The 288,358-nt window shown below is 35.6% G+C and overlaps 2 protein-coding genes across 8 annotated transcripts in view; both read right to left on the reverse strand.

The window, feature by feature from the left end:
* Positions 1–8,631: 8,631 nt before the first annotated feature.
* On the reverse strand, positions 8,632–205,830 carry smg (sterile alpha motif domain containing protein 4 smaug). Of its 3 annotated transcripts, none has more exons than XM_081771675.1 (11): positions 205,660–205,830; positions 126,077–126,292; positions 57,053–57,278; positions 52,197–52,414; positions 42,791–42,897; positions 38,564–38,723; positions 37,642–37,838; positions 35,003–35,255; positions 28,486–28,684; positions 20,273–20,558; positions 8,632–17,447 (listed from the first exon to the last, which is right to left on the reverse strand). In XM_081771675.1, the coding sequence occupies exons 2-11, from the start codon at positions 126,282–126,284 to the stop codon at positions 17,259–17,261; spliced, it is 2,043 nt and encodes a 680-aa protein (XP_081627801.1). In that variant the 5' UTR covers positions 126,285–126,292; positions 205,660–205,830; the 3' UTR covers positions 8,632–17,258. The 3 variants fall into 3 exon arrangements, with proteins under 3 accessions (XP_081627801.1, XP_081627803.1, XP_081627802.1); XM_081771677.1 differs by lacking the exon at positions 205,660–205,830 and adding an exon at positions 190,968–191,113; XM_081771676.1 differs by lacking the exon at positions 205,660–205,830 and adding an exon at positions 162,132–162,275.
* A 40,308-nt stretch (positions 205,831–246,138) lies between these two features.
* The window catches only part of LOC145694916 (uncharacterized), a 107,560-nt gene continuing 65,340 nt past the window's right edge, over positions 246,139–288,358 (reverse strand). For 4 of the 5 annotated variants that reach the window (XM_081771679.1, XM_081771681.1, XM_081771678.1 and 1 more), the window contains 6 exons: positions 279,633–280,573; positions 276,035–276,287; positions 271,114–271,382; positions 260,453–260,585; positions 254,966–255,292; positions 246,139–247,451 (listed from right to left, as the gene is read on the reverse strand). In XM_081771679.1, the coding sequence (XP_081627805.1) occupies positions 247,020–247,451; positions 254,966–255,292; positions 260,453–260,585; positions 271,114–271,382; positions 276,035–276,287; positions 279,633–280,573 (2,355 nt within the window). In that variant the 3' untranslated portion in view covers positions 246,139–247,019. The remainder of the gene's footprint in view (positions 247,452–254,965; positions 255,293–260,452; positions 260,586–271,113; positions 271,383–276,034; positions 276,288–279,632; positions 280,574–288,358) is intronic. The other variant, XM_081771683.1, reaches the window with a different exon arrangement.

Consider the following 288,358-nt stretch of genomic DNA (forward strand, 5'->3'; position numbering starts at 1 on the left):
TCACGACGCCCGGTCAAAGAGAGTAACCTCCCCTACAAAGCCCTACGACGCCTGGTCATTGGGTTCCTTCCACTCTCTTACCTAAAATTATTAGAGTAACTACTTATTGTAATATATTTCTGTATTTAACAAGATCTTTTATAATAAAAGATGATGGGAAAATCCAAATTCCCGTGTACGATAATTGCTCTACCTTACATAAACTGAATTTTACAATATTGAAATGACAACGAAACTGAAGCTTAACTGCAGTGATAGACAAGTTATTATTGACGAAACTGTCAGACAAAAGCATGGTATTCTGTCCACGGCTCCACGTCTTACAATGAAAAGAAAATAAAATTACAAAAACTAAAAATAATAGACAATAAAGGTTTGACGAGCCTAATGACACCTTCCGCCATGTTTTTACACCTAGTGGACAGTTTAGTCATTTCAAAAACGTCCGTTCTCTCTGCCTTACCCTGTAAAACCTATTGAAGAAAATAAAATTTTCAATTCCTTGTACTTTGTTCCACTTGTTAGTGTCAAATACAATGACCACGACATGACGTATTTCTAAGATACTTACGATTTGATTCACACGTCCATCTCTTTTGCGTTGTTATTGTTGTAGAGGCCTCTACAATTTGTATATGTATGTAATTTGTGACATTGTAGTGTCCTTAGTTTGCAACACTGAATAAACGCGGTACCTTACATTTACATTTAAAATATGTAACAACCTGATGTAGTACCATTTAAAAAATATAACTATGTTGATCAATGACATAATGAGAGCACACATTTCAGCAAGTATACCAGCAATAAGAAAGCCAAATGGATGTAGTATAACAGATGGTAAAAGACCAGATGGGATTGCCTTAATACCTTGGAAGAGAGGCCAATCATTGATTTGGGATTTTACATGCACAGACACTTTCGCCCCTTTCAAACTTCCCTTCTCCTCATTCCAAGCGGGGAATGTAGTCAGTTGAAAAGAAACGAAAATAAGAAAATACAGTAATCTAATAGAGAAGTACCAATTTGTAACCATTGCCATTGGATCCAGTGGATCATGGGGCAAATAAAGCCTCAACTTTATAAAGGAAGTAGGTAAGCGCATCACCCACCCATTTTTCGGGTGATTATAGAGCAAGCACCTTCCTAATTCAAAGTAAGTATGGCAGTACAAAGAAGTAATGTATCCAGGTAAAGAGATCGACGAGATTTTTCTGCTTTAGAACATCTTACACTGTTATCTATTTTTTTTTTTCTGCTAGAAGAAAAAGGTTGACTAACAAGAAAAAGGTTGACTAATCAGACAAATTTAAGAAATAGATGTTGAAACCTTGTCCGAAGACGAATCAAGATCAGAATATAAACCGTACACTTTTTTATTATTCTATTTAACTCATTGTTGAGAGGGCTTTATTACAATGCCGTTGTTAGATTGCTTTTGTGTTTGATAAATTTCACGTATTTCTATGCTAAAGTAGTGCCGAACACGTACACAGGAATTTATTTCGAGGGGGGAAGACTAAATTCAATATATGAATAAATTACATTAAAATTTGTAACATCACCCTAAAAACTAACACAATTTACAGAAAAGTTGGAATTTCGGGGGATAGGTCTGGACCACATACTTCCCACTCTTGCAGTTGAAATCAACCAAATATCTTTCCCGGCCCCAATGATTTAAATAAAATCTTATGGTAATTTTCGCAAAATATAGAATTTTGTCGAAAACGGTGTAACATCTTGAGAATTTCCGATCTTCTGAATTGTTTCCAGTTAAAATGGACCAATAATGGAGCGCGTTTCCCCAAATTTATATAACGTTTTCCTTAAAATTTATTACACTTAGATTTTAATAGAAAATTCTGTGTGTTTAGTTGGAAATAGAGACTTACTCCCATAGTTTGGGATTGAAATTAGTGAAAGGGAGGATCACTCGTTTCAACAACGCACAGTATTACTAGTTACTATAATCATATAGTAGGGTACTTGCTGCAACACCCTTCCTGAGATTCAATCAAGAACTGATTGAATCTTGAGACAATGTAGAATAGCAATAATTATAATAACCGAAAAAGAAAAAAAAAAAACTTATTTTGCTCACAGATAAACATATAATCTATGTACTACTTTCATATTTTGTTTATTCATTTCTCAGAAGCTTTAATACTGGAAATTGGTTGCTGAAACGAAAAATAAGGGAGCTTTCAAAAACAATGCTTTTATACTGCATTATTATTATTTTAAACTGAAGGGTAAAGTTAAGAAATGGTACTAAGACAATGCATTGGGCGCGATTGATTAAACCATTTGATATTCAGAAAGACTTCGACCGTCAACCTTAGGAGGGTGTCAAATGTTTTCATCTTAGTCCCAACAAAACTCTCTTAATGACTTTTAAGCTTTACGTTTATTTTATGCTTCAGTAACCCACTCCTAATAAACTTTGTGAAAAATGAATCCTCAAAATATCAAAAAAAGTACACAGATCATCCTGTGATTAATTCAATTTATCTTTGAGCATAGTTTTTAATATTCATTAAAAAAAAAATGACTAAATTACTACGCATATTGTCATCAAGGTGTCTAACAAATTTCTCTCAGCAATTTCCCGACCATTTCCATATTTTTTCCGACTTATTGTCAGAAAAAATCACAAGTGAATAAAGGTTAAAATGTAATGAAAAAGTGTGCAAAAAGTTTCTCTTTATTCATGTATACAATGAAGTAATCTAATCTACTTCATCTCCTCTTCTATTGTAGCGACTTCTTCTGACAATTGTTTACGATTTTCTGTTTCTTTGCTTCAAGTTCCTTTACTCTCTATTGTACTCTTATTTTTCAGTGGCACTGCGATCTTTCTCTGACATCACTTTCTTGAGGTGTTCTTCGGCTTCCTTGAATCGCGCGTATGCACTTCTCATTGATAGTGTCATCTGTATTGGGATAGGCAGAGTCTGTACGCCACCAGCTTTATTAATAGCATCATACACTACACGCTGCGCCACTAAAGAATCTTCTTACAATTTTTTTACTATTATTTCCTTGTTTACGGAAAAATTCCTTTCTCAGGCTGCATTACCATGGGAAAGAATTAGGCACATCTTTACTATCTTGCAAAGATATACATCATTTGGTGATACGACACTCAAAAAAGCATAGGTGTAAATTACACCCCCGCGGCGCGGGGAGGGGCAAAATATATAGAAAGTAAGAGAACGTAACTAAGGGTTGCGCGGGGGCTGAAGCTTCAAGTTACGCCACGCCATGCCATGCCATGCCACTGTCCAAAATTCAAGTCTGTATTCATTTCTAAAGACTCCGGTTTCTCTCGCACATAAATCTGACCTGCTAGAGCTTTGTATTCTCCGTCTGCTTTTTCTGCATCTGACGCTGAGAATACTACTCCGCACTAAAATTTCGAACGTTGTTCTCATTTGTTCAACAGCTTCTTCTTGTGAATGAGCAACGGTGAAGGGATTAAAAAACGTCAATGCTTTTGTAAGGGAATTCTTTAGCGAAGACCTCTGCTGCATCCTGGAAACGCTGATAGCATTCACAAACTTCTTTACGAAATCCAACATTTCCTTTTCACTAACCTCTGTATATTTCCTCAGTGCTGATCTAGTTGCATACCAAAGGTCAATTTCGTTGATACGTACTAAATTAACATACATGTTTTCACTTTTCTTCATAACATCAATCTCATTGATACTCTTCCTGTCCAACGTTTCTTTTTTAATGAAGCGTGACACCAATATTTTTAATATCTGAGTGAGACCGCCATGTAAAAATTGAATCATAGTGGTGTCTGACTGATATTTGGTCAGGAAAGGCTCACAGTCCTCAGCAAGGGATTGAAGAAACGCTAATTTTGCAAGCAGCAACTTGTTCAAACTTCCAGCTTTCTGATTTTTTTTTTTTTTTTTTTTTTTTTTTTTTTTTTTTTTTTTTTTTTGTTCCCTTAACAGTCTCAACGTACTTTCTCACATCCTGTAATATTTCTTGGCTTCGCTTTGTTACTTATCAAATGTGGCAAAATAGAAGAGGAAATAATGACGAAACTTATTTCAGAATACTGACTACGCTTTGCTGTTACCATTTAGAACAAGTATACAAGACTAACAAAAGAAATCAAATCCCATCCAGTTTTTTTGTATGCTACTCTTAAAACTATACGTGAAGACTAACGTGAACAACGTAAGGACCATACGAGCCAAGTTCAAGAAACCGCGGAGCATTTGTACCACGGGTGGCACAACATTTCTCTTTAATTAGCCTTAAAAGTGCCAAGTTTACGTTTGGCCCATTCATCGAAATTTGCAGAAGCTTAGATGACTCAAACGACTGCAATACATTCTGCAAATCATAAAGTAGTCTGTAGCTGCACTATGACCAATAGAAACAAAATTCAAATACTGGGATGCTGTCGTCCCAGAAGAGTACACTCACATCCATTTGAGTCCTTTGCACAACAAGATTTAAACTTTCATCAAACCCAAAGACAATGTTCGCATCCTTGCAACGAAGATTTAATTTAATGGTAAAAATATGGAAACAATCCATACACGATGCTATATGACACTTTGTCCTTGTGCAATTTCATCTCGCTAGCAATTGCACGGTCTGGAAACATTCTAGTGAAAAAGACAAGAATGTTACTTTCAGCACTGCGTAAAGACTTGTGATTCATCACCGCATTTATACACCACAAAATCTCTGCCTGTGTAACACTATCCTTCAGTTTACATGTGTCCAGGTCGAAGTACTAGTGAAAAGAGCCTGTTTCACTTGATGAGCATGGAAGAGGATTGATTAGTGCTGGTGCCAGGTACGTCTACATGTGATGCTGACGCAGAAACAATAACTTTGTTTAGATTTTGTTAGGATATGATACGTCATTGCGAGTCTTCTGTCGAGTTACTGCAAGGTTTTGATCCTTCTTGCTCTTCGAAGAGCAGTACGTCCCGAGGTGCCAAACGAAAATGCAGGGCTCCCAGTGGTCTGGTCTCTTGTAAATAGTTGAAAAGTGACCAAAAGCACAAGAAAAAGTGACTAAAATCTCATCATGCCCCTTTTTTCCTTTGTCAATTTCTCCATCACCTCTCTCTTTGTTGTTTTGTTCCATCTTTTCTTTACTTCTTCTTTTTGAGTTTCCTCCTTTAAGTTTTTTAAGTATGCTTTGTAGTTACGGTAAGCAGACCTAGCAGATGTAAGAAGCTTCTGAGTAAGTGGAACCAGTTCTGGCCTATTTCCGAATTTCTTCATCCCAGACATTATATTTAACTTAGCACTGAGAATTCTCAAAGCCATGAAATATTCAAATTCATCACCTACTCTTAAGAACATACAAGAAGCATAACACAAGACGAACATTATGCACCACACAAACAAACAAACAAACAAACACACATACACACAAACAAACAAACAAACACACAAACAAACAAACAAACACACACACACACGTACGTACGTTGAGCGGAGCGTTAACTATTACGAGAGAAAACTAAAAGACTATTATGATAGAAGAAAGAATAGACACAGAAGGGTTCTCAACCTCGCCTTCAGAGCTTAAGCATCCACCAACCATCCACTGTGCTTTAGAAAGAATAAAAGCGTAAGTGAGAATAAAGCTGACTGTTTCACATGTGGCAGCAAGTACTGAACCTTTCAAAAGAATGAGTAACGAGTTTCTGCCTTTTTGCCATTTATTTTTATATTTTTCTCAGAAAACTGACAATGCAAAACATAAATCATACGAAAATGTCACTTTACCCTTTAAAAAAGTAACTTTTAGTGACAAATTTGAAAAAAAAAAAAAAAACTTTTAGTGATCAATTTGAAAAAAGTAACTTAGTTATAATAATAATAATAAAGTGACTCGCTATGAGCCATGAAAATGAAGTATGCCCCACACATCCTGCAGTTAATTGTCTTCCCTTCTTTTACAAAGGGAAATTTATCTTTCTACTTTTCTTGAAATTTAGTTGACGTCATGATGTTACAATCTGAAAACAAATTTCTTGGTTTACCTTATTATGTTGATGCAGGAAACGCAAACTTCTCCGATACACCCCCATCTTCAATTTCACTTTCAGTTATGACTGCTGTTCCCGCTAACTTGACGTGGTACACAAAATGTTTCGAAGATTCTAAAATATTCTTCCTCAGTTTTCATAAATTCTCATTCGCTCCTCTTGCACAGGGGCTGTTTCCTCATGATTTCATTTGCTACCGTTTAGAAATTTTCCAACCGACTTATCCGCCCGATTTTCTACAGTGTAATCTTATTCTCCTTTTTCTTTATTAATTAAAAAAAAAAAACCCTAATTCTAAGATTATTATAGACAGATGTTATATTTTACGAATGGAAATTATGTTTAATAAGACAAACTTACCAACCTCCTACATCGTAGACAGCTATTTTTAATCAAACGAGTACTACACACAAATGATTGACGAGTTGTGTTCTAAACAAAAGAATGGCGAAATGCGATTTTGTGAATGATCGTATTAGAATTTTCAAATCTAAATGTGGTGACACAAAGTGTTCACCTCAAGCAAATAGGAAAAATAATTGTCAAAAACTTAAATCCAAATTTCCCGACTTTTTTTTTTCAATTTCCCGACCATTTTTTTTTTTTTTTTTTAATTTAAGAAATTCCTGACTTTCCAGATTTTGCCGACTGCTAGACACCTTATGGCATTCTGTAAAAACAAGTGAAGGTAAAAGGGAAAATTAATGCTCTGCAATACTGATTGACACCATGAGCGGACCTATGGGGAGGGGAAGTGGAATTCCACCCCAATTTTTTTTTGACAAAAAAATATCCACACTCGTCTAGGAAATATTTCACTGGTCCAAGACCGACCAAAAGGTCTGCCCACCCCCACCCCCTCCCAGCAGACGATTCGCAACTCGGCCAATGATTGATACCCTTTTGCACTGACCTTAAAACACGTAATGAATAATGTAGTTGGTGAAAGAAAGAAAACAAAAATTTATGGAACCATACAAGCCTTTACTTGACTTCTAACCTTAGTACAAAATTGACAAATCAGAAAGACAAAAAAAATCTTGTGTACTTTTTTTTTCTGATTTCTATTTAGATTAAAAAATGTATAGAACAAACTTGATTCAAGGACCTGCCTTATATATATGTGTATAACATGCATGTCAAATGTAGACTATTAAGTCGAGAACTAGGATCAATAGATACAATGATCCTCTTCAGTTAGTACCTACTAAAACGACTGATTACCTCGAAACGGAGTTGACATCTATTATTATTATTATTATTTAGTTAGAACTTTAGTGAACAATTAATCGTCACAGCAATGATAAAAAAGTACTACAAACATGTATATTTAAAAGAAAAAAAAGTCCAAGACAATGTTTTCAGGCAATCAGTAAGAAAGTATATTATTTAGTAAACACTTGCAATTCATAAAGACATATACGTATCTTTGCATATCATTATGATGATTTATATAATTTACTGGTGTATATTATATATAGATATATTTTCCTTAATAATAAGAATCACCAACTGAATGTCACTTAGAAGCTCCACTAATATTTTTAATATATATATATTTATTTATATAGTGCCCGCACATTAGAGTAATTTCAATCTATGAAATTATTTAATTACATAAAAACAAACTACGCTTCGTACGACAGAATTTGTATAAAATATTTTTATCATTAATAATTAACAAATGTTTCCTGTTCCTTCAAATATACCAATACTTTGCTTTTGTATTACTATCATTGTAGTCTATGGTGTTTCATTTCAATATAACAAAGAAGAGTGCTTTAATGAAATTCAATGATGATGTATATTGAATTACTAAGTACGGAATTAAAAGTCAGGGTTAGGATTTCTTCCCACATTTTTGGAGAAAAATCTCTTAAAACACTTTTTTTCTTTTAAAATCTTTCACTCACGCATACACACACAATATCACATACCCAGACACGAACATTAAATAAAAAAAGTAAACAGAATAGAATCGTTATTCTAGATATCTTAGCAGCACAATTAACACCTTCCCTACCAAAACACTATTTCACAAGGATTTTTCCTCGAAAGAACCTGAACAGATTTGAGTTTCTTTTGAAATTCTCAACGAATCTGAGTTTCTTCTACTTGGCAGGCAGTGATCTGTTTTTCTTTCTGCAAATCATAATTTATTTCCCTAGATGTAACGTACAGCTAACACAATATTATATATCTATTGAAGTTTTCAGCCAATTCTAGACGTCACCAAGACAAAAGAAAGAAAAAAAAACTTTTATTCTTATTACTATACACAAAGGCTGTGCGTTCTGTATTACACAGTCCTAATAAAAATCACCCCTTAGCCTTTACAAGAACAACCAGAGTAATTTTTTTCACGATAGTAAAGACGCCTGCAAGCACTCAATGAAAGGAGAACCAAGGAACAACCTACTGTACTAGATTGCACTTTTCCCATATTTTTTCAGTTTATATACTTTAAATCTTTGAAAACAAAAATATTTTAGGCAAAATAGAATATTCAGTCTGTAAAATGAATCAACACCATAATCACATCAACATATTGAAAATAAATTAACTGGCAGTGTAATCAAAATCGATACAATTCTTTTTTTTTAATACCAAAATCACTAGTCTTCCGTTTGAAAGCTGTACAGTGTATACCTGACAAAAAAAGCCATCAACCATGAAGTACATTTCTCGTAATTTACACTAAATTATCCGCTGCTTTTAATCCAAATACACAAAAAGGTTCAGCGTACCACAAAATAACTTTTCTTACAAGCACTTTTTTTTTTTAATCACACTGTATATCTAACTTTTCTTACAAGCACTTTTTTTTTAATCACACTGTATATCTAATAATAATTCATTTTGTAAATACAAACAATAATTTTACTAATTGTATCAATTTTGTTTTTTCAGTGATCAATTTCATCGGTTCTTTTTCTGCTTATTTTTTTTACGATTCCCAAACTTCGAAATACTTAACTGAACTCTGAGATGAATTTAGTATTATTTTTTGTTCTCTTATTCTACTGGAATTTTGTCCCCTCCATTCTAACAGAAATATCCACAGACTGGGTAATTTAAAAAAAAGAAAAAAAAATTGTTAGCACCACGAGACTAGATTTCAAACTTTCCAATCTCCCATTAATTGTGAAGTTTTATCTTCCTATTAAAAAGTTAACAAATTTGTCAGAAGTATCAGAAGTACATGGGAATGTGGTTGCACTTTGGACGCTAAGTATTATTTCAATCATGTATCGAATAATTTTGATGAAAATTGATAAGTGGCTTACTTCAGGGTTACAACGTTCTCAATCTCTCGGCTCTGTGGCATGGTACTTTACTGGAACGTGAAAACGAAGGTCATGTCGAGGAAATGGTGTCACAGGAATAGATAAGGTATGTTTCATCGCAATTTTGTGGCGCTTCATGACATGAGAAAATATATCTGAATGAAAGACTCTTAAGACAAGAATTTGATTTCCAGAACTCGAGCATATTGGACTTAACTGTTATTTCGTAACTTAAAAAGATACGTAATTACAACGGACGAGAGTTCATAGCCTTAGGATTTTAAGAAACTGAGATAAGACTTAGTTCCGTGTAACACCATTGCTTTAACAAATATGCTATCAACTACTAAGGCTTGAAGAACCTGAGGGATCATCGTAACGGGGACAAAAGACCGCCAATGGATCCTATGCTATGTCAATCCAATGATGTTTTTTTCTTCTAAAATCCAACTTCATACTGCCTCTGCTTATCGCCCTATCCAAATGTCATTTTGCCTAAAGATTTCGAACGAACACTACATCCTGCGCGTAATTTCTTCTGGCGACTGTCCTACCCATCTTTGATTTCTAGATTTAGTCAGCCGCACTTACAGTTCAATTAGCTTTCTTCAATATTTCAAGCTTAAATATTAATTTTCACCAAAATCACTGAACGCATGGCCAAAATAAAATAATTTCAAAATTTCAAAACGACTTTTCCAAGATTGGAAGACTGGAGGGAGAACTTAGTCATAATTATGTTCTAAGTTCTCCTTCTGAGCGTATTTCGAATCATACTACCTTAGTCTTCTACTACATACAGTAATGTTTTTTTCATCACTCCAAAAAGAAAATGTAGGTGGTCAGTTACTTTTATTGTACACTCATGTCCAAAATGATTGTTGCATATCTATAACTCTTCTTGTAAGGATAGATTTTGATAATGATTTTACACGGTACTTTTAATACTGATACTATGTGGTAAATTTCATAGGAAAATAATTATAAATACGAAAATTATAAGGAGTAAAATTAAATGTTGCTATATGGACAAGAAAATTTTATTTTAGTTTTATTGTTCTTATTTAATGCTCTTTTGACATGAAATTGTCACATACATGTCTTTGCTGATTATACACATATTAACATAAGAAATACCGGGCGAATTCGTTATCAAATTATATTTCTAGAACATATTTATAGATATGCGACAATAATTTTGGACATGAGTGTACATACTTTACAGATTAGAGGAATATTACCTAGTTACACAATAAGATGCTATCCATGTGTTTCAGAGCTTCCAAAAATATAACAACAACATTCTTTTTGTTAAAAATAATATTACAACATTTCAATAGTCGAAGTTCAACGTGATGATGTAAGAAACAAACACATTTTATAAAAGAAATAGATTTTTACCATTTTCCAAAACCAACGTTTTTATATGTGAATTGTTTATCAAGAAATGTCTGTTCCTTTACTGGAAATATGTATAACAGATGAAGACGGATTAATAGTGTTCTAAAATTTACTGTTATGTATTTAAAAGCAATATATTTAAGACAGTATTCGACTCGTTCAGAAGTGCATAAATACGCTTTCATTTTGAACCTATTATTAGTTTTTCATGGCTTTTCAAATCATGAAATATTTAACTTCACTGATAGGACAATTACATTTTTGATCATCGAACTATCCATAGTAGAACTTTCAAATGAAGTACTGACTCCCAGTTTCTTCCAGCCTTTGTACATCAATTACACAGATACAAGTTTGCCAAAGCAATTAAGAATATTAATAATAATAAAAACATGTGCATATATACCATCATTGCTGCTTACCACAGAATGATGAAATGTTGAGATAGAACTTTATGAACACACGCATTGTTTTAAAAAAGATAGATTCAAGAGATAAGTATTTCAAACTGTCAGAAATCACATTTTCTTATTAATTATTGCTTTAAAATATGCTTGAAAGAGTTTCTCAAGTCACAATTAAACTGGTGATTCTTAATGAGAAATATTCATCCATTTACTGTATCTTGACTCACCACATAACCTTCCACATTCAATTTGAACTTAAAAACTTCCGTAACGCTTTCTTTCCTTGCTCTCTCACGATTCTATAATACAATGTTCATCTCAAGTAGAAGTACATTGTTATAAACTATTAGAAACACAATGTAAATTTAATTTCTATGACTGCGCAAAATCACAAATTAATCGTGAAGTAGCAGTAATGTTATATTCTTCGTAGTATAATTTTTATAAAGTCATATTACACTACCCAAGGATTACTTCTGAGAACTTCATATCAAATAACTTTCAGTATTATGAACTTACCAGACTGTCTCTCGAATACGCAAATTATACAAAAATATAGTACGCAAACTGGTGGACAAAAAGCAAGCCCCTTGCTCAATTAAAACTCATCAAGTAGAGTTTCCTGTGGTTCATACACATGATAAAGTTTCAATTAGTGTCTGATGGATATTTTAGGCCAGTCAGCATATCCCTAGCATTACCTACATTCTCGTAACTCCGTCCCTAGATCCGTTGTATGGAAGAAATTCGAAAGATTCCAGAAGCAAATTTTCAACCTATTATGACTGACAATAGTCGTACAGCAAAATAATAATCACAATAACACATCTGTGCTCACTAGCAGTATTTAAATACAATGAGTTCAAAGAGTAAATATCAAATAGCAGTGAACAATAGTATGTCTGGTAAAGAACCACAGCTGACAGAGAAAAAATCGCAGATCTCGGTAAATGCTCTCACAAGCAGCAAGCGTTTTACTTAGGAAAAAGTCATGGAACAAAGATATCTTTTTGAAAGTTCACAATAATAGGTCTCCTGTGTCTGATATTGGTAATATTAATGGCTTTGATAAAATTATATAAAAAGGACAAAATACTATACTACGGTATAACCGAATTTGCTTATGGCCAACTTAAATGCAAAACGTCTTCTACCCTTCTTTAGTGTCGTAAAGGAAAAAAAAAAAAAAAATATTAGTCAAATAGTTTGGATTAATTTCTTACTTTTCAATTCTTGTAGTGTCCTTGCATTTTTCACCCTTCAGCACACCAATATTAATGTATTAGGCTTCAAAATGTATACTCAGATACATACAAAGCATGGTACAGAAAATTTGACTTCATGAAACTGACAGATTTTACGTACATAAAATCCAAATGGACTTATGATTTCTATTCTTAGCCGTACAGTTAATACAACCTGATAATTTCTCCATTAGTTTGAAGAGCTAACTATTCCAAGTTCTCAAAACAAAGAATTCTCTTTCTTAAGAATTACATATATTCCCTCGAAACATTTGAATGTTTTAGGTGATCATAAATCGTCTTTCCAATCTTGATAGTATGTCGAAAGGCCATCTTATATATACAGTTTTCTATACATACCTTATTACATAGATTATTCAGGAAACTATTTTTCTCTCAACCTTTAAATCTTTATTTGAGAATGCACCAGAAGTTATTTATTTTATTCTGAAGTAGATAAATGAAAGATTGAAAGAAAATTTATTCAACAAGTAACTAATTCATATTTAACATTAGAACTTGAGAAGGGCAGCTCTAAAACTATACATAATTCACGAATTTGCTACCAGTAAAAATATCGATCACTCTTTAGAAACGTCTAGGTTTTTTACTTCCTATAAACGTAGTAATAATTATATACTCGGATCACTTTTCCATAACCCTTTCTTAGTGTGAAATTTGTTAACCTTGTCGACAATTGAGGTCACATTTGGACTCAGGTAAAAGGTAATTACAAAATATTAGTGTTTTTTGCGCAAGAAATTAATGTCTCTTTTATTTAGGGAACAAAATAACGTGACATGACTTGTCTACAAAACTGTTTTCTTCTCTTCTCAACGAGTTAATTATCAGAATTGTACATTGTAGCCTTGTGGTTCGGGTTTAAGTGTTTCCTACCTCAAGAAATTATAATCCTAAGTTACAGTCGATATTCACGCCTCATCGAGAAACGGAACGTCAAAAGTTTCAGAACATGTTATAAAAAGTGAAAACCATACCTGCGACTTCACAAGGTTAAATCTATTTCCAAGTGATAAGTAACTTCATGAAAAATTATAAATATAGAGAATATCTTGATTTAACAAATTAATCAAGTTACGTTTACAGCAAAATTTGACTTCCTTCTCTTTTCGCCAAAGCAAAATAAACTTCGGTCTATCAATAAGAACACACAGAGTTTTAGATTGAGTACAGTACATGTACTGTCCTCCATCTGATCCTATTTTTTTTTTTTTTTTTTTAAATTAATTTTGTTTACAGTTCACTATTATAAAAAGCTGCCGAATTATTATCTTATAAGCACAGTAGTTCTTCAACAGCATATTTATAAACTATTGTGCTTTATTTAATTACAATCTGTCTACCCATCAATTACTTTTAGCCCTATCTAAAGATAGAAGGTTGAAAATCATACTGAGAAAAAACCTGATTTCACAAAGCGAGCAAGTCAATTGTATTTACTGTTGAACGACTTGGACTGAATTCGACTAACTTTCATTGGAATGAAAGAGATTAAATGTAAAGTATCACTTTACATATGATAGCAAAAATTTAAAAGGTATTCCTTAAAGAATATATACTCATACTCAACAATAATTACTAAGTCAGATACATTTTTTTAAACAATATTCTTGCAAATGAGATTTATTTATTATCCCGATTTGAAGTACGTTTTTTTAGAACTATAAGACCTTAACAGAATTTGCTCAAAGGTAATAATCGAAACGCGCTGAAGCAATGTGTACTCGTGTTATATATATATATATATATATATATATATATATATATATATATATAAAGGTTTAACAAATCAGACTGAGGTAGGTACTGTTCGTTCGCATTGTCAGAAAATAAACTATCTGTATATTGGGATCAAAATCAAAAACCCATACAATAGTTTGGCGAATCATAATAAAGAAAAAAGAACGAACTACATATGTTTCTCCAGTCGATTTAGTACATGAGTAATAAATTAATAGTTTTTAAATTGGCAATTTTAAGGAAAGCGAAGGCAAGAGAAATTTTCTTAGGTCCAGTTTTACGTTCTTATTGTAAATAGTGTAGTTACTGATAATCGCATTATATATGGAAGACAGGTTTATAGTACTATTTTAAAAGTAACTTCATTCAAATTACTTCCATTTTCACGGAAATGGTGCTAAGACAGTTACCATTAAAAAAATTGTACACAGTACTGGATTTGATTTTGTAGCAGTCTTACAGAACTAACATTTTTATGCACAATAAATTGAACAAATAGATCATAAGCCATCTTTCTTGTGTTGGGTATGAACAAGTTCCGAGATTGAATGAAATGGAACTTGGATACGTACATATCTTTAAAAATCAAAACTGTTAGCCTCTTAGCAAGAACTAAACATGACTGATACAATGAAAGTGAGCATGTATAAACTTCTACAAAAGAAATTAATATTTTACATATAAAGTGTACCTACAGTATGTTATTTTCTTGTGTTGCAGACTTACAAGAACATATTAGAACATTTTATTAACAAGATAATTCGTAATTTTTCAGTCACAATATTACTAGACATTTTAAGAACACAAAAGATAGCCAACTTTAGACTTTCTTTTTTATGTTGGATGTTTTGTACTATTGATGCTTGAAAATCAAATAATTCAATTACTACTAGTAAGCAATATAAACTTTTTTTTTTTTTTTTTTTTTTTTTTTTTTTTTTTTTTTTTTTTTTGGACTTCGTATTATTGAAAGGAACTAAACATTCGATAAAACATTAACAGTTTCACAGGCCTTCCTCCACATTTAATATTACGGTACACGGCGGTTTTCTCCAAGTGCTTAAATAAAGTAGTTCAAAGTTTCAATATAAATTGCAACAAAAGAAATAAGAAATTTACAGAAATTTGTTCGACAAACGAAACCAGTTCTGCTGTTATAAAAAGTTATCTCCTTTAATGTATTTGTCTCAAACTCATTCTTGAAGATGAAACTTGCAATACTTCACTCTACTGTAAATTTAATAATATGCAGAAAATAATGCACCCGCATTAATACATATATACTTATATAAAGCTGGTATTTAATTAAAAATCACTATAGGTTCACTTAAAATAATTATAGTACTCTCTAAGTGATGAGTAATGTAAATGGAACAGATTACGTCGTTCGTTTATTACAATTGCCAGGTCTCTTTTGAAAGAACCAACAGAAAAAAAGAAAGAAAAGAAAAAAGAAAAGACAAACTTATTATGACAAACAAAATGAAATACAATCCAGTAATCGTAAAACACTTAACATCTCCTAATTGAAATAGATATAATGCTAAAATTCACACTGATGAAAATGAAATATATATATTTTTAATATATATAATATATATATATATATTTGTTTTACTCTTCCAACATGCAATTTTTATATAGACTAAGATAAATTCAATACACAGTTAACTTTTAATTGAATACATTAATTAAATGCTTCCTGCTACCCCATATTGAGCAGAATCATTCTTAAAAAAAAAAAAAATACAGAAAGAAGAAGCAAATCCCTTAATACTTCGAAATAAAAAAGATAATAAAAAATCTAACGATATTTTTTGCGTGAATCCTGCACTTCTTAAAAAAAAAAAGTCTGGAAAAATAATTAACATACTTAGTAATAATTCATTAAATCAACATGTAATTATTTCAATAGACATTCATCTTATTATGTACAAAAAAAAGCTTTAGTGGACGAAGCTTAATTTCAAGTGACAGAATATGTTTTGTATTGTAGTATACGTACATGAAAAGATATAAAAAGAAAATAAATGCTGTTAAGACAATACAGAAAAGACAGTTGGATTATAAATGTAAGTTTGAAGAAAAAATACAGAAGAAAAAATTCATTGTTAGTTGCTAAGCTACAACCAGTCCGAGTTATTACGTAGACCACCTTGTGAAACTTAAAAAAAAGTACAATATATGCATAATGAACAACCCTCAGGATACAAAATGTGATTTTCTCTGGGGAGAAAAAGAAAGTAATGCATATATATGTATGTGTGTGTATAAAACTTAATATCAATTAATAAAAAAGAAATACAGTGAACAAAAAGCTCTTCTGTGATCACACTTCCCATGTTTAACAAACCATCTGAGCGTAATTATTGACTTAATGACTAGTTAAATAAAATCAAGTTCTTGAATTCTTACCTTTACTTTAAATTCTTCACTCTTAACTTATACAGTCTAATTACTAAATCATATTTTAAGAAAACGAAATCCCCGTAATATTGGAATTATAATAGTTCACTCACGTCAAAATGAAACGAAGCTGCCGTGATCTACCATTACAAAAAAAGGTCGGAACTTGAGATCAAAGCTTCGTGGGATCAGATTCATTATAGAAACTAATATCGAAATTACCACCTTCTGCGGGAAAAATTAACATGCTTTTTTCCTTGCCTGCTCACTTGAAAACGCTTCATCCATTTGTACTTGAACATATATAACTCATTATTTTACAGTGTAAATCATATATAATATATGTATTTGTATATAATATTTATATAATGATACTTTTCTTCTAAATTACACATCAGCAGTTTCTTTTGCTATACTCTTTAACATACCAGAACTTCAGTCTTTTTAACAGCATCACATTGAAACAATATTATTATCACAATGTTACTATATTTTTCAAGATTAATAAATCCTGAAAGCGCATTTGGCAATGGTCACTACCAACAGCCATTAAAGACAAAATTACATTTTTTCTTTCTTTTTTAAATCACAACAGTACCTATTGTCTTTGTCAGTCGTGACAACTTTCCTATGGAATGAGTTTTTGAAGTTTATTTTTTTTTTTAATTATTTATATAATCTTTCTTATGTTTGCTATAAAAAAAAGTCTTCCTAGATCTCCCCGAAGCCTCCCAACGCATGCTCAGTCATACTCAGACACAAAGATTCCAGTCTTGAATTAATCTCAGGATCTAAAGAGCCTCCTTCCAACGACGAGCGACCAAAGCTCAGTCCACAGAACTGATTCGGTTTAGGAGGAGCCGATTTGGTTCGCTGAAGAGTTATGTGAGGACTCAAAGGCTAAAAGAAAAAATGTACACAAATTAGTCCCGATCGAAGTTTTTAAAATTTCAGAACACTATATAAATGTGAAAAATTTAAAACACAGAAACGCTGTGCGCACTCACGTCATTGGCCATATGAAATGGTTGTCTGCGATGGTTATCGTCGTCTTCTTAGTGAGCTTTCATTTTAAATTTTCAAGTTTTTCGTAGCACCTACTTTTCCTGATGACGTGAAGCACGTATCTAGTGCAAATTAAAAATCTGAAAATACGTTCCCGTCGAACTGAAATTATTCAAGGACAGTAATGTTCAAGCTGAAGCATGGTTTACGGAGGCTAAAACATTTTTCTGACACCAGATGGCATGGTAAAAGAAATATGAATCAATTTCTAGGACCTGGTCATTATGTGACTGAAATTGACATTTATTTTAAGAAGCAAAGCCACACATAGTAAAATGAACCTAGTAACTGAATAAACTGATAAATATTTTTCAACCACATTTCCAATCGGAAGATTCACTTCAGTGTAGAAACAAGTATTATTTATTTATTTATTTATTTATTTATTTATTTATTTACTTATTTACGAACACAATTCCAGATATAGCTGAACGGCAGTTTACACTGGAACATTAACAAATCTAAGAGACGAAACATAATATAATAATAATAATCATAATAATAAATCATAATAATAATAAGAAGAAGAAGATAGCAATAATAGGAACAACAACAAAATAAGCGATAACAAGAAGGTTGACAATAGCTGACCAAAGTTTATTCACGAAAATGACGTCGTAGTGCAGTTATATTGTTGAACGGGATGTCTACTGAAGTCGTAGTAAAACGGGATGTCTACTGAAGTCGACTTGGCTATTTCCAGTGCCTTGCTAGAAAATTTCCAGTATGCTACGGTGAACTGAAAAAAAAAGGGGGGGGAGTTGAGGGGCACATACGACTGTATCTGTGATATTTAACAAGTTGTAAAATATATTACAAAAGGAGTCTTTAATATTTTAACAGAAAGAATGACCAGAAACTAGTAAGTTAAAATGGAAGGTGTTGGAAGTTAAACTTGAGTAAATTAATTGAGATGCTAGTAATATACAGGAAGTACAGAATTGCAATATAACCACGATATTTCCAATGAACTACTACTACTTCAAATGAACTAAAGAGTACTTTTGTTTACTCGTTATTGACTTCACTATTGTTCTTCTAAACTAACTTACAATTCTCAGAAATGGACACAGTCTCACCTCATACACGTATTATTAAGTACTCTGCCTTTCAGCAGGTCCCGGGACTATAGTTTTTATGCATTTATTTTTATTTGGGCCTGGAAATGTTTCTTCCACGTTTTTCGATCCTCAGCTTCCTCTTTTAACTCCAAATATTTTATTCTGTTTCTCAGGATGCTGGATAGAAGTGTCCTCTTCTCTCCTATCTGTTTTAAAACATCTTCGTTTGTTGCTCTGTGTCCATTTATCTTCTCCATCTTCCTCCAACACCACATTTCGAAGCTCTCTAAATATTTCTTCTCTAACTTCCGTAATGTCCAAGTCTCTGAATCATACGGTCCAATGCTCCACCTACAAAGCACTTGACCAACTTCTTCCTAAGTCCAATATTGAGCCTGCTAGTTAAGAGTGATCTTTTCTTGTTGAATGCTTCTTTGGATATGGTAATTTTTGAGCTGATCTCTTTGGTGCAGTAAGAGTCTCTTGTCGCTAACAAAATACTTCCCAGATACTTGAAATTCTCGATCTCTTCAAGTTCTCTTTATTCTACTCTGACCCGTAAGGGCGTGTTTCCTCGGAATATTCTCATGACTTTCGACTTTTTGATGTTGATTTCCATTCCATATAGTTTACTGGTGTCAACTATTTTATCATCATCTCCTGTAGTCCTTCTTCGGTTTCAGATATAATAACCATATCATCTGAATACCTGATCTTGTTAGTGATCTGCCCTCCAATCTTGAAATAACCAATTCCGATTAATGCTTCCTTCACTAAACTCATACACGTACTTTACAACTTCTCTACATCCCCCGAAAGATAATACAAGTCACTCTAATCTTTATGTTAATTCACTGTTCTACAGTTTTCTTTCAAAGGCTAACTTTTCACTATCATAACTTCTAAACATATGATTAACATTGAAACATTTTCCGCCTACATCCTGCATCTAACAGCAGAAAGAAAGAAAGAAGAGAGTTTTCTGAAAGTCCTTTCTCCCAGAATACGTCGTAAATGCGTTTTTTGGGGCCGGGTTGGCCTCTACTCACCTTTTAAGTCAACCCTTTCCTCACCTTGTTCACCGTGTTACATATATTTAGATTTTCATTACATCTGATACAGGAAGGAAAAGAAAAAAAAACTAAGCGGAAGACCAATAAATTACAAATATCAAACAATAACATGTTTAATGTCCATGCTTACACATTTAGATGTGCTACAATAATCAAACAGGACTGATTTATGCCGAAATTAATTAAGCCCCTATAATACGCACACTATTCATTTTCTTTCTCGAACTAGCTAGTTTCTCAACGGTTGGCCAGTTAGCCCTATCACCACCTACACCCAGATAATGGAACTGCCATCTTGAAGGCTCTGAAAGGGAATTTTTAATTTCTCCAATACTACACAGTAATTTCCAGTAGATTTCCATTATTTCAATACCAGTAGACACCCTGTACAAAACAGTGGAATACTCTGCATGAAATGTATTTACTGACGTTCTTCTTGACGTATTTGCCATTACCACGGATTTTAGCAAACAAATATTGATGAAACTGCATTCATATAAAGACTGTAATAATATAAGAAATTTACCTCGACCAATGAATCTTGTAAGCTCGGTCTCTTTGCAAGGAATGACGAAGCAGTCAAGTTTTGACTTCCATTCCCTACAGTCGTCACTGAGATACTGTTTCGTTGCATTGGTGTCAATGAACCCAAAGCCACATTGGACAGAGGAAACGTCTGCAATGAATTTGAATTCTTGGTCCGTTGCGAATAGCCATTCTGTGGGAAGCGCTGTCGAGCTCGAACACTACCCGCTGAGGAACCCAGAATTCCTGCTTGTTCACCGTGATAACCATTAAACTGATAACTCCACCTAGAAATAAGGATAAAGCTCATCATTTTCTGAGCCACTAATACAGTAAATGGCATGTGATATCTACAACTTCGTCCAAGCTTAAATTCATCATACTTTTCTGAAATCACGGAAATACGTTATTATTACCCTCCACTAGTCACTTGTGCAATTCAAGTGTTTTTTTCGGAACAAACTAGTAAATTTCAATACGATTTACCTTAATGTGTTTCGTGCCCGTTATGTATTTGCAGTGTTTTAAAACTCGCTAATACTAGTGAATTTTTCCTTATATTACTGAATTAAATGGTCCTTTGCGAGATCTCCTTTACTTTGTCGTAAAACAAGAATTGTATTTAAAGAGAAAATTGCAGTAACACAAGTTAATTATATATATATATATATATATATATATATATATAAAGAAGTAAACCCTTCTGTTACTTCAAGAAAAGGATTGGATAGAGAACTGATTTACAAACTGTTTTTCAACTGTCAGTACCAAGCTTTTGGCTAATTCAGAATTCTTTGTTATCTATGTAAATAACACAAGTGCTACAAGACAATTTAAGTAAGCACCAAAAATAAACTTCGCCGCTGGTGTTTCGGTCTGAAAACTTACATTTTGCAGGTTTGCAGATATCAGAAGGTTCAGACTTAAATTAAAGTCATATGTGATTTTCTTTGATTATTGGTTAGTAATACAAATTAATATTGTATTTTAATACTTTACATGCATTAATAAGATTTGAGAGTAAGCTCTTCACAACGTCATGCATCCAAAAGATCAGAAATGCATCCACGTTTCATTAAACGTTATCTTCAATGTCTCAATCTTAAAGTCTATGTTACTACATACGTATATTTTTCTACATTAAATTACCACACACACACACACATTATATATATATAAGGGTGGTCCTTAATTTTTGATTTCTGAATTTCTTTGGACGAACCCCCTAAAACGGTTTCATATGGGACCAAATTAAGCCAGGAGAAAAATTAGCTCCATTGAATACTAAATGGTGCCTCAAGAGACCTGAAGTTTTGAAGTCGGTTACAATACATTGCATATGGAAAAAATCTGAAATAAACTTTTGTAAATTAGAAACGGCTTAAGGGAATGCGAAGATATCCTGGATAATGGAACTAGAGGAAGAAACACACCTAATGCTGTATCTTGAATTCAGGCCATCTTGAATTCAGGTCAAAATTTTCAAATGGGAAGAGGGTTATGTGACGTATCGTTTTGAGGCAGCGTTTCACCAGAAGTACATATCTGGCACTATTTTAAAGATAGCTTTAGTCGTCTAAGAATTATTATCTGTGAAAAGTTCTCTTTTTAACATAATTTATACACGACTAAAAGTAAAGATATGAATTTGGCGCGAAAAGAACTAAAGGGATATGCACGGTTTCAAAAGAAAGAGGAACGCAAAAGAAAAATGACTTTCTGAAAATTATTTGTTAGAATTCTATACACCAAAAGACATGGAGGTAAGCATTTCAAAAAATGAAGAGGAAAACCCAGTTGAGTATGTTAGAGAAAATGTAAATATGGATGCGTGTGTGCATCCGGACCCTGCAAGAGATGTAAAAGGGGAAAAACTAATTTTATTAGGCGTACTCCAAGACAGGTTGCTGCTCTTGATCTATACAAGGTCACTGATAGAGAAACAATACATATTCTGACAGCGACGGCAGAAGTATTAGGCCATAATGTAGAGGAACTAGTAATAAATAGGTCTTCCATTCACCGATGCTGAGAGAAAATCCGTATCGGAGTTGCACAGGACCACCAAAATAATTTCGGAGTGCATCAAGTGCGTTAGTTGTGCAATGGGACGGAAACATACTGCCGAATTTGACTGGCAGAAAGACAACAGTTTATAAATAATTATTACAGGAGATGGTCATCAGAGGCTAATTGGTGTTCTCAGTTTATTATTATCAAGAGAACATCATTGCTTCTACTACAGTTCATTAGTTTAAACAATAGAATTTGGTAAAGTTCGTGCACTCAGTTTGTTGTGACACTACTCCCTGCAATATGTGTCATGTCAACGGTGCCTGCATTCTGCTAGAGCAGAGCAGAAGCTCCAAAACAATCTTCTATATCTTCCTTGAAGACACTAGATTTATGGATTGGGTTTAAAATATGTATTTGACAAGTGGTGTGTTTCGTTTGCATCTGGACTGGATATTCCCCTATTTAAGTGTTTTCAGAACAAGTGGTCTAAAATAGATTATACCAACTTTATTCCAGGAATTGATGATGATGACGTAAGGAACAATATTTCCGATGTAAGAAATGAATTGTTAAATTTTGCTATCAAACTGGTAGAAGTAGGACACTGCATAGAAACTTACAGTGAAATTTTAGAACTGACCATCATATTCTTGGGTGGTATACCTCCTCGAGGTGTTTTCTTTTGTGCTCCTGGAGCAATTCACCATCCAAGGTGGATGCGAAAAGCTATCTACTATTTAAAAGTACTTCTCTTTTGCCAACAATTTCGTTTAATGAAGCAAACAGAAACGGGTCTTCGGAGAGTATGCATTTTTTTGATACGACTATATGTGCAAGCTTGATTTAAATGTGATCAAGCATCCCATTCACCATTACAAGATCTGCAATTTTTGAAAGGTTTGTACAGTTATAGACAAATAGATACTGAATTGTCTGAAGTGGCCCTTTCTGAACTTTTTCGGCATCTCTGGTACTTGACGAGGGTTGCCACTGACCTGGAAATGTCAGGGAATTTAACTTTTGTCAGGGAAAACCTGAAAATGTCAGTGAAAATCAGAAAAAAAAAAAAAAACTTGAAATGTCAGGGAAAAATCAGAAAAATCTTGAAATAGCCAGCACAAAAAAGTGGAAATTACATTAAATTTTAATACTTTTGCAATAATAGTTGAATTGAAAGCAAATTTCCAGTGATGATTGATTTAAATACAAAGTCTTTAGGTCTCACAATCAGTATAAGCTGAGGAAATTTGCTTATCATATTGCCTTATAATTTGCCACACTTGATTCAATATTAAAGAAGGAAGTTTTGAAATGGCTTATTAATTCACGATTATAAATACTAGCAGCTTAGTTGTTTTCAACATTAGTCTTCGTAGACTTTCAGTAAAGATACACACATTCGCTGGTGAACACACATAAAAGCGTGGAATCTGTCAATATAAACAAATGTGAGGTATCTTTAAGGAAAATATTTCTTAATGTGTTCATAAAAGGCTAGGAGAAGGAATTACAACCAGTTTTTCAACAAAGGGAAAGGGGTTATGCAAACTAACGGCTTGACTGTTCAAAGGTGTTAAATCCTTTTAGAGTGTCATAATGGAAAGAGAGGACTAGGTAGTTGCAGTTATTCTTAAATGTACTAATAAAACTACTAAAATTTTAATTATTTTAAGATTACTTAAAGTTATTTTCTTTTACTTTTTAGGTCAAATGTTAATTGGTTCTAGGTAAAGCAAAAATGTCAAGAAAGAATTTTTAACTGACTGGACTGATGTAAATATTCATCCTGATTGGGCCTTTTGGCTACGAAGTGTTGATAAAAATCCTTATAAGGCCTATTGTGTATTATGCAATAAGACCTTTGAGCTCAGTAATATGGGCCAGCAAGCAGTGGTAAGTCATTCTAAAAGTTCCACTCATATTATATATATATATATATATATATATATATATATATATATATATATATATATATATATATATATATATATATATATATATATATATATATATATATATATATATATATATATATATATATAAAAGAGGTGTGAAAAATCAATTACTTTTAACACAATTCCTGCCAAAGACAGAATCTAGTGAAGGTTCAGCATATTCTAAAGACAAGGTTTCAAGCGAGACGAGCAATGAGGCAAACAGTGCAAGTTCAAGTAAAACAAACAGTAAGGCAAACAGTGCAAGTTCAAGTGAGAAAACGCATTGTGCTTCAGATAACGGTAGTGACTTAAGTGATTATGTGGTTCGAGTTAATGTTACCAAAGCAGAAGTGATTTGGGGTATGAAAGTTGTAAGTGGACATTTCTCATTCAATTCATGTAGTGGACTGGACTTAATTTTCAAAGCTATGTTTTCTGATAGTAATATTGCTAATCAATTTTCATTGGGAAAAACCAAAGCATCATATATTATTGTGTATGGTTTAGCACCTTACATGAAAACCAAAATGCTGGATATGTTGAAGACAGTGCCAAATTTTGTTGTTTTGATGAAGCTTTAAATAACATTACTTAACAGAAGCAAATGGATTTAATAGTCAGGTTTTGGGACGAAAATACGAATCAGGTATCAACCAGATACCTTACTTCTGTATTTCTTGGTCATTCCACAGCGGAGGATTTACTAATGAAATTTAAGGAGGGTTTGTGTGGATTGCCCTTATCAAAAATCATTCAGATTTCAATGGACGGTCCAAATGTGAATTGGAAATTTTTACAGGATCTGATTCATGAAACAAAGGCAGATGAATAGTGCCTTGAACCATTGAACTTAGTATCTTGCAGACTTCATGTTGTTCATGGAGCATTTCTGACTAGTCACCAACAGACTCAGTGGAATTTAAATGGACTTTTGAAGGGTTTGTACAAATTGTTTAAAGACAGTCCTGCACGTCGATTTTGTGTCATGTACTGATAACCAAAGGTTTCTAAGAAATTCTATCAGAATAAATGGGTTGAAAATTCTACAGTTGCAAAACAAGCAATAGACATATTTCCTGATGTTCAGAAATACATGCAGGAGTACAAGAAGTATCTTCCCAAACACCTTGAAACTGGAACTGTTCAAGAAGCAATCGACGATCCCTTAACTCTAGCAAAACTAGCATTTTTTTGTTCCTCTTGCATAAGATGTAGAACCATTTTTGAAAAGATTTCAGTCAGATGAACCTTTAGCACCATTTTTAGGATCCGAGTTGGAAGAATTACTTCGAAAAATCATGAACAGATTTGTTAAGGATATATTACAGAAAGCAGACTCTGCATTGAAGTTGCTTAGAGTGAACGTGAATGATGTGGATCAGTTGGTTAGTTGTTCCAAGATTGATATTGGTTTGGCTTCAAAGAAATTTTTGGATCAAAGTAAAGTTAGTGAGCGCTGTAAATTGGAGTTTTTGTTGGACTGCAGAAAATTTCTATCAGGCACAACTTCAAAGCTTATTGAAAAATGTCCATTGAAATACAAAATTGTGAGACACCTTGCATGTGTTATTCCAAAGCAAATTTGTTCTAATCAGATTGTCAGCGAAGCTATGATGTATCATGTTCTTGAGGAACTGCATAACAAGAAAGCCGAAAAAGTGAAAAATAAATTTTTAAAGTTACGTATCTCAGCAAGAAAAGAATGGAAGAAGGAGTGAGTCATTTAACGTATGTACAGATAGGTTAGATGCCTTCTACTGCAATCTTCATAATAATAGTGAATTTGGTGTTTTGTGGGACATAATTAAAATGTTACTTATTCTTTCTCATGGAAATGCTTCCGTCGAGAAAGTTTTTTCTGTTAATAACGACATGCTGGTAGAAAATTTGCATGAAGAGTCCTTGGTGGATTTGCGGATAGTTTATGATGCCATACAATGTGCTGGAGGACCATTTGGGATCGATATATAGACTCAAAATAACAATGACTATCTTCAAGGAAAGACAATAGTTAAATTCATCTACGTCACGTAACAAACGATGCAACAGAAAGGTGAGTGAAACTAACAGAAGATTACAGCAATGTTCTTACGAAAAATGAGGAGCATAAACAGTTTCTTTTGCAGATAGTGAAGGCCCATAGAAAATCTTTTCCTAGATGTGACAAAAGTGAACTGTGTAGCAAATAAGATTGAAAACTTACTGAAAACTTACCATAAAGCTACTACATAAATAAGGGATATTTCGATTTCTTCCAAGTTTTATATTTTTCTTTTTCTTCATAATGGTCTATGAATTATCTTAATGGAAAACCTTATTTCTAGTTCATGGGGAAACAAAGATTTGATTTTCTCTAGCAGTTTGTTTCCAATTTATGTAAAATACTTCCAAAATTCTTACAAATCTGTGGTCCATAACTACAATAAAATAACATTATATTGAAGAATTTGGTTTTTCACACGTAATAACTTACACGATTATTGGTAGCGTAAAAATAATGCCAGATTTGTGCTTCTGGGAAAACGCTACTTCAAAACGGTATGTCGCATGACCCTCTTCCTATTTGAAAATTTTGACCTGACTTCAAGATGGCCGCCATGATAATGCTATAGAAGATTAGGTTGGTCTCTTCTTCTAATTCTATTACCCAGGGTATCTTCCCATTCCTTTAAGCCGTTTCTAAATTACAAGGATTTATTCCAGATTTTCCCCATATACTATATATTGTAAACGAATTCAAAACTTTAGGTCGCTTGAGGCACCATTTAAAATTATTCATTCCATCTATTTTTCTCTTGGCTTAATTTGGTAATATATGGAACCATTTTAGAGGGTTCGTCCAAGGAAATTCCTAAATTTATTTTTACCCCATATAAATAAGGACCACCCTCCCTGTTTCAAAAAGAATATACGTACTTCGATTGCATATATTTATTAAACTTTAAGACATACGAATATGAAATTTTACACACACATTTACGAATCTCTCAAGTTCAAATTACAGATGTTCAATATGTCCTCCATCAGCGACACGAACAATATCACATCGAAACTCAAATTCCTCCCATACTCGGGCAAGCATGTCCTGCGTCGCTGATGTTATGGCAGTACGGATCCGGTTCTTCAACTCTTCCAGCTTCTGTGGGAGTAGTGGTACATAAACGTTATCTTTAACGAAACCCTACAGGAAGAAGTCACCGGGTGGCAAATCCGGTGACCGTGGAGGCCAGCTGAGACATGCTAAGTCGCCAGCTCCTTGACGACCAATCCACCGTTCGGTAGAGTTACATTCAGATATTCACGCACTTGGCGACTCCAGTGAGGGGGTGCCCTGTCTTGTTGAAAAATGAAGTTGTCTTCGTGCAGCCTCGGAAACAACCAGTTTTGTAACATAGCGAGATACTGCTGACTGTTAACCGTGTTTCCATTAAAGAAGAATGGGCCGTAAACAGATAATCGGGATATCGCACAAAACACATTGACTTTGGGCGAATCTCGTACATGTTCAATGACTGTATGTGGGTTCTGTAGGCCCCAAATTCGAATATTTTGTTTACCTGACCACTAACACGGAAAGTTGCTTCATCACTGAACACGATGCGTTGTGCAAAAGTGTTGTCATTGTCAATAGCATCCAGAATTTCGTTACAAAATGCTACACATTTGCGTTTTTCGTCAGGACGCAGAGCTTGTAACAGCTGTAACTTGTACGGCTTCATAACCAACCGATGTCTCAAAACACGCCAAATTGTTGTTGTCGGCACTTCTAACTCCTGACTGGCACGAAGAGTTGATTTTGGAAGACTACATGGAAAGTAGTTTGAATTCGTGCAACATTTTCTTCAGGAACACGAGGGCGGCCAGAACTCTTTCCTTTACATACACATCCTGTATCTACAAACTGTCGATACCATCTGCGAATGTTCCACCCATTCGGAGGATCAATTTCGTACCTCAATCTGAAAGGTCTTTGCACTGTAATCACGGAATTGCACCTCACAAACTCGAGAACACAAAATGATTTCTGCTGTGGAGCAGCCATTTTAAACATATGACTGTTACCAAGCAAAAAGAAGAAGACAACTGACATCTAGCGGCTATTAATATAAAGTAGACTATGTATTCGTTTCTCCAATAGCCGAGCTGAGGCGCAGCGATCGATAGTTTGGACAAAATAATTTCTCGTAATACGTATATTCTTTTTGATATATTATATATATATATATATATATATATATATAATTATATAAAAACTACTTACTTCCTGCTGTGCCTCTGCTCACTACTTCGACGCGACGGAAGAGGATGCCAAGCTTCCTGAATCTGTTGTTTCCATGAGAACAAACGTTTCTTTTGTTGGGCAGTGAAAGCATCATGCTGAAGGCATCGGTCCAGTAGAGACACAAATAAGTAAACGCTGTCCTCTTCTGCTCGACTTGTAACAAGGAGTTGCGTACAAACTGTAATGAAAGCATATTAAATTCCTATACTATAAATTTCTATTTTACAATGGAAGAATCACAAATAGTTTACCTAAAGTTCAGTAGATGTTAATATTTGCCTAGCTTTCAATCTTCATTGAGAATGATCTAAGTCGAGGGAAGAATTAAGTTTCCAAGATCGGTAAAAATTAATAAATATGGCGGCAATTAATGAGAAACAAGCAAAAAGACTAATACTCACTGCAAAAAACAGCAGTTTTCTTCTACATGTAAGAAAGTGCTTTTGGAAGAACCTTTTTCCATCATCAGCTTACTTAAAATTCAAAAACGATTTAAAACATTGAGATTATAGAAGGGTCAAAAAAATTTTAAAAAGATTAAGAAATGTAAAACACAAATCATCTGTCAAAAGTTAAACAATGGGAATAGGCATTCACTGTCATTGTACACTGCTGTTCACTACTTTATTTTCTTACATTCCAGATGGCGAAAGCATGTAGTGAAAAGATTACTTCAAATCATATTTATTTCTCGCCTATCCAAATTAAGTATAGGTTTCTCTTTATGGATGTAATATGATTCTTTGATTTTCCGTTCAGTTGCTGTTTTTCCTTCCTCAAATTAAACATGACTGCGATGTTATGGTTATAATCTCTAAGTTGCGTTGCTAGACCAGAACAGGCCTCCCAGCAGGACATTGAAAAAAATACAGGACAATTTGGTTTATAAAATAGGACAGTTTGATTTATACAATAGAACATTATGCTTTGAAGCACAGAAAAAAAAAATGTATTGTGAGAAAAGGCCACCCTTCACTCCAATGGGCAACTGGAAACAACATTTAGATTAATACAGAATAAGAGTATATATAACACTTTACTTTTTAAACTTAGTAGACCTGCTACTGTTTATAAAAAAAAACCTTGATATACTAAATAACTGGTTCATATTAGATTTCCTATCTAAATAACTTTAACAAAAAAAAAAAAAAAAAAAAAAAAATCACTAAACAAAGCAATGTATATTATAAAAAAATAATATCTGTGTAATGAAATATTTGAATCTAATTAAACATTGAATTATTTGATCAACGAATTTTCCTCTAAAATAAATAATATAACAGCATTTCATTCTTCATAGCCCTGTAGTCACCTATTATATACACACACATTTCTAACAACTGTTATACAACAGAAATTTCAGGACATTTCCACTTCATAAATAATTTCCAGGATTTTCACCATTTTTCTGCATTCAATGACTTTTTCAGGACGTTTTCACGAAACACTTTTATTTCCAGGTTTTCCAGGACGCGTGTGAACCTTGCATATTGTGTACAGCAATGCTGGAAGACGTTGGGATATGTTGGAGAATGCAAACACATTACAATGCCGAACCAATACTGCTGCACACACACTGCTGAAAGAAAATGCTAACACAGCTTGCGTTATAAGAGACTAGAGCATGGTAAGGTTCCTCAGATAAGCTTCATTGAGGAAGAATAAGCACATAGAAAACACAGAAGAAAATGGACATAGGAGGATAGTAAAGAGCAAATTAGATAAAAAAAAAAAAAAAAAAAAAAAAAAGTGAGGATTAGTGACTTGTCCCTTAAAAAAATGCTATGACTTATTTAGCATATTGCTAATATGTAGCAGCTTAAATCATCACTGGAACTGTCTTTGTCTTGTATTTTTAATAATGCAATCACTAAAAAATATAGGAAATATAGGTCAAGATTAAAATATAGGACAAATATACATAAATTTCCAAAATATAGGAAAAAAATAGGAAAATAGACAACTAGGAGCCCTGCTGTTGGGAACATGTTCAATTATTCTAGTGCAAATATTCCTTTTTGTTTGACCTATATACGAGGGCTATCCAGAAAGTAGATTACGTTTTCGTCTGTGTCCGCTAGGGGCGGGGCTAGCGCGGCCATCTTGGGGTCAGAGCGTTGCGCAGCTCAGTCGGCATCTAGCCGTGCTAGTGAGAGGTTCGTGCTGTGCTCCGTTAAGATACTGTGACGGTTTGAAATGTCTGCGTTAATTGAAAATCCCGCGAGCTGCGAGGTGCGTGCAGTAATAAGGTTTCTGACAGCAAAAAACTGTAAACCGATAGAAATCTATCGGCAGCTGTGTGAAGTGTATGGGGACAACATTATCACTGAAGGTGGAGTGCGACAGTGGATCATAAGATTTAAAAATGGCCGAACCAATGTTCACGACGAAGATCGAAGTGGGAGACCCAGCAAAGTAACTGCCGAACTTGTCGAAAAAGTCGATGTTAAAGTCCGTGAAAATCGAAAGTTCACAATAACGGAACTTTCTTTGAGTTTTCCACAAATTTCGCGAAGTTTGTTGCACGAAATCATCAGCGAAAAGCTTGGTTACCACAAGTTTTGTGCAAGATGGATTCCAAAAATCTTGACAGAGGACCACAAAAATCAGCGAATGGCTGCAGCGTTGCACTTTTTGGACGCCTACAATAAGGATGGTGACTCTTTACTCGATCGCATCGTTACTGGTGACGAAACATGGGTGAAACACGTGAACTGTGAAACGAAATTGCAATCAATGCAGTGGGGGCACACAGGTTCTCCCCAAAAACCCAAGAAATGCATGCAAACAATGTCGGCAAGGAAGATGATGGCGACTGTTTTTTGGGACAGAAAAGGTGTGATTTTGGTGGACTTCCTGGAAAGAGGCACTACAATAAACGCTCAAAGGTATTGCCAAACTCTGCAAAACCTCAGAAGAGCAATTCAAAACAAGCGCAGAGGAATGTTGAGCTCTAAGATCTTGTTGATTCACGACAACGCCCGGCCCCACACGGCAAATGTCACGCGTGAAGTTCTTGAATCTTTTCAGTGGGAGTTGTTTCCTCATCCGCCGTACAGTCCCGACCTGGCACCGAGCGACTTCCACCTATTCCCAGCAATGAAGAAGTGGCTGGCTATGCAGCGTTTTGATGACGACGAACAGCTGCAAGAAGAGGTAACGAAGTGGTTGAAGTCGCAGGCGGCCGAATTTTTCGACGAAGGAATTTCCAAGCTCGTACATCGCTACGATAAATGCCTTAAGTTGAATGGTGACTATGTCGAAAAGTAGTATTTGTGTGTAGCTTTCATCTGTATATAATAAAATTTGTTTCCTATACTTTGTTGATTTTTTATTCCAAAACGTAATCTACTTTCTGGATAGCCCTCGTACACTATCACACTGACATTTCATTCGATAGACGCCACTGCTTTGTAGTGTCGGTTAAAAAAAAAAAAAAAAAAAAATCTTACGTATTTGTCTATAGATTAAAGGTAACTTCTGAAATTTTGATAATGTGTCTCTGCAGAACCTTCTTAATTTTTGCCGCGAAATGTGAAACCAGAGGAACACCAATCAAATTGTCAGTTGTGGTATCTGTTGTTGGTGGATGCCAAAGACCTCCTGTTGTACCTGTTTGTATCATTTTAATAATAAAGATTTTTGGAAACCATTTTCCTATCCAATTTCTAACAAATATTACGCTTCTTACACGTAGAAAAGAACTGCTATTTTTTGAGGTGAGTATTAGCCTTTTTGCTTGTTTCTCATTAAATATAATCATCGCTCGTAATATTGTGATATGAAGTAAATTGTTTTGTGGTAATAAACGTAGACGCAGTCGAGAAAATTAAAATTTTATCAGGTATTTCCTGAAATCATGGCATGTTTCAGAGAAGTATTTTGGCATTATTTTCCTCATTGACACAAGCTTGTTTCGATTAGTGTTGGCCAATTTATAATGCACTGCGAGACTGAAGAAAATAAGGACCATACTTGGGGGACCATTTCTGTTTTTTTTCTTACATTCTTCTCCTGAGGCAACGGTTCGCTGAATCTCTCTTAAGTCATACATTTTCTAAATTTGTATTCCATTCTGTATTGGCGGCGGCACAAAAAATTCCGATTTTAGGTTTCTTCTACAAGCTGGCTTTCGACTTTAATAAAAACCAATGTTGGCCATTTCCGTTCGGTATATCACGTTTCTCGCTCCGTATGTCTAAGTCAATGAGAGTCTAAACTACGAACATTTGGAAGTAACCCCACGAATTTTAATTTTTTTTTAAAGTCAGCCTGGCACTCACCGTTTTACTTTACAGAATGGGCTTGGTAAACTAAAGATGAAAACATTTTTTTAAGTCAAAATTCAAATCTCGATTCAGGTATATTATGGTGTCCGCTACATTTTTCCTGGGTTTTTTTTTTAATACTAATCTTTTCTTTGGGCCTGTACGTTACAATTAACAGTTTTCTATTGAGTTATAGGCACGAACGATAACTTCAATGATCGTTTAATAGACATGATTGCTTTCATACAACATTCAAATACGTGACTTGCGGGTCACTTGTTCGGATAGTAGTGTCACACTAGATTAAGCTAAGTATCAAGCTTTTGTACTTTTAGTTCATTACTCTTCAAAATGACTTACAAAAGGCAGTGAAAGGAAACTTTGGATAGTTCGAAACTCACTTATGATTAACTTAAGAATTCTTTATCTGTAAAAACTGCTTTGTAATTCAGTCTTTAAATTTGTTTCCAAGTCCTGAAGTCCTCTACCTTACGCAAGTCGTCATGTAAGTTCATGCATTGACAAACATATGAGAGAAGTGTATTCCTATAAGTATACGTACTTACTATTTCACTATGAGTACAGTTAAGTGGATGATCTCAGTACCAGTTGAGGAACAAAACGACTTGGCTTTCTTAAGTCGTAGCAGTTGCGACGCTAATTTCAGAAAGAAGAGGACTCCTTACCCAACCGTGGATCCGATCTCAATATTCGAGACACAGAAGTGTATCATCTACTGGACCTCTATTAGACCAACATCTATAAGTCGAAGATATGTACTCACTTCATATTTGTCAATGCATAGTCAGAATATGGAACTTGAGGAAATTTTGACAGACACGAATAAACAAATTACACGCATTAAAATCATTCCCCAAACCTTTATTCTTTCACTCCATCATAAAGGGAATGTTCATGAATATTGGTGTAAGAATTATCGATTGGTATAAGAAATTCTACAAAAAGTTTGTTATTGCTATGACTACGATAACTCTCCCGTGCGTTCCTAATATGTTAATCACAGGTAACAGCTTCGTAAACAGAGGACAGATAAATTTAGTACCGCACAAGCTTTATTTCCCGAGTGCCGTGAAAGTGCTGTGGTGTCTGCTTTAATTGCGGTGTCTTAATCTGTAGGACGATACTTCAATGTAACTGCTGCTAATTACTTCTTTTGAGAAATATCGTAACTACAATTGTCTGTATTATAAGCAGTCTTCCTCACTAACACATGATTAGCTACTTTATGGGCAATGTTGTTTCGAAGAAAATATACTGTATGTTTTATCCAAAATACAAAAATACTTGAAGGGTAAGGTGGAAAAAAGGAATGTCACAAAACTGCACTGTCGAGAAAACGGCGTTTTAACATTGAAAACCGCGTCAAAAGAATACGGTTAGTTAAATCTTTTGCCCATTTTTACATGGACATTTCTACATCTATGCATGCGTAGCATATACAGTCAAATAGTACGAAGAGTCACCAACAGATAGGGCAAAGCACCCGAAAAAAACGCATACATGGACATTCCTTGTTTTTTCCCCTTCCCCTTCACTTTTAAAAATTACGAAATAGACGTACTTTAACCATTATAAATAAATATATAGAACTAATTATTTCAATGTTTGCTAAATAAAAGGTTCATTGAAGTAACATTTATGTTGAATTGGAGATTACACGAACAAACCTTCCTCATTCTTTAGCAGTTTCAGAACCTAGGAAAACTATTTTTTCTCTCAATAATGCCAAACTACCACCGTGAGACATGTCATGATTTTAGGAAATACCAACAATTTGTTCCGCGGCTTCTATGATTAATTTTGGAAAGCATTTTAATTAATGTCAATAAGCTATTTATTAGCAATAAGTAGGGTCAAATTTCAAGCTCTCAATACAGAAACTCTTGCCATTTGTATCCAGGTTTTCATTTCGAAGAGTATCCAGCACTCAACACATTTAACCAATTTCAATACAGTTATTTACATAGAAAAAAAATATATATGAAAATAAGTTTTAGGAGGAGTCTAAATTTTAGAATTTATCTTCTATGTTTCTGATTTTTAAAATTTATCAACTCCATTTACATCACATCACCTGTTGTCTCTCAACTGCACACAAAATATTGATCTTTAATTGTATGAAGTGAGTGAAAACTGCCCTTATTAATAATGTTAACTTGATCGAACTTTCTAGAATTAAAACTATTTTTTGTCGAACGAGAACCTACCTTTACCCATCACTTTAGTGAACTGACCAGGAATATCTTCTTCAGCAACTGTCACACTACTTGCGTCTACTGGAAGTGTTTCACCTTCCTTGTTTTCTTCTGTGGCTGAATTTGTAGTAGTTGGATTCTTATTCTTTTCAGTCTCTTCACTCTCTTTACTGCTGTTTGTTGCCTGAGATGCCTTAATCGGAGTGCAAAGAATACTCTTCAGTTCATTCAATGCATTCCGAATGTTTCCTCCTTTCACAACATCCTACGGAGTAAAACATTTAAAAACATTCAACAAACAACTTTCAAAAGCCTTCAAAAATTTAGTAAATTATCTTTACCATGACATGAAACACTACATTACCATTAATGACCGAACACCTCCCGAAAGACAAGTAGACTCGTTCAGACGTCATAAATTCATCACGTATAGTGATAGAAGCAAAGTGAGGCTTTGGAAGAACGTCAATACAAGCGATTCCAAGTGGACAGCGAAAGTTACGTGTAGATGAAACAGTCATGAAAATATGAGCCCACTGACTCAACATGCGAGATTTTAAGCAAATTCCAGATCTTACGTGTCATAGTATATAACCTAGAGGTGAAACTGTAAAGAGAGAGAGAAAGAGTGATAAAACTGCACCCTCGAAATGATTCGTCTTTACTCAGGTTACGATAGGTTTCTTTGCTTCCGCTTGCAAAGTTGTGTCATTTTTCTTCGTCTTTCGTATTTCTTTTGTGATGATATAACTTAATAATCTTCGACAAAGTTTATATTAATAACGTAAGTTTTTCTTAAACCTTTGATTCACAAGTTTGTATGTTCTCCACACGGAACTACAGATATGACAGATTTAATTCTCATACTCTGCATTTGTTTCAAAGCAGTCGCCATTACCTGGTCAAAGAGTAATGTCCGCCACGATACAAGAGAAAGACTAATAAAAGGAGTTATGGTACTCAGAAGATAATCAACGAGATGTGGTTCACAGACAACAATTTTCAGGAAGGATCTATGCTGAGGAAGGCAATAACCTTTTGTCGAAACTTTCACAGTTGGATAATTTTGGGTGCTTTAGGGGTAAGTGTTTTTTGAATAAATATTGAGTATGCATCCTATTGAATCTAGTAACAATCTTACTAGACCTTGAAACTTACTTTTATGGAGTTAAAGACAGGATATTCATTTCACCAATGCCCCATGATATTACAGTCACAAGAACTTACTGAGTAATAGCACTATCAGGAGGTTCCTACTTGAATATCTGAAGGACTGTTGTACCGACATGTGTCATCATTTGTGGTGCACGCACTACTCAAGAGTTCTTTCATTAAATACAGATTTCCCAACGAAAGATCAAAAGTTTACTTGTAACACAGAAAATACACTACCTTTACACTAAAACGATCTACGATTGCTTTTTAAGATTCCTGTCATTGAATTACTTCCATCTTAAAATTTTCATTAAATTTTAAACTGTTGTATGTATAAAATGTAGTTCACCGTTCTCTTGTTAACTTGTAACGGATGATAATGGGATGATGAGGAGACGAAATGGGCGAATTCCGTGAAAAAACCTAAAATATTATTCACCATGAGAGTTCAATCCAAAACTTTTTGCGCCAAAAGTGGGCGTTCTACCAGTAGCCCAACGTGCCTTCTTTTAAATCAATAGATTTCTGCATACTGACTCCGTATTATACACATCTAGAATTCTTATAGTCTGGTTAGAAACAGGAGTATATGTGGTATCACACAAGAGACATTCAAAAAAGTTTACGATTAGTGTATCAAAGCACAATAACATATTAAACCTGGAAATGGATCAACTCTCTTAAAATGGCGAGGTTTTAGGAACTTTCGACTTCACTCAAGAAGCTGCTGTTCGCATTCTTAGTAGTGTCTTAGATTAATGATTTGTACATTACTGTTTTACAGTTAATCAGGCTTACACATTATATCAGACATATGACTCAGATGCAAAATTAGAGAAATTTCGAGAGACCATGCTCCACGAAAGGTATCTCAAAAAATAACATGCACTTTTTAGACTTTTTCGAGCTATTGAAATGAGGAAAAACATTTTCGAACCTTAACTAACCTAAATAGGGGGAATACAGTCGGAGGAACGAACCCAGAAGCTCATGGCATGCAAAGTTGTGGTACACAGTTTCTGTTGCCAAGCCAAGTCTGTTCCTGGCCAAGAACATCCATCAAATGTAGTATATTTATTCCTTAGTCCACGAAATTTTGTTCACATGCGCCTACTAGTTACCGTACGGTTAGTAGGTATGAGAATTTTCGGAACCAAGGCCTCGTTTTTGCAGCATATATAGCTTAACAGGGAGAGACACAGAGAGAGAGAGAGAGAGAGAGAGAGAAAATATGATGTCATATGGCTATGGTAACCTATCACCTTATACGTACACTTTACCTCAACTTGCAATGTAACTGAATACAGATAAAATCAGTCAAATGACATCACCTGAGTATGCTGAGATATATATATATATATATATATATATATATATATATATATATATATATATATATATATATATATATATATATATATATATATATATATATATATTATATTACATAGATGCCCATCGTACACCTGATCAGTAGTGAGAAAAGAGATACTAACCTTTTCTAATTGGCACAAAGTTGAGTAACGTTCTTTAAGTTTGCGAATGCTAAGAACAATTTTATGCCTGGCTCCTTTTGTGACTCCCTGAGCTTCCAACTGTTCTTCAGTCAAATTAAGCATTTCTTCGTACGTCAACTGTGCAAACAGCGACGCGTATTTATGAAGTCGAAGGCTCTTCAGCCATGTAGGGACTTCTGCAATAGAAAATAAAACAGTGGTCTATAGAACGTGTCAACTTTAATCATACGAAAGGCATTTATAATATTTAAAAAACATGTGACAAATTCTGAGGAAAAACACGCCCAGCGGATTTATATGAGTTCTTCGTAGTTATTTATATCCGATTTACTTAGTAAGACTATTCATGGCTTTGGATTAATTGTTTTAACAAAAGAGACACTGACCAAAGCTTAAAATTTTACTTTATTTTAAATTATAATTTGTAACTGTTTCGGATATCTAGCATATCCTTCTTCAGACACGATCGAAATTAATGAAAATACAGACATATATATAAATGTTGTTATAACAGAGTTATAACAGAGGACGGTTAAAGAATTTAAACTCTGTTATAACAACATTTATATATATGTCTGTATTTTCATTAATTTCGATCGTGTCTGAAGAAGGATATGCTAGATATCCGAAACAGTTACAAATTATAATTTAAAATAAAGTAAAATTTTAAGCTTTGGTCAGTGTCTCTTTTGTTAAAACCGATTTACTTGTACAGTCAATTCTGAATTGTAATTTTTCTTATGTTTTCCAACCAAAGCGCACCACAACATCTAACGAATACTGATAATTATTTCATGTTAATTCAGAAAATCAAAGTTTCTGTAGCGCTAATCGCAAGGAAGCGCACTATTCACTATATTATATATTTTTTCTGTAGAGTCAATGGTAACTTAAGACTTACCTCGCATGCTACTGCTTTCTGAATTGAAGCTAACACGAAGTTCGTCTAAATGTGATTCAGATCCGCTGCCAGAAGAGGCAAGAGAACTCTGAGGTGAGAGTGGAGCATGATCTGAGGATAACGAAAAGCTCCGGGGTTTCTGCCTAGCAGAGAGATCATCCTGAAATTAAAAAAGAAATTATTTTCAGACCATACAAAATAGATATCATAACATAACACATCTTAACACTAAAGATACAAGCCCTCGATCCAATGCCAAAACCGCGAATGTGCTAATTTTGACTGAGTTATAAGCATTTTAATATTCAACTTACCCCGAAAAAACATTATATAGACTTAGGTATATGTTTTAGGAACTGACGATAACTTCTAATATACTCATATTTCACAGATGGGACTTTGGTATTGGAATCTGTGTGCCCCAAGTAACATGAAACTGCACTTAGGTGAAAATAGCAAAATTTGCACATTCGTGGTTTTGGCATTGGATCGACGAAGTATAATTTAACAGGAGTACATTATATTAACTGACAACAATATTACAATTAAATATTAAGAATTAGTACTCTGAATGAGCAGAACAAACGCGGTACTCTGCGCCGGATTGGCACTTATGATAAAAAATTGATTTACTATATGTGTATTGCATCGAGCGGTAAGAGTGATCGCGGATTCTGGCAATTTTTGAGGCTTTCCTCAACTTGCCTTTGGTAGAGGTTGTGGCAGTATTGTTTTGGATGGAAAGTTATGATTTTCGAAGAAAATAGATAAATAAAAGTTTATAGATTAAATTGAATACGAATACAAGGCCACTCTCTTATCCAAGGTATACGAACGCTGTACTTCACTGAAAGTATAAGTAATAGTTTTCACGAGCTGTTAGAAACTTGTCCACTTGTTGTAGTGAAAAAGTTCACTTAAACGAAGTAAGATGCAATCGTTAATGTTCACAGAATATGGAATTCAGAACTTAAATTCTTAAATTGAAGTGAGTCGAATACTTCGATAGAGCAGTTTGAAAGAATTTTCAATTGAGCCGAATGTGTTTATGAAGAGAGAAAACTAAGCTCTCTTAATGTTGCTGATGTAAGTTAAGATACACAAATAAAGCGCAACCAGGTCTTGTGGATGTTCGGACCCGGTCTTGTGGATGTAGTTGCTTAGTCGACTGACGCTTTCAGAGCGTCTCTGTAGTTTTAAACTATCCTTTGAATTGGGTTGATTAGCGTTGGCTAATTTGCGTATTAGCCTAAACTTACTCTCTTTTTTATTGGGTTTCGAATGGGCATTACGCGCTACTTTTGAGTTTTCAGTTTTGCGCACAGCGTTCCTATACTTTTAAAGAGGGAATTTGGTTATACATAATTCCATATATGATGTTACACAAAAATACATAACTTTTAATTTGGGAGGAAGCAGCTGCTCTCTTGTGCTTTTGTTACTATTTTTCACTCGTGATTATACACAAATGTTAATACCTTTTTACATTCTTCACACTCTAAGTTTAAAACTGAAAAATATTAAGAATACTCATTCGTTAGCTCACAGCTACTTCTACCATTACGGGTTTCGAAAGTCTAATTTACAAGTCCTTCCTTGTAGGAAAGGATTCTACTTAATGTATTTGCAGACCTATTTTAAGACAGTACCAAAGGCTGCAGTTTTACTACGTTACTTTCAGCAACTGTTATTTCCGTTCCCAGACACTATATGTCTCCAAGTGTGATATTGGGTTGGGCTTATGATTTCCTTAAGACAATGCAATTTATTTTAATTGCGCTAAGAGAATTCAGTCGCAATATGTTGTCAATCTAACCTGGGTTTACTTCCTTCTTACGAGGAGAGGAAGAGAGATCAACAACGCAGCCTGGCTTGTTGGAAGCAAGAAAAGAAGAAAAAAGCTTGCTATTTCATCTCGCATCTCCTTGCATCATCCAAGAAAAGACACAAAAATCATATCGAAATTACGTGTTTTTTTACACGGATAAACAGGGTGCCAACAATTTCAGAGAATTCCCTGACTTTTCCAGGTGTTCCAGACAAAAACAGAAAGTTTTCCAGACTACGTTTTAGTGAAATTTTAGTAACTGCTGTTCACTAACCACTAAAATATACAACTAAAATATATTTTTGTTTTCAAATATAGAAAGTGTGAATGACATAATATACGTGAGAACACACACAAAAACGCGTACTAAGATTTTACATTTTACACCACGTACCTGTAAGGCACATTTACTTACATAAACTGGACTATTAAAGCGACTTATTTATACTAAATTTTTAGTGTTCCAGGACATGAAGTAGGCCTAATACATACACGACAATGCACACAGAAGTATATGGATATATAACACGAATGTCCTGCTTTGAGGTATAAATACTAACAAACATTATGGATTTTAGTATTCTAGATTATAAAAGTTTTCTTATTTAGTATTTTAGAGTTTGGTAGAACTTCGCTGATTTCTTTTGCCGCCTTCAAGGATTTTTCCTTCTTTTTCTCTAGTTCTTCCAACTACGTAGCAGCTCTTTCTTTCGAACGAATTTTCTCTGCCTCAGTTGTGTTCTTCCTCCTGAGAGCCTCTTTCTGCTTGCCATTTGCATTTCTTCCTGTATGAATTAATTGTTTCGAGACTGGCATTGCCTGACACCTCCGTGGAATGTGACAGCGCCATGTATTATTCTTTACGAAACTCAGACTCCTCGTGTAGATTCTCCATAAGAAAAACCTTATTCAAAGAGAAACTGCCTTCTACGAAAGAGTTTCCATGCGATAACACTAAAATTTTCTTAACGAACACTGAAAAGTTGTTCCTGGTGTTAGTGTTGTCAAGAATGAAGAACTACAAATGATCTGAACGATCGGTAGTCACGTCAAAAATTCTTCATTCTTGTGGTAACTGAATCTTGAGTACAAATTCACTGTGAACTCATTTTACTTCATCAGCAGCAGGGCCAGCACAAATGATTCTCTACAAGCACTTCCAATGCCACGTTTGTATGTTCCTCCGAAAGTTTTTTGTTTAAAACTGAACTGGAAAAGAGGCATACCGAACCATTAGTAAGTGTGCATTTCAACGGCGATTTACACAAAATCATCCTGCTCAAACGTTAAATCTGCAGAAGTTCCACAGAAAACGCAGAATATTCAGTTCAGATAACTTCTGATTTTAATGCTGTAGATGTTGCAACCCCGCCATCAACCTGCTTAGCCGAACACAGATTCTTACTACCATTTTCTAGGTAAACTTTCATTATGTTGTCAGAACTTGATGCTTCAATTACAATGATTTTCTTTTATACCTCTCATCATACGGAACTCCACAAGTTTAAGTATTTCACCATACAGAAAAGGAAGCACTGCTGAATGTGACAAATTTGGCAAGAAAAGTTTGAATGTCTGCAGCAACAGTTTGAAGAAAGCTAATTTAGCTCTAATAGCAAAGGATCTTTCAAACATGATTTAACAATTTTAAAGCAGTCACACGATCATTTTCGATTTCTACCTGAAACTGAATCGATGTACGTCTTCAGATGTGGTAGTAGTTACTAAGCTCTTGTCTATTACATTCGTGTTTTCTATCCACCGAAGCGGGCAGAACTTTTTGGGAAACAGAGGATTCAGTAATTGCCATAAAATCTACTCTCCGCGCTGGAATATTTCTAAACAAGTTATAGATGGCTCTTAGGAACACAGCTAGGTTCCAGTCAATTTTGGAAGAATGTTCTTAAGAAATCATGAATAACATGCAGATCATAGCTACTGATTTTAAGTAATATTCTACCTTCCGGATAATTACTTGCAATAATTTCCTTTTTCCTTAAACTTATAAAAGAACTTCCAATTAACTACTGGTACGTCCAAAAGTCGGAACAGTAGTTTGATGATGATCAACGTTCAAGACTGTTTCCAAATCCACTTCGCCATCCGCAGCAGATGAAGCTGATATGGCAGTGTATGGTGAGTGTGATACATCAGATCTTCCTCTGTCGAGGCAAAACCATCATTGTGGGTCGTTTGATCTCACAATGGTTCTACAGAAATTAATGCCATTAACAGAATTTAGAAAGAGGAACTCGAAAATTGTCAATCAACAAATACAATGTTTAAAAATAGAAATGTCACCTATCAAGAGTAGCTAGAATATTTGATCAACCAGGTTCTTAATAGGTATGAACGAGAAAAAAGATAGTCTACGCTTAATACAATGTAAGAGAACTCACCTGAGAGCTCCAAGGATCAGCATTCTGTGGAATGCTGACTGGAGGAGTTAAACTGTTGCTTCTCCGCACACGAGGATGGTATCCATTTGAATAATTTGTTACGTTAGCTGGAAAAATAATAATTATTTATTATTATTATTATTATTATTATTATTATTATTAACCGAAATAGAGTTTGTAAGTATTACAAATTATTTTCGTACGCACTAATATTAAAAGAAAAATCATGAAAGAATGAGTAGTTATATGTATTACGCACAGTTATGTATAAAACCCAGAACACTTTAATATACAGGAAGACACATTAGAAATGAAATCTTTGGGTTTTACGTCCCACGGTTATGCCGGGTAGGCTAAAGGAGACGGTGATGATGAGAGATGAGTGAAATGGTGGAATGAAGAAAGTGGGAGGAAACGGGAGAACCCCAAGAAAACCCACGAGCACGGTGTTTGTCCACCACAAGGTTCACTTGGCGGGGGCTGGGATCGAACCCGGGACCCCAAGCACCAGAGGTGAACGCTCTACCACTGAGCCACCGCGCCCCCCGAAGACACATTAGAGTTGATTACCTAATACCAACACTATCAGCCCTGACTTTGATCTGGATGGAAGCAGTATGACCGAATCCCATAGTAAACTATTGCTTCTACCTATCGCTAGTTTCGGTACCACTCTAATTCAGGAACTCGATTTAGACAAATTATGTAATGGGTCCTGCAATAAATCAGTTTGCCATGACTGAAAAGAATAACTATACTTTCAAAATGACTGATCAAGAAATTAAGCCTGATTTCTCAGTCCTCAATCAACAAACCACAATGGACAAAACACAAACATGTAATCGTACTGTGCTAGTCTTGCGACTGAACTTTATGTATACTTCTCCAAAATATATTTGTGCACCTGAATTTTTCTAAGCGCCTTAAAATAGAAGTTTGGCAACAATGTATTCGAAAGAGTGAGAGTCGGAGTAGTAAACCATTCCCGACACTCCTAGTTGTTTGCTATTTGAAATATTCACCTATTTTGTTACCTAATGTATGCAGAAAACGTTATTATAGTTAAAACACACATGCTTTTCGACCAAAAACAAACATAAAATAGTTAAACAAGGAGAATTGTTAGGAAATTTTTTAGTTATCAATACAACTACAGAGGTTGTTCAGTCTACATTTGGCCAATTTCGACTTACCTAAAAATTTAGAAAAATCCATGGCGCCAGGTCAGCAAGTGCTCTATGTGTTTCCCTTGGTTCCTAACAATAGCCCGACAGCGTAATTTCCACTGTAATAGGCTTCTCTGAAGAACTTGAAGGGGAATCTTGTCCCATTCTCTTTGCACAGCTTTCCAAAGTCCTTCCACAGTTGTCACACGCCGTTTTCCCAAAGCCCGCTTCGGCAATCCAAATCCACAATAGTCCATAGGACTTGCATCTGAGATTTAACACGTACCTCATTGAAAGGTATCACCTGTATACCACTTGCCTCCTCCATCTCCCTGTAGAATGGGAGGGACGATCGTGAGGTATGTGATGAGGCCTTGTCCATGTGAATGCGCACCAGTTTGGCGTCATTTCCGTACATTGTTGGAATCTCATGCTTGTAGTTCGGCCGCATGATCTGCTCCTGAAAGTACTGCGAATTTATTTTGCAGTTCTTCGCCACCCTACGAATCTTCAGTTTACCTCGGTAACAGTAGCCACTAACGACCATGAACCCTTTTGGGAAGTATTCTTTACAAACACGGACCCACCTTGTAAAGTTCTTGGCGCCTTTCTCTCGGTACATGATGGCTCTCGGTTTGCCGCAGTCGGAAAGGCAAATCGATGCTTCCTCGAGCGTTAAGACGTACATCCACCTTTGTTTTGTCAGATGCCGTTCGTACAGCTTCTGGGCGTTACACTTTCGTTCCTTTTGGTGGACATCCGTGAGAAGATCGTCGCGAGCTATCATGACTTTTTCCAGCTTGAGTTGATGGTATAACGTCCGGCTCACAGTCCCAAGGACACGTGAAGACGATTAGCCATACACCTTTGTGTTGGCGGATTTTCTTCCATTGCCATTTTGTGAAGTTTCCTCTGCATGGTGGTGGCGGCCTTGGTGCATTTTCGCTTCCTAGGCAACTTCGTTGGTGATCCAAATGGTGGAGCTTCGTTGCCCTTGTACTTTTTAATAACATTTTTTATTCCACTTAAACTGATGTTGCAACCATTCTTCTTGCACTGTTTTCTAATGACAGAAACACTAAAGTGGGCATCATAAAGAGCCGCAACATAGCCTTTCTAAAACCTGCTTAGTTTGGGCGGCATTTTGGTCACAGAGCGGAAACCCACACACTTGGAAACAAATTTAACGCAACACTCACAACAATGGTCCTGTTTTGTGCGTTATTGTCGTCCGTGCGGAAAAACAACTCCGTTCCCAGGAAGCCACTGCACAACACTGCAGAACGCCACGAGCCAGGTTGGGTGAGTCCATTCTGCCCGGGAGGGAGATGGTACGAAATCGGCCAAACGTAGGCTGGACAACCTCTGTAAAAGGAATTCCGCAGCTGTTTCGATAGCTGTGTGTGCTACCTCTTTGTATGGATTCAGTACTTTTGAACCGGGTTCCAATCCCATTGGGTGATATTCACTTTTAAATTTTTCCCCGCTGTTCTTGGTTTACAGTTTCTGATTTTATGATTCCTTTCCTTTTTTGTTGCTTCAGGGAAAGTCATGGTTTAGAAAATCGTTAATTGATCATCGTTTGTAAATCAAGGACTACTTGATGGAACGCCACCAAATTTGGTTATGGTATAGAGATCAAAAGTAAATTTACGGAAGTGATATCCAAAACGGAATAGAGTATTATCTGTTTTTATGTTGATTACTATAGAGCAAAAACGGTAGCAAATAGCAAGAAGCAGTTTTCTGTGATGGATTAAGCATACGAAGATCATTCGATTTCAATATTGATCTACAGAGAGCAAAAATGAAAATTTTTCTAAAATCAATTTAATGTTCTAAGGATAGGCAATATCTTTTCTTTTCACCCCCTAATCGAACCGGATGTGGAAGAAATCTATTATTTCAGGCTTTAATGGTGATCGTCATAGAATTAAAAGTATAACAGATAGCGAGAGTGTTGTCTATAATCAATTAATTGCCCCAAGAATATATTCTCTTTCCACTCTAATCTCTCTACTAAAACGGGAAGTGGTTGCTTTCTGCCACTTTCGGTTTTTAACGATTAGTATAGAGTAAAAACGATTACAGACGGCTGAACGTCAATTAAGCATCTCAAGAATATATTCTAGCTTCGTGTACTCTCTACTAAAACCGAACGTGGTAAAACTCCACTTAACTTCCGATTTTAATATTGACCTACATAGAACAAAAGTGATACAAGTTTGCGAGAAGAGCGTTTTTAAATTAATTTAGCATTCTATGACTATGTACGATCTTGTTTCTTAACCCTTTATTGAAACTGGAAGTTTCAGATATCAAACAGTTCCGGCATCAACGGCACCAACAGAAAGTTTTTTTCTACTTTCGGACTAATTTCGAATAAGGTGCGGAACAGACTTGGGGTACAAAACACTGTCGTCAAGTTAGTGGAAGTTTACAAATTTCTGCGCTCAAAAGATAGCAGAAAATCTAACATTGGCTGATGGTATTATGTGGCTTTCAAAGAATGTTCTTTTTGTTTGGATGTTTATTTGCGATTATTAAAAAAACAAACTGAACGTTCCTATCGTTTAAGAACATCAGTTTTCAGGTAAAAATTTCTATCTATACATGGAAGTAACAAACCAGCTAATGTTAGATGATATGTAGTTCATTTGTATTTTGTCAGTGATGGTATATTGGAATACAATGATTTATGTATGACATTTCGTTGGCTGTCATAGTAAGAGACAGAAAGCAGGTTTCCTATAGTTCAAAACTCCAACTCAATAAGTACTTTCACATAGAATGTTTTAGCACGTTATGGTTTACGTTTAGAAGAAAACTAGATAATTATGTAGATAAGATTCACCATATTATCTAGTTAAATGGTCTATATTCATACAGTCTCACGTCAAAATATTTATTTCCTCTAATAAATTCTGTAATCTACATATTTAGAAGTGTTATGTTTTCTATCTTTTTGCAATATATTTTTAAAATAATATTCTACGACATAACGATATTAATTGTGTTTGGTGAATGCAAGAATTAATGTCATGTTTCATGATAATAATTTATACTGCCGAGCAAGATTCATTATGACTTACACTCGGAGAGAAAAGATGTAAATTTGTTTTGCTTCTATATGTCCTCGAGGCTGAGTATTTCGTAAGATTGGACAACTTTACAATTTTTAGGCGAAAAATAAAAAGGTATCACATTCGTCCGTTAGAAAGAAAACTTTAGCAAAAATGAATTAATGGGATTTTCTTTCCTCCCTCTTTTCATTCCCTACTCCAAAATTTTATTCATTAATTAGTGGGATATCGTTCGTTCCTATTTTTCTTTTGTTAAACGGAACGAAAGTACGCAGTTGCAACGTCTATATATAGAAAAATAGGAGCCGCACCGTCTATATATAGAAAAATAGGAGCCATATTGATTATGTTTATCATTTAGAAAAGATATATTACACTACTTCCACTTGTTTTTTGGACATATTTCTTTGAACTTAAATATTTTAATAATGAATCGTCAGACCCATTCCAACTTCTAACACTGAAATCTAATTTTCATTATTTGTCTGTTGTATAAGGTCTTTTCAATTCTAGAAATAGTTCAGAAAGTAAAATAACAAAACAAAATCCTTTCTTCCTAAGGAGCCCAACCTGCAGATAAAAAAAGAAAGAAAGAAAAAAAAAAATAAAGGGCTGCGCCCACTGTGGCAAACCCTGCTAATATCCTACCAGAAGGAAAGCAAATATACTAGACTTTCATTCTCAGTTCTAAACTAATGATATTACTCACAGTGGATAACTGAGAGTGTAATGAAGTATAGTTATCAACGCAGTAAAACACGTATGGCCTATTTTAAGGAGTTTGACAGTGTTATGCATGTATCGACAATGATACACTAAACACACTATATGAGAAATAGCAGGAAAGCGAGTTTTGGCCACGATAAAGATGATATGAACAGAGAGGCATTATCCTTTTTCCACATAATCCCTACACATACTGATGCGCCTGTCCCTCCGTTACACATGTTTGAATATTCCCTTACTCGTAAAACTACGTGTCCAAGGAATGGATGAATGTGTGTACAACAGCTTCTACATCTTTATTGGTGGTGAAACGTAGCCTTCCTAATGCCCGTTTTCAAATAATGATTATAAAATTTGATACCGGACGTCCCATATGCTCATTCGCAATGATCAACCCGCAGTTCGTCTTTGACTAACAAAATACTTCTTTCCATGTGTATCCAGCACAGATCGTTCTTTCTTCCTTAGCGCGACCCGGAAACAAATTCCTCACTTTGATAAACACCTATGCTCGCCATGCCTGTTACTCAAATACTGCGGCTCTCCCTTCAGACATTATATTGGCGCTATCGTAAAGTATTGCTCGTGCGACATAAAGCAAAGAAATTTGCTTGTATTGTCACACCATACTGCAAACTTCATACATCCGTAAGTTCATAAAAACAACTCTCTGACTATCCTTCTACATGGAAATAACCGGATTATGGCACGTTTTCAGGAACAGTTACGTCAAGAGGATGTAGATTTTTCAGCATATAGTTTCAGAAACCTGCAGCGAAATTGATCCGTCTATTCAAATAGACAACACAAACTGTATTGCACGAAATATATTTTTTAAAGCTAACAATTCCAACAAAGCTAACAATTACTAACTACAGTATCTAGTTACTGGCTATATATACAGTGTAATTTCATTCGGTCATGACATCGGTAAAAATTGTCCGAATTTAATGTGGTTTGTTGCACGGTGGATTGATTTAAATCAGTCTGATTTAAATCACGATTTTAATCAAGATTTAAATCACTTGATTTTTTAAATTAAAATCGTTGATTTAAATCAAATTCCGAAATGAATTAATTTAAAGTGAAAGTAAGTAAAATCCCGTTTCTCTTCTGTTATTTCGATTATGGAAGATAATAATCAAAATACAATGAGACTCAAATGTATGTAAGCACAGTATGAAAACTAGTATCATGTAGGGAACGATCAGGGAAAATCCCGTTTGAACGGGTTACGGGTGAACCCTGCTTTCTTCTCTTTGTAACACAAGGTTTTAAAATTTCTATTCCAACGGGAAAATCACCATGGACATTTAAGATGAAAACTCTTTTGTGTACACGTCTATTTGTTTGTTTCCAGATAATAGGGGCGTATTTAGAGGGGTCCGATCCCCTCTCCGAAACAAGAAAAAAAAATAATTTTAAAATTTTGGGCGAAATTTATGTACTAAACACAAAGAAGTTCCTCGGGATCGTAATACGACAAATTTTGGACGCGTTAAAATATCGAATAATACTTTTGATAAAGTGGATACTTGACCCCATTGCAGAACATGCCGCGATCTGCGATGTGATCGCAAAAAATTTGCCGTGCCTGTGCAGGAAAAATTGTCAGAGGAAATAAAATATCCAACAGAAAAGTATAAAAACGTGCCTGCTATGTATAGATGTCTTAAATGCACGGACAACTCGCATTTGAACTGTTTTTCACGTCACATAAAGCATATTTTTAACAATCATAAATGTTTCTTCTTCTGAAATTGATCATCTTGATTTTTTTTTATTTTGGAATTCCTGCAGAAAATTCCTACAGGGAATTCGTGTTATGATTCAGTTCAAAATCTCTTATCGTCGCGAATTGTGTCGAGGAATTTGAAGCTTTAAAATATATAAAACGATAATTATGCCTGTTGCGCTGTATGATTGTGAAACATGATCGCTTACGCTGAGGGAAGAACGCAGACTGAAAGTATTTGAGAATAAAATCCTGAAACGAATATTCGGAACCAAAAGGAACGGAAATGAGGAATGGCGAAAACTTCATGATGAGGAACTGCATAATTTATACCATTTACCAAACATTGTTAGGGTCATCAAATCTTGGAGGCCCAGGTGGGCAGGACATGTAGCGAGAATGGAAAAAAGTAGGAACGCTTTCAAAGTTTTAACTGGAAGTCCAATCGGAAAACGACCATCAGGAAGCCTAGGCGCAGATGGGAGGACAATATTAAGTTGCATCTCGCAGAAATAGGAATACAAAGTAAAAACTGGATCCAGTTGACTAAGGATAGAAGTCAGTGGAGAGCTTTTGTGAACACGGCACTGAACCTCCGGGTTCCATAGGTCATAGAGTGAGTTAGTTAATTTTAGGCGAAATTTATGTACTTTATATGGATTTCGTGCCGCTAGCTAGTTCCAATTGTTTAAAAATATGCCCCTGCCAAATATCAGTAACCTTCGTGAAAAGAAAAGTGTCATGTTGATATACATTGCTGTACTTTTTCCTTAATGCTTAAGAAACATTGTTTGGGATTGAAATAGGTTAATGATTGGGAATTAATTCAAAATTTAAACCCAATACTTTCACGTAAATGACATAATTAACATTTAATACTAATTACTAATGTTTTTTCTTCAGTTCGCGACTTGTATTATACGAAGAAAAATATTTGATTTAAATCAAAAAAATCAACAAAAATGATTTTTTTTTGAAAAGAATCATGATTTTTTTCCACCCTGGTTTGTTGCAAATGACACAGGAAAGATTAATATTTTATGCATCACTCGTGGTAGTGTCCGATGTATGCAAACAATGTGGTAACTGGAAAACCGCCAAAATGGTATTTATTATTATTATTATTATTATTATTATTATTATTTCAGAACGCGTGGACTTCATTCGTTGTCCAATTTTAATGCGGCTTGTTGCAATACACGCAGGAAGGATTAATATTTAATGCACGAAAGATGATATTGGAAATGACCTCCATCTTCTCTTAGGCACAGTCTAACTCCTCATTAATTTTCGCTGCAGTAGCCCGCAATGTATCCTGATGTTTGCAATTTCTTTTGTGATGTTAGCTGGCAAGTGTTCCAATGTTCGTGGGTTATAACGGTACACACGACCCTTCAGATAACACCATACGAAGTGATTTGGAAAAGTACAATCAAGAGACCACGGGCGGCAAAAATTCTTAGAAATGATCCAATCACGAAAGTAATTGCCAATCAGCGCCATACTTTCATGAGACGGGTTGCATGTGGGCCTCATCATGCTGATAACTTTGTTAGCTATGTTGTCCAGTAGTTGGACAAATTCATTAAAAGTGTCCATATAACTAATTGTATTCACTGTATCCTCGAGGAAAAAAAAAAAAATCCCACTATCCATGTTGCCAGTTGCGAACACAGCACACTATACTCCAATTTTGAGGGCATAGAGCGGTACCTCAATTAGCTAATGTGGATTTTCTGATGCCCAAATGCGCATGTTTTGAGAATTCGCGTAGCCAGACGAGTGGAATCATGTTTCATCTGTAAACCATGTGATGTGTAAAATGTCGGATACGCGTAATAAGCTCAAGGAACCACTGACAACAGGTAACCCTTTATCCTGATCTGGGTAACGCAATTTCTGAACAGCAGTTACTTTGTGAGGTACTATTTGTGCTGCCTTTGCACGCAGAGTAGCTGTATCCCGTCTTCTGGCATATACCCTAGAGAGATATTTTGGTGACCTCATAAGACGAGGTGAGGCATCAGTAATACCACCTTCACGTCGCGATCGATATTTACCTCTTTCACTAAAAAGCGACTCAGTCGTTTTCACCTTATCAGAGCAAATATTGTGTTCAGTTTAGGTGCACACAACATACTTCCGCTGATATGCATGTTGCGTAGCAATGCTGGAATAAGTTTTCCAGTACGTTTTCATTAAAAACGCACGTTGTTCCAAAGTGTATAATGTGATAAACAATTTAATTCACAATACACAACAGTACGCATGTTAGATTTCACTGAGAAACCGGTCTACTCTGCTTATCGCGTCAGCCTTAGTTAACACATCTCGTGTTGACATCATCTAAACGTAAAAATGTTTCGGTTATTTACTGATGTTGTCAGGCACTTTAATGTTTTAGGTAAGGGCTTCCATCCTTTTCGATCTAAAACGCTGAAGCATTTTGGTGATTTTTTCGGTTACCAGATGGTTGTATACATCGGACATTACCCAACGAATGGTGCATAAAATCTTATCCTTCGAATTTTAACAAACCACATTAAAGTTGGACAATTTGTACAAATGTTATGACCTGTATAGAATAGTTACATGTAACAGTTACTACTAGCATATTATATATATATATATCCTGCCACTTGCTGCTGCTACACTACCACACAATATTACAAATGACAAACAATTAACCTAAATACCTTGTGAAGAAGACTCAGGTGCAGAGTTACAATTATGCAGCAAATGATGACCATTGTTGAGAGCCAGACCTGCTGGCACGCAATTAACACTGGTATCTTGAGAGCCCCGATGAGTCCAGCTGTGTTTCGGGGAATCCGTTGGAAAAGCATCTGGGGGAGAATAGGTGGTCCCATTGGTGATTCGATCTTCAACATGGCGAAGCCATTGAGTTAATGACCTTTATATTTAAAAAAAAACAAAAAAAAAAAAAAAAAAAAAGTGTATTGTTAAGATTTAAAAAGTTCCGAAATCCATAGTAAATCATAAATACTCTGCCAATTAAGTTTTCAATAAAAGGAACTCATCTGAATTATACTTATGATGAGGTAGCAAAAGACATTAAAATTATGATAAATTTCTTCTGAAATAAATGTGTGGTTTCAAACATATCATGACCCCTGTAAGATCTGTAGTGTGATACCACTGAATAGTTTGGAAAGTGATGAACAATACACATCTCCATCCTACTGAGAACTCTCTGTGCTGAACTAACATAAATAAGGCAAGTTTTCAAATTGAATGTACAGTATGTAATCTTATACTTTTATGAAAATAATACACGTTCACCTTAGTTCAGCGTTTTCCAACCTTTTTCAACTTGCGGCACACTACAGGTGTAATTTGAATTCTCGCGGCACACCAGTATTATAGGTATATTATATATATATATATATATATATATATATATATATATATATATATATATATATATATATATATATATATATATATATATATATATATATATATATATAATTACTGTTATTATTTGTAAATATAAAATACGGTGGTGGCATTTTTCTGTGATTACTGATCTTCTTACAGAGAAGAAAGCTCGATCATTGTTTTTCCCCCGTGGTAAATCATTATGCTTATTTTTCAATTTAATTTTAAAATAGAAAACAATTGCAATGAAATATAGGACTCGGGTTTTTAAAAATCCACTTTCTCTTTCGAAAACTGTATCTAACCTTTCACCAAATAACAAACAAATAAACAAATCTCCTGTACCTTTAAAACACAAATGCAGGTAATTTGTCTGCATGTTTGCTTTGTTGAATTTACTGAATGATATGTTAAAAATTCAAGTTACGAAATAGCCTGCAATAATAATGAAGCAATAATGGTCATGACAATGGTAAATACGTTTTTCAACATTAAAAATGTACAGAAAAGTGACACAGTATGAAACTTAAAATTGTAGATTTATAGTAGAGGTTCATAGTAATACAAATATACATTTTCCCCTATGTCTTGCAATTTGGTTCCTATAGAAGTAATAATTTGTTTCGATTTCCTCGCGGCACACCGGTTGGGAAACGCTGCCTTAGTTACTAAATAGTAACTTGAATTGGTGAATTGAATTGAGTGACATGATTTTACATACTAGTACCTCTTTCAATACTAGTTTTCTATTTATTCCAAATTCTCTTATAACAAATTGCATCAAAATACACGAAGGTCAAGCGCAATTTTGTATTTTCAAGTAAATTAGATCTTTGCCTCCAGTGTAGTAAAAGATGTAGCAAACTGTGATGAATGACGATTTTGGGATAACATGTTTAAAGTTTGTGCATATCTATGGGAACCTTTAAATCTTAGAAACACAATGTAGATATCTGACTTAGTTTATTATTATTTTCAATCACATAACCAAACAACTAATTAGCATGATTATGTAAACCTCCACTTGAAAAATAGTGAAGGAGTCTAGCTGAGTCAAATGCTGCGACTACCCGCTTCTTTATCAAATGGATTTTGTGTGTGAAATTCCAGTTTCACAGCAAGGTTCCTTATATATGTACAGTGGCCACCTTGACTTCTTTATCTTAAAGGCAAATGAAAAAGTCTACTGATGCAATTTTAGATAAATATGTATTACAAAATATACCGAATGGTTTTCGAATCTCACTGCTATTTAACACATTTATTTGATTTGAAAATAGTTTACATCCAACAATATTTTAAGCCCATGACTTTTCTTAACACTGAAGAGGCCTTTGTCTAGGCTTCTTATTGGTGCCTGTTTAAACCAGGTTGATGTAGTTTGTATCTGGATAAGCCTGTGACAAATGCATGTAGTATGAAGTTGTTGTATGAAATATGCGAATCAAAACAGAACAATATTCTAATAAGGTTTTCTTCAAATTGGGTAATTGTTTCTACCGAAACATTACAGAATAGTGAGGACACTGCATGATGATGCAACATTATCAAGAAACAACAGTAAAACAGTTTCAAATAAGGGTGTGAAAATGTTGAGAATGATCCAAGGTTACTACTCCCTCGAACGTCACGGAATGATAAGAAAAAATATAGAGAAATTTTTGCCATTGGTGAGATGATAGGCATGTAACCACGCAATAACTGTCAATTATGCTTCAGATAAACAAAGAAAGGCTAATCTTAATCAGGAACTTTAAATGTGGACAGTGTATTTGTTTTGCAAAATGCCTCTCAATTTTGACGGAACAGCAAAAAGCCAATAGGAAAGATTACTGTCAGAATTTTGTGGCTACTACAGTACGGGACAACAACTTTCTATGGTGCATCGAGGTGCATGATGAAACCTGACGTTTAAAATTTCGTACGACTTCACAGTGCATGCATTTGTCGCACGCTTATCCAGATACTAACTGTACAAAACCCACTTAAACATGCACTAATTGGAAGTCTAGACAAAAGGTTTTTCCAGTGTTGTCATACTTCGGGTAACACAATTACGACAGTTGGCTGTTTTTGTAAAAGTTCGGTTACTTTACGAGCGCACCTTGTATATGTCCACTTTCAACATCATGATAATTACCAAGTGCTCCTACAGTATAGCGTCCTCTCCAGTAATCGGTATTCAAAATTAACATCTTAAAATTGTTTCACTCACACTAATGGACAGTGTAACCCAAAAGCAAAGAGCATAGAGCAATTTATACATATGGTTGGTACCTTCAACATGGTTGTGGTTGTCTAAGATCCAGAAGAAACTAATTTTAAAAGCATAATTTAAAACATATAGCACAATTCTTGGAAAATTCCGTGTAACTGCAAGTTTAACATACTGCATTCATATTTTTTAAAACCAATATTTACAGTGCAAAGCTCATTTTTATTTCTGTAAACTTTTCGGTGTAATTCTTTGAAGTAGAGAAAAGAAGAAAGGAATAGAAGAAGAAAACTTTCTGCCAATAATGAATAAACAATAGTTTTCTTCTAAGTGTAACTGTCCAGTTACGAATGATGATTCGAAATGTGCAAAACGTGCACGAGAACTCCACATTATATTGTTGTGTACCTCTTGAACTTGAACACTTTCTGTACTTTTTGGTGGTATCTTTTACTTCCCCTTTCGTATATATGCACCTCTAAGGCGGCACACATGTGATTAAAAAAAAAAAAACTCTAGTAAAGCACATCTCTTTACAATGCATTAAGTAGAAAGTTCATGAAATATGAAAGAAACTGGTTGCATAAGATATTAATAAATAGATCAAGATACTTAGAATATTTAATGTATAGTAAATATTATACATTATACATGAATAATTAAAACAATGATTGAAATAAACAATAAAGCATAATTTGTGAAAAAATAAAGCATAATTAAGCAAAAAATAAAGATAATGTGGGTTGCTCTACTAATGAATCTTTCAGTTCTCTTTCACTCCCCCTATGCTTATATGCACTCTGGTTTTAAACTTTTTCAAAATCGATTAAGCTATGCTAAAAGTAAGATCAACTCCTGAAGAATTTTCTGACATTATATAGTTAAAAAAAACTTATACAGTACCCTACAAAGAGCTTTCGTGTGTGTGATCTCTGGTTGCCTATATTGCCTCTAATCAGTTATTCCTGGATTTTATCATCTCCTAATACAAAAAGTTTTCTAGTTGCAGCATGATCTTGGATCAAGATCAAAAACTGTGTTCCCAACAATTATCAAACCCAGGAGCACACGCTCTAATCTTTTGATTACAAGGGAAAACTTACGAATTTGAGCTACTGACACAGACTCCAGATGGGATTAATGTAATGCATGTGCTCATCAGGTTAGCAATTTTTAGATTGGTTTGATGCAGCTCTACAGTCTTCCGTACTCCGAGCGAGATTTTTATTCCTTAAGGCTTGTATTACTTGGTACGCATATTTTCATCGCTGCGTTCATCTAGGCATTTTTCCTTATGCCATTCCTCACAATAGCTAACACCACGATTTCTCCAAGATTCATATAATGTTCACTCATACTCTCTTTTCTTTTTGCAATATTCTTTAATATTCTACCTGCCATTCACAAATATTCTTTCGTTTGATACTTTATCCACCTTTCTAATTTTTTTACGTTCTTTATAGCGCCATATTCCAAAAGCTTCCGTTAGCCGTTTTTCCTTCTATTTTAGAGTCCATGTATAAAACGCTACACTCCATATATGCTTTCTTCAGCCTTTTCTAAGTTTTACGTCAATATTTCGCTATAGGCTTTTGTTCAGCTTCATTTATATTTTGTCAATCAGTGGCGGCTCTTGAGAAAAGCCATCGTAAAAAGTAAAGGGAAGAAAAATGTACACTAATTGCTATACAACTTCCAGAGATAAAATATATACTGTCTTGCTTTGTAGTGATAAAATGTGTACTAACTCCATCAGCTTGTTGCGACAAAATGCTAATTTTTACCGAAATAAATTTCTTCAAAAGTCATTCACTACAACTGATTTGGGAAGATAAGGATATATAATATTAACACGATGATATCCAGGTTATTAATGTTTTGGATACTGTTTATGACTAAATAATTTATATATCAGTGAAAATTATATGTAGTTACCTCCTGTCCTCATTTGTGATTGCTGGATGGATGAGACTATACGAAAGCAGCTGCCTCGACTCTTCAATGTGCGCTCCAGTCTCCACCGAATGACTAAGAATCATAGGAATAACAGCCAGGTATCTGGACTTGGTCTCTGCATTCCCTGGCCGAAGGAGCGGTAAATGACTAAGAAGCTGACTAATAGCTACTTCTTTGCTTTCGTTTAGGAGACTGCTAACGAAGACTGCAAAACAAGAAAAAGAAAAAAAACTTTATTATGCGAATTCAAACTTAATAAAAATCTTAAAATTTCTACATTATTATTAGTGTTTAACGAAAAAAAAAAATGTCCGAACGTGTGACACACCAATTAATAATCTTACTGAGCTAAACAAATTGATATGAGGAAGGATGAAAGCTCATGCGTAGTTTTCGAGAAAATGGAGAAAAAATATTAATATTATTTATTATTATTATTTGTAAACCCAAAAATTGATGCTAAGCAAGAACTATGCCTTTTATTGAGGTGAAACGCTTACTGAAATGTACTTCAATAAGCCCTTCATTATAACATTAACAAGACGACAGTACAAAGTATGGTTAAAGAGATACAACCCAAAATTATGATTTACTCAAACTTTAATTTTGATTTAATTATATTATTGTGCTAAAATGAGACATAAGAATCTATACACGGCATTGAGATGAACAAAATGATACATTTTATAATCAATTATGATGCGTAGTTTTCGAGAATTTTTATCTGGCGCTAAAAAGTATATTGTTCGTTATCAATCATAATTGATTATATTTATTTACGTACTGTATATATAAAACACATGCTATTAAAGTGGCGGATCGTTTCTATTCTTTGTCTTCTAATGTTGACACATAGCCTAGCAATGAAGCACATAGTATTTGTAAGATAACAAATCATTATTTCGCATATCAAAGTACTGTATTAACATCGTTAGAAATAAAGAAATTTCGCAATTTCCTTCACATTTACACAAAGAGTTACATGTAAGAATATAATCAAACCGATTTCTAATGAGCAAACTTTTGGATCCTACAGCCTACACAACCAAAGGCAAGAATGAGTACAAGTCTGTTGTCATCTACAGTAGTTTTTTTAATACCGAATAAAGCAATAGAACTGGTAAATTTGATCTCAGGAAAACACTGGAAACCTACACTATCACTAGAATAGAATGGTTGTTGAGATGGAATAAAGGTAATGGGGAAAATTACAAGTATAGAGGAAATTCAAGTTACTATACATTCGCGCTTGCGGGGTCAATGCCATATTTATTTTTCGTCTGCGGCTGTCGCAGTGACAGATCCGTTTGGGACATCAAGTTTCATTGCTCGTTGGGCGTAGGAAAACATAGATGCTTTCCTCTATGGGTCGTAGCCACATAGGGGACAACGTTAAATTGACAATACACCACTTCGGTTAATTTGGATTTTCAAACAATCGAAGAGTTATATAGGTTCCATTTGGCTTTAAAGAAAAAGAAAAGAAATAGGCAGGGCCAGGACTTTAGGCCAACTGTAGAATGTGAACGTGGGTTTAGTGCTATGAATCAAACATTGAATGATCTGAGGAATCGTATGCCGATTGTAACACTTAGCAAGCTCCTTTTTGTATCTATAAATGGTCCACCTTTGCGTTTCTTAAATGCTGAAAAATATGCAACAATGTGGATAAAACTGAAGCGCCACAGTGCTACAGACAATCCTACCGGGAAGGCAAGAAATGTCGAATGTTCACATGCATCTCGCCTTTTCAACTAAGACGTAAGTAATGTTTTTCTTTAAAAAAAAGAACTTTAGTTTGTTGTATGTTCTACTTTTTGTATTACTCTATCTTTACTACATTTTCTGTTATTGTTTTGTTACTTTTGATAATTGAATGTTTTGTTTAGCTAGATTTTGAATTTGAACTAAGGATGGGCAAAACGTTTTTTATTAAAAAACGGAAACCGGTTTCAAGAAAAACCGAAACCCGAAAACCGACATTTCGGTTTTCTCCAAAACCGATTTGGTTTTTCACCAAAACCGGTTCGGTTCTTCACTGAAACTGCTTTCAGTGAAAACTTTTGGAAAACACAAAACTATTTCTGTGGAAACAGATTCGGTTTCCGGAGAACAGCGAAACACTATTCTGGTCAGAAATAGAACAAATTTTGGAGAAAACCGATAACCGGTTTTGGAGAAAACCGAAACTTTTTTGGAGAAAACCTAAGGTTTTTTGAAAATTTTCAAAAACCGGTTTCGTTTTTTTATAACCAAAAAATCGGCTTTTGTGCCCACCATTAATCTGAACATAAAATATTACGTACTCTGATTAGACGAAGCTCCAGGAAATATTTTTGGCCATCTCACAACTTTGAAGCCCCACTCACTGTCTAATGTATATGCAAATGCACTACATATTGTGATCCACATATCCCCCAATGGTAAATTAACAAATCAAACCCTGATCAGGGAGGGTATCCTTAAAGGGGCTCACGCTCTCTAATCTCAATGAGCCTCACGCTATCTCAGGGTCACTACCTTCAACAAGGCTCATGCTCACTAATCTTAACGAGGCTTACGCAATCTCAGGTTCACTATCCTCAATGGGATGTATGATCACTGATCTTAATGAGGTTCACGCTACCTCAGCGTCATTACCATCCATGGGGTTCACGCTATATCAGGATCGATATCCTTAAAGGGGGGCTCACGCTCACTAGTCTCAATGAGCCTCATGCTATCTCAGGGTCACTATCCTCAACAAGGCTCACGCTCACTAATCTCAATGAGGCTCGCGTTGTCTCAGAATTGCTATCATCAATGGGGCTCATGCTCACTATTTTCAGTAAGACTCGCTATCCTCAATAGGGTTCAAGATCATTAATCTAAATAACTTTCACGCTTTTTCAGGCTGACCATCTTCACTAGAGCTCGTGCTCGCTCAGTTCAGACTCGCTATCACCTATGAGACTCGAGTTCCTTAAGGGATTGGGTTCGCTATCTTTAATGGAGCTCACCACTTCTGTTTGCTAACTTTACTGGGACTCTCGCTGGATCTTGGACCGGAACTTTGGCTCACTATCCAATTACAGGACTCTTACTCTCACGAATTTGTACTAATTTACTGAGTAAGAACGATTGAGCCCGACAGCTAGACTCGTGGGTTTGAACATTCTGACGCACACTCGAGAACAATGTCCCATTCTGTGAGAATAGAACTACCAATTATAAAAAATAAATGGTTCGAGAAATGTATTTAGAATAGACATATTGAATTCTAGTCCAATAGCAATAGGGCTGGTGAAAGTCTATTCATGGTAGCGGACAATGCCATACATATGAAATTATTTTTCTTATATTTTGATTTCAGATAGTGAAATTATGGTAGTTTTCCAAACTATGTAAATTCAATATTAAAACCTGAAGTATTAGATTGATAATTTCAGCTGCAACAGAGAGATTATGCGAGAAATGGTACCTGTTCATCGTACGCTGAGTCCACATCAAAAAGTGTTTCTTCTTATCTCTTACAATTATTACTATGTAGAAATCAATATCGAAACTGGAAGTTCTACTAGGACTTACTACTTCCAACTTCAATGAAAAATGAAGATGAGAAAATCTATTCTTGGGATTCAAAATCCATACTGAAAACAATTTGTCGCCTCATATTATTGTTCTTTTTATATGGAAATCAATGTTAGAACCGGAAATAATAGTTGATTGACACCACTTTTAGTGCAACTGAGGAATTAAGTTAGAAATGGGAACTATCTTTGCAATACTGAATTCATTCAAAAAAATAACTGCTATTACCATTTTCACTATGGCAATCAGTGTTGGAACCGAAAACCGTAGATTTCACCCACTTCCGGTTTATACAGAGGGGAAAAGGTCAAAATGGAACCTTTTCTTGGACGATGAATCGCTTCCGAGAAACAACTTCTCGATCTCTTACCACTTTTGTTCTATGGAGATCAATCTTGAATCCGAAAGTACAGGGTGTCCAAAATACAATGCAACCCGGAGTTTGGGATAGTAGAACTTTTGACCCGGAAGCTATACACAAATACTGGTTATACCAAAATGAAGCCTTGTTCATGCATAGGTTTTTAAATTAGAAAGCAACAATTGAAGTACACTAGGAATCTCACAGCCAGATATAACCGAAGGTTTTTTTTTTTTTTTTTTTTCAAGACATGTAAATTGACTCATAACTCCCACCGATAACTAATCAGATGAGGCCTCTGTAAGGGGGAACTAGGGAAATCGTAGTTTTCATAAATTAACACTGAATTGGCAACCCTGCTGATGTTTCAGTGCATGAAAAGGTGTGCTAAGAATCTGTCTACATTATGCAATTCCTGAAAACAATGAAAAAAAAAACTTTGAAATTATCGTGATAAAATTTTTACTTGTATGCACCCCGCAACACTGCTATTCATCTCTATGGGGCTATTTAAAGAAAGAGGTATACAAGAACAATTCTCGAACTATTCAAGACCTGGAAATGAACATTCGCAGTGCCATTGAGAACATTAACACTTCCAATCTTCGTAAAGTTGCTACCAACCTAGTGAAATGTGTGAACCAGTGTTTGAATCAAAAGAGGGGGACTCCCAGCATCCGCTTCTGATAGTAGCAGTGTTGCCGGGTGCATGTAAGTAAACGTTTTATCATGATAATTTCAAAGTTTGTTTTTCGTTGTTTTCAGGAATTGCATAATGTAGACAGATCCTTAACACGCCTTTTGATGCACTGAAACATCAGCAGGGTTGCCAATTCAGTGTTAATTTATGAAAACTACGATTTTTCCTAGTTCTCCCTTACAGAGCCCTCATCCGATTAGTTATAGGTGAAAATGAAAAATTCTTTTTTCTGCTCCATACTTTCCAAGCTACTCCAACTAAACAAACTGAAAATTAACGACAGAACATACGTATGAGTCAATTTACATGTTTTGCAATATATATATATATATATATATATATATATATATATATATATATATATATATATATATATATATATATATATATATATATATATATATATATATACCCTCCATTCCAAAAGAAACCGAACTTTTGAAAACAAATAGTACCACTAGTGCCATCTGTTGTAATATTTTATCGGTAGATGGCGTAGTCCCTCATTGACAACTGGTATAAATGTCATGACATTTGGATGCACGGCAATAAAGTTATTGCGTTTCAACTGTCAGTGTGTTGTGTACATCGGTCGGAAAATGAGTTTCAAACAACGAGCTGCAATTGAGTTTTGTGTTAAACTGGGTAAAACTTTTAGTGAAACGCACCAAATGCTACAAAATGCATATGGTGATGAGTGTCTATCCCGTACTCAAGTTTACGAGTAGCTCAGGCGATTCAAATCGGGTAGAGAGACGCTGGATGATGACGAAAGATCAGGCCGTCCCAGAACCGGATTATCGGAAGAAAACATCGAAAAAGTGCGTGAATTCATCAAACATAACAAAAAATCGTCGGTGAAAGTTATTGAAATGGAATTAGGCATTCCTCAAACAACCGCATACCGCATTTTGACCGAATTTTGGGCCTTAGGAAGGTTAATTCGCGGTTTGTACCACACAAACTCACCGAAGACCAAAAAGTTGATCGAATTGCGCATTGCAAAGACATCGTTAAAAGTGCTCGGCAGGATCGAAACTTCTTGAAATCGATTGTAACTGGTGACGAGACGTGGTGTTTTGAATATGAGCTCGAAACAAAGCGGCAAAGTGCTGAATGGAGAGCGCCGGATGAAGGAACACCCAAAAAAGTCGCTTGGTGAAGTCAAAAGTTAAGGTGATGCTGATTTGTTTTTACGATTCATAAGGAATTATCCACAAAGAATTTGTTCAGCCCGGCCAGACAGTCACTGGAGAGTTTTACTTGGGCGTCATGAAGCGTTTGCTGGCAAGAATTCGTCGTATTCGGCCCGAATATCGCGAAATCGGCAGTTGGACTCTTTTGGACGATAATGCACCATCACATCGTTCGCGACTTGTAACTGAATTTTTGGTCAAAAATCACATTATTCGGTTGCATCATCCGCCCTATTCACCAGATCTCGCTCCGTGCGATTTCTATCTGTTCCCGAAACTGCATTTGGCGATGAAAGGAAAGTGGCACGCATCGATTGATGCCATTGAGAAGACGACGACCGCCGTCCTAAAGACCATTCCAATAAAGGACATGGAGAAGTCGTTTGACAACTTGTTGGAGCGTGCAAATGTGTGTATCGATGCAGAAGGGGAATACATTGATTAATAAAAATGATTTGTTCCAAAATATACATTGCTTTTTTGTTTTTTTTTAAACGTTCGGTTTCTTTTGGAATGGAGGGTACATTATATATATATATATATATATATATATATATATATATATATATATATATATATATATATATATATATATATATCTTACTTTCGGTTGCATCTGGTAACACTGTGTGGTTCCTAGTGTACTTGAATCGTTGCTTCCTTGTTTTAAAAATATATGCATGAACAAGGTTTCATTCTGGTATAACCATTATTCGTGTATCACTTCAGGTTCAAAAGTTCTACTATCCCGAACTCCGGGTTGCATTGTATATTTGACACACTGTAGTGAATTTTTATCACTTCCAGTTTTGGTAGAGTAGCGGGTGACGATCGTATTTTTTAAAATTTATTCCAAAACGACCGCTTGTCACCATTTTTGCTCTGGTGAAATTGGGAATGGTTAATTTTCACCACAGTGAAACCTCCCTTAACGGACACCTCTATAATAGGGACAATTTTTTTGTCCCGGCAAAAATATGTTCTCTTACGGAATAAAACCCTCTTTTATTACGGACACAGGGTGGCGAGCACCAACCGAGAGTAAGTGAAACTAAAGTAGTAAGTTACTACCAGTCGAGAGTACTGAACTAAAGTAGTAAATTACTACAGGAGTAAATTTTCCGTTTACTACTGTAGTAAATTTATTTACTCCAAAACTGGTGGAGAGCACCATCAAAGAGTACGCTACTACATTAGTAACTTAAGGAGTAAATAAGGCCAAAATTTACTCCTAAGCAGTAGTAGGAGTAAAGTTAGAGAGTAAGATGAGTTCTTTGGTTTCTACGTGTTAATTATCGAATTCTATGGATTAACTCGACTACGAAGAACATATGGAGATGGAGGAAGAAGTAGACATCCCAAGAATGAGAGTTTTAGTGGAGAGAAGAGACCTATTTGCAATGTATAGTGACATTGATTTCAAAGAGCGTTTTGGGTTGCTTAAGAAATCTTTTGAGCGGCTGCTTGATATGTTGGAGCCGTTACTGCAGCATATTACTGACAGGAACCGTGTTTTGTCTCCTAGGCTGCAACTTCTTTGTAGATTGCGAATCCTTCGCACTGGTACTTATCAAATCTTAGCAGGGGATCTCATTCACATACATCGTAATACTGCTGGAAGAGCATTTAACAGTGTGATAGACAGTTCAATTGCCTTAAAGCCCTGTGTGTGTGTCCACGCCACATAAATATATATATATATAGTGGCGGATCCAAGGTGGGAGCTATAAGGGCTATAGCCCCCCTCGACGCTCAGGTTTACTGGATAAAATGGGCTTCAATCCTGCTTTACACTGGATAAAACGGCAAACTATGGTTTAGCCCATCCCTTGATCATATCCTGGATCCGCCACTATATATATATATATATATATATATATATATATATATATATATATATATATATATATATATATATATATATATATATATATATAAAGGAAAAAAGTGAATTCTATCGAATTGGTTGATTCTCGAATGTCATAGGGGTCATGGATTGTGTACCTATACCCACACTTTGTCCTTTTGGAGCACAAGCAGAACTATGCAGAAATTGTAAGAGTTTCTTTTTTATCAATACACAAATCATTTCTGATGCGAATATGAAGATTTTGAACGTGGTAAGCCATTGGCTGAGTTCCACGCATGATGTACGCATTTGAGACAATAGTAGAATTCCTCCTGAATTGGAAAACGAACAATATAATGGGTTGCTTGTTGGAGATAGTGGATATGCTCTCTCCAAACATCTTATGACTCCTATGTTTCGACCTCAAACAGGAGCCGTAGGGCGCTACAATAAAGCCCATGTTTTACAAGATGTGTCATAGAACGTACATTCTGTGTTTGGAAGAACCGTTTCCAAATTCTCACTAAAACAATGAGATATAAACAAAACATGTGTGGGAATGTTATTGGGGATACTGCAGTTCTGCACAACTTTGGAACAGAAGTAAGTGTGTTTCACCCTGATGCTGTGCAGTGTTTCTTTCAGAAAAAATGTCCCGGAGGGAACACTTAGTATTCGAAGGGGATCATATTATTTTTACATGGTACTATTCTATTTATTATTATATTATAGAAGTACTGGAGAAAACTCTTCGAGCTTCCGAGGGGCAATCCCCCCCCCCCAAAAAAAAAAAAACATGTCTAGAAGAAACACTGGTGTTGTGGATGTGAATGGCATGAACCAATATGCATTTCAGCCAGAAGCAGATGCTGCAGGACAAGCTGTCAGAAAAATTATACCTAATTTGCTAGTAAAATAATAAATTAGTATAAATACTTTTCCTTCTTAAATGAATAAATATGGCACTGGATCGTCACTATTGCAGTGAAATGTCACCCATTTTATTTATGTATAATTTTAGTTATGTTTCTCCCTTTTTCTTTCTTTTCTTTCTTTATTTTGCAATTAGGGGATTAAGATTTTCATTTTATTTCTTTCTTCAGTACACAGAGTTATACAATAAAGATGTTTTGATTATTTCTAAGAAAAATAAGATGTCTACTTTTATAACTTCGCTGATACAAATAAATATTAGAATGTGGTAATTAGAAAAAATTAAATGTACTGATGCTTAAACACAAATATTATGTCATGTGAAAAACAAGAACATATTAACCATTGGAAAATATATCAAGCAAAAAGAATATTTTCATACATATAAAATATATTCACATTCATTTATAAAAACAAATTTCTTTAGCACATTGCCTGAAGAACCGGAACTTGAAGTCTGTTCCATTTCGTTCTTGAATTCGTTCTTATTCATAACTTCCATTTTAAGATTATGGTCTTCCACGATTTCTCTTTGTCTTTCAATTAACAACATTTTTGTATTATATTCTTCTCGTATTAAACGCTTTTTTAACGAATGAAGCTCGTCTCCTTTTTCCAACAACTTGCTGTTCTTCACTACAATCGCATGTTCTCTGCCTTTTTTCATGGGCACTTCTTCTGATAAGCTTCAGCTCCCAATAGGAAACGAAATGCACGTGCCAGCAGTGGGCAGAAATGGCTTACTTCTTTAGTAAAAAGGCGTTACTACTTTAGTTACAACTAAAGAAGTAAATAGAAATTGAGCTCTGCAACAGTTACTAAAATAGTATATTACTTCGGAAGTAATTTACTAAAGTAGTCCAGACTAGAGATGCAAGGGCTCGGAAAAAAACCGGCTTTTTTGGAAAAAAACTCGGTTTTTTCTGCTTTGCTTTTTTGCTTGGGAAATTTTGGGCTTTTTTCAAAATACTGCTTTAAATTGATAAAACAGACTTTGTATCGCTTCTCTATAACACAAAAAATCATTTAATTAGTGGTTGATGCTGATAATAATATAAAACATCGAAAATAAACTATGAATTTCGAAAAAATATTTCAAACAATTTTTCTTCAACATATTTACATTATGAATTCCACAGGATTAACCAATGTATATAATAAGAATTTTTTAACCTCCTATATACAAAAGATAGCAGAGTTGGCAAGAACCGTGGTTGTTTTTGAAAATGCCGAAAACCCGTTTTTTGGGGGATGTTTTAAACCAGGCTTTTTTGGTTTAAACCAGGCTTTTTTGACTTACATTTTTTGCTTTATATATTTATATTACATATTCACAGAAATAAGTTCGTTTCGCCTTGATGTTATTATGCAACAGCGGGGTTATGCCGGAAGAACTCCCATAAGCTTAAAGAAGTGCGGTCAGTAAATTTCTTAAGTTGAGAATCTCCCGCCCTAGCCATTGGGAAAATCCCGTCATTACTTGAAATGTAAGACAATAACGGGAAAATCCTGTTATTGCTTTGCATGTAAAATTTAAAGGTCAACGTACCATAATCAGTACGCTAAAACTGAGGTATTAAATTACAAATTTAGTACCGGTACGTAGATATCATTGAAAGTCCAATCCAAGCTAATGTTGGAAGCTACGTAGGCAATCGATAAATTTTGCCAATTTCTATCAATATATTTAAGCAATATTGGCTTCTTTATAAAACAACACGCATTTAGGCATGCAGAAATATACAATTTGGTTTCGTTTCGTATATTTAGGCTTAAAATCCTTACGAAATACCGAGGTTATCAAGGAGAAGACTTTCGCTTAAACTGACATCCGAACCGCTACTTGGGTTACGCATGAAAGAAGGGTTGTGGTTCGACCGAGAATTGAACATGGGACACCTTGATTAAAAGGTGAAAGGGAAATAAAACTATTGCAGGTGGTTTGATATCTGGAAACGTCACCATGAAGTTCACACGATTCGCATTTTTCATTCTTTTTATTTTTGTGGTTTAAACCAGTTATTAAAAAAAAAAAAGTTGGTGTTAACCAGCCAACCCTAAAAGTAAACACTTCTTTTTAAAGAATACACAAATAACTAGCAAAATAGTATGTAGTATTTTTACTTCAAAATATTCCATACCCTCTTTTTGAAACAAAATAAAATTAAAATAAAACATAAGAGAAATACTTAGATTTATATGATACACTTAAAGGCTGAACATCTAGATCTTTTGGTTCTGTATATTCTTGAAATTCCACAGTTAAGTTTTATAGAACCACCATCACAGTTTACCCAATCCTCAAGTTTTCTGAATTTTTAACAAGAGGGATTCAACATATCATTACGGAACTCCCCCCCCCCCCCAAAAAAAAAGACTACGGAATATATTTAAGTTAAGCTAAATACAACTGCGATTAGCTTTTGAGCTTCTATCGGGAAGTCCGGGATTCAACCCAGCATTCGACCATTCTGACAAAGCTTTTCTTCATTCCATCTGTGAATGTAGAAATAGTGCGTGTACTGAGAGTTGGGCGACTTCCTTTTTTATTGTTTTTAAATCGTTATTATTACTAATTACCAGCAGTGACGGTTTTGCGAAGGTTAGGGGGGCGGTCTTTCGGACTGAAGCCCGTTCCCCAAAGTTACGGAATGTCTGCAACAAACGAAATATCTATTATTTATGCCTTTACTCATAAACTTTAAGCTCCCGTCAAATAAAAATTACGAATGTTTAAAAAAACTAAACATTAGTAAGAAACCCTTCCCAAAATACTTTTCTAAATCCGCCACTGATTCTCAGTATAAAATGATTTTTAAAGTTGTATCCGGAAGATTATTGCTAAACATATAAACGAAGCGAAATATTAGTTATGCCTGTACTCAAACTTCAAGCACTTCCCAAATAAAATTAGGACTTTTTAGGAAACGAAATAATCAGAAAAACCCCTCCTAAAGTACTTTTCTAAATCCGCTACTGATTATTTGTATAAATTGGTATTCAAGGTTGTGTCCGGAAAATTAATGCTAAATCACTTCACAGCTACAGTATAACAGAAATATGGAAGTACGGTTTGACGGATATATTGAAAAACGTACGCTTTGACGGATAAATAGAAAAACGGACAAGTTTAAACTTTTGCGCTAGAAGCTAGAGTACTAAAAGCTCTTAGAAATGAAACACGGATGACAAACTAGAGAGGAAAAAAGATGTCGATAACTCAAAAGTTAAAATAAAGTTAAATAGCCTCTAAAATTACCCTCAAATACTACATTCTTCATGTTAGCTTTAATTCGTATAACATGTGCTCCATCCATCTTGATGGTGAATTTCAGAGCGAAATATGACATTCAGGTCATGGAATTCTTATCTAACTATAGAATATACTATAAGAAAGCTATTTAGATAGAAAAATCATGAAGTTGAAAAAAGCCAAAATTTCCAAAATTCTCGTTTTTTTTCCAAAAAGGCCGGCTTTTTATGTGAAAAAAACCATCGATTCAAAAAAGCCGGCTTTTTTGCATCTCTAGTCCAGACTAAAGAAGTAAGAGTTACTACAAGAGTAATTTACACTAGTTTGGTGCTCGCCACCCTTAGATACGGACACGGACAGTCCTCCCCCCCCCCAAACATTCCAATAACCTCTACATAACGGACAGGAATTATTCCCGGTTCTTCGATATCTGACAAACAAAAAACTTTTTCCTACAAGCATATCTATCATGAGTTTAGACCTGGTGAACCATCAAACAGAACAGCTTCAAGATGAATTTGAAATTCTTTTTTTCTTGCCACAATAAACTGCTTTCCGGTGGAAATCCTCGAAAACCTTCAATAAGCAATAGTACTCATGCAGGGTCAGACGTATGGCCACGAATTCTATGCGAAAGATCTTTCCTTCCCTAACAAATTTAGGCCTTGCATCTTTCCCGACAATTTCATAGATAACAGAACAAACATGTTTTACAATAATATTTTTAACGACCATTTTTTTTAAAGCAACACTTTTCTTTTACTTATGATGCTGGAAGAAGTCTGGATTGGAGTTTTTCCGGCTTCCTTTTTCATTTTCTCTAAGAGGATATTCTTTGTGCTGGAGGTTGGGTCAATAAACATATGCACTCTCAATAACTTGCCTTTTCAACCATTCTATCAATGAAGATACCATGCCAGTACACAAATGCACAGAAACACACACATGTTTCTTACGCAACCGTACTGAGGATTCTCAAAGGACACTTGCTAATGAGTTTTATTATCCTTGTACAGCAAAAAACATGCATTTTTCGCTAAACAAAAGAGTTTAGCCGGTTGCAGTATACGAATATATTAAAACATCCCCCAGCAATAATATTTAACAGAAATGAGTTTCTCCTTCATCTCTCCCAGTAATTCAAATACATACTAAATAGAGTATTTTCATGCTGAATTTTACGTATTTTCGCTCATACATAATGCATTTACTGTATATTACTGCATACAATTACCGTTGTGAGAAATTAAATTTCTGTAACCTCTCTGTAACGGGCAAAAATTCATGTCCCATTGGTGTCCGTTATTCAGAGGTTTCACTGTACTTCCATATTAACGAATGAGATGATGCGAGTAGGGAATGAATCGCAAGACGTGAAATATATTCCTGAGACGGTGAATCGATTTTTAAAAAAATCGCTTCTTGTTATCTCTTACCATTTTTGCTGTAATACCTGTGTACAGACAGACACACGGACAGACTTTCTACAATACTTCAGATAATTAAACATAGCATAGTTTGGTAGTCGAAATGAGAAATCAAGAGCACCAATCAACTGAAACAATAAAATAAAAAAAGAAAAATGAAAAAGAACATGCTTAGAAGAAAACGTGAAAACAAATCTGACATTACTGCTCTCAAAGTCAATATCGATCTACTGTTCTGATCACATTTCCAATACTCTCACTACTTTCAAACTGCTAAATAACTAAATTGCACATTGAGAAACTTTCTCCTTCCGGAATTCACTCTTTACTCTCAATAACAAAAGTATACTACTGCTTTATTAGTATAAGTTATTTTTACGAACTGATGTTTGCGAGAATTGTCCCACTGCCACAAATTCCTAGTTCTTATTGGAAACTATAAGTAATCCATAGTTTTCCTCGGTTATGGCGTGTCACCAAACCATGACAGTACAGCAAAAAGTAGTTACTGCTACCTACACTTGCTTCAGATACCAATCGGTTTACTTCCTTAACAGTCATTTTGACAGTGCGTGACAAGTAGATTATGATTTCAATTTCATAAGATCAATCAGCTGTTACAAGCAGTTATGTTTCATTTTTTTATTTTTATTTATTTTTTTTTTAAACTTTTCATTGCATCTTTATAAGTTTAGAAAAAAGTGGTTCAAGAAAAATTATGCCTTTGAAGGAATTATACTAATGGATTGAGTACATTATTTCTGTGACTTTATACATAAAATATCTAAGTCTAAAAAGAAAATTCTCGCAGGTTTTCCTGAAATTTCGAATCTGAATACAATTCTTTACAAGTTACTAAATTCTTATATTATCAATGGACTGAATTTCACTTTTGATACCAAATGTGTTTTAAAGATTATTAAACCTAATTAGATTTAAATGCATGGTTTTAATTTAATCTCTAGGAAAGTTGTGAAAAATTAAAAAGAAAAGTCCACATCCTTGACATTTGCCGGAATTGCCACCCCTCTTATATGTGGTCCTGTTATGTGTGGACTCAACGTTGGCTACACATTCAAACACATACAATTTGTACATAATGGCAACTTTGAAACGCGTTTAATAAGTTTTCTAAGCACACAAATGACTATCTCGAGTGCTTGAACTCAACTTGAATAAATTTAACAGTGACATTAACAGCTAATAGCACAGTAATCCAATAATGTGCTTGGGACCATTAGTATGTATTCTGTTCATAAATACGTATAACAGATTTCATTGTTATAATGTGGTAATTTGGTAACCCTTAACTTGTGAATCGAGCTTGTATAAATCTTCACGATTATGATAAGATAAATCAGCAAGAACAATACCGTGGCAAAACACAACAAACTCGAGTCCTGGCAAAACGACACCGTATTAAACACGTAATCCATTAGCTTATCGAGTAGGGTTACAACTGAAATTTTAGTTTAAATTAGCCTTCGGCTAGCTGAGGACTTTGCCCCTAGAACCCCGCACTTGCTCTGGCTACGGCCTTGCATTTTTCATCACTAACTTATTTCTAATCTTAACGACTGCAAGATATGAAGATTCTCTTAGAATAACAAAGGCGTATGCACCAAAAGCTAGTTTTGAGAAAAAGAGGCAATTAAAGTTTACTAAGCATGATATATCAAAATCGATAAAGACATTAAGGAGTGTTCATATCTTATTTTTATATCATGCTTAGTAAACTTTAATTGCCTCTTTTTCTAAAAAAAACTAGCTTTTGGAGCATACTACTTTGATATTTAAGGGCCTCATATGGCCATGTTATTTTAAAAATTACACTTTTCTTCTGTTCTAAGGAAAAAGTTTTAAAAAAATCTGAAACACTTCTAATTATTTCAAATGAAAAATCTATATACCTATACCAAATTTCATTTCTCTGACCCTAACGAATTTCAAGATATGGCCATGTACACTTATGTCCAAAATTATTGTCGCATATCTATAACTTTCTTGTAAGAATATCATTTGATAATGATTTTGCAGGGAACTTTTAATACTGATACTATGTGTAGAATCGGGAAATGTATATGTGGTAAATTTCATACGGAAAGAATTATAAATACAAAAATTATAATGAGTAAAATAAAATGTTGATAAATAGAAAAGAAAATTTTATTTTCGTTTTGCCGATTATACACATACTAACAGTATAAGAAATAACGGGCGAAATCGTTATCAAATTATATTCCTAGAACAACATATTTATAGACATGCGATAATAATTTTGGACATGAGTGTACATAAAAAAGTAACTCTCATCCTTATTCCCGCCTCTTTTCTTCCCTCCTAGGGCAAATATTAAAAAAAAAAAAAAAAAATCACGTGTAATTATTTTAAATGAGAAGTCAATATACTAAATGTCATGTCTCTAACATTCAGAGATACAGACACTTTAAGGTAGGGTTTCTCAATTTAGGATTGCGATAGGGTTTCATGGGGGTCGCGTAGATAAGCCGAAGAGAAATATAATTAGAATCTAATACCGGAAAATATTTTTGAAAATTTTGAATTGTTCTGATAGGCATACTTTTACACATACTGTTAAGAACAACAAAAAATAGGTCTACTAAATATTTTCAACAGGTGTAGAGTTGTTTAAAACTCAATTTAAATGAAAGATGTATGATATGAAACTAATGAGAACTGCATATTGAAATACAATAAAATTGAAAGCTAATGAGATACCTGAGCATGATGTGATTTCACAGGTGCGGCAATGTCCAAGTTCAGTCTTCGTGACGCACATTATCAAATCATTTAAAATACTCAATGACTAACAACTGTCCAAGTTTTTTTTTTTTTAATTAGAAATCGCTTTATTTTGTGTCATATGACCCAAAATTAAGGGAGTTATGAAGTTTTAAAATTTTCAAACGGCTTCCATTTTGAAACAGTATGACTGATCGGATTCGATATTTGTAATATGAAAAAACTGACCAAATTTGGTTTTAATCTATTCGCTTTTAGGGAAGCTACTGTATCTGTATCCACTATATATATATATATATATATATATATATATATATATATATATATATATATATATATATATATATATATATATATATATATATATATATATATATATATATATATATATATATATATATATATATATATATATATAAAGTGGATTCTATTTTTATAGAAATAGACGGATAATGTGAGATCTCCGTGACAGGTATATTAAAAATCTTTCTATCTATTAAAATGCTACAATAATAATTAAGAGCGACTGAGCTCCAACCTATAACTATAGCTTTCAAGCCTTTGATCTCCGGTTATTTGTGATTTCAAGTTTATAACAAAGACAAATATTTTTAAAGAGATGTACTTTAAATAAATTACTTAAAGAGGTATTTTTAATAAAGTTTATCCTTTTAAATTATTGTTCAAAGCCTTTCCATTTTAATAAAACTTCTCCTAAATGCATATGAATTGTGCTGCCATCTTTGGAGTTTTTTAAAACTATACGGTTGTGGACATTTATATGTTTGTGGCCAGTCCTTTCGACAGCGAGATCTCGGAAACTATAGGCTCTAGAAAGATTATGTTTTCACTGATCGATTGCAAATAATGCGTAGATTGTCCAGTTCTAATTGAATATTTAAAAAAACATGTCCATTATTTCTTTATTACATTTTTACGGGTACATTGGAAGTGTTGAAATTAAAAAAAAAGCTAAAGCATTATATCCTACCCATTATACATTCCAACACCACACAACTGTATATAGGGGTTGCATATATCTCAGGCGTTTTCATGGCCAAATTATAATGAAAAACGAAGGATAACCATTTCTCCAGTCTAAGTTGAATCTTTATTGTTTGGAGTGTTTTGCCGAATGAACACCATATATCACTGACATTATAATTGATTGTATGAGTAATGTATTAGCTTATTTTAAAATATATAAAACGATAACAATGCCTGTTCTGTATGGTTGCGAAACATGGTCGCTTACTCGAAAGGAAGAACATACATTGAAAGTGAGAACAAGATCCTGAGACGAATATTCGGACCCAACAGAAACGGGAATAGGGAATGGCGAAAACTTCATAACGAGGAACTACATAATTTATACGGTTTATCCAACATTGTTAGGGTGATCAAATCTAGGAGGCTCAGGTGGGCAGGTTATGTAGCCAGGATGGAAGAAGGAACGCTTTCAAAATCTTAACTGGAAGAGCAGCCGGAAAACGACCATTAGGAAGACCTTGGCGCAGATAGGAGGGCAATATTAAGATGGATCTCGCAGAAATGGGAATACAAAGTAGAAACTGGATTCAATTGGCTAAGGATAGACGTCAGTGGAGAGTTTCTGTAAACGAGGCATTGAACCTCCGGGTTCCATAGGCCATAGATTTAGTTTATGTATTTGCTTATTACATACTGCATGGAAGAAGAAAGAACACACTGATCATAATTAAAAATTCTAACCGGAAGTAGATCAAATCTTGCAAACGGTTCGAGATATTGAAAAAGTAATCGGAAAAAATCTCCCCTTTACGGTATTTCTTGCCGATTTTTATGAAGACGTCTTTCACTTGTGTCTGCAAAGGGACATGTACAGATGTGAGGAATAACAAGGAGATTCATGCTCATATGTGAATGATGCGCTGTGTAGAGAGCGCAGGTTCAGCTAGTAGGTATATTAAAAATCCCACACAAGTTTATTACAAACCAGAAATAAGGAAGTCAATGACAAGAGGATGTGATAAAATGGGAGTCATGATAGGAATTAGGTTGAGAACCACTGCTTTAAGGTAATAGTTGCCACCCCTCTCTTACCACTTTAACGTTGAATTTCCAAAAATCCTTCCTTAGTGGGGCCTTAACTACAAATTTTATGTCCAGTCCAGATTTCAAGTTCCTAGCTTAAGAGGTTTGGTTTGCACGTTGATCAGTCAGGACTATTATTTTTATATAGAGAGATTGTGAATGATAGTTCGGTACATCAAAACTTAACCATTGCATTGCCAATCCAGTAGTCAGTAATTATTATTATTTGACAAAACTTCTGTTACTCCACATTAATTAGTAGGTCTGCAATAGACAGTACTGTATCTTATTCACCTGTCCAACCATGTCCTTAATTTGTCATTTGTTTCCTATGGAATTGCCTATTTTGTAGAATTATCAAAATTTTCATCCTTACTCTTCAGCATAGAAAAAAAATGAAATTAAATTTTACGTCCCATGATTATGCCTGTTAGGCTAAAGGAGACGACGATGAGAAATGAATGAAATAGTGGAATGAAGAAAGAAGAAACGGGAGAACCCGAGAAAACCCACGTACACGGTGTTTGTCCATCACAGAGTTCACTTGGCGCGAGCTGGTATCGAACCAAGGAGCCCACGCACCAGAGGTGAACGCTCTACCACTCAGCCACCGTGGCCCTCCTCAGAATAGAATACTATACTCCTACATACGAGTTAACAAAGAGAGATCGTTAATGGATGTGTCAACAAACTTAAGATTTTTTTTATAAAAAATACGTACGGTATATCAGAATCTAATCGTAAACTTTATTCGATATATATATATATATATATATATATATATATATATATATATATATATATATATATATATATATATAAGTAGGTAATATCTATTCAGATCTAATATAAGTTTGATACAAATATCTTAACTTTGTTGAGAATTCAAGTGAGGATCTCGGTATAAGTTAGTCTCGTATACGAGGGTCACTACGAAACTTTTGAGATACGCATTGTTGTGGCACAGTATTTGAATTCCAACAATTGCGTTCGATAGTGGTATCCAGAGCGAAGAAGCGAAGCAAGTTTCAACTCATCTCGCTTATCGGCGTAGCCGTATCGCCTTCACTTGTTTGTTGATGTAAGCAGTATTCGGCTGTCTAGAATGGAGCTCGAAAGGGAACATTTTCGGGTAATGATCCTTTACGATTTCAAAAGTGGTTTGAACGAGACACAAAGCCTTGACAGTTTGCAGGGGGCATTTGGCAACCTTGCATCTTCCCGTGCTACAATTTTTCGGTGGTTTGGTGAATTTAGAAGAGGCCGGACATCGCTTAAAGATTGAGAGAGAGCTGGACGTCCAGCAACAGCTGTGTCAGGTGAAAACATTGCCGCTGTGGGACAAATGATTCGAGAAAATCCCCGAACAACTCTCAAGGACATTGAATCTACAAGTGAACATTGGATTGCCAGCAGTAACAAAAATTCTTCATGATCATCTTCGGCTCAGGAAGGTTTCATCTCGGGTGCCTCACACTTTGAACAGCAGAAGCGCATGCGTGTGGAATGGTGTGAAGAAACGCTTGCAAGATTTGATGGAGGCAATTCTCGACTCGTCTCTGACATGGTTACTGGTGATGAGACTTGGATCTATCAATTTGACCCTGAAAATAAACGCCAGTCTACAGTTTGGATCTTTCCAGATGAAAATTCACCCACGAAAGTGAAACGAACGCGAAGTGTGGGGAAGATGGTCGCAACTTTCTTCTCCAAATCTGGCCATGTTGCAACTGTTCCACTTGAACAAAAGACTGTTACTGCTCAGTGGTACACCACTGTTTACCTAACAGAAGCTTCGGGAACGGCGTCCAAGAACTGGATTGCATGGGGTCCTGCTTCATCATGACAACGCGTCCGCACACACGGCCAACATCAGAATTCAGTTTTTAGAATCTACGGAGGTTAAACTCATCCGCCGTATAGCCCTGACCTAAGATCGCATGCGTGGGAAGAGATTTTGCAGCCCTGAAGAAGCTGTAGTGGCTTACGAGAATGAACTTTCAACACTTGAAGAAAGGCTGGCAACACTGCTTCCAAAAGTGGTATTCGAGGATGCAAAAGTGTGTACAGTGTAATAGTGAATACTTTGAGAAAATGTAAGTGTTAAATTGATTTTAAGTAAGTTATTTCACATCTCAAAACTTTCGTAGTGACCCTCATATATACATATCGAGACAAGCTTGGAATATCTGGACTAACCAATATTATTTTGAAAGGATAAAATATGAAAACAACACATATTTTCACACGCTAGCATAATTAGCTTTTTGCTATTGTAATTATTTATTTACACCAAAACATCTATACAAAAAATTATCCTCATATCAAATGGTCTGAATATTGCTACTGACATACTACAGTTGTATCTCTTTTGCTTTGTATTTGGAACTCTCATGAAATCTTTCTACAAGCGGCAATAAATAGTGCGAGGGGCGGATCCAGGGGGGGGGACGATTGCCCCCCCAAAAGATGAAACTTTCTTACTTTATATATAAATAAAACCCATCCCAGAGTTTGGAGCTCTTAAAAGTAGCTCTAAGTAGCAGTATTACAACCCACCGCTCCTCAGAAGTTCGTCCTGAATTCGCCCCTGAATAGTGCTGCCATAATAACTGGTCTTCTACTGAAAACTACTAAGTAAAGTATATGAATTATGTCCATACAAGCATGATTAAGAGGAAGTTCTAGTAAACTTGGCAGATTATTATGTTTTCCCCTTTCCTCCAGAACACAATACATATTTTGTAATAGATTGCAAGCATATGAAGTTTGAAGCCTCAACGTGGGAGTAAATTATCCTGTAGCTGACTGGTATTTAAGCACGAGTTTGGTACACTTAAATCCAGGTTTTATTACTATCGTGATACAAAATTGTGTGCGTTAAGTGGTGAACGTAAAGCAACTGGAGAACTATTTTAATTAAACTGACTCCACTGACAAACCATTCGGCCAGCATAATCCAACTAAAAAAGTTAATATCTTAGTTTCGTCTTTATGTAATAGTACATTTTCTCATTCTGATGCCTGAACCGTCTATACAATATACAGTAAAAATCGATATCTCGTGACCATTCTCGAAATGCTTAATCAAAATTTGTATTACAAAATATTTCATCTGATTAAATTCCAGCATTTAGAGATCGTACAATATAACGACGTACTTTGGATTTTTTTTTTTTTTTTTAATGAAGAAAATAGATAATTTTTAAAAAAGTAAGAAGTATTCTTGCGAGAACATTTAATAGAGGTGAAGGCGATTAGGGAATATGAAGGAGGGGAGAGCGAACTCCCTCAACAGCGAGCTGGCAAAATCACTGAATGTAAGTACTGTTTCAATTTTATTTTGCTAACTCTTGTAGATGAAATTTTTAAAAGGCAAAAATCATTAGTTTATATGCGTAACTGATACCACATTTAACAGTTTACTTCCACAGATACACGGAAATATAAATGAACTTTCTCTTCTCAGTTCTTCGAGTTACGAAATAAATGACATTGATTGCTACAATTTATTAGGAAGATACTCTCACGCAAGCCTTTCCTCGGTGAGTTTACTTAGAGTGAAATATGACAAAAAAAAAAAAAAAAAAAAAAAAAGGCATAGGACGAAGTCAGAGAAATATATTTTACAAAGTAGCCTACTATTCACCAAAATCATGCTGCATGCAAGCTGAAGATAATTTCGATAAAACCCGGTTGGTACGATCAGGAGAAAGCACACAAATTCTACCGTGCATCACTGACTACATGAAAAACATACAAACGGTCGTGTTCAGTTACGAAAAGTACTTTTCTTTATTTATTTACTTTTAGATTTACTTTGATCAAAATATTACAGTATGTACGGTAGACATAAAATTAGAACGGAATAAGATAATAGCGATAATGTGGTATGCTGATATATCTAGCTGCGTATATATATTACAAGATGTATTAGATATACGCAAAGCAATAGGAAAACGAAGCGTTCCCTGTCATAAATCCCACATTACCAATTCCCCCATAGCAATGGATTCTAAAGCAACTAATGCTTCCATTATCATCAGAGGGGGTTCCCCTCGAGGCTATAAGGCCAGTGTACGTGCCTTAGGCGCGAGAGGTCTGGGTTCAATTTCCATGTTAAGCTGTAGGTCGACGTCTCATATTGCCTTGCTGTTGAAGGGGACGCTGAAGTACAACCCACTATCGATCATCATAACCAAGGGGCTGAAGTGGCTCTGGGTCGAACGCTCAACTTCGGCGCGTTGAGACCTTGGTTCGATCGCAGCTTCTGTCAAGTGGATTTCGTGGTGGACAAACACAGTGTGCGTGGGTTTTCTTGTCCCCCTATCTTCTTCATTTAATCTCCTCGTCCATTATCACCGTTGCTTTTATTGAGCTCGATGTATTAACATGGGATGATACACCAAAAGATTTAAAAAAAAAAAAAAAAGTTTTTTTTTTTTTGTTTACAACTGTTATCTCTGAGCAGCCACAATTGGCCGATATCCACGTTGTCTAGTTAATGCTAGTTCATGCAATTTTCGGGATGTCTATCGTAGCCAAAATATATTTGCTCCTCTGCTACTTTTTCTCTGTTCATGATATTCGCAGTAGTAGTTTACAAGAACATACAGGATGGCCCAATAAAACCTCTCACATTTTAATGCAGGTCGTCTTATAAAATTCTTCTTGCACGTTCGCAAGGAAGGCCAACAGTTGCTGTATGCTTTCTTACAGATAGCTCTGGGGACTGCAAAACACCGCCTCACAGCCTTAGTATTCTCAAGGGCACGAGTACTTTTAGGTAGACTAAATTATTATTACTTATTTTTCAACGCTGAATCCGTTGTTGCGGTAATTTTCGACCCACTTCCAGATATTTTTCCGATCATGAACATTCTCATTACATGAAACAGCAAACTTTAATTGAAAAGCTTTTTGTACTGTAATCACAGAACTACTGCTTTTGAAAGACATTTCGACTGCGTACGCACATAAGCTCCTAACCAAACCATAATGACTGAAAACTGTAGGAGAGAGTGAGAGGAAACTACGTTCCCCACTAGTCTCCCCACGGACAGCGCTGTAGTTAATCAAAAAATGTGATGTTTTATTGGGTGTTATTTAAAGTAACAATTTTTAATTGTGTCATTTCAACAAACAACAGAACAAAATAATTCAAGTCAGAACAAAGTAATTACAAACAGTTTTCAACACAATTTCATATTTTTTATTAAATCAGTTTCTACTTTCAGTTTAATTAGGTTTTAAAATGTGAGAGGTTTTATTGGAAATGAAAATGAAATCAAATCTTAAGTTTAACATCCTACAATTATGCCCTTTAGGCTACGAGAGACTATGATTAAAGCAAGTGAGTGGTGATGGAGGAATTAGTGGAATGAGAAAGTGGGAGGAAGCGGAAGTACCCTAAGAAAATCCATGTATACGATGTCCACCACATACTTACTTGGCCGGGGATCGAACCAGATACAAGCAGGTCTACCACTGAACCACCATGCCCTCAGGGAAGTTTTATTGGGTCACCCTGTATGTCGAATGTTCCAATTTTCTTTCAGCCGTAGTACTTTACGGGTAGCACATGTGCCCAAGGTAGCATTTCTTTCTTAGTATGTAGGATAGCCTTACAACAGTTAAAAATAAAACACAATGAAAAAGTTACTTCGTACAATCAATCCCTAGGTAGTCAATATTACCTGACTGGAGATAAGCTGAATGCACATTTGCTACGTATATACAGGGTGAGATGAAAGTTCCATTATCCTCCAAGACTGGTTTATTCCCCAGCTGCTAACTCAAAGACTTATCGAATGAGTATGGTTTCAGTAAGATGAAGCACAAGCATATTCACTTGCAGTGAGAGAATATCACAATTAAAACAGATGGATGGATCGTATTCTTCAAAATACCAGCGACCTCTGAACTGGAATCCCATAAGTCTCGGCTTGTCATCGTGTCATGTTACATTGTTGAGTTGTCAAACAAAATTGTCAGCACTCGATACCATACAACTGACGAACTCAAAGATGCAATTCGAAATATATTTGCTACGGTAACTCCAGCCATGCTGTGGAGAATTTTAATACGGTACTCAAGGCGAATAATTATCTGTTATGAAAATTATAGTTTACATATAGACACTCTGGAATAAAATATGGTCTACAACCTCCTCAAATAACACGTATATTCTCTTATAGTTAATTCACTTCACATCCATCAACATTCAAATTGGAAACTTTACAGGGAGTGACGAGACTTTCGATTCACCCTGCATTTATATTAGGGCATACAGAAAACCAAATGCGCTCCACAAACTGAAAAATTGCACTGCATTTCAGTACATATTTGGCAAAGCAAGTAAGCAAGCCACTAATACTAATAATAGTAATAATAAAACTAGTTCGAACGTGCCTTCGAAGTTTCCGGTTACGTTTGCCTTCCCCTGTACTACGACGACAGTAGTAAATTGTAGGTATGTTCATCTGACCTAGTAAGTCGAGATATTAAGGAAAAATAATGCTAACAGCTTGAAACAAAACTATCACGAGCGGATAAAACAGCAAGAAAACTCGTTTCGATGGGTCAACAAAGTGTGTGTATATATATTTAAAAATATCCTTTTTTCTTTCCTTTAACAGTTACTCTTTTATCCTTACATCTAGTTTGTCTGGGTGGATTTTCTTGCAAGTAATGTATTTAGTTTTTTTTTTTTTTTTTGTTTTGTTTTTGTTTTTGTTTTTATGAGGTGAAACGTAGTATTTTCAACTGCAATCAAATGGCATTTGATGTAACGCACATCCAGTTGTTTTTCTTGTACAGCTCGACCATTAACTCTGCAAGTACACACTACAGTCTATAGAACCTTCTACAGTCAGACATATTTCGTCTTATGCAGAGTAGTTTTGACGTATAATTAGCATCATACTAAGGGCCTGACTACTGCAGGAAACATATGTTAGAGGAACTCTTTAGTATGGCACTAATCAAGCTTCAGAACGACTCTGCATAACTCCGATTAAATTTATACCGTGAATTAAGTGTGAAATAGCAGACTAATGGATGAGTTTGCAAATTTAATTCTGTCAGTGTCCAAAACTCAATTTCTGTACTTGTTAAATATTTTTCAACTTTATAATGATATACTTGCGAACGGCATATTAGTTTACATATATTTTCTGTAGTAAGGCTGAGTTTATTTGGAATAGAGCACAAACGGTACGGCTACTTTTAGACCCTCTACGCTAGAAATTAATAATATTGTTCTAGGAGGAAGGTAAGTTGATTTATTTCTGTATTAAGATATTTCAGTTAGACAGTTTTATTACTTTCAAAAATCTTCTGTAAAATCGTCCGAGCACTCCGGAATCTACTAGACCTACGCATTAACTTCGTGTACAAAAAACAGGGTCGCATGAAACAACATGGGTCATGGGCCGGGCGGCAAATTTTCTACAAGCAATCTTTCTCCAGTCCAAGCATCAAGAATTTACACATCATATGCGGATATAAGTTTCCATTTGTTTCTGCACACTCCTGTAGGCTATGTAAGAATTAAGCAGAGCGTTCATTTCAGTCATCTGCACGAATTAAGACATATATTAGTTCTCTACGAAATGTTTGCAGGACTTATTTTCCTTGTATCGAAAGTGATATTTTGAACAAAACATTACGATAGTGTGACCGACATCTTTGCGTAAGAGAAAGCGTGAAAGAAACTTGGTATGAGTAATCAAACCAACCATTGAAACTGGTAGTTATTTTACTTATTGTATAGGCGTATTATTTATGTTATATATAAATATGTTAAATACGGCCCCGCTTGTAGAGTTAAAACGAAACAAATTCAAACACAAACTCACATGTTTAATGATTTAATTCTTTTCGCTTAATACATTAGTAAGAATTGAAGTTTTTGACAAAAATATTTCATAACTCTAGAGCTTGAGATGTGAACGGCTGACTCCTTTGACTGAAAATGAACAGAATCAAGTTTATCGAACTACAGTCCACCAAAGACTATCAGCATCTCGACTCTCTCAATCACTACTGTATCTGGCATTCTAGATCGGAGTTTGTATCTACTTCAGGCCAGGGGGCGGCTCTAAGATATTTTATACACTAGACCAGCGTTTCCCAACCGGTGTGCCGTGAATGGGCCGCTGGTGTGCCGCGAGGAATCGAAACAAAATTATTAATTTTATAGCAATCAAATTGCAAAACGTAGGGAAAAATGTATATTTGTTTCACATTACTATTAAACTCTACTATGAATCTACAATTTTAAGTTTCATACCGGGTTACTATTCTGTACGTTTCTAATGTTGAAAAAAGTATTTGTTGTTATTCCTTCTTTATTGTTGCAGACTATTTCGTAACTTGAAAATTTAAAATATCATTCAATTCTTTCGACAAATTACCTACATTTGTGTTTTAAAAGTAAAAGAGATTTGTTTGTTCGTTCGTTATTTAGTAATCTTCCTTCTTAGTAGTAGGTTGGATCCAGTTTTTAAAAAGAAAGCGTATTTTTAAAAACCTGAGTCCAATATTTCATTGCAATTTTCTATTTTGAAAAATAAGCATAACGATTTACCACGGGGCAAAAACCAGTGATAGAGCTTTCTTTTCTGTGAGGAGATCAATAATTACAGAAAAAATACCACTGTGTTTCATATTTACAAATAATATCTATAAGTGTGCCGCGAGAATCAAAGTAACACCCGTAGCGTGCCGCAAGTTGAAAAGGGTTGGGAAACGCTGCCCTAGGCGAAAAACATTCCTACGCTCCCATAATCTCCTTCTCCCCCAAATCCAAACCAACGTATAGTCTTGTCACCCCTAAGCATTAAATAATAAAACTTACTCCCAATGCCTCTATGGCAGCGTTTCTCAACCGGCGTGCCGCGGCACACTGGTGTGCCGCGAGGAAATCGAAACAAAATTATTAATTCTATAGCAACTAAATTGCACGACATAGGAAAAAATGTATATTTTTGTATATCACATTACTATGAATTTCTACCATGGAAAAAAATTACTGTAATTGTAATATATTATTCTACATCTATTACTGTGCAGCAGACAGTATTTCGTCTCGTACACATTTCCACGGTTAGCTGCTATGTTACGCTTCAATTGAGAGTCATACTAACACCGAGAAATGGAAGCACTTGTACGATACGCGTCAAGTGAACGTTCGTGGAACATTCATTCGCACGTGAATGACAGAACAACACTTCGTTCAACAGGCGTGTTTTTAATTCGACGCATCGCAAGGTGTGTTATTGCAATAATATGCACCGGTTTTGGTTAAAACAGCAAAGTTAAAAGTACAAGACATTTGTTCGTTCGTTATTTAATTATCTTCGTTCTTAGTGAAAGGTTGAATACAGTTTTCGAAAAAGAAAGCGTATTTTTAAAAACCTGAGTCCCATATTTCATTGTAATTGTTTTCCATTTTAAAATTAGAATAAAAAATAAGCATAATGAATTAGCATAGGGGAAAACCAGTGATCGAGCTTTCATCTCTGTGAGAAGGAGATTATGTATATTATATATATATATATTATATATATATATATATATATATATATATATATATATATATATATATATATATATATATATACCATGGTATTTCATATTTGAAAATAATAATATCTATGAGTGTGCCGCGAGAATTCAAGTTACACCCGTAGTGTGCCGCAAGTTGAAAAAGGTTGGGAAACGCTGCTCTATGGTATTCATAAGCAATCTATAACCAATTAGTTTTTTTTTAAACATTTTTATTGCTGTGGTATTTGGAATGAAATTTTATTAATATAACCACAGGGCAACACGAAACAAAGTTTTATTGTAATATAAACCATGTCGATGTCCATTGTAAATATAAAACAAAAGATTGTTGTGATTCTTTCTTTAAAAAATTCCATGGAAAACGTGACTAGTGCTTGCAATATGTCCAAAAATTTAACTTATGCCTGTTTGCACGTAATGTGGATAAACCGCACGTAAGAAAAAGCGTGCCATTGCGCCCCTAAATGTTTCCGCTCTAGGCAGCCGCCTAGGTTGTCTATATGGACGAGCCGGCCCTGCTTCAGGCTTTTCGGGAAGCTCACTACCATTTTTTTTTTTTTTTTTTTAACTTTACATTTTGAATGTTGTTCATTGTTATGTATAAAAAACAAGTCAGGAAGTAACTACACGATACTACTAAATGACCTAATAACCGATTCCAAACTTTTTCTTACAGATCATAAATTTGGGTGCGCTGTTTATGTCGTCATAACTGTTGGCCACACAAATTTATATACCGCAGGAAAGATACTGTAAAGAATTAGTTTATATAAAATGGTTTTCTTGACACAATTTGTTGCGTGTAAGTTCAATTTCGTAGTTTTCTTTCGACACTTAAAAATTGTGTTTTATTATCAAAAAATATTTTTCCGGTTTATGTATACATGAATAATTCTCCGATATGAATACCATAGTGTTCATGGGTTTCCTCGTGATTCCCTCGTCTACTTCGTAATGAGTACGCGAAGCAGACGAGTACGAATATTTGATTTGAGTTTAGCATCCCTTTCAAGAAAGAGGCTACGGACCTACAGCTACCACGTGGAATGCGAACATGATCCCGCGCCGGGAATCGAATCCGGGTCTCCCACCCCAAAGGTGCGTACTAACCGTTCAGCCACGAAGCTCACGAGTACAAAAAAATAAAAAGTACGGGTGTGAGTATAAAAATATGTAAGAAGTTTTAAACAATTATACAGATTAATTTTCAGGACAAAAATAAATAAATAAATAACTCTATGGCCTATGGAACCGGGAGGTTCAATGCCGCGTTCACAAAAGCTCTCCACTGACTTCTATCCTTAGCTAACTGCATCCAGTTTCTACTTTGTATTCCAATCTCTGCGAGATCCAACTTAATATTGTCCTCCCATCTACGTCTAGGTCTTTCTAATGGTCGTTTTCCGATTGGTCTTCCAGTCAAGACTTTGAAAGCGTTTCTACTTTCTTCCATTCTGGCTACTTGACCTGCCCACCTAAGCCTCCTAGACTTGACGACCCTAACAATGTTGGGTAAACCGTATAAATTATGTAGTTCCTCGTTATGAAGTTTCCGCCATTCCCCATTCCCGTTCCTCTTGGGTCTGAATATTTGTCTCAGGATCTTGTTCTCAAATACTTTCAATCTATGTTCTTCCCTCAAGAGTAAGCGACCATGTTTCGAAACCATACAGAACAACAGGCATGATTATCGTTTTGTATATTTTAAGCTTCAAATTCCTCGACAGAATTCGCGGCGACAAGAGATTTTGAACCGAATAGTAACACGAATTCCATGCTTTTAGTCGACATTTAATTTCTTCGTGAATATGATTTTCGTCTGTTAATATTGATCCTAGATATTTGAAACTATCCACTTTCTCAAAAGTATTATTTAATATTTTAACGCATCCATAATTTGCTGTATTACGGTCCCGACGTACTTCCTTGTATTTAGTTTTCTCTGCATTTACTTCTAAACCCATGTCCCTGCAAGCGTTTAATAAGATCTCTGTATTTCTTTCTATTGTTCTCCTATTATCCCCTATTAAATTTACATCATCAGCATATGCCATAACCTGGTGAATACCGTTCAACTCTAGGCCCTGGTTGCTATCTTTGATTTTCCTTATAGCGTATTCCAGAACAAAGTTAAATAATAATGGCGACAACGCATCTCCTTGTTTCAGGCCATTTTCCACGTGAACGCTCGTGGACAAAAATTTTCCTACCCGGACTTTACTTTGGGAATCATTTAAACATATCTTAATTAATCTAATTAGCTTTCTCGGTATTCCAAGTTCTGTAAGAACGTTGTATAAGTAAAAATAAATCTTTGTCATTCCTCACTCAAATACCACTTTTTACTTGTAAATGAACAAAGGCTGTTAGCACACGGTTCTGACATCTGTTAAAATTGACTTTTTTTTTTTTTTTTTCTGAAATGTTCAGAAGGATACAAAACTACGGCTGAGTATTGTGTTAATTTTCCTCTGCAGGCGTATTTATACTTCACAGTGACTTTCTTTAAATTCAACTGAAGCTTATCACTTTTAACTAGTCCTTGATTGTTGGAATGAAGAGTATTTTCTATTGAAATTACACAGGCCTCGAATCTAGTTTAATCACCAGTATTCCCACTAGGGATTAAATTCAAAACCACAGGTACAGAAATTGTGTGTGTGATGCAATGCCTACTTCAGAGTATCAGTTCTTGACGTTCACTGTAACTACACCTATTTCCTCCTGAAATGACATTTTTTTTTACTGCAATTATATTTTGCAAAACGCAGAATTCGTGTCGATTCGTCCTAGTGTAAACTAAACGTAAGTATACTTACCAAGAGAAATGTCTTAGTCAAGAGCAACTCCACCTTCAAGCTATTAATCTAGGTCATATGAACAGGAAGAAAAAAAATATCCAGGACACACACACATTATATATATATATATGTATATATAGCTATTCCCTAATTCTTCACAAATTCATAACTAAAACTACATGAACACTGAACGAGTTCGCTGAAATCTCACTGGTTCATCGTCTTGTATTTAGTTATAACAAGCAATCAATGTTCAAGTAACAAGATGAAACTACATGCATAAAATTTATGTGCATGCTATTACAACAACCTGAATTCAGTTACCGAAGGAACAGGATTAAACTTAGATCTTCCTCGTATATATATTTTTTATTATTTAAGCATTTTTTTTTTCAACCAGTAACCGCTGTACATCCTGCAACATGCTTGTTTAATGCATAAGATTTGGTTAATTTTCTTGTTTTTATAGTAACTAACTCTTTAAAAACTGTATTTGGCGCATAAACATTTCCCTCGGGAAAAAAAAAAACTAATACTACAACAACTTAGTGCTGCTAATTAATGTCACTAAGAACTATATGGTTATTTTAAAGCATAAATGGCAATGAAAACCTACGAGTTGTTTGAAATGTAGGTAGAGAGAAGAATGGGTACATCAGCTGGATGATGCAAATAAAATGCTATTGAGAACATAAAAATATTCGAAGTAACTGATGAGGAAAACAAGTTGATTAGATTGGTAAGAAACTTTTCACGGAACGATAGTAAATATGTGGAAAGAAACTGAGAAATAAAAGATGGATGATACTCAAGTTTGTAATGACGAAAAGATTGGCGGAAAATTCTCATGTATGGAAAACACAATTTGAAGCAGGTAATGTGACAATCACTGCTTACGATTACCATGAATCGTTGTCTGAGTTCCACTCCATCCCCGAGTATGAAATATACGAACAACGATCATTTTTGAGTTCCACCTTCAAACTATTTACTTCCTTTGCGAGTAGATTTATCCAGAAAACAATTCCATGTTTATACGTAACACCAGTACATTCGCTTACTTTACAACTGTTTACGTGAAATAGTTCAATTTAAGCAATATGAACAACAGAAAAGGTTTCCTGATTCAACCTTCAGTGATGCTTATCCGAACAAATAATCCCTTAAATCACATCAGATAAGTGCATACATGCAGATGGGTAGTGATATGCTTTGGTGTACGTAGTCCTGGGTTCAATTCTTGAGTACATTTTTTTCGGTATTAAGGAGCATAAACTTAGGGAGAAGATTTTATTTTATTTCTAACATGTTTCGAATGTCGATTTCGCTTTAAAATTCCGCACTATGAGTATACTGCATATGAAAGATGTGATGCGCGTGAAATGCTCAAGCAGTTTTGTCATACGCTGTTCTCGCATTTATCTACCGTAAACTTCCTGGCACCAAGTTCCATGACAGGTTCTGGCAAGTCATGTGGGTTACAGTGTCTTGAACTAGGAGACTGAACTAGGTTCGTGGTCATTCATGAACTAACCGCATCACTAGTAAGGCTTGCTTCTTAATTTAGGTAGATTCGATATCATAATAAGTTAAGCTAAAGGAGATGAATGATTACTGGAAGTGAAAAACTGTGAATTGGTAGAATGATAATGTGGGAGGAAACACGAAAACTCCGACAAAATCCAAGGATACGAGGGACAAGATGTCCCCACAAAATCACTTGGCCTAGGACTGAACCAGGGACGCCTACCATACCACCAGAGCGATCTACCACTGTGCCATAGTGTCACTTTTTTTTTAACCTGTTAATAATACAAACCAAAAATTATCTTTAATACAACATGTTCTCCGTTCCATCCATATTTTCAAATGCAAAGAATTAAAAATTTCGTAATATTACCACTGATTACGTTCCACATTACGACTAACTTAAGCAAAATAATAACATCTTTTCTGATATACAATCTTTCATATTTATCAAGATCAGAGCTCTATTAGCATTTATCAAATAATGTACACTAAAATAATAACTTAGAACTACTTTTGAATATTTGCGGAACGAACAATATCTGCCTAGCTTTAAAAGTCTTTCAAGCTATTATGCTCTGACGTATGTAATAGTCATGAATGTGGATTTCGTGCTGTATGAAAAATGTTTTCGGCTGAGCTCTACAGATCATTACAGTTCAATAATAGGCAATCAAAACCTATACTGGTAAACTATGCCATATCTCTAAGTACACATGCTTTTCTTTCTTTTTAATGACTCAACTTCCCTTTCGAATATAAATGTTTTCGTATCAACGAACGAATCTTGACAAACATGACACATACAATGTTTGAAAATTACGAACATTTATTGCTAACAGATGTTGCTTATCAATGTGTGTTAAATCAATCCGTGCCCGGCAAAGAAGAAAGAAAAAACTTACTATATAAGTTGTAAATACAAAGACGTAACTAAAGTCACAAAGAGCAATAATAAAATCTATCCCGGAACTCCTATTGTTACCTTTTAATAAGATTAGAAAACCTTACACGGAAGTATTAGACAAACATGTTACGCAGACGCAAATCAGCCATCATTTCTTTGATATTCAAAAGATAAGCCAGTGATTGTTATTATTTAGTCTTATTGAAATGTTATACTGTACGAAACAGAAAAACATTACAACAAAGAAATGAAAAATGACGGAAGAATTCTTATTCCAAATGTGGATAGGAAGAAGAATGAAAACTTATCTGTAAAACAAAACAAAAAAAAAAAGTGTTCGTAAAATCTGGGAAGAATATTTTTATTGATATGATAGAAAGTACAGTGTAAGATAAAATTATTTTACCAAAATGAAGAAATTAGTAGATTACCATTGAGCATGGAAGTTGCAGCAATGGCCTGCAAAGGATGGCACTGATGACGCATAAGTAGAATGCTAGGCAGTGCTCTAAACCTAACAAATATAATGTTAACTCGATACTATCAGTAAACATGATCAGCATTGCCGCCTTCTTCCTTTTCCGCTAGTGTTTGCACGACGGACATACTACCCCTACCCCCCCCCCTCCACATTATGTTACAGTAGAAACAACATTATGTTACAGTAGAAACATCTGCAAATGCAATACAAGAAACACCACCACCATTTAGATCTCTTACAGCTATTTAAATTTGAAACAAACTTGGGAGTGTTTCATTGTAATTATAATTGAATGAAGACCTTCATGTTTACAGGTGTTACACCAAATCAACAAAAATAGTATTACTATTTGTACGAGAGTCTTTCAATAATTTCTTTAAAAATCCGAAAGATTACACTCATAGTATTGAAAATGAAATGAAATCTTTCAGTTTTACGTTCCACGTATTTGTCGGCTAGGCTAAAGGAGACTGTGATGATGAGAAATGAAGGCAATGGTGTAATGAATAACGTGAGGGGGGACGGGAGAACTCCAAGGAAACTCACGCACACGGCGTTTGTCCACCCCAAAGTTAACTTGGCGCGAGCTGGGATCGAACCAGGGACCCGATGCACACTCGTAGTATTGAAAACGATTTGCTTTTAGTAAGAGTCAGTCATTCCTCACTAGACTGTCGTTAAAGCTTCAGCTATATCCATCATTTGTGTTTATTTAGAAAACTGAAAAGAAATTAGTTTAGTGCGGTTATTAAACACTTTTATTTAAAAGGTTCAACGCCGAAAGAGATCAAAGCCGAGTTGGATAAGTTCATGGCACAATCTGGTCCCGTATTTGCGACTGTTGCATCTTATGGTAGTTGCGAGACCACTTGCATCCTATGGTCCGGATGTTGTTCCCGGACAATGACGCCATCTTCCAGGATGATAATGCACCCATTCACACAGCTGGCGTTGTTGCAGCGTGGTTTGAGGAACATCGGAATGAAGTTCAACACCTCCCCTGGTCCGCCCAATCCCCAGATCTCAACATAATTGAACATCTATGGTCCGTCTTGGAAACACGACTCCGGCGACGATTTCCACCTCCATCCTCTCTCACAGAACTGGCCGATGTCCTGCACGAGGAATGGTATAAAATTCCACTTGCTACCATTCACGACCTCTATGCATCCATCCCACGTCGCATCAAGGCTGTTCTGAAGGCGAAAGGTGGCCCGACACCATATTAATCTGGTAAGTTGCAATTTCAATCAGGTGTTTCCATTTTTCTGATCACCATCTGTACCTCTGAAGAGAAGTTCTGCGAACAATGTGTAATGAAAGGTTGTGCTATAGCACTAAGGGAATGGATTGCTATATTCAAGATCAAATGTACTGTTTATCGAACATTAGTTTAAAACGGGCGCACTAGATCAGAAAGTGCACAGTAAATCTATGAATCCGCAAGACATGCCCCGTGTCACACGTTAAGGTAAAATTGCGAATTTTACCAACTTATTAGAACATCGCCTATTCTACAGACCTAGCACAATCTATTAGCTGTTCCATTACTTTAAAATTAAATAAGGGGGTACAGTTTCATAGCGGTGACATCATATTTATGGTTTGATAAAACATTTTGATTGCACTAATTTTTATGCTATTAATGCCCATCATCGTGGGACATTAAATAAAAATTTCATTTTTCATTTCAAAGTTTTTTCTTTGTATATGTGTGTATGTGATAAGTTACACAATCGTCATTATATATTAGTAATAATGTTCGAAGAAGCACAGCTTATGGTGAATAATAAATAATCACCCCCCCCCCCCTCATATAATATACAATGTTGCACCATAGTGAATGTACCTAGGGAATTGAACATTTTTTTTTTTAATTTGCATATGCTACATAAATATTTATAATCCAACAGAGAAATGATGATAACTTGTATAAATACGTAAAACAAAACCTTCAACGAAGCTGAAAGTACTTTAGTTCACTGACCAAACTGAAATTAGTTCAGATAAAGACTACGCACGAATAAATTCACTTACGTCCTCTAAGAATTAGAATAGTCTGAGTTTAAATTTTAGTAATGCAAGAACAAAAGAAGATAACCATGATGCAAAGTTAATCGAATGATTGTTTATATACAAGAAAATTAATTTATGAGGTGAAGAAAAGAGGAAATGTCTACAGAAGCGTAGTCTAAGTGATCTACAGATCACCCTACTCTTCTCCCCTTCGAAGCTCCCTCGTGGCTGAGTGGTTAGCAAATGTGCCTTTGGTGTGGGAGACCCGGGTTTGATTCGCGGCTGAAGCTCGGTGGATCGGATCCCTCGTAACGCTGTAGAACCACGTCTCGTATAGCCTGGCCACTGAAAGGGATGCTAAACTGAAAATTAAATTAAATCCTATCCCCTTCGAAACCAAATTTATACTTTCTTAATGTTTTAGGACATACCACCAGCTTTACATTTCAGCAATAGTATTAATTAAAAATGAAATTTCTACGGTTACGTCCCACAATTATGCCTTTTTAGACAAAAGTAGATGTATCTAGGTATAATTAATGAAAGTGAACCATTGTTAAAGAATTGGTAAAATGATAATGTGGAAGGAAACGGGAGGATTCGAGAAAATCACGGACACAATACTAGCATTGCCAGAAATCGAACCAGAAACCCCTCTCATTACAGGTGATGGCTATCATTGACCCATTAATGCCTCACTACTACTTGGAGCAAAGTTTTTCTTAGGCGTTCGTTTATCCGGATACTCCTCCGAGATGCTTGAACAGTTTTTAAAGGGAGATGTACGTCTTTGGGGTCAAAATTTTCGAATTGTTGATTTAAACGTTTTCTTAATATACGATACTTGTAAAATATATCCTTTAAGCTTGAAGTGAGTATGTCTCCGGAAACTTTCTCAAAACATTATTAATATGCATATATGTATTAAAATTTTCCCGTTTCTCTTTGATATACGTAATATTTCAATCTAATTTACTTGGACATTGAATGTTTTTATTTGCATTACCCAACTGTGCACGTAATTTTTCATTGCTCACTGTAGTCACGGTTTGCATGTGAAATAATTCTTTTTCTTCTTTATATTATTATTATTATTATTATTATTATTATTTGCCGTTAGAAGCAATTGATATGCAATATATTAATTCTTTCATTGAGTTCACGTGTAAGTTCACTAGGAAACAAGGAAACTGATTCCATACAAGTATGCTATGACAAGGCAATAAGAGAAAATTTAAATTATCTACAAAGCATAAAAAGGCAGTGTGGGCTTCAATTGACAAAAATTCAATGCACTAGTGTCCAGAGGGCAGAGAATCATGGTGTGGATACAACAGAGAACAAGAAAATGGAGAAATATATACTCGCAGACTCCCTACCAGCTGCAGTGATGAATACGATAAAGCACTTCGAGACCAAAAGCTTTTAGAAAAATGTCTACATGGAAGCTTTAACTCCTTGCTCTGGCAACGCTGCCCCATAATAGCTTTCGCAGATTCAAAAGTTCTACAAATAGCAGTGTATGGTGCTGCTTTATGTTTCAACAGTGGTTATTCATTGCCAATTAATGTACTGGAACAATTAGGAATAACCCGGGAAAACTCAGTGGAAAATTTAAAGGTTATGAAGAAATAGCCAAAGCTGAGATGTCAATGAATGGAAAGGAAGAAAGGAAGGAAGGAAAAAAGAATTACGAAAACAAAACTTAAAAGAGCAGAAGAGGATACACAAAATTACGAAGTCTATGGATATGGGGCGTGTTAAGAACATAGAAATGTTCCTGAGTGCACACCGCGTTATGTATCTTCGTTTCGAATTTTCTCAAAACTACATTTTCCAACATTAATGTACCTTTTTCTGAAAAACTATCCTATGTAATGCAATGAAATTTTGCACAAATATTACTTATATTTAGTTGTGTTTTATGAACCAGAATTATGTTACTCCTGTAATTGTTTATTATACAGTCGCATATATCTTAAATAAAAGATACAGAAAAAAAATTCATAAATCTATCTCAAGCAAATTACTTAGAATAGATTAATGATTTTGATTAACAGCAATCACATTAGCGACTAAAATAAGTAGTCCATTTCCAGAAAATTCACTATATGGTTTCAGAGATAAAGGTACATATACATATATTCCTGCATTTAATTTAACTAGCTAGTTATAAACACAGTAGGAAAGCGTATAAGCAGGAAACTTGCACAAATGTAGTATAACCCACTATATGTATAGACTAAAACCTGGATGCGTACCGAGAAACTAAAGCAGAATGTGGCCGCTAGAGTCCGACAATGCCAAAAGCCGTACATCCCCCTTAACCAAATTTAACATGGTGATTCGAGAGCGTGCTAAGTGTTGTAAGAGGTCGCATGTCCAGATCGGACATACCATTGAGGAATAATCATCGAACAACGGCATGCACATTGACAACATTGGAAAAGCATTTGGAATGCGAATCTCATTGTAAACAATGGAAAATAGAATTTTTGGCATTAGAAATATGGCGAAGCCCTATTCGTTTTGTTCTGAGAACACAATTTTTCAAAACCATTACGTATGCTTTTCGCTGATATGCCAAATTCAATTATTTGCATGTCGTATTCGTTCCTAATAACAATTGATGCACTAAAAATTCTAGGAATAATCAAATAATCCTCGATTAATTAGCTCCAACTTTGCATTTAATTCATACCTAGTTACAATTCACTTAATCTTATATTAGTATTGGTCGGAGAAAATACATACATAATTACTGCTTTTTAATAATTTTAGGCTTTAACGAACATTTTATAATAATAATAATTTTATAATAACCTATTAGAAAATCTTTACCTTGTTAAATTGTACAATCTATTACTCATTTAAACTATATTTATTTGAGATTGTGAGTGTGTACTATGTAATTCACTTCAAATTTACTTATCTTCTCTTAACTAATGATCATAACTACAAGTTGAGAACGAACCTTTCTGAGTTTATTCATGGCAAGCAAGATTACACCCCTTCCAATTACCTACTATACGTATGCAAATTTTTATTTCGGAGATGTCCACTTTTCCTGACAAATACTTCACAATTAGGTATGACAATTGAACATTAGGGAACTTACTATATCACTTGAAGAGAGACAGGGAGTAAGAACTTTTCTAATTAGTAGTTTTGTAAGCACATTAGAAAGTATGACTAACAAAGCATTCCTCATGATACAGTTAAATGCTATGGAATGTAAGCGAGGACTAATGGGAAATCTTGTGAATGATAAAAGGTATTAATGGAGAAAGTAGCAGAAACCAAATGAACTTAACCAAAATGTCACAGCCGAGGATCAAATATACTACTACGAATACTGATCAGTTTAGTCGTAAGACCTGGTATAAGTGCAACTTACTACGTTAATATGACGTTGGTCCATCTTTCGCCTTGAGAACTAGTGTCGCCCACGAGACTTGTCTCGTTTTGTAAGTTTGTGTATAAAATTATGCAATGAGTTTCTTTAATTTAACTAGAAGTTATCAGAATCCTTTAGCGGCAGGAAAAGTATAACATAACAGTAAAACTAAAGTTATTGAAGTATTGTAGGGATGTACCGATACCACTTTTTCACCGATACCCGATACCGATACTGAAGAGGCCGATACCGATAATTTTCAGAATAATGAGATGATCAACATTATAATAAGGTATATTAGATATAAGGCCAATTTTGACATACAAAGACAAAGCAGAACTTCATCTTAGGTTACACATAAAATATATTTCCCCTAAATTTAATCCCAAACAACGAAGATCTAAGAAGGGATTTGATTCCCTGCTCATGAACACCTTAAAATTCTGTCTGGTACACGGCCAGTTGGTACCAAAATGTTCAGCGTTCTAGTAGGTATTGATCAACACAAATATCATCTTTCTATGACTTCCAGTTCCCAAGATATTGGCCAAAAAAGATTCGATTTCGGGAGATTTAAGGAGCCATATCTTGCGAACTGTAAGTCATAGAGATAGAGATGATATTGGTGTCCACAATACCTAAGAGGATGGTGAACATTTTACAAATAGTAACCGGTTTTCACGGGTTATCTCATATTTTATATATATATATATATATATATATATATATATATATATATATATATATATATATACAAGGTCTGTATGATAAGTAATGAGACTCGCCGCGCCGCGGCGCGCGTGTCGCTGGAGCGGGTTTGTCGGTGATGGAGGATGTAGGGGGGGGTCCGAGCAAAGCAACGCACCGCGCGTCAGTTGGCTCCGAGCCTTAGTGGAGCGCGGACAAGCCTTGGACAAAGCCCTTGTGAACATTCTTGTCACGGCGGAAAATCAACAAACATGGAGGGTTCCATCGAACAGCGTTATGCGATCAAATTTTGCGTTCGCCTGGGGAAAACGGCTACTCAGACGCTTTCTCTCATCACGGAGGCCTACAAAGAGGAAGCCCTATCCAAAGCCCAGGTGTTTCGTTGGCACAGTGCGTTCCGGAACGGCCGGGAAAGCGTTGAGGATCTGGAGAGGGCTGGACGCCCGACAACAGTGACTACGGACGAAACTGTGGCAAAAGTGAGGGATCTCCTGAACTCAGACCGTGGATTATCGTTGAGATTGATTGCTGATGAACTCGATATGAACCACACAACAGTGCACAAGATTGTGACGGAACAATTGGGAATGAGAAAAATCTGTGCGAAACTGGTGCCGCGAGTGTTGACTGACGAACAAAAGCAACGACGTGTTGATTGTTGTCAGGAACTGTTGAACCTCATGAACAGTGACCCTAACTTTGAAGATGACGTCATAACAGGTGACGAGTCGTGGGTGTCCCAGTACGACCCTGAAACGAAACGTCAAAGCGCGGAGTGGCACACTCCTGCGTCCCCGCGCCCCAAAAAGGCCAGAATGTCGAAGTCAAAGGTGAAAACAATGTTGATTGTTTTTTTTGACAATGTGGGGGTGGTCCACAAGGAGTTTGTACCCCAAGGACAAGCCGTCAACGCCGCCTTCTACAAACAAGTCCTTGAGAGACTGCACAGGAGCGTCAAGCGGAAAAGACCGGCGATCGCTAGCCGGTGGAAGTTGCATCACGACAATGCCCCTGCCCACACCGCCTTCTTAGTGACCTCCTTTTTGACCCGGATTGGGGTGGAAGTCCTTCCACAACCACCCTACAGCCCAGATGTGAGCCCGGCCGACTTCTTCCTCTTCCCGAAGCTGAAGCCACGCTTGAAAGGAACCCGTTTTGCAGACGTCACAGCCATCCAAGCAGCCGTGACCACATTTCTAAAGGACATGCCGGCTGCTGACTTCCAGGGGGCGTTTGCAGCGTGGAAACATCGATTGCAGAAGTGCATCGACGCAAGAGGAGAGTACTTCGAAAGCTTTTAAGTCCCTGTACAGATCAGATCAATAAAACAATGTTTCCAGACCTGGTCTCATTACTTATCATACAAACCCTGTATATATATATATATATATATATATATATATATATATATATATATATATATATATATATATATATATATATATATATATATATTTGGTCTAGGAATTAATTCGTGCGGTTGGTACGCACACATTGAAGCTGTAGTACAAACACAAAATACATAAATACCTTAAGAAAAATATTGTCCATCGCTAGCCACCACTTTCGCCCATCTGTCAGGCAATGTACGGATTCCGTGGCGAAAGAAGTCCTCATCCTTGGAAGCGATCCAGTCAGAGACCCATGTTTCGATATCTTCTGAAGAAGTAAACCGCTGTCCAATCAAATCGTTGTTCATGCAATCGAAGAAGTAGTAGTCCGAAGGAGCAACGTCTGGTGAATACGGCGGGTGGGGTAAAACTTCCCATCCGACATTTTCTAAATAGGTTTTGACCGGTTTTGCGACATGTGGGCGAGCGTTATCATGTTGAACAATAAGTTTATCATGTCTGTTCTCCCATTCTGGTCGTGTTCTGGCCAGAGCTTGCTTCAAACGCATTAATTGTCGTCGATAACGTTCTCCATTCATAGTTTCACCCGGTTGCAGCAGCTCATAGTACACCACACCTTTCATGTCCCACCATATGCACAGCATAACCTTTGCACAGTGAATATCTCGTTTTGGTTGTGATGGACCTGGTTCACCTGGTTTCACCCAGGCCTTTTTTCGTTTAGGGTTCTCGTAATGGATCCACTTCTCATCACCCGTAATAATTCGATGCAGAAACCCCTTTCTGCTCTGTCGTTGAAGCAGCAATTCGCAAATGGTTTTTCGTCTTTCAACATCTCTGTCTTTCAATTCATGTGGAACCCAATGTGACATCTTTTGAATCATTCCCATGGCTTTCAAGCGTTTGGAGACTGTTGTTTGATCAACTCCTAATGCTGCTGCAAGTTGTTCCTGCGTTTGATACGAATCCTGCTCGAGCAATGCTGTCAATTCTTCGTCTTGAATTTTTTTTGGCTGTCCAGCTCGCTCTTGGTCTGCCAAGCTGAAATCACCACTTCTTAACCGTGCAAACCACTTCTGACACGTTCGCTCAGCTAGAGCATGGTCACCATACACTTCCACCAAAATACGATGACTTTCAGTCGCACTTTTCTGCATGTTAAAGTAATGCAGCAGGACACCCCGCAAAAACACTTTATCAGGCACAAATTGCGCCATGTTCACTTAACTACAATGGTGTTGTTGACGCTTTAATCCACTGCCCTATACTACGAACGATACGCGATGACAGGGGTTTGCAACACATGTGTGGATACACGGAACTGTGGGACGCTCCGTTCGTTGCGCCATCTCTTGTCCACCCGCACGAATTAATTCCTAGACCAAATATATATATATATATATATATATATATATATATATATATATATATATATATATATATATATATATATATATATATACACGGTGATAAAAACATAAAAGTGGCAATATAGCTAATTCAATAGATCCTCTAATACGCAAGTTCCAAATATGTAACTGTACTATCTATTGAATTTAATCAAATACATTTAATATAAAATTTCATATACACTTCGAAAAAATTCTTTTTCAGTTCGCTCTGCCAATGCTCTTCGAGCATTCTCAACTGTTTCTTTGTTGTTTTCTATTCAAAGAAAAAAGCCAACGAATAGAGTTTTGCTGCGTTTGTGAAAAGGGGCATTCTTCTGTCTGCTAGTGACTAGACATTTGTTTTTCTTTCCCCACCAATTTATAACTGCGGAATATCATAAATGCTGTAGGCAAAACAAGAAAAAGGTAGTTGATTCGTATTAATCTTTTTTAATCAACATTCCTTACTATTAGAAAGAAAAAAAATTAAGAACTGTCGATTTTTGTGCAATTGAAGAATAACTTGTGATTTTTTTTTCTTCGAAATATTCTCTCAATTAGTTTCAAAGCGGTTGACTAACACATCGAACTCTTGTAAGAAATGAAAGTACGCTGGAATTATTGCGCTCCAAAAGTTTAATTTTTGGACCATTTCCGTGGCAATTAAAACGCAATTCATGTCGCTTTCTCAACTCCACGGGAAGACAACGCCACGGCAAATAATATATGACACTATTTTTTTTCTAGTGAACCAGTAATAGTACAAAAACTTTACATTTCTAAATGAAACTATATACATTAAGGGATCACTTCAAAAAAGTGGGGCAACTGACCCCTCCTGCCCCTAATCGCCGCCGCTGCATACATACAATGCAAACGGAATTTTTTATTGTTTAAAAACTTACGCGTGGTGAACCAGGTGTTGCTGCGTATACGATAAAAAAAAAAAAAGGCTTATTTAAGCGAAGTCCAAAACGATAAAACTGCTAACTTTAGAACTAATAGTTTTTAACCAGTAAGTAGGAGAAAGTAATGACAAAGTGAGCGTCTTCTGGGTTTCTTCCATAGCATTTTCTTCTGAATTGAAACCTCTGCCTCTTTTGGGATTCAAATGACGGGTCTGTTATCCTAACCATGGGCGCCCGAAGGGGGAAGGCAAGGTGAGATCCAGCCCCCTGGCTCAAGAAAATGTATATGTAATATAGCAAACCATGCATATTAAATACCAGACGCAATATAACAAGCGTGGAATGGGCCTTCCCTAGTGAATTTTCTTCGGGCGTCCATGATCCTGACTGAGGAGCTTTGGCTTTTCTTCACCAGTATTTTGGCATGGAGATGATAAAAATATCACTTGAGTACGAGTAGTACAAATCAAAGGCGTACACATGCATAAAGAAATCGATTGTACAAATGATAATAATTTAGATCAACTTTAAATCTAAAAGAAATCGATTAAATATGTCTCTGTTAATATTAAGCAAATTGAAAATAGCTCGGAAAATGTATCGGTAAATATCGGTGTCCATTTACCGATACCGATGCTCCCAAAAGTGGCCGATATCACCGATTCGATATATCGGTACATACCTAGTATATTGTGTGATAAATTGTGTACCTTTAAATGTTGGTAAACGCTCTTCATTATGCTTGTACGGTCACTTAATCAGTTTATAACATTTATGCCATGGGTCATGTAACACTAAAACAGTGTTTGAGATCTAAGACTTGGGGAAATTAGTGTTGTCCACGAAACTCGAAGAGAATTGTCATGCTTCTTGTAGTGTCTCAAATTTGAAATTGTATTTCTCATCTCGACTTTAGTCTTTGTTTCGAGACCAAAAATTTATCGTCTAGTGGCAACACTACTCAGAACAACTGATGATGATGGGATAAACCTGAGAAAAGCTAAACACACGGTGTTTATTCGCCACAAAGCTCTGATACGATATGGAATGGAGTCAGAGATCTTGAATAATTGCAGGTGCAATGTTACACCATCTCGCGTGTTGAGATTATTAAGTATTCTGCCTTTCGGCAGGTCCTGGAACGAATGCTTTTTTTTTTTTTTTTTTTTTTTTATTTGGGCGTGGAAATGTTTCTTCCACTTTCCTCGATCTTCAGCTTCCCCTTTTAACTCCAAATATTTTCTCCTACCTTTCAAATCATCGATCAGCTGTGTTCTTCCTATTCCTCGCTTCTCTTCCACATTTCCTTCTATGGCGGTGTGAAGAAGACGTGCTTTGCATATATATCTTTCATTCTTGGATAACAATTTTGTTATTTGTTCTTTTATTATTTATTCTTTTTTGTATTCTTCTCAACTGACTGAATGCTAGGTAATGCTCATGACAAATATCAAAATGATAGAAAACGCCCCACGGATCCCCTTTAATGTCACGTGGCCCCGGAAATCATGTAAGTCCTCTGTGGCCCCTCGTATCGTAGTCGCTAACGCTCTCGTCTTCGGTGCTAGTGGTCCCGGGTTTGATTCCCGGTGGAGGCACTAGGTCGAAAAAGTTTAAAATGCTTTTTAATGCCAGCCACCCTGAATGAGGTTTTCCTGGGTTTTCTTCATTCACACCAGGCAAATACCGGGGTGGTGTCTAACTTATACGTCCCAGGCCGCTTCCTTCCTTCCCCAATCCTTTCTTCCTTCCCTTTCCCTTTTGCTGCCGTTTCTTCCTCCGTCTGACTTCTTCCGGCATTCAATCTTTCCTCGAGAAGAAAAATCTTCCCTGATGATTGGAAGGAGGGAGAGACATGCAATTAAGGACTTCTTCGCATACCAAGCAGACTATTTTTTTTTTTTTAAATCAAGGAATTCAAATGTTGGCTGAGCGATGCCAAAAGTCTGTGGTTCAAGATGGCGACTATTTTGATTAACCACGTATTGTAGTTCATTTCCTTGGTCTTTGGAAATGACACACGAAGGCTGACACTTCACTCCCATAAATAACACACAAGAAGTAACACCTACAAACTTGAGGTTGAATAAACTTGATTCGCCACCAACTTTATTATTATTCGGTATTATCACCACTAAGATCTCTATATTAATAGAGAACGTGCCCCCTGCCGAAAATGGAACCAGGTACCACAGGAACGAGAATGCAGCGTAGTCAAAATTTAAAAATCTGCTTGCTTTCCAAAGAAAGTATATTGTCTTTATTTGATACATATTGAGTGTACGTATGAAATCAGTGGGTTAATTAAAAGCAGCAATTTAAGCTTTTTTTTTCTCCTTATGCGGTATAGAGAGTTTCCTTCAGTAACCTAACAATGAATACCGAAAGTGAAAATACCATTTTAAAAGGCTCTAAATTACAAGCTTCAACAAGATGAATGATTAATTTGCAATCAAGTGCTCACCTATGGAACCGAAGGTTGCAAGCAATCTCAGAACTCTCCTATAGAATTTTGATGCTGAACTAATGTTGATAGCTACGTGTTTTCGAAGGACATAATCGTTTCTCCCATCATTATCATCGTAATACCATTATATTAATTTACAAATAGTGTCATTTGGATACAGGACAGAACTGTACGATTATACAAGTTGGTTGTACACTATTAGAATTAAATGGAACTTCTATTTTATTTATTTATTTATTTTTTTTTTTTTATTTTTTTAACGTCCAACGCTTATGCTCTTTCGGCTAAAGACGGATGATTAATGAAAGTGAATTATCAGAAGAATTAGTGGGAGAAGGTGGAAGGAAACGTGAAAATCCTGAGAAAACCAATTGTGGTGTGTGGAACATGATATTGTGGTCAGTCCGGCACTATTGGACATTGGCTACTTGGCGATCACCAAGGGCCCGAGGTCCGAGAGGCCCCGAAAGGATCACAAGCGCAGGACCTGTAGGCCTTGGTCGAAATTTCGCGATTGCAAATGCTTTCTTGGGTCTTCCTACCAAAAAGGCTGTGGAAGCCTAAGTTCATCTTTCCGAAAGAAGTCTTCTAGGGCCCTCGTTACTCATATCATAACTTCATGATTACGTTTGATTGTCTCAGTATTACTGTAACTTTCTTTGCGATCTGTTTTGTACTACATATTTATATATATATGGGGGGGGGGGGGCTTTAAGGACCCGCGCCAAGAGCCCTCAACTTGGCCAGTCCGACGCTGGTCTAACATTAACTCGTGTAGCCGGATTCCGAACAGGACGCTAACCAGTGTTACCGTGACACTCTACAACACTGGGTTAAAATCTGAAATAAAATGTCTTCAAAACTCAAGTTACATTTTTAATTTGAAGCATTTGCTCGGTCTGGTCCTTTCTCGAATGTACACAACCACAAATCCACTTTCAGTTGAGAACTGCAGGGTACGAGAAAACGGGAGAAAATGACTACAAGACGAAAGACTATTCTGGAAGCAGGAATGGAACATAGATCAAGAGTAGAGAAGTAGAGATCAAGAAGGAAAAGTAAGCAAAAGAGAAATTTACTAAAATTTCTTTTTGCAAATTATTCTTGCTTCCTCTAATATTTCATGGATGCCTGATAGAAACTAGAGATAAGCGGTACGTGGCAAAGTAGAGATGTAAAAACTTCGTCTGATTTTACTGAATATCTTAAAAACTTTTTACTATTTGACGGGGCGTTTAGTTCGACAGATCAATCGAATTCCTGTTACTGTAAAGACAAAAAAGTTAAAGCAAAAAAGATTGTTTTCTTTACGTCAACTGAAGCTACGAATCAGTCATCAACCTCATAGGCGAGGCTGGATTACCGAATCAGTGGCAAGGTCAAACGTGACATGTGGGTTATTAACGGAACTGGCGCAACTGAAGCCAGATCCGGGTAGAAACTGTAACACAAGTTCACAATAAGAAGTGCGATCAATGTATCCAACTTAACAGGTTAACTTGAATGGAAATTTATACATGCTATTAATTCATGCAAAAGAAATATAGGTTCAGCTTCAACAGTTAATTTTCTTTTCCTACCTTCACGTCACACTGGAAACCAACTAACCGTGTTTTTGTTTCTATTAATGAGTACAGATGTTGCTTCGTTTCGAAATGGTTAGGCATGATTAAAGAACGAACGAACAAACGAAAGAAAAAGTAAATTCAAAAGATTTCCATAAACATTGACGCTTCATACCGTTCATTAGTTCTTTGAAACACGCTACATACATCTACAGTGGTATTACTAAGTGGCAAGCCTTTTTTAGCTTGTAGATATTCAAGGCTTTTTTTTTTTTTTTTTTTTTTTTTTTTTACACCCTCAAGCCTAATCAATACAGTAATATTAGACGTTAATGGCCTTTTATTTACATTCCTACAGACAAATGTTTATGTGATTAACGGAAAATATGCAAATATCAAATAAATATTACTTTTTTTAAAAAAAAAAAAAGTAAAATAAGTTACATGAAGAGTATTAACTAAAATGTATACTGCCAAGAGATTTCATTCTAGCTTGAGAAGAAAATTCTGAAGGTGATGTCGAAGTTTAACTTTGAGATGGCCTGCTCACGTAGGTGATTTTGTCATCAGATACCGTCTAACAAGACATCAATTACCAGTACGAAGATTTTAATACAAATACGCAAACCAAAGCAAACTTCGGAGATGGGCGAGCCCCCTCGTCGCCCCCAAGACTGGCGTTCTAGCGGCCGTTATGAATGTTGTATTGGTATTTTTAACTACAGTTTCAGACATTTACGAAATTGTAGACCATCTGGTTATAAACTAGGCTATGTAGGTTAGTCTCCCCCACAAAAAAGTCTATCGTTTCCGCGTTTTCCAAGTGACTAGATACCGTGTATTAGAGATGCTCAGCAGCTTTGACCTAGTTTTACAACTGCGTGATTACTCGATAGAGCCGTCAAATCAATCCTTTTGAAACTGTTTTTGTTGTTCTATTCATCCTCGAAGCCTACGACTTAACTAATATGAAAATTTGTTATCGGCAACAACAATTTCAGAAAGTATTTACTTCGCAGATTACGAGGAAATTTGTGCGTTATTCTTTTTAAAAAATCTGAAGAAAAATAAAAGTAGCAGTGTCACGTGTACATAACATGAAGTGGTTTCTATGGGGTGGTATTTTGTAAATATTGAAACTGGAAATGGAAACAGATTTTATCACTTCCGGTTTTAGTATAGAGATCGCAGTGAAGATAAAACATTCGTATTCTCGGGACGTTTAATTGATTAAAGAAAACTGCTTCTTGTTATCTATTACAGTTTTTACTCTGAAGTGAGTGACTGATTTCTGACACTTCTGGTTTGAATACAGTGTTAAGAGAGATGGTGCATATTCTTAAAGCGCTTAATCCATTCCAGAAAAAAATAAAATGTTTATCGTTATCTCTTCCAGTTTTTGATCTATGTAGATCAATATTGAAACCGGAAATTATAGTGGATTTCTATCACTTCCGGTTTCAGTAGAGTGTTCAGGATTGAGATTAAATGTATTCTTAGGACGCTTAATAGACTGCAGAAAATCGCTTCTCGCTGTACATTATAGTTTCTGCTGTATAGTTATGAACAATAAAACCGAAAATTGTTTATTCTACCATTTCCAACGGATGGATCACCTCCACCAACAACCTCCATTCCTAACTTGTGTCCCTGTATGTCCTGGCTCAAGTTGATTGTGGTCCATCAAGTAGTTCTTTCTTTCTCTTTCTCTCTCTCTAGAAAATTCTGTCCATGGAGCGGAGAGAAAGAATTAAAATGTGAGGGGGCTCCATTGGTACACTATTTACTAAAGGACATGCCTTACAAAAGTGACATTCCACTGTGCAAAGTGCCGCCAACTATCAACGATCAGCCGTCGCCTTTTGGCGGATAGCCGCCGAAGCGAAGGAAAAATGACTACCGACATCGGTCTGCTTTCGGTTCCAAGCGGAAAGCCACCGAAGCGGCTACCGTCGTCGTAACGTTAGATGGCAGTTTTGTTTTTCCACCAGGGGGTGTTATAGAGACTTTTCGACGGATGACCGCTGAATGATTTGAGAATTCGGTAACGTCGGCTGAGAACTGTTCTGCCACCTGTTGTTATCTGTTTATGTGCTAGAACATACCAGGTGGCAGCACTGCTACTCATAACTGTTGTCACACGGTTTAAGGCTTACATAACTATTTTCGTGACCGATTACAGCAGAACATTCGGTACTTGGCAAAAATGTCAAATGTACTGCGTAAAGCTTTGCTCGTTGTCAACAATAAAAAAATTAAATCTCAGACAATTACTAGTTATTTCTGATATACTCGGAAGGCCATATCTTTGGGATTAACATATAATACAAGTACGCTAAAGCGAAGTTATTTTGTGTTTTAACCATTTATTGGTATAGAACTTTCAGGGTATAAATACCAATGTAATACGTTGTTGGCACAATTGACAGTAAAGAATTAACCCTCTTCGCATTTACGGTAACTTTTGTTACAATGGCGTAATATCGTCTTTGACCGCTATTTTGGTTTTATAACAGGTATACAAGCCGATTTTTTTTTTTCCTCGTCAAGTCACGGATGAACCAAAAAACACCCCAGATGCGTTTTGGAACCGGATGGTCAAGTCTGCGGCGGAGGGGCGTGACTTTTCTCCTAAGGCATTTTTTTTTTCCACGCCTTTAGTTTTTAAGATATCAGATTGAAACTTTCCATACGGATTATGTGCATTTTTGGGTATTTCTCAAATTGTTTTGAGATCCCTACGTGAAATCGGAGCCGGTCCCGAGGGGCGCAAGTGTTCGAAGGGGGTGATTTTTTCAGGAAAATTACCGTTTTTTTCGATTTTTCAGGTTTAGGTATATGATACGGACGTATGAGCGGAAAGGGCTTGTTATAGTGCAGAAAATGGAGTTTCAACATTACTCTAGGACAAATAGTAATGACGCAGTAAATTTTACATATTATATGCAAATTTATCGCAAATTTGAGTAAAAATTCACTTTATCAATTATGTGCAAATTCTCGTTGCTGATCACTAATTAACCTAAAACACCTGTTGAAGTATATATATTAGTTTTAAAAAACACTGACAACGTTTGGGAGGGGATTCCTGACCAAGATAAGACAAAAAGTATAGACCAACCTGGGTGCACAAATGCTTCCTTTCGGAGTTATAGGCTGTCGAAAACATGAAAAAAATGAAATTTAAAGGTCCATAGCTCCAAAAGTATGGGACCTACCATAGTCGGGTCAAGACTTTACTTGTTCGTATTTGTGGACAATTATGAATTATTAGATTCGTCTCGGAAGGTTTGGTAACAGCGCACGGCAAGCTTATTGGCTGACGCCATACGCCAATTCGTGTGACGCAGTATAATCTGTGCTTTATCTCCATGATTCTAATTTATAATCCTCTCAAAACTTCTGTCAGTGCACTGCAAGTGTAACTTCGAAGGAAAATAAGTACTATTCAGACTTCTATAAAAATTTCTGGTAGATCCGACATGGCCCTCCGAAAAAAAAAAAAAAAAACTATCAAGTATGGCGCGGAGGGAGTTTTGTCATATGAGTGGCACATTTGAGATTGTCCTTGTTACTCTGTTTTATAAGGAGAAATTAGAAAATCAAAGTTTATTAGTTATAAATGCCTATTGCTCTGTAATCCATTTCGATTTTCTTAAAACAATTATTAGAAACAATATTTATACAAAATAATGTTACCTAATTTGATATTCGCAGAGATATTTGTAAAAATCCGCCACTGGCGGTGATATCCATCATACTCGGGTGCTCTTTCAAATTTTAGGCTGCACTAAATAAAATATTAAATTGATCAAAATAATAGTGTACATATACATCAAAACAATGGACGTACAACAATCGTGCACTTGCAATTCATGGCGATCCTTACAAAACACAACCTTGTGCTGACCTTGTCATGTCACGTGCTGGAAGCAATGAAAGCCTCACCTGTCCTGGCATTTTACAGTCCTAATGCCTTGTTTACACCATAAATTTCGTCGTCCCGTCGTAACAGAGCTAAATATAATGACCTTCAACACAAAATCAACATCCAAGTAATTTTAGGAATCATTCAATTTAAGAGCAAACACTGTCCTTACGAAATCAAAAGGGAAAAATTGATACAAGTTGTTCAAAACCACTGGATTGCAGATAGGAGAGATTTGTGAATCTAAACAAGACAGCATGTTTTTCACACGTAAAATATTCGAATATAAATGCAAATACAAGTAAATATTCAATTTTAAGCATAATTCGAGAGACTGATTGGCCAGGGTTCGGAGTTCATGTCCCTATTTAGCCCCCATGCTATACGAGACAAGACCAACACTTTCGTATTAGATCCGAACCACGCGAGATCCAAACCGGAAATCAAAGCCTGATTTACTATAGAAGGCGTGTATGTTCACCAGATAGGAAACTGCCCAATTGATTAGAGTTTATGATTCTTTTTTGGAGTATCAACTTAAAGAGGCACCCGAATGACATCTTTAGTTCAGTAGCATCACTTCAGGTTTTACTTACAGGAGATTCTTCACATATTTAAAGTTAACATTTTTCATTAGTATATTATTACACTATTCATTAAAATATACATGCACCTCAAACTCAAGTAGGCAATTAACCCTCATGCCCCCTAAGTGACGCCTCTGCTTGCTGTTAGAGACAAGCGTTTCCACCTGGAATCCAATATGGGATCATATGTTAGTTGATACGGAACGGAGCTTCCCAGAACTTGAATCTTGCAAGAATTTAACAATTTGAAAATCACACATGCTCGTTCATGATGACGCTAGTCTAGACTAGATCAGGGATGGGAAACCTGTGGCTTCTTAGTTTTCTTATGAAAAATGCTAAATTTATAACGAATATGAAATATATGTACCAGAAACCCGAACAGCTGACGCGTGTATACGCCAATCGAACGTAAGTACAAGGTCAAACTAACCCAAGAGATAGTGTGACAAGCGGACTAAACGAAGGCCGCCACTCCATCAGTATATTGGAGGCCACGGTGGCTCAGTGGTAGAGCGTCACCTCTGGTGCTAGGGGCCCCAGGTTCGATCCCAGCCCCCGCCAAGTGAACTTTGTGATGGATAAACACCGTGTGCGTGTGTTTTCTCAGGGTTCTCCCGTTTCCTCCCATTTTCTTCATTCCACCATTTCATTTATTTCTCATCATCAACGTCTCCTTTAGCCTAGCCAGCATAATTGTGGGACGTAAAACTCAAAAATTTCATTTCATTTCCATCAGTATCTTGTCTGATTTTAGTGACAGTGACGATGAGTGCTCCATAATGCCTGATATGTGAACTATTACTCTACCGTATGAGTTCGAACTCGAGCGTAACGCAGCGGCAGCAACCTAAAAGATTTATCATACGAAAGGGAAAAGTGCAGTGAACATCAACGCAGCTATTCTTTGGTTCCAGAAAGGAGGTTGGTAAGGATCGGCTTTTTTTTTTTTTTTTTTTTTTCACCTATGGTAGTCATAAAAAGTAAAGGTGTTCATAAAAGCCAGTAGATCCTATGAAGTTCGAGCATTAAACGTTACAACTAAGCAAGATTCATATGAAACACATTGTAGCAAGTCACAAAAGACACACGCAAAAAAAAAAAAAAAAAAAAAAAGTAATTCTGAATATTCTACTAGTTTAGACGTGTTTTCGAATTTGCAACAAGAATTTTAGCATGACGTGCTTCATTAACTATTATACTTCATGTTTTCATGAAGACTTGAGTTAATAAGCTATTCGTGAAGTGTGGTTCAGGAAGCGTCTCATACTAAAATTCGAAAAAACGTCTAAACTGGCATATCAACAATCAAGCTTTGTTTGCGGGGTTCTTGCTACAATATTTTTCATATGCATCTTATATGGATGAAACATTTAATACTTCATATGTTATACTGACTCATTTTTTACTTTTCATGACTATCATAGAAGAAAAAAAATATTGACTTTTACTCATCTTTCGTGCAGGTTGTAAAAAATGTCGAAGATCATTCAAGGTCCGGGCTCCGTAGGGTAACAGATTCTGATGTTACACGACACGCCATTGAGAAAAATCTATTCAGCAGTACAAGACAACTTTCAAACCAACTCGTTTATGTCCCAGTTCACTGTAGTGCGTCACCTTTACGATCTAGGGAAAACCATCAGAAGCTACCGCATTGTGACATGAGTTGACCCCAGTTAAGGGCCACAGAAGAATGGATTGTGCTGATAACTGCTGGAAACTCCACGTGATGTGATTTTCCTGAAACAGATTGCCACATGCGACGAAAAGCGGATATTCTGCCGAACTGCTTCGAATGTACAAAAGAAAGAAAAAAAGTGATTCAACAAGGGCAATTTCCAACACTAGTCGTCAAACAAAACAGTTTCGAACATAAAATCACGTTTTGTATGTGAAGAAAACTAGACTTAATAACTCACTTCGTGTTCCTTCCTAATGCCGACCTTTATTCTGAACAGTTGGAGCGAATGTACACCCACTACTCCCGAAGTATCCTACATTGAAGAACCGAAAGCTTGCCTTGCTGCAACAGGAAAACAAGGCTTGAAAAATACAAAGACGCAGGAACCTGATGGTATCGAACTGATGTACTACCATGAGCAAAATAAATGACGCGTCTCTTTATTTTGAAGTTTTTTGAAAATATCTCCGTTTTCTTTATATATTCGAAATTTCGGAAGGCTTCCCCAGCAGGACAGGTTAATAACAAACCCGTTTTTAATATTTGTGTTAGATATTAGCTTAAAATAAAGAAATTAGAAGCAAAAAACATTAAATCGACAGAAATCTCGAGAATTACCAACTCTGCTAAAGTGGGAAATTTTCAAGAACGCGAGGGAATTCTGCATTTCAACACGAAGCAGCGAACATCTATGTCATTGAGAGAAATGTGGATTAAATCTACAAACTAAACTTTTAACGAATATTTCTAGTATGCCTTATTATATGCATTATCTGCAAACTCCAAATATATGAATATATGCTAAGTATTAACATAAAGATAGAGCAAATAGTGGAAATTATCTATGGAAAAGGACGAATTGGTAGGACGATCGTAATGAAATATCGTCTTTACCGGAACAGGCTCAGTTCACGTAAAAAAACAAATAGCTCAGTTAGTTAAAGCAACGAGTCTGTATGCTGAAGGTAGCGGGTTCGATCCCATGGAAGTGCCGTTGTCATTTTTATCACTACACTACGGTTATTTTATTAATTTTTTTATGTGGGAAAGAATCAAATTGTAACGTATGTGTAAAACTCATGACGATACCAAAAAAAGAAGAAATGCCGTTGTCGCACTTCCATTAACGTCCCTAATTTTGTTTGCAAACAGTTTCGTAATTATTTCCCCTGTTCTCACTGCTCACCATATGCTCGCTGGCGCATAACGAATGTTTCCCAGTAAATGTTAATTCTAATTTGGAGAATTTTATAGTTTCACAATATTTCTCACTAGATAGTCTTCTATCTACGTGTTTGGATATTTTGATAACAGATGTCCCTATTAAATGTTTAATTTTCCCTAGATGTTTAATTACGGAAATGTTTTACAATGTATATGTATTGAATTGAAATTGTTTTGAATTTACTACAGAAGGTAAGTAGACCGAAGGAGGAGAACTCAAGTAATTGATATTCTACGTAAAAGCAACCTATTGTAGAATGATTATGCTTCTTACCTTCAGCACATAATCTTTACGTTAGAGAGTCAGACAGAGAAAAATCCTGGTTTTTCCTCCTCTATGACCACCCATCTTAAACCTCTACATATCATTGTTCGTCTCACAAAATTTCGGTGCTCCAAAAACATTCAAATAATAATAATAATAATAATAATAATAATCATCATCATCATCATCCTGAATATGCCATCCTTACATAATGTAAGGATATCTTAGTTTCCTAGTTTAAATCTTAAATATCTTAGTTTAAAATGCCTTCTTTAGTACTTATTTGAGCAACCATGTAGGAGGGGGTACGACTTTTTATTTTGCCCCTCTCATTTCAGTACCCTTCCAACAGAAAGTAATTTTTGATAAACAGGACAGACAAAATGAATAAGAAATATATTTACAGCATCCTCTCCCCTTTCGTGATTGGAATATCACGTAATATTTTTTATTCTACAAAAGATGGCCCTGTGCGGTTAGGGGTAGGTAACTAAAAAAATACCTAATATATAGCGCCCACTGATTGTAGTATTACCGCTTCTTTATTTGTACGAGGGAGCCCCTACACAATCAAGGGTGACAAAAAGAATAGGAAGAGTGTCTATTGATTCCAGTGGTGGATCCAGCACGAACTCCTGGGGGAGGGGAGGGGAAGTGAAACATTCTTTTGATGATGTGAAGCTGTCACAAATTACCACTTAACTAAACTAAACAATAGTGGGGGGAACCGGAACCCAGTCAGTTTAAATTGATGTAAAAGTTTAATTTTTGGCTTCATATTAAAGTTTTGGTTTCAAATGAGAATTTCAGTCCAAGTGGTCAATGATCAAATCTCGTGGGGCTCTTCAGTGTAGGCTAATACGGCCCCCTTATGAGAAAAGGCAAAATTATTAACATGTTTATAACTTTCGAATTTTTCGTCTATTTTAAAGAAATATTTTGCTTCGTATTAAAGTGTTGGTTCCAAATGACAAATTCAGTCCGAGTGGACAATGGTCAAATCTGGGAGGGCTGTTCGGTGTAGGGGTTTCGGCTTCTTTATGGGACAAGATTCACGTAGTTGATATTGCAAAATTGTTTTGTATATATAAGTGGAAACTTGCACCATTTGGTTAATTTTACCTCTTATGTTTTGCAGATTCGTATTCCAAGCAATAGTTACTTCGCAGAGCTAAAAGGAGGCACTTACTAGTTTCAATAAAATGAAATGTCTTTTATGAGAGGAGCAGACGAACGAACAGGCACCCAAACGTTAGTTGAGTCGTACGGTTGAAACTCGTTAAGCTCGCTTCAATTATTATTATTATTATTATTATTATTATTATTATTATTATTATTATTATTATTATTATTATTATTAATAATAATAATAAAGCATTGCAGGGACCTTTGGTGCAGGGGGTCCGTGGCTCGATTCCACTTCGTGCCAAGTGAAATTTGAGGTGGACAAATACCGTGTGCGTGGGTATGTGTTTTCTTGAGATTTTCCATTTTCCTCCCACTTTCTTCATTTCACCATTTCATTCATCATCATTCTCCCTTAGCATAGGTGCATAATCGTCCAACGTTAAACTAGATATTGCAATTTCAATAATAATAATAATAAAAATTAATTCAACTGAAAGGACTGTAATTTATGTGGACAGCATTATAAAAACAATGCTTTGAGTAGAAAGATAATCCTTTCCAAGTGTTAACGAATGCGCACGAGATAAGACTTGTCTCGAGAAAGAGACAAGACGCGCTTTGTGACATCCAAGATAATACGAGGCAAATGTTTTGGACGCGAGATAGCTTGTAAAATGTCTCGTCTTGTCTGGAATGTCTCGAAAACAAAAGTCTAAGTTTTAAAATTATTTTTCAAGATCTATTCTCTCAGAAGTAGTTCTCTGCCTTAAAATTAATAACGACATTTGTGATTTAAAAAAAGATAAACAATGCCTAAAGTTAATAGTTAACTTTTCGAAAAGAAGCTTCATTAAGGGTGAACCTGAAAGATGTCCACAAACTTCGGGAGGTGATTCGTGACATCAAAAGGAGACAAATGGTCCTCTTGCAGTTTTCGAATTCAGCTTCGTTGTCGAGATACAGGGTTGCCAACTGGTCGTGTTTGAGAAACTCACTGGGAATAAATTCAAGTCCAAGAATAAACTACTACTCATATATTTTTCAGGTCAATTGACTTATACCATGCTCTAAGGTCAAATATTTATTTATGAAGTGTGTACAAAATTCGCCAGGGTCTTTTCTGAGAAAATCGTCGAGAAAAAGTCACCTCCAAGAATAAACTACCCCTCGTAAATTTTTCTAAGAGAAATATCTGATACTGCAATATAGGGTTGTTAATTAAATATTGATTAATGAAAAATAAACAAAATTGTTAAAACCATTTTTGAGAAAATAGCGTTTTTCGATTTTCGGCTGTTTGTAAACCACACTTATTTTAGGTGGTAGGAAAAAATGGAAAAGCTCTTGTAAGAATACTAAGTAAACCCTAAGTTTAAAATTTGGTGTAGATAAGTTGAACGGTATGGCCTCTAGGCGAGTGCATATAAAAGTGTGCCGAACGGACGGACCGGAAGGACGGGTGTCGAAAAGTCACATTTTCGGTATGTAGACGCAATGAAACATGTAAATCCGTTGAAATCTGAATTTGATATTATTTTCACAATCACTATATTTTCTTCTCTCTTTTGACGCTCGAGAAAGAAAAGCCTGAGTTTACCACAAAAAGCTAGGGAGTTTCTCAAAAAATATTCAATTACAGGGCCACCGCACTAAACTTTTTCAATTCAATTTCTTAACTGTGTTATGCCGCAGTTGTTACTGAAGTGTGTATTTGGATAATACGAATAAAATTATCGTATTATTCAAATACATCGAATGTCAGATTATTGAATAAAAAACTTCGATTGAAGAAAATCCACACTACAAAACTAACTCACACTTTGAGCACATTTTCATTAGACATATAATAGACAAATTAATGCAATCATTGTTTATGAAATATGAAAAAAAATCAAATGAGTCACTTTGGGAAAGTCGTTCAAAAAGAACACGTCAGGAGTAACCTACCTCTTGTGAATTGTTTCGAACAATGCGTTAAGATATACTTTTGGTTATTAATGAAATATTTATTTGCGAAATTTGAACAAAATCGCCTGTCGTTCGAGAAAATTGTCGGGGAAATAACCTTGACCCCAAAAATAAACTATCCGTTGTAATTGTTTTTGATAGAAATGACTTATACTAAAATATAGGGTTATTAATGAAATACTTATTTATGAGTTATCAATAAAATTGTCCGAGTAATTTTTGAGAAAATCGTGAGGGAAAAATAACTCCCCGAATAAACTATCTCTTGAGGATTCTTTCAGGGTAAGCGAGTTATTCCATATTACTAGGTTTTTAATGAAATATTTATTTCTGAGTACGAACAAAATTGCTTGACTCATTTTTGAGAAAACCGTGGAGGAAAAACACCCCCAAGAGTAAACTACCTCTCTCATATTTTTTCAGGACAAACGACTTTTGCCATATTGTTCGGTTATTAACGAAATATTTATTTTTGAAATATGAATAAACTCTTTTGAGTCGTTTTTGAGAAAATCGCCCAGACAACACTCCACCAAGAATAAACTACCCCTCGCATTTTTTTAGGACAAACGAGTTATGCCATATTGATAAGTTATTAATGAAATCTTTATTTATGAAATACGAACGAAAACATTTGAGTCCATTTTGAGAAAATCACTGAGAAAAAACTCACCCCCTTAGTCAGGGTTTGAAAAAACCCGGGCTTTTTTGAAAAAGCCCAACCCACCTGGGCCCATATGGGTTTTTTCGGGTATTTTCGGGTTTAATTGGGTTTTTTCGGGTTTAATTGGGTTTTTTCGAAATATTTCAATGTCTTTGGGGTAAAACTGTTAAAATGTGATTTATATTTGAAGATTGTCATTGTCACAACTTGCAACAATTTTCTACTCACTGCTGTTTCGAAAAAATGGCCGCCATTTTGAAATTTTACATTCGATTTCTGAGAAAATCTATACAGCAAATTTAGCATATCTCGTGCTTCCACCATCGAAATTTCAACTTAAAAGACTGAAAATTGCGCTCCGTAGCGCGGATACTCGCTGTTTTGTAAAAATGGCCGCCATTTTGACATTTTACGTTGGTATGCCGCCAAAATCTATACAGGAAATTTAGAGTGTCTTGTGCTTGTACTCTGAAAATTTTAACTTAAAAGGCCGAAAGTTGTACCCTGTAGTGTGTGTGGTAGAGGCAGACAAACGAGTTGAGTTGATTTTGTGTTTAACGTCCCTTTCAGCAGCGAGGCTATATGAGACGGGACCTACTGATTAACATGGAATCCGAACCACAAGATCTCCCTCCAGGAAGCAAACCCGGATCTCCCACGCCGAAGACACGTACACTAACCGCTTAACCATGAAGGAGCTCGGCAGACAAACGAGCACATGTAGATCAAGTCATCTAGAAGCCTGACTGACGTTCGGCAAATGTGAATACCAAAAGGGGTCTATTAATTTAAAACAAAGGTACAATTCATGTTATATGAAATAAATAAATGTTTCAAAATGTCTTGTATGAAATTAACATCTTCCAGCGTAAGTAAACATCCCATATTTTCTTCATGAGAATACGGGACACCTCAGACCCCCCCCCCCCATCAACTTTCCAACACAATGCAATGAACTGTAGTCTGGTTATGAACAAAAGTATAATAGGCTGCGGTGGCTCAGTTGTAGAGGGTTCACCTCTGATGTATGGGGTCCCTAGTTCGATCCCAGCTCGCGCCAAGTGAGCTATGTGGTGGACAAACACCTTGTGTGTGGGTTTTCTCGGGATTCTTATATTTCCTCCCACTGTCTTCATTCCGTCATTTCATTCATTTCTCATCACACCGTCACCTTGAGCATAGCAGGCATAACCGTGAGACTAAAAGATTTCATTTTTTTTTTTTTTTTTTCAAGAATATAACGGTACGTGACGTTTGGGCACTGGACGTTTGGGCGCGAAGTCATTTGGGTGCCAGACGTTTGGGCGTGAGTTAAATAAAAAAGTCATTATGTTAGGCGCTGAGTACTAAGTTCGAATCAAGATATCACAAGGTGTCTACTGTAGTGGAAGTCCTTGAATTATACTGGATTTTGTTTTACATACTAGAAATACTGGAATTTGAAAGTTCTAAAAACTGAATTAACAATTAAATTTTGTGAATTTAAGTTTCAACTAAAGTTAAGTGTGTTTTCAAGCCAACGGTAAGTAGACCAGACTAGATATGATTGTCTGCATTACATACATAGTGAGCCTATTCCATTAAAAAACTTAAAGCAGGCCTTCTACTGTAGTTATGCAATAAGTGTGAATGTCAAACACATTTCTAGTGGCTACATGACCAATATATGTACCCTTAACTATTATTTTTCACTTTGAAATCGTTCTTTTTTTCCTTTCGCCACTTCCTTTAATGCAGATTAAATGCTTAAAATGGGACGAAAAAAATGTGTGAAGTTTTGATTTTTATATTGGAATGTTAATTAAACAAAGTTATACCAGAAATACGGCATACTGCAGTTCCTAAACTCAATATCTTAGACACCCTGTATTAACATCTTTCTCTCAACTCGATTAGGATTTAGGATTTTTAGATTTCTGCTCTCGGCATCTAAGGCCATTTAGCCCGTCACGTTTGAGGGAGGACACCATCCGGGGAAAGGGAAGGGAGGAAGCGGCCTGGACCTATAAATTAGGTATCTCTCCGGCATTTGCCTGGTATGAATGAGGAAAATCCAGGAAAACCTCATTCAGGGTGGCTGGCTTCAAAGAGCGTATTACACTTTTTCTACCAAGTACCCCCACCGGGAATCGAACCCGGGACTGCTCGCACCGAAGGCGAGAGCGTTAGCGACTACGCTACGCCGGGCCGCTTCTCTTAACTCGAGTGCGCGGAAATCTTTATTGATAGTGCTTTATTGGACTTAAGGAAGAATAGAGTTTGACAAACGTATTACGAAAGAAAACGAATTTTAATATTCATAAGTATGTAATTATTAACTTCTTTAAAAAATACAAAAATTAAATCAGTGTGTTTTAATTAACATTAAGAAAATTAACAGTTCGTCTGATTCCTTTATTTCCTAGCTTTCTTATATAATACAAAAATTAGATCGGAAGTACAAGAATCGTGAACAAGCGAAAAATCAATCCATGACGAGGTTAGGCAACAAATGCCACAAACGCATTAAACTATTTAATTTAGATGAATAAATAAGATAGAGATAGAAAATATACAGATAAATGAGGTGAGATAAAGATAAAAGTGTAGGAAATGTATATATCTTGATTAGCGCTTAGTTTTCAGTGCCTAGCTTACTTTATATGTCGTAAATTGTGATTTTTACTATGTACCTCGCTCCCAAACGTCTGGCGCCTAAACGGCTTTGCGCCCAAACGTCCAGCGCCGAAACGTCCGCGCCCAAATGGTGGCTCCCAAACGTCCTGTTCCGGAATATAATAGGTGAAAGTTCACTAAGCAGCAGCTGCTTTTCTCTCTTCGTACCCCGCAATTAATTGTACGGACTGAAGATGCCTAAAAACTGAAGATGTGCTATAAAAATGCTTTACAGGAAAACAATATGGAAATTATTTAAATCAGTGGTACAATCTACCTTCAATATTCTTCGCGCGTTTAGCAATATTTATTTACATGGCTGTATTTGCCAAAATTACGTTCATCAGTTTAATCTGATGAAAAGCTGATTTTTCTCCTTGAGTCGTGTGTAATTGTCAGATTTCCATTTTTCTAAGACCTGGGCCAAAGCACAATTCTATGACCTAGCCTCTGAAAAAGATTATAATTCTTGTTAACTTATCTAATATGTTGTTGGAGAAAAGGTCAGTCATCTTCCCTGTGTTTGTAAATGTAGAAACATTCAAAGCCTTTTTTTTTTTTTTTTTTTTTAATGTACCAGAGAGTATCCGAGTTCCCATCAAGTGCAATGGAAAAAGTAGCATTTTAAATTTCGCTCGCTATCAAGTCGAACAGGGTGGTGTAATAACTTCCTCGAAACTGTTACAAGCAACAGCGTACTGTTCATTCACTAATTACAGGATTTCCAGCCAATGTCAGATTTTTTTTTTTTTTTTTTTTTTTTGACTTTTCGAATAAGCTGATATTGATAGCAGAAATGGAACGGAGTTTTAAAAACGGGAAATTTTCCTGTCCCGACTAAATTTACTGGGACGCGGGACACTCGGGCCCAAAAACGGGACGTATGGCAGGCTTAAGCATAAAATAAATAGTTTTATTGTTGAAGTATTCATTTCTGATCCTTCTGCGTTTAATTTCCCGAGCACTTCTTTCACAGCGTGTACATCAAAACTTCCACTAGTACGGAAATTTGAACTCAGCACTTGAAATAGTACGCGTTACATAGTCTTCGGAACCCCGAGCGTTAAGCTTCTTAAATTTGACAAGAATTTTTACGCTATTGCTGTTGTTGATTCTACAGAATAATTATTTGAAGAGTAGCAACAAATGACTGAACTAAACTGTTATTGTTGGAAAACCAAATTTTAGTTGAAGAAACTTGTGTTTTACATCAAAGGTAAGAAGTAATACTAATAGTTTTACTAATGTATTTACATATGTACTATTAGTACCGGCACCTATGACCTTAAACCCGTCAAATGTATGAGTGATAACGTCCCTTGGTGTCGACGAGCACACTATTCACGGAAAATATTTTCTAAAGTACAAAATTGCTTATTGTACTTCAAATAGGCTTTCAGCATAATCTATACATTAATTTGTTCTATAACTATCTCAAGCTAAGGTATCTTTTTTTCTAAATTCATTCAGTGCATTCAGAACTTTATGAAGATCGTATGTTAAATGTTATTGTCTACCTTAACGTGAAAGCCTCTAATTCGCCCAAGGAAAGTCTAAAATCTGATGAAAATCACTTACAATGTGATCACCTTCGTTGTACCAATAATATATTAACAAATAGATCAAAAACCCAGGTGGGTTTTAAAGTGGGTTTTTTCAGGTGGGTCCAACCCGAAAAAACCCACTGGGTTTTTTCGGGCTGGGCCCACTTGGTCAAACCCTGCCCTTAGTATAAACTACCCCTTGTAGATTTTTCTCAGATAAATGCCTTATACCACAAAATAGGGTTGATTTATAAAAAAAGAAAGAAAACAAGATCGTTAGAGCCAGTTATGAGAAAATATCTTTTTTCTATTTTCATCGTACAGGAAACTACCCTTGTTTTGGGAGTAGGAGGGAAATTAAAAAAACTATAGGAAATACTATGAAAATCTTAAACTAAAATTTGGTGCAGATAAGTTGAACGGTATGGCATCTAGTCGAGTGCACAGAAAAGTGTAGCGAACGGACGGACGAACAGATAGACATGTATCGAAAAATAACTTTTTCGGTGTTAGGGGCTATAATACGTGTAAATTCGTTGAAATCTAAAATTTATTTTTTTTTCGAACACCATACTTTCTTCTCTCATTTGTCACTTCAAAGTAAAAGGAACTCAGAACTACAGATAAAAGACACCTACTTTTACACATAGACATTTATTGATTTAAAACTGTTTTAGTTTGTGTCATTTCACTTCGAATTGAAAGGTTTTACAATGATTAACGGCATACCAATGACGAGACGGAAGTTTTCAGGAAGTAAATGCATTCAGAAGTCTAGACTGCATTACAGCTATCAGCCTGGTTTTATTTCTGCAATTGTTAACAGCTGTAATTTCGTCCAAACGCTACATGAAATAATTTTTGGTTGACGCCATTGTGTTACTATTTTAGTATTGTTCTCTTCAGACTTGGTTGAAGTTTTGTCTTAACGGTTATACATTTTTTTCTTATTTCATCGTTACACATAACAATAAAATGTGGTGACTGGATAGATTCGAACCTACGAACATTGAGTTTTTATTCTTCAAACAATTTACCAATGGACCAAGCTTTGTCCTCACGTTAACATACGGTTACAGGGTTTATTACGATTTAAATAAAATGGCTGGCTGTTAGAGTTTCCTGCTCACATATTTCGATAAAAAATTTTCATTGCTTCGTAGATACGTAGAGCAATGTTTAGATACACATTTTAGGAGAGTGTATATAATAATTTCATGCCAGATAAAAGCTGGATAAGTTTTAATAACATGTTTCATATGTAGTTCTCAATAATAGACTTGTTGTTCGGGATGACGTTCCAAGGTTTAGCATTGACTAGCAGTTTTTGCTATTAATATCCCTTCTAGCAATATTGGCAGTGGACAAAAGTTAGCCCGTGTTAAAGCTTTTTGCTCCTAATTTAGTTATTTTACTTTATTATTTAACGAATATATTGAAAATTGTCAGAGACACGTATGCAGTAATTTATTTCGGGGAGGGGTCCGACTTCAATATTAGGATAAATTATAATAAAATTTTAAAAGATAATCCCCAAAATTAGGCTAAATTTACAGAAAAGTTGGGGTTTCAGAGGGTGTCCGGACCCCCTGGACCCACCCCTAAATGCGTCCTTGTTTGTCAGTAACATTTCCTCATTTTGAAACCCTCAAAAACTTCGGATAGACTATATAAAGGAAAACGAGTTATTTTCGATGAAATATCACTTCAAGGAGACGCGTCAGTTTTATTGCGCATGGTGGTATCCCACGTTCACAATGGCAAGAATTCCTTCCCTCTGATTCTCTGTCATTGTGCTGTATCGAAAGGTTAGGTTTGTAACATATTACTCCTACGAACAAGCATGACTGGCAGATAGGAATACTGAACACAACTCCAGAGAAATGCATGCTGAACTTACGTTTATAGCTACGCTTTGGTGATTTGCCCTCAAGGACAATCGAGTGGTAATTCAGTTCCGTCTCTGTTCTTAAGCCATGTTCGTATTACTTCGAACAGTTTTGATAATGAAAAGCATGCCTCTTAATATAACAGACTTCTTTCGCGTAAGAAATCGAAACTCAGTTGGTCAGAGCAAGTAGTCTATAAGAATTAGGTTGTTAGTTAGTTAGGAGCCCAGTACGAGTAAGGGTTTTTATTACTATTGTTTTTATCTTTTTTATGTGAGGAAAAATCAAATTGTGACATCGCGATATCAAATGTATTTGATTAGGTAGCTTTATCTTAGCTAAACTTTAAACATCAGTAACCGTCGAAATTATTTCACTAACCGATCACTTCCTGAACATTTCAAACACGTCAAAACAGTGGCATAACATGAAGGTTAACCTCTCCTCCGCAGTCCTTAGTTATGCGTCCGTACTTTCAAGGGCGGACTAAGGGCCGGGCGACTGCCCGGGGCGCCAGAGAAACAGGGGCACCAAAATGAGCCTCAAAAAGTAAATTTTATAATGTGCTTTCTACTGACGTTTTTGGTTTATATTCTATTAAAGTAGTGGCAATTATATGATCTTTTTCCATTTCACTATGGAAGAAGTGAGTTTCATAGTACTAAGGGGGCTGTATCGAAAAATTGAGAGATGGCATGTAGAATAAAGAGTGCCGGGAATTAAGTATTGTTTGTTTGTTTGCTTGAGTTTAGCGTTCCACGATTATGCCTTAATGGGCAAGGGAGATGTGGATACTAATTATAGTGGAATCCGAACCACTTTTATCGTTCAACAGTAATCCACCGGGAATTGGACTCGGTACCACAGAAGGCAGGCGTGCTAGCCACTAGACCAGGGGGGTGGAGTTGGTATTGTTTATAGCGGGCTATATTCTTTGTGAAGTTTTCCTAGGTAATGGATTTCTTTTTGAAAATGGGTTTAAAACAGGGGCGTCATTTAGGGAGGGCAGGGAGGGGCATTTGCCCCCCTGAGTTTGAGATGTATATAGATTTTATCATTAGAATAGTAGTAAATCAGTGAAAAACGCGAAATTTTACTTATATCAAGAGGTCTTGCCCCCCCCCCCCCAAAGCAAAATCTGAAATGACGCTCCTGGTTTAAACTATTAAAAACACTATGATAAAATGTAAAATATAGATTATGTGCTGAAGGTAAGAAGCATCATCATTCTACAATAGGTTGCTTTTACGTAGAATATCTATTACTTGAGCTCTCCTCCTTCGGGCAACTTTGCTTATGTAGTAAATTCAAAACAATTTCAATTTAAGACAAATATTTATAGAGAAAATTAAACATTTAATAGGGAAATCTGTTATCAAAATATCCAAACACGTAGATAGAAGACTATGTAGTGAGAAACATTGTGAAACTATAAAATTCTCCAAATCAGAATTAACATTTACTGGAAAACTTTCGTTATGCATCAGTGAGCACAGGGGAAATAATTACGAATCTGTTTGCAAACAAAAATTAGAGACACTAATTCAAATGCGACGATATTTTCTTTTTTTTTTTTTTTTTTTTTTTTTGGTATCGTCATGAGTTTTACACATATGTTACAATTTGATTCTTTCTCAAATAAAAAATAAATAAAATAATCTTAGTGATAAAAATGACAACATTACTTCCACGGGATTCAAACCGTCTACCTTCGGTATACAAACTCGTTGCTTTACCTAACTGAGCTATTTGCTTTCTTACGTAAGCTGAACCTGTTCTACAGTAAAGACGATTTTTCATTACGATTGGGCTAACAATTCGTCTTTTTCCATAGGTAATTTCCACTATTTGAACTATCTATACGTTAATACTTAGCATATATTCATATATTTGGAGTTCGCTGATAATGCATATAATAAGACATACTAGAAATATTTCGTTAAAATTTTCGTTTGTAGATCTAATCCACGCTTCTCTCAATGACATAGATGTCGCTGCTTCGTGTTGAACTGCAGAATTCCCTCGCGTTCTTGAAAATTTCCCACTTTAGCAGAGTTGGTAATTCTCGAGATTTCTGTCGATTTAATGTTTTTTGCTTCTAATTTCTTTATTTTAAGCTAATATCTAACACAAATATTAAAAACGGGTTTGTTATTAACGTATCCTGCTGGGGAAACCTTCCGAAATTTCGAACATATAAAGAAAACGGAGATATTTTCAAAAAACTTCAAAATAAAGAGACGCGTCATTTATTTTGCTCATAGTAGTACACCCGGCATACAGTCCTGACCTTGCTCCATTCGAATTACTATGTGTTTCGGTCCATGACGAATTTCTTAAAATCAGGATATTTCACCAACCAGCTGGGTATGGAAACAATAGTGACTACTAATTTGCTTCTAAGGACGAGACGTAGTATCGATGTGCAATCGAGAAACTGACAGGAAGATGGCTGCACAGTCCAACACGCGAGGCAATATTTTACTTTGAATGTTAACCTGCTTTCATTGTACTGTAATAAACATGTATGTTGTGTATCATCAGAATATTGCAAAACTTATTAATTTATCCTTATAATTATAAAAGGTGACCAAAAAGTAAGTGAATGATCTTTCTTTCTTCATCTTTTTAATGTGTTATAGTGTTATACATTTCCAAGTAAATTATTAATGCAACTAATAAATGTAAAATAACTATGAAAATTAGATCTATTCACAACTATCATATCAGCCTTTAAAGTAAATAAAATAAAATAAAATAAAAAGTTCCCCAGCCATGGTTTAGATGAAGTCTCGTCAAGGTAAGTTCCTGGATAGTTGGAAGTTTAATATTTCTCTTTAGCATCAAGATCATTAAAAACATTAATCTACAGTTTAACATGGAATTTGAACATATAAACAACCATCGAAAATCGGACAAGAATCATGAGTTCACAATTCACGAGGTCACGGATTCAAGACACCACTAATTATTACTTAAGAATTTCAACGTACACACAGTAAGTTAGAAATTTATAACCTCTTAATTTTGTAACTTATATGTTTAAGTAATTTCTTCATACTATGTTTAATATTGCTATCGAAATTTTGAAGGTTATACTAGAGACAGGGAAAAACTTCAGAGATGAATGAATGAAGAAGTTAGTGGGAGGAGAGTGTAGTGGCAAACGGGAGAACCCGAGAAAATCCATAGATACGATGTTGTCCACCACAAACAAAATTGGCCTGGGACCAAACCAGAGAGCTATCGCACCAGAGGTGAGTGCTCTGTCACTGAGCCACCAGCCCCCTCCCGCACGAACAGCAAAATTACATATTTATAGAAATGAACCCTTAGAACATCAATAGTTCCCTCGTGGGTACATGATATGCGTACAAGCCCTATGTACAGAGACTATGGCTTAACTCTCGGTGGAAGCTGGAATGGTTTAGATCCCACGTTAGGCTTGAGATCCTTATATAAAGTCGGCGCGGCCAAATCATCCTCAGGTGGCATTAAAAGGAACTGGCATACCATTGAAATAACCCACATGTTTCTTTCGTACATGAGAAGGATATGTCAATAAATCCTTTTAATGCAGGGTGGACTTCGGTTGATCTGCTGGAAAAGAGCAAGGTTGTTTTAACCCTCTTGTACAAAAAGCTATACACAAACTTTATCGACACGTTGTTTGATAAGGACTACTAGTGTTTTCATGTTATTCATATTATTATTATTATTATTGATACATAGCAAAATGTATCAATTTTTAATTACTTTAGCGATGGCAACATCCCGTAGAAACCACGCTCGTTCCATCGAATCCACGCTTGTTTGAAATGTTATCTGTGAATACAGTTTGCGTAAATTTTCTGCTTGAGGACAAAGGAAGTCGGTTAGAGACCATTTGAATGTGGTAACTTTAGCCTCGGGCCTGAAACGCAACCTAAAAATTTTTAAATCAACCAAAATCAGATTTCGTATTTTTATAAATGCCGTTAGTAACTTTTTCCGTATCATAACATCTTGACTTAACATTCTCCATCTCAACTGTCGTTAACTTTTGCGGCGGCTTTAATGGACTACTTTCATAACTCAGTTCTAATTAAATAAAATCTGCATCATTATTATTTGAAGTAATAAAATCTGAATGTTATTTCTTACAACTTTGCCCCGCACGCACACATCGCTGTCACCATTACATATAAACACGAATAAGTACGCACAACGCACTCACAGAAAACTACAAATCAATCGATTGTAGTAGTACCTGGATTGTTGGCTTGTTGCTCATGGTGCTGGAGTTCCGTGCAGTCCGCTAGGCTTTGGTCCAGAGCAAGCATAAGAAATCGCGCTTGCGCTGGAGCCAGTCTTTTGAGGAGCGAATACAATGCCACAGTTTGCTCGCATTCGTTCCACTGATCGAACCAGGCAGAGATTGTGTTCACCTGGTCACGGAACATCAGTGACGACTTCATGAGCGTACCTGCAACGACACAAGAAACACAAAAGAGATTAGAGTACAAGTCGACAACGTAACAGAATACACTTTACAACAAGATGATGTAATAAGATAAATCAGTGGCACGATTAGTCATCTAATTTCTTTCAAGATCTATTAACTGTTCTAGACACAAATATGAAATAATCGAACCTGGGAAAAGACGCGTAGCAAAGAGATGACACTACTTTTTTTATATATCCGCCAACATTTATTTATTTTTTAGCTTATCTCAAAGTATCTTTTGAAGTTGCAAACACAATGCAAGTAAACTCTTAATATAATAAAATCACTGAAAAAAGCTGAAACAAAGAAAACACAAGTTCTGTCGTGCTACTGAAGTCAAAGTTTGATACGCATGTACTCATAAGATTCAGAGATTAAGTAACATACTCATTTTTATGTGGTTAAAATACTTTCCTTTCGTAATTTATATTTTTTGAGTATTAATGCTTAAAAAAAATCAACGTATGGACGTGGTTACGTGCCCAGAGAAGGCTGAAGAACCTTAGCTTCGCCACGTAAAAGAGGTCATAAAATAAATTATTAGATTCGAGCCGCATAAGATATTACACGATCTATATACTTCTCTTCTTTTTTCTTGAAAATCCAACTGCCAGAACTTTGCGACCAATATTTGATAAGACTAAGAAATTATGAGACATTCTAGAAGTTTCAATTGGTTGGCACCCTTCCCCGCGATTACAGTTTGTTCCAGAGCAAGCATAAGAAATCGCGCCCTATGTTTAATATTGCTATGGTACCTAGGTGGACCTACAGTTTAACGGAAAATCCAAACCAATTGGTCCCCATGCCAAAGACACATACATTAACCCTGTAGCCATGACGAGCTACTCTGGATGGGAGACAAACCCGGGACCTCTCGAATACTCTTGTACAAAATATTTACAATATCAGAATCATCAGATCTAGCACGTAGATTCTTTTATTTATCATATTTTCACAATAAGAGCACTAGATCCCACGGCAATTTCTCGCTTTCCATATTCGGTCATAATTCGGGTTCATACTCCAAATTCTTCACAGTAAGTACTTTAAGTACTACACGCTTTTGGAACAGTTTTCCTCAACACATGTTTCAATAGTAGCCAAATTTGAAAAAAAAAAAAAATCAATTCCCTTCTCTTAAGCAAGGACAAAGATATTAGTAACTCATGAGGCATCTTCGTCTTATCAGATTATTGATTACCAATGAATAAACACACCTAATTAGTAATCCCTGTTCATTTCTACAGGCTATATGTTTCTAGTACCGCAATATACAATATTTAATTCATGTTTATGTTATTTTTTCTTGTGGATTGTATTGTTCCTACTTTGTGTGTTTCTTATATTTTCTTCCATGTTATGTTTTGTAAAATATCTATTTTCATTACTTAAGTAACATACTCATTTTTATGTGGTTAAAATCCTTTCCTTTCGTAATTTATATTTTTTGAGTATTAATGCTTTAAAAAAAATCAACGTATGGACGTGGTTACGTGCCAGGAGAAGGCTGAAGAACCTTAACTTCGCCACGTAAAAGAGGTCATAAAATAAATATAGATATTAAATAATCTAAAGGTGATGATTACCCGCGTCATCTTCATTTTTTTTTTTTTTTTTACTTCACTGTTTTATATAGGGAAGTACTTTATTTGAAAATTAACTGGAATATTAATTGTTTGATTTTACTGATTCCGTTTTTAAGTTTAGTTAAGTGCCCCTTGCCTTAAATTTAACATTGCTTAACCTACATTTTGTTAAAAAAAAATATATATATACATTACAAAATTTAGTTTTCCCAGAGAATGGGGAAATATCTTTTTGTAGAATAAATCAGTTTAATTGTTAAACAAAGCTAAATAAAAAAAAAAAAAAAAAGTTCAAGGAGACGGGTTGTAAAGGAGTTACAAAAGAATAGTAGTGTCACATATAGAAGTTTGATTTGTATTGTATGATACTTTGAGTTTATATTTAAGTGGTAATTTCCACAGCTTCCTGTTTTTTATAAGAGAGATTAGTGAAGATTTAATACATTCTTGAGACGCTTAATCGATTGCAGAAAACCAATTCTCGCTATTATTATTTTTACTCTATAAACAGAGATAACTGTTAAAAAGAAGGGTTAGTTTCTGCCACTTCCCGTTTAAATCGAGGGTTAAGGGAAATTATTGTATTTATTTTTAGAACACCAAATCAATTCCCAAAATACAGCTTGCAATTTCTTATAGTTTTAGCTGTAAATTGGGTTTCTCTTCTGGTTTTAGTCGAGTGTTAAGGATGGAGATGAAATGTAATCCTTGATGCTTAATCGATTATAGGAAACAGTTCTCAGTATTCGTTTTTCCTCTATAGTGATGAGATTAATGTAAAAACCGGAAATGGTAGATTCCTACCACATCCGGTTTGAATATCATCTCTATCAGCTATCTCTACTTCCTGACCAAAACTGGTGACCCTTCAAGTAATTTTCAGATATTGTTTCCTGGAAGGACACGATAGTACAGAGTAAATATAGGCCTACATAAAGGAGTTTTGCTAAACCATACTCCTTGAAAATCATTGATATCTGCTCTGGACTAACTTCAGGCTTCACAGTATACAGATCTTAAACCTTTGTGCTTCAAGACTGCCGCGCTACCGGGTGACCCTGGATATATATTTATGTTCAAGTCGGGAGAATGAGCGGGTCAGAAAGATGTGTAAGAAGTTCAAGCTATTTCAGCCTTTTTGTCCGCCCTGTGTAGTGTAAGTTTGCATTACAGCAGTAATTACTAACAATCAAAACTGTGTAGAAAACTTTCCCCACATTGAAGCATCTGGTTAGAACGATCTCTTGAAATCACGAAGACGATACAAGAGAGGCCTGTTTTTATTACATTTCAACAGATATTCACTTCTCGTCCAGTCACTACAAACTTTCACGTGTTAGATACATTCGTACAGCTTCCTGTTTGACTTCCTATCCATGAAATGCAAGGGACGGAGCAAGTTAACTCCCGTTTATCTTCTTTATGACACGTAAATCTTGCGCAATTATACGATTTACGATTGCGGCAGAACATTGAACTGGCCTTGCTATTATTCTTTGCAACGGTGAGTTTTCACGTCGCACCAACGAATGCACTTCTTGTGCAACATCGGATATACCCGAGAATTCGATATCTATGATGCCCAATATTAAAGGGTCTAGCAAGAGCAGGGCTGCCAGGTTCATTGCGATTCAACAGCATTAATTCTTTCCTTTGATAACGAAAATCTTCTGTCGTACATACATGGTTTCTTACTTGGGTAAAACTATAATGTCCCAAAGGGTACAAATGTAACCCATGTAAAAGGAAGTAATTTCCAGAGCCATATCACAACCAATCTCTCCCATTTTTATATTATTATATATATAATAGCCGTCCTCCCTACAAGTCAACACACAGCACTTCCGAACTACCCGCAATAACTTATCGCACGTGCTGCTACGTTAACGATCGAATTATCTGCCATAAAACAAACGACCTGCTGAGTTCTCTCAATATATAAACACAAAATACGGTATTTATAAATTCCACAGTATCTGGATTCTTAGATTATAATTATTAATATGATTATACACACGACGTTCCTGGCAGATGCAGCAGCAAATCATACCCAGTTACTAGAAGGAACAAACTAAAAACTTATTGAAGAATCAGGAGACAACGCAGAAAATTAAGCAGAAATATATCTTCAGAAATAAAGAGAAAATGAACTGGATATTTTCCAACTCCTGAAATCCAACTGTACTATCAATATAGGAAAAAATTATCGCAACATGTTTCATGCGTATTTTCAAAATATTTTCACTTTCTTACCACAACTGGCAATAATACATACATTATCTCATTTGAAGCCCAGTTAGGTCGGTCATTCACTCCCATAACTAGCTTTATCTAGTTGGGAAGTACTTGTAGTGATAATATTTTCAAACACACTCAATTAACATTCGTCTCCGAGACACTACTCATTCCTTAATACACAACCTTCTACTATTGATCTTTCATATTAGACCTTCAAATTACCACCTCCCTTCTCACAAAGCACTTGATGTATCGTAGGAAGAATGCTTTTTAGTAGAGGAATACTTCGCTCAGACTAAAGCATTAGAAATTACAAGGCACCATTTCACATGATTGAAGAAGAAAAGAAAAAACTCATGATATTAACACATGAATGATACATGAATGTAGGGGGGCTCGATTGAAGTTAGGGGGGGGCGATCCAACCATCATCATATTATAGTTCATTTGCAAGCCTACCCTGAAAATTTTAGGTGTGCCAGCAAAAATTTAGGGGGTGGCCCCCTGGATACGGGCCTGCCAAGTAAGTTTGTGGCGAACAGTGTTTGTGGGATCTCTTGAGGTACTCCCGTTTCCTCCCACATTCTAATTCCATCTATTTCTCCACCATCATTCACTTACTCATCCATCTCCCTTACGTTAAAGTGCATAATGGAGGAACGTTATCATTACTTTTTCTCTGAATGCCTTGAATAAATTAACAAGATCAAGAATAGTATCTGCAACTCCTCGCCTTTGACAGAAATAAGTAGCCTATTCCATACAATACACTCATCCCTGATTTTAACGGACCCAAAGAGGTCAATATTGGGTATCAGATGTTCCCGACTGTCCGTAATATTCGATACTGTCTGCAATAGCTAACATCCATAATTGCATCACAAAAAAAAAAAGAAAAAGAAAGAAAAGGAAAGGAAAGGAAAGAAAAAAGGAAAAAGAGGAACGTACATTATCCAATCTGACAGTGTAATATACCTGGTAATCTGTAAATATGCTCTAAAATACAGAAAATTCAACATTTTTAGTTTAAAATCACGGCTGCTCCACATTTTATCCTTTACTTTCGAAGTCCGTTAAATCGAAAGATGACTGTAACTGTAATGTAACTGCTTATAGACAGCAAATTGTACGAAACTCATGCTGCATGGAAACATGCATTAAGATAATACTTTTATCACTCAAGTAGAAGTGTAAAGATAACCTACTACACATGATCGACATACTCTTTATCTATTACCAAAACAAACAGATCCGAAGTCAATGATCCCAACATATAACTGTCAAACTACGTATAATAAAGGGACATGTGATAAGACTGAAATAAAGATTTTGATATCAAAACAAAAATGCTCTAATAATGAAAAGTGAGGTAAACGTGCAGAATTCTCTTTAGATACTTTACTGAAATTTAATGGGCAAGTAAATGTGAGACTATAAAAAGACTCCCCTTAAAAAACCTAAATAAAATGAAACATATATCTTCAATGGAAACGTATGATACCACAATCCATTTTCGTAAACTAGGTTTCCGCTTGATTATGTGAAATTATGTTATTCAAGAACTCACGACACCGTAAAGTCGTTACGTTAATGGCAAGTTTCAGCTGAATACTGGTTAGGTTAAAATTAGCTACACTGTAATTCATAATAATACTTACAGTAAGAGAAAATTAACTTTAGAAAAATATGAATTCCCAGTTAAAAATAATATTTGCAGTAAAAATAGTACATAACTTAAAAGGCAACTAATTTCTATATAGTTATCAACATATATCACGAACTTTTTAATGCTTTTCCTTTTATTTAACTATGATTCCTGAAAGTTTTTCCCCCTTAGTAGAAAACACTATAGCCTACTTATTACTGATAAAGATAACGATTGTAAACATAGTGCAGCGGCTGGTGGTGTAGTTTTGTAATCCAGTTCTTGGAGGCGAGATAATATGATGGGAAACGACCTACAGTGTGAAGGTTGATATTGTATAATGGTTTATGTACACTCATGTCCAAAATGATTGTCGCATATCTATAACTGTCTTCTTCTAAGAATATAATTTGACAATGATGTTGCAGGGTACTTTTAATACTGATACTATGTGTATAATCATGAAATGTATATTTGTGGTAAATTTCAGAGGAAAAGAATTATAAGTACGAAAATTATAATGAGTAAAACAAAATGTTGCTAAATGGACAAGAAAGTTTTATTTTCGTTTTATTGTTCTTATTTACTGCTGTTCTAACACGAAACTTGCCACATACATGTCTTTGCCGATTATACACATACCAACATTATAAGAAATACCGAACGAAATCGTTATTAAATATTATTCCTACAACAACATATTTATAGACATGCGAAAATAATTTTGAACATGAGTGTACCTGCTGGTTGCACCAGCTGCAAGCTTCCGTCTAGGTAAAAGCTTACGTTCACAGTAAGTCCTATCCTTTATGAAAACGGAAAAAAAAAAAATCAAATTGGAAGGATCGTATTTTCCTTCTCACATCCTGAAGTCCGTTTTAGTAATGTAATGAAGACATGTTCAGGTGAACCTCGATTCTTTTGTTCGAATTATATAGTATGAAGTCGGATTGATTTGATTTTGAATTTAACGTGCAGCGAGGCTATATGAGAAGGAACCTACTGATTAACGTGGAATCCGAACCACATAAGCTTCCGCCAGAAAGCAACCCAGGTCTCCCACGCCAAAGGCGCGTACGCAACCCCTTAGTTACGAAAGGAGCTCATAGTATGAAGTGGGATAACCATTCTGCCAAATATACTGAAACTGCGTATGTCAACATGGTAAAATCCATTAAGAATTAATCAATTCAGACAAAGAAAGTATACTGGAAACAAAGGGTTAATAGTTTGCTGCGTAGTGTGCCGAATAAATTGTCTGTTCTAACGCATTATAGTATTTTTCTTAAAGGAAAACACACGCTGGCATATTGTGAAAATCAAATGGAATTCTCCCTTTTCCAAATGCTGGAGTCATTCTATTTCTTTTATTCCTTCTAACGATAACGATACTTACATGCATTTACAACCTAAATCTGTCCCTCATATGTATGTCAGTCGTTACAAGTGACTTCCAAAAATCTAAAGGAAAATTAGTATCCATACCGCAGCTAAGTACTACCAGCTGTTGGGACTGTCGTTATGTGAGATGTTCTGGAAATGGAATGGACAAGACAGGATTCCCTTACAGAAGAGAGCGATCTGTACATTTGCAGATCAGAAAACTGCTTAAAAAAACAAATCCACAACGCTGCCATCTGTATTTTTAGCCAAGTCAGTTTCAATTAACGGGACATACTTGCTGCACCGAAAGCCACTCCAGGTGTTGGGCATCTGAAGTATAACAATGCAAGAGCGTATTTTGCGAATAATTTAAGAACGTGGAGATCACAAAACATCTACACCACGTGTTCAGTTCCAACGGTCGAAAGAACTGAGTGGGTTTCTGAAGATTGGAATTTAAAGCCACTTTTGATATATATGAACCCAAGACCTATACTTCAATGCAGAATCCAAAATATACACTGATCGAGAACTGAACTTTAGTCCACGACACAAAAGACGACGTTTTATAGTCAAGTAGATCAAAATAAACACACAGAAACGAATGTAACAATGGAATCATGTTCAAGATGTTTAAGAAGAAATGGTTATGCTCTGATAGATTATATTAGGCTTTATGTAAACACGTGACTAACTCCTGCTGTTTGAAAGAAAGAACAAAATGAAAACAAATAAAAGAGGCCCAGGTTATCTTTTCAAAAGTTGAAGTTTGAAAGAAGCGGCTAAACCTTCCTTAAAAGTTTTTCCTATTTTCGCTATGAAACAAGTCACAAAATTTGGCTAAAATCGATCGAACCATTTAGAAGACAACGACCAAAAACCGAAATGCAGTTTTCGAGGAAGATTGGAGCTCCGGTTGATGATATATTACATGCACCTGAGCTCACTTTGGGATGAGACGAACGGTATGCAGAAATTCCATTGGACTCGAGGTGCGAAGTACGGAAGCAGTCGTGACATACTCAGAAATGTATCGATGCTGAAGACGACAATTTTAAAATTATTTTAACTACCATTTGAAACATTCAGTTTCACTAGTACACTCTCTTCTTAAGGGAGAAATTCTCAGATCTTACACGTTTAGCACAGAAAATACAGAAGTACTTCCTGCAATTTGAAAATAAATTCTCAACTGATTTCAAGTGATCCAGCACTTACATGCAAACTTCGATTAGAGCCTTGTGTCCGCAGGAAATCTTCGATTCTTTAGTTCTGTATGTTGCATATTCCTACTTGGGTTACTTTTACTTTTACTATAGCCAGTAAACGAATTAAAAGGCCTTAGGCATGATCTGTGCTAAAGAAAATAATCACAAGAATTACATTTTACAGTACATCACTCTATAAACACATTCTCCAGTGATACCCTTCTAACTGAAACGGTACAGTGTTTCGATATTAAGGATACTGTACATGAACGGTAATCTAAATTTGTATAAGCTATCTGTACCGGACACCTCTCGCTAGTGGACAACTAATCATGCCCCATTGGTGTCAGTTATTGAGAGATTCCACTGTAATAAATTATGGATATTTAACAAACGTTCTAAAATGCGAGAACCTTACCTTCACCGAAGAGGCATGTTAACGTACCGTCGCTAAAGTAGCATTCAGATAGTTTTTTTTCTTTCTTCACTGTTTAATATAATAATCAATTTTATATTTTCAAGGTTATACGTTATATTCAGTAGTTTTTTTTTTTTTTCCACGTAAGAACTTCCAACATTTCTGTTTAGTTAGTGCTTAACTTTTATATCCATACGATAAAGGGCGTAACTTTATTTTTTAAAATATGTTATCACAAGAAGAACGGTCTCTATTTTTACTGTACATTTCTTTACGAAATTCGAAATGAAGACTATTTTCGACACAACAGAGCGTTTAGTAATAACTAATTCACATGTCAACATCCTTAGCCAAGCTTTGGAACGCCTGTTCTATTATCTGTTATGATTCCGAACATTTTTTTTTTTTTTGTTGTTTTTTTTTTAATTGACCCGTTCAGTGACTATTTGAGTTTAATGTGTGTTCAGGACATCCCAAGCCCCATTGATGTTTGTTTTGTGCACCACTTTTAAGCCAAGTAACTCCAACAGGTTTCAAGATACTGGATAAACAGAGCATTGACAATATTATCTGGTTACATCATCACTGGTCGCCCAGCGAAGTAAAAATCTTTCACATTACCATACCGGGAAAAATTATAGGTGTGAAGTCGCATAACCTGAGAAGCCATTCTGATCTGACAAGGCACAATAGCTAATCTATTGATGAAAATGATCGTTTACGAAGATCCTCGCCTCTAGACATTGCAAAGAACATGTGCACTGATAACAAATCAAAGATTCCGACACCGCAACACAAAAAAAAGAACTATTTTTCTGTATTAAGTTTCCAACCCCATCGTGAATGTGAACAAGCTTGAAAATTAAAAAGTAATCTGAGAGAAAGTTATTTTTATCACACTGTGTAAAAGACAGAGCTTAGAAACGAAATCTTTAAATTTTACGTTCCACGGTTGTGCCGACTAGGGTAAAGGAGACTGGGATAATGACAAATGAATGAAATGGTGAAATTAAGGAAGTGGGAGGAAACGGCAGAGCCCCGAGGAAAATCAAACACAAGGTTCTGTCCACCATAAAGTTCACATGGCGCGAGCAGGGATCGAACCAGGACCCCATGTACTAGGGCTTGAAAAAACTAAAAAAAAAAAATCAACCCACCTGGGCCCATATGGTTTTCGGTTATTTTCGGGTTTAATTGTTTTTCAATATCTTTGGAGTAAAAGTGTTAAAATGTGATTTATATTACAAGATTGTCACAACTTGCAATAATTTTCCATTCACTGCTGTTTTGAAAAAAAAAAAAATGCCTCATTTTGAAATTTTACATTGGATCGCCCGAGAAAATCTATACAGTAAATTTAGAACGTCTCGTGCTTCTACTCTCAAAATTTCAACTTAAAAGTCCGAAAATGCTCCCTGCAGCGTGGATAACGGCTATTTTGAAAAATGGCCACCATTTTGTAATTTTACTTAGGATCGCCGCCAAAATATATACTGGTAATTTAGAAATGAAATCTAAGTTTTACGTTCCACGCTTATGCCGACTATGTTAAAGGAGATGGTGATGATGAGAAATGAATGAAATGGTGGAATGAAGAAAGTTGAAGGAAACGGGAAAACCCAGAGGAAACCCACACACATGGTGTTTGTCCACCACAAAGTTCACTTGGCACGAGCTAGGATCGAAAGTCTCCATGCACCAGAGGTGAATGCTCTACCACTGAGCCACCGCGGTCCCCCACAGATAATTTAGTGTCTCGTGCTTGTACTCTGAAAATTTCAAGTTGAACCGAAAATTCCGCTTTGTAGCGTGGATAACAGCTATTTTGGAAAAAAAAGCCGCCATTTTGAAATTTTACGTTAATATGCCGCCAAAATCTATACAGGAAATTTAGTGTCTCGTGCTTGTACCCTAAAAATTTAAACTTACAAGACCATTTAGCCCGTCAAGTTTGAGGGATTACGTCCCTCGGCGAGCACACTATCCGGGAAAAGGGAAGGAAGAAAGGATTGGGGAAGGAAGGGACCTATAAGTTAGGTACCACCCCGGTATTTGCCTGGTGTGAATGAAGGTGGCTGGCCTGAAAAAGCGTTTTACACTTTTTCGAGCGAGTGGCCCCACCGGGAATCGAACCCGAGACCGCTCGCACCGAAGGCGACAGCGTTAGCGACTACGCTACGCGAGGTCACCTACTAATAGTTTTACTAATGCACTACATATTTATGCACTACATATTTGCACCTATGGCTTTAAACCCGTCAAACGTATGAGGGATAACGTCCCTCGGCGTCGCCGAATCTGTGAGCACACTATTCACGAAAAGTATTTTCTAAAATATACAATTGCATATTTTACTTGAAACAGGCTACAAGCATAATTTATATATTCATTTGTTCTATAATTATCTCAAGCTAAGGTAAGATTTCTTATTCATTCAGAACTTTATATAAATGTCTCATGTTCGAAGGTGTTGTATACCTTAATGCGAAAGCATCTAATTCGCCAAAAGACCAAAATCTGATAAAAATCACTTTCAATGTGATCACCTTTGTTGTACCAACAATATACTAACAAAAAGCTCAAAAACCCAGGTGGGTCCAACCCGAAAAAACTTTTTTTTCTCAGACTGGGCCCACTTCGGCAAACTCTGCCATGCACACAGTTGAACGCTATCACTGAGCACCGCGGTCCCAAGACAGAGCTTAAGTTCTACTGTTTTGTTAATTGCAACGATATGCAATGTTTTGTAAATAGTAATAATATACATTTCCACTATCAATCTTTATATTGTCTCCGTAATTTTATTCTCTTGTTATCACTATACCTGTGATGCAGTCAAGTTTGCATATTTTAATGTACAATTATGTTAAAAAGTTGAGTATCTGATTTAAAACGAAAGAAAGAAAGAACTCCACCTTAATTCTTAGATAACATTACTCCAAACAAACTAATATAAGCTTCGTGCCCATTTGAAGTATTTCTTAGAAGCCCTATCCATTAAAAGATGTTACACTATCTTATATACAAACAAAATGTGTAAATTTAAAATTTTTAACACCATCGAAGAAATCACAAAACATTCCAATTTAGTAAAAGAAAACAAAACCTATGGAAAGAATCTTAAAGAATCTTATCAAGTTTTATTTGCACTTCCATTGTTTCAGTTTGCGATAGCGATCTTCCAAGTTCCTTGTTTATTACCCTCTTGAAAGCGAAATAGATATGAATGCAGCAAAAGAATGCAGTTTTAAAATGTTAGTGTACAAACGCTGATAAATGCACTAATTGAGCTGCGCTTCAGTGTTGAACATACACTTACGTCACTGAGAGTAAGTAAATACGCAAGTCCTGTCGTTCAATGCATCTGATGCACGTGAAATTCGTATTTACGGTTTTCTCAACAACATTCAACATCTTGAAATTTATATATCTTTTCAACAGAACATAATTTCACTACTTTTTTTTTTTAATTAGAATTGAAAAGATGTCTTGCCTGCTTGTAAATAAAACTAAGGGGTGACATACTTTGAAAAAGCTTCGTTTAAGAATTTCGACTACTAGGTTTCGAGCTTTAACTTTAACCCTATGATATGCAGACTAGCTGTGTTAAAAACTAGCAATCTTTTCATTTTAAAACAAGACAGGACCAATAACCCTTTTAAATTCCGGCTTTTTAAAGGTAAATTATACTTTCAGTCAAGTGGCTACAGCATCATCCCTATTTATCGTAGGATCATGGTTCATACCTAGTTTTTTTTTTTTTTCACAATAGAGCAATCTTTCAAATGATACCATTCACATTTCGCTACTATGTCCCTGAGGCGGGGAATTTTCAGATAAATCGATATTTTTTCTGAATATATATATATATATATATATATATATATATATATATATATATATATATATATATATATATATATATATATATATATAACATTTTCAGCTTCCCCTGGAACCCCCTGTATTAACTCAAGAGACTTGAAACTCAACTGAAAAAATATTAAGAGTGTACTAAATATGTTTGCCAAATTTCAAGCTTCTATCTTGAATACTAAGGGCGGGAAAATTATTTATCAGTAATATCCAAAATGCCCCAGATTACCGCAAAAGACACTGATCTAGGGTAAAAAATTTCTTGAGACATCCATATTCGCACTAGGTTCATGGTTCTCCCATCATTCTCTTCAGAATAGAATTGCCTTTCAAACGGTACCATTCACATGTCTCCATGTATCAGTGGCGGGAAAATCGCGAAGGAACTTGTTTTTGTTGAAATATCCTTTTTTTAAAAAACTTTTGCCCCTCTGGACCCCCTGTGTTAACGCAGCAGTCTGAAAAATCTGATAAATACCTACTCGGTGGACTGAATGTTTGTGAAAAATTTCAATCTTCTAGGTGTAAAAGTAAGCCCGCCAAAAAATAATATACCCACAATACCCCACATTCCCGTATAAAATAGGATTTTTGGTCCTCTGCACCCTCCCCCCTGTGTTAATGCAGAGATTTGAAAAAAAAAATCTTATAAATACTACTTGGTGGACTGAATGTTTGCGCAGAATTTTAATCTAGGTGCAAAAGTAAGCCCGCCAAAAAAATAATAAAAATAGGCCTAACAAACAAAACATTTTTTAAAGTTATGACGTCATCACCTCCTATGCTCGACGCAGAAAGGCGTGAAACCACACGTAACGTGTTCTACCATGCCTCTAGACATGAAAAAAAAAAAAAAACGTAGTAAAAGCTTTATTGGTTCTCTTTTAAAATGAAAAAATGAAGACACTACTTTAGTAAACTCCAAAGGGGTACTGAAAATCGAAATACTGATGGCGTACCTACCAGTTGAACATCCACTGGAATAAGGTCGGTTAGAAGTTTTCCGTGAAATGGAATAATAAAAATGAAGTTTAACCTCCTTAAAGAATTATTAGTTATAACTTATTTTCAGGGTGCCTACTGAGTTTCAATTTTAAATTTCCAATATATTCAGTAGGCCTACAACTATCAACAAAATTTCAGTACCTTATATATGTATAATGTAATGGTTTTACATTTCGGGTTTGTAATTGTTTTACCATCAAATGAATATTTTATTTTTAATAAATTTAGTTAGCCTTGATTTCTTTCAAATACAAATGATTAGGTATATGTAGCTGCTCTTGAAAGCGCTGAAATCTTTACATAAGCAATGTGCCACATCCATACCAACCATTAAAACTGATCCTCATTTTCCCCATCATTGGGCATACTTCTATTCACTTTACTGGCTAGTTTGCAGCCTGTATACTGTACTTGAAGCATTGAAGGGGAAATTAGTGACCATCTGAAACCCCATGAGAGATGGCGTCACATCTTAACGCTGGATCATTAGGGAAAATCTCTATTATTTCAGTAACTGTACTGTATTACATAAGTATTGTTGTTCTATGAAGTGACTTTTTCATGATCTGAAGCTCAATTTCACTACTTTCCCCTGGACCGACAACCTCAATTCATGACTTTCATGGCCCGTAGACACCTTGCTCGGAGGCCTGCTACAGTAAACCAAAAGCATTATTTGTATTATATAAATGTATTATTAAATTATAATATAACTTGTATAAATAATTGTGTATTATTCTATTCTAGTTATAATTCAATCGATTGTTATTACCCTGGACTTTTGGAGTTCAAAAATACAGGGTAGATTATAAAGAATGATAATATTTGTATACTTCTTAATTTTTTCAGTATGTGGATCAAAATTCCAGTATTTCAAGTACTTCCAGTATTAGTAAGACACCTTGATTTTCCATAACCTTGCCTAGAGATAACTTTACTTAGCATCCAAGAATTCATATGATTAGCTTGAATGAGTATCAGGTTCGAACCGATTTTTCTCGGCATTGACTGCTAAAACATGGCAACAAAGTTGTATAGACATATTCAACAGGCGAATACACTTAAGTAGGAGAAAACTTTCAATTATGCAATTAACAACTTGAAATGGATTAAATGAAGAAAAATGGCGATTGGAAATGTTCAATATAGGATAATTTTGGGTAATATGGGCAGAGTATTACTCATACCAGAATTAATCTAAAATTGAATTTGTTAGTTGATAACATCGTGTACACTAGTTAAAAGCTGTATACAAATTTGCACGACGGTTGTACCGTTAGTTTGTGTTATTTTGAAAAACACATATGAGTAATTATCGTTATTTGATTTGCACATTTTGTTATTTATAAATTTCAGTATCATGGATACACAGAATTCATGCACTATAATCTTTTGAATACAAAAGTAGGCTCATTTGTGATAATCTACAGACGTTGAATTATCACTACACAGCAGGTTGCCCGATTACATTCTAACTACAGTGCTGAAAATTACTAAACATTGTCATTACGTATAATACCGGTAAGGGTATATTGATCTTTGTACAAAATGGGCAATCATAAGAAACATGTACTGAACAATTATCAGATAAATAATGAAACATTTTCATATTATACAGAAGTTTTTCCATCTTGAAAGAGAATGTTTTGAAAAATATTGTAAGAGCAAAAATTATATTTTACTTCGAAGTACGCCTCTGTCTGACTTCAAATAATTGGCTAAACCCAGCTGACAAATCTAAGACCACTGAAAGAATACATATTACAAATTTGTGTCAAGCATTTAAATCTGTGATGTCAAGATCGACCTTTAACTAAACTTGCGTTTTGCTACATTTCATCACAGGCGTGATGAAAATCGGCAAATATGACAAAAGGCAGTCAACGGGTTCCGCGCTCTCTCTTTCTGACCCTAACGCAAAAGCAAATGGCGCTTACATTGGAAATAAACTGAAATATATGAACAAAAACTATATTTTACTTTTATCACATCCAGGCCCGTATTTATATATTCTGCACCCCTGTGCTCCAACTTGCTGTCCCCGCACAAAATTTGCCTTCCTCCCGAAAACGACCAATATTAAAATTGAATTCACAGTTTTTGGGGTCACTGAGATAAATAGTGACACTGGTCATACTCCACTACCCGGGGAGGGAGCGAGATTTTATAAGTAATCGAAAACGATAGATATTAGTGTTGAATTCATAGTTTTCGAGGTCGCAGGTCGCTGAGTTTCAACGGTATCAGTTTTCATGATATTCAAGTTTATCCTCACCCTTTGGGAGGGGTGTGTGTGCAAGAGGATGATTTTTTAAAAATAATCAGATAAGCTAGCTAATTAGCAACTACTATAATTAGAGCGAATTAAACATATGAACATTTCCTAGCGCTTGCGCTGGACTCTGCGGGTTGCTAGTTTTAAATATTACTTTATTGTGAATCTTAAAAGAAAATCCAAAATTTTGCCACCTCATAAATTCTGCCGGCCTGTGCTCAAGCATAGAATAGCACTTACCTAAATACGGGCCTGATCACATTATATATATTTAAATCTATCACATTTTGTTTCGATGTCTTAACATTGTAGTTTTCAAGTAGCTAAGAATATTACAATGCACATTGTGTATTTTCTTTTTAATGCTTTCGTGTATTTTATAGTGTTTTTGTATAGCTTTAATTTGTTCAGTACTATTTCATTCATTATATTTTGCTCTTAGTTTCTCATGGATAATTTAAGACCAATCAGAGGCACCTATTACAATGCCTGCCCATATTACACATACATTTTGTTTAAATATGGAAAATTGCAGTACGGTTAATATTTTTAGTTTTCTCGACAACTATTCAAGTATTTCTGAAAGCAAACTCTATAGAGTAAACACAAGGTGTCAGTCTACATTGCTGTAATATTTCTTGTCAAAGTATATTTTAATATATACGAGAAATTGTAACGTTTTTCTTTTCCTGCCCATATTACCCAAATTACCCGATTCGAGATATTGGTTTTTATTTGACGAGTCGGGTATTTCCACATATTAACATATATTATATTAAGTACTAAGACTAGTCTCTGACCATCATGAATTTTTGAATATATTGAATGGATTAAAAATCCTACCACAGTTTCAAGTAATTAAAGAACAAATAAATGTACGGATTATCTTTATATTTGCAATAACATACACAATTTTAAACTTTACAAAAATATGTAAAACAAAATGCAACACGGGAAACAATGGAGAGACAAGACTGAGGCAACTTACAATTCAACAATATCATGGAAAAAATCTGTTCGCCCGATTTTGAACACTTAATACACTTCTGGTCACAAAATGTGGGACTATCTTCCAGAGACTAAGTCCAAAAAATCTTAACTTAGATCCTCACGTCTCTCGGATCTCCTTACAAGGGAGATCTACGTATTTTCCCTCCATTCTGTTACAGAGCAATGTGTGTATTCTCTCAACAGAAACAGACCATCTGGACATTGCCTTCAGATATAGGGATGCGCACGAGATAAGATTTGTGGCTGTCTCGTCTCGAAAATGTACTGTAAAAGTGATGTCTCGACTCGAATTTTGTCAGGAAAATTCTGTCTCGAATCGTCTCGTGCGCATCCCTATTCAGATAAATATTCAGACAGCATGTAGAAAACAATCACAAAATATGACAAAAATAAATAAATACAAGTAAAAAGTAGCATACTACATGATACGAGATTAAAGCCTGTGGAAAGTACACTGTTAACAGAAAGGTAGAAACAAACTGAAAAGGCTAATAGTCATGTGTTCTTGGTTTACTGGATAGCGTAATGGATTCGCGTGCTAATATAACATGTTTTTGAATCTCGGCTAAGCACGCATTAATTTTTCTTTTTTGTAAATCTGCATTTCACTGACAAAGAGTATTCATGTTTGAATGCCACAAATTATTATATATATATATATATATATATATATATATATATATATATATATATATATATATATATATATATATATATTTATCAGAGACCTGCACGGGCCGAATTTTTCGGCCCGGGCCCAATCCGGCCCGAACGTACCTAGGCCCGGCCCAGCCCGGGCCCGAAAAGTTTTGGAGATTTTCGGCACGAGCCCGGCCCGGCCCGATAAGTTTTTTAAAATTCTTGGACCAAGCCCGGCCCGGGCCCGATAAATTTTAAAAGTTTTTGGCCCGACCCCGGCCCGATAATTTGGCTCGAGCCCCAAACTTTCTCAAAATTTAGTACTAAATTTGACGTAACCCTCAAACATTTTCTAAACTCTGGTTCACAACCGACGCTTGCCTCCCGAATGGTACCATTGCCTCCTAGAACTTCGCCTGTTATCGAGAGAGCAAAAACTATTCCCTGTAACAAAAATCTAACTTAATTGATTTTTAGCATAAAGTGAAGATGGCAATATTGTTTAGCGACAGGCAAAACATTCCCACCCCTTCTTGTTATATTTTGAGTTCAGTGAAGGTCAAGGTCAGAGCTCAATTTACCGCATAATTCCTGCAATCCTCTATAGTGAAAGTGGAGCCGCTAAGCAACACAAACTGCAAATAGCTATTGCATCCTTTGTAACATTTTTCACGGACACACTTCTTCAACGTTTGGCTTTATTCTAATTATCGTTTAACGAAAGTCAACAATTATTAAAGAATTGCAATTGATCGGCCCCAGCCCGGCCCGACCTGAAAAGAAATCAGTGTTGGCCAGCCCAAGCCCGGCCCGGTCCAAAGAAATAACAGTGTCGGCCCGTGCAGGTCTCTAATATATATATATATATATATATATATATATATATATATATATATATATATATATATATATATATATATATATATATATATATATATATATATATCACAGCTTGTAATATAGTAATTAGAACATATGTATTAAAATCACAACTTCTTTTGTCTCTTACGTTTACACCGGCGTGGGAGATGCATATTCGATTCCTGGCGGGAGCTCGTGTAGTTCGATTCCTGGCGGGGCATATTCCATGTTAAGGTCTTATATAATGTCGGTATTGAAAGTGACGCTAAACCCCAATACAACACACACTAATCTTGACTCTTGAACAGAAAGTAATATATGGAAAGACTTAAACATACAAGTCTAACACCACAAAGTGGATGTGTCGAACGATTCTGGGCACATTACCACTGTGGAGTCCAAACGTCTGGTGCAACTGGAAAAATTCCACCATTTTTTTACTGAAAAACCATCCATTTCTAACAACTGTCCTCTCCTTCCCATTTTTCGTAACTTAAGTTCATAACGAAGGTAGCCTATGGCTCCATACTTTTGTTACACTCGGTACAGCAAGACATGTAATGCTATTAGCTTTGTTACCCATACGCTACGCACTGGCGTCGTTAGCTTTTTTAAATCTGGGAGGGGGTCGGATGAATGGAAATCAAAATCCTCTTTCCGACAAAAGTTACAAAGTAGTATACCTAGTTTCTTTAAATATATTTGAATAAAATCTGGGGGACGCGTTCCCCAGACCCCCGCTAACTACGCCCGTACGCAACGTCATGGAAATAGAACACACATTTTTATTCCTTCCACATATCTGATTATTATTATTATTATTATTATTATTATCACTTCAAAGTTAAATATGAGTATTCAATGTAGTAATCCCCATGAAACTTTAAGAGTGCAATTAAACAATTACACACATTAATTCTATAAATGAACTTCGAAATGGGATCCATCAATCACCCAATCCCACTTTTTCATACTCATATAAAGACTAGTCCCTAACAAACACTTTTTTAACCACTTGTATTGAAACCTCCATCTTTAATAAATTAACGGAAATTGTTTTGATGCTTGTACATAATAAGGAACAAATAACGATTTTAATAATTGTAACAATCGGTACTTCAAGGGAATTGTTGCAACATAACGAGTTCCTGCAAAGCGCCACGTTCATATGTTCGCCGCAGTCTTTAAAAGGTCTTGGCGATAACCTTCGAAAGTCAGAGGAGAAAAGTCAACAACTACAGAACATTGTTTACCAAACCATCTTTAGTCTGGCAGGACGTCCTGGCAAGTATCACGTGCCTGCTACACCCGGCTTGTCTCTACATCGTTACTACTCTGCTCTCATGGCCCATCGCTCTGGCAAAGGATGATGCAGTTTTAATGTAAGAATAAACTCCTTTGCCTAATCTACTTTTAAGATGATTTAACAACTTCTTAAGTCGAAAGTATATGCATTCTTCATAATGAAAGAGGCGAAACACGTGTTTAGATAAAAACATATTTAGACTAAAGGAGCCACGCCCATTAAATTCATCTTATGTGAACCAAGTGGCTAACAATCCTAGAAGCAGTTTTAATTCCATTTAGAAAAACGGATTTCTATCTGTCTTTACTTTCCAGAAACTGGATACGCGCCCATCACATTTATTAACATACTCCATCTGGTTTTAAGATCAACGTTCAATACTGATATTCAACTGGTACGAATAAAACTGTAATTGCCTCCATGATTTAAGAAAGAAGCGCTTAGATCAAACGAGGCTCTCTCCTTACAAAGCAAACACCAATCCAGTCCCTAATCCCTCTACTAGTCAGGAGCAAAATGTTAGTACTTGTCATCCTGAAACGATAAGGATAAGAATTTTAATAAATACTAAAATGTATTTAGTCCGTTCATTAACAGATCTATGCATGCTAAAGGACATATACCCGGACTTTCAATTCATTACTAAGAAGTTAATCTTAACAGGAAATAAATACTCCTGCTTCAGTAGTTGATTGCTCTGTGGTAAGACATGATAAAAGACATGCTTAAGGCACAATCCTGGCATTCGTTTTCTGTGAAGATCTTGGTTGGTTGAGTTCGAGTTCAATGTCCCGTTGAACACTGAGGTAAACTCATGTCCAAAATTATTGTCGCATGTCTATAAATATGTTGTAGGAATATAATTAGATAACGAATTCACCCGGTATTTCTTATAATGTTAGTATGTGTATAATCAGCAGACATGTATGTGGCAAATTTCATGTCAAAAGAGCAGTAAATAAGAATAAAACGAAAATATAACTTTCTTGTCCACTTAGCAACACTTTACTTTATTCATTCTAATTCTCGTATTTATAATTCTTTTCCTATGAACTATACTAGAAATATACATTTCCTGATTATACGCATAGTATTAAAAGTACTCTGCAAAATCAATATCAAATTATAGTCTTACAAGAAGATAGTTATAGATGTGCGACAATCATTTTGGAAATTAGTGTACTTGAGACGGGAGCTACAGCTCAACGATAGATTCGAACCACATCAGCCCCAGCCGGGAATCAAAGGGTCTCTTGCATCGAAGAAGCGTGTGCTAACCATATAGCTATAAGGGATTTTGTGCGAAAATCTATTTAACAGAGGTATACTCGGATGTAACTCAACACACACACACCACACAAAAATCCTCAAAAATATCGAATACAGGATGATAAATCAAGACGTCAAGTACGTTCAGAAACAATACAACATATCCCACGTGGACATAATGACGAAATCTGAATTCAATGGAAAGACGTGGCAAAGTGGCAAAAATCAAGAAATACGAATGTAACAGAAAATGGGTGAAGTACCTTATTGCAAATACCAACTGGAAATTATATTGGAAGCAGATAACAAACATTACTGAGACAGAACAATATACCTAAGTAAACCTGCAAAGAAGACAATCATAGTCATAGCGAAGTAGTGGTACAATTTAACAGACACAACTACTTGCAGAAAACTCTGAGGAAAAATAAGAAGAAAAAAAAAGAACTAGTCCAAAACATAAAAGAACAATAGAAGACTAAAAATATGAAAATAATATTAGCACTAATATCGTATACCCGAGTGGTTCACAAGAAATTTAAAGTCGCTTGAAACTACTGGAATGGAAGAGAAAAATACAGACACAAGAGCTAATACTGGGCACATTTAGAATTTGAAAGAAACTTCCTGCAAAGCCCTAAATAAGTGGAAAAACACACAAAAGTTATATGCTCACATGGCCCGTACACATCGCGTAAAAGATGAGTAGTGGAGGTGGAGAAATATATTCTGACATCATTGGCATGTTACTTAGTGCAAAATAATTTGTCATAGCTAACCTCTTCACCCTCACGTAAGAAATCTCGCCCACCACTTGTAGCTTTATTCTCCCCTTCTTTTCCTTCAACATGCGGTCTATCACAGCACTTGGGAAATAATTTTGTCAGTGGCGCACATTGTATTATTTATAGTGTGATTTTAAAAAATCCAGTCTGTCTTTTCAAAGAGGATAAAAGGAAAAGGTTTGTTTTGTAAACGCTGGAAGGAAGGCTTTCGAGAATGTTGACGAGGATGTTACCCATGTTGATACTCCACTATTAATATATATATAACCCTGTTAACAAGGTTCTCCTTGTCCCCACTGCTTTTGTAGTAGTTGTAAAAAGGAAAATCAGGCTAAATTAGCGTATTTCCGGCCAGGTCAAAACGTTAGCTTTATTGCAGTCTTGGTTTGGTTCAGGTATAGAGAAATTTTATACTAAACCCCTCTAGCTGGTCCCAAAAAGAAGACAATTGAAAAAAGAAAAATTCAAAACAGCAGCAATGGTCAGAAAGACTAGAACAGCAATGACGCTAGCAGAAAAGAACACTTGTTTCATAGCTGAATACAGTCATAAACCCATCCACGGGTAATTTTAAACCAACATCCGCTCTGCACTTTATGAGTATATGTGAGCTTTGACAAATTTCCACATAAAACAACACATTCTTTGCTTACTTGTTATGCGCATCGTAACTGAGGGAAGATGGCATTTGCAATAGCATAGAAGTTTCTGGCAATTAATCATCTACCGTGGAAGTACTGTAGTACAATGTATATAAAAGTAAACACAGTTTGCTATCAGACTTCCCTTTCACACTTTTTTTTAAAATCTATATATACTTTAGGTAAGTTAGTTGATTTGTTGGAGTTAGTAATTTTTCAACAGTGTGTCTATAAGACACTGGATCTACTGTTTAAAATCAGATCCGAATCATTACTCGGGGTTTGGATCCAAGGCAAACAACCCAAAAGGGTTCGAACCCGGAATTACCTGAACAGTACACGTGCTTTACGCACTGGGTCACAAGAGGAAAATGAAATCTTATGTTTTATGAAATGAAAGTTTTACGTTCCACGCTTATGCCGGTGAGGCTAAAGGAGACTGTGATTATGAGAAATGAATGAAATGGTGGAATGAAGAAAGTGGGAGGAAACGGGAGAACCCCGAGAAAACCCACGAGCACGGTGTCTGTCCACCACAAAGTCCACACGGCGCGAGCTGGGATCGAACCAGGAACCCCAAGCACCGGAAGTGAAAGCTCTACCACTGAGCCACCGCGCCCCACCTTGGGCCACAAGAGGGATCATTCTAAGTAGGTGAGTATAGGTGCATATTGCGAAGTTACGAGAACGTAAATAAATGAACCACAATTACAATTAAAAACAATACCATGAGCTACCTTATGGTTACATGGTTTCTGTACTCGCTTTCGGCGCGTGGGACTTGCTCATTTCCCGGTGAGAGCTCGCGTGATTTGGATATCATATTAACCTGTTCACTCTCATATAGCCTCGATGCTTCAATATCCACGCTTGATCTAAGTACTTTTTCTCAAAATCTGAAATGACTCATATTCCCATTCGAGAGAAATTACGGTAAGATATAATGGACGATTTTCTCCGTTTTGTGGAAATTCTTAGTTCTTCGCCTGAAATAAATTTTCCAGTCATTCCGCAATGACTTTTTTTTACTCAAATTCGAAACTTATTACTTATTAGCTAAATCGTTTCACATACGAAAAAAAAAAAACACACACACACACACAACAAAAACAACAATCATCCCAATTTCATAGAAACTGTAACAAAAGCGTTATCCAAATAGAAATGAATTATCAAGAATTTGCCTCCGAATAACTATTTGAACTCAACATTCACTTTGTCGCATATAACTACGGCTGATTCACAAAATCAGGAATTGTTCGCGAAATTCAGCTAGTTTATCCACATTTTACTCTAGCCAATATTGTTGTACCTTCGATATACTAAATTTCGTGTCTTCACAGATCTAGCAGTTCAAAAGTCTGAAGCCCAAAAGTAGCCCAATAGTAGTAGTCCCGATTCCGTTACGGCTCTGCATTATTAATATGGCAACCATTAGAAGTCGAATGTTAAGGCATTTAACACGGAATGCTCTGTGTCGTGTTATTCATGGATCAATGACTATGCGTACACTGTCAATACTTATTTATAGATTATCTCCTTCCCTCCTCAATGTGTTTGCCTGCTTTTCTCATACTATAAACGCGCGCTCCTACGTCACATATCGGTCAGTTGGAGACGATTGGTCTGGGGTCTAAGCAGAACATTCGACAAAATTCCAACGACCAATGTTCTCTTTCTGGTCGAAATTTACATAACCCACAACTTAAAAAGAACATCTGTACACAATATGAACTTGCAGCAAAGGTGAATATTTTCTACTAGAAAAGTCCGTATGAACTTTGTGGATATTTCGGAACTTTTTTTTTTTTAAACAAGTTTACAATCACGATCAAGATGTTGTGAGAGTACATACAAGAATCTCCCAAGAAACGTTTGATTGCGACTTACAATCAATCTAACTACAATAGCTTGAAATCCTGTAAATTTCAAATTTTTGAAAGTTTTATGTAAAAACTCATTTACTCGCATATGACACTGTATAAGACTCATTTATCTAAATTTCGTAAACTTGCTTACGCTTATCACAGTTGATGCAAAAAAAAAAAAAAGAAAAAAAGAAAGAAAAAAAAGGTAAGTGGCCGGTAAGCTTATGGTGTAATGACAAAAATTTTGGAAAATGTTAATCAACCTAGTTCTATTGATCCAGTCAACTTAAGTTGGTGTGCACGTGTACATCTAAACCTATTTTATTACTGTATGCCAGGGTTACGCTTATTTATTACCTTTCCCATACGAAACTGTTTTAATACAGGCCCCAAGGTAAAACATACACATCTGACGAGATCATTAGTCAGTAACTTCCAAACGAAGTGACCAATTGGTATATTTTCCCATTCTGCACAAAGAATTCTTTCTCTCTACACAGCAAATTGCTCAACTTTTAAAATTGATTTAAAATTGCTCAACTTTTTACCAAGTTACTGAACCATGGTCATATTTTATTACTCACACTGGCACCCGAAGCTCCCCTCTTTCGTAGAATAATGTAATGACGTGTAATTTCAAACATATATATTTCTATTTACCGAAATTGAAAGTACTGTTGTCGCCGCTGTTGAAGAAAATTTTATATTCAAGATATATCTTGATCTCGAAAAGGTAAATGCATATTGTATCATGTAATGCAGAGACGTTAACATGAGAATTCCGGTACAATACATTTAGTAATACGCAAGCCAGGCACATATGCTACCCTAGGCTCCAACCTACTCAGCCTAGGCACTAATACAGGCCTAAAACACTGGCATATACAGTCCGCAGCAAAAAACCTACAACATTAGCATGTAAGTTTATTTTGAAACTACGCCTAACAGCGCAGGGAATCAACATAACGTCTTAGTGGCACAAATCACGCCAGGAAAAACCTCGGTGTCCTCCTCTGCACACTTATTTCGGAGCAAAAGACTTCGTCGTTTCACAATAAACTTACATGCTCATGTTGCAGGTTTTTTGCTGCGGACTGTACCAACTGTATAACCACTTCTGCTGCTACGCTCAAATCATCTCCACTTTTTTAACTAGCACCAATGGTGGCTCTTGAAGGAAGCCACTTCAGTGAACATTTTGAATTTCTTTTTACTGTGGACCGTGATGGATTTCACGAAATGCACTAATTCTTGCATACAAAAATTGAAACATTAAGTCAGTTTCTTCCCTTAACTTTGGGGGATAGAATTTTGATTTTTGTAGATATGACTTCCCTCAAGCGACGCCACTGCTAGCAACCTAAACAATGTAAAACAACTTTCGTTTGACACTGGTCAATAATAATAATAATAATAATAATAATAATAATAATAATAATAATAATAATAATAATAATAATAATAATAATAATAATAATAAAAGTAATGAAACAGTCAATAACTTTACTTTCCTACTCTACTTGTACTTATAAACTGATATGAGTTTTTTTTTTGAAAGGTAACGGGGGAAAAACAAGGAATGTCCATGTGTGTGCTTTATCGGGTACTCTGTCCTATCTGTTGGTGACTCTTGGTACTATTCGGCTGTATATGTATGCATACGTAGATGTAAAAATATCAATGTAAAAAAGGGGCAAAAGATTTGACTAACCCTATTCTTAAAAACACCGTTTTCTCGAAAACAGTTTTGTAACATTCCTTTCTTCCCTTGCCCTTCATATTGTTGTCAAGCGATGCAAAAATACCTTCACTTCGAACTTACCACGAAAGTTCGTGACTGTTTTAAAATAAAATTTTATTGTGAAAAGTGAGTTCAAATGTGGAAATGACTGCTATGTAACTTGGTGACTAAGATTATGAAGACTGATGTAAAGTTTTGAAAAAATGCTGAAACACTGCATTTCAGGTCAATTGAGGTGGCTCAGTACTAGTGCAGGCATGTCTCTTATTACCCCTTGTAGAAATTTTGGAGGAGTAATAAGATAACTGTCTCTTATTACCACAGTTCAACTTTATGTTTATTTAGCGCATGTGACCAGTATAAACTGCTAGTTTTTTGTAAAGTTCTTTTTATGTGTGATTTCTTGGTCTGTAGGAAAATATTTCAACGAAACTGTTGCTAATTGCTGAGAGTATTCTTATGATATTTCACCATAATAGGGCAATGATGTTCAATAGCTACACATAAGACCTACTTTATGGAAATATTGGTTTGAAATAAACACCCTGTATTTTGTAAACAAAGTACAAAAATACTTTAAAAATTACGAAATTATGATCAAAAAGACATGGTTCAACCATAAAAGCAAACTAAATATTTTAAATGCAATGCTATCAATGCTTGCCAATTAAAAGGTTAATACTTTCCTTTAACTAGTCTCCTTCGCCCCTCCCCCTTTTCCTTCCACCATAGGCCTACACTCTAGCCCGTCCCTCATAATACAGTTCCTCCTCAACCAATGTCCTAACCAGCTCCTCTTAATTACATCTAAAATTCTTTTCTCCCCTACTACTATTATTTCTAACACCTCATTCATTTTCCGTTCAACTTTTTTCTCCATGCCCACGTTTCGAAAGCCACCAATTTTTTCATTGTTTTTGCGTAATGTCTTATGTTTCTGCCCCATAGAAATCTTTGAATTTTACGTCCCACGGTTATGGTGGGAGATGGTGATGAGATATGAAGGAAATGGTGGATCGATGAAAGTGGGAGGAAATGGTGGATCGATGAAAGTGGGAGGAAACGGTAGAACCCCGAGGAAACCCACGCACACGATATTTGTCCACCACAAAGTTCACTTGGCGGGAGCTGGGATCGAACCCGGGATCCGAAGCACCAGAGATGAACACTCTTCCATTGAGCCACTGCGGCCTCTATATGCCCCATAGAGTACCACTTAGAATCAGTAAAACAAAATCTCAATGTTTAGTTGGAAGTTTGTTCAATAAAAAGATTTACTAATCGTGGTTGAAAAAAAAGTCTTGACGCCTTTAGAGTGTAAAAATAATTTTGTAATTCATGGTATTTCAGTAATCTGTGCCGTCTTGCTAGTTTGGGAAACAGTAGAGTATTGGATCTGTTAAAAAGTATGAAAAGATTAAGAAATGTTATGATTTATCTTATAAGTAGTGAAGCGTGGTCACCCATTCAAAAAAATAAAGATCATCGCCTGTGTACACTATCATCATACTTACACGAAAGTAAACTATATTACACTTAGAAACATACATTGTATTTCCGCTACTATTGGCACGTTCTAAAATTTATTATCCCTTATATCCAGAGTAAAATTTTGTGAAAAACATAAGATTTCTTAAAGGCAAGACTCTTGCAAGCAAGACCAAGACCAAGGGTTTCAGTGCAAGACCAAGACCACCCGGGTCTTGGTCTTGCATTTGCTCTCATTACTAATTACGTAAAACTCAACTATACTTTGTTTTAATGGTTTTTGATAGTTAATACTCAGGCAACTAAATTTTCCGAACGAACCACTGAATTTCATTTTTTAAATCTTGATAATTCGGGAACATATGTACATATTTCAGATCTGATAAAAGTAAATTGTTCAAAATCGTCTGAAAATGTTTCTTAAAACCCTTACTCATTTTCTATTCTATTTGCATCAGCAGTGAGAGCCCTGTCTGTTATTACCCCTTAGAAGTAATAAGAGACACTGACTTTTTTTTTGCATGAAAAAGCAACTGAAAAAATGTGTTAATACATCAGCAGGTTTCATTTTTTAGTACAATCACATACCTTTTTTTCTAGTTCAAGAAATCAATATAAGTGCTAGACTTTTTCTCTCTTATTACCCCGACCTCCCCTAATAATAATAATAATAATAATAATAATAATAATGCATGACGGGATATCAGACGATATTTAAATCAAAAGTACAAGGTTTTAATTACTGCGGAGAGAAACAAGCTGTCACTCAAAAGTTTGTTGCATATGCACAATATTAACCCGACTAAAGCTGACTTTGTCTCAGGGTGGAGCAACTAATGTTGTGGGGTTCAACCCATCATGACACAGCTGTTTAAACGCCTGTGTGTAGTCGTCTGTACACTTGTCTTCCCTCACAAGAGTGAAACAGCTGTGAACATTGGATTCTTAGAAAGAAAAGACACCTCACGGATGTTCTTTCTCACGATGTTTCAAGGGCAACATTAGCACACTAAATATAAAACTGCCTCCAAAGTATTATATGAAAATTGGTGTGGCACATATAAACCATTCCAGTTTAAGAATTCCAAGCAACACAAAAGTATTACGATTAAACGGTCTTGAGCCCCCAAATTCATGATGCTACACCCAGATGACTTATTTGGATTACATGTGGACTGTAGATTAGCACATATTGTTCTATTTACTGTTTTCTACACTTGGAAGAACTACTTAATGTATATCAACCTTTGCATGCTTAAAAACACCTAGAGTAAGTGAACACGAACGGAAGACAATTATACTACTTGCACTAGATGTATTTTATGTATGAAATGATTTTGATAGTCTTAGATTGAGCTTCATTTGTGATTAGTGGTGGGAGAAAATTGAATGTCTTTTTCAAAGTACTATTTACAGCAGCGATAGTACTGCTATGCTGTCGTACAATTTTCAAGTGTTTTTGTTAATTTAGGTTTTCTAAATTCAAAACTCACTTGATATATTTTCAATTGAACCATTTATCTATAAGTAACCAGAGTTGGCGTGGGTCAATGAAAACTTGACCCACGACCCACCACCCACCGTGACCCACCATGACCCACCACCCACGATGAAACACTCTCATCCACTTTGACCTATTCTGACTCACCAAAATCCATCGTCATCAACTCTGAACACGATCCACCCCCTCTTCTGAACTGACTAAAGAGTTTACACTTGTAACAAAACAAGACTGTGAAATTGTCACTAATCGAAGTTTGAATTTCTAGTCAATCGCTCAAGCACCACTGTTACAATAACGGTGGATCTGACCTTTACGATATAAAATGGTCAAGTGTTTGTCAGTGAGGAAACTGAAACAGTTCGACGTGGGGGGGAAATTAGTGTGTGCCTAAAATATACTTGTACTGAGAGAGTATTCTTGCAAGTGTTAATTTCTGAACGCATTCCAAAAGAAACTTCTATTCGCAGGAAAATACCCCTGTACAATATGGAAAAGGTTATGGTTTATCTGTTGACAGTATTTTTCTCACAAAAGACTTGAAAAATCGGTTGTTCATAGGGTATAAAGGTGCTCGGGTACCCTATGTGAGAGCATTTCCATAAAGTATGCTCATAACTGTAATTTGTGTAATCACTAAAACACCACGTTAAATTTAAGTTACAAATATTCATAATTGCAATTATTATGAAGATTCGTTCAAAGTAGTTTACCTAAAGCAAAGAAGAGACTTACTAAATATTAGGTACAAAGTTGAATAACACAAATAAGCCATTAGTAATACAGGTATACATTTTCCGTAACTCGTAGTTTTCCACCTTAAAACAAATCTGAAATCGGATTTATTTCCTGTTGGTAACTTATTGGCAGTAAATCATCCGGAGTGGAATGATGTCCATCCTTCAGCCAAGAAATAACTAGCTCGTCTACTTTGAGCATGTCTAGCGGTGGGCCATTAACATTGATGAGCAACAAGTTAGACAATGTATGAGCATTTAGTCTATTTCTAATATCAGTCATCTGTAAATTCATAAGGGGAAATCCCCGTTCGCAGTCTGTCGTGGAAATTGATAATACTTCTACCCGATTTCTGCAACTTCTCATCGACAATCGACTTGTTAGACTTAAGTCTGATAACGATTTTTCTTGGTCAGGTTTGAAATACTTAGCAAGAAGCGTCATCTCTCTATCACCATACATCTTTTCCATATCGACCATGTCAGTTGGTAATGTCGACCCATGTACAACAGAAACTTCATCTACCACGCCTTTGATAGGGAATATTGTGAATAAATTATCAATTAAAGTCTGATAAACTGATGATTTCTTATTTGTTTATAAATTTAATTTTTGTAATTACACATGAAGGTTTGATACCATTACCAAGTTCCCTCCCCCGTCCAGAAATCGAAAGAGAACGAGGTTTCTGGAAAGTGTTCTGAGGTGAATGGGAATTTCCCTCCTTCAACTTCAGTTACCACACTGCTGTTTGCCATGTGCCAAATTACGATGAATTTTAATTAAATTATCATAGTATAATTATTTCCTTGTTGAATTATCAATACTTTTCAGTGGGAAAAAAGGATGAAATTTCAAAGTTCCAAATCAAAGTAAGTAGGCCAACGTAAAGGGAAAAATGTGTAAAATTTTCCATACAATTATACGTACAATCCAAACTTCAAATTTCCGTGTAATTAAGCTCTCAGTACAAATTTTATGCCTATTTTTCTCACAACTTTATGGGTTGATTGCCCTGTGCTGTAAGTGCTCCATATAATAAACATAAGCTTCAGCAATTATTATAGCAGAAAACAATGGATATATGAAACCAAGCGCTGTATTTTTTTTGTTTCTGATTTTTTTTTTCTTAAATAACATTGATCGTTTTCGATCATTTTTACAAACCAACTCACTACCAATTTTCCATATATATAAAGTGCCCTCCCCCCACATAAAGGAGAATTTTTAAAAATGCTAGGACACATTCTGTTTATTTTCAATAAAGAGTTAATACACTGAATTTCAGCTCCGTAAGTTTAATGGCTTGCGAGATACTCATTTTTTTCCCGCAAAAATTCGGATACTCACTACCTCCTTAGGATATTATGCATTATAATAAAAGCAATATAACATCCCAATTTGGATTAAGGACTAACTATATATCAAAAGTAATTTCATTTGACTTTGCAATATGACCGTGATGATCAGGCACACATAGCTACATTCAATTTTTTATATAATAATTTATATATAATAATTTATATATTACAGAGATTCAAACATGTATTTTTTTCCAGTAGTTAGCTCTAAAAACTCACAGGTCTCGAAAGCCAAGTTGTAGTGTAAGTCCTATTGCTATTATTACTATTAAAAACATCAATATTCAAAAGTGTCTGAAGTTCTTTTTTCACTTGGTTAGATATACTCACCTCAGGTAAGTAGACAGAAACAAGTGGAAAAGGAAGGGAAATGAAGGTCTTGAAAGTAAAACGCAGACAAATTTACCAGTCTTCAGAAGATACTGTCTACAATGCAGTACGCAGAGAGGGTCGGTAGATCATACTGAGTCGGTGAGTCACAGTGGGTCATGGTGGGTGGTGGGTCACAGTGGGTCAGATGCTGTTGACCCACTGACCCACTCAGAAAACTTGACCCACAGACCCACTCCAACTCTGTAAGTAACATAACAGATGATTAAGAAGATTTATGCAGTTTGAGGGCGTATAAATATCAATTCCTATGGGGTACCGGAAATATTAAAAATAATTGATATATAGCACTTAAATAACTGTTACAAAATGATACGTAGAGAACATTATTTATGCCTCATAATTACTTTTTTTTTTAACGTTACCACCACTCAACAATTTGTCCAAATATTCTTTTAAGTAACCGTAAGAAATATATAACTAACTGAAGGGAAAATTTTTGTCTGTTCTAATATAAGGGTACTTTACGTGATCAAGAACTTTAAACTACAATGAACGTATCAGAAAAAAATATAACTTTCTTTTAGATTACGAATATCTTCCGGCTCGTCTAGTGGCGAGCGCGTATGCCTTTGGTGCATACGGTCCCAAGTTCGATTCCCGGTAAGGGTACATCTACTATTTGAACGTATTACGGTGGCTCGGATTCCACCTTAAACTGTAAAGATAATATTAAATCTTCCAGTTACACCTTCCACGATAATGCTCTTTAGGCAGGGAGACCAATGATTAATGCAAGTGACCGACTGGAGATTTGATGGAATGAGAATGTGAGAGGAATCGGATGTACCCCAAGAAAACCCATGGACACGATGGCTACCACTTATTTGCCCGGGAATCGAATCAGGTACGGTATCCCACGCACTAGAGGTACGCGCTCTACTACTGAGCCACCGCGTCCCCACATCTTAAATTGTAGATTCATGTCTCATATAGCCTCGTTCGAGAAAAGGATGCTGAACTAAAAAAGATTCAAGTCAATAGTAAATTAAATATATTACAAAAATCGAAGATTTCTTACGTTGTGCATGGATTTAAATGTGCAATTATATACTACATTTTTCGTGAAAATGTAGATACTTTCAGTGAAGAACAAGGTTTGAAGCTAGGTTTATATATATATATATATATATATATATATATATATATATATATATATATATATATATATGTAAAGACTATCATTATCATTATAACGCACAATGTTGATGGACGATTAACAGTAATCAAAAGCATTTTTACCAATTATTGACCAAACAATTCTGCAGTTTTCTCAAACAGTAATCTAAAATCTTTCAATCTTAACTGAAAGAAAGATCCTAATTTGGAAGTATCCATTACCAAAACTTACGCTTTAACTTACAACCTAATTACTAATCTAAGTGCTCTTTTCTGATATTTATTGTTGGATGCGTGTAGTAGACACGTCGAATAGTGTTCTTTACTACGAATAAAACAGTTCAACAGTTTATCCTATACAGTCAACATCCTGTTAACCCGTCACAATGGGACCGACCCCTGGTTAGGTAACGAAAAAGTCGGTTAGAACTAAAGTTATTACACAACTCCTAAATTGTATAGCATTCCTATAATGGTTTAAACAAAGGCTTTATGTATTATAATTCAATAAATTTACCTTACCGAAATCACAAGTTTCAACCGCAAGCTGTTCCAGTGATGCTCATTGAACGAAATAATGTATATTGAATAACACACTCTAGACTATGACCTAAACCTTACTCTTATTTACAGTGTATGCAGGCCCGTATCCAAGGGAAGTCTAGGGGGGCCGCCCCTCCCGCTAAATTTTGGCTGGACCCCCTAAAATTTTCACGGTAGGCTAGCAAGCGAACATGATAAACTATAATATGGTTGGATCAGCCCCCCCTAACTTCAGCCGCCCCCCTACATTTTTGGGCTGGCTACCGGCCTGAGTGTACGTGGCTTGAAGAAAAACAAAAATGTAAAAAAGTATTATTGAGTCTACAATACTGATGAAATATCGTACTGCAGTGGTTCTCAAACTTATTGTTACCGCGACCCACATTAAATGATAAAATGTATTTTGTGGCCCACCTACTTTTATTCAAATACACATGGACATTCTACGTGATGGGGGTGTATTTCAAACTAATTAAATTTTGTAAATCATATCTCTAATTTGTTATTTCCTAGGCTAAAAAAAAAAAAAAAAAAAAATTACATGGTATACAAAAAGTAACTGGAAAGCAAAATCTCTGTACAACTATTCATAATGAGTCGCATGAGATGCATGTGCTTCATTTCGATATTTAATAATAACTGTATTGATGTCCACGCTGACGAATTAGGCTACTATCAGGCGCAAGGAAATGGACACTTGCAGCCGATTTCTATATTTAGTCTTGATCCCCGCGATCGCTGTTGCTTACATTTTTCTGTGTCTTTAAGGAAGTAACCAGGGCTCTGAGTAACCACTTACTGTATTGTCCACCTCCTTAACAAACGCTTCTAATTTTCATTTTCTGAATAGTACTTCACAACATCAAAATAAAATTTCCATAATGAGAAGGAGAAAACTTCCAGCGACCCTCCGAAAAAAAAAAAACGACCCGCGACCCACCAATGGGTCGCGACCCACACTTTGAGAAACGCTGCTGTACTGTATATTGTAAACATATTTACTAACAAAGGAAGGAGAAAAAAACTTTGTGGAGCACCGAGCGCAGCTGATAAAGATTTCTTCGAAGACGGGCAGAAATAACAGTTCACTATGAATCAGTGATGCTAGTTTAAGAGAAATCTCTAGCGGCATAAGGAGATTTACAAAGATTTTTTTTAAGGAGGGAAAAGGGAAATACTGCAAATATGATTTAAAATATAGGGAAATTTAGCTTTTCAAGAAATGTTATGTTAGTAAGCACTGCGGCAGTATGACGAAAGACTGTGACATTATTTCCAAAATCCCACATACAAAGTGACCAACATTTTGAAATGAAAATGAAATGAAATCTTTAAGTTTTACGTCCCACGATTATGCCGATTAGGCTAAAGGAGACGGTGATAATGAGTAATGAATGAAATGGTGGAATGATGGAAGTGGGAGGAAACGGGAGAGCCCCGAGGAAACCCACGCACACGGTGTTTGTCCACCACAAACTTGTTTTTTTCACAAGCCTTCCATGGCCTGCTTTGAGGATGTCCTTATAGAAGATGACACTGAAATAATAACAGATGATCAAAATGCAAATGTATGTTGTGAAGATGTAAGCTGTGTTCGTAGGTTTTCTTAAGAAAATTTCCCTCGAGTGGCAAAATTTTCCCTTTTCTTATCAAATTTTCCCCTAGCTTATTTATTATTTATTATCTAAGACAAATAAGTCCGTATCCAGGTGGTCGCCCTAAAATTCCCTTCCCCCTAAAATTTTCACGGTAAGCTTGCACATGAATTTAATATGGTGATTAACTAATATACTTTGATCGGGCCCCACTAACTTCAGCCCCTCCCCCTTCATTTTTGGGCTGGCTACCGGCCTGAACAGAAGTTACGTGATGGGACTAATTTAGCTATATTGAAGGAAGTGCCAATCACATTTGTTTTGTTCATTCGCTTTCAAAAGAGTATGTACAAAAGTGCTCAGCCAACAATGGGTGTAAATTATAGGCCCTACTATTCGAACAGACAGAGACACACACTTCCCCCCATACACACACTATTGCTACTGTATTGGTTTATTTCCGAAGAATAAAGAAAAATTTATATATATATATATATATATATATATATATATATATATATATATATATATATATATATATATATATATAGGTTAATCAGTGAGCGCGAGATTTTCCCTAGATTTTCACGTTTTACCGACAAAATTCCCTTTTCCTTTTTTGCTAAATGTACCTACGAAATTTCCCTAGATTAAGGGAATTTCCCTTAAACTACGAACACTGGATATGAGCACAGTGCAATATTCCATAAATACACAATAATGCTCTCTCATACACGATAATGCTAATTACACTTATATAGGCCTATATAATGAACGAAAATTAGGAAAATTCTATCTTAACAAGGGAATTTTTGTACATTCCAGAGGGAAATTTTAACTTTAGGACCTAGCATCACTGATATGAATTTAGATATGAAGTTTCAACAGCAATCTTCTAACATTGACTGATTTTGTGCATTCACTTCGTTAAAAGCACGGAATGTGTGCTGCCATGAAATACTGATTACTGCTTATTTACACTCATTTTAAAATGACAAATTATCACAATTAAAAAATCAATTTAATTCGGAGCTCTCTTGTGGCTATATGAACAGTGTTCGCGCTTTTGGCACCGTAAAGTCGGGTTCCATTCCCGTTGAAAAGGCTTCGAAAATTTGAGCGTGTTACAGTGGTTCGGATCCAACCTTACGCTGAAGATACAAGTCTCAAATAGCCTCCGTGCTGAAAGGGACGCAAAACTCCAATCCAATTTAAAAAGCCAATTAATTTGATTTGTTTGGCTTTTGCAATAAAGGTATTTAATTCATGACAATGATGTAATAAAGTAGCAATAATAATAACAATAGTAAATACAGTGTACGTACCGAATACAACAGAATAAATAATCAACACTGAAACCTCTCACACAACACAACTGAACAACACTGAAAAAACTCTTGGAGATCCTTTTCTGCCCCAACAGACCTTCCTGACCTACTCCTTCCCCTGCGTCATAAACCACACTTGAACCAAACAAGACCCCCACAAGGCAACCGATGAATCCTGAGCACACAACACACAACGATAAAGAAACACTTGGTTTTCCAGCAAGCAAAACGTCACAAGGGCATAACGCTATCGAAAAAACTGATACAAGCATCTGAAATATTAACAAAGAACACAAAGAGCAGACGCAATTTTCCGAAGAAGCATTGACTTGTTCAGTTTTATTGGAGTTCTGACAAACAAAACGCTGACACTTTCTATAATATATATTCAAAGTCATATTTTGATATTTATTTTACTGTGAGCCTCCCACCGCACCCAACCCTTCAGTCACGAAATTAATCAGTTCTGTAATTCTGCTCGCAAAATGAACTTCCTCCCCCTAAAATTAATGTAAATACAATTAATAGGGCGTCTCAGGCGGGGGGACGAGGGGGACGCGTCCCCATCCAATATTTTGAAGTACAAAATATTCTAAATTTTATTTTAATTTAATTTATTTACTAACGACAGAAAATCATATAAATAATAATAATTATATATATTTGGAATATAATATTAAGGCTGTGAAACGATTGTAATAGAGTTCTTGATATACCTTAGGGGGTCCGTGGAGGTAAGCAGAAAGGTAACAAATGGAATTGAAGTTAGTAAACAGGTTGGGCTACATAGTACCATTTAAATCACTTTCATTGATGCCCCCCCCCCCAAATTTTACATGCCAGTGACGCCAAAGGCACGTGGCACACAATGTTTCTTACATTTATCAATCAATGTTTTCTTCTGTGAAAAATATAAAATTATTCTTAATTAAGGCAGATAAACAACACAATTAAATAAAACAGCGCTACTTAACTACTGCTATCACTTATATACTTCTCTTGCTTGAGGATTAAAATACAAAAAGAAAAAAAGATAAATTAACACAGCATTCCATCACGAAATCACTACTACTGAATATGCAAGCACGTGTGTGCATTCCTTATCCGAACTATTCATTCGTGAACCCAGAGCAAAACTATCAACGGTTGACAGTTTTCGGGCTCTATAGTCTATACCAGTGTTTCCCAACCGAATGTCTGGACACACTAGTGTGTTGCGCAGTCCCATCGAACATGTTACAAAATTTTGGAATTTAAAAATCCAAAGTTACAGTAAGTTAAAATTAATTTTGAAGAAATAGGGTCATTTGCCCAAGTGTCTATTTCCTCAAGTCTCTAAACTAGAGTCATTTCCTAAAGTGGTTATCTTTTTTCTTAATCTGATGATCATCAACCGAAACAGAAGGGACACCTGCTGCATTCTTAGCAAATACCAGAAAGGGGATGGATGGTTTCGCTGCAGGCTATTATGAAATATCTCCGATAGACAGGGTTGCAGTGTGTCACATAAAATTGTGTTGCTTTTAAAAATATGGTAAACTAAGCATAGTTGAAACTAGTTCAACTGAAAAAGAAGCATAAACTAAGACTTTACAATATAAAATGTCTGTTTTACAATAAATTAACTGAACTTTTCTTTAAAAACATATCACAGCCTAAAAGTACTGACTAAATTATCTCAATGTGAAAGCGAAGCAAAAATAAGAAGTTATGTTGATTAAGTATCGAATTTCTATTGACGCCGTTATTTTATTTTTTAGCCTAACGTCTTATGATTATGCACCGAGGCTAAAGGACACAAGCATGAGACGGATCACAATGCTGGAGTAAAGGAAGTTGGAGAAAACGGTAGGATCCGAGAAAACCAACGCACACGGTGCTCACAACAAAGCCTACTTTGCTCGGGCTGGAATTGAACCAGGAACCCCACGAACCAGAGGGTTGACGCCATTAGGACCAAGTTTTCAAATATATGCTGAATAACTCAGTTTTATTATTATTATTATTATTATTATTATTATTATTATTATTATTATTATTATTATTATTTCGAAAGAGATGTTCAATTTTAATTTAAAGTTACGTTCTTTGGTCAAATGTTTTGTTATTATCCTACGTACTAGGCATAACTCTTACTAGTAGTTCTATCAAAATTTCCTTCAATCTTAATTAAGAAGAAAAGACAATATTAAAATAGTATCTGGTACATAGTTTGTGCTGCACTTACTAATCGTAAGATTCCGAGTTCAAATCCCGAGTCCGTACATCCTGGTTAGGCCATCCAGGCAAGCGTGGATCCAAGGTGGGGGAGGAATCGGGCGACTTGGATTAAACTTTAATTACTACTTAAATAGAATGGATTTCAGATTACTTAAATTTTGGAAAAGTGACAATCTTAATGTGTGGAGGAGGGTTAATTTATAGGCATTACGTTACATCGCTTCCAAATGTTCAGAAAATTTTTAACAGGCTACAGTATATACTTATCCAAATAAAGGGATATTTTAACCAAACCGTGAAGGAAATGTAGAGACGATTACTTCAAGCACCACACCATAACTGCATTGGACAGGAGATTTGGATGAGATCCCCGATTGTATTTTATACATTCCCAATGTTTTCCAGAGTGGGGTATTGTATTGCATAGTGTACCTCAAGAACTTTTGAAAGAGGGAGATAAGATAAAATTCCAAATATTTTATTATTTGTAAATAAAGAAGGAAAATCAAATTTACTTATTTTAGTTAAATAAACAAATAATGGGGAGAGAGAATATCGGGATTTGGTATTTGGAACCTGAATATCAGGGAGTGGAGAAAAAGTATGAAGAGTAGGCGAGAAGAACGATGAAAATCAATTTGCAATTTAAAACAGTTAAAAAAAAGGGTGTCCCGACAAAACGTACCAGCGACAAAACGTACCACTTGAATTTTCGCGACAAAACGTACCACTTTTGACGACCTGTCATAAATGACAACCTGTCATGGATTAATTAAAGCATTTCTGACATTTATTCCACGACAAAACGTACCACTTATATAAATTACAACTGTCTTGGACTAATTAAAACATTTCGGATATTTAATCCGCGACAAAACGTACCACTTCAAGCATTTTTTTTTTCAGCGTGTTCACAGATTATTCTCCAGATCGAACAAACTTCTCTTAAAGGTTCTGTACGTGACAAACGTAACATTAAACACATTTATCAGCGAGTAAGAGAACACGAGTTTTCAAAAATACATTAGACCAATGTGGGTGCTTACATATCTAACAAAAGAGAACATAATGTTAAGAAACTACTTCCTCATGAACAGGTAAAACAATGGCAGTATAAGGTTGAGAACAACAGACAGGTAATGTATCGAGTTGTTGAAGTGCAGAAACTTAATGGTAAAAGAAGGCTTATTTACAGAGGAAATGTAGCAGCCTATAAACTGAAAGACACAGCTATAGATCATGGAAACTTTTTGGATATTATTCCTTTCTTAAGCAAATTTGATCTTCCGCTTAAAAGTAATTTAGATAAGGTCACCGAGAAGAGTCATATACGAGGAAGTAAGCAGGATAGTGGTCGCATAACTTTTACTAAACACGGTGAATTTTGTTTTGAATGCTATCAACACACTTATCAGAGAAGATATTTCGAAAGAAGTCTCTCAAGCTTCAATATTTTCTGTTCTATTAGACACTACTCAAGATATAGTAGTTTCAGGCCAGTGCTCTGTTGTTTTACGGTATGTTGTTAGAATGGTTGTTAAACAAAGTATTGCTGTCATTGTAAAATGCACATCTACCACAGGCCAGTGTCCTTGCGGTTTATTGCTGGAAATTCTGCAGGAAGTTGAACCTTGATATTAAGAAGTGTATTGGAAATTCAACCGATGGCTCAAGTAACATGCAAGGACAATATTCGGATTTTTTTCAATTCACCTATGATCAGTTACACGTGTGATTCAGTTGATTTTGAGTTTAACGGCCCTTTTAGCAGCGAGGCTATATGAGACGGGACATACTGATTTACGGGAAATCCGAAGCACATGAGCTCCCGCCAGGAATCGAACCCAGGTCTCCCACGACAAAGGCGCATACGCTAACCGCTTAACCACTAAGAAACTCAATTATACGTGTGGTGTTACGCTCATATACTCAATCATGTCATATGTGATCTGACAAAAATTGCATTGATTCTGTGTCATTGTTCTGCTGAATGACTGTACGATATTTATGCGTGAGTCTTATCAGCGAATGGACATTTGGAAGATCAAATGTTAACAAAGGCGTCTTACAGTTATTGCGGAAACAAGATGGTAGAAAACACACTGTTTTTCAGAAAAAGTTTGGTCATTTTTCGAACCCAGAAAGTGCTTTGTATATAGAGTTGACCATAATGATTAAGAAAATTGCTTCTACAGAAAATATCAAACCAAAAGCTAGGTGTAAAGCGAAAGGATATATAAAAGATCTTCTTAAGTTCAAAACAACTCGGACAGCACAAATGTTCCTTAAGATATTTCAAGTGACGACCTCTCTGTCAAACTATTTCCAAATAGAGGGTGCTGCTAGTGTAGTCCTATCGGATGGTGCAGACTACTCTGTTCCAAGTGAAAGAGTAGAGAGATGATTTTGAATCCGTTAAGAATGCAGCATTAAGCATTGCGGAATGGGCCAATAACAAATTTGAAGACTTAGAACGTGATTTCTTTCTTTCTTCTTTTTTTTCTTTTTTTCTTTTTTTTTTTTTTTTTTTTTCTATTGACCTGTCGACAATTCGTCTTCAGAGATGGACAAAGATTTTCCTGTGAATATGAATATGAAGCTGCTTCTATTCAATGACCAGGTACTGCATCGAAGCATTCAACACAATATTGGACATGGTAGTTTCGAGTATTTCTTCAAGACTCAAGAAGCAATGTACTTTATGGATTATTTGGACCCTAGACACTTCAACCAAGTAACAGAACTTCCAGACGTGCCTTTCGATAAACTTACATATTTTCTGAAAAACTTCAGTAAAGAAGTTTCCAAGGATAATATAAATGTATTCCCTTGGACTTTTAAAGGACGTGAATATCCTTGAGAGTCAGTCTTGATGACTAGCACAACCGAGAAAAAATGATTGTCCTGATGGTGCAAGTGATTCAGAATTAGGAGAAAATACATTTGTTTACAAGGGAAGCGAATGCAAAACGTGTTTAAAAATTGTCCAATGTGCTGCTTTTTAATTTTGCAGAATTGTAAATTTTGCAGTAATACTTATCCAGGTTTCCAGAATACAAATTTTTATTGAATTCGCCCGTAACTCAGGTAACATGTAAAAGAAATTTTTCAAAACTTAAATAAACTGAAATACATTAAAAATAGGCTAACGAGTACCATGTCTCAGGAACATTTGAAAACATTTATGTTGATGTCTATTGAAAAAGATTTATTAAAAAATATTTCGAATGCAAAAGTGATAGATACAGTAGCATCAAAAACTAGTACACTAAAACATCTGCTAATTTTGTAATATAGTATACGTTCTCCTTGAACTTCATATAATATTTGGAACAATTCAGAATAATATACTGATGAAAGAATATCAGATTTTATTGTCAATTGTTAATACTATTGACTTACTGTAGAAAGAAAACTGCAATTGATTTGTGACATTGAGATGCTGGTGGCCCTTGTGGGAGAAAGCGCCCGCGCCTCTCTATTAATGTCTATCCGTCTCTGGTCCAAAGCCTGGATAAAGTGTGATGGAAATCAGCAAATATTCAAATATTGCATATGCAAGATTCTTGCTGGTCTTGGTCTGACGAGAATCTTGCAGGTATGGTCTTGGTGTTGGGAGAATCTTGCAGGCATGGTCTTGGTCTTGCATCCCTTAGTCTTAGTTTTGGTCTTACATCGGTACTTTTCTCACCACCAATCTGTTCAACTTTTAACCTTATTTTGGCCGATATATATATATATATACTTATATACCGTCCTATCAAGTGGTACGTTTTGTCGCCTGACATTATTTGATGGCTGATTGGAAGACTCTTTGCAAGTAGCCCTCCAGGCAAGTGGTACGTTTTGTCGCTTGTCATTATTTAAAGTGTTTTAAGAAAACCCTTCACAAGCAGCCCTCAGGGTAAGTGGTACGTTTTGTCGGTGGTACGTTTTGTCGCTAGTACGTTTTGTCGCGTATTCAAAAAAAAGGTATCTCAGAAATGTGAAAATATGATTTTTATCGTTCGTCCCACATACTCTTCATATTTATGTGGAGAGGGGGAGTATCAGGAAGAGAAGTGAACATGCGCTCTACAAAACACAATAGGAAGATATCATTATTATCACAGTTATTACATATCCTCTCCCATCGAATATTTCTGCCAAAGCCTATGTAATATATAGACCTATAGTCAAATTTAACTTCTCTCAATTACGCTCAAAGGCTATAGGAGACATTGATGAATGAAAGAATGAAAGAAACATGCCATAATTAGAATTTATATATAAAAAATATGGTACATTTGAAAATAATAGGGTATTATGCGAAAATTTCTATAAACTTATTTAGCAAATAGTCCGAAGAGAAAACGTTATTTAAGCAAAATTCAGTTTTTTATAAACTATAAAAGTATCTATAGTACATAAAAGACACATAAATTAACCAATCTCTGGTAAGGTGCACTGCTGGGACATAAGCGATACAGTTGAGTTGGATCAGACCCACTGCTGCTTCAAATGGAAAATGTTGAAACGACGAGTTTTAAGCAGAGCGTTTCTATTTTAGTAATTTAGGTTTCATGTAATAAACTCTGCTTCTTTCAGAACAGGAAAGTTACCTATTACTGTGAAAAATTAAAAAGAAAGAAGGAACTTCGAAAGATTCATAAAAGTAACGTATAATTCGAGGGTAGTTCAACACTAATATAACGCCAACATGTCTGAATAAAACGCCGACATGTACAATCTCGAAGATTACCAACATAATAGTTGGATTAAGTACATGAGAGTATTACACTTGCAATACACAAGCTTCAGAAAAAGAAAAAAGTTTGGTGCTGGTGTGTCCAAACACGTAATTGAGTATATTCTTCATTTACTCCTCCGATCTACAATCAATTGCTGGAATACCTTGCTCTAGTGAAGTTTTCTCCTGATGGTACACCTTCAATACGTGTCGTCTGCTCGAACTTGCTCTTATAGGTAAAAACTGAGAAATGGGTGACTGGTGTGAAATAAATCTTCTGTATAAGAAATATAGATACAAAGCCAGTGCGTTTTCATCATACGATGCACAAAAGTGTAATTGGAAATGTTATTTCGGATTCGAAGTACATTTGTTGAATATACTCACAACTTATTGCAATTAACTATTTCCCAAGTAATTTCTAACAAGTCTTGTTCTCTTTCTGGAACAGAGACAAAGTCGTGTCACTTCCTGAAAATTAATGTGAAAACAGTATTACATCACCCATACTTCCTCCTGTAATTTCATGTATTTATACATTTTGACTGGTTGATGAAATCTGCCTTCTTTATGAAAGAGTTTTAAAAAATCAGAAAACTACTCTTGAAAGAAACAGACACAAGCCTACTCTATCATTTGTAATTTCATATCTACCTAACCTACAAAAATGTATTATATATCAAACGAAATGAAATTTTACTTCGAAAATATTTTGTTATAACTTTCAAGACCGTAGAATTGAACGTAAAGTAAGAAATCAAGGAAAGCATCATTCTTCTATAGACAAAGGCGGCCAAATTAGGTATGGCAGCCATATTTGCTGAAGCTTAAAGCGCACTTCCAGGATATGCCTATACTTGATGGAAAGAAGCTGCCCTGCAAGTTTAATTAAGTTACTTTTTTTTTTTTTTTTTTTTTTTTTTTTTTTTTTTTTTTTTTTTTTTAGTTCAGACTCCTACATACTGGACTAAAAAGTTTGCACTTAATTAAACTTCTGAAATATATATCAACCCACAGACCAAACTGCTCAAACTATAAACTTGAAATTTGGACAATATGTAAGATTTATGACATAGGGTACTACTAAAAAAGAATTTTTGGAAATTCGACGGGGAAGGGGGAGAAATAGGAATGGAAATTAACTTAATAAGATGGCCATATCTCCAAATTCCTTAAAGTGACAGATTTGAAATTTGGTATTGAGATTTCTCATTTAAAATAATGTGATACTTTTTTTTTCAGCGTTTTCTGATATTTTACTAAAAGGGTAAGAAAAGAAATGGAAAGTGGAAAAGAAGTGGGGGTTTGCAATTATTATATATCGATATTTCGAATCTCTGAAGGTTAGAAACATCTGATATTTTAATAAAAAGAGGAAGAAAAATGGTGGGGAAAAGGTAGGGAATGCAATTATTATGATAAGATGTCACTATACGTATTTTTTACATCTGGCCTAGAAGAAAAGAAAAAGGTGAGGATCACAATTACAATAAGATGTTCATAATTTTGGATCCCTGAAGATTAGAGGCATGAAACTTGGTATTTGAACTGAAATTCGGTACTCTATAGGTTCATGGGATGTAAACCCGTGGGCCGGCCGAACGCAGGTTTGGGGGCAAAGTCGCCTGGTACTTGAAATTATCAGTGTATTTCGGCATTCAGGATGGTTAGAGAAATGAAAGTTAGTATTTGAACTGAAATTCGGTGTGCTTGTACGTTTATGAGCTGCGAGACAGTAGGCTGAACATATGCAAGAGTCTGAGGGCGAAACACCTAGCTAGTCGAAGTATTACTATTATTAGGATCACGTAGTGGTACTTATAAGATTACAATGTTAGTACATACGTCCGTTACTCCACACGATAACTTTTGAACGAATGCGAATTTTTAAATTCTGTTTTTTGCCATAGATAGATAGAGTGATTATCTCGAGGGAGTTCGTTGATGGAGGTGATTTGCCTACCGGAAGTAGTAGAAATGAGCCATTTCCGGTTTCCACATTTATCAGAGGAAAAACGGAAATAGAGATAAACGGTTTTCGGAAATCAATTACAAATTTCAAGGACAACTTTCATCTTCATCCTTAACACCCTAGTGATATCGCAAGTTGTAGAAATAAGACACATCTTCTTTTATCGTTGATCACTATATATCAAAAACAGTAATATATAGCGAAAACCTGTTTTCGTAATCGATTAAACGTTTCAAGGACAACATTCATCTTCATCCTTAACATTCTAGAATAACCGGAAGTAGAAGTTACTCTCTTCCGGTTATAATGCTGATCACTGTAAATTAAAAATGGTAATAGATAGCGAGAAGCAATTTTCTTTAATCAATTAAGTGTCCCAAGAATAGCCTATATTCCATTTCAACACTAATCTTTCTACTCAAACCGGAATTGAAAGAACAATACTATAACTTCCATATTCAATATTAAATGATAAAATATTACGTAATCCTCTTTACGGATTACAATAATACATTCATATCTAGGGATCCCGAAAGTTAGAAACATGAAACTTGATGTTTGAACTGAAAATCGGTATGCTTGCAGGTGTATGAGATGTGAGGCCGTAGGCTGAGGAAACACGGCGGTTTCTGGGCGAAGTCCCCAGACAACCGAAGGCTAGTTATTAAATACATATTTTATCGTATTCTGATTATACATACAGTAGCAGAAGTTTCTGTTTTCCTTACAGGAAGATAAAGTGTAATAAATACAATACCGGAAATTTAAATTGTCACACTCGGCACTTTATGTATAAATAAAAGGAATTTTCAATATAATAAATATGACCTTCTTTTTGCTCTTGAAACATGTGTTCCCTTATTTTTAACTAAAAATCTATGTACTGAATTCCACATCTCCAACTTAAGCGAATCTTCACATTCGACAGTCTCTGAAGAAAGGAAGAGAAGTTTGAATATTATAGAAATGTCTCCGCTAGAAACGACATTTTTGAAAGCGCTAAAAATACGTATTCTCTTATTATAAAGAAGAGTTTATATGCTGAGTTTCATCTCTCTAATTTCATGAATGTGTGAGATACTGAATTCTTTTTTTAAAAAAGAAAAAAAAAAACTTTAAAAACCTCTTTATTTCCCTTGGAATACGTGCTCCAAAAATCCTTTCTTATCTCTTGCCTCCGTAATAAAAGGGATAGGCCGTAGGCCGAGAGTGCTCAAATAAAGGCCTCTGTGCGATCATGACAAATAAGAAACCTCGAGTGCACAAAATATGATGCAAAGATACTCCATTGTGTAAAACAGTTTTTGGCAAGTGATTTTTTTTTCAAAATCACCATCCTCCACCCTCGAAACAAATATTGCATTATCACTGAACACAAGATTAGTTAATTTATTTCGCGCTGGAGAAGAAAACAGAATTTGGAGATAGGTCAACATATTACGTGTCACGTCTTTATACTTTCATATTGTCAGCATATTCTTTAAAAAAGTAAACTGCTGTTCTCTATTAACATATGGTATCATTTTCAAAGTAAACAGCAAGAATAATTGTGCATAAATGAAATTCAAGAATCCTATTTTAAATTGTCTAAAACTGGTACACAAACAAACTTAAATTTTCCCCTTCACGAAAGTTACACATTTAGCGGCACTTATACTGTGGTGCTAGCCGGTGATGTTCACTATTCTCTTTTTTATAGGTGCTAACTAAAAATGGGTAAACGTCAATTAAAGACATATCGTGGATATAAAATTTACTATATAATAATATTACGTATATGTTATACTTCTTGCTATTTATCTTTTCATACAAAACATCTTCCCGTATTTTTCACAAATCAAAATGTGGCAATTAATCGTGTTATAATAAACGTCTATTATATTTCTTGATATTTGCCTCTCTATGTAACAGGAACAATCTCTTATATAGCCATAATTTGTAAAACAAATCTAACCATGACAACGCAATATCGAATATTGTGTGCTCGCAATACCATAAGCACTTTATTTCATTTCTTTGTGCGCTAGTGGAGTACACCCGAGGAATATTCTGTCAAAAATTTCAGTTTATTTTTACCTAAAGAAGCATGATCTAGGCGATGATAAGAGAATCACTTCCATTCTTGTATATAATAGTACTATATAGACAGTGGTGCCCACCCCCCCTCATGTTCATGACGCACCCCCCTCAATTGTCTATCCGTAGGTGTTCTTCCATGAAAAAAAATCTTTTCGATTAATTTTTACCCCCCCCTCAAACATATTAATATAGAATTTTAACCCCCCCAAACATTTTCAATGACGCAGTTTGCGTCATAGCCCCCCCTTGTGGGCACCCCTGATATAGATTATGGAATTAGTGTTACCCAACATAATGTCGAGAGAGAATTTTTGAGATGACACCGAACTCTTCCAAAAACTCATTTTTAAAGACAACACTTTCAAGTCTCCTTTTTAAGACGAAACAGCCTTAAATCTCTTCTCTTGGCTAATAGGCCTACTATTCTTAATCGTTGTTATACTCTACGCATAAAACATTTTGTTTCAAACAATTGAACATTTAATATAATCTCCTTCAATACAGCTCATTTGAATTATACTGTACATAACCTGAGAAATTAATGTTATTTATTTAAGAATTCGTACATACTGTGTATCGTTTGTAATTAATTATTCTCTTTTTCTTAAATCTTTTAAGCAATAAAAGAAATCCAGTTTGTACCTTGAATTGCTCAGATACAATGTTTTGCCTTCGTAATATGGAAAATATGATATCTAACTTGTGGCAACCCTGCACATATTTTATCATATATGAAAATCTCAACCCCCGTTCTGGCCATTAGCCAATATTTTCGCGCCTGTGATGGATTTCCAGTTCATGATCAATAGCAAGATAAGACACTTGAGCAAATGTCCCACATTTTAATAGTTGAGCAAAACACACTTGAGCATCTGACCTGATACCATTTTGAAATGGACTGGGGGGGGGGGCACGGTGGCTCAGTGGTATAGCGCTTACCTCTGATGCGTGGGGTCCTTAGTTCGATCCCCGGCCAAGTAAATTAGTGGTGAACAACATCGTGTCCGTGGGTTTTCTTGGTGTACTCATGTTTTCTCCTCCTTTCTCATTCAACCAATTTTTCCATTATTCAGTCTCCCTCAACCTAACGGAGCATGTTGGGTGGTCCCATGCCAAACCGAACTAACTACACTTTTGATGAAATTGAAATAGTGACATTTGTGTTGAGAACTGAAAAGTTCATCACTCCCCATAGAATCCTTTCATCACAACAACTTACTCCATCCCTTGGGAAACTAAACGAGCTACAAACATGGTTCATTCTTGCATGACAAAACTATCAGTTCACAGAATGTCACTATCTTTTTTTCCTACGCACAAATGTAATTTATGTAAATGCCTGTCGCCAAACTAATATTTAATCACCAATGGCAAAATTACGATCGACAATTTTCATCTGACCATTTTGATACCTCGTACATGTTTTAGACTTAAATTTAGGTAGAAGCCGTGACTTGGCACCCATGATTTTTCGAGTCTTATATATTCATTTGTGTGCGTAACAACTCTTTGATGAGTTTCTGGCTACGTCACTGAGATCGTAAACCACAACCTACATTTAAGCCCTGATTCATTATTATCTTACCTAGATTCGCTTTATTGATATGCAACTTAAAGTGGCATGTTTCTGGGGATTTTTAAAACAATTTTTAACTTCTCTAAAATTACAAAAATACTTTTTGATAAGTATAATTGCAAGAAGTGCTCGAAATTACATAATTTTAAGCAACATTGCAAATTTTAACAGTTTTTACCAAATCTCCAGAACAGCTTGTAATATCAAATTGCAGTAAACAGCATTGTTATCTTCACATCTATTGAAAACCTTCTACACAATGTGATGAGGTACTTATCTAAGCAGTATCTCGAAACAAAGGCTATTGAAAAAAGTTAAATTTTCAATCCCTTTAACTTCGTTCGTATTCATTCGAAGTTAGTCATATCAGGATCACAGTATTAGACACTAACGCACTACAGATATGCGTTGCCCTGTCCGCTCACTTGCGTTATTACTGCTTTAGAGGCCACCGAAATTTGGAAGTTTGTAATGCTGTAGAGTCCTTAGTTTGCAACACCGAATAATAAACATTTTAAGCTTCCACTTAACATGTAGATTTAAAATGTGTAATAACCTGACGTACTGCTATTTGAAAAAATACAATTTTATGTTAGTATGGCAACACTCTTGCGGTACCACAGAGTACGCCAGGCAATGATGTCCCCTTGCCGATATTTACATGGTACAAAGTTTCAGCATTGTATGCGTACAGTCTTAATCGTACATTTTCCTGAAAGATGAGTGGTTAGTGTATCTATTAGAACTGAATTCGTACCCCTTATGTAATTCCCCAACTGTTCCACAAAGCCAGGTCTTAATCGAAAATGTTGAGTTGATTTGATTTTGAGTTTCACGTCCCTTTCAGCAGCGAGACTATATGAGACGCGACCTACTGATTAACGTGCAATCAATCACAACTACATGAGCACCCGCCAGGAATCGAACACGGGTTCCCACGCCAAAGGCGCGTATGCTAACCGCTTAGCCCCGAAGGAGCTCGATATCGAAAATATGTAGCCACCAAAAACAGAACATGAAATAACATTCACCGCATTAATCTACACAAGTTGTAAGCATTTTAAGCGGCGTAAAAATATAAAACTTTAATTAGGTTAAATTACAGTTAGAGAGGAAAAAAGTACCACTGCTAAAGCCTTGAAAGAAAAAAATGAATTACTCATGGGAAATGTTACTTTTTTTGTTGTGCAAAGCTATAAAGCTGTAAATCTGAGATGAAGATAGAAAGACTAGATTCTTGCTAGTCAACGAATCTTCCATGACAATTCTCACGGAAAACATTGCAATTACAATCAAATTCTGCTCTGACAGTTCTCTTCTACCACTTTATTAGAAACATTGACACTGAACTCTGCAGGTGGGAAAGGATGGATGAAGGAAGCTTTCATTAACCGAACTACAAACTTTTTATTTCCGTTGGTTAATTCAGCTTTTAGACAAGTTTCTACAGCTACAAATTGGCAACCCAAGAATGAATCAACTTACAGGCAGTGGTGCAACAATTTATTTCTTAGGCACGCAACTATCTATACACGCTCTCTTGTGTAGCCTTGCAACCAAATAATTAGCGCGGACGTCTCAACTGAGCGACCTAGGTCAGGGTCCTATCGCCTTTCGAGAGAAAGCCTTTAGCACTGCCAAAAAGTAGTCACTAAATATTTTTCCTGTATATGAGACGGAACAAGAGTTGTTCAAATTTAAACAATCCGATACAATATATCACTTTTGTAATTAAGATGCCCGTTCTTCGCAAGGGAAGAAGAAATTATGGAAAATATTTGAATCTACACCCCCTGTTAAGATCGCATTTCAATGAAACTAAATATAGAACACCTATAATACACTCCTTTTGGCGTAATTTGGGAAACTCTCTTACTCCCTTGTAGAGATGCAAAAAAGCCGGCTTTTTTGAATCGATGGTTTTTTTCACATAAAAAGCCGGCTTTTTTGGGAAAAAAACGACAATTTTGGAAATTTTGGCTTTTTCCATTTTCATGATTTTTCTATCCAAATAGCTTCCTTATAGCATATTCTATAGTTAGATAAGAATTCCATGACCTAAATGCCATATTTAGCTCTGTAATTCACCATCAAGATGGATGGAGCACATGTTTTACGAATTAAAGCTAACATGAAGAATGTAGTATTTGAGGGCAATTTTACAGGCTATTTAACTTTATTTTAACTTTTGAGTTATAGACATTTTTTTACTTCTCTAGATCATTTTAGTTTGTCATCCGTGTTTCATTTCTAAGAGCTTAGTACTCTAGCTTCTAGCACAAAAGTTAAACTTACGTTTTTCTATATATCCGTCAAAGCATACGTTTTTCAATATGTCCGTCAAACCGTACTTCCACATTTCTGTTATACTGTAGTTGTGCAATGAATTAGCAATAATTTTTCGGATACAACCGTGAATACCAATTTATACAAATAATCAGTAGCGGATTTAGAAAAGTACTTTGGGAGGGAGGGAGGGATTGTTTCGTTTTCTAAAAAGTCCTAAATTTATTTAGGAAGTGCTTGAAGTTTATGAGTACAAGCATAACTAATATTTCGTTTCGTTTATATGTTTAGCAATAATCTTCCGGATACAACTTTGAAGATCATTTTATACTGAGAATCAGTGGCGAATTTAGAAAAGTATTCTGGGAGGGGTTTTCTTACTACTAATGTTTAGTTTTTCTAAACATTCGTAATTTTTATTTGACGGGAGCTTAAAGTTTATGAGTAAAGGCATAACTAATAGATATTTCGTTCGTTTTAGACATTCCGCAACTTTGGGGAACAGGCTTCAGTCCGAAAGACCGACCCCCTAACCTTCGCAAAAACCGTCACTGCTGATAATTAGTAATAATAACGATTTAAAAACAATAAGAAAGGACGTCGGCCAACTCCTATAGGCCAGCACAAGCACTATTTATACATTCACAGATGGAATGAAGGAAAGCTTTGTCAGAATGGTCGAATGCTGGGTTGAATCCCGGACTTCCCGAGAGAAGCGCAAAAGCCAACCACTCAGTCATGTTTGTTGTGCAGTTGTATTTAGCTTAACTTAAATGTATTCCGTAGTCCTTTTTTGGGGGGGAGCGGGTTCCGTAATGATATGTTGAATCCCTCTTGTTAAAAATTCAGAAAACTTGAGGACTGGGTAAACTGTGATGGTGGTCAAGGGCGTCCATGTTATGGTTTCCAAAGGGGGGGGGGGGGCAAGTATAAGCGACGTTTCAAAAATAGTTTCAAATTTTGCTGTAACTAATGTAAAAATTCTATTGGATTTTCGATATTCTGAAGTACATTTTCCTCTAGGGGGGTGAGCGCCCTCCTTGCCCCCCCTGATGGGAGCCCTTGATGGTGGTTATAAAAAACTTAACTGTAGAATTTAAAGAATATACAGAACCAAAAGTTCCAGATGTGCAACCTTTAATTGTATCACATAAATCTAAGTATTTCTCTTGTTTTATTTTAATTTCATTTTGTTTCAAAAAGAGGGTATGGAATATTTTGAAATAAAAATACTACATACAATTTTGCTAGTTATTTGTATATTTTTTTAAAAGAAGTTTTTACTTTTAGGGTTGGCTCGTTTACACCAGCTGTTTTTTTTATAACTGGTTTAAACCAAAAAATAAATAAATAAATAAATAAATAAATAAATAAATAAATAAATAAAAAGAACAAAAATGCGAATCGTGAGAACTTCATGGTGACGTTTCCATATGTCAAACCATCTGCATTAGTCTTATTTCCTTTTCACCTTTTAATCAAGGTGTCCCATGTTCAATTCTCGGTCGAACCACAACCCTTCTTTCATGTGTAAACCAAGTAGCGGTTCGGATGTCACTATAAGCGAAAGTCTTCTCGTTGATAACCTCGGTATTACGTAAGGATGTTAAGCCTAAACATACGAAACGAAACCAAATTATATATTTCTGCATGCCTGTTGTTTTATAAAGAAGCCAAGGTTGCTTAAATGTATTGATTGAAATTGGTAAAATTTATCGACTGCCTACGTACACGGAGAAAAATGTATAATCCAGTCGGCATGTAAATGCTGTGTTTACCAGGTTACGCGCGTCACCACATTAAGTAATGTTGTTTCATCCGTAGTACGATCTACACCACCGTCCAGTGAAAATTTTGTGTTGTGGGGCCACCATTTTAAATCTAGAATTAACGCCATACCCATTCCGACGGTGGTAACTTACATATATAATGTTGTTACCACCTTCCTATGACTGTCCCCTCTTGGTTCTTTCTAAATCTGTGACTCCCTACCTTACGAGACTAATAAGACATATTCTGTGAGAAGGAAAGAGAGGAAACATGTTTTTAACACGAAATCCAGACGCCGAACTCCAGACTTGGCATGGTGTTCCCACCTGCTGTACTTTTGTACATGAAATTACATTACTTAAGGAGCGCACCCGCGTAAATACGATGTATCCATACGGAAATCCTAGTCCTTTTTTTCTCAGTGTAGCTTCCAACATTAGCTTGGATTGGACTTTCAATGATATCTACATACTAAATTTGTAATTTAATACCTCAATTTAGCGTACTGATTGTAATACGTTGACCTTTAAATTTTGCATGGAAAGCAATAACAGGATTTTCCCGTTATTGTTTTACATTTAAAATAATGACGGGATTTTCCCGATGGCTAGGGCGGGAGTATCTCAATTTACAAAAAATAAAGAGCGGACTTCTTTAAGCTTATGGGACCTCTTCCAGCATAACCCCGTTGTTGCATAATAACACCAAGGCGAAACAAACTTATTTCTGTGAATATGTAATATAAATACATAAAGCAAAATATCAATCAAAAATCCTGGTTTAAACCCCAAAAAAGCCTGGTATAAACTGCTCCCAAAAAAAAAAAGGTTTTTGGCATTTTCAGAAACAACCATGGTTCTTGCCAACTCTGCTTACTTTTGTTAATAGGAGGTTAATCTTTTTTTTATTATATACATTGGTTAATCCTTTGGAATTCATAATGTGAAAATGTTGGAGTAAAATTGTTTAAAATATCTTTTCGAAATTCATGGTTTATTTTCGAGGTTTTATATTATGGGCATCAACCACTAATTAAATGACTTTTTGTGTTATAGAGAAGCGAAACAAAGTCTGCTTTATCCATTTAAAGCAGAATTTTGAAAAAAGCCCAAAATTTTCCAAGCAAAAAAGCGAAGCAGAAAAAACCGAGTTTTTTTCCAAAAAAGCAGTTTTTTTTCGAGCCCTTGCATCTCTACTCCCTTGGGATATGTGTGTTAATGTACCATAATAATAATAAAAAAAATCTTGAGCTAGGTACTATGTTACAAAATTCATTTCAAACTGGTAAGTCAAAACCGCTGGAATCTGTATTCTCTTATTTCTCTTTAAAAGTTTATATGTCGAATTTAATTTTTCTCTTCCAACTTAACCTAATCAGCACATTTGGCAATTTCTGAATAAAGAGAAAATTCCAATATTGCTGAAATCCTCCCCGTCCCTAAAGTCCAAATGCCTATTTTTGTCTCTAGCCTTGAGAGCTTCCGAGTTATGAAGTTTTTAAATATAATGATTGTAAATATCACCCCATTTTCCCCCTTTTAATTGAAATATCTAAAGATGCTCAAACACTTCTTTATTTCAAATGATAAGTTAAGTGCCAAATTTAATGTCTAACCAGCAGCGTAACTAAGGATGCATAGGTCCAACGTTCATGAAAGCACGTAAATTTTATAAGCAATAGTAAGTTTACAAAGCCTGCGGTGAAACTTACATTATTTCATACAACCAATACAGCCAAAAAATAGTACATACATTAGGTTATTTTTCAACCGTTTCCATACCGATTGAGACACTTATCACATCGTGGGATGAGTGAAGATTCCCTCCTAGAAAAAAAAAAATCCTGTCTTCCTTGCGTGTTCAGCCACGTTTCACTTCCTGGCCTGAAGCGAAGCGATGGCCTCCTAGGTGCTTCAAGTGTGGGAATAGGTGAGTCGCTTGGAGCGAGGTCCGGACTGTACGGAGGATGATCGATTATATCTCAGCGAAATTGTTTATGCCGTGCTGGGTCGGCTACTACGGTTCTCGTCGGTTACCAGTCACAAACTTTCGACACCATTCTGCAACATGCTGACGAGACAATACAGTCTCTCCGTAAACCTCTATCAGCTGCCAGTAATTTTCAGTTGCGGTTACATGTTTCGCCAACAGAAATAGAATAACTGAGCAGGCTTCCTTGCGAGACCTGTTTTACAAACAAGTCGCCATGAATGTTTGCATACAACTAGCGCCGTATGTGGCAGATGGCTGAAACTATGTACAGTTGCCAACTCCAACTATTAAAATTACCGCATTCTTAATTTCTCTAACAGACGAAAATTCAGAAAAATCTGCCTCGTAACAGTTTCTGATCCTCCTTCGTATATTATATACATCGTATATAACTTTGTATGTTCTACCTAATCAATCACTACTTCCTCTCATTCTACACAACTACCACAATTATTTATTATACCAACTTGATTTTGTTTTCATTGTCACCAGGAAAGACAGGGAATAAATTTAATTCACTCTTAGCTGAAAATTATTGAATATTGTTAAATTATTTCTGTTTAATTTGATTTATGGGGAAAAAATCTATTGATGCATATTTCATTCTTTTAACATTACTAACAATAGTACTGTATAAACACATTATTAATTTTTTTTTGTATGTAGTATGTGTCATTGTTGCAAGAGTTCGTCACCAAACAATAATAAGCACCATCTGCTATAACCAGTGGCGTAGCAGCTGCCCCCGCAACCCCCGCAGTACGGGGGGCCCCGAAGTCTTGCGATGAATAAAGATTTAAAGAAGTAGAACCTCAAACTTTCTTCTATCGGCTTTACAACTAGGGCCCCTTCTCTATACTTTGCGGGGGGGGGGGGGGGGCGCAAAAGTGTGCTACGCCACTGGCTATAACATCAATGAGTATTTCATTCCCAGAACATAAATAAATTAACCTGACAAAATAAAGACCTATTTATTATTTATCTATATATATAAAAGAGAACGTACAATTCTTTGTCCGCTCATCACGCTAATACGGCTGAACCAATTTCTTTCATTTTTGGGGGGTTATTAGGATTTGGACCCTAGATGGTTTTTATCATATCACTTTAATTTTTAATTACCAGTGTCTTGAGATAATTGACCATTCAAGTGTCCATAACGTACAAATCCTTTGTTATTAGTTCATCATAGGTAAAAATAAACGTATTTATATGCAATCTATATATATAAAAGAGAACGTACAATTCTTTGTCCGCTCATCACGCTAATACGGCTGAACCAATTTCTTTCATTTTTGGGGGGTTATTAGGATTTGGACCCTAGATGGTTTTTATCATATCACTTTAATTTTTAATTACCAGTGTCTTGAGATAATTGACCATTCAAGTGTCCATAACGTACAAATCCTTTGTTATTAGTTCATCATAGGTAAAAATAAACGTATTTATATGCAACCCGCATGACCGTGTCACTCGGCGGGTTAACATAAATGACAGGCGATATAGAGCGGAAAATAGCTTGAATCTTCTGTTTAAAATTTTTTAATTGATTTGCTTATTTTTACAGACACTTTTACAATATGCCAGCACCGGGATGACCGCAGCGAAGCGGGGCGGGTTAACATAAATGACAGGCGATATAATGTTAAGATTTACTGCAATCTTCTATGGTTTTTATCATATCACTTGAAAGCGAAAAAGTAAAAATTATCTAAGTAACAAAGTTTATTGCGTTCCGGGGTGACCGCAGCGAAGCGGGGTGAACGCTGCTAGTTGCCAATGAAGGATATACTTTTAGTCTCATAATAACTAGTTTCTCTCGGTTTTCTCAAACTGCACGTGATAAATTACTTTCAAGCATGTGGTTTTGTTTAGCTCTATGTAATCTATCGATTAATATAGGTCTTACCTGTACAAAATTTTATAGTTAATTCAAGTTTTAGCGTCAATCACAATTTTGGGCTATCTCATTAAGCATACTGTGTACCGTAATCTTGTTACTATCAATGAAAAGCCTGATGAGATACTACTTCAGTATCAGTTTCACTTTAATACGTGGAGTAGTTCTTAGAAAGAATCAATTTTCAGGTTTACAAAAAAAATCTCAGAAACTACGCATGAAGATTTACATTCATCTATACCATTTGCTTAACTAAATAAGATTTATCGATTGATACGAGTCTTAATCTCTGAACTCTTTTTCTTAAAACGCTAATACAATAATATACTTACTGTCAAATTATTCGGTGTTTATACAGAGTGTTCCCGGTAGATTAAGCTTTTTTTTTTTAATGCACTAACCTAAAAATATTTCATTATAGAACAGTATTAAGGAAAACGTGTGAAATAATATGAAATCTAAGAAGTGGATTTTAACATTATAAAGTCAATCTTCGAAACTTGAATGGGCCCCCTTTTCCGCGGGTCCCGCACTGAAGGCCAGTTAGTTACGCCACTGTCTAACCTTAAAGGATTTCGAGAGATGGCCATCTTATACAATTGCAACCTCTACTTTTTTCTTCCCGTCTAGGTGAAATATAGAAAGAACGCTTCAACAAGTCTATTTTAAATGAAAAATTTGAACACTAAATTTCACGCCTCTAAAGAGGTTTCGAAATATAGACATTTTATTATAACAATTGAAACCATTACTTCCCCGTCAATTTCTATTTACCTATCCTATTTACTGCTAAAAGTTCAAGTTTGTAACTTAAGGAGTGACTGGACGCTGATCAGTGAGTCAGTCACTGAGAACAAATTCCTTTATACATACAGTAGATACAGATAAAATAGAAATAGCACCATAGGAAAGTCCCGATTATGGCTGACAAGCTCAATACCAAGCCCGCTTCTTCACCACTACTCTATAGAATTATTATTATTATTATTAATAATAATAATAATAATAATAATAATAATAAAAGATGTCCTCTGTCCTTCCACTAATAGTCTTATGGAGAACATATAGATCAGCCATTTCGTATTAAGTCTTAGGCTATTTGAGAAAGCGTTACCCCCTGTAGCGAACGCGGCCAAAGTGGCTATTCAGTAATTTTACTTTCACCAGATGTGTAAATCATACTGTGAGCCAGTCAGGGTTTCCAGGTCTTTTTGCCAGGTCCAGGTGTGTAATAGCAGAGTTCCAATACTCTGCACAAACCATCTTCCAAGCAGCTGTTTCTTGCTACAATCCCTTTGCCTGGCAACACGTCTTTCCTTTTTTTCCCTTCCTTTCGAAATCTTTTAAACAGCAGGCGGTCTATTGTTCCAACCCGCACCAAATACGCTCGAGCTGACGTTTTCTCAGCGATTTTATTGCTTTCGCGTTTATGATTAGCCATCTACATTTAAATACATGGTCAGCGTATTCCAAGAGTACGCATGAGCAATAAATACGCTTTGCGATCGCCTCAAATAGCCGGGTACTAAGAGATAATGATACTAAAGGGTAAGTTGGAAGAAATTCAAAGACAAGGATACTTTTATTAAATGAAACAACCCTGCCCCTGAAGTAATTCAATATAGAAAAAGAGACATGTTAATAACCTCAAACAGTAATGACTCACATCTGCATTATAGTACTGTCAAGAACTGAAACACGTGTTCGTTCCAAGTGGATCATTCCATCTCAGCAGGAGAGCATTTACCCAAGCTGTACAAACCAGTGGTTGCCAAACAGAAACGAAGGTGACACATGGTGCACAGATTCTCAGCTGCCACTCAAGATCAACGATCTTGTTCCACTAATGTTATGCTCCTGTATACTGATACGTATCAAGAACAGTTGAATGTCTTGACATCAAAGCAATAACTTCATTACTTATTGTAAGCAACGGGAGGGGGAGAGTGGGATTAAGTAAGTTTAAATACCCGCTTTCTAACGATGAAATCATTTCGTGTAACAACACTGAAGTCTACATTATAGAAATTCCAGGGACAGTAGGTACAACAGGTGAATAGTTCTATGTATGTTAACGAACATCTAAAACGCAAACGAAAATTTCAGCAGATATCGGTAGAACTCTTACGAAGGAGAAAAGAGACAACAAAAAGGGAAAAATAACGAACTAGCAATGAAGTTCGGTTGAAAGTATTAGAAAAGTGGTTACGAACAATGAGGCTAGCACAGTAGCTCAGCACAAAAGCATATCTGTGTGTGTGACGGGTCCCTGGTTCGATCCCAGCCCATTTAAATTTGTAGTAGACAACATCGTGTCCTAGGTTGTCTCGTTTTCTTCCACATTCTCATATTACCAACTCTCATAATCATTCACTTTCAACAATCGTCCTCTCTTTCCGTAAAAAGCATACATATAGAACGTTGAATTAAAAGATCATTTTTATTACGCATGTTGTACTATATGGTTGCTTACTTTATGAGGCCCCATCACAGCGAAATTAAAATACAGCTAATTTTACAGTAATTATGTGATACCTTCAAATTGATAAAAGACAATAGAAATGTGGAACAAGAACGTCCTAGAAAATAATATTTTACACGAGATACCGTTATCACGACTCACTTATTTTCAATCGATTTCCAGATATTTAGAAAATTGGAATTTAGTTTCACGTTTCTAAATGCCTGCAACGGTACCTCATACAAAATATTGTCTAGCAGTGGCGGCGTAAGGGCGGGGCGAGCGGTGCCTCCGCCCCGGGCCCCACCTTGTGGGGGCCCCCGACGGTAGGTAAAAAGTAGTTACATGAGCCGTACAAGGGCCGTCAAGGTTTATAATCCACACCTTTCCTAAATGTAAACGCAATTAATTGTCAATCAATATTACACCAAATAACGTATGAAACAACAGAAATATCTGTCTAATAAATCTAATCAGTGCTTTATTTCCGTATAAGATAAACAAACTATAAGCTTTGGATCACACTCTCTTGGGGGCCCGAAAGAAATTTAAAGAAAAAACAATGTAGATTAAAAATAAATAAAATAAAAGATTCATTATCTTGGAGGCTCCCAAAGAAATTTAAAGGAAAAAGCTCTGAATATAGGAGAAAAATAAAGTAAATGTTTCATACTCTTCGGGGCCCCCAAAGAATTTTAAAGGAAAAGGCTGAATGCAGGTGAAAAAAATAAAACACGTTTCACTTTCTTAGGGCCCCCAAGATTTTTTTTTTTTAAAAAAAGTTGAATGTAGGTGAAAAATAAATAAAATAAAAGTTTTACTCTCTTAGGGTCCGAAAGAAATTTAAAGGAAAAAATGTATGTGGATTAAAATATGAATAAAATAAAAGTTTCACTTTGGTCAATAACCTCAGAGAAATTTAAAGGAAAAGATGAGTGTAGATTAAAATATAATAAAAGTCAAAGTATATTGTGTTATTTACATTCTAAGGTCTCATGGTGCAAGTAATGAGGCCCCCCCGTCTGCTAGCATGCTTCCTAAATTATCACTGTTTATTTATTTATTTATTTATATATCAGTTCAAGAGAAGGGCAGAAAGAAGGAATCAACGTATATAATGGTTTATTAGGATACTAGCATTCTGTTCCTAATTATAAGCTCTTTGGTGCAGACGCTATAGTCGCTGATTCACTTGTTTTCCTTCTCTCTTTATTCTTTTGTCCTTTACAAGTCGAATTTTCAGCGAGCGAAACCCTTTTGCTTAGCTGGTTTCCCCATTTCTGCTCTTGTTTTTTGGCGTATGAATTTACATTTCAGCCCACAAATTTAGAGTGAAGAAAATGTTCAATAAGAAAACAAGTGTTCAAATAATCAAAATACTTCAGCATTATATTTAATTCAACTCCTGATTGTTCTCATATGGAACACTTGTCACAAATCATTCGATTTGTTGACATACAACGTGATTGTTCGGGAAGCATTTATTGATTTCATCTCTGTCGAAGAAAAGACTGCTGAGAGTATTTTTGCTGAAATACTGAAGAAACTTCAATGTGATAGGCTTGGTATTAAGATTCCAGAGGCCAGTCTTGTGTTAATCAGGCTACAATGGCCGGGCAATATTCTGGAGTTCAAACTTTGATACGGAATATAAGTCCTTTGGCCATTTTCGTTCCTTGTAACAATAATTCATTGAACCCTGAGGGTTACATGCTGCACACCTTAACGTTCTGGCGGTGACTTTGTTGGGAGCAATGGAACGTTTGTTGGTATTCTTCTCTAGATCTACTCACTGATGGAATGTGCTGCAAAATCACGTAAAGATTGGTCTGAAACGTGAAAATGACACTAGATGGAGTTCAAAAGCAGAAGCTTTAAAGGTACTTTCTAGACAATTGGATGAAGTAATTGGTCTGTTGGAAGATCTGCGTGACACTTCGATTGAAACGCTTGATACTAGAAGAGATGCTGGTTTTCTTTTTGCAAGCATCCAGTCATTTAACTTCATCGCTTTAGTATATTTCTGGTCTGCAAATCTCTCATATTGATCAGATCCAAAAATGCCTTCATTCTCAGGATATGAGTTTCAATCAAACTCTTGTTCAGTTACAGAACCTGGTTAACACCATTAATATCTAGAGATTTGAACTGGGCAAGGAAATCATATCCACAGCTGAAAGAAGTTGCAGGGCATGGAACATAACTGTGGGTACACACAGTAGGAGGAGATGCATGCCTGGAGAAGCAAAGAATGAAACCTGACTGCACAGGCCGAAGTGTGAGAGAGAGGAAAGGCTAAAAGCATGTTGCTTTGATTTGGCTTTGTTCTACTCGAATGACCTGGATGGCTTATTATTTCAGGATTGTGAGCATTTAATCCGTTCACTAAGGTGTTCTCAGAAAGCTAAAGAACAGCTTGACTTTTCACCACAAGGTATTCTGAACTATGTATCTTCAATGGGGCTTGAAATTTACCAAAGTTTGGCAACCGCTCTTCAGATTTTGATAACGCTGCCCGTATCTGTCGCATCATGTGAAAGGTTTTTCACCAAAATGAAACTGATAAAATCATACTTGCGTTTCACAATGAGTCAGGAAAGATTCACGAATCTAGCCATTCTTTCTATTGAAAATGAAATAGCATCCACTGGATTCTGATAATATAGTTGAGACCTTCGCTGCTACCAAAGCAAGGAAGGTATCATTCTGAATGTTGGTGGAACATGGGCTAATATGGTAGTGGAACTACTGTCGAAAGTAGTTTCATGTTTCAATTAAAGACAATAAAAATACAAAAGTACCAAAAGAAAATGAAATCTTAGTTTTACATCCTACGGTTATGCCGTTAGGCTAAAGGGGACGGTGATGATGAGAAATGAATGAAAAGGTGGAAAGTGGGAGGAAACGGGAAAACCCCGAGAAAACCCACAAGCACGGTGATTGTCCACCACAAAGTCCACACGGCGCGAGGTGGGATCGAACCAGGGACCCCAAGCAGCGGGCGTGAACTCTCTACCACTAAGCCACCGCTCCCCCAAAAGTACCAAAAGAGTAATAATAAAAAAACTATAAAGATTTGTCAATTGACTGGTGATAGGTGGTAATGAAAAGTAGGATGGTATAACCCGTAGTAGAATTCTGTGCTCACATATTTAATCTATAATATCCCCCAATTATTCAATATATTCAGGATTTTTTGTTATAATATATTCTAATACTAAGTATGTTAGTAAATGGTAATGGAAATAGTCATAAGTGATAGAATATAAACACGACTGAATTATTAAATACAAAATAATATAACCATAAAATAAGTGCAAAATCTGGAAACAATAGTAAAAAAGACAAGCAGGAGAGAAATATTCTAGTGCTTAACTATTCATTGATATTTCGGCAAAAGCAGCGGGACTAAATAGATCGTACATTATCACTGGAGAGAAACCGAATGTTAAAGTGAATGGAGCTAATTGTAGGAAGAAAAATCTAATCAAATAAAACCCATCTAACGTAAATTCAGACAAGTGAGAAAGCATGAATAAACTTAATCATATGAGAAATTGCGCAGGAGAAACACCAAAGGCGAGAACCGAACAAAAATATTCTAGAAAACATAGAGCTTACATTTAAAAATCGCATCGGTTATATTATTATTTGCAATTTTTGCAATATAAGCTCATTGTTACGTTTTGTGCGTAAATTTGTCTCTAACTGTATTATTAGGAGCATTACTTCCACTATTCATCTAATTACAGTACGCGTTGATACTACGATAGTATAGGTGTAGGATAAATTCTGGATTCTTGATTGTTATGTTTTGTTTGTTCTTAAGATTGTTATTTCTGTTGTGGATTGTAGTTTCCGTTACACTTGTATCCAAGGTGACCAGAACTTTTACTTTCAAAAACAGGACGCATACGAATCGGCGACGGGGGGAGGTGACTTTCACATGCATTTTGGGACTCAGCAGTGTTTTCAATTTACAAAATACACAAGTAAGAATGATAACACAGCGTTTCTAACTTAAGTATTACCCAACAATACTTTTAACTACTTCAATACTCAGAATTCCCACTCAATTCCCACTTGAACCACAGAACACTCAAATTCTCATTTGAATATTCAGAAGTTCTAGGCACGGCTGAACCTTCCCAATGAGTGTTGGAACGGAAGAGTGTAGAATTAGCATTGACCATTTATATTTTGAATAATAATTACGGGACATCTGGGTCGTGTTTGCTTAAAAATGGAACATTTAGGCGTCCCGTTTGAGAATCAGAAAAAAACGGGACAACGGTTGAAAATAAGGGACTGTTCCGGCTAAAACGGGACGTCTGGTCACCTTGCTTGTATCCCTAATCCTTTTTCTATAGTGTAGTTTGTTTAAAAATGAATAAAAAAGAAAAAAAATATGCAATAATAATCGTGGTTCAGTTTTATTTGTAGATACCAGCCTGAAGGCTGTTCTAAGTATTTAAAAAATAGAGAGGGGTGCTGAATGTCAGCCCTATTTGTTTAATAGACTATATCCCAATCTAAACACACACACCAACGGGATAGGGGGAGGAGCAAACAGAAAGAATGATTATGTAAATGAATGTCAAAAATAGAACTGTATAAATCACGATTTTTGAAAAGGGGCCCCAACCTACTTCACTGGCCCCGGGCCCCAGTTTGCCTTACGCCGCCACTGTTGTCTAGGGCGATCTTGTTCCACATTTCGATCACCTTATCTATTCGGAGGTATCATATAATTATTGTAAAATTAGCGGTATTTTAATTTCGCAGTGATTAGGCCTCTTAAGGGAAGAACGCAGACAAAGTTTTTGAAAATACAATTCTAAAGTGAATCTTCAGACCCAAGATGGACGGGAATGGTGAGTGGCGGAAACTTCATAATTTATAAGTTTATCTAACTTTATTTTGGATTATTAAGTACAGGAGGCTCAGCTGAGAAGGTAATAAATAATAATAATAGACATGGATATGTTAGCGATTTCGCTTCATTTTCATGAATAAGAAAATTATCTGGGTGGCATCAGAAAGCAACGAGAAAAATTTCAGTAAAAGGAAGAGAAAATACAAACTGGTGATAGCTGAAAATTGAAGAATTGGGTGTAGATCAGGATTTCTTAAACGTGGCCTCCTAGTGCACTTTTGGCTGGCTTACAGAGAGATTGCGAAATATTTTGGAAAAATTCACTGGAATGACTCTTACGCTAACATTCTTTTGAAGTTCAACCATACCTTGAAAAAGAACAGTAATTGATTCGCAGGTTGTCTTCTCTATATAACAGAAACGAAAATTCCGGTTATAACTTGAACGTCCCTCGCATAAGACTAAGTTTCTAAAATGCAGTGATTATGTAGTACGTGTTACTGCAGCTGGAGACGCCAACGTTGACTGGTAGTCTCTCAAAATTGATTTTAACTTATTATTAAAATTAAATCAAAATGCTTCTTGATTTTTAAATTCTAAAATTCCGTGACACATCACTTCTCTACACTCAAATTTCAAAAAGCCTCGAGTTTATTTCCATAGAGTTTTGCAATGTTCGTAAGTTTCTGCTTTGCACTGTACAGAGTCATTCAATGAGCTCATTTTCGCAACTCTTACTGAACATCACAAAAGTAACCTTCCTATTTAGGCGTGTGCCTTTGGTACCTGGTTCAATTCCCGGTAAATGTGGTTCAGTTCAAATGTCTGTAGTCCTACATAGCATCGCTGCTGACAAAGTAAGTAAATACAGTACATATCAATAAATTAAGATAAAAAAAGTGGGCTTTAGTTTCTCGTAGCTTCCTTATTCATATTTCACACCGCACTATTAGCTAATTTATAGCTCCTTACCTCTGGACTCTCCACATCTCTACTATTTCCTCTGCAATCTGATTTCCCAATCGTCCACTAGTTCCAGTTTATATTTCTTCTACAACTTACATTTTTTTCGTTCAATCTATCATTTCCTAACTAAACTTTCCAGTATCCAAATCCTTGTTTCTTATTGCTTTCCTGGCTAGATTTGTCGATTCAATATCCACATCTGTCACCACAAAGACTGATATGAAAACTATGTATTAAGAAAAAAAAAAAAGGACTATGAAAGTAATATTGAAATAGTAACCGCATAAACCTTAACTTTGAACGGGACGTCTACTTGTAAAAACAGTATTTGACGTCAACTGCCCACGTTAGCAAATATTGTGTTGCTCCCAACGAATGTGTAAATAGAGATTAAAAAAAAAAAAAAAAATCATCGAGCTATCTCCATCCTAGGTTTCAGAAGTCACTTACTACGGAAGACAAAATTAACTATTTTTTTTATCATGTTTTTCCCCGTCGTTCCAACAGATACAAGTTTTAAGAAATACTCAAAGATCATCCGGTTCAAAGGTTAGTCAATGACAATACGATGAGCAACTATCCCGTTGCCTGATGCGGTGAGCGGGAAAACGTCAGCTATCTCTTTACCAGGAGTGAATACGTTCACTTTAACAAGCTGAACGCAAAATGACAATATGAACCCAGTTTCAAACTCTCTCTCTGACAAGAAATTAATTCAATTTCCGTTTATCTTCTTTGCAAGTTACGCTCAGCTTAAGCTCAAGCAAACTGTACAAAAATTAAAACAATTACGAATTAATATCATTCAATGAAAAATACATTTAAATCTATATTCACTTCCGTGGTTCGGTGTTCCAGACATAGAACAGACTCGATTTGAGGTATTCCTATTCTTAAGTCGCAAACTTAAGTTAATACACCTCTATTTTCCAATGGGCACAGAAAATAAACTTCCTATACTATACCGTAAGATTATTTTCACTGAAATGATATTGGCAGGAAATTTTATACTACACTACATTGCGTAAGTACCCCCCTTCCTTTAAAAAAAGAAAAAAAAAAAGTGTGGCTCTTGCTACGTAAAAGTGCACAGAAGAAACTATTCCTGACTCTGTACCTAGTACCTGATGGAACTCTCCTTAGCAGAATATGAAAGTTTTAACCTTGTGCGGCACCTTTAAAAATTAAAAATTTCTGCGTGTTATTACTATACCCATTACCTCTCAAAAATATAACCACTACTATTAACACCAGCATTCTTACTAACCAAACTGAAAATAACACAAAACATTAATGATTATAATATTATCCACTTCATCTAGAGTTCCTTAGTACTGAACAAAAGTCCTATTCTTCAGTTTTTTTTTTTTTTTTTTTTTTAAATTTATGTGAACACAACTCTCGGCCTTCGCAAGCTCTGTTGATATGAGTTTTTTTTTTTTTTTTATGATCTCATTATACAGCTTTCATTAATACTAAATACTCATTCGACGCGTGCATTTCTGACTGGAACAGCGAGTATTATACTGCATTATTTTGAACAAGATTTTTGCATTTATCTATTTTCTCGAAAAACCCACTCCATTTACTATCATTATTGCTCTGCATTATATCAAGTGCTTATATTGCAGATTTCACACAGATTGCATCGTATTCCATCCAAAATTTTAATCCCTACTTCTATCAAATTAAAATGAAATGAAATCTTTAAGTTTAAGTCCCACGGTTATGCCGGTTAGGCTAAAGGAGACTGTGATAATGAGAAATGAGTGAAATGGTGGAATGAAGAAAGTGGGAGGAAACGGGAGAACCCAGAGAAAACCCACGAGCACGGTGTTTGTCCACCACAAAGTCCACACGGCGCGAGCTGGGATCGAATCAGGAACCCCAAGCACCGGAGGTGAACGCTCTACCACTGAGCCACCGTGTCCCCCTTCTATCAAATTAAATGAAAATAGTGTTAGTGTCGCGCCATAAATACCCGCAAAACAATGAAAATTTAAGTCTAGCGTTTTGATACAATAAAAATATAAACATTATAAACTACATAAAGGCATCAATGAAACACACCCTTAACTACAGGAATTTAATGTTTAAGCCCATAGAATGTACTTCGAACCAAGGAACTCCGAATGGCCTGACATTATCCAAGTTCTCATTCAATTGTGAGCACGAATTCAGTGATTTTCTCAGGTTTTCTAGGTCACGATTTACCAATTTTCAAGCATGTGCATATATTGTCGGTACGAACCCTGACTAGCTTAAGGCGGGTTCCGAATAAGTATGTTACATTTGGAACTTACAGACGAAGAGTTTTGTGACCACCACTAAACATTATAATGGTGGAATCAATTGCATTTTTGTCTAAATTTCAGAAACAAGGAACATTAAAGAATAAGCAGATTAAAAGTAAGGAACGTAACACATTGTACGAAAATAAACGAGGATTATGTACCCAACCTACGCTTTATTTACCTAGCGACCATACTGTGTTGAACCGAAAATGGAACCTCAAACCTAGCACACTCATTCATCCATTCCACTCCTCTACTTAAGACACTTCCCCTTACTTGTTCCAACTTATCTCCACTTCCTCGATCGTAAAAGTTTGCTCTTACGTCATACAACAGTCCGCTGAAAATTACTGCTCTACAACCTCGTGCACCCAATGAAATACGTAACCGACTAAAGTAGGAACCAAACCAATAAAGATTGTATCAGACACGTGCTCTCACCTAAAATTTAGACCTGCAAAGTAAGGCAACTACACAACACATGGAGCTACGGTAAAGCTTAGACTAGTGGTTTCCAACCTCTTTTGGCTGACAACACCCTTTTCTGAACGCCCAACGTGTCATAACACATTTGTTTCCCTATTAATAATAACTCAAAGAAAGGAAGATTAGGCACATCATCAGACATGTAGGAATCACCTTAACTAGATACTGAGGAAATGGCAGAAGGAAAGATAGGTAAGAGGAGGCCGCGATTGAAATATAGGAACAAAATAAAAGATGCAGGGGAGAAAAAGGAAATGGAAAAGTCTGGTTAAGGATAGAGAAGAGTGAAAAGCTGTGTCAAACCAATCGAAAGACTGCTATCCTGAAAAACAGCAGTTCAATGCTGGGAACCGCAGCCAGTCATAATAGCTATAGTGCGTCCAGTAAGAGAACGTCTCTGACAGCGACATTGCGACTACTCGCGTGTCGAGGTTTTTTTCGGTGCAACTGCAGTGGCAATTTAATTAATGGTATAAGACAGAGTGATCGTGGTTGGTAACACTGGTATCAAAGTAGGGGCTGCAGTGTCCCACCGCATGTGGTAAGGAACGTCAGAGACCATCTCTTGTTGGCCGTGCTATAGCACGCTATTAGGACACTCCTTCCACAAATGAAAACACACAGCTTTAAAACTAAGGTTTACTGCCAGACTTTGCAGAACAAGCTTTTATTTATACAACTGACGCGCAAGTACCGTTAACTCTTGTATCCACGATTTAGTATTGATAAACATTATGATTTTATGTTGCTATTAACCGCCAATTGTATGCAATCAGTTAGATAAACTAGAATCATACAATATGCAACAATATTCTCAGCACATTAACCTTAGAATTAAAGAAGAAAAACTTGCAAGGTCAATTTTTTTCCCTCCTAATGGGCACTGAAGAGGCAGACTGCCAAATCAAGTACAATCACTACGTCACATTAGTGACCTGTGCCAAAAGAAAGAAGAGTTGGGCAGCACGCGCACTTTGATGTAGCTGTTGTGGTTTTCGCATAGGTCAAGGATAAGCTAAAGATCTTTTCCGAAGAGTACAGTAACAAACTCTCCTCTAAAAATAGCTATGAGATCCTGCACAATCGTATAAACAAAGTTATATAATTCCACATTTCGATATACCTCATCCAAAGAACAATATTATGTTATAAAACAAAGACACGCCCAACGGTACTAACAACAGTTTTATGTCAATAATAAAGTACATAACCTTGCTCTTGAAGCTACATTAAAAAAAACAGCAGTAGTTACTTTCCTCTGTAACATAGGAAAGACAGTAATAGTATTTTTCCAATTAAAAACAGAGAAAAAATGAATGGTACCATTGCTAACTTTAAATTTATATTATAATTACTAGGAAAGGATATACACTAGAGCAGTGTTTGAATCCTTCAAGTGAGGACGTTTTATTGGTCAAAAAGCTCTACGATCACCCTACTCTAGCCACTTCCAAAGTAAATTTACCTTATTAAACTGTATAATGTATACCTATTTCAAATCATCAACTATAGTGTGATACGTAATTCTTTTTTTTTAATAATAATAACTAATGTTCAATCTAAGTAACAGTACTTCAAGAACAAATCGTGGTCCGCGTATCACAATTGAAGAAACCAATGAATTGATCCATGCTAGCGGTATGTCTTCAAGACATACAAACGTTCTTATATTCAGATACGATTCTAGCAAGCGTAGAAATCTATTCTCGCCTTACGAACACTGATGTTAACAGCACAGATTTAAAACAATTCAATTGCTTGAAATGGATCTGTCAAGTTTCCCAAAAAGCGATAAAAAATCAATAATAATTCATTCTTATTCCGCCTTTTGGTACATCCTGGGATTAATCAAGGTTTTTTTCTTCTTTCTTAATTTACAGCTACCCCTCTTCTTTTCTATTTTATATATTTTTCTACTTGTGTTCTTCCTATTCCTCGCTTTTCTTCCTTCTTTCCTTCTAGGGTGGTAAGACGAAGACAATTTTTCGCAAAATGTGTCCAATCCTATCGGGCTTTCTACAAAAAGATGCTGGCTAGACGAGTCCTGTTCCCTCCTATCCGTATTAAAACATCTTCGTTTCTCACTCTCTATGTCCATTTTATCTTCTCTGTCCTCCAACATCACATTTCGAAGCTCTCTAAATATTTCTCCTCTAACTTCCGTAATGTCCAAGTCTCTGAACCATAAAAAAAATGAAATCTTTGAGTTTTACGTCCCATGGTTATGCCGGTTAGGCTAAAGGAGACGGTGATGATGAGTAATGAATGAAATGGTGGAATGAAGAAAGTGGGAGGAAACTGGAGAACCCCGAGAAAACCCACGCACACGGTGATTGTCCACCACAAAGTTCACTTGGCGGGGGCTGGGATTGAACCCGAGACCCCAAGCACCAGAGGTGAACGCTCTACCACTGAGCCACCGCGGCCCCCTCTGAACCATAAAGTCCAATACCCCATAGCACTTGACCAATTTCTTCCTTAGTCCAACATTAGGACTGCTAGCAGTCTTTTCTTGTTGAATGGTTCTTTGGCTATGGCAATTCTTGACCTGATCTCTTTGGTGCAGTATGCGTCTTTCGTCAAAATATTTCCCAGATACTTGAAATGATCGACCTCTTCAAGTTCTCTTTCTTCTACTCCGATCCGTAAGGGCGCACTTTCACGGGATATTGTCATGACTTTCGATAAGGAATTTAATTACACATACATTTTGGGCGTGTATCGTCATTGAAAAACTATTTTACACAGATGTAAGAAAATTCGAGTTTATCACATATTAAAACAACAAGAGAAAAGGCTATAACAGTATGATCTCGGAATTTAACCTTTAGAAAGAGAAGGAAAAAACAACGTACAAGTGAGGAATACATTCAATATCATGTTCAACGCTCTTACAGCTCTCTCCAAAGCTCAGCTTTACTCTTTCAAATTTTAGTAAACAACTTTAAAACTACGAAGAACATAAATGCAGAAAGTAAGTCAGTAGTATCAACAAAACTATTACATAAAGTAATAATTATTTTCAAGACGTACCAGAGTAGAAATCTGGACGCCCAACAATTATGTTATAAACTGCGCACTCAAATTTCCACTTCACAATAGGAGGTTGGATACGGTTATTAGTTTACTTAACTGCTTTTGTAGACATTACCTGGGTTACCTTCTACATACATTCTTCATTGTCTTTAAGTTATTAAGTAAAATTTAAAAGAGTAAGGGCTAGTTTAACGAAAAGCCTTCAACTATTTCCAACTCTCCTCGAAGTGATAATAGACTTGTTACAATATCAAAATTCTTTTAATGTATGGCGCAACACTATGTATTGTTGAACTGGGTGTTCAATTTTCAATTCCACACTTTTTTTTTTTTATTTTATTTTATTTTAATTCACGAGGAGGTTGAATACTGAAGATTTATATATTAAAATGCTAGGTTTATAAGTTTGTCTGCAATCCTTTCGACAATAAAATCTCTAAAACCGCAAGTGCTAGACACGTGCCGTCTTCCCTGGTCAATTTCAAATTTTGTGTAGATTGTCCAGTTCTAATAGATTAAGAAAACATGACCGTTATTTCTTTATTAAATGTTTTAGGATTACAATGGAAGTGTTGATTTTTTTAAAGCATCATATCCTATGAGTTATACATTCCAACAGTTGTATACAGTGGTTGTATATCTCTCAGGCGTTTGTTTCATGGCCAAATGATAAAAAATTAAAGATAACCATTTCTCCAGGCTAAGATCAATATGTTTTGCCCAGTGAACACTATCACTGACATCGTAATTAATTGTGTATTAATGTATTTGCTTAGAAACTCCAACCGGAAACAGGCTCAATCTTGCAAACGGTGCGAGGTATTGAAAAAATAATCGAAAAAAATCTTCCCTTTACGGTACCCTTTGCCGATTTTTATCAAGACGCCTTTCACTTGTGTCTGTAAAGGGACATGTACAAATGTTGCGAGGAATGACCGCGCTGTGTATAGAGCGCAGGTTCAACTAGACAGTTTTAGAAAGATTGTCTCTTATTTGAACGCATCACTTCAGAACTGCATTGGAAGGTAATGAATTAAAATAATATTCGTGGTGCAAAGCCTTTAGGAATTAACGGCCTATGGCACTCATGCATTTTCGGGTAATATATGGTCAGCACGTCAGTTCCTCTAGAAGTTAATACTTGCTTTGTAGATTGGAATTTGTTACTTCCCTTTTTTCAAGTAAAACCACGACTCTCCTCACGACATTGGATGGACGCCACAATGCAGACATCGTCATCGTCTTTCCTCTGAACAAACCCGGCACTGCCCGACTTCGCTGAACTTCCGAGGAGAGGTGTTTCAGTGCGACTAAAGGAGTAATATAACGAATATTGATCATCGAACCGGAATTAATACAGAAACAAAAGTATTACAAATATATTAGAGTAAGGCGAGTTTACTTAGAGAAAGACTTTGAAATAATATAAAGCCCTCTGGATATTGTGTTTGATATGTTAGTGTGAAACATCTCGCTAAAGGGTAAATATAGACTTTCATATATACCTACCTCAAAACACTGTAAAGTTAGTTACCGTACCTCATTTTCCAAGAGTTTCATATCAAAAGGAAAACTTGCGACGATTATGGGCACGCTTTTTCCAAAGGTTCATTTTACAAGATAATATCCCTTCCCCTCACCTGAAAAATTCGCTTCAAATAATCCTTTGTTATGAAGTTTGTGTTTGAAATCCCATCCAACTGAACTAGGTTTGTCATCCGTCCGGTCACGTCCTACTTTTTTATCGGTTTTCCTCGTGTCTAGCAGGCAATTACACTTCTTGAATTGTCCAAAATATAATTAGATTTATATTTACTTTCCATTTTGTCTAAAATATTACAACAAACGTCAGAAATTCTAGAACACCTTGTGTTAGAATTAATTCTCAAAGAAAAATTCTGAGAACTACTGTATATTTGTGGTTTCTACATTCTAATACTAATATGTATTTTTCACAGCAGCGAAATTTGTCGTACAAAAAATAAATAAATAAAAATAAAATAAAATAAAGATTTCTACTGCAGATGTTAACAGTATATTAGTTTCTGCATTCAACCCTCTGAAACGCATGTTAGAGAATGAATTGATGCTTCTAAAATTAAAACAATCTTTGATATCAGTTTCGGGAAATGACTTGGAAACAGAACGTAATACATTCTCAGAAAAGATGGTAATGTGACGTCCTCAACACAGTGGAATTTTATGACGTGTGCACTGATTACCTACAAAAATGGACAAATCCTTTGAAAGAATTGGAGCGTTTCCAACGGATTGAACTCCTACCAAACATTCGTTTGATTAAATTACTTCCTGTCGGGAATACCTTCAAAGCAAAAGTGTGACCATCTATCATAGAACAGTAAGACACATTTTAAACATAGTTCTCTTGTAGTGATTGGAAATTGCTGAAGATTACTGATTTGTCGTCTCGACTAGTTCGTAACTTTTAGCAAATTCATACACTCCTGTCTCATATTTCTTAGCAACTGCTACAGTCTGTTTTATTAAAAGCGATATTGTAAGAATTTGGTGTTAAATATTTGGGTAACTTGGAAAGTAGACAGCCTTATGGATGTCAAAAAACGTTTGCATGCATGACCCGAAATCTTTTGATCAAAGTTCCGATGTTCAACTCATATTCCACAATTTTTGGCCAAGTCAAAAATTTAACTCTTGATAAATATAGTATGATCTTTATCGGAAGTTCCAATAGTAATGAAAAACAGTGTGAACTTCTTAAAAATTGTAAATTCTATTTTGTAATTCCAAGCAGCAATGTAGTGTTTGATAGTGTTTCTCAAATCAACACACTGTGGGCAAAAGAAAAAACTCTGCATTTTAACGAGAAGTCAAGTCATTTTCAGAAATAATGTCCTGCATTCGACAATTTAGATATTGTAACATTAAAGTAAACCTATAGTGATTAGAGATTCTTCTTTATTATTTTTCTCTACAATGCTGTCCATATAAAATGGCGTAAGACTAAAGTGAACACGACCAATATGGAATTCAATTCTTACCTGCAAATTATAGATCTACGATGAGATCAACATTCACACAGATTATTAACATCTCTAGGCAAACCAAAATGAATAACTAGCCATGAATTGTAAGTTTCTCCATTACTTTACTAGGATAAACAACCACAGCAACATGGCCTTACACTTTTCTTTTCTTATCAGCCTTACGAATAGATTTAGACAACCATAGGGCTATCTACTTTCCAAGTTACCCAAATACTTTCCACAAAAATATCACAATATTGCCTTTGGTGAAACTGAGACTGTGATTGCTGCTGAGAAGTATGAGACAGTCCTGAGTACATGAATTTGATAAATTACAAACTATTCGATGCGATAAATCAGTAGCTTTCAGCAAATACTACAAGAGCTATGTTTAAAATGTCTATTACTGGTGTAATTACTAATTAAAAGACCCTACAAAAACTAAGTTACATTCACTTTTGATGGATTCATTATTTCAGAGTCCAAGGTACACTTCTTCAGTAAAAATTGTACACCCTTGGTAATTGTAGTGTTCTCTCCACACACAATCCGGTGAAGTATGTCCCGTTTTGTACGATTATAGTATGTTACAAAGACCCTTTAATTATAAAATTTATTGTAAGAAAGCAAATTGGTAATTGGAAACAAGATTTAAAAAGAAAAAAAAATCCAATATTTCATTTCCTCCAATATGGCAGAGTTTTTATCTTTCAAAAATGTTAATAAAGCTGTTTTCTTTCATCTCTGACTCCAGAACTTCAAGTACTATTCCAGTATTCGACTGGCAAGTCTTGAGAAAAAAATAACGGAATCTTTATTCACTAAGGATATTATTCTCTATCCGAAAGGATAGTATGTAATTGTAAATTACTTCCAACTATATTTTCAGAAAAAGATTATAGAATTAGATTGTTTTCATAAAGAGTACAGAGGAAATGTAAGATCAAATTTTCATATATCAATCATTTCCCTATTAAACAAGTAAAGTTTTATTGAGAAAGTGTACAAATGTATGGTGAGTTAGGAAGTTTTTTGGGGGGGGAGGGGGTCCGGACACGGCGGACCCCTCGTGGGTGTACCCCTGCACTAAACGCGGATGGAGTTTCACGAATTCCCCTTGTGCGACAAGGGAATTCCACAGTTTCATACATAAAATAGAATATGAATACTTAAATGGTACATTAAGTAGGAATATGGTTTTAAACGTACGTAAAAATTTGATAAACCCTAATTTACTTAATAAAATCCACTCTTCAAAAAATATTTTATTTTAACTGAATTTTTTACAGCCCTATCCAAGGTTGAGAAGAAAAAATATCCAAATATGTAAAAACATGGTTTACATCATCTATATGCAACGAAGGGATAAAACACGTAACCTAGTATACAGATTAAATTAAATGCACCATTGGTAAGCTCTGCTAAGATCAAAATCCACAAATTGGCTCTTGGTTGTTCTGTTGATACTCAGCTTACCTCAAGTCTGAGACAATAATCAGACAATTTGTAACGAACAAATCTGAGCAAATATAAAATTCCAACAGTCTTAAGAGTCTTCATGCCGGCGAAATTAAAATACCGCTAATCTTACAGTAATTATGTGATATCTTCAAATAGATAAAAGATAATTGAAATATGGAACAAGAGTGCCCTAAACAATATTATTTTGCGTGAGGTACCGTTATAATAAGTCACCTAGTGGCTTTCCGTTTTCAGCTGTTTAGAAACGCGAAAATAAATGCAGATTTTCAAAATGGCTCGAAATCGAAAGCAGATAATTGAGTCGTGATAACGGTTTCTCATGGAAAATAATATTGTCTAGGGCGCTCTTGTTCCACATTTCGATTATCTTTTATCTATTTGAAGATATCACATAATTACTGTAAAATTAGCGGTATTTTAATTTCGCCGGGATGAAGACTCTTAAAGACGAATGAATACCCCTCAATATTAGTTTTCACGATTACAGGTGCAGCTGAAAATGTTTCAAACATCAGCGAGAACTTGCTTACCAGAAGAGTACGTTACACAAGAGTAACACAAAAGTGTTCCGACTCAGTACCAGAAATCAATGTAATGCATTTATGTATATTCCTCAAAATGAGATCAAATTATTATATACAAATTGCTATTCGTGATACATGAAGTGTTGTTTTCCGAATTCTGCACAGCACGAAGGCTAAACTGTCGCTGGATTTCACCAATTAAGACACCAAAGCCAGTGGTGTAATGCTAGAATATTTGGTGGGTATACGCAAGACTACTTGGCGTATATGCACCCCAATATACACTCATTCTTTCGTAAATTTAAGGTGAGTATACGCTGGACTGTAAACATTTTAAGTGGGTATACGCCGTATACTCTCGTATACGCCCCATTACATCCCTGACCAAAGCTAAAAAAGGAACCATATAAGGCAGAGATAGCCAAGTAGCGATCCACAAATAAAATATACGATTTGTTCCGTTTTGCTTTCTTTTATTTTTTCACATTCCGTATTTAATAAAAATAGTGTAGCTACCCATCATAATAGGCCTAAACTTGCATCGATACTTGACGTACGGTATGTGAATATATTTTATCATTTTCTTTATAAAGCCCATTCCGTGGGATCGTTGATAGCCTATATAGCGGATTTTTAGAAAAAATGAAATTTCCTAATTACTTTTAAATGTTTGTAGCTCGGAGCCTAATTGTCCTAGTATAGATACATGAAATCTAAAGTAAAATAAGAACGACGATTAATATTTCTTAAATTGTCATCATTGTATGTTGATTTTTATCTATTTTCAATTTGTCAACGAAACACTGTTCTTATCTTCTACTGTCCCACACCATATAATAAATCAGCAACCACTGCACTAAAATATTTTTAGACTGGATTCCCAAAAACACGATTCGTTACTTCAGTACCAAGATATTTTACTTTAATAACTTCGTAATTAAAATATTTTACAGGTATGTTTATCAATCCTTAGGACATGCTAATAAGAACAATTAAGAATTAATTCTAGATAAATCAATCAGTACTGTATTGAGTTATTGAGCCACTGCTTGTATTACTTTTATACCTTTGGAACTCAGGGTGTCTACTGAGTTTCATTTTTAAAATTCCAGTATATTCACTACAAATATCAGCAAAATTCCAGTACGTAATATAATGAATTTTTAAAGTTCTTTAGGAATAATCACACTCTTGATTTCAGGTTTGTAATTGTTATATTGTACGAATATTTTATTTTTAATAAATTTAGTTAGCCTTGATCTTTTGAAATACAATGATTATTTTTTTTTAACATTTTTTAAAGGGTCTCCCAATTCCCCTCCCATCCCTCCACTCCACCCATTGCTTTATATATCTAATTACAAGATGTATACAACTCCATTCCATTACCATTCCATTCGGCGTCTGTAGCTGCCGTGTTGTTAGGCCCAAACTTAGGTTCAGATGGCCTGTTCCCTATGATTGTCCAAAATAAAGCTATATTAATGATAATTTATACTACTTAGATGATAGTGGAAAAACTGGGAGTTGTAGATGAGTTTATCATCTTTGAACTGCTCATATTTGTTATTCAAATTCTCATGATCATGCTGTTACAAGTGAATTATAGTGGCAATAGTTATTTCCCAGTCTTTCCAAGTATTTGTTGTGATTAAATATATCTACCTAACAAATTATTCGTTATGCCATATTTTTTAAATAGGTTTAAGTTGACAAATCACCAGTTTCGTGATTTTTCCAGTATGTGGATCAAAATTCCAGTATATTTTCAGTACTTCCAGCATCAAAATTAAATTCCAGTCTAATTTAAGTATTTCCAGTATCAGTAGACATCCTGGAACTGCTACATAAGCAGAAGATTTTTCCCCATCTTCACAATGTTCTTGTAAAGCAACAATAAATCCGTTAACTTACAGACACTGATGTACTAAGCAGTAGGAAAAAAAAAAAAAACTTTACTTTCGAAGGGCATACTATCAACTGCAGTTCCGGTTGTAACATTTTGAACACTTTCACTTTGCTCTCTTGCACCAACCCAAGAACACTACATAAATAGGAAAACAGTAAAACATATCTATACTGACAACTGCTGATTTTAAAGTAACGGTCTGGAAACCTATAAAATATGACTAATTTTATGATTCCTGAAATATCGAAATGGTGAAATCCGTAAGATCTTGCTGAAAGATATAAAAATTTGGAACATTTATTTTTTTTGTGTCCTGCATAGCAAAATGGAATATTTTTATATCTAACATTTTGCAATACCCGCCTCGTTGATCGACTAAAAAAATCAAGATTTTAATTGTATTAACAACTCATATCTGGGAACGAATTGGTCGACATAGGCTAAGTATATTTTTTTCGTAAATTATTGACAGTAACCATGTTACATATTAACTGTACTACATTCTATCTATTACCGGTAATTTAGATTTATTTTAGCTGAGGATCCATTGAACAGTTATTTTTTATTCCGCAGCCAACACCCCTTTTGTTGGACTTCCAGGGTGGTTGAGAACCATAGGCAAAAAGGCGTGAGTCTTCAATGCATAATCCACTGGCAAAAGTTACGCAAAGCGCTATTCTGCCGTGGCCTTTTCAAAATCTAAGTACAAAAAAACACTATTAGAAACAATAATTTAAATACCGCAGCACAGTTTAATGGTTCGCAAGCAGGATTGAAACTGTTAACATGAACCACACTTATCACGTGGTTTAAGACCCCTGCTCTAATGTGTACACCAGTTTTTCTTAAGTACACTAGTGTGCATGCTAGGACTAAAAACTATTAACCTATCATAAAAAATATTCAGATTGAATTACGAGTTCAGACAATGAAAACAACTCAAAACCAAACCTGTTGACAATTTGGAGAACAAATGAAGTAGTCACATTGAAGGATATCAGGGAAAAGATCACAACACGTTCAAGAACAAGTAAACTGACGCTATAAGACAATCCAAACATCTCCGGAAAGCCAATATTAATTGAATGCGCAGCTAACTTCAATCTTCCATTTGACGTTTCTATAGCTCAATTCCATCAAATGACAGAAAACTCTTCTAATACAGATCCCAACCCATATTTAAAAGTGATGATAAATAAAGTATACGATACACGAGACAGAAAAAAAAAAAGCATACTTTTATCCCTTAGAAAATTGTCTACTTCCAATACTTTTTTTCTTTCTGTCTTTTCATTACATCAAATGCTTAGTGCAAGGTTTGATCATATAGAGGAACAGGAGTGTACTAACAGCAGTACAGGATGCTAACTACTGACAGGTCACATTTATTTTTCACAAACTAAAGCTGCAAATTATTGCTCTCAAACTTTATCGTAGTGAGAATGACATGTACGCTTGTTATGATATTTATTTAGACCTGATTTCTGTAAATAACGCTATTGTAGTTTTGTTAATAATAATAATAATTGCAAGGCTACTCTCTACATAAAAGAAAAATAATAATCTTTCTTGGACAGGGGAAATACGAAATATAAATACCGAATTATTCTACTTCCAATCTGTTTCCAATTTGTTGACTTTATATATACACAGCTTAATGCAAACAATTTACTATGACCTCGAATCACCTTGTGCCGCAGTTGTTGAAGCACTATCACTTGGTGGTTAAATTTAGCTTATATAAATTTACTTATAATTGCTAATATATATCTAGACATCTAGGTCAAGCCTACAGTACAGTTTCAATATTAACTAGTTCAACAATTTTAATTAAAACCAATTCACAAATCCATGGAGGTTGCCTGTTCGAAGCACCTGACGCTGAATGCTCCGAACAAAGATCATTTTGATTTTCTTAACATAAACTATTAAAATAATATATAATAGGTTTTCTCTACTTACAGCATAAAAGGCACCTTGAAGTTTACATAACCCCTGTCCACCCGTGCACCACCTCTGCTCTACGGTCGGGAACTCCTAAACATCACATGGAGATGGAAACTCTCCAATGTCACATACCACCTAAACGCATCGTCGAAACCACTACAACTGTGAATTGAAAAGCAAAGATGGACGGATGGGACAGGAGAAAGCTACTTCCTATATGCTGCGCACTATTGAGTTCAACTTATTTCGTGTAGATGGCACGACCATCTCGAACATTTGATGTACATTGAAAAGCAGCCACGAGATGGCAATGACGTACAAAAATGTATTGAAAGTTGGAAACAACTTAAAAAAAAAAAAAAAAAAAAGATACTTTGCATTGTCGGAGCGAGCGATCTTCCTTCTCACGAATTTCAATTCCAAACTATAGTCTCTAATTTCCGATAAAAAACACCATGTTCTATAAAAATCTGAGTATGATTAATAAATACATTAATTCAGGAAAATACGCTATATAAAATTGGGGAGGACGTATTCCCAAGGTGACCAGACGACCCGTATTGGCCGGGACAGTCCCTTTTTCTCAACCGCTGTCCCGCTTTTTTCTGATTCTCAAACGGGACGCCTAAATGTCCCGTTTTTAAGCAAAAGTGACCCAGGTGTCCCGTAATTATTATTCAAAATATACACTATTCAAAATATACGGTCAATGAAAATTCTACACTCTTCCCAGTGATGCCAATTGAAGGGAAATTTCCCTTGACGCAGGGAAATTTTGAGTAAATTTTAGAGAAAAGGGAAAAAGGGAAATTGCTTGTATTATCTCAATATTGCAGGGAAATTTGAACCTCTCTTCAATCATTTATAGATTGAATGTATTTTCGTATCTAATTAATCTAATTAAAATTCAGTATAAATTCAACATCCTATTTGTTCAAACACAATCCGTTGCACATATTTCACATAAATTCTTACAAGTTATCTTGCTTTGCATTCGTTAATATTTATCAACATTACACGCCGATCAACATATTCAGTTAAATTCGAATCTGCGTGTCGTGAATGTAAATATGTATATATGGGCGAATGCTGGGTCATTAGTGTATGTGTGTTTGTGTAAGTTTACAGATTTCCTGGTGACTGTGTGCACAGAATTATAAATTCTTAAGAATTCCGCATCTCTAAACTTTGTATTGTGCTTACGAACATTCCTCGTGTACAGCCAAAGACAGTAGCAGCTAGAGTTTTCTTTGTAACTGTTCGTATTCGTTTCTGTAAATATGGGAGTTCTGTTCTTATGTAAGTACATACCAAATATATACTTAATAATTTCTTTGTACCTTAGGTTACATTAATATTAAAATCTATCATTATATCTATAATAAAAATTACTTACGTAATATTTATTTTATATTTTTTATGATTTATTTAGGTTGTCCGTCCTGACCGAGGTATTTATAGGGTTTTTCCTCAATCACACCAGGCAAATGCAGAGATTGCACCTTTAACATAGGTCCTGGCCTACACCTTTCCATATCCTTTCCCCTCCTCTATAGTGACGCCTTAGATGCCTAAACAACGAACCAAGTTCAAATTCTACGTAAGCTCAAAGGAAGGTTGTCAGGTATCTGCTTGTATGTGTTATAAGATTGCGGTGACGGGGTGGAAGCGAAAACGATTAAAAATACGTTTACTAAATACAGTACTTGAACGTTTTGGATGAAGGGAAATTTTGTCCGGAAAAGGGAAATTCTGAAGCTTGTGAAGGGAAAATGGCTCTGAAGGAATTGGCATCACTGACTCTTCCGTACCAACAGTCATTGGGAAGGTTCATCTGTGTCTGGAACTTCTGAATGTTCCAAGCATGACTTTACTTCCTCAGCCATCAACTTTCCATTCCGCAGTAGAAAAAATACAAGGTCAAACATTTACAGTATTTGAGGTAATTTCTGTTTTATATGATTTTAAAAATATTTAGCTTCAAAATCTCAAGATTGCTTCATTTCAGTAGCTGCGAGGAAAACTCTTGAGAATTTGGATAGGGGGAGTTTTATTTCTGAAGGAGCTAAGATTTGCCAGTATGTTCACACTTTCTATCAAACTGCAGTTGAATGTTTAGATAAGTGAATAAAAGCCCTTGAAACTTTTGAAGCAATTTAGTTAGATTACGCTTAAAGGTGTACCATGTTGGCAGGATATACAAAAACTGTACACTTTATTCAGGAAAATAGTCCTTTTGTTCAGATTGATGCTACTGCTCTTTACGACGACTGCATGTATTTAAAAGAATACTTGACACCAGAAATATTGACTAAGTGGAACTCAAATAAAGTACCTCCTGACAAGTTCTGAGTAGAAATATTTTCCCATTTCTGTTCTAACGTACCGTACTCAAATCTTCTAACGGGTTCGATCCCAGCCCCCGCCAAGTGAACTTTGTGGTGGACAAACACCGTGTGCGTGGGTTTTCTCGGGGTTCTCCCGTTTCCTCCCACTTTCTTCATTCCACCATTTCACTCATTTCTCATTATCACCGTCTCCTTTAGCCTAACCGGCATAACCGTGGGACGTAAAACTCAAAGATTTCATTTCATTTCATTTTATCAAATCTTCTAAAAGTTGTAGAGTTCCTTCTCTGTTTACCCGGGACTAATGATCCAACTGAACGTGTATTCTTGCACATGAATGTTCTGTGGACAAGTGAGAAAACCCAACTGTCCATCGATACATTGAAAGCTGTGCTGATCAGTAAGATTAATTTTGATCAGTCTTGCATTAATTTCTACAAACTGTTGAATGCAAACAAAGAACTGTTAAAGAGGATCCAGTCACCCCCCCCCCCCAAAAAAAAAACACTGAAAGTTACGCTAGATGTTATAGTAAAGAATAACGGATGTTCAATAATGAGGTAAGTAGTTTATTAGTAGTTAAAAGTACTGTTGGATAGTACTTAAGTTAGAAATGATACTCTTATTTGTGTATTTTATAATTGAAAACATTAGTGAGTCCCAAAATGCAACCTGGGAGTCAGATATTTACCCTCCGTCGCTGATTCGTATGCGTCCCGTTTTTGCAAGTAAAAATTCTGGTCACCTTGCGTATTCCCCTTATTACTGTATTGACCCATTACAACTGCAAACAATTGAAATGATTGGAAATTCTATAAAAAAAAAAAAAAAAAGAAAAAAAAAGAAAAAAAAGAAAGAATAATTATACTTTTTCCGACAGTTATCATAGATTTTTTTATTTAAAACTTCAGGAAGGGTTTAATGAGTCCTGATATTCGAATGACTGCAAGAACGGAGGCGTAGGATTTGTGGGTCAGAAAAGCAATTACTAAATATGAATTCTGATGGAGGAGCAAACCCACGATTTTCTATCCAAAATCCTTCCTCATTTAAGATCATTAAGGTAATTTAACCCTTATCGTATCTGGTATTATATAGTAATATTTGACAACGAAAGAATTATAACTTGGATATATTTGAGTGCCACAAGAGACTCGTTTTGATTTGATTTGATTTTTTTTAGTTTAGCGTCCCTTTCGGCAGCGAGGCTATATGAGACGTGGACCTACTGATTAATATGGAATCCGAACCACATGAGCTCCCGCGCCTGTGTGAAGTTGCCCCCCCCCCCAAAAGTTTGGGCTACACGAGATCTTTATTGGGCCAGAAAGTACTTCCTTTGGGTTGTTTGGGCTAGCAACTTTTAGCGTTTGGGCTACTTTAGAAACAAAGCTATAGCCTTACAAAGTTTGAGGGGCCAACTTCACATTAGCCCACCAAGTGTTTGGTCCAGACGAGATTTTTATTGGGCTGGATAGTACTTCGTTCGGGCTGATTGCGTTAGCAACTTTTAGCGTTTGTGCTATTATAGTTTCCGAAATATGGGCTATTAAACTTTTTGAAAAGTGATTTTCCTGCTTCTTTTTGTCGGGGCCAACTTCACTAATATGATATTTCTGACAAACATGTTTATTCGAATTCACAGTACCTTCTCTCGACTACCAGTTTAGGAAGTTTTAAGATTTGGCTGTTTTAAAATTAGAGCTTCACAAACTTTGGGGGGCCAATTTCACATTAGCCCCCAACTGATTGGGCAAGACAAGATTTTTATTGGGATGGATAGTTCTTTGTTTGGGGTGATTGGGTCAGCAACTTTTAGCGTTTGGGCTATTATAGTTTCCGAAATATGGGCTATTAAACTTTTTGAAAAGTGATTTTCCTGCTTCTTTTTGTCGGGGCCAACTTCACTAATATGATATTTCTGACAAACATGTTTATTCGAATTCGCAGTACTTTCTGTCGACTAGCAGTTTAGGAAGTTTTAAGATTTGGGCTGTTTTAGAATTAGAGCTTCACAAACTTTGGGGGCCAATTTCACATTAGCCCCAAGTGATTGGGCCAGATAAGATTTTTATTGGGCTGGATAGATCTTCGTTTGGGCTGATTGGGTCAGCAACTTTTAGCGTTTGGGCTATTATGGTTTCCGATATATGGGCTATTAAACTTTTTGAAAAATGATTTTCCTGCTTTTTTGTCGGGGAAAACTTGACTGATATGACATTTCTGACAAATACGATTAGTGGAATGTACTGCACTTTGTGTCGACTAGCAGTTTAGGAAGTTTCATGATTGGGGCTGTATTTGGAACACAATTAGAGCTTCACAAAGTTTGGGGGGGCAACTTCACATTAGCCCCCAAGTGATTGGGCCAGACACGATTTTTATTGGGCTTGATAGTACTTCGTTTGGGCTGATTGGGTCAGCAACTTTTAGCGTTTGGGCTATTATAGTTTCCGAAATATGGGCTATTAAACTTTTTGAAAAGTGATTTTCCTGCTTCTTTTTGTCGGGGCCAACTTCACTAATATGATATTTCTGACAAACATGTTTATTCGAATTCACAGTACCTTCTCTCGACTACCAGTTTAGGAAGTTTTAAGATTTGGCTGTTTTAAAATTAGAGCTTCACAAACTTTGGGGGGCCAATTTCACATTAGCCCCCAAGTGATTGGGCCAGACAAGATTTTTATTGAGATGGATAGTTCTTTGTTTGGGGTGATTGGGTCAGCAACTTTTAGCGTTTGGGCTATTATAGTTTCCGAAATATGGGCTATTAAACTTTTTGAAAAGTGATTTTCCTGCTTCTTTTTGTCGGGGCCAACTTCACTAATATGATATTTCTGACAAACATGTTTATTCGAATTCGCAGTACTTTCTGTCGACTAGCAGTTTAGGAAGTTTTAAGATTTGGGCTGTTTTAGAATTAGAGCTTCACAAACTTTGGGGGGCCAATTTCACATTAGCCCCAAGTGATTGGGCCAGATAAGATTTTTATTGGGCTGGATAGATCTTCGTTTGGGCTGATTGGGTCAGCAACTTTTAGCGTTTGGGCTATTTTGGTTTCCGAAATATGGGCTATTAAACTTTATGAAAAATTATTTTCCTGCTTCTTTGTTGGGGAAAACTTCACTGATATGACATTTCTGACAAATACGATTAGTGGAATGTATTTGGGTTGATTGGGTCAGCAACTTTTAGCGTTTGGGCTATTATAGTTTCCGAAATATGGGCTATTAAACTCTTTGAAAAGTGAAGAAAGTGCTTGAAATTACACACAGGATTTGGCTCGATTTGACTCAACTCGACTCGAAACTTAACCTGAATTCGGGTCGTGTTCGAGGAAATTATCCGAGCCGAGTTCTCGACTCAAGCTTAAAATCTGTTTCGAGTCGAGTCGAGTTTCAAAAGAACTCGCTCGAAATTGCTCTTGCCCATCTCCAATAGCTGAATAATGAACTATGAATTGTACAAAATGGATTGACGATGTACAGAAGTATGAATGTTCCACCTTAGCAATGTGCTGTTCGCTTGGAAAATATCAAGACGACAAGGATCGTCTTCAAACCACCTTGGAGTATAGAGCTGATGTTTTGTGTTTCACAAATAACAACGTTTTTCTATGCTTTGGGCGGTCACATTTTTTTCGATTTTTGAACTTACTGACTGAATTCTCTGATGTGCTGCTTATTTCATTATTTATTTATTTTAGTTTTTGATTGTTTTATCTCCTATTTCTAATTATTACAATTTTTATATTCCTTTTCTGTTCTTATTATTTATTTTCATTTGCTATTCTTTTTTGATTTTATCTATTTCAATTTGCGATACTTTTTGTTATTATTTTTCCTATTTATTTCAATTTCATATTGTTTATGTTATTATTTTCTCTCCTCCCTTACTATAACTTAGGTTTGCTTATCTTCTCTTCTGTCTTGTTCTGAAGTTATTTTAATTTCCGGTTATTTTGATTATTCTTTTTGTGAAAGTGAAACATTTGCTAAACTCTCCTCCTGTAGTATTAATTGCGATTGTTCATATTTAACTTGTGTTTGCTCTTTTTCTGTTCCTAGTTAGTTGACAGTTGTTCTGTGTCCTCCCTCCTACTATAGTGAAAGCGTTTTCAAGATGAATCAAATGATTAACAGGTGGACCGTGTGAAAGTGCACGACACCTGCAGAATGATTAATCCGATAAACAGGACCGTGTGAAATTGCACCGTGAGAAACTGCACGTCACCATTAAAATGTAGGTTATGTAATTACGACTCCCATCTGTACTTGTGGGCACCGTGATCGCCTTTGAACGGGGGCATCGCCCTGGTTGCCCCAGCCTTGTTACGCTCCTGGACCGACGATGCATATGCAAGACCAAAACCAAGACTAAATGTGTAAGAATACCAAGACTGCCAAGATTCCAGCAAAAACTTGACCTACCTGCGTTGATACCTTTATAAATAGGCGATATATATATATATATATATATATATATATATATATATATATATATATATATATATATATATATATATATATATATATATATAAAAGCTTTATACTTCAAATTCATAATTTTGTATAATTTTGTAAATGTCTTCTCCGTTTCTGGTCAGTACAAATTTATACCTTCGTTTACTTGATTAGTACAAAGTGTTAATTCTTTCCTTTTTTCTGCTTGGCTATTTAAAATGACCCTTCTTTGATTTTCTTCTGATTGGTACAAAAATAAAATTTCGTTTATTTGGGTAGTACAAAATTGTACAGAAATATTGAACTAGTTAAAATGGCCCTTCTTCACTTTTTTTCTGGTTCATACAAAGCTAAATACTCCATCCAAATTTGAGTAAAATGGTTCATGTTCGCTTTCTCAAATTTAGCCCTTCGTTTTGTTTCAATAATACAAGATGACATATAATTCTCAGCTAGTTAATATGGCATTTCTCCTTGGTACAAAATGGAATAGATCACTTAAATTTATCCCTTCGTTTATTTAAATAGTTAATATGGCATATCTTTGCTTTCTTTCTTGTTACTCCATCCAAATTAATTTTTGCGTTACAGAAATTCTGCGCTAGTTAAAATTGTGTTTGAGCTAGTTAAAATGGTTCTTCTTTGTTTGGTATAAAAAAGTAGAACACCCAAATTTGTTCTTTCGTTCATTGGGCTAGTACAAAGGTACCTTCTTCGCTTTTTCTGGTTAGTACAAAAAACAGGTCACTCAAATTTATTCCATCGTTTGTTTAAATAGTACAAAAAGGTACAGAAATTCTCAGTTAGTTAAAATGGTTCTTCTTTGTTTGGTATAAAAAAGTAGAACACCCAAATTTGTTCTTTCGTTCATTGGGCTAGTACAAAGGTACATAAATTCTGAGTTAGCTAAATTGGACCTTCTTCGCTTTTTCTGGTTAGTACAAAAAACAGGCCACTCAAATTTATTCCATCGTTTGTTTAAATAGTACAAAAAGGTACAGAAATTCTCAGTTAGTTAAAATGGGAATTATTCGTTGTTTCTCTGGTCTCACTCATATTTATGCCTTCGTTTATTAGAATAGTTTAAAATGGTCCTTTTTGCTTTTTCCTTTTGTTTGTTGAAATAATACAAAATGACCCTTTTTTAGAGTTGACACAAATAATAAGTCCTTTGTTTATTTGAATACTCCAAAATGGTACAATTTCTTTGTTTTTCTCGGTGGTATAAAACTAAATACTCCATTGCTTATTTGAGTAGTAAAATTCTGAGCCAGTTAAAATGACATTTCTCATTGGTACAAAATTGAATAGGTCATTTAAATTTATTCTTTCGTATATTTGATTAGTACAAAATGTATATAAATTCTGAGCTTGTTAAAATGGTCCTTTTTCGCTTTTTTCTGATTGATACAAAAATTCTGAGCTAGTTAAAGTAGCTCTTCTTCTCTTTTCTAGTTGGTACAAAAGAAAATAATCCATCTAATCTTCACTTCTTTCATTTTGGTTGGTATTCCTTCCTTCGTTTATTGGAGTAGTACAAAATGGTATAAAATGGCATTTCTCGTTAGTACAAAATTGAATAGGTCATTCAAATTTATCTTTTCGTTTGTTGAAATAGTTAAAATGGCATATCTTTGCTTCTCTTTTGATTGGTACAAAAATAAAATAGACCACTGAAATTTGTTCCCTCTATTATTTGAATAGCACAAAAAGGTATAAAATGCTGAGTTAGTTAAAATGATCCTTCTTCGGTTTTTTGTTTATTTGATTAGTATAAAATGGCATTTCTCGTTAGTACAAAATTGAATAGGTCATTCAAATTTATCTTTTCGTTTGTTTAAATAGTTAAAATGGCATATCTTTGCTTCTCTTCTGATTGGTACAAAAATAAAATAGACCACTGAAATTTGTTCCCTCTATTATTTGAATAGCACAAAAAGGTATAAAATGGCACTTCTTTGATTTTCTTGTGATTGGTACAAAAATAAAATTTGGGTAGTACAAAATTGTACAGAAATATTGAACTAGTTAAAATGGACCTTCTTCATTTTTTTCTGGTTCATACAAAGATAAATACTCCACCCAAATTTGAGTAAAATGATCCATGTTCGCTTTCTCAAATTTAGCCCTTCGTTTTGTTTAAATAATACAAGATGACATATAATTCTCAGCTAGTTAATATGGCATATCTTTGCTTTCTTTCTTGTTAGTCCATTTGAATAGCTCAAAAAGGTACAGGTTAAAATTGTGTTTCTTTGATTTCTTTCTCATTAATACAAAAGTTAATAAGCCACTCAAATTTATTCCTTCTTCACTTTCTTCTGCTTTGTTCAAAATTGAATAAATCACCCAAATTTACTAAATTTGGAAACAGTACCTCAGTACTTTTTTAACATGTACTAGTTGATGACCTCTAGCTAAATGTGGAAACAGCACCTCAGTATGTCGATCCATTTTCGTGTTATTTGGTTTTAAGTATTTTGACCTTTGACCTCGATGGTCATTATTTTTGAAGCTTGTAGTAGTTGATGACCAATTACTAAATATGGAAACAACATCTCAATATGTGGTTCCATTTTCGAGTTATTAGGTTTTAAGTATTTTGACCTTTGACCTCGATGGTCATTATTTTTGAAACTTGTAATAGTTGATGACCTATTACTCGATTTGGAAACAGCAGCTCAATTCGTGGATCCGTTTTCGAGTTATTAGGTTTTAAGTATTTTGACCTTTGACCTTGATGATCATTATTTTTGGAACTTGTGGTAGTTGGTGATCTATTACTAAATGTGGAAACACCATCTCAATACGTTGCTTTGTTTTCGAGTTTTGACCTTTGACCTCGATGACCATTATTTTTGAAACTTGTAGTAGTTGATGACCAAGATTTGGAAACAGCACCTCAATACGTTGCTTTGTTTTCGAGATATTAGGTTTTAAGTATTTTGACCTTTGACCTCGATGGTCATTATTTTTGGAACTTGTAGTACCTGATGACCAATTACTAAATGTGGAAACAGCACCTCAATATGTTGCTTCGTTTACGAGTAATTGGGTTTTAAGTGTCATACAAAGGGCGTATGCCACATAAACTATAAGACCCAGGTAAAAATAAGTATGATATTCGTAATCAGCATGTCCGAGAACCCCTATAATACCGAGTTTCATCCAAATCGGTTAAAATTGTCATACAAAGGGCGTATGCCACATAAACTATAAGACGCAGGTAAAAATACATATGATATTCGTAATCAGCATGTCCGAAAACCCCCATATGCCGAGTTTCATCCAAATCGGTTAAATTATCATACAAAGGGCATATCCCACATAAACTATAAGACACAGGTAAAAATACATATGATATTCGTAATCAGCATGTCCGAAAACCCCCATATGCTGAGTTTGATCCAAATCGGTTAAATTATCATACAAAGGGCGTATGCCACATAAACTATAGGACCCAGGTAAAAAAAAATAGATATGATATTCGTAATCAGCATGCCCGAAAACCCCTATATACCGAGTTTCATCCAAATCGGTTAAAATTGTCATACAAAGGGCGTATCCCACATAAACTATAAGACGCAGGTAAAAATAAGTATGATATTCGTAATCAGCATGTCCGAAAACCCCCATATGCCGAGTTTCATCCAAATCGGTTAAATTATCATACAAAGGGCGTATGCCACATAAACTATAGGACCCAGGTAAAAATAAGTATGATATTCGTACTCAGCATGGTCGAAAACCCCCATATGCCGAGTTTCATCCAAATCGGTTCAAAGAGCGTATCGAATCGCTATGTTACATAGGTATTCATTGTCTTAAAATAGGGGTTGAAAAAAAAATCTTATGTAATTTCTGCTATGGTAAAATAGGGGTTGGAAAAGTAATTATAAAAGAGAACGAGTACACCGTTAAAATGTAGTCATAAAAGGGAATGAATTTTATGTATTCTTTGCTATCTTCAATTAAGGGTTGGAAAATAAGTCATACTCTTTTACTAGTTCTGCTATGTTAAAATAAGGGTTTAAAGGGAACGAGTCCACCCCTTAAAAAGTGGTTATAAACGAGAATGAATACACCCTTGTTATGTTATGTACTCTTATGTGTTATCTAATCTTCACTATGTTTCGTAGTCTCTGTCTGATGTGCTATGTTGAAATAGGGGTGGAACGAATACAACCTCATTACACCCTTGTTATGTTATGTACTCTTATGTGTTATCTAATCTTCACTATGTTTCGTAGTCTCTGTCTGGGGTTGGAAAATATGCTCATAAAAGGAATATACTCGTTCACCCCTAAAATGCTGTGTGTTCATAGTCTCAGTGTAATTTCTGCTATGTTAAAATAGGGGTTGGAAAATAAGCCATGTTCTTTTATTAGCTGTGCTATGTATTATCTGTTCTGCTGTGTGTTCATAGTTTCAGTGTAATTTCTGCTATGTTAAAATAAGGGTTGAAAAATATGCTCATAAAAGGAAATGAATACACCCTTGTTATGTTATGTAGTCTTTATGTTCTGCTATGTTGAAATAGTGCTATGTGTTATCAGCTCTTTTATGTGTTCGTAATCTTATGTGTTATTTCCTATGTTAAAATAGGGGTTGAAAAATATGCTCATAAAAGAGAACGAATACACCCCCTAAAAAGTGGTCATAAAAGGGAAGAAATTCACCCCTAAAATGGAGGTCGTAAAAGACCGTGGGCTCACGGTGTACGGTGGTCAATTTCCCAGGGGCTTGTGAGTTGGGCTAGGTTGTTCTATGTTGTTCCAGATCGATCCATTTTCTACTACTGCAATTGTAAAGTTATTGCTTTTACAGTTTATTAAGACAGTGGTGCCCACCCCCCCTGATGTCCATGACGCACCCCCCCTCAACTGCCTATCCGTAGGTGTTCTTCCATGAAAAAAAATCTTTTTGATTGATTTTTACACCCTCTCAAACATATTTATATAGATTTTTAACCCCCCCAAATATTTCAATGACGCAGTTTGCGTCATAGCCCCCCTTGTGGGCACCCCTGATTAAGACAGTAATTGTTTTCCAGCAAAATAAATTTAGGGGATTAAAGCCGATAACTACTTACACAAAATTAGCGCTTTCAAGAATTGAGATTCACAAAATCCGGATTTAGAATTTCAACTGTAACCGAAATCGGGATTTCCGATAATGAAATGTCAGAAACCGAAATTAGAATTTCGGATAATGAAATGTCAAGAATCGAAAACGGACTTCGGATAATGAAATGATGAAAGCCGAAATCCGAATTTCGTATAATGAAATACTAGAATCTGGATATCTGCATATTGGGCAGCATTAGACAAAATCTTATGAAAAAAGAATTCCAAATTGAATTACATGAAACGAAGAAAACATCATATATTTGAGTACATAGGCCTAGCAACTGGTATCTTAATCGATCTCAAATTAATTGGCACAAGTATCATCTCCATTATAAAAAACATTCCAAGAACTAAAAAGAAGAGAAAAAATTGTAATAATTAGTAAAAGTATTTGTCAGAAATATCACATTAGTGAAGTTGGCCCCGACAAAAGAAGCAGAAAAGTAACTTTTCAGAGTTTAATAGCCCATATTTCGGAAACCAAAATAGCCCAAACGCTAAAAGTTGCTGACCCAATCAGCCCAAACAAAGTACTATCCAGCCCAATAAAGATCTTGTCTGGTCCAATCACTTGGGGGCAAATGTGAAGTTGGCCCCCCAAACTTTGTGAAGCTCTAATTCTGTTTCAAATACAGCCCAAATGTTGAAACTTCCTAAACTGCTAATAGACACAAAGTATTGTCAATTCCACAAATCGTATTTGTCAGAAATGTCATATTAGTGAAGTTGGCCCCGACAAAAGAAGCAGTAAAATTACTTTTTAAAGAGTTTAATAGCCCATATTTCGGAAACTATAATAGCCCAAACGCTTAAAGTTGCTGACCCAACCAGCCCAAACGAAGTACTATCCAGCCCAATAAAAATCTCGTCTGGACCAAACACTTGGGGGGCTAACGTGAAATTGGCCCCTCAATCTTTGTGAGGCTGTAGCTTAGTTTTCAGAGTAGCTCAAACGCTAAAAGTTGCTAGTCCAAACAGCCCAAATGAAGTACTTTCTGGCCCAATAAAGATCTCGTGTAGACCAAACTTTTGGGGGGCCAACTTCACACAGGCAGCTCCCGCCGGGAATCGAACCCGGGTCTCCCACGCCAAAGGAGCGTACGCTAACCGCTTAGCCACGAGGGAGCTCAAGAGACTCGTTTTGTATATTTAGTCAGTGTTGAATTCAGGTATGTTCAAGGAGGGGCTGAGCCCCTCTAGAATATATATGCGCTCCCCCTAGAATATCAACACATTCATTGAAATATATGCTTTTCCTATTTATTTTTTTCGAAAATGAAAGTCTTAAAAGCAAAGATTTTTTAAAGAAAACTAGTTTCTTCTTTGGATCAACCTAATTGTTTTAATTAATAAACGGCGTTCTCGAAGTTAAATAAAAACTTGGAAATTAGATACAAACGCACAGAAACGCTTTACGACGATAGTTAAGGGGCCATTCCATGCCAATTTTTTCATACATAAATACATGAAATTATACTAAAATATTTTTTCCGATTTTTTGGATAACAAATAGGCCGGGGAAAATTTTTTGAAAAATGTACATTTTGCTTCAATTTCACTTTTTGGCACTCAGCATCATGGATCTAATTTACCATAAATTCCTTATCTTTGAAGTTATTGGCCCATCCAGGTGTCAAATGAAAGCTTAATTTTCGCTCTTTCTGCAGATCTTAAGTAATCTTGCAAAAGGCTACACTGTCAAACATTACTGAGCATACAAACAAATTTTAGTTTTTTTTTTTTTTTTTTTTTTTTACAAATTGTGCCATTGAAACTATGAAACTTTTGAAACTCTTTTGTACATTCGCCCTAACACGTACTTGGTATGGTTGAAAAATAAAGAGGGTGTTTTTTGTATTTTTGTAATTATTATTTTTTGTGTACGGAAATATACAGTTTTAAGTTTTGTTACAAATTGTGTCACTGCTCGTAAGTTACAACTATGAAACTTTTGAAACTTTTTTAATAGAATCATCTTAGCACATACATGATACAGTTAAAAAATAAAAAAGGGTGTTTTTGGTATTTTTGTAATTATTATTTTTTGTGTACGGAAATATACAGTTTTAAGTTTTGTTACAAATTGTGTCACTGCTCGTAAGTTACAACTATGAAACTTTTGAAACTTTTTTAATAGAATCATCTTAGCACATACATGATACAGTTAAAAAATAAAAAAGGGTGTTTTTGGTATTTTTGTAATTATTACTTTTTGTATTTTACATGTATGGAAATATACAGTTTTAAGTTTTGTTACAAATTGTGTCATTGCTCGTAAGTTACAACTATGAAACTTTTGAAACTTTTTAAGTAGAATTATCTTAGCACATAAATGATATGGTTAAAAAATAAAAAGGGTGCTTTTGGTATTTTTTGTATTTTTATTTTATTTTATTTTATTATTATTTTTTTTTATTTTACATGCACGGAAATATACAGTTTTAAGTTTTGTTACAAATTGTGTCATTGCTCATAAGTTACAACTATGACACATTTGAAGCTTATTTTTATAGAATCATTTTATCAGATACATGATATGGTTAAAAAATAAAAAGGGCGCTTTTGGTATTTTTACAAATATTATTATTATTATTATTATTATTATTATTATTATTATTATTATTATTATTATTATTTGTGTTTTAAATGTACAGAAATATACAGTTTTACTGTTGTCAACAGATGATGGCTTTCCTCTGAAGTAGTGATGGCCAATTTCGGAATTTGTACATTCCGGATTCCGGAAAGTAAAATCGGAAAATTTCGGAATTCAGAAAAATTCCGATTTCGGAAAAATCTGGATTCCGGAAAAATTCCGGAAAGTGAAATTTCCGATTTCGGAAAATTTTGGTCATCCCTACTCTAAAGTGACAACTGTCACACTTTAAAATTTTTCAAATAATCATTTTAGTAAATATTAGGTATGCTTAAAAATAGAACTGGTGTAATATGTAGTTTTGGTATTACCATAATGTTATATTTTTGTACTTTAACTATGACTTTCAACTTTTTTCCCAATTGTACCATCGCTTACAACTATCAAAGTTTTATAACTTTTTATAGCATTAGTTTGCATTTACTAACGAAAAGGGATACCATTTTGTAATAACTTTGAAAATGGAAAATATAGGCCTAGCTATGTAAGGGGTTGAGTGATTATTACAAAACCTATCAACAGAAATAAGAAATAATAGGCTAATGTACTACCATGAGCAAAATAAATGACGCGTCTCTTTATTTTGAAGTTTTTTTGAAAATATCTCCGTTTTCTTTATATGTTCGAAATTTCGGAAGGTTTCCCCAGCAGGACAGGTTAATAACAAACCCGTTTTTAATATTTGTGTTAGATATTAGCTTAAAATAAAGAAATTAGAAGCAAAAAACATTAAATCGACAGAAATCTCGAGAATTACCAACTCTGCTAAAGTGGGAAATTTTCAAGAACACGAAGAAATTCTGCATTTCAACACGAAGCAGCGACATCTATGTCATTGAGAGAAATGTGGATTAAATCTACGAACTAAACTTTTAACGAATATTTCTAGTATGTCTTATTATATGCATTATCTGCAAACTCCAAATATATGAATATATGCTAAGTATTAACATAAAGATAGAGCAAATAGTGGAAATTATCTATGGAAAAGGACGAATTGGTAGGACGATCGTAATGAAATATCGTCTTTACCGGAACAGGTTCAGTTCGCGTAAAAAAACAAATAGCTCAGTTAGTTAAAGCAACGAGTCTGTATGCTGAAGGTAGCGGGTTCGATCCCATGGAAGTGCCGTTGTCATTTTTATCACTACACTACGGTTATTTTATTTACTTTTTTATGTGGGAAAGAATCAAATTGTAACGTATGTGTAAAACTCATGACGATACCAAAAAAAGGAAAAATGCCATTATCGCACTTGCATTAGCGCCCCTAATTTTGTTTGCAAACAGTTTCGTAATTATTTCCCCTGTGCTCACTGCTCACCATATGCTCGCTGGCGCATAACGAATGTTTCCCAGTAAATGTTAATTCTAATTTGGAGAATTTTATAAAGTTTCATAATATTTCTCACTAGATAGTCTTCTATCTACGTGTTTGGATATTTTGATAACAGATGTCCCTATTAAATGTTTAATTTTCCCTAGATGTTTAATTACGGAAAAGTTTTACAATGTATTTGTATTGAATTGAAATTGTTTTGAATTTACTACATAAGGTAAGTAGACCGAAGGAGGAGAACTCAAGTAATTGATCTTCTACGTAAAAGCAACCTATTGTGGAATGATGATGCTTCTTACCTTCAGCACATAATCTTTACGTTAGAGAGTCAGACAGAGAAAAATCCTGGTTTTTCCTCCTCTATGACCACCCATCTTAAACCTCTACATATCGTTGTTCGTCTCACAAAATTTCGGTGCTCCAAAAACGTTCAAATAATAATAATAATAATAATAATAATAATAATAATAATAATAATAATAATAATAATAATAATAATAATAATAATAATAATCCTGAATATGCCATCCTTACATAATGCAAGAATATCTTAGTTTCCTAGTTTAAATCTTAAATATCTTACTTTAAAATGCTTTCTTTAGTACTTATTTGAGCAACCATGTAGGAGGGGGTACGACTTTTTATTTTGCTCCTCTCATTTCAGTACCCTTCCAACAGAAAGTAATTTTTGATAAGCAGGACAGACAAAATGAATAAGAAATATATTTACAGCATCCTCTCCTCTTTCATGATTGGAATATCACGTAATATTTTTTATTCTACGAAAGATGGCCCTGTGCGGTTAGGGGTAGGTAACTAAAAAATACCTAATATATAGCGCCCCTTGATTGTAATATTGCCGCTTCTTTATTTGTACGAGGGAGCCCCTACACAATCAAGGGTGACAAAAAGAATAGGAAGAGTGTCTATTGATTCCAGTGGTGGATCCAGCACGAACTCCTGGGGGAGGGGAGGGGAAGTGAAACTTTCTTTTGATGATGTGAAGCTGTCACAAATTACCACTTAACTAAACTAAACAATAGTGGGGGGAACCGGAACCCAGTCAGTTTAAATTGATGTAAAAGTTTAATTTTTGGCTTCATATTAAAGTTTTGGTTTCAAATGAGAATTTCAGTCCAAGTGGTCAATGATCAAATCTCGTGGGGCTCTTCAGTGTAGGCTAATACGGCCCCCTTATGAAAAAAGGCAAAATTATTAACATGTTTATAACTTTCGAATTTTTCGTCTATTTTAAAGAAATATTTTGCTTCGTATTAAAGTGTTGGTTCCAAATGACAAACTCAGTCCGAGTGGACAATGATCAAATCTCGGGGGGGGGGGCTCTTCAGTATAGGGGGCTACGGTTCCCTTATGGGAAAAGGCAAAAATATGAAAATGCTTATAACTTCCGAATTTTCCGCCTATTTTAAAGAAATTTTTGGCTTCATATTAAAGTCTTGGCTTCAAATGACAATTTCAGTCCGTGTGGACAATGATCAAATCTCGGAGGGCTCTTCGGTGTAGGGGTTTCGGCTTCTTTATGGGACAAGATTCACGTAGTTGATATTGCAAAATTGTTTTGTATATATAAGTGGAAACTTGCACCATTTGGTTAATTTTACCTCTTATGTTTTGCAGATTCATATTCCAAGCAATAGTTACTTCGCAGAGCTAAAAGAAGGCACTTACTAGTTTCATTAAAATGAAATGTCTTTTATGAGAGGAGCAGACGAACGAACAGGCACCCAAACGTTGGTTGAGTCGTACGGTTGAAACTCGTTAAGCTCGCTTCAATTATTATTATTATTATTATTATTATTATTATTATTATTATTATTATTATTATTATTATTATTATTATTATTAATAATAATAATAATAATAATAATAATAATAATAATAATAATAATAATAATAATAATAATAATAATAATAATAAAGCATTGCAGGGACCTTTGGTGCAGGGGGTCCGTGACTCGATTCCACTTCGTGCCAAGTGAAATTTGAGGTGAACAAATACCGTGTGCATGGGTATGTGTTTTCTTGAGATTTTCCATTTTCCTCCCACTTTCTTCATTTCACCATTTCATTCATCATCATTCTCCCTTAGCGTAGGTGCATAATCGTCCAGCGTTAAACTAGATATTGCAATTACAATAATAATAATAATAAAAATTAATTCAACTGAAAGGACTGTAATTTATGTGGACAGCAATTATAAATATACAACCAATGCTTTGAGTAGAAAGATAATCCTTTCCAAGTGTTAACGAATGCGCACGAGATAAGACACGTCTCGAGAAAGAGACAAGACGCGCTTTGTGACATCCAAGATAATACGAGGCAAATGTTTTGAACACGAGATAGCTTGTAAAATGTCTCGTCTTGTCTGGAATGTCTCGAAAACAAAAGTCTAAGTTTTAAAATTATTTTTCAAGATCTATTCTCTCAGAAGTAGTTCTCTGCCTTAAAATTAATAACAACATTTGTGATTTAAAAAAAGATAAACAATGCCTAAAGTTAATAGTTAACTTTTCGAAAAGAAGCTTCATTAAGGGTGAACCTGAAAGATGTCCACAAACTTCGGGAGGTGATTCGTGACATCAAAAGGAGACAAATGGTCCTCTTGCAGTTTTCGAATTCAGCTTCGTTGTCGAGATACAGGGTTGCCAACTGGTCGTGTTTGAGAAACTCACTGGGAATAAATTCAACTCCAAGAATAAACTATTACTCATATATTTTTCAGGTCAATTGACTTATACCATGTTGTAAGGTCAAATATTTATTTATGAAGTGTGTACAAAATTCGCCAGGGTCTTTTCTGAGAAAATCGTCGAGAAAAAGTCACCTCCAAGAATAAACTACCCTTCGTAAATTTTTCTAAGAGAAATATCTGATACTGCAATATATGGTTGTTAATTAAATATTGATTAATGAAAAATAAACAAAATTGTTAAAACCATTTTTGAGAAAATAGGGTTTTTGGATTTTCGGCTGTTTGTAAGCCACACTTATTTTAGGTGGTAGGAAAAAATGGAAAAGCTCCTGTAAGAATACTAAGTAAACCCTAAGGGTTTACTTACTATTCTACTAAGGGGGAAAGTTTAAAATTTCGTGTAGATAAGTTGAACGGTATGGCCTCTAGACGAGTGCATATAAAAGTGTGCCGAACGGACGAACCGGAAGGACGGGTGTCGAAAAGTCACATTTCCGGTATGTAGACGCCATGAAACATGTAAATCCGTTGAAATCTGAATTTGATATTATTTTCACAATCACTATATTTTCTTCTCTCTTTTGTCGCTCGAAAAAGAAAAGCCTGAGTTTACCACAAAAAGCTAGGGAGTTTCTCAAAAAATATTCAATTACAGGGCCACCGCACTAAACTTTTTCAATTCAATTTCTTAACTGTGTTAGGTCGCAGTTGTTACTGAAGTGTGTATTTGGATAATACGAATAAAATTATCGTATTATTCAAATACATCGAATGTCAGATTATCGGATAAAATCTTCGATTGAAGAAAATCCACACTACAAAACTAACTCACACTTTGAGCACATTTTCATTAGACATATAATAGACAAATTAATGCAATCATTGTTTATGAAATATGAAAAAATCAAATGAGTCACTTTGGGAAAGTCGTTCAAAAAGAACACGTCAGGAGTAACCTACCTCTTGTGAATTGTTTCGAACAATGAGTTAAAATATACTTTTGGTTATTAATGAAATATTTATTTGCGAAATTTGAAAAAAATCGCCTGTCGTTCGAGAAAATTGTCGGGGAAATAACCTTGACCCCATAAATAAACTATCCGTTGTAATTGTGTTTCATAGAAATGACATACTAAAATATAGGGTTATTAATGAAATACTTATTTATGAATTATCAATAAAATTATCCGAGTAATTTTTGAGAAAATCGTGAGGGAAAAATAACTCCCCGAATAAACTATCTCTTGAGGATTCTTTCAGGGTAAGCGAGTTATTCCATATTACTAGGTTTTTAATGAAATATTTATTTCTGAGTACGAACAAAATTGCTTGACTCATTTTTGAGAAAACCGTGGAGGAAAAACACCCCCAAGAGTAAACTACCCCTCGCATATTTTTTCAGGACAAACGAGTTTTGCCATATTGTTCGGTTATTAACGAAATATTTATTTTTGAAATATGAATAAACTCTTTTGAGTCGTTTTTGAGAAAATCGCCCAGACAACACTCCACCAAGAATAAACTACCCCTCGCATTTTTTAGAACAAACAAGTTATGCCATATTGATAAGTTATTAATAAAATGTTTATTTATGAAATATGAACGAAAACATTTGAGTCCATTTTGAGAAAATCACTGAGAAAAAACTCACCCCCTTAGTATAAACTACCCCTTGTAGATTTTTCTCAGATAAATGCCTTATACCACAAAATAGGGTTGCTAATTAAATATTGATTTATAAAAAAAGAAAGAAAACAAGATCGTTAGAGCCAGTTATGAGAAAATATCTTTTTTCTATTTTCATCGTACAGGAAACTACCCTTGTTTTGGGAGTAGGAGGGAAATAAAACAACTATAGGAAATACTATGAAAATCTTAAACTAAAATTTGGTGCAGATAAGTTGAACGGTATGGCCTCTAGGCGAGTACACAGAAAAGTGTAGCGAACGGACGGACGAACAGATAGACATGTATCGAAAAATAACTTTTTCGGTGTTAGGGGCTATAATACGTGTAAATTCGTTGAAATCTCAAATTTGTTTTTTTTTCGAACACCATACTTTCTTCTCTCATTTGTCACTTCAAAGTAAAAGGAACTCAGAACTACAGATAAAAGACACCTACTTTTACACATAGACATTTATTGATTTAAAACTGTTTTAGTTTGTGTCATTTCACTTCCAATTGAAAAGTTTTACAATGATTAACGGCATACCAATGACGAGGCGGAAGTTTTCAGGAAGTAAATGCATTCAGAAGTCTAGACTGCATTACAGCTATCAGCCTGTTTTTATTTCTGCAATTGTTAACAGCTGTAATTTCGTCCAAACGCTACATGAAATAATTTTTGGTTCACGTCATTGTGTTACTATTTTAGTATTGTTCTATTCAGACTTGGTTGAAGTTTTGTCTTAACGGTTACATTTTTTTCTTATTTCATCGTTACACATAAGAATAAAATGTTGTGGTGACTGGATAGATTCGAACCTACGAACATTGAGTTTTTATTCTTCAAACAATTTACCAATGGACCAAGCTTTGTCCTCACGTTAACGTACGGTTACAGGGTTTATTACGATTTAAATAAAATGGCTGGCTGTTAGAGTTTCCTGCTCACATATTTCGATAAAAAATTTTCATTGCTTCGTAGATACGTAGAGCAATGTTTAGATACACATTTTAGGAGAGTGAATTTTGGTGTATATAATAATTTCATGCTAGATAAAAGCTGGATAAGTTTTAATAACGTGTTTCATATGTAGTTTTCAATAATAGACTTGTTTTTCGGGATGACGTTCCAAGGTTTAGCATTGACTAGCAGTTTTTGCTATTAATATCCCTTCTAGCAATATTGGCAGTGGACAAAAGTTAGCCCGTGTTAAAGCTTTTTGCTGCTAATTAGTTATTTTACTTTATTATTTAACGAATATATTGAAAATTGTCAGAGACACGTATGCAGTGATTTATTTCGGGAGGGGTCCGACTTCAATATTAGGATAAATTATAATAAAATTTTAAAAGATAATCCCCAAAATTAGGCTAAATTTACAGAAAAGTTGAGGTTTCAGAGGGGGTTCGGACCCCCTGGACCCACCCCTAAATGCGTCCTTGTTTGTCAGTAACATTTCCTCATTTTGAAACCCTCAAAAACTTCGGATAGACTATATAAAGGAAAACGAGTTATTTTCGATGAAATATCACTTCAAGGAGACGCGTCAGTTTTATTGCACATGGTGGTATCCCACGTTCACAATGGCAAGAATTCCTTTCCTCTGATTCTCTCTCATTGTGTCTATCGAAAGGTTAGGTTTGTAACATATTACTCCTACGAACAAGCATGACTGGCAGATAGGAATACTGAACACAACTCAAGAGAAATGCATGCTGAACTTACGTTTATAGCTACGCTTTGGTGATTTGCCCTCAAGGTCAATCGAGTGGTAATTCAGTTCCGTCTCTGTTCTTGAGCCATGTTCGTATTACTTCGAACAGTTCTGATAATGAAAAGCATGCCTCTTAATATAACAGACTTCTTTCGCGTAAAAAATCGAAACTCAGTTGGTCAGAGCAACTAGTCTGTAAGAATTAGGTTGTTAGTTAGTTAGGAGCCCAGTACGAGTAAGGGTTTTTATTACTATTGTTTTTATCTTTTTTATGTGAGGAAAAATCAAATTGTGACATCGCGATATGAAATGTATTTGATTAGGTAGCTTTGTCTTAGCTAAACTTTAAACATCAGTAACCGTCGAAATTGTTTCACTAACCGATCACTTACTGAACATTTCAAACACGTCAAACCAGTGGCATAACATGAAGGTTAACCTCTCCTCCGCAGTCCTTAGTTATGCGTCCGTACTTTCAAGGTCGGACTAAGGGCCGGGCGACTGCCCGGGGCGCCAGAGAAAGAGGGGCACCAAAACGAGCCTCAAAAAGTAAATTTTATAATGTGCTTTCTACTGACGTTTTTGGTTTATATTCTTGTAAAGTAGTGGCAATTATATGATCTTTTTCCATTTCACTATGGAAGAAGAGAGTTTCATAGTACTAAGGGGGCTGTATCGAAAAATTGAGAGATGGCATGTAAAATAAAGAGTGCCGGGAATTAAGTATTTTTTGTTTGTTTGCTTGAGTTTAGCGTTCCACGGATATGCCTTAATGGGCAAAGGAGATGTGGATACTAATTATAGTGGAATCCAAACCACTTTTATCGTTCAACAGTAATCCACCGGGAATTGGACCCGGTACCACAGAAGGCAGGCGTGCTAGCCGCTAGACCAGAGGGGTGGAGTTGGTATTGTTTATAGCGGGCCATATTCTTTGTGAAGTTTTCCTAGGTAATGGATTTCTTTTTGAAAATGGGTTTAAAACATGGGCGTCATTTAGGGAGGGCAGGGAGGGGTATTTGCTCCCCCTGAGTTTGAGATGTATATAGATGTTATCATTAGAATAGTAGTAAATCAGTGAAAAACGCGAAATTTTACTTATATCAAGAGGTCTTGCCCCCTCCCCCAAAGCAAAATCTGAAATGACGCTCCTGGTTTAAACTATTAAAAACACTATGATAAAATGTAAAATATAGGCTACTACTAGGGGAAGGGCGCCAAAAAGTCATTTTGCCCGTGTGAAAATTTGGCCTGCTCCGCCCCTGCGTACTTTCTGTATATTTTTTGGCCTTGCAGCTTGTGCGGTCCCCACGCCACATTGTTGCGGGGGCGCTATTTACGCCTACCCTTCGAACGTAATTCAATAACTGTTTAAGAAATTCTACCACCAGCGTGGAAACGGGAATATATTTTTGTAATAGTCCCATAGAACTTTCACTCAGAACGCCAGATGCAATTTTTCAGAGTGGGCTCTGGCTAAGTAGAGGGAAGATCTGTTTCCTAAGTAAGTTCCTTTCAGAAAGTTTGCTATTTCTTTAACAGTGATGTAAATAAACATACTCATCGTTATTAGCTCGACACCAAACCATCCTGGACAAATCCCTCTAGAACAATGATCGGCAAAAGTTATTCTCCCTAATTTTATAAGCGACTCAAGGGTGAAACACTTGTTAACGAAAGCAATGTTGTGTATATACTGCCTTGTTTCTCAGAAAATATAAAGTCTTTTGTAATCTTTAGACACTTTTCCTATTCTTTTTGTCACCCTTGGTTGTGTAGGGAAGCCTCGAACAAATAAAGAAGAGGTAATATTACAGTTAAGGGGCGCTATAAATATATTAGGTATTTTTTTGTTACCTAATCATAACGGCCTAGGGTCGTCTTCAGTAGAATAAAAAATGCTACGTGATATTACATTCACGAAGGAGGAAAGGATGATCTAAATATATTTCTTATTCATTTTGTCTGCCCTGCTTCTCAGAAATTATATACCTTCTGTTGGAGGGTGCTGAAAAGAGAGGAGGGGAAATAAAACGTCGTGCCCCCTCATACATTTTAAATTTTGTGACGTGGTTGCTCAAATTATTACTAAAGAAAGCACTTTAAACTAAGATGTCTAAAGTTACAACATTATGTAAGGGTGGCATATTCAGCAATAATAATAATAATAATAATAATAATAATAATAATAATAATAATAATAATAATAATAATAATAAATATGAATGTCTTTGGAGAGCCGAAATTATGTGACACGAATCATTATAGGTAGAGCTTTAAGATGAGCGGTCATAGGGGAGGAAAAACAGGATTTTTCTCTCTCTGACTCTCTAACGTTAAGATTATGTGCTGAAGGTAAGAAGCATCATCATTCTACAATAGGTTGCTTTCACGTAGAATATTTATTACTTGAGCTCTCCTCCTTCGGGCAACTTTGCTTATGTAGTAAATTCAAAACAATTTCAATTTAAGACAAATATTTATAGAGAAAATTAAACATTTAATAGGGAAATCTGTTATCAAAATATCCAAACACGTAGATAGAAGACTATGTAGTGAGAAACATTGGAAACTATAAAATTCTCCAAATTAGAATTAATATTTACTGGAAAACATTCGTTATGCATCAGTGAGCACAGGGGAAATAATTACGAATCTGTTTGCAAACAAAAATTAGACACTAATGCAAATGCGACGATATTTTCTGTTTTTTTTTTTTTTTTTTTTTTTTTTTGGTATCGTCATGAGTTTTACACATATATTACAATTTGATTCTTTCCCAAATAAAAAATAAATAAAATAACCTTAGTGATAAAAATGACAACAGTACTTCCACGGGATTCGAACCGTCTACCTTCGGTATACAAACTCATTGCTTTATCTAACTGAGCTATTTGCTTCCTTACGTAAACTGCATCTGTTCTACAGTAAAGACGATTTTTCATTACGATTGAGCTAACAATTCGTCTTTTACATAGGTAATTTCCACTATTTGCACTTTCTATACGTTAATACTTAGCATAGATTCATATATTTGGAGTTCGGTGATAATGCATATAATAAGACATACTAGAAATATTTCGTTAAAATTTTCGTTTGTAGATCTAATCCACGCTTCTCTCAATGACATAGATGTCGCTGCTTCGTGTTGAACTGCAGAATTCCCTCGTGTTCTTGAAAATTTCCCACTTTAGCAGAGTTGGTAATTCTCGAGATTTCTGTCGATTTAATGTTTTTTGCTTCTAATTTATTTATTTTAAGCTAATATCTAACACAAATATTAAAAACGGGTTTGTTATTAACCTGTCCTGCTGGGGAAACCCTCCGAAATTTCGAACATATAAAGAAAACGGAGATATTTTCAAAAAACTTCAAAATAAAGAGACGCGTCATTTATTTTGCTCATAGTAGTACATAGATGAAAACAATAAACATCCATACCAGTAATACTTCTTAAAATCACATAGATCTACATACAAAATGTTGTGTCCTATATTTCACAGCTCATTCTTTTCATTGATGATATGATGTCTTCTTTTAATTTTGCTTTCAGTTCCGTAAGTCCGGGTTGATTGGCTTGTAAGAGATAGAACTTCCCAGATGATATTTTCAAAAGGTATCCAACAAAAGTATTCATTTTCCGGCTAGTAGAATATAGAAGGCCCAGAGCGATTCATGAATTGCATTCTGACGCACAAAAATAATAATTACAAAAAATACCAAAAGCACTCTTTTTATTTTTTTCCTATAAAAAAGGTTTCAAGAGTTTCAGTTGTAACTTACGAGCAATGACAATTTGTAACTAAACTTAAAACTGTATATTTCCATACATGTAAAATATATATATATATATATTAAAATTTCCGATCGAAAATTTCCTGTTCTTTTCTCCAAAGAAGCCAGAATCCAGGTTTTGTAGAAAATATTGAAAACTCTGCAAATACCTACCCATTGATAATTTTATTTAAAACCTGTGGGTGTAGAGATGAAAATCTTACAGTACGTATCAAGACGGGTTTGTTTAATGCATCACGTGAATCTAATTTTAAAACCCCAGCTATGTATTTTTAATGTTTTACTGAGAAGGATGTAGCCAATAATTTTGCACATATTTTATGTTTCTTCTCCCTATAGTATTGTAATAAATATACAAAATCTCAATTCTTTACTTCTGTTCTAAGAAATTTTGTGGAATTTCTCTTTTTCTCTTTTGGGAAAGTGTAAATTTCCACAATATTCACACAATAAGAATAACTAATTAAATATCTTTTCAACAAGGTCTAGTTTATATATCTACTGTGTTTAAAACCTGTAGTATAGTCAGTTAAAATGTTTCAGCTTGTTTTTTTGTTTTGAATGTCCGGATTTTGCCCCTTTTTGGTCTAATTGCACTGTATTAATCTCTTAACTGCTAATCAAGATTTATCTCGTCATGAGAATTTCGCTTGTATTTGCAGTCTGACGACTACGTTCGTCATAAGATTCATATTGGGCGTGATGAATTAATACGTTTCGTATTGAGTATGGCGTGGAACGAGGAACTCAAAGATTTCTTTTTATTTCATAATATGTATTTTTAACAAATTTATTCCCCCTTTAGATGCAACTTTCTCATTCGGAAACTCGCCAGTTAACAGGTTAACACTGCAGAGGGGATGATCGGGGAGCCTCAAAGAAAATACACGACATATTACGCCAAAAACGAACACTTCTAAATGAAAATCATCGTGAAACATATTTTTAAAATTTAAGGAGGGTGAATTCACACTTTCATTCTCGGCAGATTTTAACCGCAAGTTAGGGGGTATTCAAAATTCCATATAGAAAATATACACAAATCTTGTCAAGCGATTTTTTTTTTTTTTTTTTTTTTGTATATTGGACAATTGTCTTGCATGTGTGTGTAAACTTGCAAGATAAAGGTGATTTTACCCCCTTATACTTAATGGGTTGCAGCCATTGGCTATCCTCAATTTTTTTAATGTTTACCGCAGGTTGTATAGATAATATCTTAAGTGTACAACATGATTTCTCACTATATTCAATATTTCTAAGCATCTTAACTGTATACTTACACAAGAACTGTATTCACAATGTATATTCTAATTATAACTTAGTTTATGTTAGACCTGGTCACAAATAAAGAGCCACGATAGCTCAGTGGTAGAACACTATCCTCTGGTGTTGGGGTTCCTGGTTCGATCTTACCCGTCAAGTGGGCTTTGTGCTGGACTAGCACTGTGTTTGGGGCTTTCTCAGAGTTTCCCGTTTCCTCCCACTTGCTTCATTATATCATTTAGTTTATCATCAGCTTCACCGTCTCCTTTAACCTCGGTGCACAATCGTTCCACATTGAATACAAGAATAAATAAATAAAAATGGAATACTGTTTATTTGCTGGTAGGCGCAATAAAATAGTTAATAACTTACAATAACCAATGAAGTCTGTTTCCTCTTATTTTCCCGTAATCACTTGTAATTATTTGAACACCAACTCCAATCTCCTAGTCCTTTTAGTAAATTTCGTTTGATTTGATTTTGAATTTAATGTCCCTTTCAGCAGCCAAGTTATATGGGAAGTGGACCAACAGCTTACGTGGGATTCAAACCACATGAGCTCCTGCCAGGAATTGAAACAGAATTTTCCATTGCTAAGTTCGGAATAACACCATCATTAAATTCCAAGCGTACATTTTGTCTCATTTCACACACTATTTGTTTTTCGATGGAAATCAAAGCTAAGGAGTTAAATATTTCCTTTTCTTGTACGGATCGACAATGAGCCTTGATTCTTTTCAGGGAGGAGAAGGAATGCGCTATTGAGGCTGTCGTGGATTACAATCACAATCTATGATGCACTTCGAAGATCAACATCCCACACTTTTCTTTATGACAAATAGGCCTACTTAAATTCAACATTGAGCTCCTTTGTGGCTAAGCGGTTAGCGTACGCGCCTTTGGCGTGGGGGACCCGGGTTCGATTCCCGGCGGGAGCTCATGTGGTTCGGATTCCACTTTAATCAGTAGGTCCACGTCTCATATAGCCTCGCTGCTTAAAGGGACGCTAAACTAAAATCAACTCAACTTAAATTCAACATTATTGCTTCCATATAGTGAAAACAAATAAATAAAATAAAATAATAAAAAAAATAAAATAAAGTACTACCTCATCGCGCTATCATGACACTGAAGCTTACAATCGCAAATGCAACTCTAGTGTAGTTTTTTTCTTCGTTTCGCATCTTGATCCTCCGCTCCCACCTGTTCTACGAGTATTTTGGAGGAAGCCAATGTCCAAGAAGGAACCCAGAGTAGTATAGAAACAATACACGAGTGAGTTGTAGTATGAAACACAATTTGGTTGGAGTTGTTTTTTGTCTTGTTCTATTCATTTTTCATTTTAGTTTTGTATTTTGCAGATTTCGGAATAGGTATTACAGAAAACAAATTTTATTTAATGCAATAAAATGTGCTAAATACCTATATAATTATTATTTACTTGGGATATAGTATACGACATTCCTCGTCAGTTACAGAGGACGCACGAAGTGCAGTCTTTTACGGATTATTCATTGACGATCTAGGAACTTGAAAATGGGGTAACAAAGCGAGTGTCATTCACTTTGCTAGTGATACGAATATAAAAAAAGAACATACATGTATTCACCTTTGTGATCGTACTCCTTTTTTTTTTTTTTTTTTTTTTTACTCTTCAACTGTTTGAGAGTTGTATGCAGTAGTAGCATGTCTAGCGTGATTGCTTAGCGGTTTATGTGGAGAAAATGGAAGGTTTGGGGGTTATTCCATAGAGGTTTGCGTCATTTCGTAGAGGTTTTTGTGAGCTGAACGCAACGCGAAGTTTTTTTTTCTTGTTTACTTTCACTTATTGGTAATTTGCATTTTCGGGAATTTTCTTGCGGGCCCTAAAACGTCCTGCAGTTCTAGACAAAGGTTCCGCCTACGTGCGGTGCCATTCCTACTTATGCTTCTGCATACATTGACGTAGCTTGTGCTTTGTTCTCCAGGTAGGTGGCAGCACGTTGCAGTACTATGAGGAAGAAGGAGACAAGAAGAAAATGTCTGGTGGTACAAGCATGTGTAAAATAAAGTGCATGGATCGTGAACCACGTGTACGATTTTTATCTGTTTCTATATTGGTGCTTTGAAGTCTTCTATTCTACTTAATGAATGATTCTTTTGTGTGGATTGAGTGTTGAATATTATATTAAAAAGTAATCACTTGGCCGGTAAGCACTTGTATGCTGGTCAGTAGGTTATTCTAGGTATTAACTTTTACAGTGCTTTATATTTCTTGATTAAAAAATAATATACCCCTTGTACTTATTGTGTGCGCGTTTTCGCTTGGTACTCCCTCCCTTATTTTTATTGCATTCTTGAAATTTGCCCTTGTCCTTAAAGATGTTTTTCTAGGAATTTTGTTTTTTATATGGTATGCGAAGAATAATAATGTGCCCTTGTACCTAGTGTATGAGTATATGTGAGGCATTTGAAACGTATCGCATGTCACGTGCACGTGGATGCTTCTTACTGTTGCACTACGTATAAAAATGATTTGATTGGATGTAGAAGTGGTAATGGAACACATAAGGAACGCAGATCACGGTTTATTCACACTTCATGTTGGAGTGTGAATACAACATGATCTGGGTTTCTTGCGTGTTCTATTACCACTTCTAAATGTAATAAAATCATTTTTATACGCAGTGCAACAGTAGGAAGTATTCACGCACATAGAGATGAGGATGTACTCTTGTATACTATTACCTTGGTATGGAGGAAGGAACATATTTCTCGTCGTCTGTTGGTGAGTACAAATGTGTCCATCAGATGTCGCGACAATCACTGAAACCGCTTCCCCACCCGCAATGATTGTAGCAGAAGCTTTAGTTTCTCGCAAATTTTAGCGGTTAACTTCGCCGCCGATCCCAGGCGCAGCGCCTGGGTGTTGAGTTTTTCATGCTTGCTAAGTCAAATGTATGTTGACAAGTAGAGGTTGGTTGCTCGCTCCTTCCTCCGGTAAACTCAACAGACTTTTGTATCCGCTAGATGGTGCTGGTGTTTCAATCTGGCATACTGAAGACATCAGCCACGAGACATTTTCATTTTCTTGTACTTGGAGTGAGCCCAAATTAAAACAATAAATTTTGTTCCGATCATTCGTTTATCGCCGGTAAACGCGGTAACACCGCGAAAACGCCACTGGTTGCAGCCTTAAACAATAGGGTTATTTCTGCAAGTGAAAGGAAGGTACGTACCACGTTTCATTAAAATCGGATAAGTTTTACGAAAGATCGTGGAACAGGCGCACAGACACACAAATTCCAATAGAGTCGAATAGTAGAAGCTTCGCTAATCCTCGCTTCGATAAACAATGGTTCTCTATTATTACATTATTATTAAGTATTCTTCTACCTGTTGGTAGGTCCTGGGATTAATGAGTTCCCCCCCCACGTTTCTCGATCTTCAGCTTTCTCTTTTAACTCCCAATATTTGCGTCCATTTTTCAAATCATCGATAAGTTGTGTTCTTCTGCTTTCTATTCCTCGTTTTCCTTCCATCTTTCCATGAAAGTATGAAGAAGACAATTTCGTAGAAAGATGTGTCCAATCCAATTGGCCTTCCTATGAATGACGCTGGCTAAAAGCATCCTCTTCTCTCCTACCCGTTTTAAAACATCTTCCGTTGTTACTATCTGTCTATTTTATCTTCTCCATCCTCCAACATCATATTTCGAAGGTCTTAAATATTTTTTCTGTAACTTCAGTAATGTCGAAATCTCAGAACCATACAGTCCAATACTCCATATATGGCACATAACAAACTTCTTCCTTGGTCCAATATTAAAAGTACTAGTTAAGAGTGACATTTTCTTGTTGAATGCCTCTTTGGCAGTTACAATTCTTGATCTGATCTGTTTGGTGCAGTAAGCATCTCTCGTTAAAATATTTTCCCGGTATTTGAAATTATCGACTTCTTCAAGTTCACTTTGATCTACTCTGGCCCATAAGGGCGCGTTTCATAGGATATTCCCATGATTTTCGACGTTGATTTCCATTCCATATAGTTTCCCAGTGTCCACTATTTTGTCAATCATATCCTGTAGTCCTTCGTTTCTAGTTATAATAACCGTATCATCTGCATACCTGATCTTGTTAATAATCTGCCCTCCAATCTTGAAGTCTCAATTCCCATTAATGCTTCCTTCATTAACAGGTTAAGTGCCACACATATCGTAACAAAAACATCCAATATGGCCAAAATGTATTTTCTTCATTTCTGGTTTCTGTGTGTCCTGAGTAGTAATTTACTCATTGTAGGTAATTGTGCACTATAGGTACTATGTAATATCGATACTTTCTTCAGGTGATACGTTAGTTTCACGCGGTCCATGTAGACCGACGCCCTGAATAGGCCAAGTGGCTGCGTAAGACCAACATGTCATCACGCAAATTTTTAGCCGATTGTGTCCGGATTTTCCCGGGAAAATGCGAACGCAGTACGTTAGTAACAAGTTTGGTATTGTGGCAACTTCTGCACGCTTTCTTATACTTTTACTCCACGTGATTATTGCCTTGCTTCAGTTTTGAGTGACTTGAATATACAATTAGACATTTGGGTAATGTGCAAAGCACGATCTATTTTTGCCACTTTGCTAGAACCGTGTGACCACGTTGCACTCACAATTTCACAGGCCATGGCTGTTTTGTGTACTACTAGACCGATTACTATACAATGCAATAGGTTTTAATGTAAAAAGTGAGATCAGTGAATCACCACAGGCCATAAGCTAACAAGAGGTGGTGTGAGACTAACCTGGCACCACCGTAAGGAAATATTTCCGTAATATTGGTGGCCGTAAGGAAATATTTCATGTGAGACCAGTGTGGTCTCACACGGCACAACCTGTTAAACATTCACTGCAGATGTTGAATAATAGGGGCGACATACTACATCCTTGTCTGAGTCCTTTTCCAATCTCCACACTACTAGTTTCCTCTTGATTCAAACGCAACTTAACTTGTTATCCCATGTACAGGTTGCGAATGAGTCGTCGGTCTCTCCAGTTTACCCCGATTGTTTAAAGTATTATCAGACGGTTGGTCCAATTGACCAGGTCGAAAGCTTTTTGCCAGTCGATGAAGCATAAACACAACTCTTCCTTTAAGTCGTCAAGAACTCGTTCTAACATAATTCTCATTAACCCAATAGTATATTTGTTGTCTTTTCCCTTCCAGAATCCAAATTGATCTTCCCCCAACATCTATCTTACTTTCAAGCCACCTGTTCAGTATGTATGAAATGGCATTTCCAGTGCGGGAAATAACATTTCTTTGCTTGCTTTTTCTTGTGTAATGCAACCATTATAACATTAAGAAAATCTTCGACCATTCTCCACTCAGGTAGATCTTGTTAATAAGTGAAGTCAGTACCTTTATTGCATTATCTCCTAATCCCTTGAGTAAATCTGCTAATATGCCGTCGTCTCCACCGGCCTTCCTCCTTCACATGTATTTGATGGTTTGTACTACTTTTTTCATTCTACTGGGTCCTTTTTCATCATCATCTACCTCTGGTTAGATCGTTATATCTTTGGGCAGTTCTTCCGATCATATAGATCCTTTATGTATTCTTCCCAGATTCTAAGGATTTTTTGATGGTCAGTGATTAAATTACCTTGCTGATCTAAGATTCCAAACATGCGTATACTCTTGTTAGCCTTCCCTCCTAATTCTTGTGCTTTCTGGCACATCAGCCGCGCCGTTAAAATTCTATTATTTCTTCACATATCTGTTTCATGTACTTTTTTTTTTTTTTTTTTTTTTTTTTGGCTTTATCCGTCTCTCTTCCCAATTCGTTATTCAGCCTTCTGTATCATTCCGTAATTTTCGCCTCCATCGTGTGTTCTTCCATCTTAAAAGCATAGCTTCAGTTACTCATGGTTTTCTCAGTACTCTTTCCATCCTGCCAATGTTATTGTGGAGTGTGTCAAGTAGAGTATTTTAGAGTAGTCAACTTTTTCCCAACTATCTTCTACATTGCCGACCATAGAGCCCATTGAACAATATTTTTCTTCAATCTCTCTTTTTTGCACCATTGTCCCTACTTCTTAGTCACTGTAACTTCCATTTTCGATTTCCGCTTCCATCTTTCTTGATTAACTTTAAACTTGGACTTTCCGGGTTTGGACTTTCGCCACTAGGATATTGTGATCCTAATCAATGTCTGCTCCTGTTAGTGTCTTCACACTATTCCTGAAATGTTGCTTGACAAGAATGTAATCGATTTGGTAGTGTTCCTTATTTTCTGTACTTTTCAACAGCTTGTTTTTTCCTTAAACCACGTATTCGTCACCACTATATCATGTTCCCTACAGAAATCGATAAGTATTTGACTCCGTGCGTTTCTTCTACCTAGTCCAAATGGTCCCACTACTTTATTCGCAGCTCTTTCTGCTACTACGCTGTTCAAGTCTCCCATTTCTATGGCGTTGACCTTACCTCTTCCCTCCTGATGCAAAATGTAGCTAGAGCTCCTCCCTGGCTAAGCGGTTAGCATACGCGCCTTTGGCACGGGAGACCCGGGTTCGATTCCCGGCGGGAGCTCATGTGGTTCGGATTCCACGTTAATTAGTAGGTCCACGTCTCACATAGCCTCGCTGCTGAAAGGGACACTAAACTTAAATTGAACTCAACTCAACTTAGCAAAATGTAACTAATCTTGTTATATATTACTTCTACTTTATCCAGTGGCGGCGATACTGGCTTCGTGCCCCCCCCCCCGCAAAAACTGAGCAAAAGGCCATGTGTTACTCGAACTTCATTTACAATTTCTATATGCGTACTATTGTACTATTTTACATTGTTAACAGTATTACCACTATGACAACAACTACTACGAATAATAATAATAATAATAATAATAATAATAATAATAATAATAATAATAATAATAATAATAATAATAATAATAATAATAATACAGTGTAACCAGGGTTAACCGAACTAAAGTAGGGGGCTTAATTCGGATTTATTTATTTATTTGTGAAGTCATGGACATCTATTACCGGGCCTGTACTACAGTATTTTTTATTTATCTGAAATGTTTTGAAGATCAAATAACTTAAAAACTCTCTTTGTAGGCTATACTTACGTTCTTTATTAAATTTAAGGAGCTCCATAATCTAGTGGTTAGAGCGTTGGATTCATATCCACGTAATCCCGGATTCAATCCTCCGCTGGAGTACTCCAAATTTTTGGCATCTGCCCAGTGTCGTGAGGAAAACTGGGGAGTGATACGCTTGTTGGGAGAGGGTGACGCAATGGGCTGACCACCTGTTCGTCACTCAGGTGGTCGTAGGTCAATCAGTGGTTAACATATGGCGTTGACGCCGGCTCAGGACTTAAGGTCTGTTACGCCAGTGGTTCAGGTTTTAGTTTTTGTAAGTTAAATGAACATTTTTAAGACTACAGTACATCTATATGTAGTTAGTACTGTAATAGTTTATCTTTAAAGCATATGGATTAGGCATAGCCTAGCGCGACCCCGTCCTCTAGATTATTCCCGTGCAGTACAGTACATGTTTTTTTGGATTTACGATTTTGGATAATTCGGGTTTCGGTTATCCGGAATTATATTGTAACTACCTTCCACACAGAAGAAAAATTAATGTAGAATATTTTTGTGTACTAGCGTAAAATATAGTACTTTCATTGCCTAGAATAAAACGGAATGGAAACTCTTCTTGTATCATCACACCGGAACACGCAACACACAAACACACATAATAAAACTAAAGAGAGGTATTGTAAGCATCATTATCATTATATTTCACTTGGGATGGAATGGAACATTCAATTTTTAAAAAACTGTTTACACGATAACCTTCGGTTCTTCAGGAGCAAGAATTTGTCTATAATTTTATCCGTTTTTTTTTTTTGTTTTTTTGTTTTTCCATGTTCGATGCTCAAAATGGCAAGCGCACGCAATCTACTTTCTGTTACGGTGCTCTGTAAATAATTCTTGATAATTTTTAATTTTGAAAAACTTCTGTTTGTTACAGCAATTGTGAGAGGAAGTGTGAGGTACAGCTGTAAGTCAGTAGTCAAGTCCAGCAAACTACTCAAGAAGCAACTGTCTTCTTCAATTAACAAGTTGCATTGTCTCGAATTGTTTTCTTGGTATATATTTCCAGCGAACACAATAATTTATTGAAATACGCGATAATTTATTGTAATACACGGTAATTGTAGTCTAAGATACACGATAACGAAAATATGGCATAATAGACTAACATAACCAATATTGTAAGGATTCCCACATTACAACAAAAGCACATGTATGACGACACGTGCCATTATTTGCAAAAGCAGACGATACACTAAAGAGGAAGACAAGAAGGAAACCGAAAGGAGACGGACCACACGAAAGGATCCAAAGGAGAACGAACCACTCGAAGAGGACAAATAAAAGAGGGACCACGGAAGAACCCGGCATCAGTTTGACCACTGACCGACTAACCATTACCGAGGTCGTACTGGACTAAGGGTACACTTTCCTAAGCCCTATGTCGCACTGGACTAGGGATCCTAACTACAACTAAAAACCTCACGAGTCTGCCATGAGCTGAGGGGGTTTCCCATAAATCTCACCTATAACCTAGCAAGTGTTCTGAACGCTGAGGAGGCCATGAGCTGAAGGGGCACCCGCAAAACACCAATGTCATTCATCTGGTCAATTAGGAGAAAAAACACTATTAATTACTCTTTGAAAATTGAAGACATTGTACTTAGAAATTTTATAATAAAATTGGAGAAAGAGAAAAGACACGCCCGGACCGCTATTTGTCTCTACCTACAAAACATTTCAATATACAAATGTTACACTGGAAAATAAAATCTTTGGAAAATCGCAAAGATCAACCCAACATTCATGTTCACACTCATACCTTATTATTTAATTTTAATGATTACTTCATTATTTAATTTAGTGAAACTGTTAAAATTAGTTATAGGCTGAGGAGAAATACTTTCAAAATGCATTAAAATTATAGGGTAAATAACATGTAAAAGGTGACTTGGTGAGCGTACCTTGTAGAGTCCCCCTCAGGTCCGGGTCCCCCCGCGCCGCGGGGTCTGCGGGGCCCTTATCGCCGCCACTGACTTTATCGTAATTATAGTCAGTTGTTGTCATATACACTTGTATTATCACAATATCCATACAAATATCAAATGGTCACTGCAACATTTCACATTGGTTACGTTTCTTGCTATCGCATGCCTTAACACCACCCGAATACTATTTGTGTAATTTTAGGATACTATTTCACCTTTACCTGACCATCTCACTTCATTCAAGCCCACTATGTGTAGTTTATATTTATCCATTCCACTTTTAAATTTTCGAGTTTACCCGAACTTCGTAAAATTTGTACGTTCTAGGTTCCTACGTTGAAAGTTATTTTATCCTCTGATGATTCTTTCCAGATACCCGTAGATACGAACGTGGGAGTATTTTATCTCTGGAATGTTTTATCTCAGGAAGAACCAACATTCTATTTATTCTCCTCCTTTGTCTCTCCTGAATTCGACTTTAGGACAGTTTACCCTCCTAGGGACAAGAAACTGCCCTGACCTCCACCCGCTCATCGGCCCTCCGTGGAAGCTATTGGCACCTAGTAGAGATTGACTCCTTATTTCGGGAATCACTCAGTCCCCACCTACGTTAGCCGCCTAAGACGTTACGGCTTTCTACCGCGAGGATGTGTAAGTTGAGATTTGCTCTTCTTCTTAGGATGAGACTCGAAGGCATTCCTCAAACCTCTTGACTATTTTCAGAAAGTAATGGTTCTTTAGCGCACAATAAAATAAACTGATAAAAATAATTGAATTTATGTTCCTGTTACACCTCAAGATTTGTAGTTTGTTAGAAACTGATATGATCACCTCAAATAAAACGTAAAATTTTACAAAGGTTATAACAAAATATCACTACAAAAGAAAGGGTGTAACGATCTGCGGAGAACTGAATAACAACTTAATTTTATTTAAAATTGCTGGCATTTAATAATAATAATTACTATGTAGAATTTCAGTTCGTTAGTTGAATTAGAATGTAGTATACCTTTCATTACCGTGGCTTCATGAGATGTGGATCTACAGTTTAAGGTGGGATCCGAACAACCGAATGCATTCAAATTTCAAGCCCCTTTTACCGGGATTAGAAACGGGGCCGGAATCTTGTGCACCAAAGACGCGCTCGCTAGCCACCAGACCAGCTGGGAAGGCAGGTAGAATTTCTGATACAACAGTAGGATGATTCATAAATGTCTGCAAATTATGCCGCGAGGCTACAAATGATTTTATAACCTTACTAGCTGAACCTACTCTCTACACAGCGCATCATTCATATATGTGCATGAATCTCCTTGTCATTCCTCACATCATCTGTACATGTTCCTTTACAGACAGAAGTGAAGTACGTCTTGATAAAAATTGGCAAAGGGTACCATAAATGGGATGTTTTTTTTTTCAATATCTCGCACCGTTTGCAAGATTTGAGCCTACTTCCGGTTGGAGTTTGTAATTTATTTATGATCAGTATTTTCTTTCTTTTTGCATGCAGCATGTGATAAGCAAATACATTACACAATTAATTGTCAGTGATATGGTGTTCATTGGGCAAAACACTCCAAATAATAAAGATTGAACTTGCTGTTAAGAGTGGAGAAATGGTTATCCTTCGTTTTTCATTATCATTTGGCCATGAAACAAATGCCTGACAGGTTATACAATTATTGGATGTTGAAATGTATAATGTGCAGGATATGGTGCTTTAGCTTTTTTTCTTTTTTTTAATTTCAACACTTCCAGTGTATCCGTAAAAATGTAATAAAGAAATAATGGCCGTTTCTTTACATATTCAATTAGAACTGGACAATCTACACAAAATTTGCAATCGATCAGTGAAAACGTCATCTTTTTAGAGCTTGTAGTTTCCGAGATCTCATTGTCGAAAGGATTGGCCACAAACATATAGTTTAAAATAACTCCAAAGATGGCAGCACAATTCATTTGCATTGATTATGGAAAAGGCTTTTAAAATACAAAAGCTTTGAACGATAATTTAAAAAAATGAACTTTATATGAAAAAGGTCTACCCAAATAATTTATTTAAAGTACACGTAGTTTAAAATGTTTGTTTCTGTTAAACGTGAAATCACAAATAACCGTAAATCAAAGGTTTGAAATCATAGGTTATAGGTTGGAGCTCAGGCGCTTTTGTTGCTACTGTAGCATTTTAATAGATAGATAATTATAGTTGATGCATGTTTTCCAATGGATGTAAGGATGGTTAGCTGCTCCCTTGACGTTATAGTCAACTATATACACGTATTGAATATGAATTTGAGCAGTAAGAGATGATGGGAGGATAGTTGGGTACTATAAATCGTCTTTTTTTTTATAAAAAATCTTAAGGATGGTTGAGTAAGATTGTGGATGTTTTCTCAAGTAGAATAGAAGAAATCTTTGAACTAAAATTTTTTTTTGTATTGGATGAGTCGAGCTATTGCTTAAAATATATTACCGGTCGAAGGTTGTATGTATAACCAATGGGATCTGCCCATAAAAAATATATATACACCTGTCAACATATTTGCATTTACCCAGTGTTCATTTTTTTTTTTTTTTTTTTTTTTTTTTTTTACAACACACAGTACTTATTCATTTTTTAAAAATCTAATTGTGTAAGTTTGCAGAAAACGCTTGTTTACTTGTTGCAACCGCCGATTGTTAATCTTTTTCTGTCGCGTCATCTATTACTTGCCGGCTCTCTCTATTTCTCTGGTTTGCTTCCAATGGAAATCTCATGATACTTACCCCATTTATCGCTTTGTCTCCTCACTGGGCTTAGACAGCATATTGTTTAGGGGTTGCACTTCCGACTGAGTGTCATCCATCTAAGGCTGCCTCTCGCCGTACTTCTTGCCTTCTGTTCATGAGGATTTCAAGGGATGTAAATAAACGCTCGAAGCTGCATATCTATTAATTATCTACTTTCGGCGATCCTGTATTTTCTTTCTTGGTAGACATTTCAACCCTTCCTCCCCGCATCCTGTGTCTTTGATACCTGCTTGGACCGGAAACTTCACGCAAGTGGGTGTCTCGCTTTTCTGCTCCGTTTCTTAATGTGCCTTCTATGATTTTATTGGTCTGAAGTTTGTCTCGTGTTATACTTCCCCAAGCTTGAACTTATTGGGACATGGTACAGTTTTAAACGGGTGTATAGAAACAAGTTGTTAAAATTATAGCGCTTTCTCCTTGTGTTGGTTTCCAAGAAAACCAACAATTGTAGTAAATTGACCTCCGTAGGAATGTAATCTTAACCAATCCTCGCAATGGATGTCTCTTCGTATAATAAAACAAACTATGCCCCTTTTTTTCCTTGGAAATTTTAAGTCATTCTTGTTTCTTTTGAGAAAAAGAACGTGTTATTTAATGCGCATATATTTTACTGGATAATTTTCAGATTTGTTTTTTGAAAATATATTCTAATTATCTTAAAATATTAACATAGGAATTGTTTCATATTTGGATAACATCGAATATGAAATTTGAATAGAGCATAGCTTTTCAACACTAACACTATATGAAATGTAGACGTACATCTTACCGAAGGACCAAAATCGCATGAGAATGAGACTTGCCCTCAAGACCGAGAGAAGCATCTATTGATTGAGACCAGGGAAGGATCGGGGGGGGGGGGGTCCCAGAAGAGGAAACTATTTTTCATATATAAATAAAATCAATCCCAAAGTTTGGAGCCCTTAGAAGTATGAAAACCCACCGCCCCCCAGAAGTCGGTCCTGGATCCGCCCCTGATTGAGACAATACCGAGAACAAGACTGTGATTTTAGAACAGAGACCAAGAAAGCTACTTGTCAATCGAGACACGAGAAACACTTTTAGAGAATCGAGACAAAATGATAGAACATGGTCCTGTGGAAAAGGCTAGTTGGAATGCGTTTATATACTCATGATACATACGTAATTGGGTTATTAATAGATGAAATACGTTTCTTTAAAATTCTCTGGGGAAAATCACTGAGAATTACATGGTTCACCTGCCATCTGTGAACTATATACTCTAGTTTGTAGATTATTAACATTATTATACAACATTGTAGATTGTATTATAGATCATTTGTAAGGTGCTAGAATTTTGTTGTATCTGCCTTTTGGAAAAAACTTGTTTTTTGATCTCCCCTCGGAAATGCTCTATATTTGCAGACTGATATCCCTAACATTTGAACTAACATTCATTAATTTTCAACAGAATAGAAGGATCCTTGAATTCAATATTACCATTCCTCAGTGGTACTTCCAGGTTTAAGGAAATATGGAAAATAATTTTTTAAAAAAGAAAGAAAAAACTAATGTTAATTCTCACATGAAAAACGTTTTTATTCGTTTTCTTTTTTTCTTACATATCAGTAATTTTTTCGACAAAAATAAAAATACAATCTATATTTTCATCTTACTAAATGAAAGAAATTATTACATCATAAAAGGGGAAAGAAGAATTAAGGGAATTTGTTTAATTCCCTAGGTATAAAGTCAATTATCTACTCATAAAACAAAGAAGGTTGGTTTGGCCGTCTTTGATAACGATATTAAAGCACTGTTACATCAGCTATTAATGGCTTCTTTATAAATCTTATAGGTATTTTATTTACATATTTATTTTTTTTATACGTTCAATCTAATAGCTATAGGCATACAGCTTAATGTTAACTTAAAAGAGCAAAATACAATATTCATTTCTGTACATTTCTCATAAAAATAGTGAAAAAGACTAGTTTTCTTCTCTTCGCTTTATCTTGTTTGCACGCTATAAAAAAAAAAAGGGGGGGGGGATCGCTAGCAAACAGCCTTGAATATGCAAAATCATTTACTATGATGCTATATTTGAATAATTACACATTGTGCATTGGATTCTTATATTTCATCTAAATTGTACTATACAATGTCTTATAAAAGTTCACCATGAAACATACTGTTTTGAATTCATACTTTTAAAGTCTTTTATTATCTGATGATCCACATACTTTTATAATCATGAACAAGGACAGACTTTGTATTGTTGGAGGAAGAAGAAGAAGAAAGTAATTTCCACTTGGTATCTTTGTACGCCACTTATACATCAGAAAAGATAAACAAAATGAAAACACATGAAATATCGTTTCCAAGCCGTATATACTGATTTACACACGCAATCACACTTGGTCATACAAAATCCAACTTATCGCACCTCACAAACTCAAGTTTCTTGATCAGATATGGTTTCTCGCCAAGTTGCATGAAATGGGACTTTCTGAATCTGAACTTTTGTATTAGGCAATGACTGTGTTAAGAGTCTATACAAGGTTTGTAGTGGAACGAAATCTACTCGCACTGTGTCCCCGTCATTGGTCAGAATATCTCGACTATCTTTACCACTACTTTTAATAGGTTTCTCATCTTCCCCCAGATCTATTGCACCAGACTCCAAAACAATGGGCAAGGGTTTCATGACAGGTATGCACTCTTTTGCTTTTGAACCACTGTATTTACTCTTCTCATCAAGTTCACTTGTGCCTGCCATGAACAGCTGAGTAACACGGAGAATTTCGTACGTGATCCCCCAAACGAAGTTGTTCAGCGATCTCAAATACATCACACCACGTAATATCAATTGATTACTTGTAGCAGACTGCAAAAAGAAACAAAACAGAGTAAGAACAAGATTTCCTTAAACAATTTAAAGTAACACTAATTTTAGAGTTTAACTAACAGTAAAATAAAGCTATTTTGTAAATGTCCAATTGGATATCTATCTCCACTAAGCATCTAGCTTCTTTACACTATAGGAAGTCAAATTTCAAGATCATTTTCTAAAACGCTCCAGGATTAAGACCCGAAAATAAATGAATATTAACATTCCAATCAAGTGAATATTTGATACTAGAAGTTCATTGAAGTTCTGCGTCCCGTTTCACCAGCGAGGCCATATGAGAGGTACACCTACAGCTTAAGGTGCAATCTGAACTACCAGAGAGCGTTCAATGTTCTCCCAGGGTAATTGAACTCGGATCCAAATCTAGCATGCTAGCCGCTAGACCAGTGCGCGAGAGCATTTCGACACTAGTATTTCTACTATTGTGTATTTCAAATGATAAGCGGCATGCCTTTGAGTTGGCTTCACGCGGCGTCCAATTGGCTTTGAGCGGTTTTGACAATTCGCGACAAGCAGTTCTGCACGCTGACTTCTCGCGCTACTGCGAATCTTGACAATACCAGAGGCGCTTATTAGAAATATTGTATTAGCACATTAACTGCTCCCTTTACGAAGTAGAGAAAAGAATTACGAACACATACGTGGAAACTACATCTTTTTATGACAACTGGTTGTCATGATACACACTTTTAAAGGTTTCCATATAAAACAATTAGTAAAACGAGCGTTGAGTCCCGCGTCTAATTTCCAGTGGATTTTTCTTCAAGTGGAAATGGAACTCAACTTTTATTATAAGATAATCAGGGGGAGGAAAGCTTTTCACACATTAAAAAAATCCGCTCTATACACAAATGACCTCTTTTAGATTATGAAACAATTTTAACTCACCATGTATACTATACACGTATTATGTTTTCACGATGCTACCTTATCAAAAAGACGGATCTTGACAGTGCTGAAGTTGAAAACCGGATAGCAAGAGATGAATGAATAAGCTATTCATAAGAAAACAAATGCTCTTTATAGCAGTCTGTTTATCTGACTGTGTTTATGTAGGTTAAAATACTAAAGGAGGAAAAAAAACTCGAAAAAATATCAACTCAGATATCATTATGCAATAATATAGTAGTGAGTTCACAGTGCACCCAGTTAGGGAAATGAGAATACAAAGCATGTGATTAATTTTAGTTGTTTTAATTAGGTACAGAAATCGTATTGATGATGATTTTTTTTTTTAATTTTCATATTTCATTATAAACGTCCCTCATTTGCATTAACTGTTAAGTAAGTTTATTAAACATATACAACACAAACCTCATTTTGGAGCTGGAAATAGTTTGGAAAGACAGGGCCCCCTTTTTCCCCGTGGCTACACACCTTTGCAATCTGATTCTTATATATATATATATATATATATATACGCCTAACATCGTAAGAACAAAGTATGGGAACTTCGTATTGTTTTGAAATTTACTTCAAGATAACTGTTTCTTATTCGACAGAAGAAACGCAGTATGGTTTCTGTTTCTTTTTTCTTTCACGTTCCACCCACTCCCTTATTATGTGCGACTTTTAACACCCTCTTTTCTCCTCTATAAGGGATTCAAAAGCATCAGGCGTCTGAATGGTGTCATAAGTTATCGTAACTCAAAACAAACTCGAGCATATCGAGTTGCTTAGGAATCAGACGAATTGCTTTCGTGACTCCTACACCTAGCCCTAGCGTGTTATTTGTTATGAAAACGGATAAGGAAACAAGGGGGCTAGTTGTGTAGGAACGTAACTTCTCTTCTAGCATAGAGAGAATTCATCAGTGTCTCGATTGCTTTCTTTCGTGGTAGTTCGTTTGTTCTCCAAAATTATAATTGGCAATGTTTTTAAGCAAACCGAGTACTGCGCGGAGTTTTCTTTTCTTTCTTTTTTTTCTTTTAAGTGCAACGAAGTCAAGCTCGAAGTATTATTTGTGTGTGTGTGTGTGTGTGTGTGTGTTTACAGCTTTTGGAACCCATAATGATAAATTTACAAGACTCAGATTCAGACAATGACAAAATATTAACTGACATAGATGATAGTCAAAGTAGTGTTGAAGACAGTGTTTAGCATTTCCACTGGAAAAATTAACAAGTAATTTAGTTGCTATATATACTTCTAGGATGCACAATCAAAATTCTTGAGTTTGCTGGAATCGTACATTTACATTGTGAATAATATTGCAAATGTATGTGTCAATCTCAACTGGAGGAAGAGCGAGAGGAGAAAGGGGAGTCCGAAATCCGGCAACACCGCGCGGAATATCGCGCACCATTGGCTACTGCCCGTGATACTTTACATCTGAAACACACAGTAGTTTCTCTTCGTGGAATGCAGGTGTGCAGAAATTTTCAACAAGAAAAATATACTTGCTTCTTTACTTATAATAAATACATAATATAAAGTAACAATAATAAAAAAAACGTGAATCTGTGATGTACCTGCAATCATGTTACAGGAACTGTGGCGCTCACCTCGTAATGAAAAACAATTCCAAACTTTTTTCTAACGGAAACAAAAATTATTAATTCTTTGTCGGGTACAAGAACTAATCTTCCAAGAACATAATACCAGGGCAGTGTTTACATCATATTTGAGCGATTTTTGAAACAATTTCTTTGTTTTTGATCTTTAAAATCACCGAAACTTAACCGACTCATTAACGAAAACCAGGTCAGACTTGAACAAAATGACAGATGCGCATTTTAAAATCTGAACTGTAATTATTTCTACATATGTTAAATTTCAAGATTCTAGATTGACTTTATAGAAAAACAGATCATTCGAAATATGGGAAAAGTCGACCACGAGAAAACACCATCCACATGTGCTAGATTTGCATTACAATTGCATAGAAATAAACCACGCTTTTTAAATGCTGTTTCTATGATCACTGATTACTTACATGAGTAATGATTGTATCTGAGCAATTGAAATGCAAAGCTAGCTTGTATTGGTCACCTAGCATAAGTTGGTGCGTATTTTTCGTACTCATCTTCGTTTACGCACATACCCACTATTACTAATGCGCTGTTTCCTATGAACGAATCCTGGTCTTGGCTCTCCTGCTTCACCCTCATCTGAACCGTAATAGATGCGAGAATAACTTGTAGTGAGCACCTTCCTAAATTTGCGTGGGTATCGGACGTGTGACTTTCATTATATATAACTATGTATGCATCTGTATTATAAAAATTGACAGCACTCTAGTAAACGGCGGGTAAGCTTTTACGCTGTTTGAATGGAATTAAAAAAAAAAGTAAGTCGTATTTATAGACAACGTTTATGCCCTATTAAAGTTAACTTGCAAATGAAATACAACGTTGCCTACAAAATACAATTCTAGAAAGTACTAAGAATCGATTTTTAAAAAGGGGACGGTATATTTATTTTTCGTGGGACCTCTATTCTAAATCTACACCATCACATGTAAATCTACATACTAGATAACCTGTTTATTCGTTTTGTGAGTTACCACAATTAGCCTAAAAATTAATTTTAAAAAATGTATCCTTAAACTACACCGTTTTTTCACTACATTTTTGTATTCCAATAAAAATTTCGTGAAAATTTCTTTCGTTTTTGTATGTGGCATACATTTTATCTTTGTAGTTGCTGAGTGTGATGTTAATGCTTTATCAGAGTAGAACTGAGCTTCGGAGCGTTACCATATAGGCTATATACATTTGGCAAAATTTAAGCTTCGCGCCAGATGTGGCTAGACCAACCAATACTTAGGGTTAACAGTACCTATGATATCTTTGAGGGAAACATGCAATGCACAATCAAAGGGAAGCTTAAGGTATCCCTTAGGAACGGTTCGCTAGGGGTTCCTTACGGAATTGACAACGCATATGGCCCTCAGGTGTATGTTTCTTTCTGCGTCCACTATGGCCTGTTGCTAGAATAAAGTAAAAGACTCATTAGACCAGATTATTATTAAGTATTCTGCCTGTTGGTAGGTCCTGGAACTAATGTTTTCTCTCTCTCTCTCTCTCTCTCTCACATTCGGGCCTGGAAATGTTTCTTCCACGTTTCTCGATCTTCAGCTTCCTCTTTTAACTCCTAATATTTTTTATTTTATTTTTCAAATCATGATCAGTTGGTTCTTTTTCTTCCTTCTGTAATGGTATTAAGATGTGTCCAACCCAATACGTCTTCCTACGGAGAATCCTGGCTAAAAGCGCCCTCTTCCTTCCTACCCGTTTTAAAACTTCTTCATTTGTTACTCTCTTTCTATTAATTTTATTCTCCTGATCTTCCTTCAACACTATACATTTCGAAGTTCTCTAAATATTGCTTCTCTAACTTCCGTAATGCAAAAGTCTCTGAACCATACAGCCCAAAACTCCATACACAGCACTTGACCAGCTTCTTCTTTAGGCTATATTACGCGATTCTAATTATCGGTGGTTCGCTCTGCATGTTTCCAGCATCATTTTCGTTCCGCTAAAGTGTTGTTGGAGGTGATCAGAGGTTTGGGCATTGCAATCCGACAACGGATATTCAGATTATGCAGCTTGTGTCAGACTTTGACTGTCATGGAAGGCTTCTCCAGGTGCTGATCAACTTCTTCAGACACTTTTGCAGCATTTGCTTACGGATTTTGATAACAATCCTCTTCAATGCCTAGCAGAGGTACGGGAGAGGGAATAAGGACATGAAAAGCTTCGAGCTTTCTGCTTCAGGAACTTCCTTTATAGTCTGTAGATCTGCACGTTGCGAATGGGAAGCACACATGCCTAAATTCATTAATTTTCAATTTATTAACTTTTTTTTTTTTTTTAATGAACCTCTCATTTCTTTTTAAAATATAGGCATAAGCATACACTTAGTACAAAAAAATAATGAAAAGAGTTATCTTTCTGTTCACAGAAGCAATTTTCTTTGCCCGCTAGCGCCGACAACATCAATCACTTTCTCAACATTACGTGATAGGTGGAAATGGGTCGATAGGAGCGCAAACCCTGTAAGCTGCTCCCCACATATTCTGTTTCGGAAATACGATTTGATTCTTTTTATAGAACAAAACGGTTTCTCCACCAACGCGGTTGAAACAGGTAAGCAAGCTAAGATCTTGAGTAGTTTGCTGATAGTACGAAAGAAGGCTGGATTAAAGGCACCGGGCACACCCATAATTTCGAGATATTTATTTATTTCATGATCCCATTTTCCTCACCACATGCTATACTCATCCTTTATAACGGATTCTGACGAAAATTTAAGCCCAATAATTCTTAAGTTTTAACAGATCTTTTAGTTTTCTTTCATCAGCATGTCTTGGCAAAAGTATGTCTAGAGAACATAACACTTCCTTGTCATAAAACCTCGTTTTACGACTGCAAATTAAATATTCCAAGCACGTTACAAAGACTGCTCTTCCAAAATACTCTTACGGAAAATTGCTTCGTGGATTTTGATCTTTTCGGTTGTTTATCCGTCACTCGAAGGGAAAGAATTTCACTCTCAAGGATTTTCTTTCCTAGTTTAGAGCAAGTATCACCAAACTTGTTTCAAATAGAAGCTCGCACTACTTAAAAATACCCCCTTCTCTCGTTTAAACTATCGACCTAATAGCGACCGAAATTCGTTTCTCAATACAGATAAATAATAAGGTCTTTGTCACTCGCTTAGTACAAAGCGCTGCTTGTCACCCGAAGACACGTTTCTGAATACCGCTGAAAATGCTTTTTGATCGTATACTTACGTTGGAACTTCAGTATTGAGTGAGAGTTCGTTATCTTGGATTTTATTTGTTACTGTGTTATTTACTTCCAAATATTAAGAGTTGATAATAAATAAGAATAGGACTGCTTAGCAAAGCACTTCACATTGAGACTCAGTGTTCAAAACAAAAGTGTTCAAATATGCAGACATATACTCACTGTTCAAAACATTCAATATTAAGTACAATCTCGTCTGGTACAGCTTTTAAAAACTGAGTACAAGTATGTTCTTAATGTGAGGACAGTCTAGATTCTAAACAGTCTAGTCTAGATTTCTAAACAGTCCTTCCCCTTACGTACTATCATATCTAACATTTGAAAGTGAATAACTCAGCACCTAACAAAAATCAAAAATCATGCACTCACATTCGACATTCAAGATTCAAACTTAAATATATTGGTCTAATAAAACACTGAAGACATATAGATTTCGTGTTATTACACCGAAATAGTACCAAAGAAAACAAGACATAAATTACATGTCAGAGAAAAATTTTAACTTATGCTCAATGATACTGAGTAAGTACAAGTTAATATCTTTATTCAACCGATTCAGGATCATAGTATTCCTCAAACAAATTTAATTTTTTATTCATTCATATTGCTTGCCGAATTCCGAATATCATAATCATCATTTTCACTCTAATCATTAGCAAACACTAACTGTCTCAACCTCCCAACTACTGTCCTGTCTAGAAGGGATTCACGGTTTGCTCGCGTATTTTGACCCTACTCGCTCAAATTTGCCGGAGGAGGTGGCCGATTTACTATGTGTTACGATTTACTTGTAGTATTTACGATTTACTACAAGAAACACAACTGTGTTCTATTCCCGATTAATACTTATTTACTCCAGAGTAACGGCCCTATCTAGTTTGAAGAAACTCGTCCTATGAGAATTAAATCCCACTCTACTATCGAAATACTAAATCTGAGAGTAGATTTGATTAGGTTTATTATGTTTATTATTCTGTATTCTATTTTCCTTCCTTCTTATTTAACCCTTTTCCCCTTTTGTCCTTGACCAAAATTTCGGGCGGGAAACATTAACCCTTCTTTGCTACACCCCTGCTCGGTGATCTTTGACATTGAGGCTTTTCTTCCGTCCACTATTACTCTTCACCGATGTTGTCATGAATTATATAGGCCATTACCATCTTGAACACTTGTGATACACATAACATACTGATTACTTTAGATACAACTGCGCCAATTAACCATTTAGCACCAACAATCTACCTCTGAAACTCACAAAAGTCTTCCATTTTGAGATACTACCCCCTTCCTGCTTCAACACATACTTCTGCTTTACCTGTCCTGCCGTAATACAGACGATCATCTAACACATCAATAACATCGAGCCAGTACAGAACTCTCATCTTCAGTGTTCTCATCCCACACCGATTACGTATTACAAACTACAGATGCTTTTATTATTTTGATTTCCATCTGTATATATACACAAAAGAATTGAATTTACTCAAACTATCAACATATTCCTGAACTTTCTCTTTTTGACTGGATTTTTTTTATTCTGCTTTCCTCAGAATTCCTTCCATTCCATATTTACGCTTAATCCTCCAACTATAAATACAAGCAAGAAATGTGGACAAAAGAAAGGGGAGGAAAACAATGGCATATAACAAAAGGATTGCCCTTACGCTTTCCGAAGGAAGTATTGTCATAGAAAGCAACGTTTTAGTAATATTATACTCCGGATCTTTTTAAACCTACCTGGGCCCAATATGATGGAATAATCAACAACTTCTTCAATTGTTTGCATGTCCTTAAAGCTACATCAAATCCACTTTTCACATCAAAATTAATAAGCTCCAAATGGGTAAGCTTGGGTAATTTGCTGATGGCTACAATTAGATCTCCGTTGTTACCACTCTGTCCTTTCTCTAAACGCAGTTTCTGTAAACTACGCAGCTTACTGATAGCGTTCGTAACTTCTTTAGAAAATTCAGTGCATTCGCCGAGTTCTAGAGTCTCCAAGTTTGTCAAGTGTCGAAGCATTTCCAATCCTGTTTGGCCTAGCTCTTTGAAGGTTGTCAAAGACTGCAAAGAAAACGATAATCATTTTGTAAATCTCTCTCAACACAATAAATATGTACCATTAGATATGATTTTACGATTTACGAACTGAAATTATTTTAAAACTAATGACGAAAGTAACAGACTAATTGGACAAAAAATTTCAAATCACGCTAACGAAACAGTAACTTAAAATTACGTCCTTAAGTTTCGATTTCAGGAATTATGTACTTTCGCATTAGTCAAAAAGAATTCCAGAATATTCATATGGAAAATGGATTTATGTTAAATGTTAATATATCTATATGAGGATGGCAAAACATAATATGCCTTATGCAGAGTAGTTTTGACGTATGATTAGCGTCATACTAAAGGCCTGACTACTGCAGGAAACATGTCAGTCGAACTCTTTCGTATGGCATTAATTACACGTCAGAACGACTCTGCATAAGGTCTGATATGTCAGTTTTTGGCAATTTTCTGATTTTTCGCTTTGGTAGTGGGTCACAATGAGATCTGTATGCTGTAAAAAAACTGATAAAGTGGTAATTAAAAATTCCCTATTTGGCAGTAATATATATATCGTTTACACAAGTAAACTGGAAGTATTTTAAATTTAATTCATAAGAATGTAATTTGCTTGCCTGTACAACCGGTTTGATTTATTTATGCATGCGTGTCCTAATATAGTCACGAGAGAGTTCTGTACTGGAAATGATACGATAAAAGACAAGTATGCTCAATATTTTGAAGGAAAAAAAAGTTTAACGTCACACGTTTATGCCTTTTAGGCTGAGGGAGACGAATAATTAAGGCAAGTAAAAGATGATGCAAGAATTGATGGAAATGAGAGTTCCGTGAAAACCGACAGACAAGATGTTATTCACTATGAAATTACTTGGCCGGGATTGAACCACAGACCCACACCACAGGTAAGCACGCTACTACCGAAACATCGTGTCCCCTTCGAAAACAAGAGAGGATAATTATCAGATATCGAGAAATCACTCTATTAGCTATGGAGAAAATGGTATACTTAGAGAAAGTCTGGTTGAAATATACGGACCAAATAATACAAGACGCAAGGAACTAAAGCATATGGGAATTTAAGATCTGGCCCTAGGAAAGAATGGAAAGCTGCATCAAACCAATCGAAAGACTGCTGACTTGAGAATATATAGTAGCTCTAAATGTCTAGATCAAAAGTACCAGATCACAATTTTCTTTTTTTTCTTTCTTTTTCCTGCTACTGATTGTCTACATTATGCTACTATGCAAAAGTGACGAAGCTTCTGACATCCGATTTACACAAGCCTTTTGAAAAGTTACACAAACTGAGAATCCATACTTCGCTAATTTCACTTTTATAAATGTAACTGATTCTCTGTTTTAAACAGAATTCACACATTGTGAGTTTAACGTGTCTCTTCAGTACCGGAGCTACATGAACCGAAACCTCCTTGAGGTGGGATGGGAAACACTACTTGCGGGTATCCTCAGCGGAGAACAAATCTGGAACCACAGAAAACATGCACATTAGTCACTTGGACACAAAGGCGCGTTCTTCACGGAATTGATACGATGTAGTGCTGTTTGGTCAAACACTTGGTTAGAAAATGTTAAACAATGATTGTGTTAAATAATGCATATGTGAAAAGGTTTGTACAATGAGTTGAGGGAGAATTTTCAGTAATGCTCATCAAGATGAATCCTGCTAAGGTTGGGCTCTCAGTATGTTAAGAAATATCCTTAGAAGAGTATATAAATAGCGTTAAAACGTTAAAACCCCTATGTGGTTGCACTCAAGATTATATTATTATTATTGCATACTAGACAAACAACCACAAATCGTGTGCCTGACCGAACATTGGTTAACAAAAGACAAATAAAAACACAAAACTATTAAGTAATTAGTCACTTCTGTAGGGAAATAAACAGCAGGGGAGAATCAGTAATCCTAGTCGTAGAAAACTTGACACAAGATGTTACAAAAAATAGACATGCCAAGTACCGAGTTCGGTTATGAATGTGCAGTCATTACTATAGAAAAGTTAAATTTCATAATTGCTGTAGTATATCGTAGCCAACGGGGATCTCTTGACACCTTCTTTAATTCACTCAAAATGTTTCTAGAGGGCATACGAAATATACATAAGAAAAAAAATTATAATATGCGGATATTTCAACATAATTTCCTAAAATACTGCCCAGAAAAAGAAAGCGCAATTACACTTCTAAACACGTATAACATACATCTTAAATAAACCCACAAGAATAACCACGCACTCAAAAACGGCTATTGACAATGTATTTACTAATATAAAAGATGACATCAAACATGATATAATTGATGGCCTATCTGATCACACATGTCAGATGATGTACATAGAAACACACACACACAAACAAACAAACAAACAAACAAAAAAAATTGAAAATACACACGAAACACGCACAGTCAGAAACTACAGTCTAAGACATAAAGAGTAGTTTATGAGATAAGTAACAAACGAAATATGGGTGGACGTGTACAACAAATCCACAACTGACCAAAAATATAACGCCTTTTTGATCGTATTCACTGTATTTTTGACGCATCCTTCCCGAAAATAATAATAAAAACACTAAAAAATGTTGGGTGACACCAGAAGTTAGGGAACTCAGTAAAATAAAAAGACGCTTACTGAAAAACTCTCAACAAACAGGAAACAAAACACTAAATAAAACATTTATAAATCAATACAAAAGAAAATTACGTAATATTAGACAAGGTTACTACACAAACATAATAATGACAGTAAATAACAAAACAAATACACTGTGGAAGGTAGTTAATCAAAATACACGAAGGAAAAATAAACGTACACAAAACAATATTAGTCTTTGTGTCAATCAGACACAGATCACGGATCCTGACCAAATATCGGAAATATTTAATAACTACTTTACCGATGTTGAAGATAAATTAACGAATAAGACGCACGATTGCGGAAAGACTATTGAACTATTAAGAAATTTTAAACCTAGAACATGCAAAATTATGTTTCTCATGCCGATAATAGAACATGAGATATTTTATGAAATAAATAGACTAAAGCCAAATAAAGCTACAAGCGACGAAATTCCAATTGAAATAATCAAGCAGAACAGCCGGAATTTAGTACCAATACTCACATACCTATTCAATGAAAGTCTCAATACAGGAAAATATCCAACAAAATTAAAAGAAGCTAAAACAAAACCAATCATTAAACAGAGGGACAGAACACTGATACAAAATTACAGACCGATATCACTCTTAGACCCAATATATAAAATATTTGAGAAACTAATTATAAAGAGCCTAATAAATTTATTGAACAAACAACAGATACTATGCCATGAACAACACGGTTTTGTAACTAGGAAAAACCCAACTACGGGAACATATACGCTTATAAAAAACATACTAAAAGGGCTAAATGATAAAGTACTAATTTTAGATATTTTCTATGATTTAAACAAAGCTTTCGATCTCGTAAACCACAAAATACTCTTACGGAAACTTGAGCATTATGGCATAAGGGGGAAAGTGTTAAAGCTCATGGAAACCTATTTACAGGGTAGGACGCAAGCAGTTGAAGTGACCTACATACAAAATGGGAATGTAAAAACATATTTATCAAACCCAAGACAAGTCCGCAACGGCGTGCCTCAGGGCTCAATATGAGGTCCAATCCTATTCCTATTGTATATAAATGATTTCCCTGGAATATTGAAGAATTTTGAAGTAATTTTACATGCAGATGACACAAGCGTAATTGTGGAAGGTAAAACCATGAGTGAGCTAAGGAACAACACATATAGAGTATTAGATCAAGCCAAAAAAAATGTTCGAAAGTAACTGCTTATGCATAAACAACACAAAAACAAAATACCTACTTTTTCACACAAAACAAAACAAAAAATAAAAGAAACCAAAAATAAATTGACTGATCTAAAACTAGATTTCACCCATGAAATTAAATTTTTAGGACTAAATATAAATGAAAGTCTATCTTGGACAAACCCACGTAAAAAAAAATAATAGTAAAATTAAATTCCAGATTTTATGCACTCAGGATACTAAAAGAAACGTTAAACACTAAAGCTTTGATCCAAATATACTACGGGCTTATACACCCTATACTAAATTACGGCATCATTTTCTGGGGCAAATCTTCAAGCAGCAAAGCAGTTTTGATGAAACAGAAGCAAGCAATACGGATAATATTTGGTCTACACATGAGAACATCATGCAAAGATAAATTTAAACAGCACCACATCCTTACCCCTACCATTTATGTATGTATGTATACGAAACTGCAATCTATGCAGCAAAATGAAAGAAGACAATATTCTTACAAAACTAACATTAGTACAGGAAGGCCCAAGCCATATGGGAGTACAAATTTACAATAAGCTGTCCAGAGAAATAAAAAAATGAAGAAAATATAAATGTTTTTAAAAAGAAACTCAGGAGATTCCTGGTGGATAAAGTATATTACAGCGTGGCAGATTATCTTTGCAATAACGTGTATTAAATAGTGTAACATGTTTTCTTTTTTTAAGTGTATTAGAAACAAGAAACAGGACTATCTGAACCCTCCAAATACCAAATATATCTTGGCTTCAAATGGAGTAAAAGGCATTTCTGATCTAAATTATAATAATAATAATAATAATAAATTTCGCGAATTTAACCTAAAACTATTTTACACACTTAGTACCCGAAATACTACACTTTTATATTGTTTTATATATATAAATCTTCCTTAGAATTATTATGCCAATAATGGTATTTATCTCTTAAAACCAATTTTGAAAGAGCAACTTTCAAAAGTAAATATAATCTGCTAAAGTACATCAGTTTCTTCAATGGGAATGATGTGGTTAGTAGTGAAGTGAGAAAGAACAAAAAGTATTCCACGAAATCATCCATACGACGATGTTCTTCCACTATCGACAAACTTCCTAGCAAAGCTGGGGTACAATTGTGGCCCACGATCTACGCAAGCGTCGTAACTTTCTCTTTTCATATTTTATAAGGGAAACTACTATTTTATTTTACTAAGATTAATTTCAACTAATTTGCGTTCAGGACTGAATTTTGGAACCATACTAATGTAACTACTACTACAAAAAAGTACAGAAAATATTTCTTACTAAATGTCTCAGGTTTGTCAGGTCTCTAAAAACTGATAATGAACTCCGAAGGCTTATGGAATTTATGCTTCGCAGTCTTAATTCTTGCAGTTGTTTTAACTTACTAAGTGACTCTAATGAAATGTCAGAACACCTGAAAAGAGAAAAAGAAAATATATGTTACATATATTATGAAATTATGAGACAAGTTACATATACAGTTACGACTAAGAAAAGGTTGAATAGTGGAAATTTGCTAGTTGTTCAGCTCAAGGGGTCTGATTTTTTTTTTCCTGCAACGAAATTTATTTTAAAATCCTCATTTTTATTAATCTGGCGTAAACAAAATTTTCTTGCACCAATGAAGTGATCAAGCGCCCCAAATATTCCCAGTAGATTTAAACTGACTCTGCAAAAATACAATCTTAACATTTTCCTCATTTCTTCCAGTCACTTATGGAACTCAGCTTATATCAGAACTACAATGAATATGATTCTTCTTAGATGTTTAAAGTGCTACATGAAGGTGTGATGTAATTTATATAGACATAAAGAGAATATCGGAAATAAATTAAAGAAAAATTACATAGATCAATTTCAGTTTATCATAACACTTATACGAATCTTATCATGAGGTCAATTAGATAATTGGATGAGGTAATTTAAATAAAAGTTAAGATTTTCGCAAATCTTCACTGCTTCACCTTCAACTTCAGTCATATTCAAAATTCTCAAGAAGCTTATCTGCTCCATGTAGGTACTTCTGAACTTGTTTTTAGATTAAATACAACTCTTAAGAATTCTAGGACTGATAATACCGATACCGCTAGTCTGATAACTGAGTCCAACTGAATACAAAATTCAAGATGATGAGATCAAAAGCACTATGTTTTTATCTCCATTTCACAAACTTCTGAGCGCTACCACTATCTAGGAATATCTAATTTAGTAAAAGTTCAAGAACTTCAATGAGAAAAATGCTGTGTATATACACACACAGGCTGTTTGAAAACTTTTGCAAAAAACTTTAGAGCGATGATTCTTGCCATCAAAGTAAGTCGAAAAGTAGATCAACTTTGGTGTAGAAACGTCTTCTTTTGGCACAAGGACCAACCGAAAATTTGTCGGAAAAATGAGCAAACAGTCATAGCTAGAGAACTAAATGTCGGATTGAAATCAGATGAAAGGAAACATTCATTATTTTAATTATACGGCGCAAGGGTGGCTCAAAGGCAGCCTCAAAACAAATTAGGGAATTCCTTGGATATTTTACCCAAAGTAAAAGGTGTCAAGTGATAAAGGCCCAAATGCTGACAAGGGACCATTCTTTTTTCGACAATTCGATTTCTGAAAATGCTTGCTATCATCGGATGCAGCACCCGAAGAAACCGAGAAATACAAGTTTTTAGCGGCAGACTGTAAACAGGGCGGAGATAAAGGGGTCCAAAGTTCGAATACAGGACGCGGACGCAGAAACTGCATATAAACATGCCGTTTTGAAACGAGTGGATGAATTGAGATCAAATTTGAGGTGTGTGTATCGAGTGTGAAGGTGTTCGGAATAGGCATATTGCACATTATGTCGGCCATCTTAAAAGTCCCCATATTGGAATTATCGAAAATAAAGAAACGGAAAGGAAATCATGTAGCATATCAATTTAGGCTAGCTTGTTCCCAGAAATTCAAATATGAAGTTAGTTTTTACCAGCCCTTATGAGGATCCTTAACGCGCTAGGATTGTATGCACCTTTCATGCTTGATTTAACAACATAATACTCCCTCATCCACAGCAATAACTCTGCCCACATTCACAGCCCTATTTTGATGTTTCTGGTTCACGTTGAATCCACTGAAATGGCAGAAGACACAGGCTCGTATCCACAGGGAAGGGGGGGGGGGGCAAGGGAGCCGCCCCCAAAAATTTTATCTGCCCCCCATTTTTACGGAAGGCCTGCAAAAATCTCGATTAATTCTACGTGTAAACACTAAGAATAAAATGCAACATAAAAAAAAGAGATTCTTCCAATAATTTTTCCATTTTAACTATTTGACAACACTTCTAAACATATTTTAAAGGAGTTAAAGTAAAGTGTATCAGTCTTCTCGAATCTCGATATCAAATGACACAATACACATTGAAGTAAGTTTTCCGAAAAGAAGGAATATGTTCATAATATTTCACGCCACAGTTGTAATAGCGATCTGGGAGGTAGGAGACTAAGTGTGAAGCCAAATCATAAAAACAGGAGCAGGAACAAAGCGTTTATCTTTTGTCGATTGCAGTAACGGCGGTAGGTTACTGTTATTCTTTGTGCAGTTGTAGTACATACATGCATTGCAAAATCCTCGTCAACAGCAAACATATTAATTGTGGAACAATTAGTTGTGAAGAGAATTAAGAGCTCCGAGTTCCGTTAAAGGTGACTGATTCTTGTAAATTATTGTGGTGTGATATGTAAAACAAGAACTGTGGTGGAACATTCACCGAAAAAGGAATGGTTGCAAAAACTTTCATATGTTTGTTCTCGTAGAAGAATAAAGTTACGCTAAATTACCTTAATTAGATGAGTAACTGAGCAAGTAAACATATTTAACTTTTAAGGATTAAATTCCGGGTTGTGGGGCCAAGACTAGTAAAAATTTGCAAGATTTAGAAGAAAAATTAAGTAGCAGAATGTTTTATATTGTACTTGGGGTGGGAGATCCCGTGGAAGTAGCTAGTTTTCATATAATACGTTGTAAATTGGAACTATTTCTTAGTCGTGTACGCGTAATAATGTTGTCTTGTACGCGTAATAATGTAATTCAACATGAAAGAAGCAGTGATGCTTTTACTCGATACTAGATGGGTGTAGCGTTTTACTTACACTAAGAAAAATCCGTTCTCCGGACAGTGGTATATTGTACAAATATACGGAATCCTCTTGCTTACTACAAAAATCAAAACGGTCCATACGTTATCCGTATGCTACATAGGCACTGCCTTTAGGTGTTACATCATGTCGTTGCAGGATGTCTGATGTCTAACAGTATTCCTTATATTACATACATATATATATATGTTACCTTCGTCAGCTAAATGTTATACATTTCCATTTGTATGTGAGATCCTGACCGCCTATATTGTTTCATACGGAAAGTATGTATAGATGGAATACTTATACAGAGAGTATTATAAAACACGCGTTTTCAGTTATACGCTTGCTGCACGTTAAGTCCAAAAACTACAGGATTTATAAATGTAACATACGATATTACGTAGGCCACATACATTTTTTTCTCAGTGTAGCTTTGAATAACATTATAGTACTGTTTTTTTCTTTCTTTTTTTTCTTTTAGCTGTTTTGGTATGTCTTCTTGGTGTAGTGTGCAGGTGGTTCATTTATATAAAACGAGCTTAATTTAAGATTTTAAACAAGAATTTACTATAAATATTTTTAAAAAAATACAACTGTAATTGTAAACAAGGGAATTACTTCAAAGTTACCCGTCCACCTAATTTTCAACAAAAGCCATAATAAAATCTACAATCATCAATTTCTACTTAAACTTTACTCATTTTATGTTCTGTTATGTTACCTCGAGAGTGGGAGTATAGGGGGAGGAACCACAATTACATATGGAAATCCATTATTAACCTACAGGTGAGACTGGCGGGCCGCGCAGAGCACGGTTGTTGGTAGTTAATGGGGAGTGTGGAGTTGAGAGGGAAGAATGAGCGAAGCGAGAAGCCGAAGTAAGGTGGGATAACGCACTACTAGGTTACTTAGGTTATATCTACTTCCCACTTACTTTAGTACTTAGGTTTGTAGAGCTCTCCTATCTCAAGCAGAAAATCGTGAACGATTGTTGACGGTCTTTGTTCTTTCATTCATTAACCCATGAATTTTACACATATTCAAAAATTAATCTCATTATCAACATCATGTTTTACAAATGTTAGTACTGTCAATTCACATCCAGCGCAAAGACCCTGTACACTTGCAGCCATGTTTACTTGAAAATTATCCACAATCCAACCCTCCTGAACCTAGAGACAAGTAGTTCCCTCTACTTGCGAATTAGTCCCGTCTTTATAACCGCTTATCAAAAGATATTACACATAAATTACGCTTTACTTACATGTTATCAAGCACACAAGCAATCAAATTATCTATTTCTTCTAGGTAAATTTTCAAAATTTTGATAAAAACGGACGGGCAACTTCGCAAGTTAACCCTAAACAAGAGCCTCAGTAAAGTTTAATTTCCTTATTTCATAGTAGATCATCTCTCGTATGTTCATGGATATTTCCATTCCAATGTTCATAGATATTTCCCATTAACTTTACCGCTCCGTTTAGAGGGATGATAATTGTACATTTCTGACCCTCATTCAATATTAATTACTGATAGTTGTGTTTTTAAAAGAAAATATTGACTCTTGTACAAAGAAACTGCTAAGAATGTGTTGTGCTGGATTTAGTAAGATGAGTTTAAGTGTTAGTGTTGTGAAAATGCAGCCTATACTCTTACCTTATTTATCCTTTGGGTTTTACAAACAAATAAAGTTAGTAACAAAGTAAATCTGTTCTTTCTAATTTCATTTGCATACGCAGTGACAATAAATTCCGATTCCTCTAAGTGGAATTGATTGCAAAATTCTGACCCCTATTCAATATACAGTGGTAGCAACCATGCACTTGAAGAAAAGTGACTTGAGTTGATTTTAGTTTAGCGTCCCGTTCAGCAGTGAGGCAATATGAGACGTGGACCTACTGATTAACGTGGAATCCGAACCACATGAGCTGCCGCCGGGAATCGAACCCGGGTCTCCCACGCCAAAGGCGCGTAAGCTAACCGCTTAGCCACGAAGGAGCTCCACTTGAAGAAAATGTTGATCCTTGTAAAAAGAAATGAAAGAAAGGAAACTAATGAAATAATTTTCTTTTTTACAAGGGTCAACATTTTCTTCAAGTGCATGGTTGCTACCACTGTATTCAAAATAATTATTCATTATGATCAGTGGTGTTATTCCAATTTTTTAACAACCGGTTCTCTCTCTCTCTCTCTCTCTCTCTCTCTATATATATATATATATATATATATATATATATATATATGTGTGTGTGTGTGTAATGGAGAGAGAGTCTCTTAGGAAACAAACCATACAAGGTAGACAAAAGCAAATTTTTCACTGGATACCACACGTGACAGACCCCTACACACCATTCTAATACAAGGTGTTGTGACGAAATTAGGTAGCACTGCGAATATCTTGGAAACGAACTATCCAAAATAGATGCCTGTCAAAAAGTATTGAAAAGATCTTAATCCAACAATGGATCAACAATTGTTAATAATGGCATGTATGCGTTTCAAATATAAGTAACCCTTACTACTATACTCATATGATCCCAGTTCTCATTCTTGATATCTAACCATTTGAGATTAAGAAATAAACGCTTATACCTTATTCTGAGAGATCGTATGTTTAATTCTGCAGCTTTAAGAATTTCCAAGAACAAAGCTAAACAAACTTAAAACTGCTTGTTCTTTTTATAACTGGGTAAAATTTACTATTATGTCTGGATATAACAAACGGTTCTGCGAACTTGAAATATTTTAACAACCGGTTCTATCAAACCGGCTGAATAGCACCACTGATTATGATGAAAAGTTTAATCACGTCTAACGGACATTAAATGTAGCAACTGAACCTTAATTGTCTTACGAAATCTTTATTTTTGATAAACTAGCAGCGTTCACCCCGCTTCGCTGCGGTCACCCCGGAACGCAATAAACTTTGTTACTTAGATAATTTTTACTTTTTCGCTTTCAAGTGATATGATAAAAACCATAGAAGATTGCAGTAAATCTTAACATTATATCGCCTGTCATTTATGTTAACCCGCCCCGCTTCGCTGCGGTCATCCCGGTGCTGGCATATTGTAAAAGTGTCTGTAAAAATAAGCAAATCAATTAAAAAATTTTAAACAGAAGATTCAAGCTATTTTCCGCTGTATATCGCCTGTCATTTATGTTAACCCGCCGAGTGACACGGTCATGCGGGTTGCATATAAATACGCTTATTTTTACCTATGATGAACTAATAACAAAGGATTTGTACGTTATGGACACTTGAATGGTCAATTATCTCAAGACACTGGTAATTAAAAATTAAAGTGATATGATAAAAACCATCTAGGGTCCAAATCCTAATAACCCCCAAAAATGAAAGAAATTGGTTCAGCCGTATTAGCGTGATGAGCGGACAAAGGATTTTGTACGTTCTCTTTTATATATATAGATTTCGATTAAGTTGGTAGTGTTTAATTAGCTTGTACAAGTTTTGAATATATACAGTGGTATTTCATAGTGCACGATATATTTATTTATTTGTAACCCTCGTACTACCAATCGGGGGTTACTTTTTGCCCACGTTATACTTTTTGCATTATATTCACTAGTAATATCATTAATTTTCAGAACTTTCTAGTTATTGCCCTATGCTTTCCAGAAACATATACTAATTATATATTCAATTTGAATGTTCTGATTTATCGTAAATTGACATCTTTTTACAGGGTTAGAAAAAAAAAATCTCAAAACACTTCATACAGGACACGTAAGTTTGGCCCTCCACTGTACAACTTGTGTTGCGGTTGCCGATCTTTTTTTTTTTTTTTTTTGTTTTTGTTTGTTTGTTTATTTTCAGTGTGTCATGTGGACCTTCCTCTTTCGTAAGCAATAACCCGTTCACCTGTGAGTGTCGCGGTCTGAAAGTGGTGCGGTAAAATGGGCGACCTGACAGACTTCCAAAGAGTCATGATCGTTGGTGCTCGTCTGGTTGGAGCTTCAATGGCAACAGTGGCGAACATTGTGGGGGTATCGAAAGGCACTGTGTCCAACGTCACGAGGACATACACAATTCATGGGCAAACGACGTCTACAAAGCACAACAGTGGTCGAAAGACAATCCTTTCAGATAGGGACCGGAGGGCATTAAAACGGACTGTAGCAGCTAAAAAGACCACTGCAATGAAAATTACGACTGAACTCAATTCCGGCCTACAGAACCCGGTTTCATCGAAAACAGTGCGACGGAAACTTCATAAAATGAAAATTCATGGCAGGGCCTCTATCGCCAAACCCCTGGTCACAGCAGTAAATGCGAAGAGGCGTATCCAGTGGTGCAAGGACCACAAGGCGTGGACTCATGAGTAGTGGAAACACGAAATGTGGTTCAATGAATCGACCTTCACCTTGTTTCCAACAACTGGTCGTGTTTACGTATGGAGAACACCGTCGCAGGCCTATGATACAGACTGTCTGCTCCCAACTATAAAGCATGGGGTGGTTCTGTTACAGTATGGGCAGTGATATCGTGGTTTTCTGCAGAGCCCTGCATGGAATGATGAATGCTAAGGCGTATGAGGCCATTTTGGGGGACCAGGTTCTACCCATGGCCCAAATATTGTTCCCTGATGGTGATGGCATCTACCAAGATGATTTGGCACCCTGTCACGCTGCAAAAATGGTGAAATCATGGTTTGAAGAGCATGACCAGGAGCTATCACACCTCCCCTGGGTCCCACAATCACCAGATCTGAACATCATTGAGCCATTGTGGTCTGAGTTAGAAAGGCGTGTTCGGTCTCATTACCCTCCACCAGCATCCCTTAAGGAACTGGAGCATGTTTTGGAGGAACAATGGTACAAAATTCCACACACCACGATTTAGGAGCTGTATACGTCCATTCCACGTCGGATCCAAGCTGTTTTGGACGCAAAAGGAGGCCCCCACACCATACTAGGTACGATTTTCACACTTTTGCAAACGTTTTAGATTTTTTTGTCCCAACCCCTGTATGTTGTGGACACAACGTATCCCTCGTTGGTAGGACATTTTATTATTGTAGCGATCTGGCTTTTACAGATAGCAGTATTAAACATGTATTTTAATTCTAATTCGTGTAGTTAGTAATACATATTTAATAAAATTTACGTTTGTTTTTATGTAGATTACAGAATGTTAACTTCTGTATGTAGAGGGGATAACAGAATTTATGTATGTAGAGGGGATAACAGAATTATGTAGAAGCAAAATACTTAAACATTCAAGGCAGATATGATGAATTGCTGATGTTACTATTTGATGCACTATAATATGGTTGGCTTCCCCCCCTAACTTTTACCGGGCCCCCTCTACATTTTTGGGCTGGCTACGGGCCTGAGAAGACACTACCATTAATTTCGCCTGTTCAAAATTTCCAGCACCCGTAACTACTCAACACATAAAGGTTGGTAAAAACTAACTTTACATTTGAATTTCTGGAAACAAGCAAGCCAAAACTGATATGCCACATGATTTCCTTCCCGTTTCTTTATTTTCGATAACTCCAATATGGGGACTTTTAAGATGGCCGACATGTTGCGCAATATACCTATTCCGAACAGCTTCACACTCGATACACACACCTCAAATTTGATCTCAATTCCTGCACTCGTTTCAAAATTACATGATGTTTACATGCAGTTTCTGCGTCCTGTATTCGAACTTTGGACCCTTTTATCTCCGCCCTGTTTACTGTCTGCCGCTAAAAACTTGTTTTTCTCTGTTTCTTTGTATGCTGCATCCGATGATAGCAAGCATTTTCAAAAATCGAAATGTCAAAAAAAGATGGGGTTCCTTGTGTGTGTACGAGGCCTGTCTAAAAAGTATCCGACCTTAATTTTTTCCACGCAAAGTAGTGATTCTCAGGCGGCGCCACCCTGCACGGTGGAAGGAGGAACCTTAATGCGCATGCTTGAATTTTTTCACCGCGTTCGCGTGTGCCAGTCGTGAGCTGGTGGTCGCGAAGTGAGGTGCTGTTGGTGGTGTTCGTCGGATTTAGTGTTTCTCGCAAGATGACTGAACGAATTGAGCAAAGATACTGCATCAAATTCTGTCAAAGGCTGGGTGATTCTCAAAGCCAAACAATTCGTAAGATTCAGCAGGTGTTTGGAGAAGATGCGATGGGTGTAACACAAATTAAACAATTGTTCAACCGATTCAAAGATGGCCGCACATCAGTCGAGAGTGAGCAGCGTAGCGGCAGGCCCCAAACTGCTCGGAATGCAGCTGTTGTTGAGCGGGTGCGAAATCTGGTGATGGCAGATCGCCGTTTGACAGTGCGGGAGATTGCAGATGATGTTGGAGTGAGTAAAGATTCTGCACATGCAATTTTGCGTGACGATTTGAACATGAAACGAGTGGCTGCTAAATTTGTACCCAAGTTGTTGTCTCAGGAACAAAAAGACACCCGTTTTGACGTTGCACAGGACCTTCTGGACACCACCAACACTGATCCTGGGTATCTGAATTCCGTGATAACTGAAGATGAGTCATGGGTGTACGGGTACGACCCAGAAATAAAACAACAATCGTCTCAATGGAAGCATCCCGATTCTCCAAGGCCGAAGAAAGCGCGGCAGGTGCGAAGCAAAATCAAGGTGTTACTGACTGTTTTCTTCGATGCCCGTGGAATTGTGCATCACGAGTACGCACCGGAAGGACAAACAGTGACAAAGGAGTACTATCAAGATGTTCTCAGGCGACTCCGTGACGCAGTCCGGCGCAAAAGACCAGACATGTGGACAGCGAAGAACTGGCACGTCCATCATGACAACGCCCCAGCACATTCATCCCAATTGATCCACACGTTCTTAGCCAAACATGGAATTACAACCGTTCGCCAACCTCCCTACTCTCCAGACCTGGCTCCTTGTGACTTCTGGTTGTTTCCAAAATTGAAGACGCCTCTGAAGAGATCCCGTTTTGAGAGTAGAGAAGACATAATGCGGAACACGACGACGGAGCTGAACAACATTCCAAAAGACGACTTCCAGCGGTGTTTCCAGCAGTGCAAGGATCGGTGGGCTAAGTGTGTGGAAGCACAAGGGGCCTACTTTGAAGGGGATTAGGGTCCCAAATCTGTCAGGTATTCGCAACTATTTTTCTGGCCAAAGGTCGGATACTTTTTAGACAGCCCTCGTAGAGATGATTGTTCACACTTACTAACTTCGGCGCATACAAAGGTGATATATTCGGCACCACATTTACTCTCAAGTTTCCAAAGATACCAATTTTACAGAGGCTGGGTGAATTCTTGATTCCTACTGGAACAAGAATAGAACGGTAAGTAATTCCTGCTCCCACCGAGTACGGCACTGTGTGTCTATTCTACCAAACAAAAATAAACAATAATTACAATATTTCAAGAAGTAAAAAATAGTACATTTCTGGGTAACGAATAAAAAAATGTTAAGACACGTTTGACAGGAAAATTAATCTAGTTTGTCCCAAATTCCGCTAAATTTATCGTTCCAGGTATGATGAACGATTTACAACAACTAAAATATACACGCATATTTCGCAACTTTTCTAACTGTTACTATTAATGTCCTGACTACTAATATCTGGATAAAATATCTTTTACGTATGGTTTCCATGTTTTAATTTTCTATTGTCATCTTGATTTTTCTTTGCTGATTTACTGCACTATCGTTACAGACATTCTGCCACGTTTCCTAACGTTTCTATTGTGCAAATATATTCTTGGTGTACGTTCCTGAATTAATGCACAATTAAAATGTCCATATATTCTTGCCTTAATTATCTTGCACCTAAATGTTAGTTCAAAGACTAACATATATCCATACCTGAGCGCTGTTGCGTTGATGGTTTGCAGCTGTGGACAAGCTGCCGCTACATTCTCAACCACATATGCTGGACAACGACACAGGTCTAATCTTTTCAGGTAAGTAGCACCTCCAATCTCCTGGCAGAATTTCTCCCACATTTTGGCTTCAGACTGGCTTGGCACAATCATCTTCCTCAAATCTAAGTGTTCAGTTCTATTCCGCCATAAAGCAAGCGAAAAGCCTTCCCAATCCGTTACAATGGAATTTTTCATCCTCACTGTGCGCCACTAGAAAAGGAAGTTAACATATATATGACTGCATTATGTCTATAATATTCCAAATTTTGCTACTAAATATACCATTTGGTTTTATATCATTGTCTACCTCTGGGTTTTCATTCCAACTAGTTTTGTTCTGCGTTTTCTTTTTTCTATATAAACAATACGGAATATAATTCTTTATAAATATAAACCATTCTGCCTCAAAGTATCTTTAATTGACAGATAACAGGGAGTTCTCATCTGCACACATACAGGGAGTCTCTGAAGAAAATGAATCGGTTAGAACGTACTATTGCCTGATTCACCAAGGAAAGTACTATGTCATAATGGCTATCTTGAATACATGTAGTTTACGTTCACCTATGTCGAACTTACAAGACCACATCATAGAGGATATTTTGACAACTTACTTACACATACATTAAAGTAATATCTCAAAACATAAATCCATCTCCTTTAACCTAAAAGGCATAATACTTGGACGTAAAATTAGAAATTTCATTTCATTTCAAAACATACAAAAAAGCAATACCAACTATATTTATACCGACTGAAATGCTCATCAGCTTAGAATAAATAAATCCGGATCTTACAGTAATATTAGGTCATGTTCTTCATGATCTTGCTGCTACATTGACCATTTCTGGAATAAGCTTACTGATTGTTATTTTGCTTTATGTCCTACAGACAGAGAACGGGAATTAATGTTTACGTTCCGAACTACGTCGTGATTTAAATCCGGCGCTTGGCTGGTGCACAGATCATAACGCATCATCACTTCGTACGGATACAGGCCTTTTTCTTACAACACTTCCTAATCTACAACAAACCTAGGTATCAGATAAATAAGCAGGTATCTCTAAGAATATTGGATCAATATTGCATATCCTTTTAAAGACTCGTTAAAATAAACTGCAATCCCATTTTAATCTGTGATGACAGACATTGGTACGATGACGCTTGGAGTATGAATCAACATACATATTGAAAAACTATTTATTTTACGGAAAGTATAATCAAAATAAAACGCTTAGAATTTAAAAAAGAAAAAAAATCTGATGAAAAATCGAACCTTCTTGTTTTCACGCCAATGCTTTATTAGTAAGTTAATATCGTATGGTTAGCATTCGGTACATGCATTTTCTTAAACCTTGATTAAAATAATATATTTTGACTATTAACTCGTAACTGTATATTTGTATTATACTTTTTCATTTAATCAAAATGCTATACTTTTTTTTTTTCTTAAATCACGTTTTCTTGTGTGTTAACTAGCAGAAAAGAACAATTCACCGTAATTTATGGACTAAATCACACGCAACAAGTAATGTTAATTCACATCTTGAATTTAGTGTCGTACTATGTAGGCTAAAATAGACGAACGATAATGGTGGGCAAACTGGCGAAATGACTAAGCGAAACAAAAATGCAAGAAAATCTACGGACACGATCTTCTTCACTACACTGACAAACTCATAAATCTACAAAACAAGTTACTTTTCGTCAGAGATCAAAGTTTTGGCAATGGGGTTATGATTTCTATACTTTATCTTCCGATATCTTTCATGCTTAATACTGAATTCCATGAAAAGTATGCGATTTAAGCAAAATCAGAATTTACTCTCAGGAAACTTATAGCACGAGACATTATTAAGGGAAAAGCAAGATTAAAAAGTTCTTTTAGACACCGGAAACGCTTAGAATCAATAACCCTAATCGTGTAGCATTAATAGAAGTAATTATGCGTGAAACTTCTGTCTACTTACTAATCTTGCTTATTGCACATGCGGAAAACGTAGATATTGACACATGCGCACACTAGGATCTTTACTGGCAACCACAAATTCCTAGGTTTCCTAGGTCATGATTCACAAATTTCCAATCTATAAATAACGTAAAAAAAACAACTATATTTTTTTCCGACTAGAGGTTCCACATACGCATGTTCATGTATATGGCGTGTATGTGTATGTGTGTGTAGGTAAAAAAGTTCTGCACAACAGACTACTTATTGTATAAAATATTCCCTATCAAATAGCCGGTATGACAAAACGAGAAATGGGTTCTGAGAAGTAAAAATCTGTACTTAAATTCCCTGACTTTTCCAATACCTTTTTACGAGTAAGCTGAATTTCCTAACTTTTCGAAGTTTTCTAGGGCGGTGGGAAACCTGTATACACAAAAGTAACATATTATGTATTTTGACACAAATAATGGCCACCACTGAAAATACATACAATATTTTATCCAGCGGTACCATGCTGTTTTACAGAGAATTAAATATCTTAAGAATCTACATTTAACGAACAGACTCAGCTAATGCACTTGAAGGTCTAAACGGAATGAAGCTTCAGCTAACTGTGTCTGAAATGAAATGAAATTTCTAGTTCTACACCTCACAGTAATGTTCTTTCGGCTAAAAGAGACGGATGATTACTGAAAGGGAATGCTTATGAAAGAATTGGTGGTTTGAGAATGGAGGGAAAACGGGATTACCCTGAGAAAACCCACACACAAGATGCTGGCTCCTATAAACTCACCTATCTGGAATCGAACCAGAGATTTTCCACACTGCACCTATATAACTGAGTCACCATCGAGCCCCCACTAACTGTATCGAATACAATAGATGTGTTTGTGCGCAAAGTACAAGATTCTACGTTGAAACTTACCTGATAGTTTATTATTGTTACTATTATGAAAATGCACTAAACGCATCTGTGCTTTTGCCTAAGTACTTAGCAGAGCTCATTTTTGAATGGGGTGAGGTTTCTTGGCAAACAGTGTAAATGTATATAAATAGAGATTTTGTATAATCGGTCTTCAAATACCATCTTTCGGTAAAATAACTTTAATAGGCCTCGAAGAAAGTTTCACTGCAGTATAATTTATACTCCAATACGGAACTACTGAGACAATTCTCATTGCGCATCTTCTACACAAACCAAAATTTATTTTCCCTACTATTATTCATTCATACAAATATTCGTCTAAATAACAGCTGGTAGTCTAAAATCTGGGGTTGAGAAGTAAAGTAGTATAAGTCATAATATTAATTGGACAAAAGAAGCGAAAAAAATGTTTCCAAGACAATATTTTGTTGAATTGCGTCGATTGTTTATTGACGAAAAACTTGTTCACTTCCTGCGTTCCAGTTGTCTACATTTCAAAACCTTCCTAGTGTTCCACGTACTAATGTAAGTAAGAAAAAAATATAACTCAATTTTGACCAAAAAGTGACTTGGCATAGATTACCTCTCAACCCCAGAAATAGCCTATCCTACAAACAACATACGTATGAAACTTCCAAGTTTATGCACAAAATTTCAACATCTATGTGTAGTAACAGAACTGTTTAACCAGGGCATGTTCACCAATATCAGCACTTCAAATAATGGCTCAGCATGGATGAATATCTTCATTATACAGCGTTAATACTGCAACGCTAAGAACCTATTCTTATAGTGTAGTTAATATAATTTTCTATATTTAGATTACTAGAAGTTGTGCTGAGATTCTTCTTTTTCTATATATTTAGGGTGAGTGTAAAGGTTCGACCATTGCCAATAGATGAAAGAATATTTTCTTATCTTTCCAATGCATTTTGTACGGGGAGACAATATTCAAATTAATTCAATCAAATTCAAAAAGATCGATATTCTAAGTTTAATTTTAATATTCGATTGATATTAAAAACTGCACGGATTATTTCCTGGTAAATGATTCAATTTATTTTCAGACAAAAAAGTTTGAATCGATCTGAATTTAATTGATTTATTTTGTCTATTCTCTCTCCAAACTAAACACATTGAAAAGGTACGAAATACGTGCGGCCACCTACTGGTTATTAGTTCTTTCAAGTCACCGTAAGCTCCACCCTATCCTAAAATACATTCTTTTGAAGTGAAGCACAAAAATGTTAGAAGTAATTTCATAATTCATCCAGTATCATTCCGTATTAACCCACTTTAAACCAATAGCGTCATTTCAGGTTTCGTTTTTTTTTTTTTTTTTTTTTTTTTTCTGGGGGAAGGGACGTAAGAAGACTCTACACCGATGTAAAGGAAATTTAAAGTTTTTCATCAATACATTACTGTATTTTTGATGGGGGAGGCAACCCACTAAAATTACGTTCCTTGTTTCATTCAAACTTAAAATTTTAAACTTTCGTTACACGATAAAACCTCCAGACCCAGAAGATATAGTATATCCCATACACATGAAACAAAAGTCGGTCAGACTTCTTGAATAACAATGACTTTTTTTATCAGAAAGTAATATTAATGAAGATATGCAACTTTGCAGATTTCACGTAAAATAGCAGGAAACTGTGGTAAGCTCCATGACTTTAAACATTTTTTAAAATTATTTATTTAGTTTAAGTATTGAATTTCCTGATTCTTTTGTTTGTGGGAACTCTGAAAGTACGGAAACTCTATAATCTTCTCAGGAATCTCTCAACTAACGCCCATTAACTACCAAAATTCACGACAGTACTCAAATAGAAGAATCATATACTTTTTTCCTTCTATTTCTACCTAGGGATGAGTGTATAAGTTCTGAGAGTATTTGATACTCCCTTTTTCTTTTTCCTTTAATACGCGTTACATCTTAGCTACAATAAAATAAAATAAAATAATGAAAACATAAGTGCTAACCAACGACGGATGTCCAGCTAAATCACGCCACATGCGACACACTCGTGCAGCACGAAGTAACTCTTGCACTTTCAAATAGTGGAAAACATGCAGGAGAGCGTTGTAGCCGGAACTAAGGTTCAGCATGAAGTGAGCTGCGAAAGGATTGCTTCGACTACTGGTTACATCAGAATCTCGTGTTTTCTTGAACCTTTTAGGACACGGTTTCTCCGTCGAACTTAGTTTCCTCTTCTTTGCGATGTCATCAAACCCACTGCAAGTACACAATGCAAAATACCAAACTATTAAGTAGAAACAAATTAACTGGGAAGTATAATTAAAATAATTGTATACCTACAGTATTCACTGTAAATTTTCTTACAACCGGTATGAAAAAGGGGAAGAGAAAACACTAATTAATACAATATTCTTCAGTTACACGTTTAAATTTACCCTTAGAACAAAGTCGTAATATAAAATTTTAGATGTAAGATCCATGTTCCACGTATAGGCTGCTGCATTATCTTTCGAAAGTCCCTCACACTGAAAAAAGAAACAAACAAAACACATTACAGTTGCAACAAAACACAGCAAAATACTCTTAAAAATTCAGTATTGTATATCTCTATACAACGAAGACATACATGGGGAGATAATCCCTGACAAAAAATTCAACAAAAACAAATCAGGGTCTATGAGTTACTTTCAAAGAAAGTTAGAAGTGCAGCAGGTCAAACTTTAACTAGAACATATAGTAACAGATTGAATGCTAATGTCAAATGACGAAAATCTTAGTATTCAATGTATTCAGTGATCTCTGAACGATTCCCTCTTTCGCCATTTAGACTTATACCATTTGAAATTTTAGCCACAAAAGACAATGAGATGTAGGTCTATAATCATTGGCGTCTCTGGCATGTAAAATTTGGGGGGGACATCAAAGGAAATGATCTAACTGCTAGTATCTCAGCGGAATTTTAGATTATGTCACTTCAAAATATTGGGGGGGACGCGTCCCCCCGTCCCCCCCGCCAGAGACGCCCATGTCTATAATCAATGTTGGAAACAAATCCTACACCATTGTTTTATCAGGACACTTTCTTTACATCCTACATTATTATATTAACATATTGTGTATTTACGTAAATAATCTTTACAGAGTTGGAAACTAATTTTAAAGAGTAACACAACGCATAAAATTAAGTTTCAAATTCATGGTCTATGGTTTATAGCAAATTCATTTCAATCCTTTCTTTCTTTCTTTCTTTTCTTTTTATATATCGCCCTCTATTTTATGCTTTAAATAAAATTACAACGACTGTATATATAACATACGGGATCTACACAACTCAGCTCCTGACTCACAACTCTCAACGCACCCTGACTCAACTTGTTTAGCACGTACGTAACGTATTTTCCTATACAGATCTTTAGTTTCCAACTCATGGCCATCGAAGATGGGGTTTGTATTTAATCGAATTTTCGAAGAACGAAAAAAAAAAAAAAAAAAAAAAAACTAATTGCTCGTTACGTACATGGAACAACCATTTTAACATAAATCTGTTGTTAAACGTTAAATAAACTTAGTGTATACTACGATCAAGATTTCCTACAATCAACGAAGGAAGATTTTTTTTTTTCCACAATACGAAAAAACTTATTACTAGTCTGAACTTTCAATAACGAACGATAATCAAGTTATTTTCACGTGTAAATTAGCATTACACTATCACCTACTTCCTTCTCACGTTAGGAAAAACGTATCAAAATGTGTGCTGGTAGTGGATGTAGCATTGAATATAGAGCAAAGAACACACAGTCTCTCCCCCTTCCTCTCTCTCTCTCTCACGCCATATTTTGTCCGAAAGTCATTGTACAGACGGCCGTTTCAGGTTTACGGTAACGTATCTCGCACCCTTACTAACTTAAGGAATACTCGAACTTGTGCTCGAACTGCAAGACCTGTCTGTCAGCTGTCGTCCTGCATCTGTTTCCATTTGAAGAAGAATTCCATTCCTACTGACAAACTTCCCAAAGACTGTCCAGTGTGAGTGACTATCAAGACCCAACACTTGTTTCAACAACGGGAACCCACAAAAAGCCACGGGAATTTCACAGGGATGTGTATAAAAGTGGCTTCAAAATGTTTGTTTAGAAATAAGCAATATATAATTTAGCCTTTTTGTCCACTCTGCATAGCGTGTTTGAAATTATAGCGATAACTACAAACAACCATAAAGCTGCATGAAAAACTTCCCGCATATTCAAGTCAGAAAGACCTATGAAATCAAGAGAGATTATAAGACGACTTTCTTTTCATCACATTCCGAGAAATACACTTATGCCTCATCCAAAGTCACTACAAATTTCACCTGTCTCCTACAAGATAGTGTTCGTACAGCTTGTCTTCCTTCCCACGATATGAGAGGAGCGGAACATATGAACTTGAGCTTTGTGCTCTTTTAACTGATTTAATTTTTGCGCAATTATGTGTGACTTAACGGTTGCTGCGGAACGTTGTACTGTCCTGGCTACTGTTCTTTGAGAGTGAGAGTTTTCACGTTGTACAAAAAATTCCCCTTTTTGTTACGATTCAATACAGTGCTGGCTCCTCTTTTTGACGCACGGAAACCTTTCGTTATACATTGTTTACTTATTTAGTTGTAACATAAGCAACGTCAGAAAAGGCACAAATGTAGCCCTTTCAAAAGTCCTAATTTTTGTAACTACATGATTACTCCCACACACAACATTCATCCTTCCTGCAACTCAATATACTGCACCTTCGAACTACCCGCAGCAGTGGCGTATTTACGATTTTGTTTCGGGAGGGGCTTTGCTAACTTTCGGGGGGGGGGCTTTGCCTGAAAATGTGAAAATTCTGCAAGATATTTCATATACTTTACTATAGTAAATAAGATTTCGGGGGGGGCTTAAGCCCGGAGCCCCCCCCCCCCTAAATACGCCACTGACCCGCAGTAACTTCTCAGGTGTGTTTACACGAGTTAGTGCCCAGTAATCGAATTCGTAAGCATAAACCTAAGCGATCACCTGAACATGCTCATATCTCTTCTCGTACAACGATGAGCACAATAATTGTAACGGCTAATGATATCAAGTTAAATTTGATTACTGAGTCGTGTTTTAGATATTATCTTGTAAATGTGGATAATATTGCCATTTGCCATATATATTATATGTACCTAAACATCTAGTCAATATTCCAAGTATGTTTAAAAAAGTAACTATGAATAGTTACTTTGATATTATAGGGTGCAAGCATGAGAATATCGATTCCTGCTCTTGCCCACCACTCTAATCGATGATTTCCTTAATTATACTTTTTTTAAAAAAAACTTTCCCTCTCCAAGCTCTTGTCCCCGTCGAGGCCCACTACTCTCCAAGCTTCGGAAATCTTAAGAGAGATAATACCCACAAGCAATTTAGCTTAGTGTTATGAGTTTCAATCTTGAATGCAGATATATTCCTATTTTAATAACACAACCCCCACACATACTTTCTTAAAACGCACTAGGATAAAACGTAATTACCAAAATGCATCACATAAATTTCATAATTGGGTGTAAGTCAACTTTACACCGCCTTTTTAAATACTCACTTCTCTAATGGTTCCTGGTTCTCAGAAGTAGTGTCCTCCGAAGGAGAAGTGTTATCCGATGTTGTTCGTGAAGTTTGAGAAGTGGATAGCGGAACCTGAACACACTGTGATGACTGTGTAGAAACTGGCTGATTGGCCGTAACTTTAGACTGAACTTTACAAGCATTATTTAATATTAAATACTGCTGTTGATTAACATCCTTCTTCGGACCAGACACCGGAACTAATAATATACTACCTGCACTTGGCTGTTTCATCATAATAGTTCCCGAAGAGTTTGCTGGCTGATTTGTTAATACTGTCGATGTTATCGTGGGGGCAACTGTCGACGGACGTGGCTGAATTGGTCTATATGAGCTCATTTTTAATCCATTCATCTGCGTAGTTACTGGCCCTTGTTGCGATGTACTCACATTAGCAGCTGAAATTGTAGGTGATGATAGGTTACTGTTGGCTTTCCCCGATTCAGGATCTCTTCCAACCACTATATACTTCTTTCCTTGCAGAGAAACGACAGTTTGAATTGGAGACTTTTGACTAACCAATAATTTTGTTGGGGCAACAGTCACACTAGTGGCACTCGTAACTGTCCCTACATTACTGGTAGATGCGATAGTTTCGACCGTTGTTGTAGCACTGGTTACGAGAGACGGCCTGCTAACTGTAGTGGTAACTGTTTGCTCACGGAATAACTGAGGCATAGGAGGACAAGAGCTTGTTTTTATATTTTCACTGGTGGCAGATTCCCCAACTCTAGGTAATCTCTGCAGTTTGGGCATTTTGGTAGTCGTCACTGAGCTCGCTGAATTCTGAAGTTTTTTAGAAGGCTTTCCCATTTCATTTATAGACATCAACGGAGGCGGAGGTGGTGTTTTCGGTGCTAATAGTGACATCTCCTTAGCTGTCATCTCTTCATTTTCTTTCGATTCTTGTCGACATTTCTGAAACAACAAATACAACTATTAGGACTAAAAGTAGTATGTATATTTGGCTTAATTTTATGCACACACAAACTCAACTTTTACTAGTTTTTTTGCCTAAAAACCCTTATCTCGTAAATACAAGAACAAACTACAACCAATGAGTCTTTTAAGGATCATACCGAGAACTTTTGAAGGAAAGAAGGATGTGATAAAGAATTTGTAACTACTATTGTACACTCTCTAATATTTATCAAAGGTATTCATTTTCACAAAATAAAAATTTGGGAGCAATGTTCACGAACACCTATAAAAAAAGAACGGATTATTACAGGCGTAAAATATATTTGATAGGTGTGTTTTCTACTAAGTACTTTTTAATGATTATTATATGCGTACTTACAAACCGAACACAATCACCATTAAAAAATTAAATCTTCTCTTTAATAATTGACAACTTTTGGAAAACGGTGAAAATAGCTTCCGCAGCTTATTGTTTTCTATCTCAAGGTAAATGAAATCCTTATGAAATAACGATCAGAATTTTATAAAGATACAGTCTGTTAAGAGCATAGCCGGGTTAATTAGGAGAAACATGTATCTGACAGCAAATGGAACCATATACATAAATCAGATATGCACAAAAGGAAAATGCACGTACAATTAATAATGAATCCAGTCACCCGCAGCGTCGATAATGGCTTGGCATCTTCGAGGCATGCTTGCAACCAAGTTTTCCGCATATTCCCGTGGAAGAGACCTCCAAATTCTCCTCCTGCAGTATCTAATCTTCATTTTCATTTTTGCCGATGAACCAACGTTTGGCAGTCGGTAGCAAACATCTTCGATAGATTTGTAACATCTTCCGTGCATTTCAAGTGCCCGTAAACATGTGCAACGTGCCGAAAACCAATTTTGAGAAACATCCCCAAATATGCACCTTTATGGGATGTTTCACTGTCCGCTGAACCAACTTGTTGGCGACAGTTGACCAGACCTGTTATCTGCTTACATAATCCCAAACAGAAGACTCGTCGGTAAAAATTATATTGTCCCACTCATGGTCCAAATTGTCCTTTGCCCACACCAGTAGTTTCGTGACGTGCTTTTCACTTAATAAAGGTTTCTTCACTGTAGCTCGATATTTAATCTTGTGAGCCCGGAGATGCATTCTAATAGATACACACGACACATCGTAGCCCTTTTGCTTTAATTTTACTTTCGTTTGACGCAATGTTAAGGCTGGAGTTCGCGAAAACAGCTTAATAATCATTTTTGCCACTTATGGAGCCACTTTTACTTTTGACTCGTTCTTCACCACTTTATAGCGATTTACCCACTTTTATACAAACGACTTGGACTTACTGGACTTATATTTCGCCGCCACGGTGTGACTCATTTTTGGCTCTCTGGGGTGATTACAGAGAAACACAGACTCAAAACGCGACGCGTAAGCTACACTCGTTGCTGTTGCCTTTTTCAGTCACACATTCATACTCAACTAGTGCTTTCTGGACACTGCATGGAGGACACAGGTTCCCTCTATTGGGTTGTGAAAGAACCACGGAGATATCTGTTACCAGCTGAGCGTAATGCAGCCCACGCTCTTACTTAACAGACTGTATATAGGAAATGAACAAGGTTTAATATAGCATAATTCATGCTAGTATACAAATAAAACAAGTCCAGCTTCAATGCAATATTTAACTAAATCAAGGCACAATACTACTGCGTTTGTGATAGCTGTATACTAGAAAGAGTAACAATCAATAACCTTAGAAAAGAAAACTTTTTGAATAAAATCCGCATGTTTGTTGTCGAATTTTCGCTCTGACAGCTCTGGACAATAAAAGGTGAGGCATAAAAATAACACACATAAGACCTACTATAATAACAGATATATATTTTATTTATCCCTTACTTTTTACTGTCTTGAAATTGTTCTCAGAATCACAGAGAAAATTCGAAGTCACGTATTGATTTTATTCAAAAGGATCCTCTTTTTTATTTTTATTTTACATTACTTACTTTATATAAGTTAGCAAGGATTAATACTAGCTTTCACTGCATATTTTGAACCCTTCTCATGAAAATACTTGTGCATTTTAATCGAATGATTACATTTTCCTGACAACATTTGGTTTCAGTTCTAACTTCATACTCCTACGTTCAAAATACTGATTCCATGTACAAAAAAGAACTGAATGAAACAAATGCATGACTTATTTAAATGTTTGCTTCACTTATTTATCGCAAGCTTACAATTGAAAACTATAGTAGTCATTACATTTTATATAAACATATTGTTTATTTAAAGGGTAATATCTAGTTATATGTTTCAAAAATACTAAGGTCATAAGTCCAAACATGAATATAACAGACATACAAAATCAAATATTATCTAAGTTTTACCAAAATGAAGCTCATTTCAGTGTCAAAGTAATTTTCAACTTATATTCATGACAACATTTATGCTACTCCTCGTTTTTTCATAATATTCCAAAATGAAATGAATATGATCTGTTTTATTGATATTAATGATTTAAGCTATAATAAATATTGTTCAATATTACTTAAACGAAAACCTTTATAAAAAAAAAAAAAAAAGAGAGAGAGAGAGAGAGAGAGAAATGTGTAGTATTTTCCGCATGCGTTCATGTAATAATCAAATACTAGTTAGATCCATTATGTCATTCAAATTTAAATGAAAATGAACACTTTCTTGCTCCTATACAGTTCGATGCATAGAAAATGTTACAGAAAGTTTAAGTCCAACTTAAAAACAAACTTGCGCCGTGTGTTTATGCATTCAGAAATACACTTCTCATCGACTATTAATTCTGGTATTCAACCAAATTCAGTCCACCCTTCCTTGTCTAAAGCAGTGTGTGACGTAATATACTCTTTCCATCCACGCAGAAAACAGGAACCAGTTTACAAGGTTTATAGCTCTAAAGCCGTCTTTCATTCATTTGTTCTGAAGTGTCTTTCTAGAGCCTGAGTAAAACAAAATGTTCTCATAGCTTTATAAACGCCCTTATTTGCATTTTTTCCCCTTCTTTAAAGGCTGCATATCACACCAACCTAGGAAGATGCTCCTTGTGAAATCTATGGAAATTGTTAATCACGGCAGTAGGTTTTGTGCTCTACAAAGTCTGTAATGCGGGCGCAGAGATCTAAAAACTACAGATAGAAATGAGTGTTATTCATTTCTTTTCAGTAAATGCAGGCAAATGTTCCAGTTGACGTCATTGGCGTCATTTGGGTAGGACAGAAGGGTGAAATTGCCTCCTTCCTTGACCTTGATGAATACATATTGTTTGATCACATATAAACTAATAAAAAAAAGTTCAATCCCAGCTCGCGCCAAGTAAACTTTGTGGTGGACAAACACCGTGAGCGTGGGTTCTCCCGTTTCCTCCCACATTCTTCATTCCACTATTTCCTTCATTGCTCATCATCACCGTCTCCTTTAGCCTATCCAGCATAATCGTGGGACGTAAAATTTAAAGATTTAATTTTATTTTTTTTTCACTAATAATAAAAAACATTATATCGGCGGAGAATCTCCGCCTTTCCCCGCCTCCGGACAAAATCTATAATGACGCTGCTTTTAACAACAAACTATATAGCTACGATAGCATGTTGCTAGAGCGCTTACATTTGGTTTCAAGAGTCGGAAGTGTGATCCCAAGCCACATGAGTTCATGGACGACATAGCGAGAGAGAGAGAGAGAGAGAGAGAGAGAGAGAGAGAGAGAGAGAGAGAGAGAGAGAGAGAGAGAGAGAGAGAGAGAGAGAAGAGAGATTTAAATATGGAGACAGAAAGGGATTATTTATGTATCCAATTTTAGAATTAGAGAAAAAATGATCGAACAACATCCGTATTATGACGAAAATTGTGACTTTGTGAAACAGAAGAAGGAAAGGTTCCGAACTGTAAGAATGACATTAGGCAGTTGTCAAATTAAGATGAAGAACTCTTTTTAGAGCATCAGATGACTGAGAAAGCAGAGAAATATCTTTAGATCTGGGGAATTAAGAATTTAAAAAATCTTTAGCGTACGAGCCGGGTTTCGAACCACGAACCTTCTAGTTACCGACCCATGACTTTATCTATTCAGCCACGGAGAACTCTATCTAGTTTGTTACACACTTTCCCTTTAGCTACTAGAATGGGATATGCCAAACGTTGACTCGGTGGATGCGCCGTTCAGATGGGATGCAGACCTCTTGTAGCATAGTTACAGAGTGTATAATGAACTTCCCATTGTTCAGAAACACTTTTTAAGGCAGTGAAAGTTTATTCCTATTGTGTTAATTGATATTGATACAACTGTCAACGAATTCCTCTTCGAAAAAGATCACACGCACAGCTGCTTTTCAGATGGTAATTTATAGGTATACTTAAGTTGGTTGAAATTCCTCCATAGTCGTAGGGGCTAGACACTGAATCCATCCCTAATAAGGGCGGAAGGTGACATGTAAAAGTAATCAAATACAAACGGTATTCGTGTAGAATTCATAGTTTTCGGGGTCGCAAAGATGAATAGTGACACTGCCGATAATGATTAAGTACGAGTTAAGCCTTGGTTGGCATGAAGGTCAGAGTGGGAGGATGACAGGCAAAAAGAATCGAAAACGTTCTATATTTGTGTCTAATGCATAGTTTCCGGGATAACTGCCATAAATAGTGCCATTCTAGATGTAATATATGTTCAAAGGCGGGGTTGGCATGAGAGTCAGAGAAGAGAACCAATGAACATTTCCGAACAGTTCCTTGGCATGAGATTTAATACACTGAGAGTAAAAAGTGGTAATGCACAAATCACATCCGGACCTATCATAGATATTATATCTGGGAAATTGTCCTTGCTCCAGGGAGGAATTACCCTCTGTTCACTCACTGATTTGCAGGGGCATAGCAGACATTTATGTAAGGGATTGAAAGCTTTTTGAGGCATCCAAATTCCATATGAGGACATATTGTACTAAAATGTCTAACATCATCTCTAAAAATAGATAAAATTTACAGATATGTAGTGATATTGGGGAGCAGGAGGCTCTGGACCACCAGGGCCTACATCTTGTGTGTGTCCCTGCTGCTCTGAGCCGTCATAAGCTTCTCTTTAAAAATATAAGACATATCATGTATATTAAGAAATGTAGAACAGAATAAAATATAAATAGAAAATATAATAGAAAATAACTACAAACTAAAGTTGAAGGAAAATGGTTTTTAAACAATCATACTTGAAAGGAAAAATATTTTTTTAAAACCATTTTCCATTTATGAAGGGTTAGAAACAAGTGATAAGCGCTCATCTGAAGTGAAACTATTTATCCCTTCGATCCAGAAAACTATGAATAACTAACTAACTCTATGCCCTATGAAACCCGGAGGTTCAATGCCGCGTTCACTAAAGCTCTCCACTGACTTCTGTCCTTAGCCAACTGGATCCAGTTTCTACTTTGTATTCCTATTTTTGCGAGACCCATCTTAATATTGTCCTCCAATCTGCGCCTAGGTCTTCCTAATGGTCGTTTTCCGGTTGGCCTTCCAGTTAAGACTTTGAAAGCGTTCCTACTTTCTTCCATCCTGGTTACATGACCTGCTCACCTAAGCCCCCTAAACTTGATGACCCTAACAATGTTTGGTAAATTATGTAGTTTCTCGTTATGAAGTTTAAGCCATTCCCCATTTCCGTCTCTCTTGGGTCCGAATATTCGTCTCAGGACCTTTTTTTCAAATACTTTCAGTTTATGTTCTTCCTTCCGAGTAAGCGACCACGTTTCGCAACCATACAGAACAGGCATGATTATCGTTTTATATACTTTAAGCTTCAAATTCCTCGACAGAATTCGCGAGAAGAGATTTTGAACTGAATAATAACACGAATTCCCTGCTTTTAATCGACATTTAATTTCTTCGTGAATGTGATTTTTGTCTGTTAATATTGATCCTAGATATCTGAAACTATCCGCTTTATCAGAAGTATTATTTAATATTTTAACGCATACATAATTTGCCGTATTGCGATTCTGACGAACTTTCATTTATTTAGTTTTCTCTGCATTTACTTCTAAACCCATGTCTCTGCAAGCGTTTAATAGGACCTCTGCATTTCTTTCTATTGTTCTCCTATCATCTCCTATTAAATTTACATCATCAGCATAGTCATAACCTGGGGAACACCATTCAACTCTAGGCCCTGGTTCCTGTCTTTGATTTTCCTTACAGTCTATTCCAGAACAAAGTTGAATAATAATGATGACAACGCATCTCCTTGTTTCAGACCATTCTCGACGTGAAAGCTCTGGACAAAAATTTTCCTACCCAGACTTTACTTTGGGATTCATTTAAACATACCTTAATTAATCTAATTAGCTTCTTCAGAAAACTATTAATTCGACAACAATATATTTCGTATTCCATTATTTTTTTTATATGTTGTCTCTTTTCCTTCTAGGAATGGTTTCAGTGTCTTAGCCCGAACACTAAATTGTTCAGATGCTAATTTATACTTATACTAAATTCGATTGAACTTCATCAAGGAGTCCATGTTGCATCATACGATTTACTGTATTTTTTTCCGGAGTCAAACTTTCTATATATATATATATATATATATATATATATATATATACATTACAGTAACAATGGATTTTTTTTTTATTACGGACTGACTATAGTCGTTGTGCAAACATTCAACATGATATGACGTAGGGAAACGAATTATATTAAGGTTGCAGGATTTAATATCGAAGTTGAAACATCGCAAGTTATGTAATAACAAGTATCATATTTGAAAATAATTTCGTCTTAACCCTCCATAGCACGCGTGGTCAATTGTAACATCAAGGCATGCGCGGGGAGTCTCTTATTTTAATGTTTGCTTTGAAGCGATATAAAATTGTTTAATATTTTCTTTGCTATGTTTTTGACAACTGCCCACGTATATTTTACAGCACAAACTCCTTTAACACTTCTAACAAAACTAAAATTTCTCTATCCGCGGAGTGTGACTCCACGACTACATTTACTTCAAAATTGAACTTCTGGAGTGCACAGTATGAACTTAGCTAGAAATCATAAGAACGGTCGGGATTCGAACCTAAGACCATCCAAGTAGGAATCCCATACACTGAACATTCATGTAACAGACAATGACACAAAGTATTTGGCACTACTTTATCAAATATAACTTAATTAACACAATAGGAATAAACTTTCACTACCTTAAAAAGTGTTTCTGAACAAGGGGAAGTTCATTATACACTCTGTAACTATGCTACAAGAGGTCTGCGTCCCATCTGAACGGCGCATCCACCGAGTTAACGTTTGGCATATTCCATTCTAGTAGCTAAAGGAAAAGTATGACAAACTAGATCGAGTTCTCCGCGGCTGAATAGATAAAAGTCATGGGTCGATAACTAGAAGGTTTATGGTTCGAAACCCGGCTCGGACGCTAAAGATTTTTTAAATTCTTAATTCCCCAGATCTTAAGATCTTTCTCTGCTTTCTCAATCATCTGATGCTCTAGAAAGAGTTCTTCATCTTAATTTGACAACTGTCTAATATGATCCTTACAGTTCGGAACCTTTCCTTCTTCTGTTTCACAAAGTCACAATTTTCGTCGTAACACAGAAGCTGTCCGATCATTTTTTCTCCAATTCTAAAATTGGATATATAAATCATCCCTTTCTGTCTCCATATTTAAATATATATATAGCAATGTTGTTCATGAACTCATGTGGCTTGGACTCAAACTTTCGACTCTTGAAACCAAATATAACCGCTCTCGC

The sequence above is a fragment of the Thermobia domestica genome, chromosome 9 (assembly GCF_964235325.1).
Source record: "Thermobia domestica chromosome 9, izTheDome1.hap1.1, whole genome shotgun sequence".
In the NCBI taxonomy this organism is placed as follows: Eukaryota; Metazoa; Arthropoda; class Insecta; order Zygentoma; family Lepismatidae; genus Thermobia; species Thermobia domestica.

What these genes read in the sequence shown, in the direction of transcription:
- smg (XM_081771675.1), bottom strand. Translation starts at nt 126,284, where the DNA reads ATGAAGTCGTCACTGATGTTCCGTGACCAGGTGAACACAATCTCTGCC. An exon ending in ACCTGAGTCTTCTTCACAAG is followed by an intron (nt 42,898 to 52,196) that starts GTATTTAGGTTA and finishes TTATTTTTCCAG; the next exon opens with CTAACGTAACAAATTATTCA. An exon ending in CTTTGTGCCAATTAGAAAAG is followed by an intron (nt 35,256 to 37,641) that starts GTTAGTATCTCT and finishes TTTACTCCGTAG; the next exon opens with GATGTTGTGAAAGGAGGAAA.